General features: G+C 40.9%; 6 protein-coding genes and 1 long non-coding RNA gene across 20 annotated transcripts; 3 read left to right on the top strand and 4 right to left on the bottom strand.

Annotated features, from left to right (window-relative positions):
• Positions 1-4,931: 4,931 nt before the first annotated feature.
• Positions 4,932-66,153, top strand: trpm2 (transient receptor potential cation channel subfamily M member 2). 11 transcript variants are annotated; one of them, XM_062976476.1, is made up of 33 exons: positions 5,295-5,544; positions 11,397-11,621; positions 12,476-12,561; positions 15,121-15,289; positions 17,259-17,439; positions 19,187-19,350; positions 19,780-19,960; positions 21,853-21,914; positions 23,302-23,502; positions 23,897-23,999; positions 25,567-25,688; positions 27,525-27,875; positions 28,405-28,542; positions 29,119-29,248; positions 36,970-37,115; positions 39,007-39,119; positions 40,423-40,636; positions 41,585-41,703; positions 43,947-44,079; positions 44,233-44,404; positions 46,278-46,452; positions 47,513-47,694; positions 49,389-49,521; positions 50,402-50,489; positions 50,929-51,016; positions 51,612-51,763; positions 52,866-52,942; positions 53,120-53,221; positions 55,757-55,843; positions 57,422-57,527; positions 58,385-58,486; positions 58,932-59,048; positions 60,915-66,153. In XM_062976476.1, the coding sequence occupies exons 2-33, from the start codon at positions 11,427-11,429 to the stop codon at positions 61,038-61,040; spliced, it is 4,515 nt and encodes a 1,504-aa protein (XP_062832546.1). In that variant the 5' UTR covers positions 5,295-5,544; positions 11,397-11,426; the 3' UTR covers positions 61,041-66,153. The 11 variants fall into 11 exon arrangements, 10 of the variants coding, with proteins under 10 accessions (XP_062832554.1, XP_062832552.1, XP_062832550.1 ...); XM_062976475.1 differs by having other exon boundaries at positions 11,394-11,621; XM_016992124.2 differs by lacking the exons at positions 5,295-5,544; positions 11,397-11,621; positions 12,476-12,561 and having other exon boundaries at positions 15,165-15,289; positions 17,359-17,439.
• A 6,943-nt stretch (positions 66,154-73,096) lies between these two features.
• Positions 73,097-85,549, top strand: lrrc3 (leucine rich repeat containing 3). Of its 2 annotated transcripts, none has more exons than XM_008106395.3 (2): positions 73,097-73,537; positions 80,610-85,549. In XM_008106395.3, exon 2 carries the CDS (start codon positions 80,763-80,765, stop codon positions 81,537-81,539), a length of 777 nt encoding a protein of 258 aa, XP_008104602.1. In that variant the 5' UTR covers positions 73,097-73,537; positions 80,610-80,762; the 3' UTR covers positions 81,540-85,549. The 2 variants fall into 2 exon arrangements, with proteins under 2 accessions (XP_008104602.1, XP_016847616.1); XM_016992127.2 differs by having other exon boundaries at positions 80,581-85,549.
• tspear (thrombospondin type laminin G domain and EAR repeats) lies at positions 84,015-128,727 on the bottom strand. Its single transcript, XM_062976474.1, has 12 exons — positions 128,424-128,727; positions 115,203-115,423; positions 113,631-113,869; positions 110,611-110,701; positions 105,476-105,632; positions 102,347-102,478; positions 100,953-101,185; positions 96,443-96,629; positions 95,271-95,500; positions 92,336-92,523; positions 91,330-91,431; positions 84,015-87,491 (listed from the first exon to the last, which is right to left on the bottom strand). Exons 1-12 carry the CDS (start codon positions 128,515-128,517, stop codon positions 87,338-87,340), a joined length of 2,028 nt encoding a protein of 675 aa, XP_062832544.1. The 5' UTR covers positions 128,518-128,727; the 3' UTR covers positions 84,015-87,337.
• Positions 128,728-139,253: 10,526 nt separating this feature from the next.
• LOC134297816 (uncharacterized) lies at positions 139,254-162,204 on the top strand. Its single transcript, XR_010004693.1, has 3 exons — positions 139,254-140,107; positions 149,991-150,240; positions 161,703-162,204. It is a non-coding gene; the product is annotated as an uncharacterized LOC134297816 (long non-coding RNA).
• Positions 157,972-176,353, bottom strand: ube2g2 (ubiquitin conjugating enzyme E2 G2). 3 transcript variants are annotated; one of them, XM_003218370.4, is made up of 6 exons: positions 176,196-176,353; positions 172,886-172,921; positions 172,751-172,796; positions 164,520-164,638; positions 162,576-162,716; positions 157,972-160,019 (listed from the first exon to the last, which is right to left on the bottom strand). In XM_003218370.4, exons 1-6 carry the CDS (start codon positions 176,236-176,238, stop codon positions 159,907-159,909), a joined length of 498 nt encoding a protein of 165 aa, XP_003218418.2. In that variant the 5' UTR covers positions 176,239-176,353; the 3' UTR covers positions 157,972-159,906. The 3 variants fall into 3 exon arrangements, with proteins under 3 accessions (XP_003218418.2, XP_062832543.1, XP_062832542.1); XM_062976473.1 differs by lacking the exons at positions 172,751-172,796; positions 176,196-176,353 and having other exon boundaries at positions 172,886-172,904; XM_062976472.1 differs by lacking the exons at positions 172,751-172,796; positions 172,886-172,921; positions 176,196-176,353 and adding an exon at positions 165,932-166,073.
• Positions 176,354-179,472: 3,119 nt separating this feature from the next.
• Positions 179,473-193,938, bottom strand: LOC100564314 (small ubiquitin like modifier 3). The gene is made up of 4 exons (XM_003218371.4): positions 193,758-193,938; positions 188,200-188,328; positions 186,263-186,334; positions 179,473-181,099 (listed from the first exon to the last, which is right to left on the bottom strand). The coding sequence occupies exons 1-4, from the start codon at positions 193,776-193,778 to the stop codon at positions 181,037-181,039; spliced, it is 285 nt and encodes a 94-aa protein (XP_003218419.3). The 5' UTR covers positions 193,779-193,938; the 3' UTR covers positions 179,473-181,036.
• A 17,007-nt stretch (positions 193,939-210,945) lies between these two features.
• pttg1ip (PTTG1 interacting protein) lies at positions 210,946-232,531 on the bottom strand. The gene is made up of 7 exons (XM_008106398.3): positions 232,196-232,531; positions 226,728-226,780; positions 218,426-218,534; positions 217,152-217,257; positions 215,631-215,696; positions 215,112-215,158; positions 210,946-212,799 (listed from the first exon to the last, which is right to left on the bottom strand). Exons 1-7 carry the CDS (start codon positions 232,296-232,298, stop codon positions 212,753-212,755), a joined length of 531 nt encoding a protein of 176 aa, XP_008104605.2. The 5' UTR covers positions 232,299-232,531; the 3' UTR covers positions 210,946-212,752.
• Between the last annotated feature and the right edge of the window lie 14,260 nt (positions 232,532-246,791).

Genomic DNA, 246,791 nt, shown 5'->3' with positions numbered 1-246,791 from the left:
CAAACTACAGGAAAGGAGATTCCACCTGAACATCAGGAAGAACTTCCTCACTGTGAGGGCTGTTCGGCAGTGGAACTCTCTCCCCCGGGCCGTGGTGGAGGCTCCTTCTTTGGAGGCTTTTAAGCAGAGGCTGGATGGCCATCTGTCGGGGGTGCTTTGAATGCGATTTCCTGCTTCTTAGCGGGGGTTGGACTAGATGGCCCTTGAGGTCTCTTCCAACTCTACTATTCTATGATTCTATGATTCTATGATTCTATGAAATCTTTAAAGAGGTTGGATCTGAGCTGACTCAACAACTCCACCGGCTCATTGAAAAAGTGTGGGTGACTGAGAAAATCCCATAAGACTTCAAAGATGTCACCATCAATACCCTTTTCAAAAAGGGGGGAAAGAACAGAATATGGAAACTATTGGGATTTCTCTCTTCTAACCTCTGCTGGGAAAATCCTCGTAAGAATCCTTGCAAACCGCCTTCTCCCTGTCTCAGAAGACACCCTCCCAGAATCCCAGAATGGCATCTGCTCCTCCAGAGGAACCGTGGACATGATCTTCACTGCACGACAGCTCCAAGAAAAAGCCAGGGAACAAAACCAACCTCTGTACATGGCATTCATTGACCCTGCAAAGGCATTTGACATTGAATCACAGTGTTCTCTCTGACCATCCTCAAAAATATCAGGTGCCCTGACAAATTTGTGAACATCCGGCGGCTCTTCCATGATAACATGATGACCACAGTCTTAGACAGCAAAGGCTCCCAAAGTGACCCATTTAAGGTGGATTCAGGTGTCAAACAGGGATGTGTTATTGCCCCGACCTTATTATCCATCTTCATCGCTATGATACTTCACCTTGTTGATGGGAGGCTTCCCACCGGAGTGGAAATCATCTATCGTACAGATGGCAAGCTATTTAACCTCAGCAGATTAAAAGCCAAAGCCATTGGAGTGTTATAGCACTCCAAAAAGATGATGATAATGTGGTCTGTGCGCATTCAGAAGAAGACCTACAAGCCACTCTAAACACCTTTGCAGAAGCATACGAAAAACTTGGCCTCTCACTGAACATCGAGAAAACCAAAGTGCTCTTTCAGCAGTCGTCAGCCAATCCCTCTGCAACACCAGAAATACAGCTTAATGGTGTAACTTTAGAAAATGTTGACCATTTCCGCTACCTTTGCAGCCATCTCTTCACAAAAGTCAGCATTGACACTGAAACACAACACTGCCTGAGCTCTGCAAGTGCAGCATTCTTCCGAATGAAGTAGAGAGTGTTTGAGGCTCAGGACATCCGTAGAGATACCAAGGTGATTGTTTATAAAGCTAGTGTCCTCCCAACCCTGTTACATGCCTGCGAAATGTGGACCGTCTACAAATGTTACACTCAACTCCTGGAACAATTCCATCAGCGTTGCCTCTGAAGAATACTGCAAATCTCTTGGGAAGAGGCGGACAAACATCAGCATGCTGGAAGAAGCAAAGCCCACCAGCATTGAAGCAATGCTCCTCCACCATCCACTCCACCGGACTAGCATGTTGTCCGAATGCCGGATCACCGTCTCCCAAATCAGTTACTCTACTCCGTACTCAAAAATAGGAAACAGAAGGTTGGTGGACAGGAAAAAAATTTAAAGCTAGGCTTAAAGCCAACCTTAAAAACTGTGGCATAGATATTGAGAACTGGGAAGCTCTGGCCCTTGAGTGCTCTAACTGGAGGTCAGCTGTGACCAACAGTGCTGTGAAATTCGAAGAAACACAAATGGAGGGCAAAAGGGAGAAACATGTCAACAGGAAGGTATGTCAAGCCAATCCTGACCAGGACCACCTTCCCTCTGGAAACTGATGTCCTCACTGTGGAAGAATAGGTCTCCACCATCTCATCTCATATATTGACCCATCGCCAAGACCCTACGCTTGGAAGGCCATCCTATTCAGACACGAGTGATTGCTGATAAATGAAAGTGGTGTCAAACTGCATTCTTTCTACAATGTAGATGCACCCTGAGTTGTATAAGTTATATGTGAGGGCAAAAGTGCATTATGTTATCTCTGTTGACAACCGCTTTGTGGTTTGTAGTCATATGGTGTAAAACGAAACAATACATTAAACATTCAGATCCTTGAAGAAATATATCTAGATCCTGGCTTTCACAGGGCTCACAAGCAACATGTAAATAACAGCAACGTCTGTGTCCTCCATCACCAAAGTGTTTTTTGTATTACTTTACCTTGTATCCTATAAATGCTTTGGTAACCTGAGGTCAGAGAATAATGTGTTTTGCATCTCTTCTAAAGTACCTTCTTCATAATCGTATGCTGGTTTTCCCTTTCACAAAGCTGTAAAGACTTGAAAAACACTTTTATTCATGGCACTCAAAGCCTCCTCAACAGCTCTAGTGGAGAACTCATCTTGGATTAAATGGATTTTATCAGGCTCTGAGTGTTGATATGGCAGACAGCGAGATGCCAGCTAGGAGATACTAGAGGGCATCTGAGCTGCCTGGAAAAGGGAGAAAGCAGATATCATGCTTTGCTTGGACTACATTTCTGGTTCATCCTCGTTCATCCAGCTAAAAGATCAGGAAGCAAATCTGGAAATGGCCTGAGTTCCTGGAAAATGGCTGATTCCCCATTTTGACCTGGATTATATCAGTTTGCACAGGCAGATAATCTAGCATAAGTAGATAATCTGGATTCTGATCCTCAGATATAGGCAGTGTAGATCTAGCCTGGCTGAGAAAGTATCAGGGTATGACCACATATAAAAAGGTAAAGGTTTTCCCCTGACGCTAAGTCTAGTTGTGCCTGACTCTGGGGGTTGGCACTCATTTCCATTTCTAAGACGAAGAGCCAGTATTGTCCATAGACACCTCCAAGGTCATGTGGCCGGCACCTTCCCGCCGGAGCGGTGCCTATTGACCTACTTACATTTGCATGTTTTCGAACTGCTAGGTTGGCAGAAGCTGGGGCTAACAGCGGGAGCTCACTCCACTCCCCGGATTCGAACTGCCGACCTTTTGGTCAGTAAGTTCAGCAGCTCAGTGGTTTATCTCAGTACGCCACCGGCGGATCCCATGACCACATATACAACACACTAAAGAATGCCATGGCATAATACTGATGTGGTAGAATTGACTGTATTCCTTTTTTTTTTTGGGGGGGGGGTATGTGTACTAATGTATTGTCCAAGGACCATCAAGGGAGTGGAGGTACCATCACCAGCGGCTTTGAGGAAAGAGGCAGCCTTTGTTTTCTTTGTTGTCTCTGGCTCAGCTCCTGGAATTCACTCCTTGCAGAACTGAGGCCCTGGCCCTGTGACTCAGGGAGTCTGTGAAGCAAGGCCCAGCAAGAACACTTGCCTGCCCCCAGAGGCTGCGGCATAAAAGGACCACACCTGTGGGAGCCTCAGCCATAGAGGGCCTCTGCCATCATGCTCCCTGGGGAGTTGGGAGGGTATAAAAAGAAGAGTTGAAACTCTCTGGAGAGAGAGGTGGAGGTGGGAAGAGAAGAGAAGAGATCTATGTTCATTGCTGCAATAACATGTTTCATGTCTATGTCTATGTTTGATGTTTTTATAGTTTTAATGGTTTAATCTATAGTTACATGTTTTTGATTTAGATATGTGATATATTTTTATACACATGTAATGCATTGAATTTTGACATTTATTATGTTGTAAACTGCTTTGAGTTCCCCAGAAGTCAGAAAAGCAGTATAGAAATGCAATTATTATTATTATTATTATTATTATTATTATTATTACTATTATTAATAATGGAAAAGAAAAAGGTTTGGATCATTGATGTTGCCATCCCAGGTGACAGTCGCATTGACGAAAAGCAACAGGAAAAACTCAGCCGCTATCAGGACCTCAAGATTGAACTTCAAAGACTCTGGCAGAAACCAGTGCAGGTGGTCCCGGTGGTGATGAGCACACTGGGTGCCGTGCCAAAAGATCTCAGCTGGCATTTGGAAACAATAGACTTTGACAAAATTACGATCTGTCAACTGCAAAAGGCCACCCTACTGGGATCTGCGCGCATCATACGAAAATACATCACACAGTCCTAGACACTTGGGAAGTGTTCGACTTGTGATTTTGTGAAACGAAATCCAGCATATCTATCTTGTTTGCTGTGTCATACAATAAAATAGTAATAATAATAGTGCAGTTTTCTGGCATTGTATATTTCTGCCGCTTCTGTGACTGTTCATTTGTATTTTGATTCCATAGCCCACTTGTTGATGGATGTCCAGAATCAGCAGCATCCTGGGCGACGACCGAGCCAGTATAGACTTCGTTTTGGTTTGATTCGTTTGGGTTAGGTGCTCTTAGTTCTACTCCTCAGCTGAGACCTCTCTGGCTTGGTTAGACCTGCCGGTAGTTACACTACTGCCAGCACAGCTCTCAGTCATCATTGGAGCAGTTAAGGGTGCTATGCCAAAAGATCTTAGCCGGCATTTGGAAACAATAGACATTGACAAAATTACGATCGGCCAACTGCAAAAGGCCACCCTACTGGGATCTGCGCGCATCATCCGAAAATACATCACACAGTCCTAGACACTTGGGAAGTGTTCGACTTGTGATTTTGTGATACGAAATCCAGCATATCTATCTTGTTTGCTGTTTCATAATAAAATAACAACAACAACAACAATAATAACAGTTTCCAAAGTTTACAAGATTGCTGTTTCATTGGATAAGTTGCTTCATGGCATTCCTTGGATTCAGTATTTTGTCATTTTTTAAAAGATATTACACCAAAATATCATCTGTGTCAATGTACCTATATACCTAAGGTCATGTAAACATTTCTCAAGCAGAAAAGGATCATGAGTGGAAAAAGTTTAAGAAGCCCTGATTTAGAGAATTCTTTCTCTTGCCTGCTATCACATGCAACTCCTTGGCTTCTTCCTCAACCAGGTTTGTGCATTTCATCCTGATCTTAAGGACAAAACTAGACACAGCCTCTTATTCCATGGACGCATTAACCTGTTTTTACTGGAATCCCAATTACAGAGTGCCACTTTTAACAGCTTGTGGATGAACAGCCCTCTTTCAAAATATAACCTTATTGCAAACTCAGGTATATTGCAGCAGTAGTACATAATAGATACTGCTCAGGTCTCGGGCATTTTCTCCAAAAGTGTTGCAACATGATACAATAACTCTCCAGGTCTGAACGGATTAGAAATATTTGAATTTCCACCTCATTGTTTCTAACAGTGTAAGAAGCTCCTCCTCAGCAGGACACTTGAGAGATTGGGTTTGCTTTCTCTGCAGACAGATGTGTGAGTCACTTTCTCCCTCTCCTGCCCCCAGCAGCACCACACAGTTGAGGGAACTCCGGCTTTGTCCTTCTCTGTCTGTCCCAGGCTAATGGTGAGGAGTGAGGACGGCTTCTGCAGTGTGATTTACTGGCAAGCTGCCATCCCTTGGACCATCTCCTCCTCTTAGCTGCAGTCACTTTGGAGAGGCTTCTGTGGATCCCAGGCATCTCCTTCCAGTCAGTGACCAGCCTGCAGCTCAAGGCAAGAAGAGGTATGTTGCTCATGCCTGACTCACAGGGAGCACATCAATGTTAGGAGTGGGAATGGGAAGCAGCAGGCAAAGGTACATGTAGGTAAGGTATGCATGGGGAGGGAGATGCTTTCAAATGCAAATTATAATAACAAATTTAAAGGGAGAATGAAGCAGCAAAAACAGGGAATTTGCACAAAAACTGAATTTATGGAGAGTAGCTGGATAGAGACAGGTAGACTGTGAAGAACTGCTTAGTAATTGTACTGATTGGAATGAAACACTCTGCACTGCAAGGTCAGGAGAACTCAATCTTTTAAAACACTGTGTGCCAGGCACACAGCATGAATGCAAAGAGAGGTTAACTGTATGCTTTCCATGGAATACTTGGAGCAAGGGGATATCATATTTAATACTGAGTACTACAAAAAAAAAACTCATTTATTTTATAGTTTTTGCTCTTTCAGACACACATGTAAGATCACAGCCTATGCCTGTTTTGCAAGAGGAAAAAGAGTTCTGAACTAGTGCTGTTCTTTGACTTAGTAAGAATAGGGCAAGGTCTGTAGCCGAGAAGTAGAACACACATTTGGCATATAAACAGTCCTAAAATTTCCAGTAGGTCTGGGAAAAAATTGTGCCTGATGCCATGCAAAGCTGCAAATCAGTCCTGAAGTAAGAAAATAAATGATCAGGTTTGATACAAGGGAGCTTTCATTAAATAAGCTTTCCTTATACCAAGGAGCCAATGTAATATAGTTCAGGCATTCTGTTAATTGTACACACGTGTTTTTATTTAATTAATTTAATTTTAGGTACAGTGTATCTCAGAAAACATATTCCTATTTTAATTTCTAGCAGTAATTATAGCCTTTAATGTTTTGGAATTCTGAAGAGCAAGTAGTTAAAATGTTGCTTTTGTTACTTGGGTTCCTTCATGTATTAAAACTACATCTTCTGGATTATGCTCTGAACAATACTTTCTGAGGCCTGTTGGAAGTGTGTTAATTAAATGGAAAGTAGAATAATAATGTGATACACAAAGATCTAGGATGGAAAAGAAATTTTACCTTAAGACCTATTGCTACAAAATTTCTTAGTGGTTATAGAATCAGAGTTGGAAATGATCAGAAGATCCATCCAGTCCAACATCCTGTCATTCAGAAAAACATGGTCAGTGCAGTTTAGAGAAAATAGAGCATGCCTATGTTTCATTGAAATTGGTGGACTATGGGGATGATACATTTCTATAGGATTTAGAATGCTCTACTTTTCTTAGATTGCATTCTGAGTATTTCTTGCGTCAGAGTGAAGTCAATGAGATTTGTGACTTGGTTTCTTCTGAGGAATCAAGTCCAAACATGGCCATTTAGCTATCTGTAGAAAAGAATAAGGTGACCTTTCCCATCCCATGTATAAATGCCAACTGGATTGGCAACTGAATCTTTCTTCTTCAACACCTGCATAGAAACTGAATGCTCTGCCATGGCACAGGACAGCTTGGTAACGTATGGGATGCAGGCTAAACCATACAGCAGATAGCTTTTTCCTCCATTATCTTGCTGCCATTTCTTATGCCTGAGGCAACTGCCTTAGGGACCATCTACACTACCATTATTAAGCAGATTGAACAGCATTTTATGGTCTGTATATAGACTCATATATCCAGTTTAGTGCAATTAACCTGAATTATATGAGTCTACACTAACCATATAATGCAGTTCAATCTGCATTATAATGGCAGTGTAGAGGGGAACCAAGCTGTCTAATGATAGGGACTGTGGATTCCATCTCATATTTAAGCTATTTGATGCAAGCTGTTAACTTTCAATGTTATTTGGCCATCTGCAGAGCAGCAATACAACAGCTGCTGTTTATCATGAAGACTTTATGACCATGAAGCACTGTTTGCACACTGAGTACGGGTGTTTCTTGATACAATTATGATGTGTGGGGGCAATAGTTGCAAAATGTGGGCTGCTTCATTTGTACCTTTAGGTCACAGATTCACCCTACATCATACTATTTTGGGAGATTCAGGGAGTTGTAATCCAAAAATGTTTCCATTTTCAAAACACTTTACTTGACATCTTGGAGATCTGTCATTCAACAGATGGACTAATTAGATGGACTAATGATCTGAGTCAATACAAGGTATCTTCTTGCAGCTGTAGCTCAACATTTCAGAGTTATCTAACATTTCTGTTGTCACCTGAGATACTTGAGCCATTCTTGGGATGTTGATGAGTATTGGCTGCTGAGAATGACAGATAACACAATAAAATCAGTGGTTCTGGAGGTGTGGTAACATTTTACTATCTACTCCCACCCATTCCACTTTTGGGGAACACTGTAAGAAATAGAGTGCCAAATTTGTTCATTTAAACGGTCAATTTAAAATTGTTATTTCATAATTTCAGCATTCCTAAAAAAGATACTTTTTAAATGGTCAAATAATCAGTTGATGAGAGCCATGATACTATAGTTGCTTTTGTGTTTTTAACCATCTTCCAGGGCAATTCCGGTATCATAATGCCACCTTGCTGTAACTCTGTCTGAAGTTATGGGTGGACTCTGGCGAGATATAAGCATTGTTTTAGACATTTGCTTAAGTGCTAATGGTTTAATTAGCAAGATGATGGAATTGCTCATCCCCAGAAAGCAATTTAAAATGCAAAGTACAAAGTGTACCCAGGAAGTGCGTATATTTGTTTCAGAAATGATTTTGGTATATGAATAAATAATACGTTGACTATTCTGATTGTTCTGTCTGAAGTTCCTAAAATGCTGCACAACTAAATGGCTTAGGATATATCTACATTGTCAGGTTAGCCTGATATAAATCTGCCTTTGAAGCAGCCCTGCTGTCCAGACAGGATGCATCTGTCTCACTGGGCTGTTAGATTCTCCCATATCTCTGTCATTCCTAGCTGGCCACAGAGCTCCCCTCCTCCTTGCTGGTTGTGTGTGTACCCCATTACGGCGTCAGCATAGGCACCCAAAAGAGCAAGAACTTGGACTGAACTCCATGGTACAGCTCCCTTTCCCTGCATTGATCAGCTCAAAGAAAAGCATGATGGTGGTGACATCCACCTGGAAAGTGATCAGGTCAAATTAGACCCAATCCCACTATCCAGACTGACCCTAATCCCGGAAATTCCGGAAATTCTAGCAAACTTCAAAGGGCAAAGTTGAAGTAGAACGAAAGAACCTCCAACACTCACTGGAAGCTGCTGTGCATCATGAAGACTGCCATCAGCCCATTTGTGGTATGTAGAGGGCTTTGAGGCTATGTAGAGATGCCCTAGAATGGTTTCACAAAGAGTAAGAATGGTCCAAGCAAAACACATATACTCAGAAACTTCATTATATTTAGTGGTACTGTACTTTTCAGAAAGTGAGTACAAGATTTCAGCTTGCAAGTATGAGTCCACTAAAACTTAGTGGGATTACTGAGTTTTATTACTTTTATTACTGGGTTGTATTACTTCTTTTACTGCACAAGCAGCATTGCATAATGAGAAGTCATGAAGAGTTCAAAAGAACTTTCTCCTTTGAAAGTATACTCAAAATTATTGAGTACTGGATCCTGAACAAAAATAATAATACATGTGAACCATAAAGTCAGATGAATTTGGCAGTGATTTAATTGTACATCTGTGAGGTTTACAATTATTCTCTATTTTGTGTTGTTGAAGGCTTTCATGGCTGGGATCACAGAGTTGTTGTATGTTTTCTGGACTGTATGGCCATGTTCTAGAAGTATTCTCTCCTGACGTTTTGCCCTCATCTATGGCAGACATCCTCAGAGGTTGTGAGGTATGGAGAAACTCAGCAAGGAAGGTTTATAGTTATCTGTGGGAAGTCCAGAGTGAGGGAAGAACTCTTGTCAGTTGGAGGCCAGCGTGAATGTTGCAGTTAATCACCCTAATTGGCATTGAATGGCTTCATCTACTGGCTACTTTCTGCCTGGGAGCATCCTTTATTAGCTGCCCCTAGTTCCCATGTCTCAGAGTGTTGCTTCTTATTTACTGTTCTAATTTTTGAGTTTTTTAATACTGGTAGCCAGATTTTGTTCATTTTCATGGTTTCCTCCTTTCTGTTGAAGTTATCCACATGCTTGTGGATTTCAATGGCTTCTCTGTGTAGTCTGACATGATAGTTGTTGGAGTGGTCAAGCATTTCTGTGTTCTCAAATAATATACTGTGTCCAGGTGATAGTCCGGCGTCACAGGTTGGTTCATCAGGTGCTCTGCTATGGCTGATTTCTCTGGTTGAGTGAGTCTGCAGTGCCTTTCCTGTTCTTTGACTCATGATTGGGTGCTGCATTTGGTGGTCCCTCTGTAGACTTGTCCACAGCTGCATGGTATACAGTAGACTCCTGCAGAGGTGAGAGGATCCCTCTTGTCCTTCGCTGACTGTAGCATTTGTTGGATTTTCTTTGTGGGTCTCTAGATAGTTTGTAGGTTGTGTTTCTTCATCAGTTTGCCTATGCAGTCAGTGGTTCCCTTGATGTATGGTAAGAACACCTTTCCTCTGGGTGGATCTTTGTCTTGACTCTCCTGGCTTGCTCTTGGCCTTACAGCTCTTCTGATGTCCATGGTGGAATATCCTATTCTCTATTTTACTTTCAATTTTTCTGATCTAAAGGTTAGCTTTAGATTTCAGTTGATCAGCATCAGCCAAGAAAGTTATGTCTTATAAACTGGGACTGGACTATTTCATGCAAATCATTAGCTTGTTTTAAGCCAACCTATTCCTTCATCAGGTCATTAGGATAGTCAGTGCCAGGGATGATGGGAAATATAATGTAACAGGGCCAGGACTTTTTTCTGCTATACCCAGTTACTCTTTCTGACATAGTGGATTATGATAAGTTAATGCACTTACTTTTCTTAGCACCTGTTTTCAATCCATCTTTCTTTTCTTTGACACCCTTATAGTAGGCACTGCCAGATAAAGACAATACAGGAGAAATATGTTTTGATGGGTTTTCTATTATGTTTTTGATGTGGAAAATTAAATTTGATAACAGTGATGGTAACTAGTTTGGCATTGTCCTGATCTCATACAATATTAGCATCTCTTGAACTGGATGGCCCACGAGGTCTCTTCCAACTCTATTATTCTTATCTATTTCCTTCTGTTTTCCTATGAAAATGATTTTTTACTGTTTTCTGTTTTGTTTTTCTGTTAAATTGACCCATATTTGTACAACCAAGAATGGTAGAGATATTTGTTTTATTTTAAAAATTTTGATTTCATGTAATATTATTTATCAAAAATATTTTAATACCATCTATCAGCTTGATGGAACATGAAAAAAGTACCAAAACCTGGACTCCTACCAACTGGACTTAGGTATGTGATAATTCAGTCAGATGGCCATAAATTAAAAATAAAGTCTTTAAGGGCTAAGTAAATACTGTTAAAAATGGTATAATATGCTGCCAAGCTTCCTTTTTTACTGGCATATGTGTAAACGTAGTAGACCCCAATCTGGATTAGGACAACTGCTTTTAGGTAAGAAAAATTTAAAACTTCTCTACAGCTGCTTCCTCTCTTAAATTCAGTCCCCTTTCACTTTCAGAATACAGTACTTATGTCCCAAGCATATGTATGTATAGTTGGCACATGGATATCATCATCCATACTTTGAAAATATCTGTGCTGTGGGATTTTTAAGACACAAGAAAGTCTTTAAAATTCTTTAGTTGAAAGATAAGGTCTCTCTGGAAGTATTTCATTAAAGCAATCCTTTTTGGTGTTTCTGTAATACAGGGATTACTTGTCAAATACTATGTTCCAGTTGCATCCATTGTATATTTAGGCTGATGATTTCCAAGAGTCTTCTTCCAACTGTGTTTTAGCAGGTCTGGTGTCTGGTCCTGTAAAATGTAGCCATGGCTGGGCCAGGCAAACGAATCCGAACCCTTCCAACAGAGCTCAATAAAGTCTGCCCAGAAGAAGGAGACAGTTACTCCGTTTATCCCAAGAGCTACTATGATCTGGATGTGGTCTCCAACCTCAGAAGAAGTAACAGCGCTTTCAGCAAGAGCAAGAAGAGGGCTCATTTCACTCCTGGCGTCAATGAAAAGGCAAGTTCATGAAAAAATGAGATAGTTCAAGGCAGCGGAAGGTATACTATGACAGGATTGAAGGTTAGGGTGTGAGCTCAAAGAGAATAGACCTCCTCACAAAATAATACAATTCTGAAATTAAGGAAAGTAAAACATAATTTGTGATTCATGCAAATGAAGCAAATTTTTAATCTACAGAAAGGATAGTTACCTCTCCACATTTTCAGTTTTTAACTTGATTTGAAAATTTGATTAAAAATATTCTCTCTAGGAATCTCATTGTCCTCCATGATCAACTTCTCTGGTCATGCTGGAGGAGATTTCTAGAGTGAACACCTTTCTATATATCTCTAAGTCTTTCAATGTAGTTCTATCACCAGCTTCCAGTGGAAGTTGTCCATAGAATAATGCTGGAAGACCTAGAAATTCCAAACGAGGTATTGTCTTATTTATTTACTTATGACATTTATATCCCGCCCTTCTCATCCTGAAGGGGACTCAGAGCGGCTTACAAGTTAATATGTACATACAATATATTATATTATTAGCATTACACAATATTAGTTTCATATATTACTATATTGTACTATACCATTATACTGCAATATTATTAGTAATATTACACTTAGTATATAATATATAATAATTATATTATTATATTGTATTATTAGTATATTGTATTACAATATTATGATCAATATTATATGTACATACAATATATTATATTATTAGCATATCACAATTTTATTCACTTTTTTTACTTTCACAAGGGTTTTGTTTCTCTAACCCTCATAAATGTGGAGGGCTGACTACATTTCATTTTGCTTCTCAGCGATTGCTATCATTTCATTCTTTGTTCCCTCTCCCCACAGGAAAATCTTAGCACATGGATCCCAGAAAACATTCGAAAAAAGGAATGTGTTTATTTTGTTGAAAGTTCTCAGATGTCCGATTCTGGGTAAGTGGACTGTTCTACTTAAAATTGGCTTATTTGGTATTCCTTTTCACTTGGCACTGTTGGGTTAAAACTATTGACTGCTAACTTACTCAGCAGCACAGCCGAAATATAGTCAGTCTCTAAGATGGCAATACATATTAAACTTCTACATGTAGGAGATGATACTGTTCATTGTTTTTCACCAACTTTTCTTAATCTAGTAATCTCTAGATGGATTGGACTGAAGCACTTGTGGGAGGGCTATGGGTATTATAATCCAACCCATCTCGAAGGCATTAGGTGTGCTGACTTATATCAAATATTACAAGAGTGCAGAAGTATAAGAGCCTCTCTAATTCCATTTCCTATATATAATGATTTGGGAATATCTGAAATATGATGTTCTTCCATATCAACCATGTCTCCTAGCCACTGCAGAAAGCTGTATATCCTGATCAGTGCTAAATCCAATATATCTTTAAAACTTATTGGATAAAGAAGGAAAAAGTAATTTCAGATAGATTCTTTTTGGATAATTTGAGGATGACTGATATAAAAAATTATAAAACCCTGTAAAGATGACTAATGGCTAAGGAAAATGTGGAAATTTTCAGATATTTTGGTCATTATCTATAAAATATTCATGTAAAATAGCACTCAAAATGCCAGTAAACCAGACAAGTAAAGAGTAACTTATTATATCAGTTACATGAACATCTATTTATGTAATGGTTGGGAACTAAGGAAACCTTATGTGTTGAATTTGTTTTATTCTGTTACTAAATACTTGGAGCTGGAGGAAATAATTATTTTGTGTTTGCTGCTGTTGATCTCAAAGACATGGAGATGGATCAATATTGCATGCCCTAAAAACAACTATCACAATGATTCCCACCAGTCACCACAGCTTCTCTTTTTTCATGTTTGTCAGGTGTGCAGAAACTTTTATATAAAAATATATCTCTAATTTATTCTGTTGTCCTTTTGTTTGCAATACAGATGTCTGGAAAGGCAGTGTTAAAGTAAAGTCCCACAAGGTTGCATTCATAATCAGTCCATATTGGGCAAATAGTGCCTGATTATAAAAGCTTGTATGGAGTATATTCAATGGTATCCCTTCTTTTGTCTCAACCTATATATGCTTTTATTCTTGAAGAAAATTCAAAAGAAAATCATGTACTTCCCAGACCATCCCGCAACTTGACACCCCCCTCCTCAACTGTTAGAATCACTTTATTGAAACAAAACCAGTTTAAAATTCATGCACAAAAATGTTTTATATCTATAGTAAGGAATGGGATTTTTCACTCTTCTTCATATCACTTTGAGTGTGATAGTGGCAACTAAACCACCACATGTATGGTTCCTCCCATCTCAAAATCCTCTTAGGTGCATCAATCAGCATGAACAGATTTCAGTGGTTAACATGTGCTTGTAAACACTCAAAATAACTACGTTTGTGTGGTAATAACTTGCCAGGACAAGTTTCTGTGGACAAGATTTTTCAAGCAACCATCATGTACTTAGGAGTTGATTTGTACTTAAGGGCTTTGTTGAGTCCTTTTTGCATTGCCGTCTTAATTTGGGGTTAGGGCAAGACCGGACCAGATGAATGAACTTCCCACAGTTGCTACCCTGCATGCACAGTTATTGTAGTTATTCAGAGGGGACGTGAGAGAAGCCTCCCAGTAATATATCCAGGCGTCCCCTGGGCAATATCTCTGTAGACAGTCAATTCTCTCACACCAGAAACAACTTGCAGTATGTTCTCAAGTCGCTTCTGACACAATAAAAAAGAGAAGGGATAGACCATTTTTGCATGCTTTGATTTTGTTTATTCGCTACTGCATTATGCCATCTTCCAGGGGCCTTGCCCAAGGATGGAGCACATGCATCAGTTTAGGGACTTTATTTTGCCAGTCACAGAGAACTTGATTCCTGCTGGCCATGGGACAGTCTGGGATGAATTAATTGTTCAAAACTTTATTCGACCATGTGAGGGGATGATGGACCCCATCTGTGTACCATGTGCTGTATCACTTACCATTAATAAAGCTTGTCTTACATCAGTATGTCAGTACATTTGTCAGTGTTCAGTATGAAACACCATCTTGGAACAACACCCAGTTTCATAGAATAGCCTCTCTCATCAAAATACTGTGATGATAAGAAAACATGACTGTACTAAAATTCCCTTTTGCGTGTCAATGTTAAAGGCATACATGCCCTGACATCCAAGAAACTGGACAAGCCTAGGCTAAGGTAGTGAATAGGTTTTTCATACCAGAATATAACATGACTCATATTGGTGCTTAGCATGTCTGCCTAATGTGTGTGTCTGGCTCTTCAAATTACATGTCAACTTATAGTGACATGTGGTTTCTATATGATTTTCTTAGACAAGGAATACCCAGTTGTTTTGCCAGCTCCTTCCTCTGAAATGTAGCCTACAGCACCTCCTGTTCATTGTTGTCTTCCATTCAAGTTGAGCCTGCCTAACTTCCAAGATCAGATGTGGTCTGGTGCCTTTAGGATATGGGCTCTCAAAAATGCTGAGATTGTGGTGGCCTTTTCTTACAGCAAGGTGGCATGTGAATGCGGCTATCTCAGGGAGGAGCATTTAGAGGAGGCCATAAAACCTACCATGTTCCAGGGCAAAGAATGGGACCCCAGAAGACATGTCCAGGAAACACCAACCAATGCTTTTGGGGACATCAGCTTCACAGGCCTGGGGCAGAAGATAGGGAAGGTGAGTTGAAACATGTCTCTCTGTCATAGTACAAGAATCCATTAAAATGACTATCTGGAATGTCACAGCAGTTGAAAGATTAGTAAGCCACAAGGCTTTCTAGTAACATTGGGGGGGGGGGGGGAGTAATAAGAATCCAATGTTTTAAAAATGTATAAGGTTAGGAGTAATGGAGCAATTACATTTTTAAATTAGACATTCAGGATGTAGAGAAAACATAAAAAGTATCTTATTTTTTGTATCATTGCTCTAAAAATTGAAACACAGTCAGATATTTTTGGAACTTACCTGTTTAAATCAGGTGTGGGAAACATTTGGTCCTCAAAATATGCTGGCTCCCATCAGCCCCCAGCATTATCTGTGATAAAAGATTGTGGGAGTTGTCATCTAAAATGTTTAGAAGGCCATGTTTACTTTAAATATTACCTTAATGTAGGTGCAAATAACTCTAGATTTCTACATGTTTTTAGCTTACAAGCCCAGCCAGCACCTCTCACTGTAACCAGTACTGTTTATTGGAATTACTATAGAGCCACGGTAGCGCAATGGGTTAAACCCTTGTGTCGGCTGGACTCCTCACCTGAAGGTTGGCTTGCTGACCTGATGGTTGCTGGTTCGAATTCTCAAGACAGGGTGAGCTCCCTTCTGTCAGCTCTATCTTGCGGGGACATGAGAGAAGCCTCCCAGCAGGATGGTAACACATCCGGGCATCCCCTGGGCAATGTCTCTGTAGATGGCCAATTCTCTCACACCAGAAGCAACTTGTAGTTTGTTCTCAAGTCGCTTCTGACACAATTAAAAAAAATGGAATTACTATTCAAAAACTCCTGGTAACATGGGGACCTTTTTCAGTGCATTTATCCCAAGATAGTGAAGAAACATATTAAGCATGTACATACTCATCCTCACTAAAGACAGGCAAACATGTTTTGACATCGGAACAGCAAACTGCTGTGCATAATACAGTAGAGTCTCACTTATCCAACACTCGCTTATCCAACGTTCTGGATTATCCAACGCATTTTTGTAGTCAATGTTTTCAATATATCGTGATATTTCGGTGCTAAATTCATAAATACCGTAATTACTACATAGCATTACTGTGTGATGAACTACTTTTTCTGCCAAATTTGTTGTCTAACATGATGTTTTGGTGCTTCATTTGTAAAATCATAACCTAATTTGATGTTTAATAGGCTTTTCCTTAATGCCTCCTTATTATCCAACATATTCGCTTATCCAACATTCTGCCAGCCCGTTTATGTTGGATAAGTGAGACTCTACTGTATCAATACTCGGCACTAGTAGTTTGTATAGTCCCATTCATTACATAGGTCATTACTGGTAAAGATCAAAGTGATTGTCTCTGCCCACATCCTTGTGTGGTTCAACTGCTATATCAATACTGTAGAATAAAACCATGTATAACCAAGTTATTGTCCCGACCGACAATTAACTTCTAATACTATCAATCAAAAGATTGTTCTGGCTATATGCTTGTTAAGTTGACTTCAATGTATTGTGATCCTGTCTGACAGTTTTCTTGGTAAGATTTATTCAGAGAAAGTTTTCATTGCCTTCCACTAAGGTTGAGCCGATGTGACTTGTCAAAGTTACCCAAAGGGTTTCCATGTCTGAGGAAGAATTTGAAGCCTGGCCTCCTGTAATTCTAGTTTGACACTCTGACCAATACACCACATTTTCTGCAGGGCAGCAAATCCATCCTTTCCTCCTTCACAGATTACTTGTGGTGGTAGATTCACTTCCTGCTGTTTCCATGACTTCTTCTTGCAGATAAATTTCATATGAGCTTTTGGAATAGGATATTGATTCCCAAAGGCTCCCTAAGCACTTCATTATAATAGGAACTGGTGGTGTACTGGGTCTCATATGAGGCAGAGCATTTTTGCTGAGCGGCAAAAGTATGCTCTCACAAGTGCTCCTTTTATGTTTTATTCGTTCACTGCAGTATGTCCGCGTGTCCAATAGCACCCCACCAAGAATAATTTATCAGCTGATGACGCAGCACTGGGGTCTTGAAATACCCAACCTCTTAATATCTGTGACAGGCGGAGCTAAAAACTTCACCATGAAGCTAAGATTGAAGAACATCTTCCGAAGGGGGCTTGTCAAAGTGGCCCAGACAACAGGTGAGGCAGCATCCTGGCCCAAAGCCAATGCGAAAGGCCATGTTAGTGTGTCTATGATTTCATTTATTTTCCTCTGCTTTTGGGTTTCCAATACTATAAAGTGAGAATTAAAGCCAAAGTCAAATATACAATGAAACTGGTGTGATTTATTCCTTTACCCAGGATAGTCCTAAAAATTCCAACCCCTAGGAATTCTGCCATTCACAGTCCTTTGTTCCCACAATCAATCCCTTTCTGGACTGGGGCCCCTTCCACACAGCTGTACAAAATCCACATTGAACTGGATTGTATGGCAGTGTGGACTCAGAAAATCCAGTTCAAAGCAGATACTTTGAATTGTCTGCCTTGATATTTTGGGTTATATGGCTGTGTGGAGGGGCCCTGGGTTTCTGGGCCTTTAATTGTGGTATTATATTTGGATACCCAAGGAGCCCTTGGGCAGACCTTGTAGTTGATGGATCAAACCAGTAGGTAAACGATTCCTCCAGAAATTGAAAAGAAAAGCACAGGATTGTATATTTTGGTAATTGGTAGATTTGCGTGAAGCCCATAGGAATGAATCGATAATAAGATAGATAGGATTATAGTTGTGTTGAAGTGATGTTTTATTTGTTTTGATATCTGTGGCCTCATTCAATTTCATGCTTGACAGCAAGTCAGAAACAGATTTAAGACAAAAACAAGTTTATTAATGCAGTGGCAAAGCATAAGCACAGATAATATCTCTGCTATGAACTCTTCTAATATTATCTCAGAGGAGGTGATGTGATATTGCACCCCACTCACAAGTCTGAGGTCACCCGATCTGACCATGATCAATAATGTCAGTGTAGAGTTTCTAGTTAATCCTACATCTTTATTGGGTTTTAGGTTGGTTTCCCACTTGCGTAGGGGGCACTAGGTAGATCTGGATTTGAGGCAGCCAATCAGAGACGTTGTGAAAGGGAGCTGCAGGGGAACAGCTAATGTAAAGGTTTCCTCCTTGGTCGTCTTGAAGGGTTGGAATTTCTGATTTAAGAAAAGAGAAAGAACATTTATGGTGGCAACTATGGACTTCCATGTCAGTGGGAAAGTGAGGAACCACCTAGAGTGCTGAACCTATTGTAGCAATATAGTTTGGCACCTTCGATAAAACTTATATTCACTACCCAACTGATAAAGAAGCCACCAGCTATCAAGGATTGGAGAATGTGTCTGCAAGTGACACTTCCACCCAAACCCCAAGATTAATGAAATGTAGGTGGACCTCAAAGTGTGTTTAACTCTGTGTCTTCCATTATTCAGTCTGAAAAGCTCTTGCCAAGAATATTGGTGGGGTAGCACTGTGGTGAAAACTCCCAATGCAAATAGATTTTAATGACCCTTCCAGCAAGAGCTTCTTAAGGCTTTGATTAGAGTTCTCTCCTGTGGATTCATCACCTAAAAAGGATTACTTAATGAATGCATTTAACAGTAGACACAAAGGGGTGGGGGTGGGGAGCGGGATGAAGTCTTCCACCTGACAATAGGCTTGATTTAGAAATGAAATGCTTTCTTCCTCTTCCCTGCCAAGAAAAGAAATTGGAACGTAGCTGGATTTGACTGGGACATCTAGCCAAGTACTTTCGATTTTGACTGGTTGCAATTGCTCTCAAGGATTTTAGTTAGATTTGACATGTTTAAATTCTGTAGTCTCATGAGGCTGGCTGTGTTCAAGGTGGTATGTTGTAAGGACCTGGCTTAATTCAGTCTTCTTCTGTGCCCACAGGTGCCTGGATCATCACTGGTGGTTCTCATGCCGGTGTGATGAAGCAAGTCGGAGAAGCAGTAAGGGACTTCAGCATGAGCAGCAGCTTTAAAGGCGAGATTGTCACCATTGGGATTGCCACATGGGGAACAGTATACAACCGTAGCAGCCTCATGAGCCCTATGGTGAGCCCAAATAGTTTTCAGACTATTAGTACTAAAGCTTCAAACCTATATATGAGGGCTAAGTAAAGTTTTTGACTCAATTTGGAAAGAACTTTCAGGAAAACATTTCAGCAATGCATATGGATAAAGGCACAAGGCCAAGGTCAGTCTAGATGTGATGAATATAAATTGGATTGGAAATAAACTAAAGAGCAATAGTTTTGAGGTATACAAAGCATGGTTTTTAAGCATACAGGGCATAGCTTGCCTTTTTGAAATTAATATAAATTCTAAATGGAATTTAAATACTCTCTTAACTTCTGATCACTGATCTGAAAGCAAAAGTGATTTGCAGGTTAGGCAAAGCCTTGTTCAAGCAAGGATTAAGAACTCCAATAATTAAGCCCTGTCAGTTTGTGACTATTTTCCCCTTCACTTGGATGGTTGCAGGGTAGCTTCCCAGCTGAATATGTGATGGATGAGGAGACCCAAGGAAACCTTTCTTGCCTGAATAATAATCACACACATTTCATCCTAGTGGATGATGGCACTCATGGAAAGTATGGTGTGGAGATCCCCTTGAGGACCAGACTTGAGAAGTTCATTTCAGAGCAAACCAAAGTGAAAGGAGGTAATGGCAATGTAAAACAGGGGTATCTTGATTACAAAAGTCTAATCTATGACAATAAATTACACTAGGACAGTGGTCCTCAACCTGTGGGTCCCCAGGTGTTTTGGCCTACAACTCTCAGAAATCCCTACTAGTTTATCAGTTGTTAGGATTTCCGAGAGTTGAAGGCCAAAACATCTGGGGATCCACAGGTTGAGAATCACTGCACTAGAATATTACCTCCAGTTTTGCATCCTGGTAATCTTGTTTAATAATCGTATCTCAAATTTGTCAAAACTGTGTTTATTTGTGCCAGCAAAACTCTAGGCTTATGCTCTCATCCATTAAGTCTTGCTGGTTTCAGATGAAAGTCCAGTAATAATAAAAATAATAATAGCTTTATTTATATCCCACCCTCTCTCCCCAAAAGGACTCAGGGTGGCTTACAACGAGAGATTGTGATGATCATAAGAATACTGCTTGTCAAGGACAGAACGCCACAAGATCAAAGATAACAGAGTTTATTGGATTTACAGAACTCAAAATGCCCGTAAAAGACAAGGGCAAGGCAACTTTAGCCTTTAAAAACAAAAAGGGGCAAGAAAAACGTTCAAAAGATAAACCGGATTAAATCGGAGTTTAATCCGGGTAAAATCAAAACAGCTTGCTTCAGCCTGGGGATAAACAAACAGAAGCTGGGAAACAAAGAGTTCAAAAGAATGCAACTAATTGGCAGCAGATGCCTCTCTGCTGCCAGCACTATGTTTTGAGTAACTAGGAGTCACTCCTTCACACAGCAAGGCAAATTTCCAATACAAACTCAGCAGCCAAGGATTGAAGCAGTAGCGTAGTCCCAGTTCGTTCCGAAGGTCGAGAGGCAGAATCAGACGTTTGCAGTTTTCCAAGTCCAATAGGAGAAAGCGAGCCCGTAGTCAGTTTTCAGTCCGTAAATCCAGAGTAGCAGATGGCGTCCGTCAAGAAGACGACGGAAGGTCAAAGCTATTGAGATTAAACAGAGGTTTTGCACAAACAAAAGCCCACACAATTCCTCCCGCCGTCTGAACCCAAATTCCAAAACAACTTACGTATCAGCACACGAAAACACACCAGTCTTCAGGAAAGCGTCCCACACAGATCCCAAGCATTCGTCCAGATTACCTTGCCCAACGCAATTTGCAATTGCTCCCAAGCCTCATTTTATGCCAGTTACAAATCCTCATCACTATCAGCTGCCCTCCTTAACCCGGGCGTTTCCTCATCACTTTCCTCATCAGAGCTGGAACACCTCTGACTACGCCCCACAGCATCCCCAGCTGTGGATCCCGTCCCATCCCTCCAGCTTGTCCATGGGTCTAATCCTGAAGGTCCCCAATCATCCTCCATATCATCATTGCCAGTGGCACCCAACTCCTCCCTTACCCGAGTCCAATCCATCTCATCCTCTTCCGAGCTAACCAGCTCTTCCTCCATTCTCTCCGTGAACCCCTTAAAAGACTCTTCGTCAGATGGTTCTGCAAAGATATCTCGCAGCCTCTTTCTTTCTCGCTCCTCGAGAGTATCTGACTCTCGAGGAGTCTTACGTCCACGTCTGCCAGAAGCAGAGCCATGAGGCTCAATCATAACACTGCTTGTTAATGGAACAGTGAGGAGTTATCCAGATAGTGAGGAGTTATCCAGAGTGCTGAACGCATTTTTGGGATAGAGTTTGTCAGATAAATGGTTGCCATATAACACACAGTGGTTTGAAGTTGGGTCCTTTGTTGTGTTGTTGCTACTATTTGTTCATTGTTATAAATGCTAATTAATCAGTTCCGTTAACTGTGTCCACACAGTGATTGTTACCAGCAGGAAGGGTAGGACAAGAGCTGTATACCTGGATGTATATGATTGACTAAGCCTTCCTTTCCTTACAGGGGTTGCCATTAAAATACCAATTGTTTGTGTAGTACTGGAGGGTGGCCCTGGAACGCTTGACGTAAGTACCCCAGAACAATTATGGGACAAAAACAAGACATGACTCAGACTTCCTGTTAGGTAGGTAGTAACTGCATGTAGACACTGCAGAAATGCATAAAAATGCAAGTCATGCATAATTTTCTTTTTGACATACATGAGTGGGCACATTGAGTTATGACTAATCTGTGGCATCTCTTTTTATCTCACTTTCAGCAAACAGGTTTAGTGTTACAAGAGATGTGAGAGAATATGCTTTAGTTACAGGATACAAGTGTAATGTTTTTGCAGGGGGATCTGATATGAACCTCAACTTCAACCAACAGGGCACAAATATTAGCTCATGTTATCTTATTATTATTATTATTATTATTATTATTATTATTATTATTATTATTATGACACAGCAAACAAGATAGACATGCTGGATTTTGTATCACAAAACCACAAGTCGAACACTTCCCAAGTGTCTAGGACTGTGTGATGTATTTTTGGATGATGCGTGCAGATCCCAGTAGGGTGGCCTTTTGCAGTTGGCAGATCGCGATCCTGTCAATGTCTATTGTTTCCAAATGCCGGCTGAGATCTTTTGGCATAGCACCCAATGTGCCAATCACCACCGGGACCACCTGCACTGGTTTCTGCCAGAGTCTTTGAAGTTCAATCTTGAGGTCCTGATAGCGGCTGAGTTTTTCCTGTTGTTTTTCGTCAATGCGACTGTCACCTGGGATTATTATTATTATTATTACTATTATTATTATTTATTAACAACAATAATAATAACTAGAGCAATAACAACAATAATAATTTATTACCTCCCTCTCTTTATGGTTCGAGGCAGAATATAACAAGGTTTTAAGCTTTAATTTTCTGGAAAAATATGAATTAAGGGAAAATTCATAAATTCATTTCTCTTGCACATTCACATGCAGAAAGGTTATTTAAATGTGTCTGCTCCATTGTAGAATGTCTGCAGATTTTGATGCATGTCATAGCATTGAGCCATGGAAGTGAAAGGGTATCAAACTGCATTCTACAAGTGTAGAAGCACCCTAGGAGACAGACATGTTTTCCTTATTGTATCAAGAACTATAAGATCCAGTATCCATTGTCTATTGACACAAAGGAGGGATCCCTGGTGGTGGAAGCACTATAAAACATTAGATAGCACCATGGCAGTTATAGTGGTGTCTAACTGCATTAATTCTGCTGTAGATGCACATTGAATCCAAAAAGGATTATGCCAGACATTTTTTTCAGTTGCAATGGTGTTATTGATTCCTTTATATTGTTTTATTTTTTGTGCATGTGTAACTTGAAAATTGTCTCTGACATTTTGTATAACAAGTAAATGGCATCAGTCTGTTTGTTGGGATGGGCTCACAGGCAGCCATTCTCTCGTTCTGTAGACCATCTACAATGCAATCACAAACGGCACTCCCTGTGTGATTGTGGAAGGCTCAGGACGTGTGGCTGACGTCATTGCTCATGTGGCTAATCTTCCCATCTCCAAAATAAGCATTTCACGTATTCAGAGGAAACTGAGCACATTCTTCAAGGATAGCTATGAGCAGTTCACAGAGAGAAAAATTGTGGAATGGACCAAAAAAGTAAGACAAATCAATCCCATTTTAGACTTCAGCTGCTGTCTGATGGTTATGTTATATCATGAGCTGACAGGCAGTTCATAGCTTTATACATACGTTCATACTTTAAATATACAGTGGGACCTCCATATTCGCTAGGATTAGGGGCCCAAGCCCCTGCAAAAGTGGGGAATATTAATTTTTGTATATCTGAGCGAACATTTCTCTAGGAACCCTAGGGCCACACCTACACTGACTATTTAATAAAGTTCCAAATTGGTATTAAAGAAGTTGATTCATTGTGCAGATGATTACATAGGAAATCCTAGAACCAGTTTGAAGCTTTGATTGTGACTACAAAAACCACATTCCATTCTACTGCATTGTGATCTTGTATTTGCTTTGGCATTTCTTCCAGATCCAAGATATTGTGCGAAACAGGCAACTCTTGACAATCTTCAGGGAAGGCAAAGATGGGCAACAGGATATTGATGTGGCCATTCTGCAGGCAATGCTCAAGGGTGAGAAATGCAGTGAGCCTTTGAGAGAAGACCTCACTATCGTGTAGAATTTTGAGTGTGTGATGACTTAACTTATCTGCCAAAGTTTCTTTTTGTGGAAGTGCCATAGTTAGATTATTGGTTGGACTGGATGTCCTTGTGGTCTCTTCCAACTCTGTAATGTCATTCTGTTCTAGTGTAAGTACAACAGGCATGGACTGACCAGGACTATGAGATGACTTGAGTTGTAATCTAGACACATCTCAAGGACGATAGGTTCCCTGGTTTTACTATAAATAATAGTCTGAGTGATTTCTAGTATCATACCCTGAAACTTGTTATTCCATACAGAAGATAGATGCTGAACAAATACTCAAGAGGAATGCAAAATGATTTGGCACAATAATCCTTCATTTGATTCATTAAGTTTCATTATTAATCTTGTGGTTCACAACAGAAAACTACACCCCCACTCTTCCAAGAAACAAACAAACATTGGAATACTCAGTCCAATATAAAAAAATGCAATAAAACACACTGAAATGCCTACATTCCTGTTCAATCCCATCTATTCAGTGTCAACAGACAAGAAAATCTTTTTTGTCTTGTCTACCTTTAATGAATAAATATATAGAAATGCCTAGAATTTGAATAGCAATATTGGCTGTGGAAAAAAGGAGTTTATATTCACAAAGCACCAGTTCTTTATAGAAGCATATTTGAATTAGCAGTCTGAACCAGGGCCATCTTTGTGTTGTCCTCAAATACGTTGATCTTCCTTGCATTTCTGCCTTCAAATTTTAAATGTATGTAAGTGAGCATAACGAGAACCAGGCCTATTTAGTCCAACATTCTGTTCACATAGTATCCAAGGAAAATACATTAGCTGGATTTTAGTGCAGCTGCAACTTCCATTTTGTGAGGGTTTGTAAAACAGGCACCATGATGGGGTGAGTTAACTGGAAAGGGCATTTGGCGACAGCTGACTGGCTGAGTCAGTCAGGAACCAGAATTCCGATTGGCGGCTGTCTCTAGCTTTGTGCTGAGGCAAACAGTTTTAACTGTCACTTTCATCTAGGAGAGGGAAAAGAGCAGCTGACTGGAAATTGGCCAGGAAGGAAATGGTTGCCATACTCTCCGAAGTCTGATTATTTATAAGGCAAATGAGGCACATTTAAAGGAAGTGTTTATTCCTATGTTCTCTGTGTGAATTCAGAAAGACTGTTATATATATATTGTTGCCCTGTTTGAACTTTTGAACTGAAGTAAAAATACCGTTACTTGTTACACACAAGCCTGAATGACATTTTATTGTATTGCAGGGTTAATCTTAATTCAACAACTGTGGTAAAGCTTCTATTTATCTATTTATTTATTTCTACAAACCTCAACACATTTTCCGCTCCAAAGCAACTAATCCAATTCTCTCTGATACTGATTGTGATATGTAGCCCTCCAGACTAGTAATTGATGAGGCCCATCTTCTATAAATGTATACTGTCCCCTTTAAAAGCCATCCACACACAAATATGTATTATGCGTTTATGATTCACTTTTAGTCCTGTTCTTATTTGCTCTGCTATTACAGCTTCTCGATACCGTGATCACTTTGGCCATGAGAACTGGGACCACCAGCTGAAGCTAGCAGTGGCATGGAACAGAGTGGATATTGCCCGAAGTGAGATTTTCACTGATGATCATGAATGGAAGGTAGGGAGACTGTAGATTATGTGTTGCCAATGAACATGCACTTTTCTGTCTTGATAATAAGACCAAGGAGTTGAAGTACTAGCCTTTCCCTGACTGCTGTCTTGATTTGAATTGGGAAGGCATCAGCATGATTTTGAATGCTTATTATTATTATTATTATTATTATTATTATTATTATTATTACTACTCCATTTTCTCCATGAATTGAGACCAAAAGTATCTCACAACCTTAAAGCTATACAATTTTAAAACTTACAAAATACAGAATATAGAATTAAAACAGAATTAAATATTAATTATTTAAACAAGTAAGAAACAATTAAAAACAATTCCTAAAACCATGCAGCATATAGTATTAGCAATTTTTTTAAAAGAAAAAAACAAAGGGGGAAGCTACACAGCAGGGGGTCAGAGTTATGCCACCTACATCCAAGGCATTGTAAGAAACAAATACTTTATCGGGTTACTGTGAGTTTCCCAGGCTGTATGACCATGTTCCAGAAGCATTATCTCCTGACGTTTCACCCATATGTATGTCAGGCATCCTCAGAGGTTGTGAGGTCTGTTGGAAACTAGGCAAGTGGGGTTTATATATCTGTGGAATAATGTCCAGGGTGGGAGAAATAACTTTTGTTTGCCTGAGGCAAGTATGAATGTTGCAATTGGCCAGCTTGATTAGCATTGAATAGCCTTGCAGCTTCAAATCCTGGCTGCTTCCTGCCTAGAGGCATCCTTTGTTGGGAGGTGTTAACTGGCCCTGATTGTTTCTTGTCTGGAATTCCCTGAACATTCCCCAGACATATAAACTCCACTTGCCTAGTTTCTAACAGACATCACAACCTCTGAGGATGCCTGCCATAGATGTGAGTAAAACATCAGGAGAGAATGCTTCTGGAACATGGCTATACAGCCTGGAAAACTCACAGTAACCTAGTGATTCTGGCCATGAAAACCTTCAACAAATACTTTATCTTTTTTAGAATTTGTGTGATTAGTAATACAAGCTGTCCAACCCAATGGTTGCAACACTGACAGCATAGCTATGTAGAATTCTGCTTGAGGTGAATTTGTGTCTTAACTGAACATTGATCTCACAGCTTACTATCCATGTAATAACATTTATGCTTGTGATAGCAGTCAACCTCCAGTTACATTTTGAAGAGGGAAACTGTGTTACCATGGAAGGTTGCTATCGCTCAAGCATAATTTACCCATGTTTGTTATCTTATCTCACAGGCTGGCATGCTGACAGAAGTTTGGCTTCTCACGTAGCCATCACATTGTGCTAGAGAGAAAAAAGCCATGCTTTGACAGCATCAGCATGCTCTGTTTACTTGGAGCTGCATTTTAGTCTTCATGTTTTGTTGAAGCATAAATGTGCACTTTTGTGCTTCAACAAAATAGAGATAGAAATACTGGAATGTGTGCTGCCATTTCCTTGCTCTTAGCATTCTTCCTCCTGCTTCCTGGAGTGAGTTGCAGATCTCTCCAGTGGTCACCTTCCATGTCGGCTGAGTTTTATTTCAGACTTTAAAATGATTATGCAGGGCATTGAACTTATCTTTGAGATGAAGTCTGACACCTTGGAGAGCTCCCCTAAAATTTAGACTAATACCTGGAGTAGATACAGCATCCCTGATACAGAAGCAGCCAATTGTAAGTGGTGCCATATGCTGTGGCCATTTCAAGCAGCTGCTTCTATTACTGCGTGTGCCATGTTTCCTGTCTTTGTGCTTCTTTTTCTTACTCCCTCTTTCCATTACCTGAATAAAACAGACTGGATCAATTGCCCTATATTGATGCTCTTGCCTTCTGGTTATTTTCCTGATCCAACAGCCCTCCGATCTGCATCCCATAATGGCAGCTGCTCTCATAGGCAACAAGCCAGATTTTGTGAAACTCTTTCTGGAACAAGGAGTGCGCCTGAAGGAGTTTGTGACCTGGGATGCTTTGATTTATCTCTATGAAAACTTGGCATCATCCTGTGTCTTCTATGGGAAGCTGCAGAAGGTGTTGCAGGAAGAGAAAGAGCGCTCAGCCTTCTCCAAAGCGCCCAAGATCCAGATGCACCATGTGTCCCATGTGCTGAGAGAGCTGCTGGGAGACTTCACGCAGCAACTGTACCCCAAGCCAAAGAACACCGAGCAACACCGTCTCTCCATCGCTGTGCCTCATATCAAGCTCAATGTATCGTATCTCCACATGCTAGCGGCCTCGTAGTGTCTGGGGATCCCAGCCCTGTGCCTTTATGGTGTAGAGGGTACAGGGCTGTTCACTCTCCCCTTTTCTGGACAACCAGCTTACAAAATAGGGGTGGAAATATTTGGCTATACAAATACTTTGATGATTCCCTCAGCTTCACTGAGCATGGCCAGTTGTATGGGATTGTAGGAATTGTACATTCAACCCTTTATATTTGTGGGCTTAACTTGTATGGATTTGATTATTCACAGATTTGATTAATTTGCTCTAGGAATCTCTAGATCAGTGGTTCTCAACCTAGGGTCCCCAGATGTTTTTGGCCTACAACTCCCAGAAATCCCAGCCAGAAATCCTTACCAGCTGTGAGGATTTCTGGGAGTTGGAGGCCAAAAACATCTGGGGACCACAGGTTGAGAACCACTGCTTTAGATGATCCAGTGTGACTCTACGGCTAATTGTCAGAGCCATTGTTTTACAATCCAGATTTAATCGTAGGTTCTTTCTTCTTCCGTAGGTACAAGGAGTAAGTCTTCGATCCCTCTACAAACGTTCCCCTGGCCGGGTCACGTTTACCATGGATCCTGTGAGGGATTTGCTTATTTGGGCAATTGTCCAAAGCCGCAAAGAACTGGCTGAGATTATATGGGCCCAGGTAAACTATTCTGTTCTCAGACCTTATCCAGATAGAAGTTTTGGTCTTGTGTGCAATTTATTTGCAAAGCCTAGAAGAATTTCACTGCTCCTTCTATCTAAATAGTCCCCTAAATAGCAGTAATGGAGGACATCTTTTGCATGAGCTAAAGAAGAAGACTTGGAATTCGTTCTTGCTGAGGTCTTCCTATATCCAGACTGCTGTTTGCGACCTTATGTAATTGTATATTCTTCCATTCAAACTCTTACAGAAAACTAGAAACTATTTTAAAAATATAATTTATTTTATTATTTGCAAAAAAAAGCACATTCAATTCTATAAACCTGCATCTGCAAACTGAACTGCTTTAGCTGAGAATAAGACACAAATTTACCACTTCTGTGGGGACTAGGTTTTAGCTAGGGCACAGAGAAATCAGTAGGAAGCTGAGAGTAGCAAAGATGTTTGCTGATTAGCAATGGGAAAAGTGATCTGTTTTGAATCAACCGTCCAAGACAGAGGACTCCTGAAGGTCACACGGTCAACCTGGGACAAGAAATACTATGTTCTTGCTAACCTGAGTCTTTTTGGCAACAGAGCCAGGACTGCATTTCAGCAGCTTTGGCCTGCAGCAAGATACTGAAGGAGTTATCTAAGGAGGAAACGGACACTGACAGCACTGAGGAAATGCTGGCCCTGGCAGAGGAATATGAGCACCGAGCCATTGGTGAGTCTGGGCTGAGTTTGTAGACAGGTGAGCATACCCTGAACCATGTTTCTGAACCAGGTTTCTACATTCTGGACTGATTCGTTTCTGATTTCATCCTCTACCCTCTGCTGAATTTTTGAAACTCCCGGACCAGGAACTTCTCCAACCTATTGCACACTGTTATACTCCTATTTCCACATTGCCTTCCCCATCTACACTTTAGCACATGAAAGGCTAGATTCTCACTACTGCCACAAATCCCTGGGATTCAGGACTAAAATGTGGGGATGTTATATGTTTTTCCTCTGGCAGAAATAATATGAACAGTAGGAAAATGCTTAGATCAAGTTTGACATTTCCTACTTGATTCTGCTTTACAATTCTTCCATATTACTGTCACCACCACTGAATGCATATACAGTTAGAGTCTCACTTTATCCAACATAAACAGGCCGGTAGAACGTTGGATAAGCGAATATGTTGGATAATAAGGAGAGATTAAGAAAAAGCCTATTAAACATCAAAATAGGTTATGGTTTTACAAGGTTTTTATAAGCACCAAAACATCATATTATACAACAAATTTGACAGAAAAAGTAATTCATTACACATTAATGCTATTGTGATGATTCATGGGTGATGTAGTCCCGTTCCTAGTGCTGTTGTGACAGATGAAGAGGAAAACTTGGGTTTTCCACCATTTCAGCCAGTAAAGGAACTATCCCAGCCAGAAATGGAGCCTTTGCACCTGCAGGAGGTTTGTCTTCCAGAAATCTGCCAAACAAGCCCTGAGTCGAAATCTCCCCCTTTTTCTCGCCGTAATTATTATCTCCAGCAAAAAGGAGTGCAACAGGCTAATCGCAGGAGCTTGAGAATTGCAGCAAGCATTCAGATGATTAAGCCTGCTTCCATGAGAAATTTTAGGGAGTCATACATCTGGACACAGAGATTGACTTTCGTTTCTGATTTCCCAGAGAAGTGTTCTCTGGTGGGAAAACGAGGCCTATTTAGGTTCCTTGCTCCCGAAGGAATCTTGCGGAGTCAATTCGTCAACTACCGGAGCAGCGTGTGTGGACAGCTACTCCTGCTCTCAAGCCTTTGTTCCTGTTCCAAGCCTTCGTTCCCAGCCTTGTTTTCTCCCCGGATCTTGCCTTGTTTCCCGGACCTCGCCAAGTAATTACCACGGATCTTGTTCTTGCTCCTCGTTTCCTTGTTGCCTTGAATCAAGCTTTGTGTTCCAAGAATCAAGTTATTTCCTAGCCTTGCTCAAGTTCATGGACTAAAGGACCTTGTTATCTCCCCTCACTTGCTTGGCAAGTGAGTGTTTCGGTTATTGGATTACAACTTTGGACCTTAATATTTCATATTGGACATTGCTTCTTTGGACTAATTTTGACCTTTCCTGGAAGGTCTACTTCTGGACTATTCCCTATACTTGTTTTTATTAACTTTATATATTTCCTTAATAAAGATATTAGATAGATTCTGGCCTCTGTGTATGGTTATTGGTGCTCTGCAGCTTGGGTCGTGACAGTTTGACTCCGCCACCCTAAGCACCAATTAACCTAGGCCAGAATGTCTACCGGAGCCGGACCGGGGGCCCAACCACTCAGTTACACCATCGACAAGGATGAAGTGGACTGCATCCGTGATAAGCTCAATGCGCAGGAGGGAGAAATAAGGGGATTGAAGGAACGCGGAATCCGTCTCCCGGCCCTGGCGCTGCCAACCAAGTTTACTGGAGAAGCTTCTAAGGTTCATGTTTTCCGTCGCCAATGCCAGGCTTATCTAGAGGCCCGTAATGCCGAGTTTCCCCAAGAAGACATCAAGGTGGCGTGGATCTACAGTCTCCTAGACGGGCCAGCGGCCAACTGGGCGACGGCACTGTTCGACCAAGACTCCCCACATCTAAGATCAGCGCAACAATTCTTGGATCACATTAAGGCGACCTGGGGAATTGAGGACAATTTGGAGGCAGCCGGCCACAAACTCCGGCGCCTCTCCCAAGGGGACAGACCCATGTCCCAGTACATAGCCGAGTTCCGAGTGCTGGCCCATAACACCGGATGGAACGATATAGCCCTCAGAGGACAATTTCGGGAGGGTCTCAACATCGAGATGCTGGAGGAAATCTCCAAGGTGGATCCTCCACACTCTCTTGAAGCACTCATTGATCAATGTTTACGAGCTGAAGTCATGATTGCCAACAGAAGACAATGGATCCGAGGCCAGAGCGGTAGGACCGGAGCGAGACCTCCCGCTCCCACCGGTGTCCAGCCGCGTCCAGTGTGGAGACCCCCGCCACCAGCCCCATACCCCAGAGGAAGCGAGGAGGTGCCGATGCAGTTGGGCAATGTGCGTCCCAGATTAGATGCCGCCGAGAAGGCCCGCCGCCAACGCCTAAATCTCTGTTGGTACTGCGGAAAGGGGGGCCACTTTGCCAGAGAGTGTCCAGCCAAAGGGAAGCCCGCCGCTCGTCTGGCGGCGGCGTCCTCCATGGAGACGAAGACGTCTGAGGCGGCTGGCGCACAGCCGGCGGGGGAAGCCAGCGACCGGGCGTAGAAAGGCTCGCCAACCCGGTCAAGAAACCCACTCAAGAGCCGCCAACCGGGGTCCTATTTCTTCTAGTGGTCACCTTGTGGTCAGTAAAAAAAGGACCCGTCATGGTCCATGCCATGATAGACTCAGGAGCCACAAACAACTTCATTGATAGAGACTATGCCGACTCTCTGGGATTACAATATCACGACTTCAAGAACGCCCGTGTGGTGCAAGCCATCGATGGCCGCCCCCTCAAGACAGGTCCAGTAAGCCAGTGGTCGGAACCCACCAGAATGTGGATAAGGGAACACATGGAAGAGATTTCCTTCTTTGTTACCGAGGTTCCCCACTTCCCTGTGATTTTGGGAATTCCATGGCTGACACTCCACGACCCAAGCATCTCCTGGTCCAACAGAGAACTGCAGTTTGCTTCAAAATATTGCCAAAACCATTGCCTTGTAGCCAAGGTCTGCCATGCCACAGACGCTGAACCCATCATCACCTTGCCCAAGAAGTACTCAGAATATTGGGATGTATTCAATGAAAAAGAAGCCGAGAGACTACCCCCACATAGACCTTATGACTGTGCCATTGACTTGGTGGAGGGGGCCCCGATTCCGCGAGGACACCTCTACTCCCTGACTGAACCAGAGCAAGAAGCTCTCAGGGAGTTCTTAGAGACAAACCTCCGCAAGGGGTTTATCAGACCCTCTCAATCTCCAGCCGCTTCCCCAGTGATGTTTGTGAAAAAGAAGTCAGGGGACCTACGCTTGGTGGTGGACTATAGAGCATTGAACAATATCACTAAACGAAACCGGTATCCCCTGCCTTTGATCTCAGACCTCTTAGACCGGCTTCGAGGGGCTAAAGTTTACACCAAACTGGATCTTCGAGGAGCTTATAATCTAGTTCGCATCAGGGAAGGGGACGAGTGGAAGACTGCCTTCCAGACAAAATTCGGTTTATTCGAAACCCTGGTTATGAATTTCGGTTTATGTGGAGCTCCCGCAACGTTCCAGCATTTTGTCAACGATATCTTTCAGGATTATCTAGATCGGTTCCTGATTATCTACCTGGACGATTTTTTGGTGTTTTCTAGATCACAATCAGAACATGAGAATCACGTCAGAATGGTGTTACAACGATTGCGGGACCACGGACTTTATGCCAAGTTGGAAAAATGCGCTTTTGATCTACAAGAGGTAGATTTCCTGGGATATCGTGTCTCGCCACTAGGGCTCACCATGGACCCGGCAAAGGTTGCAGCAGTATTGGAATGGCGGGCGCCAACCAACAAGAAAGAGGTGCAACGATTCTTGGGGTTCGCGAACTACTACCGCAAGTTCATTCCAGACTTTGCCCGCTGGTCTGACCCAATCACCAGCTGCATCCGTGGGAAACAGCCTTTCCGCTGGACAGATCAAGCAGAGAAAGGGTTCCAGCAACTAAAGAAATTATTCACGTCCCAGCCAATCCTTCAGCATCCAGATCCTGAAACCCCTTTTGTCGTGCAGGCGGACGCCTCCGATGTGGCGATTGGGGCTGTACTCCTACAACCAGTGGGAGATCATCTCCATCCTTGTGCCTTTTATTCCCGTCAATTGACCGCACCAGAGAGAAATTACACTATTTGGGAAAAGGAACTTTTGGCCATAAAGGCAGCCTTTGAAACTTGGAGACATTGGTTAGAAGGGGCCAAATTTCCCATTGAAGTCCATACTGATCATCGGAATCTAGAGCATCTAAGAACTGCCCGCAAGCTAAATCAGAGGCAACAACGCTGGGCTTTATTCTTTGAACGTTTTAACTTCCAAATTCATTATGTAACCCCAGCCCAGACCAAGCAAGCAGATGCTCTGTCACGGAAACCGGAATACGCTGCAGGGCGCAAGGAGACCTTTGAGTCCCAGCTGCTACAACCCGAGAACTTTGCCACGCTCACAGTGGGAAACACCAAATCCACTCCCATTGAATCAACTCCCTCTACTCCAGGGCCCCTTTGTGCTCAGGAAATCAGGGCTAGTCAGCAAGCAGATGCCTGGGCACAGGACCAACTTCGCCAAGGACTACATTTTCCCTTTTCGCTTAAGGATGGGCTACTTTGCTATAGAAATCATGTTTACATCCCCCCAGGACCGGGCAGGGAAAAAGCACTTCGTCTGTGTCATGACTGCAAGCCAGCAGGGCATTTCGGACTATTCAAAACCATGCATTTGATCCTAAGAGAATTCTGGTGGCCCAAGATCCGCAAGGATGTGGAAAAGTATGTCAACACCTGCCCAGTATGCCAGCGCTCCAAGACAAGAAGGGAAAAGCCCTCAGGGCTTCTGCATCCCCTCCCTACCCCATCCCACCCATGGGAAATAATCTCTGCGGATTTTATCACTGATCTACCACCTTCCTGTGGATTCACCACGATCCTAGTGGTGGTGGACCTTTTTACCAAGTTAGCCCATTTCATTCCGTGATGGCCTTCCCACGGCCAAAGAGACTGCAGATCTATTCCTTCAACATGTTTTCAGATTGCATGGATTGCCCAAGAGTTTGGTCACAGACCGTGGGTCCCAATTCACCTCTCGTTTCTGGAAAGCACTACAAAAACTATTGGGCATAGACTCTCGTTTATCTTCGGCTCATCATCCCCAAACGGATGGGCAAACTGAGCGCACCAATGCCACTTTGGAACAATACCTTCGCTGTTATGTGAACTATCAGCAGGACAATTGGGCTTCCCTGTTACCGCTGTCAGAGTTTGCCTACAACAATGGGGTCCAGGCTTCAACTAAAGAAACCCCGTTCTTTGCAAACTACGGCTTCCATCCACGTTTCTTTCCTCCTGTCATTGAAACCTCAGAAGTTCCCGCAGCAGAGGACTGGCTGCAGGAACTCACAGCGGTGCAACAACTTTTGCTCCAGCAACTGGACCAAGCCAAAGAGGACTATAAACGCCACGCTGACAAACATCGCCAGCCGGGCCCCGAAATCAAGGTAGGAGACCGGGTTCTTCTGTCCACTCGCTTTTTGCCCTCCCATCGCCCTTGCCGGAAATTAGATGCCCGTTTCATTGGCCCCTATCCAGTGGTGGCGCAACTTAACCCCGTGACTTTCAAACTCCAACTTCCGCGCTCGATGCGCATTCATCCAGTGTTTCATCGCTCCCTGCTCCTTCCGGCGGATGGTGTGCGCCCTGATGCAGACCGGCCGGCCCCCACTCCTGTTTTGGTGGATGGGGAGGAGGAATTCGAGGTTCAGGACATTTTGGATTCTCGCTTTCACCGCCGCCGCCTACAATATCTCATTGACTGGGTGGGTTTTGGCCCCGAGGAACGTTCTTGGGAAGACGCTTCCACAGTCCATGCCCCCGATTTAACCCGCCGCTTCCATCAGACCTATCCCGCCAAGCCGCGGCCTCGCGCCTCGGGGAGAGAGTCCCAGTTTGAGAGGGGGCTTGAGGAGGGGGATAGTGTGATGATTCATGGGCCATGTAGTCCCGTTCCTAGTGCTGTTGTGACAGATGAAGAGGAAAACTTGGGTTTTCCACCATTTCAGCCAGAAAAGGAACTATCCCAGCCAGAAATGGAGCCTTTGCACCTGCAGGAGGTTTGTCTTCCAGAAATCTGCCAAACAAGCCCTGAGTCGAAATCTCCCCCTTTTTCTCGCCGTAATTATTATCTCCAGCAAAAAGGAGTGCAACAGGCTAATCGCAGGAGCTTGAGAATTGCAGCAAAGCATTCAGATGATTAAGCCTGCTTCCATGAGAAATTTTAGGGAGTCATACATCTGGACACAGAGATTGACTTTCGTTTCTGATTTCCCAGAGAAGTGTTCTCTGGTGGGAAAACGAGGCCTATTTAGGTTCCTTGCTCCCGAAGGAATCTTGCGGAGTCAATTCGTCAACTACCGGAGCAGCGTGTGTGGACAGCTACTCCTGCTCTCAAGCCTTTGTTCCTGTTCCAAGCCTTCGTTCCCAGCCTTGTTTTCTCCCCGGATCTTGCCTTGTTTCCCGGACCTCGCCAAGTAATTACCACGGATCTTGTTCTTGCTCCTCGTTTCCTTGTTGCCTTGAATCAAGCTTTGTGTTCCAAGAATCAAGTTATTTCCTAGCCTTGCTCAAGTTCATGGACTAAAGGACCTTGTCATCTCCCCTCACTTGCTTGGCAAGTGAGTGTTTCGGTTATTGGATTACAACTTTGGACCTTAATATTTCATATTGGACATTGCTTCTTTGGACTAATTTTGACCTTTCCTGGAAGGTCTACTTCTGGACTATTCCCTATACTTGTTTTTATTAACTTTATATATTTCCTTAATAAAGATATTAGATAGATTCTGGCCTCTGTGTATGGTTATTGGTGCTCTGCAGCTTGGGTCGTGACAGCTATGTAGTAATTACTGTATTTACCAATTTAGCACCAAAATATCACAATGCATTTAAAATATTGACTACAAAAATGCGTTGGATAATCCAGAACGTTGGATAAGTGAGACTCTACTGTACTTAATTCCCCATTTTTCTTAAACTATCAATGCCAGACAGCCTCACAGAGAATTACAGTCTGTAGAATAGCAGTGACTAAAGCAAGTGTATGAAAGACTAGAAGAAATATAGTTCAGGGGCCCCACTTACCAAGCTTCCATTGCTATTTATTTATTTATTTATTTGCTACATTTATATGCTATGCCAAGCCAGTGCTGAGCCAAATCCAAGCTAATGGTGTGCCAGAGTCAAAAGTGTGTACAGCCATAACCCAAGCGTAGGTAGTGTGTCCAGCACTGATACTTAATGATTGGTGTCACCCAGGACAAAAACAGACCAGTCATCATGGTACACCTCCCATTGGTTCTCCTATCAGGAAAATGGCCACCATAAAACAGAATTCAGCATACCTTTACTGTGCAGAATAAAAGCTTAGGTTCTGAAGGGCAAACAGCATTTTGTATTTCCATTGCTGAGAAAGACGTTTTTATCTGTCTGTGATGTTTTTATACCATGTAATGTTTATTGCAAACTTCACTTAGCTCTTTAGCAAATTTCATTTGGGGAAACATTGTGAAATTTCTTATATAATCCAGTACAGGCTCAGCCTTAACTACTGGATTTGTACTAAGGCTAAATGCATCTCAGCTTCTCAGAGAAATGCTGGCATAGAAATGAAACAAGAATAATATATATTTTTAATCCCAGTTTGCTCTTCTAGGTGTTTTCACTGAATGTTACCGGAAAGATGAAGAACGATCCCAGAAGCTCTTGGTCCGTGTCTCTGATGCTTGGGGCAAGACCACCTGCCTACAACTAGCCTTGGAGGCTAAAAATATGAATTTTGTGTCTCATGGGGGCATCCAGGTGTGAATTTGTTCATTTGCAGTGTTTTCACAACTGCAAATGCAATACATTCAGTTGGTTATGTATTATTAGTGCTGGACAAATGCTCGCCTGACTTCTAATAATCACACAATATGTAATTCTTACACTATAGATTGTCTTCCTTAGTTGCTGTTGTGTGCCTTCAAATAATTTCTGATTTATGGTGACCCTAAAATGACCCTATCACAGGGTTTTCTTTACAAGATTTGTTCAGAGATTCAAGCTGAGAGATTGTGACTTGCCCAAGCTTACCCAGTGAGTTTCCATAGCCAAATGGGGATTTGAACCCTAGTCTCCAAAGTTGTAGTCCAACTACTATACAACACTGATTCAAATAGAAGAAACAGTATTGTTGAGGAAACTTCACCCATGATTTACCCTTTAAATAGAGCTATTGCAACTATAGGAATCCTGAGTTATCCTCCCTTTTCTAGTCAAATTACTGTCAATACCTAGAGAATGAAACATGTTCAAAAATACTTTGAACAATAGGTTTTTTTCCAGCTGCTGCTACTGATGAAGAAATTACCTCTGTCTCTCCAATAACTATAGTTTCCATTGCTCCAGGGAGAAAGAAGTTCCATTACAGTACTTGAATTGTAGACCCCTCGCAGTAGAAATACAACATGGCCAATATTATTATTATTATTATTATTATTATTATTATTATTATTATTATTATTATTATTATTATTGTATGACACAGCAAACAAGATAGATATGCTGCATTTCATTTCACAAAATCACAAGTCAAACACTTCCCAAGTGTCTAGGACTGTGTGATGCATTTTCAGATGATGCGCGCAGATCCCAGCAGGGTGGCCTTTTGCAGTTGGCAGATCGTAATTTTGTCAATGTCTATTGTTTCCAAATGCCGGCTGAGATCTTTTGGCACGGCACCCAATGTGCTGATCACCACATTATTATTATTATTATTATTATTATTATTATTATTATTATTATTATTATTATTATACTTTTCTCCCACAGGTGGGACTCAAAGCGGTGAACAAATAGTAAAAAGCAAACTACATGATACAAAAAAACACAGCAACATCCCCTCAAGCATATAAAAAAAATGTAGCATATTGCATAACTACATTACATAATTATATAAATAGGTTTAAAAATAACAACATATTTACCAAGTGCAGGAGAATGGAATCTGCATGTTTCCAAAAATTGGAAATATTCCTTTTTTGAACTATAACTCCTTCAATTCAGCTCATCGTGTTGATTGGGATAGAGACTTGTAGGAAGTAACGTTTCTAAGCTCCATGTGTTACATGTTTGCCAACATTTCACCTTCCAAAATAGGTGAAACAAAAGTGCCGTCAACCCTCCAGCTTCCCTGAGGTTAAAAGCACAGGATTTCTGCACTAGTGGAAAACTGTATTTTTTCCCAAATGTTGTGTTTTTTTTACCTGAAAAAGCATCTCTCTGGGAATCTCTTGGTCCCCCAGTGAAGCTGTATGGAAAACTTCTACTTATGTTGCAATGGAGAACCTAGAGATTTCTAAGAGGCCATATTAATCAAATCCGCAAAGTTAAACTTGCAGATATGGAGGGCCAACTGTAATACATATCTGATTCCAAATGGGATGGCTTCTGTACTAATGGTTCTGTAAAGGAGAACCTTTCAGGAGGTGTTTTTATTACTCTAACAAGTAACAAGCAACACCTGCTGAAATTCCCTCTTCTGCACAACCATGAAAAGTACAGGAATCATCTCCAGTTCTCATTCTAGCAACCCCAGAGACATGAGTTCACACCTAAGAAACCCATACTGCTATTTTCACAAAATCTCAGTCTTCTTCAATAACTTGCATTGTTCCTTGTTTTCATGGTGCTATTCCCTTCTCTCTTGCAGGCCTTCTTAACCAAAGTTTGGTGGGGGAAGCTGAGTGTCGATAATGAGTTATGGCGAGTCATTGTGTGCATGCTGTTTTTTCCCCTCCTCTACACGGGCCTCATCACTTTCAGGTATTTGTGAGTTTGGATTGTGCTAACTATGGCATGCGTATTTCCATCTCATCTATAGTGTTTTAAAGACTCATCTTGCTTCACTATGTGTTGTGCAAGGCACAACATCACTGGATAACAGCCAACCATGGCCTAGCTTCATTCATCTTCTAGAGCCCTGTGGTTGCTACTCCTAAGATCAATTGAACTGGAAATTCTCCTATACTTATTGTATTCCATTATTTTGTAATTTATAGCCTTCCTCACAAGAGTTCAAGAAAGCCAATGATCTACGACAGTTAATATCACAAATTTCAAGTGTTTAAAGAATCAGTTATACAGTAGTTATCTTATATTAAGCCAGACATTAAAATGCAAGAAACAATAGAAACAGGAGTCAGACACTTATTTATTTCTTAATTGCCTGTAACAACATTATATATTTTAAAAATGGTGTCTAAAAGGAGTATTGATAGAATCAGGAGAGCTCTAACAGAGAACTCTTTGTATTATGGTTATTTATCATTTAATACAGGGTGTAGAAAAATGTCTGTGTGTGTCAGTTTGCAGAAAGTTCATGATTAAGAATGAATTTCTAGTATGCATTAATGCAGCGAAATACAGATGTATGCTATCTTAATGACTGAATATAGAAGTAGAATCAGTCCTACATATGTAAATATCCATACATGAAGCAACCACAGAACCATGCTTTCCAGCAATGTGCTGTTTCCATGTTAGAACCAGCTGTTTCCCTCTTCAGGTTGATGAAGCTTACACAATATGTAAATGTATAAATGAGATGAAGAGCAAAGGTAAAACTCAATCTGGCATCTCCCACTTTCTCAAAGTAAAAGGCCATGCAAGCAATTGGGAAACTTTATATGCAAGATGGAATAAGTTTGGCAGAGGAGTTCAAGCACACATCTATTTCTTTGCCTCAGGTGTGTAATTCCTCCGGTCTTGCAAGACAGAGCTAAGTTTTCTGAGGCAGAAATTTGGGTGGATGAAACTGGTGAACCAAGAATTTTCTAGCAGAATTCCCTACATCAGTGGTTCTCAACCTGTGGGTCCCCAGATGTTTTGGTCTTCAACTCCCAGAAATCCTAACAGCTGGTAAACTGGCTGAGATATCTGGGAGTTGTAGACCAAAACACCTGGGGACCCACAGGTTGAGAACCACTGCCCTACATCGTATTTCAGCCCTAACCACACCAGGCATATTGCTATGGAGAAGGCATGCAAAATTGAGAAGTGCTGGCTACAGTAACATGTCACTTCTCTCTTTCTTTTCCCTTCCTCCTTTCCATCTTTTGCTGAACAGAGAGAAGAGGCTCCAACCGATGACTTGTCTGAGCCGCTTCCGAGCCTTCTTTACAACTCCTGTTGTCATCTTCCACCTCAACATCCTTTCTTATTTCACCTTCCTCTGCCTCTTTGCCTATGTGCTAATGATAGATTTCCAGGCTATTCCATCCTGGAGGGAATATGTCATCTATTTCTGGCTCTTCTCCTTAGTGTGTGAGGAGGCACGTCAGGTACTAAATGGATAAAGCCTAAAGGGCTTGGTGTTTGACAGTGATGCTAAAAAGCATTGGGGTGTAGCTTCTGACTGCTGCCTTAAGACAGTCCTCCTTCCCCTGCAACCTGAGGATACTCCACACAGCCATATAATCCAGGATATCAAGGCAGATAATCCATAGTATATGCCATATAACCCAGTTCAAAGAGGATAATGTGGGATTGTATTCAGCTGTGTGGAAGGGGTCTTAGGTGCATCTAAATAACAACAACAACAACACTTTATTTATATTCCACCCTATCTCCCCAAGGGGACTCAGAGCAGATCACAGTCCACATACACGGCAAACATTCAATGCTGTTTGAACAGAACAGACAGACAGAAGGAGGTATGTTATCTTGAAGTCCAATTTTTGGTGCCTTGGAGGTTGAGCTCAGATTCAGTCACAGGGGGGTGGTGTTGCTCAATTCTCTGACGAAGAGCCATCGAGACTTCCTTCTTCCACCTTCCTCTTGTTCACCACATCTCTGGTCTTGTTCTTTATGGTGTCATAAAATACCTCCCCCGCAGTTTGTGGTACCTAATTTCTCTTCTTACAGCTCTAAGCTGTTTTCGAACTGCTTCGGTAAACAGTAAGCTGGGCTTAATGGTCGGGTGCTCACCCCGACCGGGCTTTGAACTGGCCACCTTGCGGTTGGTAGATCTTATTACTGCTGGTGATTTACCAACTGTGCTACAGCCCAGCTGTAGATAGTAGAATTGCCACCATTTGACACCATATTAACTGCCATGGCTCAGTGCTATGGGATCATGAGAGTTGTAATTTTATGTCCTTTAGCCTTCTCTACCAAAGAATGCTGCAATGATTCAATGCACAAGAGAGGGGGAAAGGGAACATCTTATGTCCAGGTTTTGTACAAAGATTCTTAGAACCTATCTGTAAAGCGATTTTTTATTTCCTCAGCTCTTTTATGATCCTGATGGGTTTGGCTTTTGGAAAATGGTTTCCTTGTATCTCAATGACTTCTGGAACAAATTGGATGTGTGTGCCATCCTAATCTTTATAGCTGGACTAACCTGCAGGTGAGTTACTATTACTGTCACACCACTTACGTTTCCTGGAAAAGGGACATAACGGAGAATATTTGGAAATTGTATTAGGATATTTGTTTTCTTTTGAAAATCAAAACTACAGCTTCCAAAAATACCCTGTCTAGATATGGATAGCTGTTTCATAACCCTTACTTTCTTCAGGTATTATGAGAGTAGAGTTATACTTATATCATATTTTCGTAATTATTACATAAAAACCAACTTTGTAATCACTATGAAAATGTCCAAATTATGTTCAGCAGACTGCTGCAGTTCCTCCTACACATTTTCCCCAGTTATTTAACCAGACTAGTATTATTAGCTTCTCTTGCTGTTTGTTTCTGATCAAATTCTCTTTTAAGCATAGGAACATAAATTTCACTTGTTTGTTCATACATCCTGGAACAAAAAATATAGAAATGTGGCAACATTTCTTGTGAAATAGAGGTTGTTTTTTTTCCACACATATTTTGAGTCAGATAGATTTTATGCAAAATGCAAATTTTATATAAAATGTTTTTGTTTGAAAGTCTCCTGATTGTTATTTGGGAGGGAAATCTCAGTGGAGTAGACATTCACAGTATAGTATGGCTCGGGCTGTGGCGCAGGCTGGAGAGAAGCTGCAATGAATCACTGCAATGAATCACTCTGACCAGGAGGTCATGAGTTCGAGGCCCGCTCGGAGCCATGTTTGTCTTGTCTTTGTTCTATGCTAAAAGGCATTGAACGTTTGCTTATATGTGTAATGTGATCCGCCCTGAGTCCCCTTCGGGATGAGAAGGGCGGAATATAAATGCTGTAAATAAATAAATAAATAGTATATTTTCTTGTCAAGAATGAGATAATTTGTTATTCCCTTACATCCCCATTTTATTTTTTTTAAAGCAGAGCTTGGAAACTTTTTTGGACTGCTATTCCCAGAGTTTCCCACCCAACAGGGGAAAGGCATTGCCGTACTAGCATGTCTTCCAACATTTCACAGACAAAAGCTGGGATATGTGGCAAGATGGGAAAAGTTATTAACAAAGAAAAAAAAAGCTTGAAGAGGCTGTAGCAGTTTGTTTTTGCCTGGATGTCCTGGGAAGAGCAACATTTCATGCCCTTCTCCTTGCCTCTCCCTCCTGCTAAGTAAATGCAAACTACTTTTGCACTTTGAACTCAGGTTGAAGCAACAGAATTCAGGGGAAAACAGAAGGAGAAGAGGGAAATAGAGATATTTTAGAAGTACAGTATCTCACTTATCCAAGACTCGCTTATCCAACGTTCTGTATTATCCAACGCATTTTTGTAGTCGATGTTTTCAATAAATCGTGATATTTTGGTGCTAAATTCGTAAATACAGTAATTACTACATAGCATTATTTCGAATTGAACTACTTTTTCTGTCAAATTTGTTGTATAACATGATGTTTGGGTGCTTAATTTGTAAAATCATAATTTAATTTGATGCTTAATAGGCTTTTCCTTAATCTCTCCTTATTATCCAACATATTTGCTTATCCAATGTTCTGCTGGCCCGTTTATGTTGGATAAGTGAGACTCTACTATACCGGTAGTTTAAAAACTGGACAACAGAGGATTAATTGGGACTGTCACTGACAAATAAGGACAGTTGGGGTGTATTTGCTAGGGATACTTAGGATACAGCTACACCAGAAACCTATTCTTAAGTTTCTTCCTTCATTTGAACACAGGCCAAGCGATTTTGTTGCTTCAATCCAAGGATCAAAACGTCCTACACATGTCAATCAAGTGCATAATAACCAATCCAGCTTGGTGTTTTGCCATATGCAGTACACTTTCCAATGCTGGGGTTGGCCCTTTTTGAACAACTACTGTTTGCTACAAGGACACATATTCAGTCAGGCTTCTTTGATCTGAATCCTTGAGTAGACCCACAGAAAGAATGGATTATTGATTGGTTTACCTAGGGCCCTTCCATACAGCCATATAACTCAATCTCAGGGCCCTTCCATACAGCCATATAACCCAGAATATCAAGGCAGAAAATCCCACAATATCTGCTTTGAACTGGGTTATCTGAGTCCACACTGCCATATATTCCAGTTCAAAGCAGATAATGTGGGATTTTATTCAAATGTGTGGAAGGGGGCCAAGTCCCATTCAGTCAGTGGGTTTTCTCTAGCTGGGAGAATCAGCGGTAGTGTCTGAGGAAGATTGTCTTTGTGAACATGGTCCTGACTTTGACTTTTGTTTCTTTTCCTCTTCCTAAGATGGATACCTGCCACTTTGTATCCTGGAAGGATCATATTATCTCTGGCTTTTACTATTTTCTGCTTGCGCTTGATGCACATTTTCACAGTCAGTAAAACTCTAGGCCCGAAGATCATCATAGTGAAAAGGATGGTGAGTTGTTTCCACTGGGAAGCACTTTGGTGGCTATACGCAGTCCCTGGTATATATTTTCTAATGGGGATGCCAGAGATGCTTGGGTGGATGACAATCACTGTTTCCATCATAAATACCTACATTTTCTGCTTTGTTTTTGTGGATTTACAGATGAAAGATGTCTTTTTCTTCCTTTTCCTATTGGCTGTTTGGGTGGTATCCTTTGGTGTGGCCAAGCAAGCCATCCTGATCCACAATGAAAATCGGGTGGACTGGATCTTCCGAGGTGTTGTCTACCATTCTTACTTGACAATTTTTGGGCAGATTCCTACCTACATTGACGGTATGGAAGACAGAATTGCCTTGTACTTTGGCCTGGCAAAAGCTGTGAAAACACATTTAGAGTAGCACACTGATGAAATTAAACATAAGAATATAGAGTAGTAGACATATTAAAACATATTGATTGCAAATAATATCCCGAGATATAGTCATGTTGGTCTCCTCCAGCATAAAAAGACATAAGGAATCCCGTAGTCCCTTGGAGGGCCCTTCCACACAGCCATAAAACCCAGTATATCAAGGCAGAAAATCCCACAATTTCTGCTTTGAACTGGGTTATCTGAGCCCTCACTGTCATATATTCAAAGCAGAAAATGTGGGTTTTTCTTCAGCTGTGTGGAAGGGGGCAGTGACTAACTGGTTGATTCTAGCAGTCCACATCACATGCATTTGATGAAGCCTGTGAAAACTTATACTGCAATAAACCATAAAGTCTTAATGTCCCTATATTTCTTTATGTCTTTTTGAAACTAAAATTTGTTTAAACTTTTGTAGAAACAGTCCTCTTCATCAGATACTGTATATTAGAGCTGGAGGCTTTGAATCTAAAGGAACAGTTAAAACAGGGAGATTTCAGAGCATGAAAAAACACTTCTCTTCTATTAAAGAGACAGTTACATTTCATAAAGTACTTGAATACCCTAAACACTCAAGTCTGGTTAGTACTTGGATGGGAGACCACTTACGAATACTGGCAAAGCCATTGCTGAGTCTTTCTTGTCTAAAGAAACATTTTGAAATGCACGGAATTGCTATATGTTTACCTGAGATTTGAAGGTGTACACACAGTTCTATTTGAATGATTGACACAATCACCTTTTTTTGCCCAAAGAGTGAGGGTTTTTTTAAGGGGGGGGGCATCTCTACTGTTGAAGTTATATTCAAACAGCTCTAAATAGTCTCAGAAGAATGGTTTTACATGACAAGATGGGTACCAATTCCATAATGTCTAAAAGAAGTACCAAGGAAGTAATACTGTAAATGAGTGGTTAGCAGGATACATATGGCCACAGTTTTCCCTCCACACACATTCCAATATTAATCATAGTTGTCTTTGAGGGTATGAAGTGTCCTGTCTAAACAGTGTTGGGTTGCTGTGAGTTTTCCATTCAAGTGGGGTCCCTGGACATTCCACAGAAATATAAACCCCACTTGTCTAGTTTCCAACACACTCACAACCTCTGAGGATGCCTGCCATAGATGTGGGCAAAACGTCAGGAGAAAATGCTTTTGGAATATGGCCATACAGCCCGGAAAACTCATAGCAACCCAGTGATTCCAGCCATGAAAGCCCTCTACAACACAGTGATTGTGTTGTTGCTCCATGTTGCTTGTCTTTACATGATGGGAAAATTGGCTTGGTGTTTAACCAATTCTGGTATTGTAAGAGCCAGAGGCCCTACAGTATGATGGGATGACATGCAAAGTTTTATACACCAACATTTGCCTCTCAGTCCCAAGGCAACTGCATTGCTGTGCTCCTCACTCCTCCTTCGGCTTCATTTGCTGCTATAAATAGCATTCCAAACAAGCAATCGCAGGAGACAAGCTCTTATCTCTCTCACCGGCAGCTCAGTTCAGCAGCAGCATATCTTAATTCTGTTTCTTAGTAGAAGACAGGTATGGTGATGTGACTCAGATGCTTGTTTTATTGCCAGTTTAAAAAAAACACTTAATATGTAGTTGAGTCATTCATTCTACCCTTTCAAAGGTGTTCATTTTCCCCCCAGTTCTCAACAGAGTTGGAAAGTATCTTATTATCTGATATAGATACGATAATTCAGATTCCTCTCAATAAGCAAAGAAGCAGGAAGGGATTCCACCTACTGCTTGGTCAACTTGGTATTTGTTGGCTTCATTGTGTTTTCTGGCAGGCGTTAACTTCAACCCTGATCAATGCAGCCCAAACGGAACAGATCCCTACAAGCCAAAGTGCCCTGAATACAATGGGCAGCCCCTCTTTCCCGAGTGGCTGACAATCATTTTGCTGTGCCTCTACTTGCTCTTCACCAACATTCTCCTCCTCAATCTCCTCATCGCCATGTTCAAGTGAGTTTTGTGCTTTAAGCCAGCTTCTACAATAATCCTCTGTTTAACAGTAGTTTCCAACCTTTGATCCTCCAGGTGTTTTGGATTTCAGCTCCTACAATTCCTAACAGTTGGTAAGCTGTCTGGGAGTTGAAGCCCAAAACAGCTGGAGGGCAATTATTTATTAGGAACATAAATCTTCAGTTATTTCATTATCATGTCAGAACAAATAATTTTCATTTCCCCTCTTCCCCAGAGTAAGTGTGTGAGCTTTAATGCATTTTTCAATAATTTTTCTAGTTTCCCTAAAACTTTTTCTCAACTGAAACAAATGTTTGGCAAATTTTGACTAATATGCATTTGTTTTTGCGGGAACATATCAATAATAATTTGGCAAAAACATTTGTTTGTTTGTTTGTCTATTTGATATTCCACCTTTCTGTCAAAATGGAATTCAAATGTTCCCAAATGACAAAAAATCTTGCATCATGTAAGCATGATCTTGATATTGTGTCTTTCTTACCAAAGATGAGAACATTTACAAGCATTCTTTACATTCCTGCTCCTTCCTGTTTCTCTGATGAGTGCTGGCACATTTTCCTTGAATATGCTTTTTTTCCCCGTGTCAGGAGCAACTTGAGAAACTCCAAGTCACTTCTGGTGTGAGAGAATTGGCCGTCTGCAATGACGTTGCCCAGGGGATGCCCAGATGTTTGATGTTTTACCATCCTTGTGGGAGGATTCTCTCATGTCCCCACATGGGGAGCTGGAGGTGAAAGAGGGAGCTCATCTGTGCTCTCCCCAGATTGGATTTGAACTGGCAACCTTCAGGTCAGCAATCCAACTTCAAGTCAGCAGTCCTGCTGGAACAAGGGTTTAACCCATTGTGCCACTGGGGCGCCTTGAATGTGCTAAACTAGTAGTAATAATTTCAGTGAGATGCATCAGACCACAAGGAATGCAAAGAGAGAAATTCTTTTCCTATATCATAGATATATAGGCGGTTGTGACCACTACAAGACAGAAGTAACTGTGACCACTGCAAGACAGATGTAACTCTTCCGCTCTGCCTCTTTCCCAGTTATACATTCCAGCAGGTGCAGGCACACACTGATCAGATCTGGAAGTTTCAGCGCCATGATTTGATTGAGGAATACCATGGGAGACCCCCAGCTCCACCACCCTTCATCCTCCTGAATCACCTGCAGCTCTTTGTCAAATGGGTCATTCTCCGGAAGCCAGCCACCCGGCACAAGCAGCTTAGTAAGAAGCTATATCACACTTTTTGGTTCCTCGGGGGTGTTTAGGGGAGGGCCTTTTCTATGCAGAATGCAAAATTGGAAGTTTCTGAAAAACCATCAGAAACAGTTTTGTGAGGGACCCACATATGTAGTTCATGCTTTCCTCAACCCAATAATAAGAAAGGACATTATAGTATGAAGGCAAAAAAGGAACACAGAACATTAGCCAGCAGAAAATGTGAGCTGATCCTTTCCATGGCACTGTGGATTGCTCTGAGTATTACCTTTCACATTATGACACTTGTTTTGAAATTACCGTTTTCTTTCTTTATTTCCAATATCAGTAAGAGACACAAATCATAATTTAAAACGTCAAAAGTGTGTTCCTCCATTGTGGGAGCCACAGTGGTGTAATGGGTTAAACCTTTGTTCTGCTAAACTGCTGACCTGAAGATTGACAGTTCGAATCCGTGAGTCGGGGTGAGCTCTCATCTGTTAGCCCTAGCACCTGCCAACCTAGCAGTTTGGAAACATTTCAATGTGAGTAGATAAAGATATACCATTTCAGCGGGAAAAGCAAAGAGACGCTCTAAGCAATCTTGCCGGCCACACAACCAGGAGGTGACACTGCAGGCTCCTTGGCTGGAAAATGGAGAAAGCACTTTCCCAGAGCCAGAGATGGGCATCCCCTCCAAAAGCCGGAAATGAAAGGAGAAGCCTTTGCCTTTGTGTTTGTGTGTCTCATTGTATATGACTGTAATGGCACTGAATGTTTGCCTATGTCTACTGTAAATTCTGTAATCCACTCTGAGTCCCCTGGGGGAGAAGGGCACAACATCCAGAGTTTGTAGGGATATTGTGTTAGAAGCCTTTATTCATCCAGAGTAATCCCTTACTGATTTGTTAATTCTACCACTGGGGCCCCTTCTACACTGCCATATAATCCAGATGATCAAAGCAGATAATTTTATGGCAGTGTAGAAGGGGCCTGAGACACCAGAAAAGGCTCGATTTAGGTAATTTGTGGGATGTTATTTCCACATATGGTTCAAATAGTTAAATCATTTTTTTCATGTCAGGAGCGACTTGAGAAACTGCAAGTTGCTTCTTATGTGAGAGAACTGTCAGTCTGAAAGGACATTGCCCAGGGGACGCCCAGATATTTTTTGATGTTTTATTATCCTTGTGGGAGGCTTCTCTCATGTACCCGCATGGAGCCGGAGCTGACAGAGGGAGCTCATCCACGCTCTCCCTGGGTTGGATTCAAACCGGCAACCTTCAGGTCAGCAACCTAACCTTTAAGTCATCAGTCCTGCTGGCATAAGGGTTTAACCCACTGCTCTTTTTATTCTTAGATAAATTTCTTAACGTAGCCCATGGTGAAATGACGCCTGTGTGTGTAACAGTTTTTGTAAAAATAGTTTTCAGAGCACAGATAAAGAGAGAAAGAAGAAAAAGCAAAAAGGATGAGAATTTAGGATATGGAGATGGGTTAGAATACAGAGTTTAAACTAATATAAGCTAACCATATTTTCAAAAATAAATTTTCTTAAAGTTGCTTTCTATTCATGTATAGGGAAGGCAATAAAATCTTCTGAATGTACAGGATAGATGGTCTTAAAATCTTTTAGTACACTAGATCCCAACCTGTGGCTGGTAAATTGAATTCCAAATGGCAGGGATATAATTTTCTCGTCTGTGTAATTTGACCTGCAGAAGAGAAGCTTGAGAAGAATGAAGAAGCCGCTCTTTTGTCCTGGGAAATGTACATGAAGGAAAACTATTTGCAAATTCAACAGTGTCTACGGAAGCAAAACAATGAGCAGAAGATCCAGGATATTGCAGAAAGGTGAAGCCCTTGCTTTGCTAAATCATGGGTGTCCTGCTTCTGGGAATTGTTGGAACACAAACTCATCATGGGAATTACTAACTCCAAGTCTCTTAAGAAAGACAGAAGATGTATCTACACCAGGCTTGAGCAAACTTGGGCCCTCCGGGTGTTTTGGACTTCAACTCCCACCATTCCTAACAGCCTTGGGCCCAAGAAGGGGCCTGAGGTTGTTAGGAATGGTGGGAGTTGAAGTCCAAAACACCTGGAGGGCCCAATTTGGCCCATGCTTGATCTACACTGTATAATTAATGCATTTTTACACTACTTTAATTCCAACGGCGCAATGCTATGGAATCCTGGGAGCTGCAGTTTGGTGAGGCACCAGCTTTCTTTGATAGAGAAGGCTAAAGATCATTTGTATTTTTACCTCTTCCCCTCCTCTTCTTTTCAACTCTATCTCTGCACCTGGGATTTTACCATAAACTTTCTGATTATTTGTGCATCTGGGGTTTCTATTTAATTTCCCTGCCATCTTCTCTGCAAATTTACTATTTTCTCAGTTCCCGTTCTGTATGCCTTAGTGGCTTGTCTTGTTTTGCTGACCTCTTTCTGTCTAAAATTAATGCATTTGTTCATTTGGAGCTGCTGATTGGAGGACAGTCTTTCCAGTCTTGTTTCTATTTTGAATGGTGGACGTCTTTCAGAACAAAGCAATCCAGCATCTTTTTTTAGTTCATTAGCCTGTAAATTATTCATTATTTTATCTGTGTTTTATTGTATTTTGAATATTAGAGGAGGTGGAAGAGATAGTTCTGTAGGTTATACCACCAAAGTAATGAATTCAGAATGGTCTTCTCTTCTGTCTTGACCTCCAGTGAGTAGTTTTCTTTTTTTCCAGAATGGATAAACTGACAGAAATGCTGGATTGTGATCAGGTGAAAAGGACAGGGCTGGTGGAGCAGAAGTTGACATATCTGGAAGAGCAGGTAAGTTTGTCAAATTTGTGGAAGTAGTGTCAGAACATAGGTGGTAATAACTTATAATAATAACTTGTACCTCGTCTCCATGTCCCCGAAGGGACTCGGGGCAGCTTACATATGGCACAAGGTGCCTAAAACTATGTGTTTTGATAGATACACTTCCCATAAATTCTCACCAGTATTCTAGCTTAGTCAGATTAGCATTGTATGGCAGACACAGCTTGAGGGCTAGTCATTATGGAGTATTATGGTTAATTTTGGTTGGGTCATGGAGATCGCTAGCTGGAAAAGAAGTTAGACCTATACATAAGTCAGCAGTAAGAAAACTAACATTTTCTTTTGGGACTCAACACAATAGTCTTATCACCTTCCTTCCTGTCAACCATTTTCAGAGCAGAATTGCTAGTTGGTTACTGCAGTCAATAACAAGTTTGCTTCTCTCTAGTCCTTCCAGTTTGCAAAGGCACTTCGGTGGGTTGTTCAATCACTGTCCAGCAGTGGATTTGGATCAGAGGAAGATACTCCTGTCATAGGTATGTCTGACTGCAAATAAGTGAATCTGAAGATTTCTTACAGAATATTTTATACTTTGGTTATGATACTTAATCACAAAATACATATACCCATGTCATATCAACTTTTCCGGAAATATTCACAAATGACACACTCCTCCTTCTGCAGTGTATGATGTATTTCACATACCCTTCCTGTATAGAGCTGTATTTCACATACCCTTCCTGCATAAGTGAAGTGTTTCCATCACTGAAGCCTGAATAAAGAAAATATAACAGAAAATGTGCTTGAGATGCCCTGCAACAAACTGCTTATTCAACTCAGTTTCTGGGAGATGTGTGGATCTAAGTTGAGAAACAGTATAAGGCAGTGATTCTCAAATCTTTTACCCAGTCACCCTCTTCACTACATGCAGATATTGTGTGCCTGCTCTTTGACATTGTTATGTCACAGTGTACACAATTACTCTGGGTACATCTGCAGTGTAGAATTAATACAGTTTGACAGTATCTTTAATTGTCATGTCCAAACCAGTCAGACAAACAGACACATGGCACTGTGAAATCCACAGACTGATTATGAGTTGTATGAAAAGGCCTTTTTGTTTTCATTTAGTCCCCAGTAAAGCCCCTGAGATGAAGGAATCTCCTGAAGATGAAGTCCCAGAATCTTTCCATGCCCTGTACCATGTGAGTGCACGGCACCTCTTGTATCCAACCTCCAATGCTATCCGCTTTCCTGTGCCAGATGAGAAAGTGCCATGGGAGGTAGGAGTCTTGCATTCTTCAGGAACATGCTCTAGTTCCACCAGAAAGGAAAGAGCAGTGCCAAGAACAGGAGTCTGTGCCTATTATTACGCACGTCTTAGGACCTAGTTATACTTCATATCAATTCCCTGTCTCCAGAGAATGCTCAGAATAATAGTTCAGCAAGATGGAGGTAGAGAGTCAATATGATTAAGTAGTTTTAGTTTTGAGACTGATTCAGGGAGACTATGGGTTGATTGTGTGTGCCTTCAAGTTGTTCACCTTGATGCAGTTTTACACTACTTTAATTACATTGGTTCAATGCTACACCTTGAGTCCCAGTTTTTGGAGAAAAGTGGGATATAAATCAAATAAATAAATAAAATGCATTCTTATTTCACATTGCAACAATCAAATACAATCAGGCACCATTTTAAAATGTATATGTTTATGTGTGTGTATATATGGGCAGACAGACAGGTAGGGTGGGTGTGCATCTTTTGATACAGATATGCTCTTATGTCCAGGCGCAACCACACTGGAAGGCTATGGGTGCATCTACAGTGTAAAAGTAATGCAGTTTGACAGCACCTTATAACTGCCATGTATGTAATCCTGTGATTTGTAGTTTGATGAGGCACCAGCACTTTTTGACAGAAAAGGGTAAAGACCTTGTAACACTACGAATCCTGTGATTCCACAACATTGAACCAAGGCAGGTAAAGTGATGTCAAACTGTATTAATCCTATAGTATGGATGCACCCTAAGACAACAGTCTTCTCAGCTTCCACTGGCATCACAAAAAACGTTTGATAAATTCCCCATTCAGGATCTTTGACCCAATGACTTTAGAAGGGAGCTGTAGCTCATCACGTATATGCAATCATGTTTGTGCATTTTATGCACTGCTCCTCAGTAATTAGTTCTCAGAGGGCTCACAAGCAGGATCATACAGTATTAAAGGGAAAGCACCAATGTGCTGCCAATGAGAAGAGCTCTCTGAAAGTTGAATGCAAGAAAAGTTACTCATGAGTTTGAGTTCCCATCATGTACTTGAAATATGATTGAATATCACTATAGAAGATACTGGGGTATATCTGAAACAGCCTTTTTCACTGACAGATAGAGTTTGAGATCTACAATCCACTCTTCTACAGTCCAGAAAGTCAAGAGAATGCTGTACCTGAATTTCTGAGAGAGTAAGTATGCCATCAAAGAGCTCTCCATCCTTGGCATTGCCTTTGCTCTTTACATACCTCTTTTCTGTTTCTGCCACTCATTCTTGCACAATTCCCTTTCTTCCATTGTGCTGGCTTGTAACATATCAGTTACTTCAGATGTTGAGGAACTAAAGGCTTTCCTCCTGTCTTTTTCAGCTCACTGGATAACCTTTCAAAAATAAACTTCAACACTATGGATGGAGACATCAACAGACAGAGTTTTCATGGTACCTATCTGGTCGAAGATGGCCTGCCATTGTGAGTAAATATAGTAACCTTGAATGGGAGTCTCTATGGCCCCTTCCACACAGCTGAATAAAATCCCAGATTTTCTGCTTTGAACTGGAATATATGGCATTGTGGATTCAGATAACCCAGTTCAAAGCATATCTGTGTAATATGTGAAGGAGGGTTGTTCAGACTGGGGTCTATTTTTACTATACTTCATTAGTTTCCCTATGCTGATTCTGTTGAATATGCTTGTTTACAGATGTTATCTATATATATAAAAGGGTAATGAAATTTCGGCCTAGGACAAAACAACAAAACTACACATCCCAGAAACACTAAACTTGGCAGCACAACCCCTCATCCATGCCTCTACGTTCATACAACAAAAAGCTCCAGCTACTCCAGAAAATGGCCAGGCTTTGAGACTGCAAGGCTATTCACTGCTATTCTACCTGGCCAACAAAGGATTCCCATAAGCCACAGCAACACGTGGCCGGGCAAAGCTAGTTTGTTATATTTCACATTCCTTCAAACTATGAACTGTTACTTTTTCATATGACAGCTCCCATAATTCCCCATCCAGCCTCCCCAGTTGAATATCTTTGTTTATCAATCTTATAAATTTTACAGTCTATATCCACTAGGGGTTGGTTCGAATTTGGATACCAAATTCTGTAGATGTTCAAGTATCCAATAGTGGAGTTAGTTATATAAAATGACATAATCAAGGTTTGTTTGTTTGTTTGTTTGTTTTTTTCGTGTCAGGAGAAACTGCAAGTTGCTTCTGGTTTATGGATATATTTTTTTCGAATATTTTTGAGCCATGGTTGGATGAACATTTGTGGATGCAGAATTCAAGAATAAGCAGGGCTGATTGTATATTACATTTCATCAAATTGGGAAAATAACTTCTTTGTAAGACAGCTCCCAGAATCCCTAGCTAACAGTATCAGAAAGAATGATTAGAAAAATGAAATCATAATTAAATAATATGGTCTAATTTTTCCAAATTCTGAATGTATATCCTGCTCTTTATTCAAGGAGCATAAGGCAGCATCTACTGCGAATTTTAATATTCATCATTACTGTGACCTGGTGTAACAAGGAAGACTTGCATAGCACTTGAGCAGTTTACTTCACTGGCCAAAGCTCATTGAAATAATCCATGCTTATCATGCACCAAGTTCCATCTTTTCAATGCAGGGTTGAAAAGATTTGTTGAGGCCTGCATAATTTTGGACAAAATACAGCAGTGGCCACATTCTAGCAGCATGTGTGATGACTGCTTAAACTAAACAGAATTAGGTGCATGATTTTTATATTTCTGCAGTGCACAAGGAAAGAAGGGAGACATCTTCACCAGGGCATTTGCCTTTCTTGCCTTGCAGATTCTCTTTCATCATCAAGGTTGCCTATTAGAGGACAAAGCTGGAGTGGGTGAATAATATCCGTAACCCAAAGTAGGTAGCCTGTGGATAGGAGTATAGCCTGAGAAGAACCCAGTGATCCAGACTGTGGGGTACACATTTGCCTGGTAGAGGTTCACCTAGGCTACATCTACACAAGAGCAGGTTACTCTGGGTGATTTCTGCCCAGGAGCATCCTTGATCCAGCACATACCTGCTGAATTTGGGTTCAGTGTCCAAACAGTCCAGCTTTTCCCTCGTGTCCCCACCACTACTCCTTGCCAACCACAGAGCTCCCTGCAAGCACCTAGCCTTAACCTTTCATATCTGCTGATATCAGAATGGGATGCCCATGTGATCAACCAATACAGATCCAGTCCAAGTGTCCAGATGGTCACCAAGCCCCAAAATACTCTGGAATTTGCAAGAGACTCTAAATATAATAATAACTTTATTCTTATACCCTGCCACCATTTCCCAAATGGGATTCGGGGTGGCTTACATATGGGACAAAATGTCCGTAGACACAAATACAAAACAATCCATCAACACAAAAACATAATTAAAATAAAACATAGTTGGATGATCCCCAACTTTGCCTGAAGTGGATCAAAGTCAGGCTAAGGGCAGACAACGCAAGATACTCTCTGGAAACTGCTGTGCATCATGAAGACAACCAGCACTGGATGTGAGTTTGGGGCTTTTTCTTTCACGTAGACAAACCCTTAGGCTGGCAAAAGATCTATGCCTGAAACTACAGAAATCTGCTCCTATTTACAGGGCTGAACTAGTATTAAAAAAGTGTTCCTTCTCCCTCAGGGTAAAGGGTTATTCTGAGACAGGTTACATTTCCTATTCATTCCATATTCAGGGCTGTGTCAGTCAAAGTATATTTCTTAGCTTCTGTTGGAGAAGAGTTTATTCAGTATCAGTCTTGTCTCTCCCATAGCAACAGGAATTTTCTCCAGGATGAATTTGGGTTCAGATTAAGCCCTGTTAATGACAATGGCTTGTGCTTAACAACCTTTCATTTTTCTCCCCTGCATCTGGTAATGTCTTTAAAAAAGAGAGAGACACACCAGTCATGAAACTATTGGCATGGTTGTAGTCCATGGCATCACCAATTTGAGTCTTTTTGCTTTATTTTTCTTGACAGGAATCCCATGGGAAGGACAGGAATGAGGGGCCAAGGGATTCTTCGGTTCTTTGGGCCAAATCATGCACTTCATCCTGTTGTGACGCGGTGAGTACAGCCACCGGGCATTATTGCTCACCTGCAAAAGCTTCATGTAGTTCTGTGCTAAGAAACTTGCTTGAAACCAGGAAGAGGCAGATATCTGTTCTTGGTACATATTTTGCTGCTACAGAGCAATTTATTTGCTCCCTTTCTTTGAGAAGCTGCCTGCATTTTCCCCTCATGTCAGGTTTATACTAATTGGATGTTAGGAAGCATCTTGTTTTTCATATATTGTAAGATGCCCTGCTTGTTATCACTGCACTTTTTAAGGATTCAGTGGTTGGCTATAGCTGTAGTGCTGTATCCATGACAACTCCAGAATAGAAAAAAAAGAACATGGATGTTCCTGGCCCCAAGATGGACTTGTACAGGTCAGGTGGGGCCGCACGTAGCTTTCTTGCTTCAAGAACTGCCAGAAGAAGAGCTTTTGTTATTATCTCCAGAACCTAATAACTAATAACCAGGGAAGCTCACCACAGTGGCTCAGTGCCTGCTCTTCAGGGGCCTCGCTTTCTCATTTATTTTGTTACTGAAGTTGTTATGATGTTTTAATCCCATCATGGAAATCAAGGAAGTAATTGCAGGGTTCCTTAGTTTTCTCAAGGTTGTTGCTCTTCATGAAAAATAAGGCTATTATTTGCTATTAGCCATAATGGGGACATACCAGCTCCATTATTGGGTGCAGAATATTTTTGAATGCCATTTAAGCGAGAGGATATTGATTAGATCTTGGAAAAGTTACTTTGTCTGAATTAACTCTCAGAATTTTTGAGATGATATGGCCAAGAGATATGGGGGAGATGAAGTTTTGATTCATCCAACAGGAATTCTACTATCTTCTAGTGAAATTTCCCTTCAGTTTCCAAATTGATAATCATCTAGAACTCTTATATTTGCCGAGTTTGCATTCCCTTGCCACCTTTTCCTATCTGGTTTTTTAAAAATACTTAAACAAGGTTTAAAAGACTCAACTTTTTTCATATCAGGAGCTACTTGCGAAACTGCAAGTTCCTTCTGTTGTGAGAGAATTAGCCGTCTTCAAGGACATTGCCCAGGGGACGCCCAGATGTTTTGATGTTTTTACCATCCTTGTGGGTGGCTTCTCTCATGTCCCCCCGCATGGAGCTGGAGGTGACCGACGGAGCACATCTGCGCTCTCCCCAGGTTGGATTCAAACTGGCGACCTTCAGATCAGCAATCCAACCTTCAAGTCATTGGTCCTACCGGCGTAAAGGTTTAACCCACTGTGCCACCGGGAGCTCCGAGCAAAGACTCAACTGAAGTGTTAAGTTACTGCAACATGAGCAATTTAGAGACTGAAGACTCTAAATTAACTTTTATTTGGGGAACAATGCCCCTATGCTCCCCAGTATTCACACCAACTGGACATGCCAGCAAAGGGATTCTGAAACTCATAGTCCCTCCCAAAAAAGTACAATTGACTCTAGCATGGTTTTCATAAGTATTTTTTGTTTAACCACTATGCAAGCAGAATGCAGGACTAAAAGTACTTTGATGTGATCAAGCATAGTTTTTACATCCTTAGATCAACACCTTAATTGCTCTCTCTTTTATTGTTTGTAGCTGGAGGAGGAATGTGGATGGATCAATTTACAGAAAAAACTTAAAGAAAATGTTGGAAGTCTTGGTAGTGAAATTCCCCTTTTCAGAGCACTGGGCTTTGCCAGGAGTAAGTAATTACAGTATGAAGCAATTTATTGAACATCTGTTTGAAGAAGGCATGGTCTGACAATTTAATAAAATTGCCATGATCAGTACTTTGTATTACTTAAAAAAAACAGGATTGTGTTCTGTGGGATTTTGCTGCCCACAAAAGCCATTCATTGTGTTAGGTGTATTGTTTTTACTCACTGAATCTGTGTTATTTGTTCTCTGCCCTAGGTTGTGTTTAGTTCCAATGGTGTCCTATAGGCCACAAAAGTCTTACTGGTTTGTTATAGTCAGGCTAGATGTTTTGTTTGAGGTCCAAAATTGCACTTACCAAGATAAGAATCTGTAGTGTTTTGAGTGTTAGGCTGTGACTCAAGGTTTAAGTCCCCACTTAGCTATGGAAACCCACTGGGTGAAGTTGGGCAAGTTGCACTCTCTCAACTTCTGAGGGAAGGCAACAGCAAACTTTTCTGAACAAATCTGCCCCCACCCCCCCAAAAAATCCCAATAACTTGGTCACAAAACAGCAATTTAGCAAGATACTTTAGCATGATACCAATGGTACTTTCAGTCAGAGGGCTCCTAGGACTTACAGTCAAAAGGTAACCCCTTGCAGCTGTTCCATCTTTTCCATATTATCAGTTTAAATTTAATTTTTTATTTTGTTAAAGAAAGAAGCAAGCTTAACAGGTTGAAAATAATCTGGATCCCACCCAACCTTGTTGCCATCTCTAATATTCCATGACTAAGAAATGCCTGTGTTATCTCCCCTTTTACATCAGAGAAATGTTTCCCAATGGAGATCCTTGCTTTCTTAGAATCCATGTCAAGGCTTACCTGCTTCTTACTACATAGTACTGTTTTGAATAATTCTAGGGATCTCTGGTGCCAGGTGAAGCACTCCCACAGAAGTTGAAGCGGGTCCTAAGACGTGAATTCTGGCCACAATTTCAGAAATTGCTGAATCAGGGCACTGAGGTATGTGAACATCAAGAAACAATTTCAGAACCAAAGATGGGAGCTCCTGGTTGCCCTTTTTTATCCTCACCATACAGTTTAAAATATATCTGCAGTGCCAGAGTTAACTTTACTGTGCAGCAGCAGCAGCAAGGAATATTCCGCCTTGTAGGTACTGAGAAACTGCTTCTCCCAATATATCTTATCACTGGACAGGCTGTTTAGGGCTGGTAAGAAATGGAGTTCATAATATCTGTAGGGCCAAAGGTTCCCTGTCCTGCTCTTTATATTATTTTGTTTTCCAGTGGAAAGAGAACAAAGCCAGACATGAAAGTTTTTCAGCACAGATGAAGTGCCTTTACTGTGAGACAGGCAGTCTTTGGAATCACAGCAAATTCTCAGTATACATAAATACCATCCTTTTTATCTCTGTCTTTCCATCTTGCCTTTATGCCACATTCTATAGATATACAAAGGATATATGGATGACCCCAGGAATACTGACAATGCCTGGATAGAGACAGTGGCCATCAATGTGCACTTTGAAGACCACAACGATGTGGAGATGAAGCGTATGAACTCGGTATGTGTCATAGTAGTGATTTTTGTGGCTATGCCTCTGGATACAAGTCCTGAGACTCTGTGTGGGAGGCCCAGTCGGGCGGCATCCTTTTGTAGATTGAACATGAAATCTTCTGTTCAAAAGCTAGCAAGTATGTGAGGAATAATTACATTTTAAGGAAGAAAAAAACACTTTGTAACACATTTTTTGTTCCTGGGTTATAAATGTCATTTCCTAATTGGTTCTATCATAAAAACATGGAAAAGGTTTATTAAACTGCAAAAACCTTGACATCCTGCAGCGGATTAAAATGGCTGAACTGCTGAATTTGTTGACTGAAAGGTCGGTGGTTCAAATCTGGGGAGTGGGGTTAGCTCCTACTGTTAGCCCCAGCTTCTGCCAACCTAGCAGTTTGAAAACATGCAAATGTGAGTAGATCAGTAGGTCCTACTCAGGCGGTAAGGTAACGGCACTCCATGCAGTCAGGCCGGTCACATGACCTTGGAGGTTTCTATGGACAACACTGGCTCTTCGTCTTAGAAATGGAGATGAGCATGAACCCCCAGAGTCAGATATGACTAGACTTAATGTCAGGGAAAATTTTTAACTTTACTTTACCTGCAGCACATTTTGCTATAGTTTTTCAATGAGTATCTTATGGAGTCTCAACCAATTCAATATAGTTTATAGCAGCCACAAAACAAAGTTTCTGGAGTGTAACAACCACTTTCAAAGTATGTACCGCACAATTAAACAGGAAATAATACTTTCAGAGCAGGAACAGATTTTTTTTCAAATTTAGTTACATAGTGTGATTATCCACTATCAAAGAAAAAAGAAAAAAGACTGTGAGTGTAGAAAAGAGAGTGTAGTCAGACTTTTGATTATTAACAATTGATTATTCTCAATATGATATAAAAGGTTCTCTCTGGGAATCTCTAGGTCCTCTAGTAAAACTGTATGTTTATCTTCTGCCAGAAGTTGACTATAGTAATGCTGAAGGACATTGAGATTTGTAGAGGGAACCACTCTAGGAATCCCTAGGTCTTCCAGTCCAATTCTGTGTTCATCTTCCATCAAAATATATGCATTGAGTGAACGTGGTATATTAGTCAGGTTTTTTTAACTGTGTCAGAAGCGACTTGAGAACATACTGCAAGTCGCTTCTAGCATGAGAGAATTGGCCATCTACAGAGACATTGCCCAGGGGATGCCCGGATGTGTTACCATCCTGCTGAAAGACTTCTCTCATGTCCCCGCGAGCTAGAGCTGATGGATAGGAGCTCACCCCATCTCATGGATTCAAACCGCCAACCTTCAGGTCAGCAGTTCAACCAGCACAAGGATTTAACCCCTTGCCCCACCACGGCTCGTATATTAGTCAGTAATTACAATACATTAGATTAAGGTTCCTGAGAATATACTATATAGAAACACTGCCAGCATTTTACATGTAGTCAGATATAGAACATAATGCTTTATATTATTCTAAATCAGTGGTTCTCAATCTGGGGTCCCCAGATGTTTTTGGCTTTGAACTCCCAGAAATCCTAACAGCTAGTAAACTGGCTGGGATTTCTGGGAGTTGGTGGCCAAAAACATCTGGGACCCCAGGTTGAGAATCACTGTTCTAAATAGAAAGAAATGGAGCAAATCTCAGTTGTATGTATTATGGTTATTCTTCACAGGTGTCTTTACATACTCAGTAGTCCCTGTTTATTTAGCCATGTTATGACCAAATCCTGGGGAGATTCTGGATGTTCCAATAGTCCCAATATACAGCCCTTCCCTGCTCCCTGTAATGTGTGAGCTATGACTGCTTCCTCCTGGCTTGCAAGATGCTGGAGGGAAACTGACAGTAACCAATTGTCATGTTTGTTTTTCCAGTTTCTCCAGGGCTGTGATCTTGAGGTGACTGCCCGGTGGCAGGTTGTGGACAAGAGAGTCCCTTTGTATATGAACCACAAAGAGCTGTTGCAGAAGGCATCTGTCCTCCTGGGGGCATCCTATTGAGGGTACAGCAGCATCCTCCCCTCCATCACTACCCATCCTTCTATCTTATTTTCCTCTGCTCTTTCTAAATGCAGTAAACCTGATTAATACCTTTCCTTCGGGGGCTTTTGTTGCTGCAATTATTTTCCCCTCGGTTGAGCCTCACGCTGGATTTTTTGTGAACGAGACCTTAGAAAGTAATTTGCTTTAGGCTCGCCTGAAAGTTTGTGTTTATTTGCCTGTTGAGAGGCAGAAACATGTTTTCTTTGTACAAACCTTAGCAATTTTATATTGCTTTATTTCTTAATTTGTATCCCTCAATATTGCTGGAGCACTGGATTCCCTGTCCTGCTGTATCATCGGCTGTATTGTCAAAAAGGTAGAAGTAATAAGAATCCAGAGCTCTGGTTGGTGCTGTAAATCAGTGAAATATCCAGTGCAGTGCATTCCTGGTTAGGATTGGTTAGGCTAATGGCATGGGGTCCAAATACATTCTCTTCAGACTGCATGCCCTGCTTCTGAAAAGTCAATACTGTGCTCAACATATAACAAGCAATTCCCGAAAGACTCCTAGGTCAGATAGTCATTGCAGCCTAAAGGCTGCTGGTTTTATGTGAATCTACTCCTGATTCTGAAGTTGCTACATTGATTGCTATTGGTATGTTAAGCTGGAAAAAATCAGAAAGCCCCTTTCGAGCTGACATTAGAAATTGCCAAAGTGGAGATAAGAGCCTGAGAGAATGTGTTTTGCTGCTGAGCTTTTCTCATTAAGTAGTCAAGGACAAAACTGGATTTTCTTCCTATATACAAGTGTCTTTAAGGCTTAGATGGGGAACCTGTGGTCTTCCAGATGTTGTTGAACTCAGACCGCCACCATCCTTGCCCAGTTATTGCCCAACAGTATCTGTACCAGAGTCTTGTCAAGCAAAAGAAACCTCTTCGCCAGGCTTCCTACTGTTGTATTAGCCATTAGAAAATACAAATGGTCTGCAAAAGTCTTTAGTTTTTGACTGACACCAAATGGGCATTTACTCTTCTGTTACCACAACATCATCTCATGGACTACTGCACAAGCTGACAGCTACATTGCACCATATGCTGTAAAAATTAAATACAGTTCCATGTTCTTAATTATTTTGTCCCTTTGCAATGCAGTACTCACCACTGTGCCATTTAACTGATGGCATGCTGAGTCTTGCATTGAATCTGAAGTTTCTGGAAGCAAATCTACTTATGTTCCCTTTTGCACCATACAATGGTGAGCATTAGGAATCTTTTAAAAATATCTTTTTGCAACAAGCCAATAATCCAGCATGTATTTCCCACCATGGCTAGCCAAGCACCCTTAGGAGTACATATATAAGTAACACATAATAGCTATAGTCTTCCCCCAGCATTTGGATCCAACATTTGCCAAGCAGGTACCAGATGTGTTCAGACATAACTCTAAATCATGGTTTACCATTACGAACATTGGGTTTAGAAAATTCCTTTTCCCAAACTGAAGACTAGTTGTCAGGAGGAAGCTAAATGTCTTAATTCCCACTTTTGATTAATTTATTGAAGTTACCTTCATAAACTTTGTTTTGAAGTTGGTTAGATTCAAATGCCACTGCAATTTGTAAATGAACTCGAATGCAAACATATACTTTTGAATTTCCTATGGCCACAGTGGAGAAGATAACAGGGGAGCGCTCTCGTAATGCCAAATTACAGTTTACTGTTATGTCCAAACTGGAGCACCATCTCTGAATATAATAGATGACATCATGTTAGTGATCTATGCAGGTGTAAGACTAATTTATGTATGCCTATATGTTGATTGATTTGTTTTATGTAGTGCATAGTAGGGTGAGAGGGATTATCACTATGGAAGTTGGAATTCTCTGCTTTCTTGTCCAAAGCCCAAGAGCTCCTGAAGACCTACCTTTTTCAAGCTTCCTTACAGGGTCTTCTGGAGCAGGGCCTCTTCAACTTTTCATTCACAACCCCTTTCCACCTGAGACATTTTTACATGACCCCCAGTTATGTATGTATATATGACAGGTATAAAAACCAAACATTGTTGATAACAAATCAGCATTTGCAAGGCTTGCTAAACAGGCTGATTTTCCTTCTCATTAAGTGGAAATATTTTCTGCAGAGTCCACATTGTTGCTTGCTACCAGATTCGTGTAAATGTCTATGCTGGCCACTGGGTGGTGTTCAGAAACCTTTTACTGTTACTAATTTTTGTGACCCCCATTTTCTCTTATGGGACCCCATTTGAGTTTGTTACCCATAGTTCAAGAAGCAGTACCCTAGGGGTCCTGGGTGATTTTTTTTTTCATGTCAGGAGTGACTTGAGAAACTGCAAGTCACTTCTGGTGTGAGAGAATTGGCCGTCTGCAAGGACATTGCCGAGGGCATACCCGGATGTTTTGATGTTTTACCATCCTTGTGGGAGGCTTCTCTCATGTCCCTGCATAGAGTTGGAGCTGACAGAGGGAGCTCATCCACACTCTCCCCAGATTTGAACTGGCAACCTTCAGGTCAGCAACCCAACCTTCAAGTCAGCAGTCCTGCAGGCACAAGGGTTTAACCCATTGTGCCACTGGGGGCTCCTGGGAGATAATGTAATTATTGTGTATTTAGCTATGTGATTATATATCCAAGTACTACTCAGTCTTCCCCCACTTCACCAGCCACTGCTTATGTAGAAAGGTATATGTCTAGGGTTTAGAAAACTGGAGTTGGTTTTGTAAGGAATCACACAACTTAGTACTATTTCATATTATTTCTTATACTAGAATCTGACAATCTATCAGATTTACCAAATTACTCAAAATAAAATCAGCTCATCCAAGCCTGAAATACTAAAATAGTTAAGTTGCCTTGACAATCTGTAGAAAAAGTAAGAGTGTAATTCTAGGGAAGGGCAGTATATGCAGCACTCCAGATATTGGTGGGCATCAACTCTCAGCATTATTCACCACTTTCTATAAGTGGTTAAGGCTTATAGAAACAAGTTGCAGTTCAACAACATCTGAAAGACTATATGCCAATGCCATATCAGACTTGAAGATAAGATTAAGAACAAATTCTTACTCTTAAATTGATAGTCAGTGTTGTGCATTGGATTATGCCTACAGAAACCAGGGTTCAATTCCCTGTTTAGCCATGGAAACCCACTGGTTGACCTTGGGCAAGTCACACAGTCACACAGTCACACCCAGAAAACCTTGTAAGAGGCATCAAAAATCGGAAATGACACGATAACAACATATCAAGCTGAGGAATGTCCCCACACTATTTGATATGTGACATGTGATAAGTAGGTGCAAATTATACTGAATACTTCGCATTTAAAACACATACATTATTTAAAATTAATTGAGACAGTTCCACATGGCCTGATCTGTCTAGCGTCGAGATGGGAAGAATGTGATCCTCCAGAGCAGGCCTGCACAACCTGAGTCCCTCCAGCTGCTTTGGCCTCCAACTCCCAGAATCCCTGGCCATTGGGCAAGCTGACTAGGGCTTCTGGGAGTTGGAGGCCAAAACAGCTGGGGAGGGGCAGATTGTGGAGGCCTGCTCCAGAGCCAGTGGCAAAGGATGACGGAGCTGCAATCCAAAAGTGTGGGTGACCATGTTACAAATCCATGATTAATTGGTAGTTTCCCTTGGGTCTCCAGATGATGTTGGGCCATAACTTCTGGGATTCCTGAGTATTAATCATAAACTAGAGCTGAAATCTAACAACATCTAGGGAGCATTTCCAGCATGAAGGGGCAATTCCCAATGTGCAACTTTACTCTGTCAAAATGAGGCCTTCTGAACTTTTGCCCTCACAGTCTAGTACACGAAGCTTCACATCTTTGCCTCGAGATACAACCTTACAGACTAATCTTCAATGAGAACATGGATTTTGTTTCCTGTAGCTTCCCATCTGACACACAGGAGAAGGGCTTGTTTCCAGCTCTATGAATTCCAGAATTTTTGCAGGCTCCCGGCTATCACTTCTTGTATCATAGAATTATAGAGCTGGAAGAGACCTCATCCAGCCCAGGTTAAGTGTCACGAGTCCAGGTCTTTCCGCAGTTAGCACAGGTGTTTCAGCCGCAGCCTGACCAGGGTCCATGATATTATACAGTAAACTACTGATCAGCGGAGCCCCTGGTGGTGCAGTGGATTAAACCTCTGAGCTGTTGAACTTGCTGATCGAAATATCTGCAGTTTGAATCCGGGGAGCAGGGTGAGCTCTCGCTGTTAGCTCCAGCTTCTGCCAACCTAGCAGTTCTAAAACATGCAAATGTGAGTAGATCAATAGGTCCGGCGGGAAGGTAACGGTGCTCCATGCAGTCATGCCGGCCACATGACCTTGGAGGTGTCTACAGACAACGCTGGCTCTTCGGCTTAGAAATGGAGATGAGCACCAACCCCCAGAGTTGGACACGACTAGACTTAACGTCAGGGGAACCTTTATCTTTACCTTACTGATCAGCAGGTAGCCAAAATGCCCCGTAATCAGCTCAGTGAGCACACAAAGCTTTCCCAGCCATGGAAGAGGCCCCATGTCAATGAAAAGAGATAATCTGCACATAAAGTTCATTTTGCTTGCAGGTTAGCTTCCCTTCTTATAATTTTCAGGGATGCCAATATACTACTTCTATGTATATATATCTTGAGACCTTTCTGATGCAGTGGAAAAATGGGAGTAGGGACTTCAGGGTACAAACTGATTTTTGAATTTCCACAACCTTCTTCAATCTTCATATTTTAGGCTACAACTTCAGCATCCCCCCCTAACAACTATGGCCAAATATGATTACACAGAAAAACCCACCTTCTTAAAAGACAAAAATTTAGAGCATTTTCATGCTTGTAAATGGTGCGGGTGCAGTCTTTTCATAAGGTACCACTGGTTCAGTATGTAAAAACCAGATTGAAAGAGACTTTTCCCCCCATGTCTGCTGAGAATGCAATTCTTGAAATGTTTTTCCTTCTCCATTTTTCTATGCTCCCATGCCTCTTCCTGATACTCACTTGGGATTTGCTGATATATTTTAGTCCAATGGTGCTAATGTTAAGCGAATCTAAGCTTATGCTTCATGTTGGTCTGCTGCTTCACAATAAAAAAAAAAAATCCGCTTCACCGAGTGTTGACGTTTCATTGCCAGAGTTTCCATTAACACGGCTGCTGCTATTTATAGATGGCAGAATTGTGTAAGAAGCTGTGCGTTACTAGTAAGACTGCAGCCAGCTTTTCCTCAAAGGTTCAAACTGGCCTGCTGAATATTGGCAAAGCAAGCTTAATTTCCATTACCTCTGTTTATTCCTAGCTATATCCAGAAGCCCTGCAGACGCCAGCAATGAATAATTTTGGGTTATGGAAGAAACAGAGCTTGCAGACATATTTTGTAAATAAGAGTCACATTGATTAATTGGATGCAGAGAACATGAAATGTAGAGATGGTAAACACTGGAGTGTGCTGTTTTAGCCGTGAGCTCATTGTAGAATTGTACAGTTACACAATTTCAATGTTTGATATGTAGCTGGAGGTTGGGGTAGGATTCACATAAGCTTCCTCATGCAATGGTAACCAGTGGCTTCTTTGTCAGTTGGGTAGTGAATCTGCTCTGGGTTTTAGTCTGAACTTTAAGGAGTTGCCAAACCTGCTGAATCTATTTTGGTAATAGAATTCTGTTCCTTTAAAGTTCAAATCAAAACACAGAGCAAACTGGACGCACTCTTGTCTTGTAAACCCTCAGTCACCACAGCTTGGATTATAATTCCCAAAATCCTATACTACTCACCCTACTGATGGTGGAAATTTATAGGAGTTGTAGTCTAAAAGCTAACCTGTTTATATTGATGTTTTAAAAACAACTACCTTAAAGTCTACCTCAGATTCAACTTGAGGAAACACTGCTTGCATATTATTAGAAGCCATATTTGCAAATGCTGTTTCAACAGAAGCTCGGGTACATCATAAAGCCACTCTTCCCATCACATTAAACCATGTTTATATTTTAAATATACAAACTTTAATTAAAAAAGGAGTCAGCAAATAAGTATTTTACATGATAACCACCTGGAAAGATTAAATCAATATTCAATTTAGAGTCAGCTCAGGCCACTGGCAGGAAAAGAAATTCACCCCTGATCATAAATAAGTCTGCAGACCGCCTAAATTGAAACCTTTTATCACACCAGCTGTTGTTGCTTAAAATATCCAGGCTTCCAAGGTCCAGTTCAGACACTTAGTATTTTTCCCATGAAATGTATCCCAGCTGTTTTGCTGAATCACATTCTCAGATAGAATCTCAGGCATGATCGAACCTGCTATAGGCAACGACAAGGACTCCCAGAATTGATGTCCATTTTCTAGCCGCTGCACATTGCCAATAGCTTCTGGGAGGCATGGCCTGGCTTACGCATGATGTTCTCTGTGACATTCAAAACAATTCATCGGGCAAAGGCTATTTTAAATAAGAATGAACAGTCCCTAACAAGTCACATAGCTTTTCCATGAGGAAAAGCAGACCTAACAACCTCTGAGGATGCCTGCCATAGATGTGGTTGAAACGTCACGAGAGAATGCTTCTAGAACATGATCATACAGCCCAGAAAACTCACAGCAACCCAGTTAAAAGTCTCTCTGTATTTCAATTTCTAAACGACTTAATCTATTAGCTACAGTTCAAGACCAGTATGACACAGGACTGGACACAGTGATCTTAGTATCCACTTACAGACTCTTATATCACTCCAACAATGCAACCAAACCTAGAGGTGGAAGGGAGAAGATGAGGGAGGGGAGGCCTAGGGAGGGGGCCTGGGTGGAGGAAAGGGTTTAGAGAGGTGTGGAGTGGTCCCTCCATGGCTGAATCCCACAGAGAAAGAGAAATAACAATGAAAATGCATCCTGCATATCAGATATTTACATTACGATCCATAACAGTAGGAAAATTGCAGTTATGAAGTAGCAACAAAAATAATTTTATGATTGAGGGGCACCATGAGGAACTGTATTAAAGAGTCAAGGCATTATGAACATTGAGAATCTCTGCCCTAAGGCAAGCCATATCATGGGCTTTCTTGGCAAGATTTATTCAGAGGAGGCTTGTCTATATATGTGTTTTAACTGGAAAATCAAATGCATGGAGCCGATTGGCTGATTTTGCAAGGACCTGGGAATTAGTTTCTAACTGTTGCTATCCTGCTGCTGGAGAACCAGTCTGAACAGGTTTCTCTCTCTCTCTCTCTCTGTGTGTGTGTGTGTGTGTGTGTGTGTGTGTGTGTGTGTGTGTGTGAGTGAGTCTTCTGAGTACTGGCTGGAAAGAAAATGGCTCTGTACTCAGAGAAGCCTGACATTTTTCTGGGACCTTGTTTGCTGCTGATCTTTACTGAAGTAGACTCATGGACTAAGAAAGTCCATTACCTATAACTGCTGTTTTCTGTAAGCAAACAGAAGGACTGTTGTAAATACCATTGTTCTGTTGATCTCATGGATTTAGTAAAGGTTCCTGTGTTATTTGTTCTGCAAAGCTGAGCGGTGCATCATTCTGCAGGGTGTCTCTGGGCTCATGGGCACACGTAAGAGCTTCCCATCTATCATCCACAATCCCCAACAAAGCCTGCCGTTGCCTTCCTCTTAGGCTGAGAGAAGTGAGACTTGCCCAAGATCAACCAGTCGCTTTTCTTGGCTTAAAAGTTGGCTTCAGACTTGTATTATAGGAAATGAATGATAATTGTGAGGTAGTGATTGGAGTATAGGATTGTGACATGGGAGATTTTGGTTCTATTGTCTACTGCGTGCCCTTCCACGCAGCCATATAACCCAGAATATCATGGCAGAAAATCCCACTCTCTCAGCCTAAGAGGAAGGTAATGGCAAGCCCCCTTTGAATAAATCATGAGAAAAAACATCCTAGGACAGAGTCCACATGAGCTGGAGTCAAATTGAAGAAAAACAACAGCAACAAAAAAAGACACACAAAGGGAATTTATTTATTTATTTATTTATTATCTTTATTTATACCCTGCCTTTCTCCCCATGGGGACTCAAGGCGGCTCACACTCCACACTAGGTACATCTACACTGTAGGGTTAATCCAGTTTGGCACCACTTTAACTGCCATGGCTCAATGCTGTGGAATTTTGGGAGCTGTAACATTGCACGGTCTTTAGCCTTCTCTACCAAAGAGGGCTGGTTTCCCAATAAATTACAAGTTCAGTTAAAGTGGCATCAGATGCACCCAAAATATCTTTAAAAAATGCAATTCAAAATGGGTTAATGGATTCTGCTGTGAACTTCCTAACACTGAAAGACATGTCTGCAAACACGTGGCTGGCACCTCTGCATCATGTATGCAAACACATCATTCTTTTTCTACACTGGGGCTTTCCCCAGGAGGCAAACCTCTCTGACTTGATCTTGAGGCTAATGCAGAGTGATGCTGCCCTTTGAGATCAAAATGAAGGCTGTGTGTGATGACAGAGAAGAACGAATTAACCCTGAAAGCCCTGGTGCCGAAAAGGAGGGAAGCATTTTTGCCTGACACAGAAGCAGACTAACCTGGATAATGGATTCAAACTGCAGGAAAAGAAATTCCACCCAAACAATTAGGAAGATGTTTCTGAAGATAATGACTGTTGACAGTGCTGCCTTGGATGGTAGTGGAGGCCCTTCCACGCAGCCATATAACCCAGAATTTCTGCTTTGAACTGGGTTATCTAAGGCCCCTTTCACACAGCTAAAAAAATCCCACATTTTTTGCTTTGAAATGGACTATGTGGCAGTGTGGACTCGGATAACCCAGTTCAAAGCAAATATTGTCAGATTTTCTGCCTTGATATTCTGGATTATATGGTTGTGTGGAAGGGCCCCCGAGTCCACACTGCCAGATATCCCAGTTCAAAACAGAAAATGTGGGATTTTACTCAACTGTGTGGAAGAGGCTGGAGTCTCCTTCTCTGGAGGTTATTTAGTTGGTTAGCTCTCTGCTGGGAATGCTTTGATTAGAACAGTGGTTCACGACCTTTGGGTCTCCAGGTGTTCATAACAGCCCGCAGTGGAGCCCCTGGTGGCACAGTGATTTAACCCTTGTGCCAGCAGGACTGCTGACTTGAAGGTTGGGTTGCTGACCTGAAGGTTTGCGCTTTGAAGCCAACTTGGGCAGTGCGCGGATGAGCTCCCTCTATCAGCTCCAGCTCCATGTGGGGACATGAGAGAAGCCTCCCACAAGGATGGTAAAAACATCAAAACATCCGGGCATCCTCTGGGCAACGTCCTCGCAGACAGCTAATTCTCTCATACCAGAAGTGGTTTGCAGTTTCTTAAGTCACTCCTGACATGAAAAAAATAAAAGTTCATAACAGCTGGTAAGCTGGATGGGATTTCTGGGAGTTGAAGCCCAAAACACCTGGAGGCCCAAAGGTTGGGAACCACTGGATTAGAAGAACTTCTTGACTGTAAGAGCTGTTCAGCAGTGGAACTCTCTGCCTCTGAGTGTAGTGGAAGCTCCTTCTTTGGAGGCATTTAAACAGAGGCTGGATGGCCATCTTTCAGAGGTACTTTGAATGTGCTTTTCCTACATAGCAGAGGGTTGGATTACATGGCCTTTGTGGTATCTTCCAACTCCATGATTATATGTTTCCCTGGATGACCCTTGTGGTCTGTTCTAATTCTATGACAAACACCTAAGCACTGAGGCAGCAAACAGAAGTCACAACTGCTTGATTGCTGTGAATTTTCCAGGCTGTAATGCCATGTTCCAGAAGCATTCTCTCCTGACATTTTGCCTACATCTATAGCAGGCATCCTCAGAGGTTGTGAGGTATATCAGAAACTAGGCAAGTGGGGTTTATATCTCTGTGGAAGGTCAAGGCTGGGAGAAAGAACTCTTGTCTGCCTGAGGTAAGTGTGAATGTTGTAATTGGCTGCCTTGAATAGTTTTGCGGCCTTATTGAATAGTTTTGCAGCCTCAAAACTTGGCTGCTTCTTGCCTGAGAGAATCCTTTGTTGGGAGGTGTTAACTGGCCCTGATTGTTTCCTGTCTGGAATTCCCAGTGTCTTTATTTACTGTCTTGATTTTAGAATTTTTTAATTCCATAGCAGAGCACCTGAGGAACCAACCTGGACACAGCATATTATTTGAGAACACAGAAATGCTGGACCACTCTAACAACAACCACCCTGTCAGACTACACAGAGAAGCCATTGAAATTCACAAGCATGTGGACAATTTCAACAGAAAGGAGGAAACCATGAAAATGAACAAAATCTGGCCACTGGTATTTTTAAAAAACTTGAAATGTGTTCTACTATTGAACTACAGCCTTTCTCCTGAGATGTGAGAGAATATATACATATAATATTGATATTATTATAATGTAATACAATATAATACTAATAATAATACAATATAATATTCTTAATTATGTATTATATATTACATGTAATATTACTAATAATATTACAGTATAGTGGTATACCCCGGGAGCTGTGGGAGCGCCCGCTGTTAGCTCCAGCTTCTGCCAACCTAGCAGTTTGAAAACATGCCAATGTGAGTAGATCAATAGGTACCACTCTGGCGGGAAGGTAACGGCGCTCCATGCAGTCATGCTGGCCATATGACCTTGGAGATGTCTACGGACAATGCCGGCTCTTCGGCTTAGAAATGGAGATGAGCACTAACCCCCAGAGTCAGACATGACTTGACTTACCGTCTGGGGAAACCTTTACCTTTTTTTTATAGTGGTATAGTTCAATATAGTAATATATAATGCTAATATTGTGCTATGCTAACAATATATTGTATGTACATATAATTTGTAAGCCGCTTCAGGGTGAGAAGGATGGGATATAAATGTAGTAAATAATAACAACACTAGGAAAACAGGGAATTCCAGACATTAAACTATCAGGGCCTGCTACCACCTCCCAACAAAGGAGTCAGGAATCAGCCAGACCTTGAAGCTGCAAGACTTTTCAATACTAATCAAGATGATTAATTCCAACAGAAAAGAATTCTTTCTCCCACCCTTGACCTTCCACAGATATATAAATCTCACTTGCTTAGTTTCCAACAAATCTCTGAGGATGCCTGCCATAAGGTAAAGGTAAAGGTTTCTCCTAACGTTAAGTCCAGTCATGTCTGACTCTGGGGGTTGGTGCTCATCTCCATTTCTAAGCCGAAGAGCCGGCACTGTCCATAGACACCCTCCAGGGTCATGTGGCCGGCATGACTGCATGGAGTGCCGTTACCTTCCCGCCGGAGCGGTACCTATTGATCTACTCACATTGGCATGTGTTCGAACTGCTAGGTTGGCAGAAGCTGGAGCTAATAGCGGGCGCTCACTCTGCTCCTGGGATTTGAACCTGCGACCTTTCAGTCTGCAAGTTCATCAGCTCAGTGCTTTAACACACTTCACCACCGGGGCTCCTATGCCTGCCATACCGTGTTGCCCTGAAAATAAGACAGTGTCTTGTATTAATTTTTGCTCCCAAAGATGCTCTAGGTCTTATTTTCAGGGGATGTCTTATTTTTCCATGAAGAAGAATTCACATTTATTGTTGAACAAAAAAATGAACATTTATTATATACTGTACAGTAGTTGTCATCATAAACCAGCATAACCAGACAAACTGAATCCTATCAAGAATGTATTGTTACTACCAATATTTCCATTATGGTACATACATTTACCGATCCTGCATGCTCTGGGGTTGTGTTCAGTGGGCATGCTTCCAAACAATAACGTTGCTAGGTCTTACTTTCAGGGGAGGCCTTATATTTAGCAATTCAGCAAAACCTCTACTAGGTCTTATTTTCTGGGGCATAGATGTGGGCAAAACGTCAGGAGAGAATGCTTCTGGAAAATGGCCATAGCGCGGGGAAAACTCTCAGCAAGTCTATGATTCTGTGTTTTCCTGCATGGCAGAATAGGGTTGGATTGGATGATCCTTGTGGACTCAATTCTATGATAGACACTTAGAGGTAGCATTGAGGTAGCAAGCAGAAGGCACCACCAAGGGCTGCTTCCTCGCCTGCTAATTCTAGGCAATGGTGGGTTTCCTGAGTCTTGCCTTCCAGATACTTGGCTGGGGAAGACGCCCACCTCCCCTTAAAAAGATGCACAAGATGGCTATGAGCTGCTTCCTGGGAGAGGGGTGAGCAAGGCATGGCTTCACTCTGGATTCTGGAGCTGCCCCTTTAAAAAATATCCAAAGATGCTTCTGCCAGGATGCCAGCGACAAACAAGCTCTACCCAATGGCAGCCCACCCTCTCCATGAATGGCTCGGTGGGCGCTGGAGGAAGAGGCTGGCAGGCAGGCAGGCAGGCAGGGAGGGAGAGAGGGCAGCAACAAGTGCGCGGGTGCGCAAGCCAGCGGAGAGTCCCCCACGCAAGACCAGCCCAGGGCGTGGCAAGCCGGGCGGGGAGGGAGAGCCTGCTTTGGCAGAGAGAGCCTGCCTTTGCGCCCCGGTCCACAAGAAACTTGGGCCAGTCCAGGAAGAAGGGCACACCCCAGGTAATGTATCTCCCTCCTCTTCCTCGGGTTTGCTGGAAGGGAGATTGTTTGGGACGCGCAGGGAAGGGCGATGGGGAAGGAGATCCTGGATGCGGGGCTGGTTCGGAGCCCATCTTTTCCTGGAGCGCAATCCCCAGGGCTCCCTTGGCTTTGCAGCCAGAAAACTCTGGCTAGAAAGCGTAGGCGGTGCTGCAGCCAGGCTGAGTGGCAGATTGACATCATCCTCATCTTGTTCATCACCACCATTATTAGTGTTGTTGTGCTATTTAGTTGTATCCCGCTTTTCTCTCATGGGGTTGAGCCACAAAGCGTCTCACAACAATTTTAAAAAATGTAATATTTTTATATTATACATGGAATAAACACACAGCCCTATATCCCAGAATATCAAAGCAGAAAATCCCACACGATCTGCTCTGATTATCTGAGTCCACACTGCCATACATTCCAATTCAAGGCAGATCATGAGGGATTTTCCGCCTTGATATTCTGGGATATAGGGCTGTGAGGAATGGTCCTAAGTTGTTTATAATCAATGTGTTGTCGAAGGCTTTCACGACCGGAATCACTGGGTTGCTGTGAGTTTTATGGGCTGTATGGCCATGTTCCAGAATAATAATAATTATTATTAACTGTCACTCTGGTGCCAGAGTGAAGAAGGGGGACCAGCCCACCCTCTCCATGAATATATCATAATATATGATACCAGTATTATGCTATACTAATTATATAATATATTGTATATACATATAATATTGATAATAATATTATAATGTAATACAGTATAATAATAATAACAATACACTGTTATAATTATATATTATATATTACATGTAATATTACTAATAATATTACAATATAGTGGTATAGTACAATATAATAATATATAATGCTTATATTGTACTATGCTAATAATATAATATGATAATTATACAGTAGAGTCTCACTTAACCAACACTCGCTTATCCAACGTTCTGGATTATCCAACGCACACTGCTTTTTAGTAGTCAATGTTTTTGTAGGCAATATTTTCAATACATTGTGATATTTTGGTGCTAAATTCGTAAATACAGTAATTACTACATAGCACTACTGCTTAATAATCTAGCAGTTTGAAAACATGCAAATGTGAGTAGATCAATAGGTACCGCTCCTGCAGAAAGGTAACGGCACTCCATGCAGTCATGCCAGCCACATGACCTTGGAGGTGTCTACGGACAATGCTTAGAAATGGAGATGAGCACCAACCCCCAAAGTCAGACACGACTAAACTTAATGTCAGAGGAAAACCTTGACCTAATAACATAATATATTGTATTTACATATAACTTGTAAGCCACCCTGAATCCCCTTCAGGGTGAGAAGGGCAGAATAGAAATGTTGCAAATAATAATAATAATAACTTTATTTTTGTACCCTGCCTCCATCTCCCCGAAGGGACTCGGGGCGGCTTACATGGGACCAAGCCCAAATGACACAGTTTAAAATGTAGTTACATAAAATGCAATTCAACAATGTAGACAGAATATAACAACAACATTATAGCAATATATAAATACCCAATTGAAACATTCACACCTGCCTCCAACAGGCAAGAGTTCTTTCTCCCTCCCTGAACATTCCACAGATATATAAACTCCACTTGCCTAGTTTCCAACAGACCTCACAACCTCTGAGGATGCCTGCAATCGATGTGGGCGAAACGTCAGGAAAGAATGCTTCTGGAACTTGGCCATACAGCCCAGAAAACTCACAGCAACCCAATTGTTATTAGTATTGTAGTTTTATCTCGCTTTTCTCTCACGTGGTTGAGGCACAAAGCGTCTCACAACAATTAAAAAAAAAAAAAACAATATAATGTAAAATCCCCCAGTGTATAAATATTATAGATAGAATTAAACATACAAGTCGTTTATGATCACGTCAAATATTTTCAGTACTATACATCACCCTCCAGGATTTTGGTGATGGAGGCAAAATCCTGGAGGCAAAATCCAAGGGACGGCTGACTGGCTCTTTTGCTCTGGCACCGCTTTCCAGCAGAGATGGCTCTTCAGCCTCATGACTCACAGACCTTGAATAGTAATGGCAAGAGAGGCAGCAGATGCTGCTTGGCACGGCATGGGAGGGTGGAAACGGGGCTCGGGAGCTTGCCCCCGGCACAATTTCCTCGCCCGTCCCTCAATTGGAGGTTCAAGGAGGTTGCCAGGCTGGTGAGAGCATCTTGGGAGAAGCCAAGGGGCAAAGGAGCTGGAGGGATTCCCCTGGCACCATGCAGAGGCACCTTCCTCCCTGCCAGCAAGGAGCTCCTCTCTGTGCCAACCAGCAGGCAAAAGGCTGGAGCATATGGCAGGGCTTCCATCTAAGCCAGCATTTCTCAACCTGGGGATCAGGATCCCTTAGGGAGTCATGGGGGGGGAGTTCAGAGGGGTCCCCAAAGACCATCAGAGAACACATAGGTATTTGTGCCAAATTTGGTACAGATGCATCGTTGTTTGGGTTCACAGTGCTCTCCGGAGGTAGGTGAACTACATCTCCCCTCAATCACTGTCAATTCCTCCCAAATCCCTCCCGTATTTTCTGTTGTTCCTGTGGGTTCTGTGTGGGAAGTCTGGCCCAATTCTATCATTGGTGGGGTTCAAGGGGCTTTTTGATTGAAGGTGATCTATAAACCCCAGCAACTGCAACTCCCAAATGTCAAGGTCTATTTTCCCCAAACTCCACCAGTGTTCACATTTGGGCATATTGAGTATTTGTGCCAAGTTTGGTCCAGATCCATCGTTTGAGTCTACAGTGCTCTCAGGATGTAGGTGAACTCAAGATCAATGCCAACCAAACCCTTCCAGTATTTTCTGTTGGTCATGGGAGTTCAGTGTGCCACGTTTGGTTCAATTCCATCATTAGTGGAGTTCAGGATGCCCTTTGGTTGTAGGTGAACTATAAATTCCAGCAACCACTACTCCCAAATGACAAAATCAATCCCCTCCCAACCCTATCAGTATTCAAATTTGAGTGTATCAGGTGCCAAATTTGTGCCAAATTTGCTCCAGTGAATGAAAATACATCCTGCATTTCAAATATTTACATTATGATTCACAACAGTTGCGAAATTACAGTTATGAAGTAGCAACGAAAATAATATAATGGTTGGGGGTCACCACAACATGAGGAACTGTATTGAGGGGTCGCGGCAATAGGAAGGTTGAGAACCACTGATCTAAGCAATGCCAATATTTTGAATTGACACATCCCAAAACAAGGGGTGACTTCACATGATCATTTTCATTTCTGCCAAGGGCTTATACTAGTCCCTCCCTTTCCGATAAGGAACATAGGGCAGTTGTCATTCTGTGAGTAGGGGCTAACTAAAAGGTTGCTCACAGAATTTCTGGTCTCCTCATCAGACTACAATTCTCAGAGTTCTTTGAAGGAAACGATGGCTGCATCTACACCTGTGATTCTCAACCTTTGGGTCTCCAGATGTTTTGGCCTTCAACTTCCAGAAATCTTAACAGCTGGTAAACTGGATGGGATTTCTGGGAGTTGTAGGGCAAAACACCTGGGTATGTTTAGCCTGCAGAGGAGAAGGCAGAGAGGAGACATGAGGAGGGCCATGTATAAACATGTGAGGGGAAGTCATAGGGAGGAAGGAGCAAGCTTGTTTTCTGCTGCCCTGGAGACCAGGATGCAGAACAACGGCTTCAAACTACAGGAAAGGAGATTCCACCTGAACGTTAGGAAGAACTTCCTCACTGTGAGAGCTGTTCAGCAGTGGAACTCTCTGCTGTAGAGTGTGGTGGAGGCTCCTTCTTTGGAGGCTTTTAAGTAGAAGCTGGATGGCCATCTGTCAGGGGTGCTTTGAATGCGATTTTTCCTTCTTCTTGGCAGGGGGTTGGACTGGGTGGCCCATGAGGTCTCTTCCAACTCTGTATGAGTCTATGATTCTACCTAACACAACAAATACAAGTTCAATATCACACACTGAAGTGCTAGAAATTTGGGAGCTAAAGGAAACATTTGCTAAATTCTTTGCTTATCCCTATTTGCCTCTGTGAATTTTACCCACATCGTTTGGTATCACAGCCTCATAATGAATCAAGAACAGGAACAGCAAACATGCCCATTGGGTGGGTTATTTTTAAATGTGTGAAATACTTTGCCATTTTAGCCTATGCAGCCAGGTAGACTTTTGTGTGTGTGTGCGCTCATTTTCTCAACAACTATGTGATATTTTTCCAGAGTGGTGGGGTCACCTTTGCTGCTGGTTTTTAAGCAGCAGACTGGATGGCCATCTCTCGGGGGTGCTTTGCTTTGATCATGTTTTCCTGCATGGCAGGGGCTTGGACTGGATGGCCCTTGTGGTCTCTTCTAATGTTGTGATTTCGTGATTCAAATTAGCACAACACAAATGCACCAAATACAGTACAAGGATGAGAATTAACCTCTTTTCATATTATAACATTAGCTGCTCTCTCCTCAAAGAGTTATACCTGCATTTTCAGGTTAACAAGAATATATTTGGAACTTCAAAGAGATAAAAAGCCAAATACTGGCAAGTGGAGAAATCTCCTTTCCTCCCACTCTTTCGCTATTTTAAAGTCAGGATGATCTATTAGTCTCTTTGACACTGCACTATTAAATCAGTTTGATATTCCTTTGACTGCCATAGCTCTGTCCTATGGAATTCTGTGAGACACAAGCAGAGCCGGCCCTAGGTATTTTTCAAATGTAGGCGAACAGAATTTTGCCCCCCCCCCCAAACCAATCACTGAAAAATAAAAGCGTTGGATAAGCGAAAATGTTGGATAATAAGGAAAGATAAAGGAAAAGCCTATTAAACATCAAATTACATTATGATTTTACAAATTAAGCACCAAAACATCATGTTTTACAACAAATCAATAGAAAAAGCAGTTCAATACATGGTAATGTTATGTAGGAATTACTATATTTGCGAATTTAGCACTAAACCTTGAACAGGGATATAGGGCAGTGTGGATTTAGATAACCCAGATAGCCCTCAGTATTAAAAAAACTCTAAAATCAGGACAATAAATAAAGAACAACACTCTGAAAACAGAAGAAATCCAGACAGTAAACAATCAGGGACAGCTAACACCTCCCAAAAACAGATTCTCCCAGGCAAGAAGAAGCCAGGCCTTGAAGCCACAGGGCCATTAAATGCTAATCAAGGTGATTAATTACAACATTCACACCTGCTTCAAAGAAAAGTTCTTTCTCCCACCCTGGACCTTCTACAGATATATAAACCCCACATACCTAGCTTCCAAGTTCCCACAGACCTCACAATCTCTGAAGGCCCCAAAGGTGGGCTCCCGTGGTGCAAAGGTGGGCCTGCGCTGGCCGGAAAGCCCAGCACGGGCACCGGGAGGCCCAGCGTGGCCGCCGGAAGGCCCAAAAGAGAAGGAGGTGGAGAGTGGTGCCCTCCTCCCAGGACGATGGCGCCCCTGGGACGATGGCGCCACAGGCAAGTGCCTAGTTCGCCTTATGGTTGGACCGCCTCTGGACACAAGAGCTCTGAAACAGATAATCCTCAATAACTACAAATCCCAAAGTTTCATACAATGCAGCTGTGACACTTATAACTGAATTTAAAGTTCTCTAATTGTTTAGTTAGAGAGAATCTCCTAACACTCAGTGGTTTGCTCTTGCAAATAATGCTCTCTCCGGGTTGCTGCGGGTTTTCCAGGCTGTCTGGTCATGTTCCAGAAGCATTCTCTCCTGATGTTTCATCCACATCTATGGCAAGCATCCTCAGAGGTTGAGAAGTTTGTTGGAAACTGGGCAAGTGAGGTTTATATATCTGTGGAAAGTCCAGACTGGAAGAAAGAACCCTTGTCTGTTGGAAGCAGGTGTGAATGTTGCAATTAATCACCTTGGTTAGGATTGAAAAGCCTTGCAGCTTCAAAGCCTGGTTAATTCCTGCCTGGGGGAATCCTTTATTGGGATTTACAGGGAATGAAACAGGGAAATTCCAGACATGAATAAATCAGGAGCAGCTAACACCTTCCAACAAAGGATTCCCTCAGGCAGAAATCAGCCAGGCTTTGAAGTTGCGGGGACATGAGAGAAGCCTCCCACAAAATGGTAAAATATCCTGGCATCCCCTGGCAATGTCCTTGCAGATGGCCAATTCTCTCACACCAGAAGCAACTTGCAATTTCTCAAGTCGCTCCTGATACACACACAAAAAAACTCCCGTAGAGACTCGAGGAGGCTTACAGAATAGCACACAAAGATGCCATAAATAAAATACATAATACATAAAATAAAATACATCAACATGAAAACAATAATAACATCACATAAACCAAGTATACAGATTGGATAAAACAACCTCTATTAAAATAGAATTGGTTTAAAGATCTGTGTAATCAATATAGCAGCTCAGCTGAACGCACAGAATATAAATATAAAGTACCAAGTGATTGGCAATCAGTTCTGGTTATTGTTGAAATGTTATCAAATGCTGGAAAAACCAAGTTTCTAACTATTTCCTAAGTGTTGTAGTACAGGGGCTTGTCTAAGTTCACTGGGGAGAATGTTCCAGAGCCGGGGGGCCACCACTGAGAAGGCCCTCTCCCTCATTCCCACCAACTGCACTAAAGAAGGAGGAGACCAAGAGGAGGGTGTCCCCCGAGATCTTAGAGCCCGCACAAGTTCATGTTGTCACAAAGATAGACTGGACCCAAACCATGTAGGGCTTTATAGGTGATGCACTTTGAATTGGGACCGGAAACTTATCGGCAGCCAGTGGAGCTGTTTCAATAGGGGCTTCATCATAGGGTCACCTTAGAGTCACCTATCAGTCAGAATGCATAGAACAAAAACAATAGAAACAATATGATTTTGAATACCAGTTGCTAGGGATCACAGGTGGGAGGATGCTACTGCAGTTGTCTTCCTCCTTGTGTGCTTTCCATAGCCATCTGGTTGATCAACATATTGCTGATCTAGATCGGTCTCCAATCTAACTTTTCTTATTTTCTTCTGTTATGTTTATATTGCCTGTCACATCGAAGTTCCTTGACTATCTGTCTTTGCTCTGAAGGATAAGAAGAGAGTCTACCAGGCCTGGGTTTGTTGAGGAACGGTCACCAGATATCTGAAGCAAGCACTGTGGGAATTCCCAGTTCTGAAGGCTGTGGAAAAGCCTCCTTTTCTTTGCCTTAGCAGCCATGCAGGACTGCAGACGGCTGACTGGATGACCAGCATGTTTCTGGCAGCTGAGGCATCTTGGCCCATGCTATGGTTCTGCTCCCAAGCTCTCTTCTTCCTCCTCTTCTGTGTCCCTTCCTATTGTACCTCCTGCCCTGAGCAGTGTCAGTGTACCAACTACTCAGAAGCGACAGCAGTTCTGTGCAGCGCCAGCAACTTGCAAGAGATTCCAAGGGACATTCCCAAAGACACCATGTTTCTAAAGCTGGACGCAAATAAAATTACTGCCGTTCCCAACAGCACGTTCCGGCATCTTGCCCACTTACAAGAGATAGACCTCTCTAAAAATGCCATTGAGAAGATTGATTCCGCAGCATTCAAGGGGGTTGCCGATGGCTTGCGTCTGCTGGATCTCTCTGGGAATCATATCCAGAGGATCCCAAAGGAAGCCCTAGTCAACTTGAATGCCATGATCCGCCTGTCCAACAACCCCTGGCATTGTGAATGTACTTTACAGGAAGTCTTGTGGGAAGTGAAACTAGACCCTGACTCAGTCAATGAGACCACCTGCCAAACATCTGTGCAAGAAGAATATACTGGGAAGCCTCTGCTCCATATCCTTGATTCTCGCTTTTGCAACATGCACCAGAAGACCACAGATGTCGCCATGTTTGTTACCATGTTCAGCTGGTTTACTTTGGTCATTAGCTATGTGGTCTACTATGTCCGGCATAACCAAGAGGACACAAGGAAGCACTTGGAGTACCTGAAATCACTGCCTAGCACAAGGGTTCCTAAAGAAACCATCAGCATGATCCTGTGAGCCAGGAAGGGTGACCTGGATTACAGAATCTGTTTTCTAGAGAAAAGAATCTTGGGTGGGACGTGGAACTTGGATTTCCTACTTGTTCTGTAAGGACTTTTCTACATGTTTAATAGCATGGGGAAAATTGTGTGTTAATATAAATGTAGAACGAATGTCCAAACCAAAGTTTCCTATATAGTGTGCTAGGATATCAGCACTGGCTCTATAAAGCTCTGTAAAGGGAGCTCTATAAAGATATCTGCTATCCAGAAGAATATTTGAACTCTAAGGTGAGGGCACAATCTATGTGCAGTCAAGTTTTAATTTGGAGAGAGAAAGATCCAAAGGGTTCTGAGTGGAGTCACCGAAAGATACTAATGATCTCATGGTTGGCGTTTGCTTGGAGCTACCGCAAAAAACACTTCCAGAGCATTCAGACCCACAAAACGGGCCTGCCTCCAAATTCATAAATTTTGCAGGTGTGCATGCATGCACACGTGTGTGCACACACATGCACAGATTGATGTAATGTTTAATAGGATGTTTGTGAAGCATGTGTGTTTCTGGGTTGGTATTCCTTGCCTCAGAAAACCCTATTTCATTAATAGGATTGCCATAAGTCAACAGGCAACTTGAAGGCACATACACAAAATGCTTCTCTTAAGCTTACCTGCTACAGTGTCTCTGGAGCTAACATCTCTTTCTTTTTTGTTGCTGATCTTTTTTCAACGTATTATTGTTACAGTGGGATGAAAAAGTGCCAGAGAGGCCTATCTGTGCTTATGTTACACACTGTCCAATGCTGAATCGTTTCCATCCTAGGAAGGTAGTGCAGATTACCCAGGCACACTCCAAAGTGGGGATTGGGTGGCCATATCCTGGGAGTGCTTTAGCCATGGATTCCTGCATACCATTGGGTTCAACTAGATTGGCCCTTGGAGTTCCTTACAAGTCAATAATTCTATGATTGTATGCCTTTTTGACATACTGCAAGCTCATCTATTCCTTGAGAACTGGGCCTGAAATACAACTGGAACCAGAGTCTAATAAGGTGAAATGTGACCCATGCATTATACATATAGCTTTGAAAAGCAGATGAATATAGCAATGGCAACTTCTTTCCCACAGATTTTTTTTTCAAAATTACCTAAATGACAGCTCTCTTCAGTTTGAAAAGTTTTAAAATAATAAAGATCATTTGCTGAACATGTAATTACTTCAGGAAATGAAATATAATTCCAGAAATTAATATGATTTATTGAAAGCATCAAAAGTTCAGTGCCCACCAGTTTCATATTTGTGATATCAAAGCTCATAATTTTCCATCATTCGGGAAATGATGGCCAGGGATTGGAAACAGTTTAGTTTTTAAGACTATAGTTTACAGAGCCAATGACCTACTTCTGATAGTAGTTGTTTTAAAATATACCTTTCCTGGGCTATGAAAATGGGCACAGTTCTATGTGTTTCTCCATTTTCACCACCTTTGTTGTGATCTGGGGTCCTTTCACACAACCAATTATAGCATAATGATTCCACTATAACTGCAGTGATGATATCCTATATCATCCTGGGATTTGCAGTTTAGGAAGGCGTGTGTAGGTTCTCCGCCTACTAATGGCTCACTAAGCTAAATAGCCCAGGTTTCTGTAGGATGTAGCCATGGAATCAAATTGTAATCATACTGCTACAACTGCCTATTGTAAAGGCTATCCCTGCCTGGCATCTAATTAACTACAGCTTTGATAAGTTTTTTGACAAGTCATCAATAAAACAAAAAATTAGAGACAATCTCAGAGGAACAGGAATTCCTCTTAGATACTGAAAGAGAAAGTAGATGGAAACTAATGATCCTTTTTATATTATATTATATTTTATAATGGGGTGCACCACCCTATTATTTGTAGTGAGATTCACAGGCCTCCCCTCAAAGTTACGAGGGTTGTTATGTTATAATTCAATCCAACATTCAAACTGCTCTGTTTTATTATTAGATTCCCCCCTGAGTCAGCACAGACATTTTTGCTATTGTGCGATCTATACAAAATGGGGAGGGAGGATGTGTGGCTTTCCAGCAGTTGTTGGAGTGCCACATCCATTAGCCCTTGCTATCATCATAAATGGATAATGGGCATCACAGTCCAACCATTTCCAGAGGGCCATGTGCTCCCCATCCCACAAACAGTGGTTTGTGTGTGACGGGCAGCTTCTATTGATTTGCAATGAAATGTTAATATACTGGTATCAATTAAATAAAAGTGAACTCTCTGTATGTACATACACATGGACACATACACAGTGTAGTGAGTGCTGGGCTAGAAAACCAGAGCCTGAATCCCTGCTCAGCCGTGTAAACCCATTGGGTGTCTTTGGACAAATCATATAGTCCTAGCCTTAGAGAAATGCAATGCTCCCCCATCTCTAGTGGCCATGCATTCATTGAATACATTGCCACAGCAGTGGTGTGGTTATCTGTGCTACTTTTTTTCTTAAAAAAAAAAAAAGCATAAACAGAAGAAAAAAAACCACCCACTTGGTTCTTCCATTTCAGGAATGTTGACTTCATTATTCCGAAAGATGGAGGGGAAACATTCCCTGGCTGCGGTGGTATTCAAAAGAAGACTAAAAACAAATAAAGCCCTTAGCTGCAGGAATGCAGTCCAGTAGACATGATGCAAAAGGAAAAGGAGACAATGAGGGAACAGAAGAGCCAGAAAATCCAGACACTCATTTTTCACACATGGCATATTTATGGCATGGAGATGGTATTATACTGCCTCGCTGTTCCTGCCTGTGAGTGAGGAAATGCTACTAGCTGCTGCAAATTTAACTCCTCTTCCCACTTTGGTACACACTCCTGCATTGCCCTCTGCTGGGCTTCCTAACAGAACAGATCCCTTTTTTGCCTTGGTTGAGCCAGTGGGAGTGTGTTGGTTAAATCCAGCTGCAATAAGCTGCAATGTTTTGGTTTGGGGGTGATCCCATGTTCTAGCTCCAAAAACAAGACAGAACATTATTCTGTAATATAAAAAAACCAGGAATTTCTTAGAGCATAAATATGGCAGAGAGAGACATCTACAGAGAAAAAGTGCAAGGAAACAATGCACCAAAATATACATGGCCAGGAACATTGCTTGGCATCCTGAGAATGAAGGAACCACTAGGTACTTTGGAATTATTTTTCCTCATTCTTATGGCCTGAAGCCATCATGGTAGTGTCACCTGAATCACTGTAGAATATAGAGTTTCCCCCCATCTCTAGCTATCAACAAAAGCATTTCCTTCTCTAGTAGCTATCAACAAAATGAAACCACCAATGTGGCATTCAAGAGATTGTAGGATTGTGTTTAAAAATGGACTACAGTTACTGAGAGATAGCATGCTACAGTTTGCTCAAGCATGAAAATCTACCCAATGACCTTGGACAAACCACAATTTCTCAGCCTCAGTGAAAGACAAAGGCAAAAACCCTTTGAAGAAATCTTACCAAGAAAACCCTGTGACAGGGTTGCCTTAGGGTTGCCATAAGTCAGAAATGACTTGACGGCACACAACAACCATTACTGGGCCAATGAAGGCCAACCCAAGTGTCCCTTCTATGCTCCTTGATACTGTTCCTACCTTGGTTACTATTGCTTGTGCCTAGCCTGGACTAGGGTCATCCCTTTGTCTGTTCTAGCAGGCTTCTTGTGTTTTTCAGTTTATGTTCTCATGCTTTTAAAACATAAATGTGAATCGGACTTCGGTATCCCCTAGAACCATGTAAGTGTTTGGGGTGTATGTGTCTGTTTTTGCCAAATGGTGCTGCATTTCCCCTTTTTTATTTCCAGTGAGATGCTGTTGAATAAGACCTGAAGCAGAACAAAACCACTGGGATGGGGCAAGTCATTTTGCTAGTTTTATTGGGGATTATATTCATTGTTGCAAATATTCTCTGAATAATAAATAATTTCATCTCCATACAGTATAACAAAGGTGATTGTCAACACTATTGATTTATACAATAAAAACATACAATTTATAGACAATGTTGAAATAATTTGCAACAACCAGCAGAAGCTACACTTTGGGGGCAATTCACAGGCTAAGAAATAAGGATGAAAAAAGCACCAATAATGATAGAGTGGAGGATACTACAGAGATACCAAAAGCCCATTTGGCAAGAGAGTAATGGCTTTCCAAATGCCCATCCAGAACTATTATTTTCTTAAAACACAAATGCTACATATGTTGTTGGGCTGCAACTCCTAGCCAGCATAGCCAACAGTAGGAAATGCTAGGAATTAGACTCCAGCAACAGTTAGAAGATCCCATTTTGCATGGCCCTGTCTTGAAACTTTCAGTTTCATGTGGCTTTCAGTTCTTCATAGTTATGCTTCCTACACAGAAATTTCAAGCACTGGTTGTAGGCCATGGCTCTAACCCAGTGCTTCTCAACCTGGGGTCCCCAGATGTTTTTGTCCTTCAACTTCCAGAAAGCCTAACAGCTGGTAAACTGGTTGGGATTTCTGGGAGTTGTAGGCCAAAAACATCTGGGAACCCCTGATTGAGAACCACTGCTCTAACCCATAAGATGGTGACCTTAGCCCTAATATAAGCCTGGACTAGAATCCTGATTGAATTGGAGTTAACCTTTTTGTTGGCTCACTGTCCATCAATTCATTTAATGGTTCTATTTTAGTTGGGAATTATCCAATAAGATCCCAGCCATGAACTCCTATGATCCCTCACCACTAGGTATATGGGTTAGGACTGATAGAAGCTGCTGTCCAGCAACATCTGGAGGATCAAACATTTCCACCCATGCCCTAGGCACTTTATCTACTCCACTGACCTGTGCCACAGCTGGTGTGGTATCTCTTAGGTATATATGAATGTACTAAGGGAACAACTAAGTTTATAATTTTCTCCATGTAACACAAGTATTTTCTCTTGAAATTGAGAGATCTAGAGCTATCAATAATTTTTAGTGATAGCCACAGAAGTTTAAGACTGTCAAACAAGCAGTTGGGTCTTGGGAATTTTAAATGCTACCATCAACTTAGCAATCTTCTGAAACCATTATCAGGACTCCAGCTATTGTAGCACAGTAAAGTATATGGCATTATGTGCTTCCACGTTCTTCCCCAGGAGTGATGGAAGCTGAGGGATTCCAAACAAATGCCTTTATTTTTCCATATTTCCAAACTGTAGATCAACAAGCCATAAAATGCCAGAGAAGTTATTCTGTTTCCAGTGTCCTGCTCTAGTGGGAAAAAGAGTTTGAAGGAGAAGATTACATCAGCACCTTTTCAGTTATGCATGTTGCGGTGTACTGACTTGAGTATTCAACTACGACTTTGGAGACCAGGTTCAAATGCCCACCATAAAACCCACTGAGATGGCAAACCACTTCTGAACAAATCATGCTAAGAAAACCCTGTGATAACCTATTGTACATACTAGAAGATCTTGGAAAAGTATCTTTTAGAATGCAACTTCCAGAATCTCCTACCCATGGGATTCTGGAACTTGTAATCCAGAGTGCAACTATGCCAAGTTCTATTCATTCATATAACTAGCCAGCCAGGAATTTGCATTTTTAGTCCTGGGATATTACACTAATTAGGACATCATATCTAATCCTCTGCAACTTCATGAACACATCGTGCTTAGCTGAGAAAGGCCAAGAAGAGTTTGGTCCTGGAATACTGGTGACTTCCACTGCAGTGTGTCCAAGGTACAATGTTCCTCATTCTAGCCCTAAAGAGCAAAAGGTCTTCCTTTCAGATTCAAGTGTCTTTTGTTTGCTTTAAATCACAGTCTCTCTTTCCAGGTCAAAAAGTTTTCAGCTTTAGCACCTTGCAGAGTGGTTCCCGTGCACTGGAATACATGAGGTATGATCCAGTTGTAGTGTTAAAAGCTTCCCAGTCCCTACAGCCGAACGTCGGAAGACGGTGAACTGCTACAAAGCCTTCATATCCTTGCCATCTGAATGAAAAGCGAAAAAGAGTTATACCTCATACATGATTCCCAACACACAGGCTCTGTTTCTCCTCATTTCCTTGACACATTTTCCCTTTGAACCAGAAATGCTGGTTCATGTGGAAATGCATCAGAGGGAACCAGAGCTTTGAAATAATAAATACAAATAATGTGTATAAAATTTGCCTCTGGGGTTAGCATAATAAATGCATAGCAAAGGTGTAATAATAATAATAATAATAATAATTATTATTATTATTATTTCATTTTTATCCCACTTTTCTCCCATGGGTGGGATTCAAAATGGTGTGCAATGGTGTAAAAACATACACAAATACATAAAATACATATTCAACTAAAACATCATAAAACACTTTAAAGCAAAAACCCAATTTGCCTACACCATATACAACAAATTAATAACTTACAACAAATACCATTAAAAAATTTCCTAACTTCAGACCACTGAGGTTATTCATAAAAGAGGTCATACAAGAGCCTAAGAAACTCCATTTTCATAAGGCTGTGTTGTAATTTCCAAGTCTAACATAGCATGCAGAGGTGAATATTGCCAGCAGCTATCTGGCAGTGCCTATTATAATTCATTTGGGAAGGCCTGGCTCCACAAAAAGGTCTTGATTTGTGCTCAAAAGGCCTGGCCTATACTAGCTGTGTCCACTTTGTTTTGGTGTTTTGTTTTTGGCTTAAACAATCTTTGCTTTGCTTTGGATTCCAGAGTTTGCTAGAAATGCAGAAGTATCCTGTGGCTCCAGGAGAGTCTGAACAGCTGGCTAGGGTCTGATTCAGCCCGATCCACCATCCAAAATGGAAGCTGGAACCATCACCCTTTCTCTGTACTCCTCGGTGCAGAGAAAGTGGACCGATTCTGTCTGTTTCACTCCATGGCACCTCTTGGCTGGCTATGAAGCTTCAAGCCATCAATGGCATCTCTGCTAATATCAGAATGGGGCACAACTGGCATGAAGGCAGGGGGCAATTTCCCTTCCTTCCTTGTTATACAGATGCCCTGTTCTGACATTGGCAGAGGTGCTTGCAAAACTAGCCAATCACCCCTCCTTCTTCCTAGTTGCATGGACACCCCCAACTGATGTCAGATCACAGCCCATGCACAAGGATGAAGGTAGGGGTACTGACCTCTCGCTTAATGCCAGTTGTATGGTTTCCCTGTTCTGATGTCAGCAGAGACACACGTGACCGCAAGGAGCTAGCATGGGACTCCAAGGCCAGGTATAAGTGCTGGTGGTAACACAGAGGAGTAAAATGCACTTCCCTTCCCAGTTAAATAGATGTGCTCTGTAGCCAGTGAACAACAGCCCTGGGTGCCAGATCCAGTGCTGCTCTAAGACATATTTACACCGAGCTAAGCCCCCCGTGGCACAGCAGATTAAACCAATGAGCTCCTGAACTTGCTGGCTGAATGGTCAGCAGTTCGAATCCAGAGAGCGGGGTGAGCTCCCACTGTTAGCCCGAGCTTCTGCCAACCTAGCAGTTCAAAAACAAGCAAATGTGAGTAGATCAATAGGTACTGCTCTGGTGGGAAGGTAATAATGCTCCATACAGCCATGCCGGCCACATGACCTTGGAGATATCCACAAACAACACTGGCTCTTTGGCTTAGAAACTCCCAGAGTTGGACATGACTAGACAATGTCAGGGGAAAACTTTACTTTTTACATAAGCTTCCCAAAATTAGATTTGACAATTAATGTAAGAAATAGGAATTATATTAGCTTTGATGTAGCAATTTATGTTTCCCAGTTATCTTAAAAAGTTACCTTTAAAGGACATTATAGTAATATTTAGATAAGAATGTTTTATTTTTTTATGTCATTCTCTTAGCAGCACTAAGAGACTTGTTTACTACCAGGTATAACATTTACTTGTTCTGTTATTTTAAAAGAAGAACATGTTTCCCTATCTATTTCCTGGCTACAAGAATACAATGAAACATAATATCCAGTGATTTGCTATTGTTCAGCAATGCATAGAAGTCATTTTAGCTCTATCTTCTTTCTGTGTTTCAGTTAAGGATTTCAATTTTGTGTACTGAATGTTGACATGATTCAAAGCAAGTGTGAGAATATATGCATCAAAACATGTCATTTTAAATTATGTAACCAAAACAGGAAACTAGCTTAGTCCAGTCTGTTCCAGATGACTGGAGGAGAGCAGATTTTTATCTTATTAAGGGAAGGAAAATGTAAACCTATGGAATTATAAGATAGTTAATTTGGTTCAAATAAGAAGCAATTACAGGGACTTCTTAGAAAAGTATCTAGGCAATATGCTGGAAAAAGGGTTATTTTATTACTTATCAATTTTTACTTGAAAGTCAAGTATTATTTAATTACAAGATCTAATAGCAGTCTGCAATGATGACTTCTGGACTGGGAAACTCTCAGTATCTTTGGGATGATCACACACAAAGTACAGTCAGGCCTCCATATTTGCAGGTTGAATTTTTGGATTGGATTATTTGCGGATTAGAATAAAATGTTCTTTCTAAAGATATCTAGGTCCACCAGTGTGATTGTAATATGGTCAGCTTACAGTTATTCACTAGGTAAAATAAATTGCATTTTTTTAAAATTGGGTTTTTTTTCCATTTTCATGAGTGTCTTGTGCCCCTCAACTCAGTGAATGTAAAAGGCTGTTGATAATCATGACCAACTATGACTATGTGAAAAGATTCTTCTTGATAGGAGATCTGAGGAGATGAGATAGTTCTGTCTCTTGCAATTGATCTGTGATAGTGCACTCACACCATTTGCTACTGTGTTCACCAAATTATGAGCATAAACATATGAAACAGCCTTTACTTAATGATCTGAAAGAGTAAGCATTTCGAGAGTGAAGTAGATAATCCATGGAAGGCATTGGCCAGGAAAGTCTGAAAAAAGGAAATCCTTGGACCGTAGCTAGATAATGCATTTGGTACTCTCCAACAATGTAATATTTTGCTTTGTTTGTATGATAATTTATGAATCAAGGGCACACATAAAGGTCAATGGAAAATGAACTTCCATCATATGTTTTCATTCTTGCATTGGCTACTATTTTCAGATAGCTTGACAGAAAATACTACAGGGATGGTATAAATTAGTCATGGGCCCATTTGATTCGTGTTTGCATTTTGTTCCGTCCGTTTGGATGGCACAGAATGGGAAAGCCTCCCTGGAACAAAAATAAACTCAATACGGAAGGCAGGCGGGAGCAAATATCGACTCCAAGCCTGCTTTTTGGATCGATTGCCGCAAGCTTAGGCCCTTGCTCAGCGCTCAGCTGCATGCCCTGGCAGGTCCGGGTGCATAGGCCTTGCACCCGAGCACTGAGTAAGCAGTGATGCACTCGGGTGCAGGGCCTTGTAGGTCCGGGCCCTTTGGGCCTGCACTTTGAGTTGCGGACCAAGGCCACCGGCAGCAACATGATTGGTCTTCAGCCCCAGCCAGGGAGTCCTTCGACTCCCCAGATGAAGGTGAGGCAAACCTTGTCAAAAAGTGCATGCTGGGAAGAGAAGCCTGGGTGGGAACTCCCCCCTCCCCCCCAATAATGGGCCAAAAAAATTGGATCTTTCAGTACCGAAAACCGGGAACAAATATCTGCCCTCCTGATTTCAGGAGGCTCAGTAGAAACAGATCAGGGGGCCCACCAAAAGCCGGGACACTAAACAGATCAAGGTTTACCCCAAATGCACACGATTAATATAAATGAATCAATCCTGCCCAACAAAGCAACTGCTGATCTCTTTAATTTTTATTCTCTATCAAATTTGATGTATGAACCAGTCTGTGACATTTGAGGAGTCATGCTCCCAACATCTTACCTGTAAATAAAGCTGTTTACAGAGTAAGTCACACCATCAAAGGAATTCGCTACCACCAAAAAGTTATCTTCTCCCACTGAGAAGAACTCCCAGTCCAGAGCACTGTGGAGGGAAACAGAAAGATATTGCAAAAATTGGTCCTAGAATAACCAGTGAATATTTCTTGTTTCTATTTAGAATATGAGATTGTTCTTGTTTTGTTTTTTATAGTTCTTTCAAAAGGACTTTCTACATTTATTTAGAAAAGGGTGTAATTTTTGTATTTTATTACACATTTCTGCCTACAAGAGCAATTTAAGAAAACATAGGGTGTGCCAAAAGTCACAAAGGGGTTCCAATATTTAATAACTTCTTTATTTTTTGTTTTTAGTTTACAATACCATAGCATTATATATAGCAAATAAATTTATGTTATTTTTTTTTCTTCATGTCAGGAGCGACTTGAGAAACTGCATGTCACGTCTGGAGTAAGAGAATTGGCTGTCTGCAAGGACATTGCCCAGGGAAAGCCCAGATGTTTTACCATACTGTGGGAGGCTTCTCTCATGCCCCCGAATGAAAAGCTGGAGCTGACAGATGGGAGCTCACCCCACTCCCCGGATTTCAACCACTGACTTTTCAATTAGCAGTCCTGCTGGCACAAGAGTTTAACCCATTATGCCACCGAGGGCTCCCATTTATTATGTGTGAAAAACCAAATCTCGTAAGTGGCATCCAATACTACAGCATCATATATAATATATATAGGGCCCCTTTTTGACTTTTGGCCCACTCTGTAGTTCAGAACATTCACATACAATCTGAAGAAAGAAATCACTATATTCCTAGGGGGAAAGGATCAGCATCAATCCATGACCTTTCTTCCATCACAGGGTAGGAAAAGTACCATCACAATAACTTGAGGCATTGAGGGTCACAGACTTTGGCCTCATGGGCCATGTGAATCCCACCCCAGTCTATCAGATACTACAAGGTCAATGTTTTGAGGAATACAAGAAATACGTACCTGTAGGTCAAAATGTCTTGGAATTTGACAAACATCTGTGCAGTGATGTTGAGCTCATAGATGGAAGAATTGATGGCATGGTAGCTGTTGGGGAAAGCAGATCTACTGTCATAACTGTGGCTGTTGGCCACAGCAAGGAAGACTCTGTCTTGGATGTGAAAGACCTCCCAGTCAGTAGCACCAAAAGTCTAGGCCAAAAGAAAAAGGAAAAGGAAACCACTTGCCAAAAATGAGTAGCAACTATAGCAGAATACCTCTGATCTAGTCACATACGTAAAGGAGGCATTCTTAAAAGAAAAGCAATTCAGTATATTATGCACCAATCTGCATATAGAGACTGAGCATTAGGTCTAAGGTCACACAAGAGCTTATACAAATACAATTGGCCCCCCACATTTGCAGGTTTAACGTTTGCGGATTTGGTTGTTCGCAGATTTGATTAATATGTTCGCTCTAGGAATCTCTGTGTCTTCCAGGATGAGACTATGGTCAACTTTTGCTGGATGTTAACCACAGAGTCGCCTTTGAAGATCTAGAAATTTCTGGAGACAACACTTCTCTAGGAATCTCTTGGTCCTTCCGTGTAATTCCCTACAGATTCCTAGACAAATGTTATCTTAGGGTTAAAAAAGGCATTCAAAAAAAATCACATTTTCTCCATTTTCATGGTGGTCCTCCATCTCTAACCCCTGCAAAAGTAGAGGTCCTACTATAATAAGGTGTCTGTTCACACTAACTTTTTGAATGTAAAGGATGATGACAGTTTTTTCTTCTACTTTGTACTTCCATTACTAAAAGACCTGATTTTACTGATTTATGAAATCATTAATTATAATAGTATGCATATCTGGTCCAATCCTCATGATATCAGTTTAACTTTTGCTGTGGCATGAATGGAGATGATTATGAGACTGGCACAGAGACTCACATATGGGCAATGCCAGGGGCTTGTTCTCATGGCAAGGTAGAAAAGTACTACCTCATACTTGCAAGCCTTCTTGTTTGTTTGTTTAGTAGTAAATACTTTCCTTTCCTGCCCCCCCCCCTCCACTTAAGTTGTGTTTTCAAAAGAGGATACATCAGGCATGGGCAAACCTCGGCCCTCCAGGTGTTTTGGACTTTAACTGTCACAATTCCTAACAGCCGATAGGCTGTTAGGAATTGTGAGAGTTGAAGTCCAAAACACCTGGAGGGGCAAGGTCTGCCCATGTCTGGGATACATCATCAAAACTTGGAAATGCTTTCTACTCCCCCTACATTCCAGAGTCTTTCCTTTTTAATTACAATAGATTCCTCCTCCTCTTTAGTACTGAAATAAAATCTCCTTGTAATTTTAAGGAACAAGGAAAGTTTTCATGCATAGTAAGGTTTGGATGAGAATTCTTGCAGAAACAGGTCCCTATAATAGAAGAGATTTTGCTTATGGCTCTCATTGAAAACCTTTACTTGGAAACATACATAAAAGTAACACCCATTGAGTTGCAATGATTAGGAAAGCAAAGATAAAACTCAATCTTGTTTCCATGGCAGACACTGATTAGCTAAAAATAAATCTAATTCAATTACACTTATATTGCAGGTGGAAGTTTTTAACTCTTAGAGTCATAGAATCATAGAATCATAGAGTTGGAAGAGACCTCGTGGGCCACCCAGTCCAACCCCCTGTCAAGAAGCAGGAAAATCGCATTCAAAGCACCCCTGACAGATGGCCATCCAGCCTCTGCTTAAAAGCCTCCAAAGGAGGAGCCTCCACGACACTCCCAGGAAAAGAGTTCCACTGCTGAAAAGCTCTCACAGTGAGGAAGTTCTTCCTAATGTACAGGTGAAATCTCCTTTCCTGCCGTTATTCCACCTTCTAGACTCCAGGGCAGCAGAAAACAGGCTTGCTCCCTCCTTCCTATGACTTCCCCTCACATATTTATATATGGCCCTCATCATGTCTCCTCTCAGCTTTCTCTTCTGCAGGCTAAACATGCCCAGCTCTTTCAGCCGCTCCTCATAGGGCTTGTTCTCCAGGCCCTTGATCATTTTAGTCACCCTCCTCTGGACACATTCCAGCTTGTCAACATCTTCCTTCAAATTCTTAATTATATCTTACATTGCTATTTAAATTTAAGTTACACATTTACACCAAAAGTCTTATCAGATCTTGAAAAATATCATCCATGATTTTATCATACATGGTTTTATGTTGTTGTATGGTTTCCTTGCTATGTTTGAAACCGCCCTGAGTCCCCTGAGTAGATAGGGCAGTATATAAATAAATGGTTGTTGTTGTTCTTGTTGTTGTTGTTGTTGTTGTTGTTGCTGTTGTTGTTGTTGTTACTTTCACATTCCAGAGTACTTGTTTTTGAGCTTTGTAGAGAAGGAAACCAATGCATGAATGTTTGGAAACCCCCATCAAAACCCTTTCACTGGTTTCCTTTTTTCCTTCCTTTACAATTTCACCTTCTTATCCTCATTTTTATCTTACTTGTCCCCCCCCCATGGATTCCAGCTAAATTCTCATGATTAAGAATTACAGAGTCCAGTTTATGGGACAGAAATGTGGTATCTGTTGTGGAACACAGGAGAGTCATCTGGATGCAAAGATCACTTCCGTTCACAGTACCTTTACCACTTATGGTTTGAAAATGGCTTAGTTAGCAACCAAACTGCAGCACTCTAAGCATGAGCTATAATAAATGGCTTGGATCTTGTAACCTAAATATTGTAATTTCCTAATTCTAAGGAACTACCGAAAAGCAAGAAATACTTTTGTTCCAGAGATATATTTCTCATCCAAGGACCAGACCAGCTAAATACAAAGGGACTTGTCACCAGAAGACTGGTGATACATTCAGGCAACTATGATAAAAGGACCAGCATGACATGGCTGAAATATATATTGCTGGAAGGACTACCCACAACAATGAATATGGAACATGTATCTTACCAAGATTGACTGGAAGAGCTGGAAGGTTCCACTAAGCCAAATGTAAATGTGAGAGTAGATCTTGGTGGTTGTTCCATTAAATGTGTTGGCTACCACCAGGAAGGAATAAGGCCCAATATGAAAAAACTCCCAGTCATAGGCTCCTGAGGTAGGAATGGTTTGGTTGGTTTCAAAAAGCCCCATCCTGGAGTTCCACCTGTATATGACACTATTTATATTGTGGTTATCCCCTGCAGAAAAATAAGGAAAGAGCAACTTGAATAGGAATAGCACAGAAAAGGATGAAACACAATGAGTTGAGAGATGATCACACGATAAAAATGAAGTTACATTTAATATATGAATTTCACACATGTAGGGTGCATCTACACTGTAGTTTAACAAAAGTTGACACTAAGCATATAGGCAATCATTGAAACGGTAGAAGAATTAGGAAAATTAGTGCATTTGACACTGCTTTTCCTATTTACAAAAGCAGAGAGGGGAACCACTGCATGAATACAACTGATGCAAAACTGCTTACATTCATAATAAATCTATTTATGTTTAGGTCAGAGATTAGCATATTTTCTTTCCACATAACACTTTTTTAAAAGCTGAAAACAACTACTGTACTGCACATTGTTTTTTCCAGAAAAGATAATTTTGTTACCAGACTCCGCTGGGTGGCAGCATACAGCTTTTCCACATGGATGTCCTTCAAAGTCTAGTATCTAAAGATGACTGTGAATTCTGAAAAACTGTCAGTAGATTCCATTTTTGTTTAAAATGTCTTTAAGGAGGAATCAGATAAGTTTGTGGAAGAAAATATGTTAATGTCTTCTAGTTATGATGGCTACTTATACTCTGAGGCAGAGTTCCCTGAAGAAAAACAATGAAACATAGGTATTTCCTTCATAGTCTGTCTGTGGCCATTCCATAAGTACCTGGCTATCCATGGTAGGAAATGCTAGATTAAAGAGACCTTGCATGCTTATATACTATTGATTTGAATCTACATGATTGTAATTTTACATAATAAAATACTGTTTTTAGTAAATATTTAGCACCTTATTTGCTTCTGGGGATTTGAGGAAGAAAAGGGCACAAGCCTAGTGCTTGTGAATTCAAGCAGAAAATAAAAGGATTTTGCATATATTAATTATAATAATTGTGCATGAATGCGTAGTTACCTTTTCTGTGATTAGCCACTGCAAGGAAGGCCTCCCCATCAATGACAAATGACTCCCAGTCCCTGGCTCCATGCGTGACAATCCTCTGGTACACAATAAATTTCTCTTTTCTATAGTTCCACTTGTAAATTACAGAAAACTCCTGACCCATGTCATCCCCTTCAAAATTAGCTACAGCTAGGAAAATCTGAAAAACAAAAAGACATAACTCAGGTTCTTGTCTTGCACAGGACAGGTAAGCATGAAGGTATTATTTACAGAATAAAAAGTACTGCAGGTTTGCAAGATATAGCAAAGTTCCTCCCCTTGCTAATGGAGAACATCTACAGTTAAAGCATCGCTGGCAGATGCCATCCATTTTCTGTTTCCAGGCCTCAAAGAAGAAGAGCTATGACATTATTTCTAATAATTGGTCTAAAACTCAATTCTTGTAATTTGAATCCACCAGGGTCACCTCCTTTGGAGCAGGAGTAAACAAGCTTGCTCCATGTTCCACATGACAGACCTTTCAGATACTGAAGATGGCAATCTCTCGGCCTTCTCTTCCTCAGGGTAAATATACCCAGATGCCTCAGTTATAACTCATAGGTATTCGTTTCCAGAACCTTTTAAAATCTGTGTTATCCTCCTCTGGACACATTCGAATTGTCTATGTCCTCTATGGGATATGAATTTATTTTGCAACAAATGAAGAACGACCTTGTCGGCCCAAGAGAGTTGAAAGATAGATCGTAGATAATCCATCCATAAAGGCAAACAATAACAGTGAAGCGCTAATTGTCCCATAATTCTGTGACAAGGAAAATGAATTCAATGAATGATAACGTTTTAAAATAAGACAAACCGCAAGAGAGGGTTCTGGGAATTGTAGTCACTAGTTTTGTCTATTCTCAGCCAATCAGAGCATGAACACAACCAGGCCTTTTATTGGCTGAGAAAGAGAGAGGGAGAGGGAGAGGGAGAAACTTCAATTCCCATCATGCTCCATGAGGAACACAAGAGACTTTTCAATGCCTGCTCCATGCAAGTGCTGCTGGAAAAGTGAGTTCTCAGCAGGGTCCTCTCTGGAGGAGAGATCTTTTCCATTTCTGGGGAGGGAGAAAAGTTGCTGCAGGATCTCAGGTGTAATGCAGACTTAACTCCATCCTCTCCAGTAGCCAATAAATCCGATTCACTTGATCCATTTTGTGCAGTTTTTCAGTTCCTCCTCCTCATTCTGTTTTCAGGGATTACATGAAACGGACCACTGAATATTACAAATCACTTTTGGTCAAACTGATCTGGGCCCAAGCCTACTACAAGCTCTATATGGAGGATTTCATTATTTAGCCTGCTACAAAATCTAATTAAAGAGAGCTGTGCTCATGTCTTCTGTGAAGCCAGGTATTAGCTATCTAAAGCAAAAGACGTTCAATTTGTCTTGAAAATCTGACCTCCTCTAGAGACACTACAAGGCCTCTCTGGAGATTGTCCATTTCTGCCTGTTCTGTTCATGTGGATTTCATTTGTGAGCTAAACCATTCCAGATGGGATCACTCCTGCTGGTGGCAAATTCTGAAAACCAACATCTGAACCAAAAGCTCATTGGGATTTCAAAAGAACTATTTCTTCTGTCAAGATGCCTTTCATCTGGAGCTCTTTAAACTTTGAGAGACAATAAAAAGAAAGATTCTGCAGTAAAGGTCACTGAAGTTACAAATTATTCCTGACTCATTCCCCATAAACTATTAGTATACGATCTTTCATATTGAAAGACAGTGCTGTGTTCTTCTGCAATATCATGATGCAAAGGGTCTTGTAGCACCTTAGGGACTGACCGAGAAATCAAGAAAGTTTTAGTAAGTCATATCTCAGCAAACCTAGTTTTATGGAAAGTATGGTTTCTTGCACTATGCATGCTATACAACCTAAAGAGTAGAAAGTCAGATACTCAGACAAAGAAGAAAAATATTTGAGGAGAGATCAAGGGTGTAATTTTGCCACAATGTACATGATAACTTTTTTGATTATCAATAGCACCAACTCTCTGTGCCTCTAAAAAATGGAATTATAGCTGTCTGCCTATTTGTTGAATATGCTGGTGAAACCTTAAAAACAAGGAAATTTACTTTGTTCATACTGTGTGCAGGATACAATTCTTGAATTTACTGAATAATTACAAGCATTTTCCCTCAAACTAGCATGTTCTAGATGTGTGAAAGCACAACTCACATCATTCTTAGCTGCTATTTACAGTCATTGTGACTATTAGGAATGGCTGAGGTTTAGAGCACAGCTTGGAAAAGTAACTTGTCTGGGCCAGAGTTCCTTGTATCGTGCAGTCAGCAAAGTTAGTGACCAAACCAGCTCATGTTTTCTAGACATCGCAGTCCAAAAAGCTAGCATTTCCAATATCTGAAGTATACCAGGTTAAAAACAACTGCCATATTTTAACCGCCTGATATTAAATAGGTACCTACCAGTGAGCATCCAACCCTAATATATATTTAATCCCTCATGTTCCATAAGACCCCCTGATAACTTTGGCTGTTAAGGGTTAACATATTATTTTGCTAGACTTTCCAGAAAGGAGGCAAAGAATTCATGCCCCACTGTTGTTGTTTTTTTAAGGCTTCCCTATCAAATCCCCAAATTACAATTCTCAATGATTCTTAAAATTAGGGAGAACTCAGTTTTGCACTGTGGAAAAACTGCTAGCCTATGTAGGCTATCCTCCCTCCAACATTTACTTATTTGGAGTACTTCTGAGTTTCATTTCAGTAAATGCTCTCAGAATTACTTAACAAAAGAATTGCAACCACTACAACAATATGCAGAAGACAACAAAGCACAACTGAGTAATACAATGTCATGAAAGCTGTCTTTGAAAAACACTTTGAAGAACACCAAAGTGAAACTGTCCTTCTATGTTGACAAAGCCCCATTGAAACTACAGAATCTTCTGAAGTAGGCATGCCTACATAGCCTTGCTTTCTGCAATGAGGTTCTAGTCTGTTAAGGTTTCTTAGGAAGTCCTTGTTATGAAACCCTGTTTTTAGATCAGCTTAATTGGCAGTCCTTCTGATGTATTTGACTACAACTTCCACTATCTGAAGCCAGCACACAAATAAGGCAATTTGCATAATGGTCCCGAATTACTAGAATGACCTTCAATTACAACTAGGCTCTTCCTAATTGTGTTATCCTTAGAAAAAAAATGACAACTCTGTACAGTTCTGCAGGATATACTATTTTGAAAATACTGTTGCTGTTAGTCACTGTTACTTCCAGTAAGACTTTAAAAAGTAACTTTTCTGACATGTGGAATTGTCTCAAAGTGTAATTACTGGGACGGTCCTGTTGAAACTACTTTAACCTCAGGTTATAGAAAACTGGAAACCTACAGCCACTTAACACAGGGCCCTTCTACACTGCCATATAATTCACCTTATCAAGGCAGATAATCCAGATTATCTGCTTTGAACTGAATTATATTGCCATATAATCCAGTTCAAAACAGATAATCTAGATTTTATATAGCAGTGTAGAGACTGGCTACAGGGAAGCACCTGGGGCCCAGTCACCTGTTTATTTGTACTTTTGCCCAGTGGGTAATGGATTCTTCTTTTCTCTCAGTATGTCAGGAAAGCCATACAGCTCCCATGTGCATAAAAACAGCCAATGAATGTTTAGGAAGTTGAGCTACACCTGTCATATAATCCAGTTCAAAGCAGATAATCTGGATTTTATATGGCAGTGTAGAAGAGGTCTGAGAGCTTCCACCTGCTCTTGTGTGTTCAGAGAAGAAAAGTGGCCACCTGCTATTTTGCCATTTGATTTATTTGGGCAGCACTATGTTATTGGTTTTGTAAGCACATTAAATGATCAGAGAGGTATGCCCCCAAATATTGCAAATAAATACAGTCAATGGATTCTTTATTCACAGATTCAAACATCCACAGCTGAAAACATTATTTTTAAAAATCCAAAAAGCAAACCACTATTTTTCCATTTTATATAAGGGAGACCATTTTACTATGCCCACTTTATATAAAGGGACTTGACCATTCACAATTTTGATATCCACAGAGCAGTAGTGGTAATGGCTGAAACCAAACCCCCAGGAGATACCAAATAGCCACTATAATGCATAATAATTGGGGAGTTCTCAGAGGCACATTTGACCAAAGTGGACATTGGGAAAGTGTATTTCAATTATTATGGTCTTGGAGGGAGAAGGTCAAAGCTGATAAACAAAAAAAAGGGGGGAGACAAGCATCCCATTTAAACAAAATTCAAAATAAATCAAGCATGTCATATTGTTATGTGTGTTTAGGTCATCTTGAACGTATGTTAACCCTGTCATAGATCTCTCTTGGTAAGTTTTATGCAGAGGAGGGTTGTCATTGCCTTCCTATTAGACTGAGAGAGTATGACTTCCCCAAAGTCATTCTGTGGGGTTCAGTAGGGATTGAAACCTTGTTTTCTGGAGTACTAGATTAACATTCAAGCCAATACAAGCTTGGATTACCTTTTTTCCAATTGTAAAGAATTTCCAAGATTCAGCTTGGTAGGTGGGAATATTTTGGTAAGCCACAAATTTCTCATCAGTCCATTTATAGATGGCTGAGCCAGGAGGAGTGTAGCGATTCGCAGTGGCTGCAAAGAGCCCCACACTGGGAATGACGAAAACTTCAATGCCTTTAGTTTCAGAACTTGTCACTAAACTCTGATATTCTTCCAGGTAGTCCAATTTTTCTTCAACTAGAAAACAACAAGAAAGCAGAGGAAACTATTTGACTCAACCAAAAGGCTTCTGTACGCATGATCATCTGGTGCAGCTGTTCTCAACCTGTGGGTCCCCAGATGTTTCGTCCTACAACTCCCAGAAATCCCTGCCAGTTTACCAGCTGTTAGGATTTCTGGGAGTTGAAAGGCAAAACATCTGGGGACCCACAGGTTGAGAACTACTGATCTAGTAGAATGGGTTTTCTGAAAGGTCACCCAATGGTTTTCTAAGTCTAAGTTGGGAATTAGACCCTGCTTGGTACAATGCTCAAACCACTATACCACAGTAGCTCTCTAAGCATAATTGTGCTCATTTTTTCCTCACTGAGAAGTGAACAAATCCATTCCAAGGTTGGTGGAGAGGGACATGTAAACTCTCTTCAGAGCTATATTCCTAAAATCACCAGTCAGTTTACCTCCATAACAGTAAAGAATCTTCCAGATTATACATGCCCAACCAGTCTGATGTAATTTAGTACTCTTGTCAATTACAGACTCATAAGACGGGAATTATTAAAATATAATTTGGGTGAATCCCAAACTTCACTCTGTATGTGTGTGTTCTGTACAGAAACAGCATTTGTAAAACTATTGCTGCTGTTTACATTCCAATTTATGATACCCAAAGGGCTTAAGATATAAAACAAGCACAGGAAAACTGAAGAAGAGGATGCAAGTGGAGGTAAGCAACCATATAAGATGTGAACACTTCCATTATGCATAGTTTAGCTGAGTGACAATGAAGGTTGAGGCAGCCAGTCTGTGGTACATGACCAGTGAATGGTCCGCCTCTGACCTGGCAGCTTCTCAACTACCTTTATCTCTGCCTAGTGATCAGACATAAGCTATTTCCTTTCATTTCTTTTCAAAGGGTTCAGGGGACAGGTTTTCATGAGGAAGACTTAGGGCCCTTACACACAGCCATATAACCCAGAATATCAAGGCAGAAAATCCCACAATATCTGCTTTGAACTTGGTCATCTGAGTCCATACTGCTATATATCCCAGTTTAACGCAGATAATGTGGGATTTCATTCAGCTGTGTGGAAGGGGCCTAATTCTCCACTCACAATCTAGCAACATTTGCTTCCTTTGGCAAACTAGTATTGGTAAAAACACCAAACAGAAATAATTTACCTTCTAGCATAGAAATCCATGTGGTTCCATTACAGATATAAAGTCCTTTCTGAGCAGCATTAAACCAGAACTGTCCACTTTCACTCTTGGTGCAGGGAGGATGGGACCCCAGAGTCACCTTCATGTCTGCTTCTAGAGAACAAGAACAATAAAAAACCGGAGCAGCAGTGAAATAAGGGTTCCAACTAGGAATGGGAAAAAAAGACATATAACACTGGCCAACAAGCATTTTGGTGCCTCTAATATAAGCCATGTTTCTGGGTATATTTGACCTGCTATTTCCAAAAATGGCACCAGTTTTCCCCTATCTCTGTTTCTGAGATATAGTAAGTGCTATATATCAATCGCCATCTGCTCACCCATAGAAAACCATGATAACCATATCTAGGAAACTAGAGCTGATGAATCCAAGTCTGGAGTTAAAATTGCTGGAAGAAACATTAACAACCTTAAATATGCAGATGATACCACTTTGATAGCTGAAAGCGAGGAGGAGCTGAGGAGCCTTTTCACCAAGGTGAAAGAAGAAAGTGCAAAAGCTGGGTTGAAGTTAAATATCAAAAAACCAAGATTATGGCAACCAGACTGACTGATAACCAGCAAATAGAGGAAGAAAACATGGAGGCAGTGACAGACTTTGTATTTCTAGGCGTAAAGATTACTGCAGATGCAGACTGCAGCCAGGAAATCAGAAGATGTTTACTTCTTGGGAGGAGAGCAATAACCAATCTCGATAAAATAGTGAAAAGCAGAGACATCACACTGGCAACAAAGGTCCGCATAGTTAAAGCAATGGTATTTCCCATAGTAACCTATGGATGTGAGAGCTGGACCATAAGGAAGGCTGAGTGAAGGAAGATAGACGCTTTTGAACTTTGGTGTTGGAGGAAAATTCTGAGAGTGCCTTAGACCTCAAGAAGATCAAATCAATCCATACTCCAAGAAATAATGCCCGACTGCTCACTGGAGGGAAGGATATTAGAGGCAAAGATGAAGTACTTTGGCCACATCATGAGAAGACAGGAAAGCTTGGAGATGATAATGAAGCTGGGGAAAATGGGAGGAAAAAGGAAGAGGGGCTGACCAAAGGAAAGACGGCTAGATGGTATCCTTGAAGTAACTGGCTTGACCTTGAAGGATCTGGAGGTGGCCACAGCCGACAGGGAGCTCTGGTGTGGGCTGGTCCATAAGGTCATGAAGAGTCGGAAGCGACTGAATGAACAAACAACAGAGCTGATGCAATTTTCTGAATCAGCACGCCAAATAACCCCAGGAACAGGCCTAAAAACCAAGACATCAATTTATTTTTGGTTGGGCTGTGTATTTATTCCCAAGATGAAAATTGTGTTCCCTGACAGTTTGGAGGCCCCACTGAAAAGAGCAATAGACCAGCAAGAACGTGTGTAACTTTCTCCTGATAGTCAAATGTTCTCCACAGCTATAGTCCAATGCTGAAACCAGAATACCACACTGGCTTGCTCTTTATAGGCAAGTTAGTCTGCATAGTGTTTTGTTGTTCAGTTGCTACCACTGCATGGTTTTGTAAGAATTCTATATAAAGCTATTCAGTATGAAATGCTGAACTTTCAACCCATAGTACAGTCAGCACTCTATCACTAAGATTTAACTTAAGATAAATTAAACTCCTTAAAACCCACTGCAGTGTGCTTTGGTTGCATGTATTATCTAGTCCAGGGCTTCTTAAACTTTTCCACTCATGACCCCGTTTGACCCAAGAAGTATTTACATGACCCTGGGTACATAGATATATAAAATTGGTATAAAAACCAAACATTTACTAATAACAAATCAGCATTTGCAAGGCTTGCTAAACAAGCTGAGATTGCTTTTTATGATGTGCAGGTCAAGCATCTTCTGCAGAGTCCACTGTAAACATAACAGATTCATGTAAATGTCTTAAACAGCCACTAGGTGGTTGGAAACCTTTTATTGTTACTAATTTTTTCAGGATCCCAACAAGGGGATCCCATTTGGGATCAGGACCCACAGTTTAAGAAGCAGTGATCTAGCCACTGCAGTTTGAAGCTAGTGTCATTATATGTTCAGTGTAGATGAGCCCTACACCTTCTTAAATCCTGGAATGAATAAATTGAAAACCAGTTGAGGTTCAACTCAGATAAGATGCTCTGGAGAAGAACCTAGAGCAGAGATGTGGAATGAGCATCACTCCACAATTTCACTGGATAGCAATACCATTGTGAAAACCCAGCAAGCAACTGTTCCTCCTGGTTGTATTTCAGACTCCATGTCCTCACAGCCATATAGCTTTCTGGCCAACTTATCATTTCTATTAAGAGTCTATGGTCCTTCAGACATGTTTCATCATCCTTGGCCCACCATTCCAACAAAGAGAAATATCAACTAAGATGTGGTAGTCAATGGCTCCTGTTTCCGTGATGCAATGAATCTGATTTAGACTTTAGTCTAAACTAAAGGTGATATCCAAGGTACTGAACCTTATCTTTCAGATTAGTTTCACACCTTGGATCCCTCCTTTAAAATTCTGACTAAACCCTGGAGTGTATTCACAGTATGACTGACAACTAGAAGACCTCATATTGTCCATCCCTGATAGCTGGAAAGTAATATGTAGACTTCTTTAGGTGGCGTATTTGTTAAACACGTTGTCTGGAGAGACCTCTGGACCCAGCTCCACTGCTCACATAATACAGGGTGTATCTACCCTGTAGAATTAATCCAGTTGGGTACCACAACTCTCATGATTTCATAACATTGAGCTATGGCAGTTAAAAAGATGTTGAACTGCATTAATTCTATATTTAGTTAACCTCGTTCATTTTCAGCAAAGTCTTCCTAACACTTTAAAGCGTTGTGTTGTTGTTTTGTGAGCTGCAACAAAATACTTCATCCCAGACATGGGCTGACAGCCATGAAAGGCTGACAGTCATAAAGCAAGGACTGGGAATTGTGTTCACACACACTCCCCTGATATTGGTGGAAAAACAGCTCCTAGCATTCCTCATCATTGACTAAGGCAGATGGCAATATGATGATCAATGGAGGGATGCTTAACTCCCAAGCCTACTTTACACTATTGGCTGGTTTGGCTGTTAGAGCCTTCCCCCCTCAAGGTTTCCCTTTACTGACCGTAAGGGTATGTCAGCAGCTCATTGCCCGCTGGTTTCACAGGGAGGTCCTGCAGAATTTGGGGGATGGAGAGCACTGCTAGATTAAAGTTCTTGCCAGTGCACATCCGTGAGGTAGCATCAGATCCTGGCAACAGGACCAGCTGCCTTAACAAGCCCTGAAAAGAGAGAAGAAAGACCAGGGCATCAGGTCCATTATAGTTATTGAGGAACAAGGATTGGGGGTGCGTGTGTGCCATTTCTTTAAAATAAGTCCCAGGGCTTAAATTTGTCTGAAAATTACAGCCTCTGATCTTGAAGCTCATGCCAGGTGTTTGGGAAATAATTGTGCCTTTTCAGTTATTGGGCGGGGGGGGGGGGGTACTCTTCTATGATTAGAAGTATCCACATCTCTTTGATTCATGTGTTTGAGGTCTGGGGTCTGCCACTGAAAGCAGATTTTGGTTGTGTCACTCAATGTTGGAACATTATTGAAATTGAATCCTATAATACCACACTGTTACAGTGCCATTACTCCAATTTAACAGCCATATCAACATCCTATGGAATGCTGGGATTTAGGAAGGGACATGATAGGCAAAAGTAAATTTAGAATTGTCAGCCAGCGACAATCCAGACTCTGCTTCATTTGCAGCTTGCTTGTTATTTCTATTGATGTCACTATGATTGGTATCACTCCCAGAGACCTATAACTGTACTATATTGTAGCTAAAATACCAGAAAAATTTGATAAAATCACTTTTGATTTCAAAAAATCCACAGCAACAAAATCAATGGGCAAATGAAATAGAAAAGTGTTGCCAAAGGCTTTCATGGCCAGAATCACATGTATAGCCATGTTCCAGAAGCATTATCTCCTGACGTTCTACCCACATCTATGGCAGGCATCCTCACAACCTCTGATAATGCCTGCTATAAATGTGGGCAAAACGTCAGGACAGAATGCTTCTGGAACATGGCCACACTGCCCAGAAAATACACAACAATCCAAATAGAAAAGTGTTTTTGTAAGTGGGTAATAATAATAATAGTTGTGGCTACAACCCATGGACATTAGAAAGTTCGAAAAATAAATTAACGTATTGATGCAGTACATGTAAACTGGACTTACAAAAAGAGTTTGTGGCTATACTAATTATGAAATGACTGTTAACAATTGATAGCATGGAGTCTAAAATTTAGCTGGGAGGAAGAGTTGCCACTTGAGATTCCAAAACAGTGCTTCTGTGTATGTTTTCCCCTCCACAAGCTATAATTTTTTATAATGGTTTCTTCCCTCGTAGTTCTTTCCCCCCTAGAAAAACATAACAGCATCTGGGTATATAATCTAATTCTCTTCTATACTGAACTAATTGCCTTTCAGCATCTTGGATGCGATCTCTTAGTTCCAGCGTTTCCCCAGTACACACACCTCTTCCAGCCACCCATTCTGAGCACACACACACACCCAACATAGTGAAAATAGTTTGGCTGCTCATTATATTTAAGTTTGAAATGCATGCTGCAGGCTCTTCTGGCATAATCTGAATTTAATAAATCATTTCAAAGTACAGAACGAAAACCAGGGTAAACCACTTCAGCTAATGTCTTTTCCCCTTCCTTTGAAAAAATCTTTTCTCATCGAAGTTCTTTCTGAGGAACAAAACAGTATTACTATATTTTAAAGGAGGTCTGCCAGGCCAGGACCACCCCATGCTTTTAATTTTCAGAGCCCAAACCACAAAGCTAGGGAGAGCTCCCCTGCAAATATGGCAACGTTGTGAAGTATCAACCACAGTTGCTGAGAACATGTCATTTTAAATTTAAAAAACATGAAATCTAATAAGGGAAAATATTCATCTGGTTGGAAATGAAGTTTTTTAAGCTCTTTGCTGAACACATATTTTTCCAGTTCTCATTTTGATACTTTTGCAAGCCCCGCCTTTGCATGCAACTGAGTGTTATAGTCCAACCAGGGCCGGCCGGAGATAATTTTTAATGGGAAGCGGGGGTGCTGAAAAGCGCCCCCGCCACCGGCCCCGCCTCCCGCGCCCTGGCCCCGCCTCCCACGCTGCGTGGGAGGCGGGGCCATGGCGATTAGTGAGGGGGCGGGGCCACAGTTGGCCCCGCCCCCGCCCAGCGTGCCCTGGCCCCGCCTCCCACGCTGCGTGGGAGGCGGGGCCAGGGCACGCTGGGCGGGGGGGCGGGGCCAGAGTTGGCCCCGCCTCCCACGCTACTCCCACTCGCCCGTCTGGCCTTCCTAGCAGGCCAGAAAGCAGCGGAGGTCCCTCCAGGCCGCGATTGCGGCCTGGAGGGACCTCCGCTGCTTTCTGGCCTGGTAGGAAAGGCCAGACGGGCGAGCGGGAGTAGCGGAGGCGGAGCCAGCTCTGACGCCGCTCCCCCCCCGCCCAGCGTGCCTTGGCCCCGCCTCCCACGCTGCGTGGGAGGCAGGGCCAAGGCACGCTGGGCGGGGGGGGGAGCGGCGTCAGAGCTGGCCCCGCCTCCCACGCTACTCCCGCTCGCCCGTCTGGCCTTTTCAAGCAGGCCAGACGGGCCAGGGCGCACTGGGCGGGAGGCGGGGCACCGTCAGGGCGGTGCCCCGCCTCCCGCCCAGCCTGACGGCGCCCCCCCGGGCCTGCGCCCGAGGCGGCGGCGTCAGCTGCCGCATGAGTGGGGCCGGCCCTGAGTCCAACCAAAGACAAAATACAACCCCTGTATCTGATAAATTTACAGACTTCATGTGGACACACAAAACTGTGAATAGGAGTGAACTTTGTTGAAGTGAAGGACATCTGGCTCAATGATACTATGGAGTCATGCTAAAGGACCTACAAAATGCTTAAAGGTAAAGATAAAGGTTTCCCCTGACGTTAAGTCCAGTCGTGTCCGACTCTGGGGGTTGGTGTTCATCTCCATTTCTAAGCCGAAGAGCTGGCATTGTCCATAGACATCTCCAGGTCATGTGGCCGGCATGACTGCATGGAACGCCGTTACCTTCCCGCCGGAGCGGTACCTATTGATCTACTCACATTTGCATGTTTTCGAACTGCTAGGTTGGCAGAAGCTAGAGCTGACACTCACTCCACGCCCCGGATTTGAACCTGGGACCTTTCGATCTGCAAGTTCAGCAGCTCAGTGCTTTAACACACTGCGCCACCGGAGGCTCCCCACAAAATGCTCAAGGTAAAGGTAAAGGTTTTCCTATTGATCTACTCACAAAATGCTTAGGAAGGCCATATTTTGTCAGAAATTGGTATTTTTTTATCGTGTCAGAAGCGACCTGAGAACATACTGCAAGTCACGTCTGACATGGGAGAATTGGCCATCTACAGAGACGTTGCCTAGGGGACTCCTGGCTGTGTTAGCTGGGAAACTTCTCTCATGTCTCACAAGCTAGAGCTGACAGACAGGAGCTCACCCCGTCTCATGGATTCAAACCAGCAACCTTCAGGTCAGCAACCCAACCTTCAGGTCAGCAGTTCAGCTGGCACAAGGGTTGAACACATTGCACCATCGTGGCCCCTAATTGGCAAATGAAACTGGAGATAGTGGTCTTGCAGACACAGTTCCCAACATTTCTAGCCAATGCACTGATAGTGAGGAATGCTGTCAAGCCACATAATTCCCATCCCACTGCAGAATGTAAAGCTGGAAAAAAGCTTAGGAGGAATAAGCAAAAGGCATCCAACAGTTTGATAAAAGTCAGGCTATTCTGCTACTGAGTTGCATGGCCCATTGCTATTATTTCTGCCCCTGCATCCAGTCATGCCCGAATGCAGTAGTTCCCAACCTTTAGTACTCCGGTTGTTTGGACCTCAACTCCTAGAAATATCAGCTGTTAGGAATTATGGGAGCTGAAGTCCAAAACACCTGGAGAACTAGAGGTTGGGAACCACTGCCTTCCTGTATCAGTTTGTGTTCTCCTGCCGGGTGTGTAGTTATTAACCACAGTGGATGTAGGCAGGGTTTCCTTCCCTTCGCATCCTCCTCCATACGATGCCATCAGAGACTGTGCAGACGTTGCAAGAACTGAGGCAAAGGAAACACTGTCTGTTTATATTTGAATCTACCAATATCTTAAAAAGAAGCATCTCTTGTCCTGAATGTCAAAAGTAATGTCTGACTTTGCCAGAAATAGATCAAAATGAGAAATATGTTTTTTAGAGGTTCAACCGTCCCCTCCCTCATTTCCCACACAATCAGTTCCTACGAAATCCAGAAACATTTAGCCAATCTGAATTATCCCTAAACTGTGTGTATGTGTCAACATATGATGACCTTATTAATTTTTCATAGGATTCTGTTAGGCAAGGAATATTCAGAAGTGACTTTGACAGTTCTTCCCTCTGAAATATAGCCTATAGCACCTGGTGTTAATTGACAATCTCTCATCTAAATACTAATCAAACCTGACCCTGCTTAGCTTCCATGAACAGATGGGATCTGGTACCTCTCGGGTATTTAAGTGGGCCAGAGGAAGCTAGGCATTCACAACAAATGGGCCATATCATTCCAAGAAGTTGTTATCCCCTGTGAACTTAGTGTTAAATGATGAGACTAGAAGACTAGAAGCCCTACCTGGTGATCACTGAGTGGAAAGGTTTAAGAAGACCTATCCTAAAGGACCCCTGGGAGGCTCAGAAAATTGTTTTCTTCAGTCGCCCAGTTTTCTATTCTGTCCTTGTCATTCAACAACCTTTAAATGCTTATTGGAAGGTAGGCAATGACTAAGGGCCCATCCGCACAGCCATATAACCCATAATATCAAAGTAGATGATCCACAATATCTGTTTTGAACTGGGTTATCTGAGTCCACACTGCCATATAATCCAGTTAAATGTGGATTTTATACAGCTGTGTAGAAGGGGCCTAAGCAAAAGGTCACTGTGGATGGAGGTGTTTGATAGTTTGCTCCATACTTATATAAAGGACATCAGCAGGGATAATGTAACATTAAGCCTTCCGGTGATAGAAGTCTGGACATAGTGCTTTTTGTTTTCTTTTTGAGAAAGTTGTGACAGTAAAAGAGCACAAAACCAATGTACATCAAATACACACCCTGTACACAATAAGTGCAGCAATGGGATAGACCACTCAATTTCTGCAGAATGGCTGGAATACTCTCTTAAATAAAATGAAATATGAAGCAATACTCACAGTGAAGAAACCTTTTCTTCTCCTTCTGCTTCCTACATAAAAGCGAGATCTTCTCATCATCAAGGAGGGAGGGAAAGGAGTATCCGAAATCCTAAAAGGGATGAAAATGAAAGCATATGGAAATCTAGACTGCAAAGGTCATCTTCATCATTGCTAATAGCAGAGGCAAGATTAAACATAAAACTGAGATCAAACGTTTTGAGGACAGGAGAGCTGGCCTTCAGGGGCATAGACACCGAGAACTGGGAAGTCCTGGCCATTAAGTATTCTCAGTGGAGATCAGCTGTCAACAACAATGCTGTGGAATTCAAAGAGGCATGAATGGAGAAACACGTCAAGAGGAAGAAGGAGCATCAAGCCAACCCTTGTTGGGACTGCCTCCCATCTAGAAACCAACGCCCTCACTATGAAAGAACATGCCGATCCAGAATAGGGTTCTACAGGCACCTACGGAATCACCTCCAAGATCCTGTACTTGGAAGGCAATCATATTCGACTACGAGTGATAGCCTATGATGATGACAACAGTGCTACTACTATTCTGGTCCTTGTTTTTTCCGTGGTAGTTTTTTTCCCTCTCTTTTAAAAAAAATGCCTGAAAGCTCTCCTTGTCCCCATGGTTGCACAGTAATTTAACTTCCAAAACAGGATGCTGTTGACAATTACACTTGGGCTCTTTTACACTACACAACGGCATCGTATGGAATCCTAGGTTTCAATAGTTTCTTGCACTAGAATTCCTTGATATTTCTAAGGCCAGTTCTCTAAACTACAAGGACTAGGATTCCATAAGAAAAAGTCATGAGTCAAAGTGGAATCACAGTCGTGAGAAAGGGCCCTTCTTTTCAGATAAGCCTCATCAACCCAACACTTATTTGTGGAAACTGTGACCTACCTAACAAATATTGTGATTCTGCCATTTCCACAAACTAGATGAAAATCCTTCTCTTTGCCTACTTTGATAGATATATAGGGCTCCCAAGGTGTTGCATTTTGACACTGATGTATATTTTCTGTCTTGGGAAGATAGATGGACAAATGTCAGCATGTTTGAAGAAGCAAAGACCACTAGCATTGAAGCGATGTTCCTATGCCATCAACTCCACTGGACTGGCCACATTGTCCAAATGCCTGCTCACTGTTTCCCAAAGCAGTTGCTATACTCCCAACTCAAGAACGGAAAACAGAATGTTGGTGGACAGAAAAAGAGATTTAAAGATGGGCTTAAAGCTAACCTTAAAAACTGTAGCATAGACACCGAGAACTGGGAAGTCCTGGCAATTGAGCGCTCTAACTGGAGGTCAGCTGTGACCAGCAGTGCTGTTGAATTTGAAGAGGCACGAATGGAGGGCAAAAGGGAGAAATGTGCCAAGAGGAAGGCGCGTCAAGCCAACCCTGATTGGGACCGCCTTCCACCTGGAACCCAATGTCCTCACTGTGGAAGAATATGCGGGTCAAGTATAGGGCTCTACAGTCACCTACGTATCCACCGCCAAGACACTACACTTGGAAGGCCATCATACTCGGACAATGAGGGATCGCCTCAGTCAGTCAGTCAGTCTAGGAGGCTGGATTATAAAGCAAGTACCATCATATTTGGCTATGTAGTAGGCTGGTTGCTTCATTCAAGTTATACCCCACCCTAAGGATTTCAAGGCAGTGTACAATTAAAATCAATTTGAATACGTTAACTCATTTTAAAATGTCAAGAATAATTAAAATGCGAGCTCTTTTTCTTGTAACCGACAGATGACCAGTTGGAGAAGGAACATGGAAGAGTCATTCAGTATATGACTACAGCTGCCAGATTGTTCTTCACATAAATTATATGATATTGCAGAGATTGATAAATTAACAATTTTAATTAGAGAGAAGTCATTAGGAAGTTTTAATAAAGAAAATAAATTAGTATTTTGAGAGAGATTATTGGAGGAAAACTATCAGGATCAGGAGCTAAAGAATAGTAAGACGGAATGATATGTAGAAGTTCATTTAAGGTTCATAATTAGAGGAAGTAAGATAATTGGGTAATTAGAACCATTAGCTTGATTGTTGGAAGTAATAGCCTTTTTCCTCTCTTTCTTTTTTGTACTTTGTAAATGGTTAATTGAGTTGGGTAGTATAGTTTTATAAATTGTATTTGAAACATTATTGCAGGTTAATTGGGGTTTTTATCTTTTGTCGTTTCTTCTTTTCAGATTATATAAAATGAATAATTTAAACAGAGAAAAATATATTAAATCATTTTACATGTTCAGATAACATACTTTAAGACAGTTAAAATACTGTATTATATGGGCTGAAAAAGCCCCCCCCCCCCTCGGCTTATACTCATGTGAGGGTACTGGCTGGCTTATATTCGAGTCGGCTTATACTCGAGCATATAGGTAGTCACTAGAGTTGGACAGTCTTATCTTCTTAAAGTCTTATTATTATCTTAAACTACAGTAAATATTCAAAAACATTTAATGAATGTAACTTTATTGAGCTCTATTTTTATTTTAAATTTACCCGTAGCTTCTGCATTTCCCACCCTCATCTTATACTTGAGTCAATAAGTTTTCCCAGTTTTTTGTGGTAAAATTAAGTGAATCGTCTTATATTTGGGTCGGCTTATACTCAAGTATATACAGCAGTTTGAAGCCATAGACATGTGTAGACATGGGTGAAATCAATTGGCAACATTTTTCTTTGATGCAGAAATGAAATCAATGTTGGCAAAACTAGATCTCTAGGACATTCTACCTGGGATGCCACAGCAGAAAACACAGTCTTCCACATCTTTCCAACATATGCTTCTCCATTCCTCTATGATGGGACAGAGGCAGATCCTCCAACAGACCTGAACCATTCCTATATTTTCTGAAGGGGACCTGGACTATTTAGGTGTCCAGGTATTTTTCAGGTATTGACCTGCAAATTCAGCATTCTACATTTTTGGGGAGTGCCAGTTCCCATGCATTCCCATCCCAGGGATGGTGGTGGTTAAATTACCCCTGTATTGTATGTGCTTCACATACACATCTGTGGGGATGCTGCAGTCCACCGTGAGAGAGAAGGAGCCTTTGGATACTGCCAGAACCACTGTGTGCCACTGGTTATCTGCCAAAAACACATCTCGAAAGGTGACCCGGGTCTGCCAGCCATTGGAGAGCTCTCTGCTCCAGAAGAAGAAGTGGAGTTTGTTACGTGAATATCGGAGTCCGAGCAGTAAGGTGTCACTGTTTTCCTCCAGCACCGTAAAGATGTATTCATTTCTCTGTAAATAAAGTTAAGTCTGTTAGTTTTTTTTTCTTTAATGATATTTTTCCTCTATCAACTCAAAAGGTATTTATTATTTTTAATGATTTTTGGCATCATGTTTAAAATCATGATGTGAAAAACATGGCATGAAAGCTGCATAGTGAAATAAGCTGATAGGAAGAAAATTAACTCATTTGGAAAACGGTGCTGGAGGAGAGTTCTGTAAATATCCTTGAAGTGCCAAAAGGCCAAATAAATGGACCCTAGAGCAAATCAAGCCTAAACTCTCCTTAGATGACTAAGTTTAAACTGTCATACTTGAGACATATCCTGAGAAGACATGATAATAATGCTTGGCAGTAGGGAAAGAGGAAAACTGCAGTATAGGTGCAGTCAAGGGATCCACAACCTCCACAACCATGACCTGAGCAGTGCAGTTGAAAACATCTTGACTTGGAGGTCTCTCATTCATATGGGTCACCATAAGCTGAAGTCAACAAATGGCAGTTAACAATAACAAATGTTTTTCCTTCTACCTCTGTACAATGTGACTAATGACCATTCTTCTCATCTGCCTGTCTTACCTACCTATCCTTTCTTGGTTTAACAACATGAGAAGATCCAGGAAGACAAGAGCAGTGGCTTTTTGCCTGAATGAGCTACAGAGAACTGGACAGTTTGTAAGCTCACAATGCAAGGATGGTTTCAAGGGCCTAAAACTAGATCTATCTTGAAAGACAACTTGGTGCCGGAACAAGGTGTTACTTAAGGCCCCAAATATGCTTAGCCATTCTTCTGCTAATAGTTGGCTCATTTTGGTTTCACGCCCATTTCCATTTGAATCTTTGTGTTCCTGTAGAAAATGTATACATGTCAAAAGACACAAGCAATCACAAAAAATATGTCATGGGCCATAATTTTGTCAATAGACCAAGATCATGCTATATCAACAATATCAAACTACAAATGCATGTAAGAAGGGAGGAGAGGCAACATTAGGAGTGAAGTCATTGTAGCAACTATGGCTACAATTTGAATAAGCATGCTTACAACTGATCAAATCACAGTTTGTAGCACTGAACAACTGAAGCATTTACATGATTTGAACAAGTTTGATTAATTAACAAAATACTAAATCCAGTTCAGAGGTTGAAAAAGTTGTTCTGGACAACATTTCTCAAAATTGCCAGACATTGTGGCTACTAGTCAATCTGGCTGGCACATTCTGGAAGATGTTGTCTAAAAGAGAATGTTTCCAAACACTATCCTGGTTTATAATTCATACTCAGCAATGATGATATCACTAATGGGCAAGTGATACCCTTTTGTAAAATCTACAACATCCTTACCTTGGATTGCATGTGGAGAGTTCTGAGGGTGAACACAATGGAGAATTCCTCTGGAAAGAGGTCACAGTAAATGAAAATCCGTGATGCTGGGAAACTGAGGAAACGAGGACGCATTGCAGAGAACTTGAAACCACGTGCCCCTTGGATTTGGATCATCCGTATCCCACTCATCACTCCATTCACAGGAACCACTTCAGAGAGAATATCCAAAGGGCGCAAATCTGTAACAGACAAAACAGAAAAATTGTATTACTCAAATGGGAGAACACAGGCAGAGTGTAGTGTGGAAGCTTCTTATTACAAAGCAGTTTCCAAACAAATTAAAACAAGGAGGAAAACGGATTTGCTGGCAGAACACAACTGGTTTAAATATCTCTTAGTTGTCATATTAAAGCATTGAACAGCATTTCACAGATTCATCACTTTACACCTCAAGATCAAGATGGCAAAGGTTACTAATGGGGAAGAATAAGCAAGCTAAGAGGGACTGCAGCAGTTTGGCTTTGCCTGAATCTACCAAAAAGAGCAAAATGCCATCTCCTCTCTTCTCTGAGTTTATTTAGTACACACATCTTCTGCATTTTGAACTTAGTTTCCAGGGATTATTTGGAGAGGCAATTTAACAGACACATGGCTCCCCTGATCATGGATAGCTTCTCTCTAGTTTCCATCAAAATCTAGCAGTTATTGCTAAAATTGCGCTACAGTGGGCTCTTTGTATCCATGGGCCTTCAGTGCTGGGACCCACCATGAATGATCCCATGGATGATCACACCCCCTATTATTAAACACTAACCATGTGAAAATGCATGTTCCAGATTTATGTCGTGACTTATTACAATCACTGGAAATCATGGAACCAGATCGTGCAGATCCAAAGAGCCCACCATATATGTATACATTAATACACAGCAATTTCGTGCCAGTCACAGTTCTTTGTCCCCTTCTTGGCAGATGCTGAAGGAACAATGCTGTGAAAGCTTATTACAGGTGGGTGTATGAAAAACATGTATACACTCATATACGTGTACGTACTCATTTTTGACAAAGTGAAAGTTGATCTACAACAGATGTTTAACATTTAAAGATAATCCATTGGACTTTTGTAAAGGCAGGTTTTGAAACACAGAGAACTGTTTGAAGACATCTTGCTGCCTGAGGTGATAGATAAGATGGCACTCCTTCGCCAATCCCATTCCACACCGAGAAGCCAACTAAATTTCCGCCTGAATGCTATTTTTATATTGTCAAAATTTCCCAGGGGATATATGGAAGAAGCAGCCTTTTTAAGGGTCAAAACAAATCAGTTGACAAACATATCACTGTCCTCCAAGGGAATGGAAGGGAGACTCATCCAAGGAACGGATGCTGTCCTCTCAAACATCTACTGGGTGAAGTTGTTGCTTTATACTGCTTAATGGTAGGACAAGTCCTGGTCCTTATTTGCCAGAGGAACCACAAATGATCTGATTTCATTTAAGAATAGACTCAAGGCTGTGAACCCTCTGGACACACTTGAATATCACACTCAGAAAATTATCTAACCATGTTAGCATTACTACATGCATTTAGAGTGACTCTAGGGAATTGGCTGCTAGCCTAGTTGTCTTTGTTACACACAAACTCAGCCATGTCTACATACACTCCCGCAAAGACACACAGCTTCCAAAGCATTCACATTCTTCACAAAAGAAAACAAGAGACAGGAGTAGCCCCAGGAAATCACTGGGATTTTTTAAAAAACATAAAGGATAAGTCGCGTTGGCAGAAAACATCTGCTAAGTACAGATCTCAGCTTTGTCATGCCAGCCAAGCCAAGTCTGAATGTTCCATGAAAACACCAGCAACACAAAATCTGTTTGGCAATAAAGTGAAAAACTCATGTTTTGATCCCAGGAATATATGTATACTATTTTGTAGGTTACCTAGCAATGGATAAACTTTACCTGAGGTCTTTGTATATATATATGGTGCCTCCATATTTTGTTTCCTTTTTTCCCAAGTCACCATTTCCATTACCTATTTTTAAGGATAAAAAGTGATCTTGTGCTAATATAGCTATATCTCCTGATAAAGACACTAACTTTTTTCGTGTCAAGAGCAACTTGAGAAACTGCAAGTCACTGCTGGTGTGAGAGAATAGGCTGTCTGCAAGGATGTTGCCCTGGGGATGCCCAGCTGTTTTTTGATGTTTTGCCATCCTTGTGGGAGGCTTCTCTCATAGAGCTGGAGCTGACAGAGGGGGCTCATCCGCGCTCTCCCCAGGATGGATCTGAACTGGCAACCTTCAGGTCAGTAACCCAACCTTTAAGTCAGCAATCCTGCTGGCACAAGGGTTTAACCCATTGTGCCATCGAGGGCTCCAAGACACTAACTGGTGTCACTTTTATCACATCACTTTTAACACACCAACGGATGTGATAAAGGTGACAAAAATTTCCTTATTAAATCACTCTTAACTATAAGACAGGACAGGAGTCCCTGATGGTGCAATGGGTTAAACCCTTGTGCTGGTAGGACTGCTGACTGAAAGGTTTGTGTTTTGAATCCGGGGAGCAGGGTGAGCTCCCATCTGTCACCTCTAGTTCCCTATGCAGGGAAATGAGAGAAGCCTCCCACAGGACAGTAAAACATCAAACATCCGGGCGTCCCTGGGCAACGTCCTTGCAGACAGCCAAATTTCTCACAGCAGAAATGACTTGCCGTTTCTCAAGTTGCTCCTGACACAAAAAAAGGCTACAAATAAATATCCCCACTGTAATCTTTTGGGATTTGGGATTCCTAACTCATGCAACATTGCTTTCCATTGGGTTTTATCCAAAAATTCTAGTTTGGTGTATCTTGTTATTTATTTTAATGCTCATAAACCAGATCTCCAAATGAGTGGGTGACATCTAAACTGACCAAATAATAATATTGTCTTTGAAAACTAAACTGGATGCCTGCATAGGTTGCTCCTTCTCATCTAGTGTCCTTTTACACTTCACAAGTAGGGCATTTTCTATCCACTTTAACTGTTATGGTTCTGTCCTGAGATTTACATTTAAGGAAGATGCTTTTATAATTCTTGGCTACCAAGCTCTGATGCTTCCCCAAAACAAAACCCTGGAATTCCATTGGGTGTAATTGTGGCAGTTAAAGTGGTATCAAACTGCTATAACTGTGCAATGTGAAAGGACCCCTAATTAAATCAAAGTGGAAGGACGGATGTAGTAGATGAATAGAAGCAATATTTGCAATAAAACCACCTATGATTTGGAGCCCCCAGTGGCACATTGAGTTAAACTGCTGAGCTGCTGAACTTGCTGACCAAAAGGTTGGCGGTTCAAATCTGGGGAGTGGAGTGAGCTCCCACTGTTAGCCCCAGCTTCTGCCAACCTAGTAGTCCGAAAACATGCAAATCTGAGTAGATCAATAGGTACTGCTCCACTGGGAATGTAATGGCGCTCCATGCAGTCATGTTGGCCACATAACCTTGGAGGTGTCTACTGACAACATTGGCTCTTTGGCTTAGAAATGGAGAAAAGCACCAAGCCCCAGAGTCAGACACTGGACATTTTTTAAAGTTTGTTTTTATTAATTTATCAATCCAAATGTACAAGCTCACATTTTCCTCATTCTACAACAACTGGACACAACTGGACTTAATGTCAGTGGAAAACCTTTACCTTTACTTTACTATGGTTTGTAGACAGTTTCTGCAGATAGAGGAGCAGCTTTCTTAAACTGATGTGAAATGAAAAGCCAAACCAGTCCTTTTCAGTTCATCTCCCCTTTTTTAATGATTAAAGCCAGACAAAGATTAGACAGGATCATATTAATGAACAGCAGCTGTCAATACTTGAGAGAATGTAGGCAGTTTATGCTACGAAAATTCGGATTAGAGCGTTTTTTACTATTTACAAAAAATATGAAGATGGGCACTTTTCTGAATTACACACCCTAGATCTCCCCAGCCATGATGACCAACGGCGGTGTTCATTTTCTTCAGTCTCTCGGGTTTTAATTAATCACCTCACAGCACAATCTTTCCTGTTTATAAAGTCATTTTACCAATTACTCATCATGAGCAACCTCGAGATATTAATCACTGTGGTTTGTACTCTTTGTCATAAAGAGCTTACATGCATCTCCAGAGGTTATTTTGTTTTAACCACCTCAAATGAGTTGGAACATAATGATTTGGATTTTATCCATCTTCAAGATAGATATTAAAACCATGCACATGCTGCATTTCACACACCACAATTTTCCCCCCTCCCTAATTTGTAATGGTGCTTTCTAAGAAAATGATGACAAGCAAACAAGTAAACTAGGAGTCTCCCCTGACTCATGCAAATGAAATACATGGGAATCATTGAAAATGGTTGCTCTTTTAATGTTTGTTTTCTTTGCACTATTATTGCACGTTTTTCATAATCTCATAGTAGTTTAAATAAAGCCACATCAGTGGTGGTAGGTCTGCGTGAGCCATGCTCTTTGTGTATTCAAAACGAAATGAGTTTGCCTTGTGTAATACAAAACCTGTGCACCTCCTGTCAATGTCAGGTGGCTGTGTTGTGCAACAAATCAGGGCAGCGGGTTGATTTGGCAACCCTGAAAGATAATGGCTGAGGCACCTGCCAGGTTGACTGGGAGGGGTATTCCATGGCTCTGAGCACACTGGCGAAGAGCTTAGCCTGGCACTGTCAGTACATGCAAAACACCCAGGCCGTGCCAGATATCCATCAGCCGTCTTGTTCCCTGGCTGCCAAGTGTGCCAGGCCTCAAGAGGCAGAGGCAGTTCTCCAAAGACATTACTCTTTTGATCAGTTCAACTCAGATTTAAGCCCAGTTGGATGGATTCTCTTGTTTAACATGTTTCAGTTTATTATTATTTTTAAATGAATCCCTGGAACTGTCAGTGAATTATTGAAAAATATATTGATTGTCCACCAGGCCACAACTTAACTATTACTGCCTCAGGACAAATACTTGGTTTTTAAATTGGAATATAACTTTGGGAATCATCATCATCAGTAAATAAATATAAAGCTGCTATCCATTCAATGCAAGCCCAGTGGCACACACCACTGAACTGCTGAAATTGCTGACCGAAAGGTCAGCAGTTCGAATCCGGGGAGTGGGGTGAGCTCCACTGTTAATCCCAGCTTCTGCCAAACTAGCAGTTTGAAAACATGCAAATATGAGTAGATCAATAGGTACCGCTCTGGTGGGAAGGTAATGGCGCTCCATGCAGTCATGCCGGTCACATGACCTTGGAGGTGTCTACGGACAACACTGGTTCTTTGGCTTAGAAATGGAGATGAGCACCAACCCCCAGAGTCAGACACGACTAGACTTAATGTCAGGGGGAAACCTTTGCCTTTACCTACAATCCATTCAATGAAGGAGATGCAAATATCTCTTCCCCCCACCCCATCGAAGGCATTCTATTGGAAAATACTGATTTTTATTCTCCACAAATGAATCCACAGTATTTTGTTGCTGCAGTTCTTCCCCCATTGTCTTTCAGAGGCAAGAGGACAATAGGGAGGTGGCAACAGCAGCCTGTGCTTCAGAAGCATTTCTTCATCCTCTCATACCCATGAAGCCAGGGCCGTAGCCAGAAAAAAATTTCGGGAGGGGTTTTGAAAATTTCGGGGGGGGGGGGGTTGAACCCCTAGCACATACCCCTCCTCGCTACAAACCTGTCAATATGCTTGAGATAGTGCCTGGAGGGACTCTTAATGTTTTGCATCTCATAGACTTAGCATGGGGATTTGGTTAACCAGTTAAAATTCATGAGTAAACGAGATTTTTTTTATAACTTGAAAAATTTCGGCGGGGGGGTTTGAACCCCTAAAAAAAAACCCTTGCTACAGGCCTGCATGAAGGACACTATTTGGGGGGGGGGATGCCTATTGCCATGGCCACCAGCTAAAAAGCAGCTTGGCCACTTCATTGTTGCTTTGCCATCAAATAGCCATTGAAGGAACACCCATCATGATAACAGGTAAAATAAGGACTCGGGGTCAGAAAAATCCTGTTGTGGAAAGACATTTGCCTGTTGTTTATCAGAACCCCAGAGCAATCCTGAGTTTATCACAAGTCAAATGATTTGAAATATGAGATCAAGGGTGCAAGCCTATTTTTGCAAAAGGATAATATATAGCTGAGATCCTAAGCTTTATTGAGACAGCAGAATGCTTCACTATTTATGGGAGGCATTGGTGGCTATTCCCTTATTTTGGCTGCTTCTTCCAGGACACATTAGCAGTGAGGTGGGAGAGTAGTTTGCTGTTTCCCAGGCACAGTTTAGCTACAAAGGTGTACCAGGTATAGCCAATATAGCAACCAGGGACAGAAAGCAACAGCAAGCTGTTTTGCAAGCCCAGTGGGACCATGTGTAAGAAGATACTGAAGACCTCTCTGTGGAAGGTCCAGACCACATAGATAGGTATAAATCCCAATTACTTCAACATACATCACCAAGTATTCTTGCTATGATTGCAGCATAGTTTGGTATTGCTGTAATGCGGTACTATGTCTTAGGAAAAGGATTTCCTAGTTTTAATATCCCAGACTCTAAATATTAATGCTACAAAACTCTAACAAACCTGGCAAGGAAAATCTCATGCTTAGTTTGAAAGGTAAAATTTGCTATGATAAGAAGATCCACTCCAATTACAATGTAATATTTGCAAGTTTTAATAGCTGAATTGAACTGATTAAAAATGGAAAAACAGGCAATATCACTTTGGAAGCCCATAAGTGAGCACTTATTTCCATGACAGAAGACGTTTAAAGAAAAAAAAATCCATTATTTTAGCCTCTGATGTGAACAATTTTGGATTTTGGAGTACCTATGTTAATATCACAAGAGAATGTGCATTTGTAGATTTTTGATTTGTGTGCCTAGCTGTAATTGTATTTATATATAATTACTAACAGATGTAATTATACTGAAAGATAAATGTGAACTCATATATTATCATTCTTGTAATTTCCATTTGAAATATCATCTGTATTTATGTCTCAATTTACAGCTAAATGTCTCTTCCCATCAGCCTTGCTGTTATTTAGTTGATAAGCAAAGTTAAGATTAAAAATACCAACTTGAAAAACTAACAGTGAGATAGAATGAGAGTTAATGGTTTGGATTAACAACAAACAAACAAAAAACGTAATAAGAAACTGTTGCAGTCTCCAATCCTTCTTCCTAGACTGCAAAATGATTTATTCTCAGGGCCGGCCCCACTCATGCGGCAGCTGACGCCGCCGCCTCGGGCGCAGGCCCGGGGGGGCGCCGTCAGGCTGGGCGGGAGGCGGGGCACCGCCCTGACGGTGCCCCGCCTCCCGCCCAGTGCGCCCTGGCCCGTCTGGCCTGCTAGAAAAGGCCAGACGGGCGAGCGGGGGTAACGTGGGAGGCGGGGCCAGCTCTGACACCGCCCCCCCGCCCAGCGTGCCCTGGCCCCGCCTCCCACGTTGCGTGGGAGGCAGGGCCAAGGCACGCTGGGCGGGGGGGGGGGGGAGCGGCGTCAGAGCTGGCCCCGCCTCCCACGTTACCCCCGCTCGCCCGTCTGGCCTGCTACACAAGGCCAGACGGGCGAGCGGGGGTAACGTGGGAGGCGGGGCCAGCTCTGACGCCGCCCCCCCGCCCAGCGTGCCCTGGCCCCGCCTCCCACGTTGCGTGGGAGGCAGGGCCAAGGCACGCTGGGCGGGGGGGGGGGGAGCGGCGTCAGAGCTGGCCCCGCCTCCCACGTTACCCCCGCTCGCCCGTCTGGCCTGCTACACAAGGCCAGACGGGCGAGCGGGGGTAACGTGGGAGGCGGGGCCAGCTCTGACGCCGCCCCCCCCGCCCAGCGTGCCCTGGCCCCGCCTCCCACGTTGCGTGGGAGGCAGGGCCAAGGCACGCTGGGCGGGGGGGGGGGGGGAGCGGCGTCAGAGCTGGCCCCGCCTCCCACGTTACCCCCGCTCGCCCGTCTGGCCTTTTGTAGCAGGCCAGACTCAGCGGAGGTTCCTCCAGGCCGCAATCGCGGCCTGGAGAAACCTCCGCTGAGTCTGGCCTGCTACACAAGGCCAGACGGGCGAGCGGGGGTAACGTGGGAGGCGGGGCCAGCTCTGACGCCGCCCCCCCCGCCCAGCGTGCCCTGGCCCCGCCTCCCACGCTGCGTGGGAGGCGGGGCCAGGGCACGGGGGGCGGGGCCAACTCTGGCCCCGCCCCTCACTATTCGCCCTGGCCCCGCCTCCCACGCAGCGTGGGAGGCGGGGCCAGGGCACGCTGGGCGGGGCCAGGGCGCCGGTGGCGGGGGCGCTTTTCAGCGCCCCCGCTTTACATCAAAAAATATCTCCGGCCGGCCCTGTTTATTCTCTTCAGTCTTATGAACACCTGCAAACAGAGTCAAATGTTTTGGTATTTTACAAAGGGTTTAAGAGCCCCATGTTTGTACAAACATTTAAACAGAGCTTTGAAGCTAGGGCTATATTGCATGTCAAAATATTCTGGTAAAGAAAGTATATCATTTTCAGCAGTGGTTCCCAACTTGTGGGCCGTGGCCCACTGGTGGGCTGTGAGACCTGAAATAAGGTCTGCAAGACATCTGGAGAAATTTGGCACCAGGGTTTGGAGGAGAGTGAGATAGAGAAGGAAGGAAGGAAGGAAGGAAGGAAGGAAGGAGACACTAGCACATTGCCCTCACCCTCGCCACCACTTTCTCAGCTTTGGGAAGCTACCCAGGCTAGGGTGGAGAAGACTCACCTGGCGGCACGTAAGAGAGAGAGAGAGAGAGAGAGAGAGAGAGAGAGCGGGAGAGAGAGAGGGGGAGAGAGAGGGAGAGAGACCACATCAGCTCTAGATTATTAAATACGGTATTCTGTGAGCGAGCAGATGGTGACTACTGGAAGGCATATGTTCTGTATCAGAAACTAGAGCTGATGTGGTCTATCCAATGCAATTTTCTGAATCGGCACCCCAAAAATCCAAACCTAATCTAAAGTTGACTAAATAATAATAATAATAATAATAATAATAATAAATAAATAAATAAACTTTATACTCCACCGCCATCTCCCTGAAGGAACTCGGGCAGCTCACAGAAGCACTACCAGGGCTAAACATAAAATAAACCCTGATTTGTAACCTTGTTGGAGTTTGGAGTCCCTTGCCAAAGTGGTCCCTGGTCAAAAAAAGGTTGGGAATCACTGGTTTTAAGAAAAAATTGAAATCTCAACTGGGTCTTCATAATCAGAAACCATCACACTATGTAACAAAATTTGGAAAGAAAATCTGTTCCAGGTTTGAAAGTATTATTTCCTGTTTAATTGTGCCATGCTTACTTTGAAAATAGTTGTTATACTCCAGAAACTTCATTTTTGTGGTTGCCATTTTTAACCTTTCAATGTTCCATTTCTAACCTTTCTTTTGCCATTTTTAACCTTTTGTGAAGATCACAAAAACAAAGTTTTGCAGATTAATAAACTTTCCCCATGTTTTTATGATAGACCCAATTAGGAAATGACATGTATAACCCAGGAACAAAATCATGTTACATAGTGTTATCGTTACAGCTTCACAGCAACTGGTGGAGGAAGAATATACCATTTTTATTTAAGATTGACTATTGATACATAACACATTTAACACCTAGAGTCTTCAGTGCAGGAGTTTTGTAACTTGTGATGCAGCATCTGTATCTATTCACGTATATTGACCTCAAGTATAAGTCAAGAGCATGGTATATTATAGAGGTTGATTACAGATTACATAAATTATAAATAAACTACAGTTTATATAAATTATAGATGTTGATATGACCCGTGGATAAATTGATGGTCATTTCATGGAGAAGGGAAATCATCAGGGCCATCTCAAGGGACCAGCCACCCTTGGCCACAACTATCATCATTTTCCAACTGGGACATACAGAAAATCCAGAAAGATTGGGGCTTCTTTTAAGTTCTTTCAGGATGATCTAAACTTTCATCTTTCACAACTCTATTCACAGAATGGAACGGTTCCTTTTTTGATAAGAGTTGAGGTACAGTACTTATTCATTGACCCATGAATAAGTGGATCCAGATTTTTTGGGTCAAATTTTTACTAAAACTATTTTTTTTAGACTTATATATAGTATCTCCCCAAAACTGTATTATAATTCTTGGAGATTGCAAGAAAAAAAGATGGAGTGAAAAAGAATGGTGGGCAGCCCCAAACGGAACAAAAGATCTGTAGGTGGCAAATTCTAAACAGACTCTTAAAAGGAAATTATTAATCCAATTACAATAAACCCATTTTGATAGCTGTCTGTGTTAGCAATAACATGTGTGAGGTCCTCTGTATTAAAAAAGTGATGAATGTAGTCCACATCCACTTATCTTGAGCTTTTCAGGGGTTATTTGTATCTATTTCTTAGGGGGCTCTTCTAATTTTTAAAAAAACTTGGACAAGGTTTACTAAGGTGTTCCAATCTACAAATTGTTGCAGCACAATGGGTTAGACCCTTGTGCCGGCTGAACTGCTGACCTGAAGGTTGGGTTGCTGATCTGAAGGGAGTTGGAAAAAGGGCTTCTTTACACGGGGGAAAATAACCCCGTTTTGCAGCTTTTATTTGAGGCTTGGATGGGGCCTGCCAAACGCCATCACACAACGCATGGCAGGCCTTGCTCACATTTTGCCCAAAGTGAAAGGGAAGCGCTGGAAGGCAATTCCCTCACCACTACGGGGAGGAAAGTGTGTTTTGAGCTACCTGCACTTTTCCTCCACAAGTGTGTCTTGCAATTGAGCTACCCGCACTTTCCTCCACTTTTCCCCATATGACGGGGGAAAGGTGGTGGGGCAACACATGTTGTTGTGCATTGCTGTCCTTTTTCCAATCTGATGGGGACAGGGTGTCAATGCACCATATGATGGGGGAAGAAGAAAGGGTGCGCAGAATGCCACAAGCCTCTCTGTGCACCTTGCCTTTCAACAGCGACTGCTGACAAAATGTCATGGCTCAAAAGGGCCGTATGAAGAGGTTCTAAAAGGTTGCAATTGTTTCTGGGAATTGCTAGAGAGTAATCTGGGAGAGCAAAAATTTCATTTAATAATAAAAAAAAATGGGAACTCAACTACCTAACATATTTGCCCTATCTGGAAGAGCCCACAGTTCATGTCTTCATTATCTGATATTATAACAATCAGAAAAAAAACTGAATATTCAAATGAAAATTAACTTAAGACTTTTTTTCCACACATGAATTTAAAACTAAACTTTTGGTGAAATAATCCCTACATCAAGTATAGGGTGGAATAGTTTTGTATGCTTTAAAGTTGTTTTTCACTTGCTGTGATCCTTAAATGAACCTATTATAAGGTTTTCCTGACAAGATTTTGTCAGAGGGGCCATGCAGTTGGTTTCCTCTGGGGCAGAAAGTGTGTGACTTCCTCAAAGCCACCCAATGGGTTTCCATGGTTGAGTAGGGATTCAAATCCTGGTCTTCTAGAGTCCAAGTCCAACACTCCACACTAGTCTAAGGACCTCATCACATCAGTCCAGCAGTGGGGAAAATCCATCTGGCAGTGGGTAAAGCTGCCATCCTGCGCCTCACACACCCCCTTCCCCATCACACGGGGGAAACTGTCACTGCCTGGCTTTCCCCTACGCTGTTCCCAGCTTAGGTAATGAGAACATAGGTAGCCACTCGTGTTCTCAGGGCTCTGTCCTATGATGCTTCCAGGATGGAGCCAGGATGGAGCCCCACTGGAAATAGCCCTGTATCATGGGATGGGCCCTGGAGGGCTCCATCCTGACTCTATCGTGGAAGTGTCATAGGACGGGGCAAAGGCCCCATGTGATGAGGTCATTTCTATGACCTCAATGTCTGCTCTGACACTTGAGCAAAGATAAAAATGGATATTTAGTAAGCAGTAAAAGGTCTGCAATGGCAGAATGATAGCATTACCTACATACCCATTAACATCCATCACAAGAAATACAGTGAGCTTTGTCAGTACACTTTCTTCTGTACAAGGTTTCTCTACATCTTACATGGTACCGGAAATAGGAAAGCCCTAAGCAGTGGTGATTTTTCAGTTATGCTGTGCAATTTCTTTGCTGTCCTTCCAGCAAAAGAACTGAGTCATTGAGCAAGTGAAATTACTCCAATTTCCAGCTTCTTTGCTCTCAGGGCAATCAAGTTACACAACACCGAACAAGGATATGTAACAGTGGCATTTTGTTTTCCTTCAACAGACATGTGCTGATGAAGAGGCAAAGTGCTGTTCAAAACTTGCAGCTGACTCCCCTTTTATGTTCCATGCTATAATGCTGTTAGGAGGAGTGGAATGATTGTTTGGAGTCAATTTATTTGTTCAGCTGACTGTGGCTGGGATCTTACAATCTATGCATTCAAATTTAGACAGCACATGCATCAAAGCAATGGTGGGCAAAATGTGACTACGCAGATGTTCTCAGCTTAAAACTCCCATCATCCCTCATCATTAACTTTGCTGGTTAGGACCTATAAGAAAGGCATTCCAGTGTGCAGTCCAGTATATAGAGGATTACATTCTGCCTACCTCTGCTTTACAGTATAACACAGTGTGGTCAAACAAAATTACTCCACGCCCTTTCATAAATGCTGCTAAAGATTTCCACCAATATGTCCCAGCAAGAGATGGAAAAGGAGTTCACTGCATTTAGAATTCCCCATGAAAAACATGAGTTTTGCAGGGAGATGAAATATGAAACACCTCAGAGCAGGAACCAACTGGGTCATGATGTCCATATAATTCTGCCCACACTTTTTATAAGATTGTGTGAGGAATTACCCAATGCACCTTATGTAAGGATACATTCAACAATTGTAAAAGTGGTTTCCTACATGTATCTGGTGCCTCAGGGTTCAGCTTACATTCCATCCTAGTGACCAGCCAAAGCTCTATGCAAAGATGGTCAGTGTTCTCAGTCAGATATTAGAAATACCAATTTCACTGCTATGCTGGTTCACCCCATCTCCCAACATGTCTATGAGCCCACAGTTTTGCATAAGTACATGAACAAAATACAATGAGCAGCACAGTTAGGAAAAATGCATACACAAAGGTATTGAAGAAAAATATGCACAACATACAAAATTCCTTACAGGGAAATAGGAGAAAGGTTAAAACAGCTTTCGGTCAGGACAAGAATGTTGACAGCATTGTGAGAGATGAGAATGAGATGCACAGATTAGCATATCCCTACCTGCAGCTCTTACCTGTGCAGTGGTCCCATGACTTCCCTCCTCTGCCCAGGGACTGTTCAATTCCCAAGTGCAGAAGCACAGCCCAAACCAGGAGCAGAGCAGACATCAGGGAACTTGGTCACCAGGTCCATGCAGAAGAACCCTCCTGGTCATCATCTAACCTCTTCATCCTAAACATCTCAAGGATTCATTCAGATTCCAAAGGCTTTGGCTGGGAGGAAAGACATGTGTTCAGTGAGCCAGCACCCTAGAACTTCTGCTTCTCATAGAAGTAATGAAGTTCAGGGTTGGTCACCATAAATCAATGTCTCCTCCCTTAGCCTCCCCCCCCCCCAATATATTCCGCCTCATGTCACCCCCAAAATACCACAAATTTCTTGTTCAATCTGTTAGGAAGCTACTAGGTAAGAGTCATTTTCCCACAGATGGGAAATGTTCAACAGAGAAAACAGCCAAGCAGGGAGCTCTTCTTAGCAGGCAGCTGCCAAGTTGCTGAAATGCTCCATCAGAAAGAGACTTCATACTAACTACAAAGTCTGCAACAGCAGTGAGTGGCAATTTTCAGACATTTAAATGGAAACTAGCCTGGAAAAAAAGAGAAGAGGGAAAAGAGGAGGAGTTCTACTGCCTTGAGGAGCTTTTCATCTTTTGCCCAGCCCACTTGAGGTTAGGTTTTAAATAATGATTAAGCAAAGGAATTTCCCTCTCCAGCAGAGACAGTGCTCAGTGGGGATGGCATATTGAAAGGAGCAGGAATACTGTACTTCACCAGCTTGTGTGCAGAGAGAAAATAAGTCATCAGAGAAGCAATATGCATGGCCATAAGATGCAGGAGGAAGAAGGATTCTGCATCCCTTCCACAGGTCTTTGTTTTTGCTAAGACATATTCATTCCACTTTACATATGGAAATAACATTCTAAGCTCAGAATGTTCTCAGGGCAGCATGACCACAATCCTAAGGGTAGCCCAAACTAGAATCAACCTTGTGAATCAATGGGGATAAATGTAAGAGCTAACTCATCATTCAGGCCCTTTTTGGCTCTGGTTGATGGTCTTGCGATCTCATCAGAAGGGATTGTTTTTGGTGGCAACACCAGTTCCTCAGCAGTTTTGCAACAGAATATGCTGGCTCCCATCCCATGATGTAGAACTACTTCCAGCGGGGCTCCATCACAAAATTGATGGGGAACCGGCATATGCTGCTGCAGCGGCAACATGGGAGGCTTGCTGTGTTGCATTGGATCACCGGAGGGAAGCTGGGTGGCACACGCTTCTGATGAGGTCGTATGTGCTCCAGTAAGATCTAAAATGAAAATAAAACACCTATTGTCTGCTTAAATTCTATGTGGATAGCAACCATCAAATCGGTATGACTTTTCTCACTACTTGAAATTGAAGGGCCAACCTTGGGAGAGGGAGAGAATCTATTACAGATTCTTTAGAACAGTGATTCCCGAAGTGGGCACTACCGCCCTCTGGTGGGAGCTGGAGCGATCCAGGGGGGTGGTGATGGCACCTATTAGGACACGGGGCGGGGCCAGAGGAGGGGCAGGGCCTCTTCCCAAGTGCCGGGGACAGGGCTGAGCCCCTGAGGTGCCTGTTAGGACATACAGGGGCGGAGCAAGAGGAGTGGGTGTGGCTTCTTCCCAAGAGCCCGAGACAGGGCTGAAAATCTATACCTCTCCTGAGGCTCTTGTTGGTACACAGAGAGCGGAGCTAGGGAACGAGGCAGGGCCTCCTTCCAAGAGCCCAAGACAAGGCTGAGCCTCTATACGTCTCCTGAGAGGTCTTTTAGGACTAAAGGACGGGGATGGGATGGGGGCGGGGCCTCTTCCCAAGAGCGCAAGACAGGACTGAGCCTCTGTATACCTCCTCTGAGGCGCTTGTTAGAACACGGGGGTGGGGTATAGAGGTTCAGCCCCATCAGGCACTTGGGAAGAGGCCCTGCCCCCTCCTCTAGCCCCACCTCCTGTGTCCTGGCAGGCGCTGAAGGATAGGGGTAGAAGCTCAGCCCCGCCTCAGAGCTCGTAACTCCGCCCATCCCAGTCCTGGCCGCCTATTTGTGGCCCTGCCCACCTCCCATCGCAGCCCTACATCTTGGACTAGGAGAGAGGCACAGCCCCACCTTCTTCTTTTTTTAACATTTTATTTATAGTTTTAGTGATACAATAAAAAGAGAGAGCCACATGTGACCATATGAACAGAAAAACAAGCAAAAAGAAAAAGAAAAAAAAGAACACACACATACACAACCCCCCCCAACCCCCCCCCCCCCCCAAATACACAACCACATAATTCCCCTTGGCCCTCCCTCCTCTCTGCGTTACCTTCCAGTTCCCCTGCTCTGCAATTTGATTCTTGTTTTTCTCATTTCTCTCCCGAAACAATGTTTTTAGAACCCAAGAGTGTCTACTCTTATCTAATATCACCCTCTATATTTTCAAATTTCTTTTTTCCTTTAGATATTTTCTTAGTTTGTTCCAGTCTGTTTTTGTCCTTGTATTTTTTGAGATTATCTGCGTTAATGTGTCCATATTTTGTATATCCATCAATTTCAGTGTCCATTGTTCTATTGACGGTGTCTCCTCTGTTTTCCACAGTTTTGCAATCGTGATTCTAGCTGAGCGGCAGGCCAAATAAGTTTGGGAACCACTGCTTTAGAACAAGGTATTAAAAAATAAGGACCTCATCACATTGAAGTTCTCAAGCTAGGGAACAGCAGGGGCATCCATGGGGCAGCAGGACAAATATGGCGGGTAGGAGGGGAAACCATCGTCCTGTGCCTCACGTCACCTGCATCACCCTTCCCCATCCCATGGGGGAAACTGTCGCTGCCTGGCTTCCCTCCTCACTTTCCCTGGCTTACCTAATGAGAACACGGGAAACTTTCCATGTTCTCAGGGCTCTGTCCTACAATGCTTCCAGGAGTGAACCAGGATGGAGCCCCACCAGATGTAACCCTACTCATATGGTGGGCTACGGCAGGCTCTGTCCTGGGCACTATCCTGGAAGTGTTCTAGGATGGAGCCCGAAGGAAATGTGATGAGGTTCAAAGAGTGCTAGAATTCCTGGAATTTGTAGTGCAGAGAAGGGCATATAGAATTATCACCCTGAGTATTCCAGTGCTCCCCAAACTGCAAATCTTAGAATTCCATAGGATATAACCATAGGAATTAAAGGGGAATGATAGCCCTCTGCTATAAATCTTCATATTTGTGTAGTGTGAATGGGCCTCTGATCAGCTCCATGGAAAGCAATTTTGGCTGCTTCATGTCTCTGGGGTTGCTCTTTTAGGGGGGAACAATCATGACAGAGTAGTGATGCCATTTCTCCCATTTAAGATATAAAGAGGAATGGGGATGTGAGGTAGTGGAAACAAGTCAGTGACATGAAACTCTGAAAGAACATCAAGTTGGACATTCTCTGAGCCCTAAATCATAATTAAATTCTGCTTTCATACTAACCTGAAACAACACCATGTGTGGCAAATCTTCAAGGATCTCTGAATTCATGCTTTCTTACAAACTGTATTATGCTGCCTACATAAATCTTACACAGTAATTCTCATAGATTATGGAACACAGACATACATTCTTAAGATGTTTGGAACTAGGCATCTCTGTGGAAGAACTCAAATTCCTGGATGTGGTTTCAATACGTATTTTAAATTTCAGTTATGGTTTTGGATTCTACAGTGCTGTCTTAACAATGGGACAGCAGTTTGCTTGAGAAAGGAAAAATGAAAAATTGGGAACAAAGCCCATAGCAGAGATTTACAGTGGGTTTGATCTGGAATGTGGAAGAGTAGAGGCTGATACCTGTGAACATTGTCGTCGTCGTCTCACTCGTTCAGTCGTTTCCGACTCTTCGTGACCTCATGGACCAGTCCACGCCAGAGCTCCCTGTGAACATTGTACATACACAAAAATTAGAATGGTAATGAAAAATCCAGTATAAAGCTGAAAAAGAATGTGCATGGGCAAAAGAAAAAAAAACAGACTCGGGGCTGTAATTAATCCAATTTAGTTGGCAGGTATCCTGTGGACATTAATATAACATTTTTAAAAGCCTTCAGATTTTAAATTAGATACAGACTGTTGTACACAAAACCCTGAAGGCTTCAGACATTGCTGTGGCATCTCCACAAGACAGGAGCCCAGCCTACTGTTACATGTTCCTTTGTGGAGATGGGAGAGGAAATGGTTAGCAAGAATGTGCTCCTTCTGAGAAAGGCCATGAGAACCCTAAATCCTTCAGAAATCTTTAATCTGGTTGTTCCAGGTGTACCCTGGGCCCACAAGACTTCCCAAGACATCACAGACCTTCAATCTGCAAATAGTCAAACTCAACTACTTTTTAAAATAATTTGTTCTTAGCAGTGTCACTGCAGATGCTGGAGAATTCACCCCTTCATGAAAGTTTGCTATTGTTGATGTGTTTCAGGTTATTTTTGACTTAAGTAACCCTCAGACAAGCCAACCACTGGGTTTTTCTGACAAGAAAAATTTCTCTAACACTGAAGGAGTGGGACTTGCCAAAGATTACTCAATGGGTTTCCATGACCAATCAGTCAGTTGAACCCTGGTCTTTGAAGCAGCAGTCCAATGCTCAAACCATTACATCACACTGGCTTTGACATTGTTGTACAGTCTCCAAATTTCTAGCATTGCAGGGTGTAAGACAATGAATATCATCTACTCCTAGAAATATAATATTTACTGTTTTTGCATTTCTTTGGAAAGCTAGCCTTCTCTTTTCATTGAATGCCTAAACTAAATTTCGAAAGGCTCAAATAATTTTGTAAGTTGATACAGTGCTACAGAGTTGGGAACCGAAGTAAAATGTCATTGGGAAGCAAAATCCTTGTTGAGAAAAAGATAATAATTCTGCTTCTTTCTCCAGGTAGCAATACTTCTGTTAGTTCCCGTTATGTGGGGATGGGATCCGGGGATTGCAATCTTTTGTTGTTAGTCATCGTGATTACAAATAATAAGACAATGGAACAAACCTTGGAAAATTCATGTCAAATAGCCTTTAGAAAGACACATTTACAGTGTAACTTAAAAATAAGTAGACTATGTGAAGGAGGCCTCGCCACCTCTCCAGACCAGTTTCCATTGCTGAATCACTTTCATTGTAGAATCATAAAATCATAGAATCATAGAATAGTAGAGTTGGAAGAGACCTCATGGGCCATCCAGTCCAACCCCCTGCTAAGAAGCAGGAAATCACATTCAAAGCACCCCCGACAGATGGCCATCCAGCCTCTATTTAAAAGCCTCCAAAGAAGGAGCCTCCACCACAGTCTCGGGGAGAGAGTTCCACTGCCGAACAGCCCTCACTGTGAGGAAGTTCTTCCTGATGTTCAGGTGGAATCTCCTTTCCTGTAGTTTGAAGCCATTGTTCCGTGTCCTAGTCTGCAGGGCAGCAGAAAACAAGCTTGCTCCCTCCTCCCTATGACTTCCCATTGTGAAGGAGTTCCTTCTAAGGTTCAATTGATATTACTCTCCTGTAACTTAAAATCATTTGACCTGGTCTTGGGTCTGCTCCTCACCTCTGTGGCAACCTTGGGGTATTTAAAGAAAACAATCTTGTCACTCCTCAGTCTTTACTTTATCACGCTGAATGTGCTTCTTCAACCTTTCCTCATATGTTTTGTTCTCCATAGCTCTTATCATCATTGGTGCCCTTCTCTGAACCTGCTCCAACTTATCCAACTTTTTACCTTTAACTCATTATTAGAAAGGTGTGGTCAATTGGAATATTCCTCCTGAAACTGGTGAATAGCACAAACTGGTTGGTTGACCAAGTGGGTCCCATTCCTAGTGTCAAAGAAGCCACTTTCTCTGAGGTCAGGGGTTTTAAGCTTCCATTAGTTCATGACAACCATATCAAACACACCATTCTGAACTTCTCCAGCATGTAGATGTTCTATAATATGTGTGAAAGAACAAACGGAGAACATTAGAGACACTGAAAATGAAGGGATGTGTGTGTGTGCAGTTCTCAAAGTGGAAATGTGCAGCTCTCAAATGCTAAACATTCAAAAGCTGTGTTGAGTTAGCTGATGACTGAAAAAGTGGAAAAAGTAATTTGAGATGAGTCATCCAAGCTTCTGCAAAACCACAGACCTTATGAAGAGATGGGATTTAAGCCGTGAAAGCTCATAGGAAAATAAATAAGGCATTTAATTTTAAAAGTGCTCAATGATTCCTCCCCTTTCTCCTTAATTTTTTGTTTTAACTGAAGCAGACAAATGAAGCTTTCACTCTGAAAACTGAGACCATGATCAAGTGTACCCAGGTCTCCACCCTGTCCCAAGGAGACACTCCCTGCTGACTTCACTGCAACTCTACACAGGGATATATGGACTTACCTGATTCCCCTGGAATCCAAGGTTAACAGCATCATGAAAAGACCGAATAAACTCCCAAACAATTAACAATAAAAGATAAGGGTTTCCCTTGATATTAAGTCTAGCTGTGTCCAACTTTGGGGTATGGTGCTCATCTCCATTTCTAAGCCGAAGAGCTGGCGTTATCCATAGACGCCTCTCCAAGATCATGTGGCCAGCATGACTGCATGGAGCGCTGTTACCTTCCCACCAGAGAGGTACCTATTGATCTACTCACATTTGCATGTTTTCAAACTGCTAGGTTGGCAGAAGTTGGTGCTAAAGGCGGGAGCTCACCCCACTTCCCAGATTCAAACCCCTGACTTTTCAGTCAGCAAGTTCAGCACCTCTGTGGTTTAACCTGTAATATAGTTCAAACAGGCAAAGTTAACATCAACCCTCTATTAAAGGACAGGATGCTCATGATATTTTCACATGAGAGACAGAGCAGGTAATTTAATAACCTTAAGACTATTTTATTAATAGAAATATAATAGCAAATATACATACACAAATATACATGTGTTTGATTGAAGAAGCATATCAATTTATGGCAACCCCATGAATTTCATAGGGTTTTCCTAAGCTGGATATACACTACTATGTAATTCAGTTTCAAACTGCATTATATGGCCAGTGTAGACCCATATAATGCAGTATTTGACACTGAGTATATCATGAGTTTCAAATTGCATTGTATGGCAGTGTAAATCAAGCCTAAGGTAAGAATACTCTGACATGGTTTTGCCAGTTCCTACCTCTGAAATACAGCCTACAGCGCATGGTATTAGTTGGCAGCCTTCTTTCACATACCAATCACTGCCTAAAATAAGAGAGAGGCTTTCTGTACGGTCAAGCAAAGAGCCTTGTTCCTGCTGCTTGACATTTTTTAAACTCCTGCCGTTTTAGCAGCTTTTTGAGAACAATTTGCAATGTATTTTATTTGTCTTTGGTCTGAATTGGAATCTGTATTTAAGTTGTGCCCCTGAGGCTGAATTTGAAAACATAAAGGCTTGCTTTCCTATTTTGACCCTTGTTTTGCATAACTGTGCCAACTAATACACTCTCCTCTCACCCGATTTACTACAACTGACTTCAAATGATTTATACAACAAGACAAGGTGACAGGTTTTTCTAAGGATATAGTGTAATCCATTCTGAGAGAATGGAAACGGAGTCTTGAGCCTGTCAGGCACTGAAAAGCAGTTAATTTGCAGTCACAGTAAGGTGGAAAGTTCTGGTTAACTTTGTGAATGGAAAATATGATATGAAACATAAAAGGATTAGGTATTACATTACAGGTCCTATTTTTAATTGCCAGCAGGCATGTCAGGAAATTGATGGCACGGAGGAGTCTGAACATGGATGTCCTTAAAATCCCAAGCCTCGAGGAAATTATTCTTCAAACTCAGTAAAAACGTATATTTTCTCTTTAATTCCCACTAAGATAGAGTAACTTCTTGTGGTTATATAGGTGGTAGTGGGATATGACCAGATATTGATTAAAACTGGAATCCAATATTACATTTTCCAATTTTCCCTCAAAATGCAAACTAGAGTCCGATGATACAATAACCAAGAAAGAGAGAAGAAAAGGACTCACATAACCAAAAGATGTATAAAGATGTGATGTGATGTAATAAATAAATAAATAATTGATACATTCTGTTTCTTGTTTTACTATGGTTAGCTTCAATTCAATTCAAAGTGCTGGTCTTGACCTATAAAGCCCTAAACGGTTCTGGCCCAATTTACTTATCCGAACGTATCTCCTCATATGAGCCAGCTAGATCCCTAAGATCATCTGGAGAGGCCCTGCTCTCGGTCCCACCTGCCTCGCAGGCGCGGCTGGTGGGAATGAGGGACAGGGCCTTCTCGGTGGTGGCTCCCCGGCTGTGGAACACCCTCCCCACAAATATCCGACAAGCCCCAACTCTTCTGGGTTTCAGAAAGGCTGTGAAAACATGGCTGTGTGCACAAGCTTTTAATGAGTAATATGATAATGTCGACATGGTCCAATTGAAGGCTGAAGCATGAGGTTTTTAGACAAATGGATCTAATTTACTTATGTTTTAATTTTTATAATGTATTTTAATGATGTATTTTTATAGTTTTAATTGATTATATGTACTGTTTTTTGTTTTATTATTATGTTCTTGGCATTAAATGTTGCCAGCTGTGTAAGCCGCCCTGAGTCCCCCCGGGTGAGAAGGGCGGGGTATAAATTCTGGAAATAAATAAATAAATAGCTTCTGCTGATTCATACTTCTCACATTCCCTGTTCCTATAATACGTGCTGTGTAGCTTTAGACTTTTGTTCCACCTCTGAGCACATAAACACCTGAATATCCTTTTGGTTTGAGTCCTGTTGTGTTATTAGCCCCAGCAGTACTTGTAGTTCTCATCTGCGGTGCCCCAATAGGCTGTTGAGTGTCATCCACCCTGAGAGTCTCCTCTTCTGGCACTTCTGCTCTCATTGTTGTATCCCAGCTTGCACCTGAGCTATCAGGAGAGCCTGAGATTGGACCTGTTAAACCTGTGATTGTACCTGCACCTGACCTGTCAGATGAATCTGGATTGGGGCCTAGGATTCCCATACAACCAGAGTTGGATGAAGCTGGTGTTCCTGGACAGCCAGAGTTTGTTCCTGAGGATTCTGGAAGCAAGCATACAATGGTTTCAAGCAGGCAGCTTGAACTGCATTCCTTGAGAGAATCAAGGTTGAACTATCCCTTGGCAGATGGGCATTTCAGTTGTGATAAGACTAATGAGGTTGACAGAAAGAAAGCTATATGTCAACAGAGACAAGAAAGGGAGGTTTTGAGACAGAGCAGACAGTTGCTAATGAGAAAAGGTTTTGAGAAAACTTCCCATGGAAGGAGGCCTTGATTTCAGCTTTAAGAGGAATTGCTTCTGAGAGATGTTCAGAGGTGGTAACTTTACTCATCAAGAGTGTGGTTCCTGTTTATGGACTCATGTTTCATGCTTCATAGAATCCTGTTTCATGTTCCAATGGACTTTCATGCAAGTTCATGTAGCCTTGAGTTTTGTTCCAGTCATTGTTCTTGGGGAGTTTTGGATTATCCAGTCATTGTTCCTGAAAGTTTGGCAGTTTGGATCCCTTGTTCCAGTCAAAGATCCTGTTATTTGTTCCAGCTTTGTTCCTGTTCCTTGGACTAATTTTGATACCTTGTTGGAGTTTATTCTTGTGTTTGATTTTCATGGATCCTTTCCTCAAGACTCTCAAGTATCTTGTACCTGGTGAACTAAAACCTTGTTTCATTGATTTTGAACTTTGATTTGCTATTGCTTACATATATTCTTCAATAAACAACTTGCTTTGCTTATAGTCTGGGGTTCCAGCATGGTTTTGAGGTGTCTCTGCAGTCTAGGGGCGCAACACTCATTTTGGATTGGACTTTTGCACAGTACATACAAGTGTTATCTATCAATATCTATGTTGTCACTGCTGTTATCTTGGAAAAATCTTCCACCAGTTTCACACACATATACCTGCTGATATCTAGTAGTCTGGATATTTAGTCTGGCTCTCCAGCAAATGCCTATCTGAAAATGGAAGCCATGCCACCATCATAGTCTCTTTCCTCACAAGAGCATGCAATCCCAACACCACAAAAAGGTTGTGCCATTGGTGGTAGGTCCAGACAGGTAAAAAAAAAATAGACTTCTACAGCATATAATTAAACTAGAGAATTCAGGAGACCAACTTGGACAGCTTTAAAAGCCAATTAAATTAATTAATAGAGCATATCAATAGATGTGTGTGTGTGTGTGTGTGTGTGTGTGTGTGTGTGTGTGTGTGTGTATGTGTGTGTATGCCACATTCAGGACCAAAAGCAATATGCTTCTAATAACCAGTTACTGAAAAACTACTTGTGGGCTTCTCATAGTGCCATTTGTAAGCAACCTTCACCTAAATATCTGGTTTGCCAAATACTGGTTCTTGGTGTGATAAAATCTATAGTGGGAGACCGTGAATTAATTAATTAATTAATTAATTGTATTTATACATATCGCCTTTCTCGCAGTTTCCAAGATACGCATGGCAAAATTCAATGCCGAACATACATGTGAAAAACCAAAACAGAAAATCGACAATAACATATAACTATAAATCAAAGCTATTAAAACCACATTAAAGCATAAAACATAAGCAACATTTAGACATTAAAACAAAGAATTAAAACATATTAGTATAAACATTATAAACACATAATCCAGAGTCATTATCCAAAGCCTTTCCAATTGTCAATTGTACATATTCTGTATTCATTTCTTGCACTGTTCACTAACCAAGGGCTTGGTCCCACAGCCATGTCTTTGCTTTCTTTCTGAAGGCCAAGAAGGAGGGTGCTGATCTAATTTCACTGGGGATGGAGTTCCAAAGCTGAGGGACCACCACTGAGAAGGCCCTGTCTCCCGTCCACACCAGTCGTGCCTGTGAGGGAGGTGAGACCAAGAGCAGGGCCTCCCCAGACAATCTTAATCTCCTAGATGATTCATAGAGGGAGATGCGTTCAGACAGGTAAGCTGGACCGGAACTGTTTAGGGCTTTATAGGCTAAAGCCAGCACTTTGAATTGTGCTTGGTAGCACACTGGCAGCCAATGGAGCTGATGTAACAGGGGGGCTGTATGTTCCCTGTTTGCCGGTGTAGACTCCATCTACATTCAGGTCCTTTCACACTACACAGTTACAGTACTACAGTATATGGTTTTACCTATCATGGAATCTTGGTTTGTAGTTTGGTATAAATTGTAAGTCCAAGACTTCCATAAAATGGAACCATGGCAGTTAAAGTAAAAACTTAATATTTGTGTCGTACAAAACAGCTCTCAGCTCTTAGTGTTAACCGACTGTATGTCAGTGCAAACCACAAGAGGCGTATGCTTACGTGTTCATGCGAGGGGAGTGCCAGGTGGGGTTTGTTGTGTAGGAGGCAGATGGGAGCAGGGGTCAAAAAAACAATGATTCCATGAAACTTTGCATAAAATCTTACCACAAAATGGGCAGGGGTGTGTGTATGCTCCATGTTAAACATAGATAAAGTATCAAAGGGCAAAGAAAGAAGAAAACAACAAGCTATCAGAGAAGAACCTGGCACAGATTTCCTTTTTATAGATTGCATTTGATTCACATCAAACAGAAGACACCTTTGTTCCTAATAGGGCTGTGCGTCAGTAAATAGAGGGCTCTGCTTCCAAAAAGCAGAAGATAAATAGACGGGAAGCTCTGTATGATGACGACGACAAGCAAGCCCTTGATCCCACCCTGAGCTCAGGTGAGTTCTTTCCCCCCACCCTTTTCCCTTCTCTTCTTTTTTCTTTTCTTTTAGCTGTAATTATATCCCTTCGTCAGTGAGCTTCAATATCTCAGCACTTCTCCACTTTCCAAGCCTTTGAAGTCAGCACTTTTCAGAAATTACGTGGAGGACATTCAGGTATTTTTGCACCCTTAATTGCAGTGTATTTGGCAGAAGGGAAAAGGGGGCTTGATCCAAGATTTCTGCCCTAAAATTACAATTCATCTTACAATTCACCACCTCTCCAGGGCTGTAGCCTGCTGTTTTCTTGTGATTCAATGGCTGCACACACCATTCATTAGGCAATGAAAAACACTAAGAGGTTTATGGTCTGTTGTACTAGCCATAGTTTGAAGCTTCTTGGTCAGAAGGGTTCGAACCGTCAATTATTTGAAGGGATCAACAGAAAGATATTACCGTATGTGTGTGTGTGTATGCCAGGGATAACAGGCGTATTACAGAATTCTCTTTTGATGAAACCAGATACTGTGATTCATAAAGGCAGGAAAATTATTTGCAACAAAAGTGGTATCACATGTACGAGTCAAACTAGATAGGTAATTAGTTTAAAATGAGATGGTCTTTCAAGCAGCAGTAATGCCTAGTGCATGTGTACTTACTTAAGTTACCTTTAGTATCCTTTTGCTCTGCCTTTCTTTGCTTTGTCATGACAGCACAGGCTTCATTTGCAAATCTGATTCCTGAAGAAATTTCACTCTGAAAGGGGAAACTAGTCTAGTACAAGGAATAGGCATTTACCTTAATATCGAGTGTGTTTTAAGGATGATTTCAGAACAGGATCTTTTACAGCTACTGAAACATAATTATTTTCCTATAAGACACATGCGGAATTGTAAATAACTTACCTTGTTTGCCATTTAAAAAAAAATAGGAATTACCTTATATGCTTTAATGGAAATTACTGTTTTAAAAAGTAGAATTAATCTACTTTTTAAACAGATAAAAGTAATCTCCAGAAAATGATGTATGTAGCAATAAAGATTAAAAACTGGAACATATACAGTAAATATCACTATTTACTGTATATACTCTAGTATAAGCTGACCCCAATATAAGCATTGGCACCTAATTTTGCCAAAAAAAAAAAAAACCTAGGAAAACTTATTGACTTGAGCATAAGCCAAAAGTGGGAAATGCAGCAGCTACTGGTAAATTTCAAAAATTAAAATAGATACCAATAAAATTACATTAACTGAGGCATCAGTAGGTTAAATGTTTTTGAATATTTATATAAAACTGTAATTTAAGATAATAATAAGACTTTAATAAGATATGACCGTCCAACTCTGATTACTTATATACTCAAGTATAAGTCAACCCAAATATAGCCAGGACCCTCACTCAAGTATAAGTCGAAGGGCTCTTTTTCAGCCCTAAAAAGGGCTGAAAAAAAGCAGCTTATACTTGAGTATACATGGTAATACTCTGGCCAGAACTTTCTTGCAGCTTTTCAATAGCAAAATTGAGGGTCGACTATGACTACTTTTCCTGATGTTGCGTAAGAAGATCTCCAGGACCTCTTTATGCAACAGTTTTCAAGGTTCCCTACAAAGCTCCTTGAATAAGCATAGAATAAGGGAATACAGTTTTTACAAAGTGTGAATGCTCAATGAAAACTTCATTTGGAAGCACTCAGATTTTCTGCAGCCTGAAAAATGTTCAAAAAAGCATAAGAAAACATGAGAGGAAAACATAATGAGGATGCCCCATTAAAATAAACAAAAAGGAACTGACTAATCACATCTAATTAGAAAGCACTCTGAGAATGCCATTCTGCAGCATGAGAACTAGCAAGCATGATAGCAGCCAAAGAGGGTGAACCCCTCTGCTCCCTTAGGAATAGAGTGGAAGGGTCTATTCACAAACGGTGCCTCTGCCCGGTTTCTGGGATTTCCCATTCAGCAACATGCCCTAAAGTCTGTGAGAGTGTTTTCAGAGGGTTGAAAGAACTGCTGTGGTGAGGAATGGGTAAAGAAGTCCACTTCTATGAGTAGAGTAGTCCACTTGTACACATTGAAACTGGATCAAACTCATTGAACCGGGTCTTTCCAAACAGAAGAGATGAAAACAGACAAACATACACACACCCTGTATCTTAATTTCTTTTCATGAAAAATTACAAACAAGGGGCTTCCCCTTTTTTTGGCAGCTTACTGTACATGTTATTTATTTACTTTCAGGGCAAGGTAACTCTTTGATCCATCTGTTTACTATGACTTGGGAATTAAGGGAGTGGTCGACAGAGTCTTTTCTTTTTGGCTGAATGCTCTTGGGTAGGGCAGAAGGGAATATCATTAACATCATTTCCAAAGCAAACATATGGAGTTTAGACAATCTGAGCTGGACAACACTAAAGATCCATCTGGTCCAGGATTCTATACAAGTTGGTGATCTTCATGTCATGTTGTGGCAAGGAATCCATCAGTTTAGTAATCCTACACATGTTTAACCAGGGGTTAACCTAATGGATCACAGAGGGACTCCTGTCCTATAGAATCAAGTGGCCTTACTCTATTCACCCACCCAGACAATTGCATAAAAATCACAGAATCAAAGAGTGAAAGAGACCTTATGGGCCATCCAGTCCAACCCCTGCCAAGAAGCAGGAAAATCGCATCCAAAGCATCCCCGACAGATGGCCATCCAGTCTGTTTAAAAGCCTCCAAAGAAGGAACCTCGATCACACTCCAAGGCAGAGTTCCACTGCTGAACAGCACTCACAGTTAGGAAGCTCTTCCTAATGTTCAGGTGGAATCTCCTTTTCTGTCGTTTGAAGTCATTGTTCCCTCTCCTAGTCTCCAGGGCAGCAGAAAACAAGCTTGTTCCCTCCTCCCTGTGACTTCGCCTCACATATTTGTACATGGCTATCATGTCTCCTCTCAGCCTTTTCTTCTGCAGGCTAAACATGCCCAGCTCTTTAAGCCGCTCCTCATAGGGCTTGTTCTCCAGACCCTTGATCATTTTAGTCACCCTTATATGGAGACATTCCAGCTTGTCAACATCTCCCTTCAATTGCAGTGCCCAGAATTGGACACAGTATTCCAGGTGCGGTGTGACCAAGGTGGAATAGAGGGGTAACATGACTTCCCTGGATCTAGACCAGGCATGAGCAAACTTCAGCCTTCTGGGTGTTTTGGACTTCAGCTCCCACAATTCCTAATGGCCTCAGGCCCCTTCCTTTCCCCCCTCAGCCGCTTAAGATGGCCGTTAGGAATTGTGCGAGTTGAAGTCCAAAACACCTGAAGGGCTGAAGTTTGCCCATGCCTGATCTAGACACTATACTCTTATTTATACAGGCCAAAATCCCATTGGCTTTTTTAGCTGCCACATGACATTGTTGGCTCATGTTTAACTTGTTGTCCACGAGGACTCCAATATTTTTTTCACATGTACTCCTATCGAGCTAGGCATCCCCCATTCTGTATCTTTGCATTTCATTTTTTCTGCCTAAGTGGAGTATCATGCATTTGTCCCTGTTGATTGTGTTTTAACCCTATGTATGCTTGATAAGAAGTAAACACATTTGATTTGAATAGAATAATTGCAAGAGTTAAATCCAACTGCTAGCCCAAGCTACGATAGACTCAATAAATGAATGGAATCCTGGTAAGATAATACTTATATAAGTTCTATTAATATAACAGATCTACTCTAGTTGGAACTAAGAATAGGGTTTTGCAGAACAGATCATGAAAGAGTCCATTTAAAAAATTAGATGTATACACTAACAAATACAGGCTTGTCATTCCTGCCTGTTGCATAGATGGAAAATGCCAAACCAACAACAAAACAAGACCAAAACAGCAACGTATGCACAATTATTGGGGTAATTCAGAAAATAAGGCCATTTTACTCATTCATCCAGATTCTCTTAGAAGTTCCTTCCAAAGCCAAATGATCAGTTTTACTTTTATGTAGTGTTTGGAAAGCTTGTCTGTGCATTGCTGGTTTCTGGTAATTATCTCTTTCCCCCCTCTAAATGTTCTCCGACCCCAAAGCTTTGATACATACACATATTTCATACAGCTTAAAAATGTAATTAGGAAGATGACACTGCAAATTTATTGAAAACAGCAGCAGAAACTTGGTGACGAGAGTTAAATGTCATTATTACCACTGTCCAGATTAATTCCATCAGACTATGTGATTCTCTGGTTTGTTCCAGGGTCTCAATTTCATTAAAAACATGAATGGGAATACTTGCATTAAAGGATATAGGATTGTGGTGGAGGGGGACTTTCTGTAAACATATCAGGGTTTGCTCAGTAGTAAAGGTGTTCATGTCAATTCCCATAAATGTAATAAATGGTCTCTAGATGCAATGACTCTTCTGGAAGGCTACTGTTACAGTTCTTAATTGTTATGAAATGTTCCTCAAACTTTCATCCTACATTTTGGGACTCAGCCCCCAGAAAGGCCAGCCAGCTTGGCCAATGCTCAGGAATTCCAGGGGTTGATCTCCAAACATCTGGAGAACCACTGAACTAGCAGACGTGCATCATTCATTGCTCATGCATGATGTGGAAGGAGACTCTTGCAGTCTTCTAAGTGAAGAGATGTAAAGCTCCTCTGGTATGTGCTATGAATTCTGTCTGGAAGTTTCCACAAGATTCTGTAGGCTTAGCATATTGTTGGAAGTGACAAAGAAAAGGCACATCAAAAGCAAACAGAGCTCCTAATGTTATGGTTAATTATAATTCTCACTTGAGAAAAAAACAGAGAGATTAGCAGATCTGGGGCATGCACTTTTCTCTTAGCTAGTCACATGTCATCCTTCCTGCAAACACTTGGGGTTTCAACAGCCTTTCTAGTGTCCAGAACAAGATCCAGGCAATTATACTGGATGTCTAAGAACCTACTAAAGAAAAAGGAACACCGTTGTTTGAGAGGTCTCCATTTCACTGAGGTTTCGTTGACTTCACCTGTTCACATATCACTGATTTCGGCTATCAGCAATTTCAATTTTCTATGACGTACCAAAACTAATGTTCTGCAGAAGTTTCTACAATTAAAGGCCACAGCTTGAAAATGTGACCTTTTTGGACTCAGAATCTCCAACCGCATGGAAAATCTTGTCCTGTGAGTCAAAGCACACATCTGTGGGACACATAGACACCAAAGTAACTTTTTGTAAAGTACCAAATGTTACACATGTAAGATCAGCTATATGGGAAATGTTCAGAAGTCTCTATTTGTGAAGGTGGTATGTGTGCCTTTAGATGTAGGATGAGCTGGGGAAGATCTGATGACAAGTATGTAAAAAAGGAAATGGATTCCATTTGTAACCAGACTGCTGGGGCTTGACATCGGAGCAGGCTTTAAACTGAATGCTAGCAGAAGGCTGATAGTAGCTGCAAAGCATCTGGTTTGGAGTAAATTATCACCAAAAGATGAAGGTTTCCCAGACAGAGATGAGGTGGGCATAGGCCATGAGTATGCAGTACAAGATGGTTTCCAGAGACTGAAGGAGGAAAATGAAATCACCAGAGATTTTGGGAGAGGAGCACAGTTCGCAGCCTTTGGTGCCAAAAAGGCTTTGAAACAGAGTTGGAAAATATGTAGTTGGAACAATCAAACATTTCTTGTGATTTTAGGGATCTGGTACTCCATTGACTCAGATAATACTAATATTGTTGTTATTGTGCTGTGCATTTCTGACTTATGGAGGCTTCTTGGCAAGATTTGTTCAAAGGGATTTTCGCTTTTACTTTCCTCTAAGTTGAGAGTGTGACTCACCCAAGATAATGCATTACGCTTCGACAACTGTGTGGTCTCCAAAGTCTCCAAAGTCTAAGTCAAACATTCAACACACATTAATGGTACTATTATTGAATACTAAAAATGTGTGTCTCCCCCCGCAGCATGTAGAAGGCAATGCCTGTAGCTTGTACCCATGTGTCCATTCTTTTCCTTGGATGACAACCCATCTTAAAGAAAGTTCTCCCAACTATCTCAACGCAGAACTTTGTTTTCGCTACTATCCTTCTGGGAACCATGATCAGGCTTCTTTCCCTTCTTGAGGTATGGCGGCTGGTGTTGTACCAGCCTTTTGTTCCACAAAACCATTTGAACAAGCTGCTGTCACCAGTAATAAACTGTGCCTTGACAAGTAAATAGCCTGTAAAAGAGGCTGTTGACACTTCATATTATGCGTGCCTAAACATCAGGTCTCTTTGCTTCCAGATTGTTACAATGTCATATCCATCAACACAACAATTATGGGCATTTACCTTCTAGCTCTCTACTGGTTTTTACAGAGAACTACTGCCATATTTCTCCCATATATAGGCGGCTTACAGGGTGTTCCCAGGTATTAATTGCTAGTTTAACAAATATAGGGGAAATAGCACACAGTCAGGTTTAGTGGCAAATTTTCTCCTGGCTTCATTCCAGTTGATAGTTTGTATTCTTTCTCTTTAATATTGACACACCTCTGGGGAGGGGGAAGAAATGCCTTATAATCTTTCATGTATTTCCCCACACCATTAAACTTTTCTGGAACAGGGAACTCTTATTCAATTTTCACCAATTACTTTTCAGCAGTATTGAAACGTTTATTCTTCCTTTTTCTCTGACTTATTTTTCTGTAATTTCTGCATTGTTTGGTTGGCTATGAACTATATTTCAGAATACCAGGAATAATGTCTGTAGACATCTGGCTAAACATATTCATTTGTGTATACATAAACACATAGATGCCGTGCCATTCAACATTTGGTCCCCTCACTGTCAAGAAATCTTAAACAATTTACACAGATAGCATAACATAGTGAACCCAGGACTTCAAGACAGTAAGGTACAAATTTCCACCCAGCCATAGAAACCTACTGTGTGATCTCAGGTTAAGTCACATTATCTCAAGTCTAAGGGCAATAGCAAATTTTATCTCAATAAATATTGACAAGAAAACCCTAGTATGGGGTTGCCATATGTTGGACTCACCACGGCAAAATCATTTAATAACTGCACAATTGGGCATATTAGAAAAACACCATTCTAACACAAATCATATTCCATTTTTAACATTTCATAAAGTGGATTATGTTCTAGGATAGTAAGACAAAATCTGGGCATTAGATGGTGCATGGACGCATGTGTGAGTGAGTGGGTGAAGGGTAGCAAGACCTGAGAATGTGTTGACTCAAAAGCAAGCAGATTATGTGTTCAAGAACACTTCCAGAATAGGAGAAGACACACAGCATCCCACTCCATCTATTGCTCCACAATGGCAGCATGAAATGAGCCCTCATGTGGAACTGCTCAGTTGCAACTGAGTACTCAGGTTCCTGCTTTACAAGCCAGTTACCCATGCAATGCCAACTGAAGTGCATCCTCTCTAATGACATAGCAAAACATATAATTAACATTAATTATATACTGTACACACCATAATCTTTCATGGAGTGGGACCCCTCTTTTAAGAGGTGCATGCAAACTTGTGGGGCCTCTGAAGTCACCTTCTTTAAAGAGACAAACAGGAACAAGCTCTCACTCCCAACAAAAATACAATCCTCTTTAAAGTGCTTCAAACCTGGGAACTTGTGGTAATGCATCCAAATGCCCTGAAGAGCTGCACTAGGCTGTTAAAGAGGGAGAAACTCTTTCTTGTAGCCAGAAAATTCTCTGTTGAAAATATCAGCCTGTAAAACCTGGCCAGTTTTGAAGAGTCACTGCTGGAAAAAAGAAATGTGTTTTGGACTGGCCAATATGACCAAGATCTTTCAAGAACATCAGAAAAATAATCAATTCAGATTCCATCCACTAAAACAGCCATCCCTGTTCAGTGCTTTTCTCCATATATGTTGGCTTACAGCTCCTATATTCCCTGGTCAGCTTGGCCACTGATTTATGTAATTCTTGCATAATAATCTAAAGTGATAATTTGCAGACAGCTTTGAAAAGGAGGCTAAAAACCTCATGCATCCCAAGGACAACAGGTTGCTCATCCCAGGCATACTTAATGGTCTTTAATATGTTCCATTTTCTTGTTTCTTCTTCTGTTGGAACAGGACATGCAGAACCACCCTTCTTGTTAAAATGATTTAGCACTGAAGAGCTGCTTGCTTCAGAATCAGGCAGGTGTTTTTACAACTTTTTATTGTGTCATAAATGCAGGCACATACACTTTTTTAAAAGATTGAAAGTATTATAGCCATAGGAAGACACTGCACAACTGAGAGCAACATCTAGAGGGAGGCAGAAAAGAACTGCTCCTGGTCAAGACACAAAGGGACTGAGGTATGCAATAAAAAGATACCATGCTTTATATAAACAACACATTTTTTTAAAATCTTGGTATCTTTGTTGTTAGAGAGATACTAGTAGGACTTGAAACACACACTCACCCCCTAAAATATGGCATCACACACTCACCCCTAAAGGGTGAGTCTGTCGCAGAATCAGAGTTGGACAAGACCACAAGGGCCACCTTATCCAACTCCCACCTTATCCAATATCCAGCTAAAACACTCCTGAGAGATGGCAATCCACACTCTGTTTAAAGACCTCCAACGAAGGAATGTGTTTTACATAAAAGTTCTTCCTAATTTTTAGGTTGAATCTCTTTTTTTGTAATTTGAACCCACTGATTTATGTTCTTTCCCTGCAGCAGCAGAGAATGGGTTTGTAAATGAGAATTATCTTGTAAATGACATCACTTCAGATATTTAAAGATGGCTATCATGTCACCTTTGTCTTCTCTTCTCCAAGCTAAACATATGCAGATCCCTCATACGCTCAGTTTCCAGATCTTTTACCATCTTAGTCACCCTTTTCTGGACACATTCCAACTCTTGAACTGTGGTGTCCAGAACTAGACATAGTATTCTAGCCTAGATCTGACTAAAATAGCAGTATTACTACCCCTGACACTATATTTCTATTGATGCAGCCTAAAATTGTATTGAATCACACCGTTGACTCAAGATTAGCTTGTGGTCTATTAAGATCTCTAAGATCCACTTCACAGGGACTGTTATCAAGTCACATGTCATCCAGACTATATTTGGCCACTTCATTTTCTCTGGCTAAATTTAGCACCTTTACCCCAAACAATTTTGTTACGTTTTGGTTCAGCTCTCCATTCTCTGAAGGCTATTTTTGCACAAAGAAAGCCAGTGTCAAGGGCCTCTATAGCAGTAAATAAATATATTCATACAGCTAGAGCAGTTTGGTGCTACTTTTAACACGGATGGATTCTTCTGATGAAAACTTGTTATTTGGAGTTTGGTGAAATATTTAGAATCCTCTGATAAAGAGCAGGAGTACTGAACTATAGCACAGGAACTCTCTGGCAGAGAACGCTTAAAGACACCAGATTACAAACCCCAGGATTATACAAGATGGGCTATACTAGATGAAGTGGTATCAACCAGCTGTAACTATGTAGTATGGATAGGACTTCAGTTTAGGAAGCCTGCACTGTTATAGATGGAAGTGACAGTATAGGTTTCTTCCCTTTTTACCTATAAAAATCCAGTTTGTTTTATAGCCACAAGCTCATAACCCTAATCCACATTCTGTTAATCTAAACAGCAAATATTTTTACAGGCAGCTAGGAATTTTTAATAGCAACTACAGTAGAGTTCTGGTTATCCGACTTCCACTTATCTGACACACTGTATTATCTGACGCGCCGGCATCTTGCCCCCTGCAGCTGTTTTTCTAGGCAGCAGCTGTTTTTCTAGGCAGGAGTTATTTAGATCCTTAGCACCCGGCTTGCCGGGAGGGATAAAAGGGCCTCCCTATTATCCAGCAGTTTCGGTTATCCGACATTTGACCCACCCATTTATGTCAGATAACTGGAACTCTACTATAATTACAAATGTGTCTTTCTCCTTAGGTATTCCCAATTTGGATCTAGTTTTGTTGGCCCTCAAGACCAAAACAACAAATTTTGCTTTCAATATCAATCCCAAGTGGTTTTAGCTGTGGATAAGATCGGCTAAAGCCATTTTAAGGGACCACATGTGCATACAGCATATTGCATCGAGACATCAGAAATGGAGAAGAGGTGTACTTCAATGGCAGTGCATATGCTTTGCAGGCAAAAAATCCCAGGTGGAGCCCTCAACATATTCTTGACCAGTAAGGTAAGAATCCTTCCTAAAACTACAGAGCTTTTGCAAGTCAAAATTAACAGCAGTGGGACAGACTGAAAAGCAGTCTGATTCAAAGTACAGTAGTTTCTTCCCCCTTCCCTTCCGCTTATAACAGGGCAGGAGTCAAATTCTTAAGTCATTATAAAGAAGCAGGCTGGACCTATTAATCCTTTTGGAGGGGGGAGGTCCAACTTCATCAAGAGGATGTGGACATATATTCTAAAACACTCTGCAACAACCAGAGAGCCTTTTTTTAATTGCTCAGAAAGAGCAGGCAGCTCCCGCACAAATAGGGATCATATTAATCCTACTGCAAAACACCAGTAATTGCTTGCCTGGTTCTGTTCACGAAGAAAAGGTCAAGACACAAAGAGTTTGGGGAGGTGGGGATGCAGCTGTGAAAAATGTTTCTTAGATTAAAACTCCCAGAGTCCAGTAGCCACTAGCCAGTATAGCCAGTAGCTGGAGTATTCCAGGAATAGTACATGGGATGGGATTTTTTTTTGGTCTGGAACAATTTGAGAAACTGCAAGCTGCTTGTGGTGTGAGAGAATTGGCTGTCTGCAAAGATATTGCCCAGGGGATTCCCAGAGGTTTTACCATCCTTTGGGAAGCTTCTCTCATGTCCCTGCATGGGAAACTGGAGCTATCAGACGGGAGCTCACCCTACTCCCTGGACTCGAACCATCCACCTTTTGGTCAGCAGTCCTCCTGGCACAAGGGTTTAATCCACTGCACCACTGGAGGCTCCATGCGATAGGACGGGATGAATATAGACAACTGCAGGGCACTGAGCTTGGCTTTCGCGCCTCTCATATATACTGACATTTTCTGCCATTAACACCACAAAGGTGCCTTGTCTTGCCTTGCCTTCCTTTCCTCCCCCCTCCTCCGCTTTTTGCTGCAACAAACTAACATGATTGTCCTACTCCTATTGTAGACAAAGTGTTAGGAAGTAGGGAGGGATGCTAACTCCTTCTCGTGCCAAGTGGCTTCTGTTTCTTTGCAAGTCACCTTTAGGGCATTATATGTATTTATGGGGTAAATCTGAAACCTGCTTAGAGGAGGGAAAGGTAGCACACCATTTGTCTCCTGCAAAATGTCCCCACCTTCAAGCTGCTACATCTGGAACAAACCACCAGCCAATGTGGTTTTTAAATAGAGATGTATTTAGTGTCCAGAAAGGTACTCAGATTATTTGCAAGGGACTGTGCCATTACATTCCTTTGTCAAACTGGCAACTTTCTTCTTTTTTTGATAAATGCTGATTTTCATGGTACATCACAATTTGTGCAATAGACTCAGCTTTTGAAGATATTTGTCATGGAGAACAGGGGCTGCTTTAAATGTAAGTCGGGGGGGGGGGGACCCCACATAGCTAGAGGCCCTCTGGGGTTATGGGGTTTATTTTATAGTTATTTAGATCCTTGCCATTTATCAACTTCTACATGTTATATAGCAAATATAATCAGTTTAAAACAAGCACTGACATGTATTTACAGCACTTCAAATTTACAGCCATATTATTATATGTAAACAAAGCACACCTTTGCTGCTTTTCCCATCTGCCCCTTTTTGTTCAAATGCCTTGCAATAAATCCACCTTGAGCTACTTTACTCATTATATTTTAATGTGGACCACTAAAAAGTGTAGATCTGTATCTATATCTGCAATGTATCAGCACATCAAACATCACAATACTTCCTTCTACTGTGAATAGAAGACATGAGAGGGAGAATGTTAAGTTCTCACTGAGATTGCACCAGGGGAAAAGGATGAAAGATACCTCTTTGCAAACATATGTACATACACACTACTGAACAGTCCCAATAACTACCCCCAGCTTTTCATGAAAGAAAATACTAATATATGACCAGTGTCCCAATTGATTTAGCATTGGCACACAATTACAGACCATCTAAATATTAATATGTTTGATATTTCCACACTCCAAAACCAGAAACATGAAAAAGTATTGTTTTACACAAAGGTATCCGATTTTTCAGAATGCAATTCTCTTTTTAAAATCATCTTCTATTCCAGGAAGGGCAAATGTACCTTGAAGGCTGTGTGTCCCTGAACCCTACTTTTTCAGTGCCCAAAGCCACCTAATAATCCCACAAACCCTGTTTGAATTGTCAGGTAATTATTCATCCAAAAACAGCCCCAAATACACCCACCATGAAGAAATATGGTTTTTCCACATTCACAGAACTAAGGGCAAAGATCAGGTTTTATTAAAACTGGATGAAAGCAGAAGTGACTTTGTGTCACTAAGTGCCAGTGCAGCCTATGAAAGCAAACGTGTTTCCCATCCCCACTGTACTTAAATGGCTATATGATCCATGTCGGATAGAGAAAATTAATGCCTAAAGGTAAAGGACTACAACCAGCTCTCCACATCTGTGGATTTATTTGCAAATGTGGTCTCCCTAGGAATCTCTGGGTCAGTGGTTCTCAACCGGGAGTTCCCAGAAAAACATCTGGGGGCTTCAGGTTGACAACCACTGCTCTAGGTCCTCCAGGGCATCTTTATAGTCAACTTCAGACAGAACTATAGAGTAGCAATGGAGGGCCTACAGATTCTTATCAATAATACAGCAGCATATCAATAGGATCTCTGGAACACTTCTATTGGATGTTGACCATAAGAGTCACACTGGAGGACTAGTTTCATAGAAAGGTGTTCTCTCAGGTAAACAAAAATAATGTTTTTAATTCACATATTTTCCACCTCCATGGCGGTCCTGAGCTTTTAACCCCGTTGAATGTGGAAGGATGACAGTATATGGAAATAAATCAGAGGCCTCATAGTCATTCATCAACAGGGACTATCTGGACTGCAGTCTAAACCAGGGCAAACTGTTACTGTATTACTGTATTTTCAATGTGACCCTGGTGGCACAGTGTGTTAAAGCACTGAGCTGCTGAACTTGCGGACCAAAAGGTCCCAGGTTCAAATCCCGGGAGCGGAATGAGCGCCCGCTGTTAGCCCCAGCTCCTGTCAACCTAGCAGTTTGAAAACATGCAAATGTGAGTAAATCAATAGGTACCGCTCCGGCGGGAAGGTAATGGCGCTCCATGCAGTTATGCCGGCCACATGACCGCAGAGGTGTCTATGGACAACGCCAGCTCTTCGGCTTAGAAATGGAGATGAGCACCAACCCCCAGAGTCGGTAACGACTGGACTTAACATCAGAGGAAACCTTTACATTTACCTACTGTGTCTAAATCTGCCTATCCATTAGCATGTGGAAATTTTATGCAGACATGAATGTTTATGATGACGCACTAGGAAACTCTAGCTAATGGTGCCTGAAGACATTTTCATGTGAGGCAGCACAGCTTTTTAGTCTGAAACACGCTAATTGTGTTCACAGAATCATAGAATTATAGAGTTGGAAAAGACCGCATGGGCCATCCAGTCCAACCTCGCCATGCAGGAAAAGCTCAATCAAAGCACCCTCAACAGATGGCAACCCAGCCTCTGTTGAAAAGCCTCCACAAAAGGGACCTCCATCACACTCCAAGGCAAAGAGTTCCACCGTTGAACAGCTCTTACGGTCAATAATCTCTTCCTAACGTCCAATTGAATCTCTTTTCCTATAATTTGAGCCCACAATTCAGAGTCCTACTCTCCAGGCAGCAGAAAACAAGCCTGCTCCTTCTTCCTTATGACAGCCTTTCAAATATTTAAACATGGTGATAATGTCTCCTCTCAACCTTCTCTTCTGCAGGCTAAACATACCCAGCTCTTTAAGACACTCCTCATAGGGCATGGTCTCCAAAGCTTTAATCATTTTAGTTGCCCTCCTCTGGACACATTCCAGTTTGTCAATATCTCTTTTAAACTGTGTTGCCCAGAATTGGACACAGTATTCCAGGTGAGGCCTGACCACAGCAGAATAGAGGAGAACAATTACTTCCCTTGACCTAGACACTATACTCCTTTTGATGCAGCCAAAAATCTTTGTGGCTTTTTTTAGATACTGAATCAAATTGTTGGTTCATGTTTAACATGACACATGGGACTATACTGATCCAGAAATTTCCAGCTTTTACATTCATGTGCAGGGTGACCGGGAAACTACTCCAGCTCTTGGTGCCAGTTTTGCACTATTGCACATTTACTACTACTAAGCTTGCTCCCTCCTCCCTTATAAATATACAGACTATTTGTTCTTTTCTTGCACACAATTAGTCTACATTTAGACATGCGGTAAGCACCACCAAGTGGCTAGAGTAGTTAAGGCATTATTATTTTGGGAGATAAGGTAGGAGTCCACTGCACACTTGCTAGGCAGGGCAACAGACTAAAATCACATTCCAAACTGAAATCAACTGTTATGTCTAATTTAGAATAATCCAAATTTCAGCAGATCGGAAATGCCTGACAATAAAATTGTATACTGGATGATCATTTTCACCCACCCACCCACCCAGCCACCTACCTACCTACCTACCTACCTACCTACCTACCTAGAGTGATTGCAACAAAACTTTCCACCTTTACAGGTACTAGAATATTATTGGACATAGTTGTTAAACTAGAAATTATAAATGCTTTGTCAAGCAGAACATACTGACATTTAAATATTATCTATATGTGCATTATTACTCCTGTGTCTATCTCACCTTCTATTTAGACAGCTTTCCCAGAAGCATGTCAGCTATAGCTGATGGAACTTGTAGACAACGTTTGCTGGAATGTATGAAATTAATACAATTTTGTTAACTGATTAAATAACATTCCCATCAGGAAGTGCCAAAGGACAAATTAGTGGAAGATAAAAGAGTACAAATTTCTGTTCCTAGAATCTTAAGATCAACATCAAAAAAAAGATTTTGAATCTGAGCGAATCTGAGCGAATCTGAAGTTTGTTGAGTACAGCTAGTTACTCCGTAAGTATGAGGTACCTTCTAGTGTGTGTCTGTAGAATTCTAACAACAGCTGCTATTCTTGTCATATTTTATTCTAGCTACTCCCAGTTAAGGTAGAGAAAATTGCTACAACATAGCCATTTACTGGCCCTTTTAACAGCACGATCGTTTGGACTTTAGCAGCTATATGATACATCTGTAAGCTAATTCCAAAGGACTTAAATGCAGTTTCAGTGTTGCCTCATGAAATCAGGAACTTCAAATGGTAGGATCAAGACGGCTATTCTAAAACATGGTTTTTCTGCAGGCGTCCATTATAGCTACTATAATTTGCAACTTTTAAATCATATGGTTGGTAGATTTTATAACTTAATATAAAAATTATTAGATAATTTCATAATTTAATAATAAAAAGACTGAAATGGGTTATTCCAATGTATTATTAGGGTTTTTGTTTCTAATATATGATTTCTACATATTTTACAAACTATTAAAGATACTATACTCCTTGTCACAGCCATCAATTTGTAGATTTCTAAAACGTGCCAGGCTCTTCCTATGTCACAGATCACTAGAGGAAGCATTTTCCCTTCCTAGATAAAATTTCAAAAGCACAATGTGCAGGCCAAATACTAATATAATAATACAAAAATACAAGATTTCATTTTAAAAGCCCACTGTAGATACCTGAATGATAAAAGCACCTAAGAGGAAAAATAGGGTTGTCCATCCCTGATAAATATTAGGAAGACAAATAGAAAGATCTGAAAGCAAGTCATGTCTATATTCTCACTAAAAACAGAATAACTAATTTGAGGCTGTTGGATTGTGGATATATCATAGATGACATGATTCACTGGAAAAGATAACACCCAGTTAAGCTGAACATAGTAAGAAAAGCAGCAGATGGAATGATTCAATTGAGGAAACTAGAGCCCTGAGCTTGAAAGACATAATCAATGCAACTGATGACCATTGTACTTGGGGGTCTCTCATTTTTACTATACACTAAAAGCTCCAGATCTTGAAAAATACATAGGCTCAGGCCTGGTTAATACTTAGAAGGGAGGCTACCAAGAAATAGCAGGTGGTGCAGCCCACATTTCAGCAACTGGCAAAACAACCTCTTGAGTATTACTTGCCTAGGAATTCAAGAATTCATGGGGTTGCCTTAAGATGACAGGCACATAAGTGGAAGCCCCCTTGAAAACAAATAAGAAAAACTCACATCTTTACTTAATCCTGTGACAATATGTAAAACACCATCAACCTTCTAATTCAGTGTTCAGGCACACCACCAGCACAGAAGTTACAATCTCATTGTGACTTAGGTAGATGAAGCGTGCAAAGTTTCTTATTGTTTACAATGCCTCACACCTTGCTCTAAGAAACTTTTGCCCACAAATGGGAAGTAAAATTTCACAGGCAGGTGTCAATAGTGATGCATATAGTAATTTCAAAGCAAGTGTGCCAACCTGAATGTAGAACACACACATTTCTTTCATCGGGCTAATAATCACAAAGTGAAAATTGGGCCAAATACAAGAAGACAGAAAGAATCCAGGAATCAGCCCTGCCCTTAAGCATCAACTGTTTTATGTGGTTCCAACACCTTTGGTACACAGTTAGGTCTCCCAAAAAACCCATGGAGGAAGGGGGAGAGAAAGAGATTATTAATTTTTGTTTCTTACTCGCATATGTAGGTGTGTCATGACAAAGGCCTTTTTGCCAGGGGTGAGGTATGCATTGCATCCTTTTCAACTGTTAGAACTACAAAGCCTAAAGCAAACAATTTAAATAAAAAGATGATAAAAATATAGATTAAGAGATCACTCACATGCATAATATGGTAACATCTATTAACATTGCCATTTGCAAAAGTAACATAATTTGTAGCAAGACGATGATTTGGTCAGATTTGGGGGCATCCACATCTAAGTAGGACTGCTTTAGCTATTTGGATTTTAAAAGACAGCGTATTCCTACAATTAACACATTTCTCTTCAGGTAAGAAAAACATTGAAGGAATGGAGAAGGAGAGGGAGAAGAGGATGGGCCAGATTTAGCTGGCAGTTCTTACCTTCCAAATACATTGAATGGCTTTACTGGATCTCTCCAATCTCACTGCTTTGGAGGAGAACTATTGAAGTAACACAGTGCTAGACTGATTGTGGATTTATTTAACAATTTAATCACTGATCCTGGAGGTTTCTAGGACAAATAATTCACCCTCTTTATCAGAAAAAGGGCAATTTGGGAAAATCTGTGTGTGTTTGTTTGGATGTTTGTGCAGTGGTCACAAAAACAGCCATGAGAGTCAAATTCTTCTGATGCAGCTTTGCACTCTTCTGATGCAGACAATGTTGTATGTCACGTGGCACTGTGGTGAAGGCATGCAAGCATTCAAATTCTCCTAGAATATATAAGAAGGCCTATTCCTAGAAAGTATGTGAATATACTATACTATATGCACCCACATTGACTGCAACACATGATACAGCTGCAAGCATGTTACTGCCATCCTTATGGAGACCTGGCAAACTGAGAGTACAAGATAGAATATATAAGCTGATGACAAAGATGCAGACAATATTGTATATGTCACAACCATAGTACAGACAGTTAAAACAGCCCCATTGGTATTTACGGTATCTCCTGGCAAATGCCAGATGAGTCAGAGCGAATAACATTTTCTCTGCAGCAACCCATTCCCATTCGTTCATTCATTTTTCTACCCTTTGAAAAAGACTACATTCTTTTCACTGGCATTTAAACTCTACTAACTGTAAGCACTTCTTGTTACATTAGGATGCTCCAAAAAAAGGCTAATATGAATCCTCTTATACTTTTAAGGAAAATATGCATTTATTTTCATTAACAGACTGTGTCCATTATAAAACAACATATTTTTAAATACAGGAACACTGTATAAGGGTAGGATAGCTGTCATATCATTTTTAATAATCATTAAGCAATACACTCTTACATTAGAATGTTGCTGACATGTTTTGTTCTCCAAGTTATACTCCATCTTTTAAAATAAGTTCTGTGTGAAGAGATCAGCAACAGCTGTGGATGGCATACTGGACAAATACTAATACTTCTTCAATCCAAACATTCCAGGCCATATCCAAAGCTACATTTCTTCTCCATAACTTTCTAAACAGGAAATAATCTTAAGTGTGATGCTGACACTGTTCCAGTGGCACTCCTCTCACGGAAAACCACTCTCACGGAGTAAGAACTGCATACAGCCTGCTTCTATGCCTGGATTCAGTTTTCCCCCTGGATCAGTTAGGGCATGCAAGCTATGTTCACTGGAAGGCATGCCACTGTAGTAATATCCAATTGTCTCTCACTTAATCTTACAGATCTATGCATGGTATAAATTGGAAAAAAAGGCTGCCAAATGATGTTCAGTGTGTAAATATATCATGTGAACTGTCATAATAAAACATATTTTATTGACCGATTCCTTGATTGTTATCTATTTAAATCAGAAAGTCTGATTCAAGTGAAAATAATATAAGAACAACTGACACTTTTTGCAAGAGCCATCCATTATATTTCTTGTACTGTAAGCTTGAGACTTGGCATCCCAAGGGTAGCCATATTGCGTTATAAAAGATGGTTGTGAACTGCTCTGTAACCTGGAAATGAAATACAAGGAAGGTTCTTTAATGCTCAGTTCCTTCACTAACAAGAACAGAGCAGTATTTTTCATTCCTATGGTACTAATACATTGGTATTTTAAACAGTTATCATCAAGACCAATTTCAGAGCTCCAGAAAGAAATACAATAGAAACTAAGAACCACCACTTCCTACTAATTCAGAAGTATTCGTGCTGGATTTTGTTCACTTTATTTTCTTTCACAGAAAAGACAAGACACCCTTTAATTTTAGAACAAGTACTGCCAATTTGGAACTGAAAAATAACCTGGTAGTGATTGCTCTTTTGCAAAGTCAGTAGACATGTTGTTTCCAGCATCTGTTCCAGGCAGAGAGACATGTTTGAGGAAGTCAGTACTTATAGGAATATTATTCAGATAACATCAAACCTGATGCGGGCGTAATAAATTCAATTCGTATTTCATGAGGTGCTTGATGCTATTCATAAGCAGCTGCCTAAGGAGTTACTCATTTAAGGATGATCTTGAGGAAAAATACTGATTACATTGACCACATCGCCACTGGTATACTCCTGTTTCAAAGAGTAAATCTCTTGCTCATAAAGCAATCTTATCCAAAAGTTTAATTAGGTTTTTATTAAATTTCAAGGTGAAGCTGTTTTGCAATATTCAGGAGATGACCAAGTTCCTTTTAAGTTAGAGAAGAAAGGTCTTCTTACAGGGCAGTTTTGAATTTCCAAATTTCCAAACAGATTCCTGTTGTGCTTAAAAACAGTTTTACGCCTTTGAGCACTTAAAAATAGATAGCTTTTCTCAATCTCACTACCAGCAACTGAGCAAAAAAAAAACCCCTTTATACTATAAGTGAAAAGATGCACATAATGTAAATTTCCCTGGTTTCCTCCAGGAAATTCTTCTGCTAAACTAAATTCAGTTGTATTCCAGATAGATACATCTTAGCTGGAGAAACATTTATTTTCCATAGAGAAAAAGATGGGAATGCATATAGGGGAACAGGGTAAAGAAACCTAGTCATTATTTTGCAAGGCTTGCCTTTTGATACCACCATGTATTACATTTGTGTAGCTGTATGAAAAAAATTCAATACTTCGATTGTCAAACATTTTAGAGTTCACGTTCCTTTTTAAAGCCCAAGTGACTTCTGGACAATCTGCTTGGCTATTTTGTTGAATTGTTCTCTGTCTTCCCGCCACATCTTAGAGGCATCCACATTGGCTCCACTCTCATCATTTGGTTCTGAAATAGGAAATACAGAAAAGTTAAAACAATTATTTAAAAATGGGAAGTTAATGGACTTGCCTATGTAGAGTGGAGCACAAGAATTACAAGCACCCACAGTAGAAGATACAGAAGGCAAGAAGTTATGTGCCCACTTCATACTATGTACTGCTCTAGATATAAAGACCTCAATCCACAGAAAGATTTTAGAATTCAGAATCTTTTTGGGGAAGATAAAAGGCAGATTTTATAATGCATGACTTAGATTGCACTGTTTATCATTACAATCATATGCACCTTTTGAAATTTGGTCTTACATGTCCTCCAAGCATTTCCATATCTTACATAAATGAATAGCGAAAATTTGAAACTTCACATCACAATGTGCAATAAATAATACCATAATTTATACTTTCTTTCAAAAGGGAAAAATAAACTATTCTTTAAAATGTAATCTTTCCCAGTGAGCCAATATAATGTAGTGGTTTAAATGTTGGACTATGACTAGAGACCAGGGTTTGAATCCCAGTTAAGTTATGGAAACTCACTGAGTGACTTTGGCCAATTCACACTCTCTCAGTCTCGGAGGAAGATAAAGGCAAACCTAATCTGAACAAATCTTCCCAAAAACACTCCATGATAGGGTCGCTGTAGGATCACCATAAAGTCAGAAATGACTTGAAGGCACACAACAACAAATCTCTCCCTTTTGTATCAAATGAAGATGGGAAAAGAAGGCATCAAAACATGCAACACTGTCATTACATCTTAATATAATGAAAGATTATTGATAGAGTTGTGACATAGAATCCATAAAGAACTATCCATATTGAGATCATAAACAATTCCCACAGCAAACCTACCAGTCAAGTTAATTCACTGTAATGAACAATTGTATCCTCATGTCAGTTGCACCTTTAGGTTTTAATTTTACATTGGTGTTTGGATTTTGCTAACTGATTTTTACTAATAAGTCATATTAGTGGAAAGAAGGTTAAAAATAAAATGAAATAGGAAAATTCTGCACTTCTTCCACATTTATCCGAAGTACAGTGTTATGGTTGAGCCTTCTGGCTCCGGTACTAGGAGACGTGGTCGTAAGACTCCTCGAGAGTCAGACTCTTTTGAGGAGCGTGAAAGGAAACGGCTCCGGGACTTATTTGCAGAACCAACAGATGAAGACTCATTTGAGGGTTTTACCGAGGGAATGGAGGAAGAGATGGTTAGCTCAGAGGAGGATGACATGGAGTGGACTCGTGTGAGGGAGGATTTGGGTGTCACCGGCAATGATAGCATGGGAGGCAATTGGCGGGTTGCAGGATCAGACCCATGGACGGGCTGGAGGGATGGAGCGGGATCCACAGCTGGGGATGCTGTGGGGCGTAGTCAAAGGTGTTTTAGCTCTGATGAGGATGATGATGATGAGGCACCTGGAATTAGGATAACAGCTGACAGCGATGAGGAGTTATGAACTGGGATAAAATGGGGTTTAGGATCAATGGCTAATTGCGTTGGGCAAGGTAATCTGGACGAACGCTTGGGCTCTTGTTGGGGAACTTCCTGAAGACGGGTGTGATTCGTTGCTGGATACGTAAGTTACCAAGGACACTGGGCATAGACGGTGGGAGGAACTGTGTGGGGTTTTTCTGTGCAACTTGTGTTTAATCTTGATAGCTAGGACCTCCGTCGTCTTTTTGACAGACATTAATTATCTACTCTGGATTGACGCTGGACTGACTGACTGACTACGACCCTGGACTATCCCTTCTGTGGCTATCGGTGGAACTTGTGGACGTCTGCACTTGGCTTTCGACCTTGGACCGGATTGGGACCCATGCTGACCGTCGTTACCCTGATTGATGTGCCTGGACCCGGATTTCGCTCGTTGCACGGAGGAGTAAACAGCCTGAGTTACTCATCTGTAGCTTTTGAGTAGCAGAGAGGAATCTGCTGCCAGTTTTTTGTGTTCATTTTGACCTCTGTTTTCCAACTTTTGTTTGTTTAAATTGTCAGGCTGAAGTAAGCACTTTTGCTTTAATCCGGATTAAACTCCTGTTTAATCCGGTTTATCCTTTGGAACCGTTTTAATTCAAACGGAGCTGTTTCTGTTACTTTTCACACTGAAGACAAGTGTTTGCCTAGTCCTTTGCTTCCTACGGGCATTTCTCAGTTCTGTAACTTTAATAAACTGTGTTGTACTCTATTTGGTGGTGTTCTGTCTATGACATACAGTGGCTTTTAATGATAATAATTTAAATGATTGTTTCAATGCCAGAATGACTGATATCACCATCATGCAGCTCATCAGGCCTGCTTTGCACATGGAAGAGATTATTCAGCCTTTCAGAGAATAAAATACCAGTGTATTTGGGGTGATTTCCATTTTAATTATTTTGGCATTGCACAGTCACAATGCATCTGAGAGAAACATGGTCTTTGCTTCCAGCAACTACAAAGAGCAGCACCAGCATCAAAATACACTTATTGGACTCAGAAAAAGCTGCAGTAGTCTTGAAATTTACCCTTGTTCTGATTGCCTCATTTAGTGTCTGAAGATTAAATACTGCTCTATACCTGCCAGCATGCTGACAACAGATAAGAGGATCTTCTCTACACTTTGTACAGGGCTCCATCGTTCTGCGCTGCTCTCATAGCCCATAGGATCATCCCCAGGAGCATGAAGAATAGAAATACATACTCTCCCATCTGGATAAACTGAAAAGAAGAAGATAAATGTTTTCCACATGACAAATCTTTTAAAAAAAACCTGCAGAAAAGGAACATGTTAATTATGCCTAGCATTAATAGCCCAGTCACAGAAAATATATTGCACTTGGAAATCAAGAATTTTCACAATACGTTTGATGCAAAGACTAAAAAAAAACCCCTCTAAAACAAGAGGAGAAAATATGTAGTCTTTGTAGCCCTGATGCATCTTAGACAATTGGATCTCTTGGAAATAGTCTATGAGGCACCTCAACACTGTTTAACATTGACACGTTTTTTTCAAAATCAGAAGTAGACTGCTGAACATTGCTGGGATTGTTTGTTAGCAGCCCATGTGGCCTTCGGAGGATCCTGGGACATATAACTTTCCTCTCAAATCTACTACAGGTGGCCAGTGCTGCTATAAAGATATTCATATATACCGTATATACTTGAGTATAAGCCGACCTGAATATATGCTGAGACACCTAATTTTACCACAAAAAACTGGGAAAACTTATTGACTCGAGTATAAAATGAGAGTGGAAAATGCAGCAGCTACTGGTAAAAATAAAAATAGATACCAATAGCATTACATTAATTGATGCATCAGTAGGTTAAATGTTTTTGAAAACTTACATAAAACTGTAATTTAAGATAAGACAGGACTGTCCAAATCTGATTACCTATATAATCAAGTATAAACCAACCCAAATATAATCCAACCAGGGCCCTCACTAGAGTATAAACTGGGGGGGGGGGGCTTTTTCAGTCCTAAAAGGGCTGAGAAACTCAACTTTCACTCGAGTATATATGGTACATTCATATATTTCATATGAGTTAGAGAAAATTAACACATCAGCTTTTGAGAAATATATATACTTGCTTTTCTACATTTCTCACATATATACTGTCTAAAAATTATTAGTCATTTGGCCATGTTAAAGTCTTTTTTTGTTGCCTAGAATGTTTTAGAGATCTTCATTTCAATTTTCATAAACCAGCATAAGCAGTTAATACGATAGTCCATAAATGTTTAAAATTAGCAAATTAAACATAGTCCTAAGCACATGCTCACACATGGAAAGCCGGTCAAAGCAGTTGTAACAAGCAGCCACATATACTGTAACTTTAGGAATGTGTCTGCACCATTCACAGAGGTTGGTTCTTTGACACATGAAAAGAAATGCGCAACACAGGCAACCCACCCCACTCCCATCTTACTGCACTTCAGAATAATTGAGGAATACTTGAAATGCTGCTTTTGGGATAAGACATGTAAAAACATGTGCCTTAAAAGAAAATGCCATGTTTGCTGCAGCAGAATCTACAATCTGTGGCACTCTGAAGATTAACCATTATTTTGGCATAAGCTTTTATAGGCTTCCCATCAAATCTACATTTCTTGAATCATAGATTTGGAAGAGCCACAAGGGCCATCTAGTGCAAGCTTCTATGGCTGATTGTAATCACTGACAAAGTTCAGAATATTATTATTTTTTTTGGGGGGGAGGGGTTTCTGGTGTGTGTGGAACAATCACTTTTACCTCCCAGGTCACACTGGCCAATGTGTAAAACATGGTTAAAAGTGTGAAGAGATATCTAAAAAAAAAAACAACCAAGTGACATCTACAGTGAGTAGAATACTAAATTTAAAAAACTAAATTTAAATGTAAGTCTAAACAATATGAATGTAAGTGTTTAACCTTTTGTTGCCTGGTCTAAAAAATGAATGGCAATATGAATAACAATTTTATGGGGCTTTTTACTAATGTAGAAAAGACAATGCCATGATCTACTGTTGAAACTCACTATTGGGATGAAACATCTCACATGTGAACCTCATCTTTGGAGGACTTAAAGGATAATCAAGAGGAAAGCTCAGAATAGCAGGAAAAACACCATATTCAAAGCAAGTGTCTTCTGGGCCCCTAAAAAAGAAAAGCAAAAGAAAGTGTTAAATGTATATAACAAGAGACAATCAGCATTGCTTTATAAGCAGCTCAAAAATACTAATTCTAAGAATGAAAACATGAAATATATGTTTGATTACAAGCTACTGGCAAAAGATTCAGCATTACAAAGGAGTCGCTCTCTGTTTATGTGCTTTCATGTTGCTTGTTGCTTTATGGGAACTCCAAGAATCACAGAGTCATCTTAGGCAAGGAATATACAGAGGTGGTTTTACCAGTCCTTTCCTCTCAAATATAGCCTACACCATCTGCTATTTGTTGGCTGTCTCCAATTCAAGTACTAGGCCAGAGCTGTCCATGTTTAGCTTTGAATGTCAAATGAGACCTAGTGCCTTTTGGATATTTAGACCCCCTCATCCCAAAGGCTCCAATCTATGTTGTAATCACTGACATAACCTGGTTCAGTGATAATAACTTTCTCATGTTACATGAGCAGTAGCTATTCAAGTACTTGGGGGGGTTTGATATCATAAACAGAACACACACAATTTTAAAAGCTTGATAACTGCTAAGCATCCTTCTTGCAACAGTCTATTATGCATCAGTATAGCTCAATGCATATTTGCTTCCATATCTACAAATATGCTTCCATATTTATATTGCTTATTTCCACAACTACAAAAGCTTCCATGTTGACAAATGTGCTTCCACGTTTGTACTGCTTGCATTCCACATCAACAAAAGTACCCAGAGTATCAGCAATATGAATTTGGATGAGAAAATCTTCCAGGCCTTGACAGCCAGACATTTAAATCCATGCACAAAATGAGGTTCACATAATCAATTTCATGATTATGTTTAAATATAAAGAGTTAACTTGTTCTTATCCATTTTCACTAACCTAAAACAAAAGCTGTAGGGGAGAAAAATCAAAGCATGCACATTAAATTACTAGGAAGGTCACAACACACTGCTTAATTACCAGGGTGTGTTTATTCAATTATACTCAAATCTGTCTCCAAGGCATGTTCCAGATTTTACTGCTTGCACGTCAAGATATTGCCGGCAGGTGCTGATCCTGCCGCTTTGAAGATGCTGCTATGCTGCATGGACAAAGGCTGCAGAGGCTGCTATTTAAAAGACATTGTATAACTAAGGCTCATGAGAAACTCCCCTAATGGCCCTTAAAAAGGTGTACATGTTACAATTTAATACAACTCAAGCAATCAAAGCAACCTCAGGGTATATAATTAGGAGCATGGGTTGTCTAAGCTTAAGGCTCTTGAAATGAAGAACACCCAAAAGGCACACCTTGTCAAAGCTGTACCAGAACACACCCAAATACTACTGGCCATCTATTTGGAAAGCAAAATGACTGAATATGAAATCTTCCATATGTGCATCCATGTGTTGTTTTCTTTAAAGACAGCTAGAACTTTTTCTCTGTGTACAGCTGATAAGAAGAAAGAATGATAGGGTTTAATTTCACAACTGTAGTAACCAGAAGAGGGAAATAGCAGAATGAAGAATTTAGGATTTCTCTGTCACTGCATTCCTTCTGTCATATATTTAATCTTTCTGTCTTTTCCCAGGCTCATTTCCTTAGGTCTTGCACACTTGTTCCTTTTCTGAAAATTAGGAAATACCATCTCAATCACTTTTCATGCAACCCACTTCTGAAACCCACTTTCCCTACATTAACGATGATACATCTATGTCTGGTGTGTTAATATAAAGTTCATTCGTATATCTCAGGAAGTGGAATGAAATCTATGAAAGTTCATACTGAAATAGAACATTTAGTCTTAAAGATGTTGCTAGATTCCTTTACCCCTCACTCTTTATTTTTATGCTGCAGTAGATGAATATAAGCGGCACTTTGAAAATGTCTCCATATCGTCTTAGATCAGACCTGCACAACATGTCAGAAGAAAGGGACCGAAATTAGATAGGCTAAGCCTCTTGGGGCCACAAATAGGCTTTAGCACCCCACTTCCCTAGTAAGGTATAATTAATGATTAATTAGGTTTGTTGTTTTTGTTTTGTTGTGCCTTTGAGTCATTTCAGACTCAGGGCGAACCTATGACAGAGTTTTCTTGTCAAGATTTATTCAAAAGGGGATTTCCCTTTGTCTTCCTCTGAGGCTGGGAGGGTGTGACTTGTCTAAAGTCATCCAGGGAATTCACAGCCATAGTCAGAGGTAAAACCCATACACCTTGCTTTCTGAATTCTTTCTCTCTCCTAACCTTTCTTTTTCCTTTTCTCCCTCTTTCCTTCTTTTTCCTTCCTTCCTCCACCTTTTTTCTCCTTTTCCATTTCTCTCTTTCCTTCCCACCCCCCTTCCTTTCCTTCCCTTCCCTTTTTCTCCTTTCTCCTACAAGTCCTCCAGATCCCCAACATGAATAAGAAGCGGCTGAAGCAGTAGCAGAAGGCAATATTCTGAAATTTATGATCTGCTTGAGGTTTCAAAAATACTTTCATAATAGAATACTAATAATAGGTACCTTGGGTTCCATTTCTGGGAGAAAGTGGAATGCCGTTAAAAACACAAAACTGATTCACTTAGTCTTGAGTGAGCTTCTCCTATTCTATAAACTCCTACAGTTAATTGCATATAGATGGTAATGGGGATTACAAGAGTTCGATTGATGAACATGAACCAAACAGCAGCCATCCCTGTTACGATTGGCCCTTCCCCATCCTGGTACCCTGCTGGCATCAGGTTGCTGAAACGCAATCTAGCTAAACAAAAGGTTAAGGACAATATAACTCTAGGGAGAATTAAAAACTATACTAATAAGAAAGAAAAGTAAAGTATGGGAAACCTAAAAACATTCAATTTTTGTACCAACATTGTTCATCAATTGTTTTAAAAAATATAAACCTTATTGTATTACTTATATTTAGTTCTGGTTCCATATTTATTATTCTGTTATGGTTTTATTTCAATTACAAACATTTAGGACATTTATTGGAAGGACAGAGAAAAAGCTAAAGTAAGAGAAGCGGAAAGCACTTTCAAATTCCAAGGCAACAGCAGTAATGATTTAGCTGCTCACTTACACGCATATTTCAGTACTGGTTTATACAAAGTAGCAGAGAGCAAAATAATTTACCCAGCCAGCCAACGTTTACAAAGAAATATTGTCTCTGTCACAGAGCTGGGAAGAATGAGATAGTTTCCATCATGTTATTGATAACAATCATAAAAGCAGGAAACACTCAAATGTTCACTATTATGACTATTTGACATATTGCTATTTATACAGTAGAGTCTCACTTATTCAACATAAACGGGCCGGCAGAACATTGGATAAGTTAAAATGTTGGATAATAAGGAGGGAATAAGGAAAAGCCTATTAAACATCAAATTACGTTATGATTTTACAAATGAAGCACCAAAACATCATGTTTTACAACAAATTGACAGAAAAAGCAGTTCAATACACAGTAACATTATGTAGTAATTACTATATTTACGAATTTAGCACCAAAACATCACAATGTATTGAAAACATTGACTACAAAAATACTGATTACTAAAAGGCCAACTGCATTGGATAACACAGAACGTTGGATAAGTGGGGGTTGGATAAGCGAGATTCTACTGTAGTTTTAAAATACACCCATATATGAAGATGCAACTAACTAGGCATTTTCCATGCTGCAATGGCACATTGTGATCTTTCTAGATCAAAAGTGTTTGTTTGTTATTTGCAAGGCATCCATCCTGATTTTTAATAGCTAAGCACTGGAGGGAAGGATATTAGAGGCAAAGATGAAGTATTTTGGCCATATCATGAGAAGATAGGAAAGCTTGGAAAAAATCATGATGCTGGGGAAAATGGAAGGAAAAAGGAAGAGAGGCCGACCAAGGGCGAGACGGATGGTATCCTTGAAGTGACTGGCTTGACCTTGAAGGAACTGGGGGCAGCGATGGCTGACAGGGAGCTCTGGCACGGACTGGTCCATGAGGTCATGAAGAGTCGGAGACGACTGTGTAAATGAAGAAGAAGAAAAGAAAGCACAAAAAACAAAACAAACCATTCATAGCTGGGGGAAATCCAAAATAAATTGTATTAAGCTTCCTCTGCTTACCCAGATTACAGTAAGAAGTAAGAAAGATATTCAAATTCCACATCTGAATTATACAATAAATAACAGATAACATAAGCATGAGCCTAGGCAAAATATGCAGAATTCTAATGATTCTCAGGATATCCAGAAATATGAACCTTCATTAAATTTAAAAGCGAGAACATAAATATTTGTAAAGAATCATGACTTAACCAATGGCGCCACATATATTCTCTCAACTCTCCCCCAGGCTTTAACATCTTTAATGAGAAGCATTTTTAAAAGCTATTTCCGTAATACTTTGTATTATATATTAAATATTAAGAATAACAGTTACACCACAATACTTTTTAAAATTCTAATTAAATTTTAAATACTGAAGCTAAGCAAATAGTAATTTCCTTATTTACTATAGTCTTACACATTCAAAGCAGCTTATTGCTCCGTCAAATAAAAATCATAAAGATATCCAACAGTTAGGTGTAACTTTGTTTATAAACTTTATCTAGAAACACTATGTGAACAACTCAAAATATAAAAATAGCTTGGAAAGTTTAAGAAATTAATGCTGGCTTCACTTCAGTGGCACAGGAAAAAAGTGCAAAAATACAGGATAACAACTTGGCATTATATCAGTAACATACAATTACTGAAAATAAGAGGGTAGAGAATCTTCATAAAAACATCTGCTAATGGAACGAAAACATGGGAGGTCAGTTAATGCTGTAATAATTGTTTTAAGCACATTTATGAACAGTTTCTTCTGTTTTTCTAAAAGCAGCTGCAATCCCCCTCTCTCCTCATTTCACAATTTACAAAGGGGAATTCCAAATTCAAGTAAACATACTCAAGACCTATATCTAACTAAAATATAATTACTTTTCTAGACAGCTTTTTAAAATATTGGCTTAAATTTGTACTTGTTATTTTTAAGAGGAGCCTTTAGGCTAACCAAGTTCTAACAATGAACATTTTAAATGTTATTTTAGTATCATAAACTGTTGTGGTAACAAGTACTAACAGTTTTCAAATGCCATCGGTTTTGAAGTTAATATGTTAAATCAGCATGCTCTGGTAAGAGATAGAAAATACATCAGCACTTGTCCACATGTTTTCAGTTAATTGAAAATGACAAGACAATACTCAAATGACATGGAGATGGAAAAAATGTTTATATTCCCAAACCAGAACATCTGCTATCTTGTATTGGGACATCTTCTCCTTCCACAAATGTATAGGTTTCAATCTAATCATTTCATTTCTAAATTGATGTGACAACATCTAAAGTGTGCATATTTGTACCTCAGAAACTATGCATAAAATGGCAACAGATGCTTTCACGCACTAGAAAACAACCATACAGTAATTGTGTTGAATTGTGAAGACTAGTAAGCAGATCAATATTTCAAATTCCGGTATGTGTCTTTAGAAAAAGATGTCACACACTACATCTTTATGTTGTTAGCACAATTAAAATGTGCACATGCTAGAATCACTTTTGTTTTTGTCAAGAAATACAAGAATTGTTATGCTCTCAACACTCATTGATTTTGGCATGCATAACCTACTTATCCATATATGACTGTATTTTAAAGAAATAGTAATATAATTTTGTGATAATATCGGGTTCCAAAGTGAAATGATTAAAATTGCCTTGTTTTGATAGCTTTTGATCGTTTTTTTTTATTTGCAGAACTTAGACATTAAAACTCTGCATTTTAATGGGAATATGCTAACATAGAAATGATAAATGTCCCATAAAACTTTCTTGAAATGTGTTCTATATGAGGTGCCACTGAAGATAGTGTAAAAACTGTAGCTATTGCACAATGCAGAAGCCAGAATATTAATGGAAATGCCAATTACCAAATGACACCAATTCACTGAGCTACAGAGGCTGCCTATTAGTTAAAGTCTAATTCAAGGTGAATATACAGAAATATAAATCCCTCTAAACAGTTTGGAACCCAAACAGTTGAAGGAACACTTTCTCCAACCTGCATGAACTCTAAAGCTAGCTTTAAAAGCCCTTCTGAAGCTGTGATTCCTGCCAGCGATTAAAACAGTGACAATTTCCAAGAGGCCCACCTAAGTTCTCTTCCTTAGCCACAACTGGCTTCTTTTCAATTTTTTTAGACAGATACGATACTAAAAGCTTTTGTTTTTCAGTATTTTATGCTTTGATCTGTTTTGAATCTGCCTCATTTTTTCCCTGAACTGTTGTAAGCCATCCCAAGATCATGTGATGATTTTGTCAATAAAAAATCAAAGTTCTTCTCCCACATGGGCATCAGGGTTACAGAGCAACATTACAAAGTGTCAGATAAGACTGGATGAAGACAGAGGGAGAGGAAGTAACAGAAGAATGTCTAATACTTTACTAGTAATAAATTGAATAGGAAGGAATGAAGCTACAATGGCAATTATAAAAAGTATTTTATGTGTTGAACAATAACAAGTTAAAGAATATTACATAACGTCCAATGTTCTAAAAAACAAAACTATATTTCTTCTTTAGAATAACCATCCTTATTACACCATGACTACCATGTTATAGAGAAACGGAGCCAAAAAGACAAAAAGAACCATTTTATCCATAAAGCACCGTAAAAGTATACCCCCCAAATCCACTTTTACATTTCTTTTTGCTGGTTGTGACAACCTAGCACTGAAATGAATTCAATTTACATTGATATCACTTGATGCATACAAGAATTTCAAGGCTATAAAGTTACGAAACATTTTTGACACAAAAATTAAGGAAATACTTGATTGTTGAGCATCTTGTAAATATCAAGGGGCTGACAATAACCATTAAATCCACTTCAATTCCAGGTTGTAATCTGAAAATCTGAAAATGTTGAGGAAAGGTTGCCCTGCAAAGGTTGCATGTCTTCAGAGAGCAGGCATATGATAAATTATGAAATTGCATCACTGCTATCAGTTATAAGGGATAGTGCACAGGATAACAGCATAGTGCTAAAGCGACAAGCCTGTGGGCCAGAATGTTTCCATCCTCGTATTAACGTGAGGCTGAAGAATAAGAACTAAGTGAACAAATGATTTTTTGTTTGCATTATTTTATGAACAGACATCCTGTAAGTGCAAATGTTTTCAGGAACTTCCAAAAACTGACAAATTCAACAATCTACAAGCCTCACTAGGAGAAAGTCTTAGGTGATGGAGGCTATGGCAAAGAAAGCCAAAGCCCAACTTTGCATTTAAATGAAATGGTAAAGCAAAACTACATACTCCATTTAAACAAAAGCAGCATTCAAACAGATTTAATTTTAACTATTTCATTCCCTATTTAATATAAATAAAAAGCAGAATATATTTTGTTAGTCATGTTTGGCTATCAATTCAGAGTAGGCCATTGTTATCTGCTGCGGTTTAGTTCCAGGACTGCCATGGATGCCAAAATCAGTGAGCACTTAAGACCTATTATATATAATGACATACTAAAATAGTTTACTTTATACACAATGGCAAAATCAAAGTTTGATTTCTGAATTAAAAATATATACTTAAAGCCATTGATGATCACATCAATGCATATAGAATCTGTACATACAGAGGGCTGTATGAGATTAAAGCTAAAGCACTAGTGATATCTTCCCTCTTCACTTTTTGAGTCTCCTAGAAAGGTGTGTTGGTATGTTCATATACACAATATATTTTAGGTGCCTTTGTATTTACTACAAATTGTTCCTACAGCAACAAAGGTCTTCATGGCATGACATTGAAAACATTAACAATTTAAGAGCAAAATAAAGAAGGGTCTGCTTAGCCTGCAAGCTCTTTTTCGATTTTATGTAATACAAAAAAATTTATCAATGAATTCTACAATCGATTTGAAAGTGGAAAGATTTTATCTTTACAATGCTTACGTGAATTGATTAATACGTACATAGTAGAACATGACGAATTTCCAAGTGAACCCTTAATATACATTGTTTATTAGAAGATTTTGGGGTTTTTTTGTAATGTCCAACAGCACAAATCATTACATATTTAGACATAATTTAAATGCACAGTGTCTGAATATCTTACATTATTAATGCTTCCCACTCAAAGAAATTTTCTTCATTCATAGGCCCTGTTTTAAAGACAAACAAAAGTGTTATTTTACTCAGAAGACACCTAACTCAAAATTAAAGAAATAAAATCATACATAAGAGCCCTTACCAGCTACTATGCCTTCTGGTGGATTCAGAGTCAGCTCTAAAATTAAGAAAAGATGTCTTCAGTGCTTATGACAATACTCATACTTTAAAAAAGTAAACACAAGACATTCACCAATCTGCAATGATAGTGTAACTGTAAACCATTATGATAATGACTAATCAGCAAGGCTAGAAAAGGGGGGAAATTTTAAGTACAGCACTTTGCATTTTTATGTACAACTATTTCTGTTTTAACACAAGTAAATTACTATCTCTTTTCTCTACATTGTAACTATTAACATGTGTCAATCTAATTTTTAAAACTAGAATGGAAGAATGACTGGAGAAAAGAAACACCATAAAAAGGGGAGTTATTGCTCTCTCTAGTGGAAAAGATGCAAACACCAGCATCAAAGTTTTATTTATTCATCTATGCTTATTTGAGCTACCATAGCTCACTGCATGACAGCTAAATTAATTATATGTTTGGCATACAGAGTCCTGTATTGGAAAAAGCCACCACCTTGCTCTTACCCTAGATAAGGTAGCTTCTTATGTTTAGTCACATAACTATCTATTTTGCAAGATGACCATGCGGATCCAGAATAGGTTTTTACAGTCACTCACAACCTATCCCCAAGACTCTACTTCTGGAAGACAATCGCACTTGTCCACAAGTGAAAGCCGATTATGTTAATTGGATTGTTAATATAGTGTTTTTTCTATTAAATTCAACACATTCACATGATAGAAACAAAGGAGGGTCTTTATATTGAGCCAGACCATTGCTTCATATAGGCTTATATTGACTGGCAGCAGCTCTCTGGGTGTATTGATTGAAAGATTCTATTGAATCTTCAGTCCTATTGAAGATTCCTACAGAAAAATCTTTACATTCACAACATTTATCACGCCACTAAGCACAACTTTTTTTGACCAGTCACCACAGTTGACAATTCAGCTGAATACGTCTCATGATTAATTAACATAACATTAAACTCACCTAATGTACTACTTACATGACTAACAGGTTTGTTTCTACTTTATATAATCTAACTGGAATTTGAGCTAGCCTATCATTTAGCTCTCCCAAATAGCCAATGGAATGACCTCAGAAATCAAAATAATCAGTACTTTTAGAGAGTATTGGAAATCATGAGCCAATCTAGTGCAATGGTATAAGTATTGGATTAGGAGCTCAGAATAGTCAAGTGTGAATTCCATTTTGCCATGAAAACCTACTGGGATATCTTGGAAATATAGAAATAAATGTTTCATATATATCTTAAACACTTAGTGACTAAGTGACATTCTACAATATTTTAAATACTTAATTACACTGAACTATCAGGAAACAAAGATGTGCCTATCTTTCTCTTCTTGGGTTTTTTCTTTATTCTGTACACTAGCCATTTTCCTGATTTATTGGCTTGTTCAAAGTAGTTTTCCTTGTGTATTTTAACTTTCTTTCTACATCTAATGTTATAATTCCATCTAGTTCTTTCTCTAGAATTCTTAGTTTCTTGTCTAGTTCTAAATTAGTTGAGTGTCTTCTTAGTTTCCTTTCCTTCTCCATCATTTCCTATAATACCCTATGTATTTCTTTTTTCTTCGTTTTCTTTTTTCCATTCACTATTTTTTGAAGAAAAAAACCCTAATGACACCTTTAGTAGCATCCTAAATTGTTCTCCAATCGTTTTCTCCAGTTACTTGACCAAATACATAATAAATAATTATAATACAACAACAACCAGGCCTGTGGCGAGGGGGTGGTTTTAGGGGTTCAACCCCCTCCCCCCCGAAATTTTTCAGGTTATAAAAAAAACTGGTTTACTCATGAATTTTAACTGGTTAACCAAATCCCCATGCTAAGTCTATGAGACGCAAAACATTAAGAGTCCCTCCAGGCACTATTTCAAGCAGATATTGACAGGTTTGTAGCGGGGAGAGGTGTGTGCTAGGGGTTCAACCCCCCCCCTGAAATTTTCAAAACCCCTCCCGAAATTTTTTTCTGGCTACGGCCCTGACAACAACAATACTCGACCCATATGGTAAAGGTAAAGTCTAGTCGAGTTCTACTCTGGGGGGTGGTGCTCATCTCCATTTCTAAGCTAAAGAGCTGGCGTTGTCCTTACACACCTCCAAGGTCATGAGGCCAGCTTGACTGCATGGAGCGGTACGTATTGATCTACTCAGATGTTTTTGAACTGCTAGGTTGGCAGAAGCCAGCCTAACAGCAGGAGCTCACCCCGCTCCCTGGATTCGAACCGCCGAGCCATAGTTTCCTCAATTAAACTATGGAGCTGGGATTGACACCATGCATGGGCAAACAGTCCTCCAGGTGTTTTGTACTTCAGCTCCCACAATTCCCAACAGCCTACTGTTAGGAATTGTGGCTGTTAGGAATTGTATGAGTTGAAGTCGAAAACACCTGGAGGGCTGAATTTGCTCATGCCTGGTCTACACGCAATGATTCCCAAACTCTAGGTTATTGATGATATACTCAAGTCACTGATATTAGGTTTAATTTGATGTTAGGTTTTTAACACTGTATTCATATGTGGAGTCTTGTTGGGATTTTATAACAATACAGTATTTATCTGATTTTTGAAGGCATTCAATGTATGCCGTTGTTTATTGGTATCCGCCCTGAGTCCCTTCGGGGAGATAGGGCGGAATAGAACTAAAGTTTTATTATTATTATTATAAATATTATTATTAGTCCTTCAGACTTCATTGCCCAAAAGCCCCTGCTGTTTAGGCCTATGCTCGGGGATTCTGGGAACTGGAGTCCCAAATTCCTGGAAGACCAGAGTTTGGGGGGAAACTGGTCTAGGGCTGCTCAAATACTTTAGATCTACAGTTCCCATCAACCTGCCAATGGCAAAGAATTGTGGGAATTGCAGTACAAAAGACCCGAAGGCCTAAAATCTTTTCGAGGTATTTGCTATCTCATCTCATCCAACCTTCGCAAAGGCCTATAGGCCCATTTAAGGGGGCATCTACACTGTAAGTTCAATGCGGCTTGACTGTCATAACTTAAGGTTATGGAATCCTGGAGGTAGTACTTTAATAGCAGGCCTGGGCAAACTTGGGCTCCCCGGGTGTTTTGGACTTCAACTCCCACCATTCCTAACAGCCTCAGGCCCCTTCCTTTTCCCCTTAAGCGGCTGAGGGGGGAAAGGAAGGGGCCTGAGGCTGTTAGGAATGGTGGGAGTTGAAGTCCAAAACACCGGGGGAGCCCAAGTTTGCCCCGGCCTGTATTATAAGGTCTTTCTGGCTGCGGCCTTCCCCCATCCCACGCCCCTGCCTTGTCTCCCGTCTCCGCTCACGTTTATACTCCGCCATGAGTCGCTTGAGCGCGGTACCAGCCATGGCCAAGCGGCCCAGGGAGCCTCCGAGGAAGGCCGAGCGACACCTCCGACTCCTTTCGCTTCGGGCGCCTCAAGCGCCGCACTTCCGGTTTGCCTTGCAGAGCGGATGTCGACCGCTCAGGAAGTCTTTGTCTTTAAAGGAAACCCGTAGAGATACTAAAAGGAGAGACTGACTGACTCATAAGGAGAGGATTTGTTTAGAATTGTTTTCATTAGATTTAATTGTTTTATAAAATAACTTAAATCCAGCAACTCCAATAAATAAATTAAAAAATCAAAAAAATCACATCTCTGATACTGCACTTTCATCAGAGTTAAATCATCTCTTTTCAATCGGTTGCTGCGAGTTTTCCGAGCTGTACGGCCATGTTTCAGAAGCCTTTCTCCCAACGTTTTGCCCACATCTATGGCAGGCAACCACAGAGGTTGTGAGGTCTGTTGGAAACTAGGCAAGTGGGATTTATATATCTGTGGAAGGTCCAGGATGGGAGAAACAACTCTTGGCTGTTTGAGGCAAGTGTGAATGTTGCAATTGATCACCTTGATTAGCACTGAAGTCATAGCTTCAAGACATGACTCTTTCCTGCCTGGGGGAATTCTTTGTTGGAAGGTGTTAGCTGGCTCTTACTGTCCTGATTTTAGAGTGTTTTAATACTGGTGGCCAGATTTTGTTAATTTTCATGGTTTCCTCCTTTGTGTTGTCCATATGCTTGAAGATTTCAATGGCTTCTCTGTGTAGTCTGACAAAGGATTCCCTCAGGCAGGAAGCAGCCAGGATATGAAGCTGAAAGGCCATTCAGTGCTAATCGAAGTGGCTCATTGCAACATTCGCACTTGTCTCAGACAACAGTTCCTTCTCCCACCCTGGACATTCCAGATATATAAACCCCACTTACCTAGTTTCCAACAGATCTCAAAACCTGAGGATGCCTGCCATAGATGTGGGCGAAATGTCAGGAGAGAATGCTTGGCGCCCTCCCTACCGTCCTTTAAGAAACAATTGAAAACCTGGATGTTTGGGCTGGCCTTTGGAGACAGCTATTGGATGACCAGCCTCATTATAATTCTATTCTGAATGTTATTAGGTTCCTTTCATCGGGGTATTTTAATCTAATGATTTTATCTTATATTGCTGCTATAGTCCCCCACCACCACCACCACCTTTGAAGTTGACTGAATTGCATTGGTAGTTGTTTGATATTATTACTCTTGTATAAATCTTTAACTTGTTTTATCACCTTCTTGTGTTTTAAACTGTGTATATTGTTAATGTATTTGCATTGTTAATTTTGTAAGATTGTGAGCCACCTCATGTCCCCACGGGGACATGGTGGTGGGGTATAAAGTTTTATTATTCTGGAACATGGCCATACAGTCCAGAAAACTCACAGCAACCCAGTGATTTTTGGCAATTAAAGCCTTCGGCAACACTTTTTTTTTTTAACCTGAGACCTCTAGGGTCCCTTCCACACAGCTGAATAAAATCCCATTTTCTACTGAACTAGAATGGACTCAGATTACCCAGTTCAAAGCAAATATTGTGGTATTTTCTGTCTTGATATTCTGAGTTCTATGGCTGTGTGGAAGGGCCCTAGGATTCTCTGGAAGATAACCAGTTGCCCTGGCTGAGCTAGACAGAACATAATTAAACCCACAAATAACTAAATCTGCAAAGGTTGAACACACAAATGTGGAGGACTGAGTGTACATCCAAATTCATTTTGACATAAAACAAAAATGAATTCCTCTACTTCTGGCAGCGGTCGAGGAAATGCATCCAAGGCTGGAAGATAAATGGAAATCTCGATGTCATCAATGATAGGGAGTCATCAATGATGGAGAACACAGCTTCCAAGGCTGCTTTTGCTACAATTCTTATCAAACCACCTTTTGCTAGCAAAAAATTGCCTTCTGAACTGTCTTAGGAGTACGTACAATTCACCTTAAAATTGCCACGGCCTGCCCCAACCTACACAGACCTTAATCACTTGCATTCTCTATAGTTGCAAGAATCATGAAACATATGGGAGGTTTGCTAGTCACGAGAATTCATTCTGTTCCATACTTCTACACCATATCATTGTATCTATTTTAAAGAACTTTTAAGATATTAACATTTTTCATTCCAAGTATGTAACATCCACCAAGGTTTATTCAATTTATGACTGGTGCTGGAAACTATCAATTTTTGGATCAAGATGTTACCTATGCTCAATATAAAGCGAGTAGCCAAGAAACTTTAAAACTGGCTGTAAAAGCTATGTATATTAGCTGGTCAAGAAAACTTCTGCTACAATAAGATTCAGATATGGGCAGCAAAACACTAGTTGAGAACCCATTCAAAATATCTTACAATCAGAAACAGACTTTCTATTAACCAATTGACTTTCAATAGTTTATATTGCATGCTCTATAACCTGTTATGAAACAGTTGATAGCAGAATAGAAAAGCAGAACTGTGCCTGTGTGAACTGCCAATGTCTCATGGTTTGGGCATATTAGATTTTGAGAAATTTCAAGTGCCATTTTCTAGGCGAAGATTGACTCTAGAAATAATTTGGAAAATTTAAGTTTACACTGATATCTGATTAGATGTTTCTGAGAATGTGTATACACACAACACAGTATAGTAAAGGAAAATAAAATCTCTAATCTACAAAATATTATCCTGGAACTGATTCTTGGTTTCATGTAGCTAACAAACATGTAATTACTGCAGGGTATTAATCAGCTTTCAATTTGCCTATACTTCCTGTCCAAAAAGAGATTGGATCACTTTGTTCAAAACCTGTCAGTGTGAACTCTGACTATCTAAGTCGGGTATCGGCACTAGATTCAGCGTCACTACTTCTGCAGCAATAAACAGAAAACATGGTCTTGCTCTTTACTCCAGCATTTCCTCTGCTACTGCTGATTTTATAGCATACCATGCACACGTAACAGATATAGTGTACTTTTCATAGTACACATTTCTTGCTGGAAAAAAAATACACATTTGACCCAGTTTTTACTACATGCAAGGGAAAGTCTCATGAGCTAACTTATAATACAAGTTGACAAGGGCTAGACTTTATGAAAAAAACACTGATGTGTATGGATGTTTATACCTTGAAAAGTAGGTTTACTCTCCACAAAAGAATTTTAATAAAGATGTATATATAAGTTGTCAGCATTTTTGGTGATATAAGCTACAACACAGTAATAAGAAATGCAGAATTAAGCATAAGTCAAGAGACAGAGTACCAAACTATATTTACTGTATACAGTAGTAAAGGACATATATAGTACAAATCGATGAAGAAACAGCAACAGATTTAAAAGAATATTCCTCCTTTGCCCATATACAATTGATGAAAAAAGAGATTTTTTCCAGCAGGATTTCTTCCAAGCCAATGATCTAACAGATAGATTATAAAAGGCAGAAAGTGACCTTTTCAAGCAGCAATGAACAGCCTACTGAAACTGAACAAATAAATCTGCATTTTCATTTGGATATACTGAAGAACATCACAAGCTAGATATTCTTACATCAATTAAAACCCAAATGGGGGAGAGGGGGGAGTAATATAGAAAGTCTCATTAAAAACACGAGATTTTATTAATTGATGTTTTGTGGTCGCCTTCTTCAAAGAGTATGCACATTTAATTTTAACAAAAAAAATACTGAAATTTTTTATTTTGAATAATGTGGATCCAAGGCTGGAATCCAAAGAGCCCTATCCTTGATATCAACCTGTGTCACACTGCATATTACTCCAGACAGCCAAACTCAGAAGAGGAGACGTCAGTGTGCAAAAGGAGATGAACTAGAGATAGGGACCAAGAAACCCTGTTGCATATGCAGAACACAGCTCTTTGAATGCCAGCCTATGTTTTGGAAAATCACAGAAAATAAGCTTATAAAATGGGCTTTCATTGGTGTTCACAGAAAAAAGGTATATAACTATTATCTAAAATCAATCATGAGAAGTAAGGGTTCTCAATAGGAACTATCAGAGTACATCTCCCACATGTCCCATTAAAATGAATGAGAGTTGTACAGCTGAGCCTGTAAGAGGATTCTGGTCCACTCCTTAAAAAGACAATAGTGCTCAACCCCAGAGATGTGATGTTTTTAAATAGTAGCTGCGAAAGTTAAATATGGAAATTCTACAGCAGCTGACAAACTCAAAGACATTCCATTACTTTAAAAAACTTGTTTGATCTAAGCTATTTTATTATGAAAAAGCACATGTACATTTGCATTATCTTAAACTGCCACTATGTTCAGCATTGTATTTGAAGGTACTGCCCTTTCTGCATATCCCACTAACACGTTTAAAGTATTAACTTTATTAAATGGCAAAACTCTTTCTCTTCTTTCCCAAACCATCTATTCTGAGAAAAAACTTTACTTTTGCAAGGAAAAATATTTCAATATTTACATTACTATAATTAAACAGTAAAACAAAAACAACAAAAGCCAGAAGTAATTATTCTTGTTTTACAGTAGGTTGGTATTTAGGCCACCAATTCATAGGGACAAGATTACAGCAGACAACAGCAAGTATTTTACTTATTTGAAAATTTAATTTTAACAGGGCCCATTTTATGATGCAGTTATTTTCCACAGATACAGCTTCCACTTGCACACGCAGTATATCAGGAACAAAAAAATAATTTGGATAGGTGTCCTCAGAATGTGAGAAGATTCCTGTATGCCTGGCATGTTCACTTGTTTACCATTTAATATCAAATCCAAGGACAGATGATAAAGTGAGGTGACATTTTACATTCCTCTTCCCAAAATGACAGGATATTTAGCACATGCCACCCGTCTGCTGTTGAAACACATCAATAGTATCTTCATCTTCCATCTCCAACTGTGAAAGAAAATTTTAAAAATCACCAATATTATGTTAGTCTTCAAGGTATTTTAATGGGTTCTATGCTATTGTTTGTTACATATTTCGCATATAACTTCAATGTCTTACAAAGTATTTATACATCTACTCAACTTTCCTCCTCACCACATTATCCTTCCACCTCTCAGAGGGCCCTTCTACACAGCTGTATAAAATCCAGATTATCTGCTTTGATATTTGGGATTATATGGCAGTGTAGAAGGACCCTGAGATTCATGTTCTTATTCAAAAGTAAAAAAAAAACTCCAATCAAGTCTTATTTATAGACCATATTAACTCAGTCTAATATCTACAGCTCTAATTGCTGCATTCTTCTCCACTCACAAACATGCTCTGTGTAGAGTACAAATAATCTTTTAAATATACATCAATGCTTCTTGCCATACTTCTTTAAAACAAACACAAGCCATATACTTGCCAACTGACTTCAACAATGCAACAAGATCAGGTACTTTCATCTTTCATTTTATTCCTAATCTTTCATGCATACTTAACAAAGAATAGTAATTAATTGCCAGTGTGTATGTCCAATTTATCTGATGTGCATTTTGGAAGGCACACTAAACTGGCAGTTAATGAAAACATCTTCAAATAAATGACAAAGAAAACCTAGAAAGGTAAAGGTGGGATGACTTTTCTCCTTTCCATCTGGTTTTTAAGTAGCAGCTATTTTTTTGCAGAATACCAGCCCATAGGAAGAATTCATTTATACCTCCTGTAACTGAAATTCTCACAAAAGAAACCACCTTTCCATTTTCCTACCCAGCTTCTCCAGAGAAGTAACAATTACTGATGACATGCAACACAGGTCAGAGATTATTGCTCCTTTCCTCCAACAAGCCTCTTCCTTCTCATGGGATTTTGCAGAAATACTGCAAGATACTGCTTCCCCCTCACCACACTATCTTTCTACCTCTCTCAAAGATTCAAATTGATTCAGCATGGGAGCAAAAGTAGTATGAACCATATGACTTTGGAAAGGAGGGGTCAGAGGTAACCACCACACAGTGGTGCTTTTTTTTAAGTAAACAAGCCAAAATCATTAGACTCCTGACCATAAACCCAAAGCCCAAGATACAACATGACACTAGCCGAGAAAAAAAGTACTGCAGTGGATTTGACTGATACAGAAGCAATAATGCCAAAAACAGCATATGCATTAAGCTGCATATATAGGCTGCTTGTACAACCATCAAAAGTCCTTTCCTAATGGAGAAAGAAAACAAAGAACCGAGGACAAGAGTGTCATGTTTCAGGGCAGCCTCATGATCAAAAATATGCAAGTTGAAGCACATGTCATGGACCAATGTATATCTTCTATCTTGGATTTGATTTCAAATATGCATTTAGCTCAATTTTCTTTAGCCAAATATTTAATGCTATGTCATTTTACTTAAAAGTAAGTATTGGTTTTAATAGTGCCTTGACCCATATAATACAGGGCCTCACATATACAGTGTTCCTTCACTTATCGCGGGGGCTAGGTTTCAGGACCACCAGTAATAAGTGAAAATCCGCGAAGTAGGAACACTATATTTTAATATTTATACATTATTTTAGTAGTTATACACTATTTTAAGTCTTTATCAACCAATCGTGTTGATAAATCACCTTCTCCTCCTGTTCTTTGTTATACCTTTTGTTCTTTCTTTCTCTTTCTTGCACCTCCTTTGATTAATCATCCTTTCAAATTTTGTAAGTTCCCTATCTCCCTTATATTTCTTTATTTCCCTTGACTATCTTTCCAATTGAAGAACTTTATACCACCTATTACTTCCTCCTGATAGTTGATCCCTTATCTCCCCAGTATTTTTCATCTTCAATACCCAATCTTTTAATTTCATTATTCCTTTTTCTTTAAATTTGCTTTCTATCTCCTTTTTTGAGATCTATAGGGAAATTTTTTGTAATTAACACTGGAGTTAATGGGGAGATCAGTGGTATTAATTTTTCCTCATACTTAGTCCAAATTTCCAATATATTTTTAAAAAAGGGGTTCTCTATTTTGCTATACCATTTCTTCTCCAAATTTCTGGTTTTCCCTATGAAGAAAATATATTCTAATTTCATATCTATGTCTTCACTCTCTTCTTCTAACCATTCTAAATCCTTTTGACCTACAATCCCTTCAATAATATACCTTAACTGGTTTGCTATATAGTATAATTTTAAGTTTGGTAGTCCCAGGCCTCCTTTCTTTTGTATTTTATACCATTTTTCTTTATTTATTATAGCTCGTTTATTCCCGTTACAGAAGTTGTTTTTCATATTCTACCAAATTGTAATTTCTCCTGCTGAGATTTTAATAGGTAGCATCCTAAACAAAAAGTTAATTTTGGGTAGTATTTTCATTTTTATTAATGCTATTCTACGGAACCATGACAATTTGAGTTTGGCAAATTTAGCTAGAGTATCCTTAACGTTTTTCCTTAAACTAATTACATTATCTCCTTCTAGATTGCCAATTTCCTTAGATATATTGATTCCTAAATATTTTATTGACTTCCTTATTTTTATTCTAAACAATCCCTCTTCTCTTAATCTCCCTTCCTCTTCTTTAGAATAATTAAATAACAACATTTCGGATTTATTCCAATTAACTTGAAGGCCTGTAATTTCCCCAAATTCTGTTAGGTGTGTGTCTATTCTTTTTAATTGTTCTATCGGATTTTGAAAGGTTAGTAGTGTGTCATCTGCAAATAAATACATCTTATATCTTCCCTCCCTCCCTATCCCTTTTATATTGATATCCTCTCATATCATATTTGCTAACATATCTATGACTATTGCAAATAGGGTAGGTGAAAGGGGACAGCCCTGTCTTGTCCCTCGGGTTGATTTTATTTTTTCTGTAAGGCCATCATTTACTTGTATTTCTGCAAAGTTAGTTGAATATAGTTTCTCAATCAGTCCTCTAAATCTCTCCCCTAATCCAAATTTTTCTAGAATTATTTTTAGTATCGGCCATGAAACAGTCAAATGCCTTAAATATATCTAGGGCCAGTATCCCTGCTTTTATATTTTTTTTCAATAATTGTGTGAATTACATTTAGTACTCTTCCCACTAGATTTGACATTTTTCTTCCGGGAATGAATCCACATTGATCCTTTTTAATATAGTTATATATGAAGCTATTTATTCTCTTCGCCATTATTGCCATCAGTATTTTAGCATCTTGGTTTATATGAACTAGGATCTTTATTTGTTTTTAGAATTACTATGATCCTTGATTCTTGCCACGATTGTGGGTCTGTTCTCCTTTCATTATCCTATTATATAGTTCTTTTAATTTTGGCACCAAAATTGCTTTACATTTTTTATAATATTCCGGTCCCAGCCCATCCATTCCTGGGGTCTTTCCTCCTTTTAATTTATCTATGGCCTAATCTTATAAAAGCATTTTCCCCTGAAATATTTGTTAATCTCTGCTATAGATATATAGGCATTTCTCTCTGCAAGCCTTTGCAATCCCTATGTACCTTTATATTTGTATCTATCTATATACATTAATTTTATATATGAATTTCCCCCTCAGGTTTGGAAGTCTTTGCAAATCTTATATACATATACATAGCTAGAGATTTCCATGTACCTGTATATCTGTATCTATGTGTATACATTATTTTATATATGAATTTTCACTTCACATGTTTGCAAGTCTTTGCAAATCCTATACAGATATAATTATCTATATATAGAGATGTCTAGATAGATATATATGAATACAGGACTTGCAAATATTGCAGGGGAAATGCACACACACACACAGTAACTCCTGCATTTTCCACCCTCGGCTTATACTCGAACTTATTGTTTCCCCAGTTTTCTGGGGTAAAATTAGGTGCCTCAGCTTATATTAGAGTCGGCTTATACTCGAGTATATACAGTGTCTGTTTTGAACTGGCTGGTTTATATGGCAGTGTAGACTCATATAATCCAGTTCAAGCAGATAATCTGGATTATATGGCAGTGTAGCAAGGACCCGTGCTGTATATTCATGCCAAAACAAATTGCAAATACTGTCAATATGATACAGGGAGAATTTCCCCAAGAAAAGATAATTATGGTATAATGTATCAAGGAAATATATCAAATACGAATACAAGTGCACTTCATATCTGACACATAACCTAGAATATCAAGGCAGAAAATCTCACAATATCTGTTTGGAACTGAGTTATCTGAGTCCACACTGCCATATATTCCAGTTAAAAGCATATAATGAGGGATTTTATTCAGCTCTATATAAGGGGCCTTAGGCTGGATCTAGACTGTCCTATATCCCAAGATCTGATCCCAGAGTATCTTCTTATCCCAGATTATCTGGCAGTGTAGACTCATATAATTCAGTTCAAGGAAGATAATCTGGGATCAGAACCTGAGATATAGGGCGTGTAGATTCAGCCCTAATTACATTTAAAGAAAAATTATAATCAATTAAGAAAAATCTGGTATAACTGCTACTTCCTAGGGAAATGGTATCTACAGCTATAGAAGTTGAGGCCCCTTTCACACAGCTGTATAAAATCCCACATTATCTGCTTTGAACTGGATTATATAGCACTGTGGACTCAGATAACCCAGTTCAAAACAGATACTGTAGATTATCGACCTTGATATTCTGAGCTACATGATTATGTGGAAGGGCCTTCATTATGGTTATTAGTGATTCAACAGTACAATAAGAAACCTGTGGCACAGGGGGGAGAGCAAGCCAGCTGCAATTAGCTGCAATGAATCACTCTGACCAGGAGGTCATGAGTTCGAAGCCGCTCGGAGCCTATGTTTGTTTGTCTTTGTTCTATGTTAAAAGGCATTGAATGTTTGCCTATATGTGTAATGAGATCCGCCCTGAGACCCCTTCGGGGTGAGAAGGGCGGAATATAAATGCTGTAAATAAATAAATAAATATGAAACAAAATAACTTCTGTTTTATGCATTTGCAAAATTCCTAAGACATAGACAGAAACGACAAACACATCCTCAACTCTATAATATCATAATTCTAATTGTTGCCACTGTTGTAAGCCGCCGTGAGTCTCTTCGGGTGAGAAGGGCGGGATATAAATGTGAAAAATAAATAAATAATAAATAAATATCAAACAACACCCTTCTCTTACTTGTGCAGGTGTGTCCGTTTCATTAATTGGCTGTCCATCAAATCTGAATCTAATCTGTCTCATTGACAAACCCTGGAAGATAACGAATAAAAGATATCAAAAATATATTACTTTTTGTCAAAGTATATATTTTATACAAAATGTATACCCCAGAAGTCCAGTTCAAGTCAGGGACAGTAGTAACCTTATATAGTAAAGTCTCACTTATCCAACATAAATGTGCCGGCACAACGCTGGATAAGTAAAAATGTTGGATGATAAGGAGAGATTAAGGAAAAGCCTATTAAACATCAAATTACATTATGATTTTATAAATTAAGCACCAAAACATCATGTTTTGCAACAAATTGACAGAAAAAGCAGTTCAATACAGGGTAACGCTACGTAGTAATTACTGTATTTACGAATTTGGCACCAAATCATCGCACTGTATTGAAAACATAGACTACAAAAACATTGACTAATAAAAGACAAACTGCGTTGGATAATACAGAATGTTGGATAAGCGAAGGTTGGATAACCTTTGTGTATTTTACCCATCTTTAAGCAGGGCTACTAGAAATGAAAAGTATTGTGTGGTATTTCTTTTCTTTGCTAATACAGAACTGTAGCTTCCAATAAATACAAATATACATATAGTAACCAACATGCCAACAAAAAAAGAATTTCATTCCACTCTCTCTTGATTTTCCTTTGTGGCCTCCAATATAACAGTGTAAACTTAATTAATCACAGGAGTATTCACTTAAACCCATCAGGCTGCACTTTCTTAAAGCTGCAGAACAGAAGTGAAATAAACTATAGCACAGTACTGATGTAGTTATTTGTAGCAATTGGCATTGGAAAGATGGTGAAGGAAAGCTAGAGAAACATACTTTCAGTGTTGGGCTATGATCTGCAGTAAAGAATGGGGGGGAGGGGGAGCTTAACCTGGGAAAGAATGAGATTCTATGACAGGCAGTCCCAGTTTATTCTTAAATTGAATGTGTATGTAAGTCAGAACAGGTACATTTTAAAAGTGTATCTCCAGATATCTATCTTTGGATAGCATGGGGGTTAACACCCATGTGGTGTTTGTTTTGCTGTCCGTGCCCATTACAAAGATTTCACCACACTTTCTGTCTGTGATAATTGGATTTTGAAAAATTTGGCTTGTTGTGGAAACAATGACTGCTGAGAAATCTTCAGTTGAGACACCTTTGCCCCATTATAACTTTTTCAGGAGTGAATTTCCCCTCTGGGGGGTTGGTTTCTCTCACTTCCTATGGTCTCACACCCATTCTTAACTATGACTCATTTGTAAGTCATATGTTTGGAATTCAGGGACTACTTGTATAGCTGTGTGTGTTTATGTACAATAGGCCAAGTAAGCAGTGGTCTCCAAAATCACTCCCTGAGCATGTGTGAAGACCAAAACAGACAGAAAAAGGAAAAACACACAAGTGTTCCTCAACAAGTATCCTGGTATGTTGAAAAAACATATCTCACTAAGTTTTGCCAGCAAAATGGAAGTCATAGGAAAAGTGAAGGCTGTTGAAAGAAAAGAAAATCCAAAAAACATTTTGGAAGATGTATTTAAGTGGTTTCCAGAACATTAAAATGCTTTTATTTCATTAATCAAGACTTTCCTGACCTGGTTATTCATTTCACATGTGCACAAGGTTGGTTTTGAATAAAAAAATTACTGAAATATGTTGAACTACTCTTTTTTGTGGTTAGGAACCTACCCCCATTTTTTTTCAATATTCCTTCCACATCTGGTAGCAAAGTTTCTGTTAAAGTAAGCCCTAAAGACATCCACTCTGTTAACTGAAGATATCTGTATAGGTTATCACTTCTGTTCCCAGAATCTGACAAACAAATCATGGACATGAGACATTTTGATGCATTTATTACTTGAAATACCACAATAAAATTATGTACATTTCACTTTTTACCTGTCTCTCACAATAAGCCTTCATTAGTTTACTTAGCGGTGTGTGCCGTTTAATTTTAAATTGGACCACTGATCCATCTTGGCCAGCTACTTTTAAATTGATATGATCATTCTCTGTTTTTACTCCTTCCTGCCAAACAAAATAGAAAAATATGTATCAATGTTTGTGAAGTAAAAGGAAGAAAACCAATACTAACTCGCTCAACCAAATGATAGACAACATAAAGTAACCTGTTGCCAAAACACTTGATCTGAGATGTTTGTAATAGGTCTGATAAACAGTACATGAACTGATGAAATAATTACAAATTAATCACAACATTAATGCCATACATCTACATGGTTCTAGCCCATGTTTGGGTAGTAGAAAGAAATACAAAACATAACACTCCTCTCACTAAAGCAGTCATCAAAATATAATTCAGAATTAATCCATATTGTGCAAAATGTTGTCAGCTGGGATCTTTTCAGCAGTTCAAGCATCCAGTAACAGACATGAGCACTCACATATTTCTAGATACTCCTTCAAGCAATGTGTACTTAATACTGTCTGAAAGTAAAATCTGAAAGAAATGCCACTTCAAGTTAGAACTAAAATCTTGCTTATGGCAGTGGATTTTTAAAAATATAGATACCATCTATAACAAACATGGAATAAACTTTTTTGCTCTATCATTTTTTAAAAGCATTCAAACATACGTTATATATGAACCTTACTTGTAAGTAACTTTGTTCAATATACTCCTGAATAATAATTCATAGATTTTAGGGGCTATGGAAACAACACAAAGCATACTTCCTTCCATCTTGTTGTTGCTGCTTCTTGCCTTTGAGTCTGACTTACTCTGACCCTAAACTGAATCTGTCATGCAAGTTTCCTTCCCAAGATTTGTTCACAGAAGACTTGCCATTCCTTTCCTCTGAAGCTGAGAGTATGATCTGTCCAAAGTCACCAAGTGGGTTTTCATGTGTGAATGGGGACTCAAATCCTAATCACTAGGAGTCCAAGTCCAACACTCAGGCCATGCTGGCCCACACATCTTTCCATCTTACAATTTTAATATTCAAGCGAGTAAATTTTTCCCCAACAATGGCATTCCAAAGCTTACTGGCACAAATCCAATTGCTATTCCCAATCTAAGTTGATCCACTGCAGCAGCTGCTTTGTGAAACACACATTTCACAAAATCAATGCACCTATTCTAGCTAAATTGAAGTTAGTATCTTGGAAGTATGTTTCAGTAAAAACAACAGAAGATGTGACCATTCACAAAATACCCTTCCAAATCACTGAGTGCATCTACAACTTAGAATTAATGCAGTTTGACAACACGTTAACAGCCATAGCTCAATGCTATGGAATCATAGCAGTTGTAGTTTGGATTGGCAGAAAAGGTTAAAGACCTTGTAAAACTGCAATTCCCAGAACACCACAGCATCAAATTATGGCAGTTAAGACTAGGAGTAAACTGCATTAATCCTATAGTATAGATCAGGGGTCTCTAAACTAAGGTCTACAGGCTGAACACAGTCCTCTTAAGGTCACCAACCCAGCCCCTGCCCTAAACCTTATACTTAAGGTCACTTAAGTCTGGAAAGACTTGAAAACACACAACGATCTTCATTAACTTTACTATCTCATCAGCCAAAAGAAGGCCCACACTTCCGATTGAAATGCTGGTAAGTTTATGTTGGTTAAAATGGTTCACTTTAAATAATGTATTGTTCTTTTGCATGTGCAGTGTGCATAGGAACTTGTTCATCTTTTTTTTTTTCAAACTACAGTCCGTCATCCGCCCCTAACAGTCTGAGGGGCCGTGAAACAGCCCTTGGCTTTAAAAATGTGAGGACCCCTGGTGTAGATGCACTCTCCAAAACCCCACTGAGCTTTGGAGCGCAGAATTTCCCCCAAATGGCGAAATCCCAAACGTTGATCCTTCAAAGGTGCATCTATGCTGAGTAATTAATGAAATTTGACTCCATTTAAACAATTATGGCTCAATTATATGAAATTCTGGGAGTTGGAAGTTTGGTGAGGCACAAGGACCCTTTGGCAGAGATGGCTAAAGAACTTGTAAAACTACAACTCCCAAGACAGCACAGCACTGAGCTATGGGAGTGGTATCAAACTAACTGCATTAATTCTACAGTGCACACACTAGTGTTTTGATCCAGGATTTCATGCTGGCTGGGGCTTCTGGGAAATGAAGTTCAAAGCACCAGGAGGACCAAAGCTTGGAAACCACTGCCCCCCCCCCCCCCCCCCCACACATACACACCTCTTAAAACCATATCAACTCACGGACTCAGCTGAACAGCCCACCAGTTAAACTAGGGCCCTTCTGCACAACTGTATAAAATTCAGATTATCTACTTTTAACTTTATTATATGGCAGTATAGACTCAGACAATCCAGTTCAAAGTAGATAATGTGGATTATTTGCCTTGATATTCTGGATTATATGACAGTGTAGAAGGGCCCTAGGATTTCATGTACAGCTGAAAGTATGTACTTCAATAGGTATCAATCAAATGATTTCCCTCCTGAACTAAGACCCCTTCTGCACTGCCATATAAAATCCAGATTATCTGCTTTAAACTGGATTATATGGCAGTGTAGACTCATATAATTCTGTTCAATCTGGATTATATGGCAGTGCAGGAGCCTAAGGTGTGTGTGTGGGGAGGGGACTGTTCTCACTTATGCCAACGGACTTTCCCTTATAAATATGAATCACCAATTTCCATGCTATAATATCCTTATAATGTAATAATAATAATAAAACTTTATTTATACCCTGCCACCATCTCCCCAACGGGGACTCGGGGCGGCTTACATGGGGCCATGCCCAAAACCATACAATATGACAGAATATAAAACAACATATCCTTCCCCTTTCCACTGCACAAAGATTAAATTGGGGAAGGAGCATCTATGGAAGCTAGGGTTGCCAGAGTGAAAAGTATAAAGGGCTCATATAGCTTTAATATTTGTGCAGAAGAGGAATCTAACGCCCAGGGTAAGGACCTGACTTTGGAAGCACGTGGGCGGCGGCGGGGATCTAAATTCGAAGGAAAACACTGGGAAAGACAACAGGAATCCCAGAGCGGCTCCCCCTACTTCTAACGGAAACGCAAGAGGGAGGGAAAAGGAAAGGGAAGTCGAGGCTGAAACGAAGCCGCGTGGTGGTCGCGCGCCATCGCCTTCCATTGACAATAAGGGCTTCGGGGAGGGAAGCAGTCCCTTCTTCTCATCTTTTTATAGCTTCCTCGGTTTACTCAGAACCCTTCCACACAGCCATATAACCCAGAACATCCAGGCAGAAAACCCCACAATATCATCTTTTAACTGGGTTAACTGAGTCCACACTGCCATGTATCCCAGTTCAAAGCAGAAAATGCGGGATTTTATTTAGCAAAAGAGGCAAGGCGTTACAACTATAAGGCGCAAGCTGAGGGCTTTTCCACACAGCCATATAACCCAGAATATCAAGACAGAAAATCCCACATTTTCTGCTTTGAACTGGAATATATGGCAGTGTGGACTCAGATAACTCAGTTCAACAGATATTGTGAGATTTTCTGCCTTGATACTCTGGGCTATATGACTGTGTGGAAGGGCCCTAAGAATCCCTTATCCAAAATGCTTGAGACCAGAAGCGTTTTGGATTTGGAAATAAGCCATCTTCAAGCTGGGACCCAAAGTCGAGAACAAGAAATTAATGGACGATTAAGGTCCATTTTACACATAAAACTTCAATAATACGCTGTATGAAAACAGTAAGTGGCTACAGTGAACCATCAGGGGCCCTTTCACACAAGCCATATAACCCAGAATATCAAGGCAGGAAATCCCACAATATCTGCTTTAAATTGGGTTATCTGAGTCCACATGGCCATATATTCCATTTCAAAGCAGATATTGTGGGATTTCCTGCCTTGATATTCTGGGTTATATGGCTGTGCGAAAGAACCCCAGGAAGCACAGGTATCATTCTCATTCAAGCATGTGGACAATTTTAGGGCCAGCTAATCACCTCCCCACAAAAAAATTCCCCCAGGCAGGAAGCAGCCATGCCTTGAAGCTGAAAGGCCATTCAATGCTAATCAAGGTGGCCAATTGCAATATTCACACTTGCCTCAAACAGACAAGAGTTCTTTCTCCCACCCTGAACATTATTCCAGATACATAGACCCTACTTGCCTTGTTTCCAACAGATCTCACAACCTCTAAGGATGCCTGCCATAGATGTGGGTGAAAAGCTAGGAGATAATGCTTTGGGACCATGGCCATGCAGCCCGGAAAATTCAGGGCCCTTCCACACAGCCATATAACCCAAAATATCAAGGCAGAAAAATCCCACAATATCTGGTTTGAACTGGGGCCCCAGCTGAATAAAATCCCACATTATTTGCTTTGAACTGGAATATATGACTGTGGACTCAGATATCCCAGTTCAAAGCAAATATTGTGGGATTTTCTGCCTTGATATTCTCGGGCTGTGTGGAACGGCCCTGGGCTATTTTAGGGTCCTTCCAGACAGGGCCTATATCCCAGGTTTCCTATTTACCCCAGATTATCTGGCAGTGCAGGCTCATATAATACAATTTAAAGCAGAAAACCTGGGATCAGATCCTGGGATATGGGGCTTGTCTGGAAGGGCCCTTAACCCACACTGCCATATATTCCAGTTCAAAGCAGATAATGTGGGATTTTCTTCAGCTGTGTAGAAGGTGCCTCCCAGCAACCCGATTTTGGGGTATTTCGGAGTCCTGGACCAGGGGCCTTGTCTACACTTGACCATTTAATGACATTTCAAGCCAGTATAGAAGAAAGTGGTTTGGATTCCATTGGAAACGGTTTGGAGGCCCGGATGGTGATGCCAGAAAGCATGGATGCGTAGGAAGGGCTTTCTTTCGCGCGCTTTTGTGGGAGTCGAGCTGACCGCCTTGTTTGGAGGTTAAAAGCCAGGGCAAAAGGCTTGGGACTAGAATGATATTTGCATACACATTATGAGATAACTTAGGAGATGGGGCCCGAGCCTGAATCCATAAAGTAATTTCATTCATAATATTGTAAAGCAGGCCTGGGGCAACTTGGCCCTCCAGGTGTTTTGGACTTCAACTCGGTAGGCTGCTAGGAATTGTGGGAGTTGAAGCCCAAAACACCTGAAGGGCCCAAGTTGGCCTGGGCCTGTTGTAAACTATCAGAAACACCGGGGTGAGAATGAATGCTGTTTGGCGCCACTTGGAAGGCTCAATGCTGTGGGATCCTGGACATGGCCTTCCATGCTAAAGAGGAACTACAAATCCCACAGCATGGAGCCATGGCGGATGATGCGAAAGATCATGATCCACAGCGCGGGTGATGCGAAAGAGAGGCAGGCCCCGCGCCTCGCCATTCTGCTTCCGGGTCTCCCTCACAACTGATGAGGAAAGGCTTGGCTTCTCCCTCAGAGAGAAAGGCCGCACTTTTCCCTCAGAAGTCAGCCGAGAAGAAGGAAGAGAAGGCGGTGGGGATGATGGAGGCCAATCCCTCCCGCTGGCTGACTGACTTACCTTGGGCTTCTCCTCAGACATGGCGACGCTGAGGGAAAGAAGCACCTCCGAAGCCTGTCCCTCGCTCGCTCTCTCTCTCTCGCTCTTCAATCCCGCCCGCAGCAACTGCCCGCCAGCACGCGCTTGGCGCCCCACAATCCCCGCCTCCTGATTGGCTCCCGGCGGGGCCACGTGGGGGACGCTCGCTCCCGAGGCGCGCCCCCGAGAGAGGATATTTTCCTCGGGGGCGCGCCCGGCTGCGTGCGTCATCGCCGGGCTGAATGCAGCGGAAGGGAAGGATGGCTGGATGGATGGATAACTCCCAGCGCGGGAGGAAGAAGGGGGAGGAGCCAATTTCTTTTCTGTGTGGGAATTGAAATCGTCTTCACTGGAGCAAACAATTGTCCTATCTTTTGCCAATGCAGCCAGTACTAAATATAAGTCATGCATATACTGTAGATCAGGCCTGGGCAAACCATGGCCCTCCAGGTGTTTTGGTACTTCTAACTACAGTACTACAATTCCTAAAAGAACAACACTGAAAAGCAGGGGAATTCCAGAAAAGAAACAATCAGTGCCAGCTAATCGCCTCCTAAGGAAGGATTCCCCCAGGCAGGAAGCAGTCAAGCTTTGAAGCTGCAAAGCTTTTGTTGTTTATTCGTTCAGTCACTTCCGACTCTTCATGACCTCATGGACCAGCCCATGCCAGAGCTCCCTGTCGGCCGTGGCCACCCCCAGCTCCTTCACGGTCGAGCGAGTCACTTCAAGGATACCGTCCATCCATCTCACCCTTGATCGGCCCCTGTTCCTTTTTCCTTCCATTTTCCCCAGCATCATTCTCTTCTCCAAGCTTTCCTGTCTTCTCATTATGTGGCCAAAGTACCTCATCTTTGCTTCTAATATCCTTCCCTCCAGTGAGCAGTCGGGCATTATTTCCTTGAGGATGGACTGGTTGGATCTTCTTGCGGTCCAAGGCACTCTCAGGATTTTCCTCCAGCAACAGAGTTCAAAAGCGTCTATCTTCCTTCACTCAGCCTTCCGTATGGTCCAGCTCTCGCATCCATAGGTTACTACCATAGGAATACCATTGCTTTCACTATGTGGACCTTTGTTGCCAATGTGATGTCTCTGCTCTTCACTATTTTGTCAAGGTTGGCCATTGCTCTCCTCCCAAGAAGTAAACGTCTTCTGATTTCCTGGCTGCAGTCTGCATCTGCAGTGATCTTTGCGCCTAGAAATACAAAGTTTGTCGCTGCCTGTGCGTGTTCTGCCTCTATTAGCAAGTTATCAATCAGTCTGGTTGCCATAATCTTGGTTTTCTTGATGTTTAACTGCAGCCCAGCTTTTGCACTTTCTTCTTTCACCTTGGTGATAAGGCTTCTCAGCTCCTCCTAGCTTTCAGCCATCAAAGTGGTATGGATGGTAAAACATCAACACATCCGGGTGTCCCCTGGGCAACGTCCTTGCAGACGGCCAATTCTCTCACACCAGAAGCGACTTGCAGTTTTTCAAGTCGCTCCTGACATGAGAAAAAAGGTGATCAATTGCAACATTCACACTTCGAATCATGGAGTTGGAAGAGACTTTGTGGGCCATCAAGTCCAAACCCCGACGAAGAAGCAGGAAAACCGCATTCAAAGCACCCCCCAATAGATGGCCATCCAGCCTCTGCTTAAACGCCTCCAAAGAATGAGCCTCCACCACACTTTGCGACAGAGAGTTCCACTGCTGAACAGCTCCCATAGTGTGAAAGTTCTTCCTAACGTTTAGGTGGAATCTCCTTTCCTGTAGCTTGAAGCCGTTGTTCCACACAGACAAGAGTTCTTTCTCCCACCCTGTTACAGTGTTGTTGTTATTTAGTTGTATCCCACTTTTCTCTCATGTGGTTGAGATGCAAGGCTTTTCAATGCTAGTCAAGGTGATCAATTGCAACATTCACATTTGCCTCAAACAGACAAAGAGTTATTTCTCCTACCCTGGATATTCTACAGATATATAAACCCCACTTGCCTAGTTTCCAACATACCTCACAACCTTTGAAGATGCCTACCATAGACTGTCATAGATGTGGGTGAAACGTCAGGCGAGAATGCTTTTGGAACATGGCCATATAGCCCAGAAAATTCACAGCAACTCAGTGATAAAGATAATTATACAGCAAATTCTCTGTTAACTCTCAAACAACTGGCAAAAAAGAAGGAGCAAAAGATAAACAACAAATCAATCAACACAATAAATAAAACAACATCAATATAAACTTATAATAGTTTACCAAAAGTAACCAAAAATATGAGCTTACATAAACATAAACATATCATAAACATATTATGGAGTATTGTCCTAGTTAGGCCTTAAGAAACTGGAAACTACATTTCTCTGGCATCTACCAAATCCCATGGGCCAAGAATCTACTGTACTTTGGGTTGTTGTACATTTTCCGTGCTGTATGGCCATGTTCCAGAAGCATCTCCTGACGTTTCACCTGCATCTATGGCAGGCATACTCAGAGGTTGTGAGGATGCCTGTCATAGATGTGGGTGAAACATCAGGGGATAATGTTTCTGGAACATGGCCATACAGCTCGGAAAATGCACAACAATGAATCCGGCCGTGAAAGCCTTCAACAACCTACTGTACTTTGTTTATTGCTGCTCCTATTCAAAGTTATACCGTGTTTCCCCGAAAATAAGACAGTGTCTTATATTAATTTTTGCTCCCAAAAATGCACTAGGTCTTATTTTCAGGGGATGTCTTATTTTTCCATGAAGAAGAATTCATATTTATTGTTGAACAAAAAAATGAACATTGATTATATACTGTACAGTAGTTGTCATCACAAACCAGCATAACCAGACAAACTGAATCCTATCAATAATTTCTTGTTACTACCGTTATTTCTATGTACAACCATCTATGGTACGTATGTTTACTGATCCTGCATGCTGTAATGTTCTGTTTGGCGGGCATACTTCCAAACAAAAACTTTGCTAGGTCTTACTTTTGGGGGAGGCCTTATATTTAGCAATTCAGCAAAACCTCTACTAGGTTTTATTTTCTGGGGATGTCTTATTTTAGGGGAAACAGGGTAGCTCTTTTGCTGACACTGTAGGCAAGTCTCAACAGAGGCAACAAATCTAAATAAAGTGGGAACGTTTTCCAGTGACATAAATGCACCATGTTTGCAAGGATGTTCAGGACTGCAGTGATAAATCACTAGAAACTAAACAGGTTCCCTGGGAAGGCTTTGGGCAAGGTTTCTGGGGCTCAAGGAAGTATCTGCTTGCAGTTTTATGGCTGAGTCATTGAGTTCCAAACCTTGGAATAATCACTGGTGAGGAATTTAATGTAAGAGTGGATCTAAAACAGGCATGGGAAAACTTCAGCCCGTCGGGTGTTTTGGACTTCAACTCCCAACAGCCACAGGAATTGTGGGAGTTGAAATTCGAAACACCGGGAGGGCCGAAGTTTGCCCAGGCCTGATCTAAAAGATCTATGAGGCTATAGGTCTGGAATCGTGGGGTTTTAGTTGGATGATGCACACTAGTGAAGGTAACACAGGAAATTGGAGAATGATCCAGATCCTTGTTGTATAAACCAACTCTCATCCATATATAAAAAGATCAGACATTATGTCTAGAGTCGATGGAAGTTGTGACACAGTAACATCTGGAAGGCTGCAGAGTGCTCTGTTTAGTCCTGAGAATGGGGCACAAAGCTTGTGGATGTTATTATAGAGATGTTATAGAAATCTCCCAAAATAGCAGAGTATTTAAAAATACAGGATACTTAACTGTTCCGCAAGGATGTTCCAGTGTGCATTTGAATGATAGTTGAGTCCCTGATCATGACTGCCCAGCCCTAATTTACTGATAAGGTTTATTCAGCACTTTACCCCCAGCCCTACAGATTGCGTTTTGCCTTGTCCACCATATTCCTGGTTACTGGTTGTCAAGTTTGGTTAGATGCCTTGTTATGTTGTTTTATACTTTGCTGGTTTTAAATTGTTTTAATCAAATTGTTTATGTTATATGTTATGTTTTTAATTGTGTCTTAGCTTGAAATTTTGTTTATGCTGGGCTTTGTCCCCATGTAAGCCGTCCTGCAAGCTCACAGCAAGCAGAAGGTGACATGATATGACTGTTAAATAATTCTTGAGCTAAGGAGGCAAAGATACAGAGTTCAATCCTTAAAGTTTCAAAAGGTTTATTTAAAAAAGATAAGAACGACATTTCTTGATAGAAAATATTGGGTCTAAGCTTCTAACTCTTCTAAAGTTCAAGCAAAATGAAAAAAAAACCTCTAAAAATACTACATTTTCTCAGTCACAGAGTAGAGAGAGGTCTGAGTTTTTTTTTCTCATGTCAGGAGCAACTTGAGAAACTGCAAGTTGCTTTTGGTGTGTGAGAATTGGCCGTCTGCATGGATGTTGCACAGAGGACGCCCGGATATTTTTGATGTTTTTACTATCCTTGTGGAAGGCATCTCTCATGTCCCTGCATGGAGCTGGAGCTAATAGAGGGAGCTCATCCACGCTCTCCCCAAGTTTAATTAGAACTGGCAACCCAACCTTCAAGTAATCAGTCCTGCCAACAGAAGGGTTTAACCCACTGTGCCACTATGGGAGCCAATACGCAGGTAATGCTGGGTTTATATACGTATTTAATAATTGTTTGCCATGATATTCCCAATTATTGTTTATGAAGTTGGGAGTATGAGTCATTTATTTGAATTGCCTGATTGCTGGGCATAGTCCACTCTATATATCCATTATCATTTTTTTTATTGTAGCATAGTTTGGACTGCACTTGGTATGTTGGTTCTGTGCACAATCTCAGAATATGATTTTGTATGTTGCTGTGTGTTTTTATAACAAGAGAGGGCACCAACCTACCATAATATCAGGAAGCATTGATATCCTTAGCTAGCAAGACCCTCAAACCCAGCCACACCAGGCAGGATAGCCTAAACAGAGTGACCTGAATTAACCTGATGTCTTCAAGAATACATTGAAGCCTATGAGAGTAGTAATGACTCTTATTGCCCAATGTTTTGCATAAGAAAAAAAAGAATACAAATGTAAAATAGTCCCAGTGATGTTTTATTCCCCCTGAGAGCTTTTCTATTGTGTCCCAACAGAGAGCCATTTACAACCAGCCAGACTTTAGACCAACTTTCCAAATGCTATTTTCCTTTTTAAGTGTTGTACTAAACATATTTATCTTCTGTGACTGTGGCATATTGTCCAGACAATTGAGGCAAATGGCCCTTCACAAAAGATCTTGGATGTGTTCATACAATGCAAGCATTAAGGACTTATTTCGAATTCTAAGGAATTTTCAGGAGAATTTAAATTAGATGTTGTTCATTCTTACTGCCACAAGCCACATCTTGTTACACTGATCAAAGGAGTGATTTAGGACTTTGGCTGAAAGTTTCTGTTTGTAGTAAATAACTTCTCACATATTTTCCCAAAACCCCAATTTTTTTTCAATGCTTCCACCCTGTAATCACACGTGAAGCTCAATCCTTAATGTAGTCCTTATTCATTTTTGCTTAAATGTAGCTATCTCCACCTGACGAATGTGTAGTTGTTTAGATTTATCAAAAGGAATCTATTACCCTTTGTTTTCCATAATGGTGTCCTTTGAGAGAGGCTGTAAGCCTCCTAGGAGTGTGAAGTGGTCTTCTGCAAAAGGCTGTTTTTTAGAATGGTCACAACTCCTTGATCCTCTCCCAGAGGATGTTAAAATGGCCAGACTAAGTTGTAATGTGTTCTGGGAAGGCTTTCATGGCCAGAATCACTGAGATGCTGTGAGTGTTCCGGGCTGTATGGCTATGTTCCAGAAGCATTCTCTCCTGTCGTTTCACCCACCTCTATGGCAAGCATCCTCAGAGATTGAGGCCTGTTGGAAATAGGCAAGTGGGGTTTATATATCTGTGGAATCTCCAGGGTGGTAAAAATAACTCTTGTCTATTTAAGGCAAGTGTGAATATTGCAATTGGCCACCTTGATGAGCATTGAATAGCCTGGCAGTTTCAAGGACTGGCTGCTTCCTGCCTGGGGGCATTCTTTTGTTGGGAGGTGTTAGCTGGTCCTGTTTCTTATCTGGAATTTCCCCATCTTCTGAGTGCTGTTCTTTATGTATTGTCCAGATTTTAAGAGTTGTTTTAAATACTTGTAACCAGATTTTGTTCATTTTCATGGTTTCCTCCTTTCTGTTGAAATTGTCCACATGCTTGTGGATTTCAGCGGCTTTTAAGTGGTAATCTATCAAACTAGCCACTACAGAGGGTACATATACACCGCAGAATTAATGCAGTTTGAAACCACTTTAACTGCCATGTAGATTTGCAAAGAGTGCTGGTATCTCACCAAACCATGACCTCCTGGAATCCATAGGACTGAGCCAGGGAAGTTAAAAGTAGTGTCGAACTGCATTATTGCTGTTATAATTGATTTAATGAAGCATTTTGCATACTTGGTGTGTATATTAATAGTGTCAGTAAAGTCCCGCTTGTATTTACTAGTTTTAAGTTGACAACAAAACTAACAAAGAGATAAAACTGCCAAATACAGGACTCAATTCACAAGTCAGCAAAAGAGAACACAACAAGTAGAAAGATATAAGATCTGAGCCCCAGAGTAGGGCAAAGAACCGAAGTTGGACATCTAGCAAGAAGAGAGTGAGACGCACAGCTTCAGCTTGCTATGTAGGAAACTGGAACTAAAAGGCAGATTCTGTTACTAGTAGTGGAAAAATAATTGCACACGTGTTTAGTCCTAAGTGCAACCAGTCATTTTGGACGTGCATACATCACCCCTCTCCCACGACTTTTTGACTTGGTGCGCGGGGAACTCATAAAATGTTCCAGAATAGGTGAGCTCAGCACCCATTGCCCAATCAGTTGTGCAACTATAGAATTCAGCTTAACTGTTGAAGCATGCTTACACTAAGCTAATGGGTAAAGTATCTTGGCCAATGACATCAACGCATGCAATAACATGGATTCATATTATAGCTGAATCACCAGGAAATGAGCAAACCTTAGCTGTATGATGAAGACAAATGGATCATCAACAGACGTCCTCTAAGAAATGAATGAAACACATGTGAGACTCTTCCACTGATTGGATGAACTCACAATGTTGTAGTCTCTTTTTAAAAGGTACTTCTATTCAGAGCTAGAAATAAGCTTAATGATTTTGTTCTGTTCTTTTAGAATGGGAAATTCTGAAAGGATAAAAGAAACTTGCTTTTCCTTGCATTCCTCCATCTCCACTATCAAAATATTTTCCCCATATGCTGTATACTTCTAGAGAGTTCAAGTTCTGTAACATGATAACCCTGGAGAAAATGAACCTACTAACCAGCACTGAAATGTACAATGTTCCTGTTTAGGGTTCTAACCAAGCAATCCTTTTCTGGGATTTTTTTAATATATATTTTTAAATCCCTCATCCAACCAATACTACATCCATTGTATATAGCTCTTCTCTGTGGTTGTGGCTTCCTTTCTCCAAACTTTGGCATTCCCTCATGTAGCATGGTTCTGTTTTGATGACATAAAGATCAACACATAAAGTCCTGAGATTACTATTAATGCAGCTATGCCTTTGGACACTGAAAACACCCATGTGGTGGGAATGATAGAGAGAACAGAAGAGGGGGAAAAACCTTCCACATTTGTGGGTTTAACAATTGCACATCTGATTACTTATAGATTTGATTGTTTTCTCCAGAGATCTAGGTCCGTCAGCATGATTTTATGGTCAATTGAGCATACCGTCATGCTGGAGGATCTAAAGATTTCTAGAGGGGTGTTCTCACAGGGAAAAAAACCACATAATTTTTATGAATGGTTTTTCCACTTTCATGGGTGTCCCATTTCCCTAATCCCAGCTATGTGACAAAGCTACTATACATCTTTCCTTTCTTCCTCCAGAACCATCACTGTACTGTGAAGGGAAAACTTGCTGAAAATATCAATTTCAAAAACAAGTAAGTAACTATCGTAACTTTGGGGCCATTTCAGATTAAGGTCCTTGCAGTTATCTCTTGTACAGTAGTAATTCAAACCTTCCACTTCTCAGGGAAGTTCCATACAAACTTAGATTGAGAGCAGGAAGGCAGATAGGTAGCAATTGCAAACCAGAACTTGGCTGAATATGGCTACATGTCACTATGTCTCAAAGGCGACCTGGCAGGTGGTCCATAGGACAGGTCCACTCTCTCATAAACAGGATCTGGGAACCCTGTTGAATTGTTAGCAGTTCAAAATTGCAGCCCTAGAGGAAAGGGAATTGTTTCCTAATGTTAGCAGAGATTATATATATAATCACACACACACAAATAATACATCCCCTGTGGGTTCGTGTGCTAAGGTATTTCTGGAAGCATCGTCTATATACCCACCAGAACACAAAGCCCTTTTTCTTTGATGATACTTACCTAAACAGCTTTAATCCCTGTGGAAAGGTCATTCCGTGAGAGAAAATTACTTACAGCTCCTGCGTCATATTTTACACTACAGAAAAAAAGACTCCTTAATGAAACAGATCTCTCTAACCCGATTTGCTACTATTCCCAGCTGAGAGAAAATACTGCTCCACAGCACCACAATCAGATGTTTACATAACATTTTCCACTTACATTGTGACTGAAGCACAAACCAATCTACATGTACCCTTTCTCAATTTATCTTGTTTGCTTCTGCGACAAGTCCTACAAATAGAAAGATGGTTTAAGTAGCAAGGATCAGTCTAAATTGCTAAAGAGAAGCATATGGGAGCATGGTAATACTAAACACGCTTATCTTTCACAGATTCCAGATTATCTCATTTATTTAGAGTGTTGTTTTCTTTATTCATTTATCTACTATATAAAGGACTAGCTGTGCCCGGCCACGCGTTGCTGTGGAGTTGTCTGGTGGTGTTGGTGAGAACTTGTTGAGGTAGTGGTGGTATTGAATGTCTGTTGTATGGTTGTCTTTATGTTTAGTATGCATTTGGTTGTTTGTGTACTGTGAAAGTGGTGAGGGTAGAGGGGGTCTATGTCCCTGTGTAGTACTGTATAGTACGTTGTCCATGTGTTGTGAATGCTGCATAGTAGAAAGGGTTGGGCTGGATGGCACTTAGGGGTCTCTCCAAACGCTTGGATTCTATGCTTGTGTCACGACCCAGGCAGCAGAGCACCAATAACCATACACAGAAGCCAGAATCTATCTAATATCTTTATTAAGGAAATATATAAAGTTAATAAAAGCAAGCGTATGAATTAGTCCAGGAGTAGACCTTTCAGGAAAGGTCAAAATTAGTCCAAGGAAACAATGTCCAATATGAAATATTAAGGTCCAAAGTTGTAATCCAATAACCGAAACACTCACTTGCCAAGCAAGTGAGGGGAGATGACAAGGTCCTTTAGTCCATGAACTTGAGCAAGGCTAGGAAATAACTTGATTCTTGGAACACAAGGCTTGATTCAAGGCAACAAGGAAACAAGGAGCAAGAATAGGATCCGTGGAATTACTTGGCGAGGTCCGGAAAACAAGGCAAGATCCGGAGAGTAAAACAAGGCTGGAAACGAAGGCTTGAAATCGGGAACAAGGCTTGAAACAGGAACGAGGCTTGGAAACTGAGTAGCTGTCCACACACGCTACTCCGGTAGCTGACGAATTGACTCCGCAAGATCCCTTTGTGGGTAAAACACCTAAATAGGGTCCCGTTTTTCCCGCCAAAGAGCAGTTCTCTGGAGAACCAGAAACGAAAGCTATTCTCTGAGTCCAGATGTGTGACTCCTTAAAGTTTCCCATGGAAAGCAGACTTAATCAGCTGAATGCTTAGCAGCTATCCTCGCACTCCTGCGAGAGGCCGCTTGAACTCCCCTCTGTTGTTTACAAAACTCATGGCGAGAAAACGTAGGAGATTTAGGTTCAGGGCTTGTTTGACAGACTTCTGGAAGACAAATCTCTTGCAGGTGCAAGGTTTCCAAATCTGGCTGGGAAAGTTCCAATTCTGACTGAAATGGTGAAAAACCCAAGTTTTCCTCTTCATCTAGCACCACAGTGCCAGGAACGGGACTACATGGCCCATGACTCATCACACTATCCCCCTCCTCAAGCCCCCTCTCAAACTGGGACTCTCTCCCCGAGGCGCGAGGCCGCGGCTTGGCGGGATAGGTCTGATGGAAGCGGCGGGTTAAATCGGGAGCGTGGACTGTGGAAGCGTCTTCCCAAGAGCGTTCCTCGGGGCCAAAACCCACCCAGTCAATGAGATATTGTAGGCGGCGGCGGTGAAAGCGAGAATCCAAAATGTCCTGAACCTCGAACTCCTCCTCCCCATCTATCAAAACAGGAGTGGGAGCCGGCCGGTCTGCATCAGGGCGCACACCATCCGCCGGAAGGAGCAGGGAGCGATGAAACACTGGATGAATGCGCATAGAGCGCGGAAGTTGGAGTTTGAAAGTCACAGGGTTAAGTTGCGCCACCACTGGATAGGGGCCAATGAAACGGGCATCTAACTTCCGGCAAGGGCGATGGGAGGGCAAAAAACGAGTGGACAGAAGAACCCGGTCTCCTACCTTGATTTCGGGGCCCGGCTGGCGATGTTTGTCAGCGTGGCGTTTATAGTTCTCCTTGGCTTGGTCCAGTTGCTGGAGCAAAAGTTGTTGCACCGCTGTGAGTTCCTGCAGCCAGTCCTCTGCTGCGGGAACTTCTGAGGTTTCAATGACTGGGGGGAAGAAACGTGGATGGAAGCCGTAGTTTGCAAAGAACGGGGTTTCTTTAGTTGAAGCCTGGACCCCATTGTTGTAGGCAAACTCTGACAGCGGTAACAGGGAAGCCCAATTGTCCTGTTGGTAGTTCACATAACAGCGAAGGTATTGTTCCAAAGTGGCATTGGTGCGCTCAGTTTGCCCATCTGTTTGGGGATGATGAGCCGAAGATAAACGAGAGTCTATACCCAATAGTTTTTGTAGTGCTTTCCAGAAACGAGAGGTGAATTGGGACCCACGGTCTGTGACCAAACTCTTGGGCAATCCATGCAATCTGAAAACATGTTGGAGGAATAGACCTGCAGTCTCTTTGGCCGTGGGAAGGCCATCACAGGGAATGAAATGGGCTAACTTGGTAAAAAGGTCCACCACCACTAGGATCGTGGTGAATCCACAGGAAGGTGGTAGATCGGTGATAAAATCCGCAGAAATTATTTCCCATGGGCGAGATGGGGTAGGGAGGGGGTGTAGAAGCCCTGAGGGCTTTTCCCTTCTTGTCTTGGAGCGCTGGCATACTGGGCAGGTGTTGACATATTTTTCCACATCCTTGCGGATCTTGGGCCACCAGAAATCTCTTAGGATCAAATGCATGGTTTTGAATAGTCCGAAATGCCCTGCTGGCTTGCAGTCATGACACAGACGAAGTGCTTTTTCCCTGCCCGGCCCTGGGGGGATGTAAACATGATTTCTATAGCAAAGTAGCCCATCCTTAAGCGAAAAGGGAAAATGTAGCCCTTGGCGAAGTTGATCCTGTGCCCAGGCATCTGCTTGCTGACTAGCCCTGATTTCCTGAGCACAAAGGGGCCCTGGGGTAGAGGGAGTTGATTCAATGGGAGTGGATTTGGTGTTTCCCACCGTGAGCGTGGCAAAGTTCTCGGGTTGTAGCAGCTGGGACTCAAAGGTCTCCTTGCGCCCTGCAGCGTATTCCGGTTTCCGCGACAGAGCATCTGCTTGCTTGGTCTGGGCTGGGGTTACATAATGAATTTGGAAGTTAAAACGTTCAAAGAATAAAGCCCAGCGTTGTTGCCTCTGATTAAGCTTGCGGGCAGTTCTTAGATGCTCCAGATTCCGATGATCAGTATGGACTTCAATGGGAAATTTGGCCCCTTCTAACCAATGCCTCCAGGTTTCAAAGGTTGCCTTTATGGCCAATAGTTCCTTTTCCCAAATGGTGTAATTTCTCTCTGGTGTGGTCAATTGACGGGAATAAAAGGCACAAGGATGAAGATGATCTCCCCCTGGTTGTAGGAGTACAGCCCCAATTGCCACATCGGAGGCGTCCGCCTGCACGACAAATGGGGTTTCAGGATCTGGGTGCTGAAGGATTGGCTGAGACGTGAATAATTTCTTTAGTTGCTGGAACCCTATCTCTGCTTGATCTGTCCAGCGGAAGGGTTGTTTCCCACGGATGCAGCTGGTGATTGGGTCAGACCAGCGGGCAAAATCTGGAATGAACTTGCGGTAATAGTTCGCGAACCCCAAGAATCGTTGCACCTCTTTTTTGTTGGTTGGCGCCCGCCATTCCAATACTGCTGAAACCTTTGCCGGGTCCATGGAGAGCCCTAGTGGCGAGACGCGGTACCCCAGGAAATCTACCTCTTGTAGATCAAAAGCGCATTTTTCCAGCTTGGCATAAAGTCCATGATCTCGCAATCGTTGTAATACCATTCTGACGTGGTTCTCATGTTCTGATTGTGATCTAGAAAACACCAAAAAATCGTCCAGGTAGATGATCAAGAACCGATCTAGATAATCCTGAAAGATGTCATTGAGAAAATGCTGGAACGTTGCGGGAGCTCCACATAATCCATAATTCATAACTCGGGACTCGAATAATCCGAATTTAGTCTGGAAGGCGGTCTTCCACTCGTCCCCTTCTCTGATGCGATCTAGATTATAAGCCCCCCGCAGATCCAGCTTGGTGTAGACCTTGGCTCCTCGAAGTCGGTCTAGTAGGTCCGAGATTAAGGGCAGGGGATAGCTGTTCCGCTTAGTGATATTGTTCAATGCTCTATAGTCCACCACCAAGCGTAAGTCCCCTGACTTCTTTTTCACAAACATCACTGGGGAGGCGGCTGGGGATTGAGAGGGTCTGATGAATCCCTTGCGAAGGTTTGTCTCTATAAACTCCCTGAGAGCTTCTTGCTCCGGTTCAGTCAGGGAGTAGAGATGTCCTCGCGGGATCGGGGCCCCCTCCACCAAGTCAATGGCACAGTCATAAGGTCTATGTGGGGGTAATCTCTCGGCTTCCTTTTCATTGAATACATCCCAATACTCTGAGTACTTCTTGGGCAAGGTGATAATGGGTTCAGTGTCTGTGGCATGGCAGACCTTGGCTACAAGGCAATGGTTTTGGCAATATTTTGAAGCAAACTGCAGTTCTCTGTTGGACCAGGAGATGCTTGGGTCGTGAAGTGTCAGCCATGGAATTCCCAAAATCACAGGGAAATGGGGAACCTCGGTAACAAAGAAGGAAATCTCTTCCATATGTTCCCTTATCCACATTCTGGTGGGTTCCGACCACTGGCTTACGGGACCCGTCTTGAGGGGGCGGCCATCGATGGCTTGCACCACACGGGCATTCTTGAAGTCATGATATTGTAATCCCAGAGAGTCGGCATACTCTCTATCAATGAAATTGTTGGTGGCTCCGGAGTCGATCATGGCATGGACCATGACGGGTCCTTTTTTTGCTGACCACAAGGTGACCACTAGAAGAAACAGGACCCCGGTTGGCGGCTCTTGAGTGGGTTTTTTGACCGGGTTGGCGAGCCTCTCTACGCCCGGTCGCTGGCTTCCCCTGCCGGCTGTGCGCCAGCCGCCTCAGACGTCTTCGTCTCCGTGGAGGACGCCGCCGCCAGACGGGCGGCGGGCTTCCCTTTGGCTGGGCACTCTCTGGCGAAGTGGCCCCCGTTTCCGCAGTACCAACAGAGATTTAGGCGTTGGCGGCGGGCCTTCTCGGCGGCATCTAATCTGGGACGCACATTGCCCAACTGCATCGGCACCTCCTCGCTCCCTCTGGGGTATGGGGCTGGTGGCGGGGGTCTCCATACTGGACGCGGCTGAACGCCGGTGGGAGCGGGAGGTTTCACCCCAGCTCTACCGCTCTGGCCTCGGACCCATTGTTTTCTGTTGGCAAGCATGACTTCAGCTCGTAAACATTGATCAATGAGTGCTTCAAGAGAGTGGGGAGGATCCACCTTGGAGATTTCTTCCAGCATCTCAATGTTGAGACCCTCCCGAAATTGTCCTCTGAGGGCTACATCGTTCCAGCCGGTGTTGTGGGCCAGCACTCGGAACTCGGCTATGTACTGGGACAGGGGTCTGTCCCCTTGGGAGAGGCGCCGGAGTTTGTGGCCGGCTGCCTCCAAATTGTCCTCGATTCCCCAGGTCGCCTTAAGGTGGTCCAAGAAATGTTGCGCTGACCTTAGATGTGGGGAGACTTGGTCGAACAGTGCCGTCGCCCAGTTGGCCGCTGGCCCGTCCAAGAGACTGTATATCCACGCCACCTTGATGTCTTCTTGGGGAAACTCGGCAGCACGGGCCTCTAGATAAGCCTGGCATTGGCGACGGAAAACATGAACCTTAGAAGCTTCTCCAGAAAACTTGGTTGGCAACGCCATGGCCGGGAGACGGATTCCGCGCTCCTTCAAACCCCTTATTTCCCCATCCTGCGCATTGAGCTTGTCACGGATCCGGTCCACCTCATCCTTGTCGATGGTGTAGCTGATCGGGTGGCCCCCCGGCACGGTTCCGGTGGACATTCTGGCCTAGGTTAATTGGTGCTTAGGGTGGCGGAGTCAAACTGTCACGACCCAGGCAGCAGAGCACCAATAACCATACACAGAAGCCAGAATCTATCTAATATCTTTATTAAGGAAATATATAAAGTTAATAAAAGCAAGCGTATGAATTAGTCCAGGAGTAGACCTTTCAGGAAAGGTCAAAATTAGTCCAAGGAAACAATGTCCAATATGAAATATTAAGGTCCAAAGTTGTAATCCAATAACCGAAACACTCACTTGCCAAGCAAGTGAGGGGAGATGACAAGGTCCTTTAGTCCATGAACTTGAGCAAGGCTAGGAAATAACTTGATTCTTGGAACACAAGGCTTGATTCAAGGCAACAAGGAAACAAGGAGCAAGAATAGGATCCGTGGAATTACTTGGCGAGGTCCGGAAAACAAGGCAAGATCCGGAGAGTAAAACAAGGCTGGAAACGAAGGCTTGAAATCGGGAACAAGGCTTGAAACAGGAACGAGGCTTGGAAACGGAGTAGCTGTCCACACACGCTACTCCGGTAGCTGACGAATTGACTCCGCAAGATCCCTTTGTGGGTAAAACACCTAAATAGGGTCCCGTTTTTCCCACCAAAGAGCAGTTCTCTGGAGAACCAGAAACGAAAGCTATTCTCTGAGTCCAGATGTGTGACTCCTTAAAGTTTCCCATGGAAAGCAGACTTAATCAGCTGAATGCTTAGCAGCTATCCTCGCACTCCTGCGAGAGGCCGCTTGAACTCCCCTCTGTTGTTTACAAAACTCATGGCGAGAAAACGTAGGAGATTTAGGTTCAGGGCTTGTTTGACAGACTTCTGGAAGACAAATCTCTTGCAGGTGCAAGGTTTCCAAATCTGGCTGGGAAAGTTCCAATTCTGACTGAAACGGTGAAAAACCCAAGTTTTCCTCTTCATCTAGCACCACAGTGCCAGGAACGGGACTACATGGCCCATGACTCATCACAGCTTGTATTATTATTATCATCGTCTTCATCATCATTATTATGTAGAGGCTGGATGGCCATCTGTCAGGAATGCTTGGATTGTGTCCTCCTGCATGGTAGAAGGAAGTTGAGCTGGATGATCCTTAGGGGTCACTCCAAACCTTAGGATTGTATGATATTATTATTATTATTATTATTATTATTATTATTATTATTATTATTATTATTATTATATTAGTATTAGTATTGAGAGGCTGGGTGGCCATCTGTTGGGAGTGCTTGGATTGTGTCCTTCTGCATGATATAAGGAAGTTGAACTGGATGATCCTTAGGGGTGTCTCCTAACCTTATGATTGTATGATGTTCTTCTTCTTCTTCTTCTTGTTATTATTATTATTATTATTACAGTAGAGTCTCAGTTATCCAACATAAACAGGCCGGCAGAATGTTGGATAAGTGAATATGTTGGATAATAAGGAGAGATTAAGAAAAAGCCTATTAAACATCAAAATAGGTTATGATTTTACAAATTAAGCACCAAAACATGTTATACAACAAATTTGAAAGAAAAAGTAGTTCATTACACATTAATGCTATGTAGTAATTACTGTATTTACGAATTTAGCACCAAAATATCATGATATATCATGAAAACATTGACTACAAAAATGTGTTGGATAATCCAGAACGTTGGATAAGTGAGTGTTGGATAAGTGAGACTCTACTGTATTATTATTGAGAGGCTGGGTGGCCATCTGTTGGGCGTGCTTGGATTGTGTCCTCCATAGCGGAATTGGGTTGGACTGGATTACCACAGTAATTATTTCATATTACAGTAGAATCTCACTTATCCAACATTTGCTTATGCAGTGTTCTGGATTATCCAACACAGTCTGCCTTTTAGTAGTCAATGTTTTTGTAGTCAATGTTTTAAATTCATTGTGATATTTTGGTGCTAAATTTGTAAATACAGTAATTACAACATAGCGTTACTGAGCATTGAACTACTTTTTCTGTCAAATGTGTTGTATAACATGATGTTTGGTGCTTAATTTGTATAATCATTACCTAATTTGATGTTTAATCAGCTTTTCCTGAATCCCTTCTTATCATCCAACTTATCCAACCTTCTGCCGGCCTGTTTATGTTGGATAAGTGAGACTACTGTATATTTATAATCTTATATTATCTGCTTAGAACTGGATTATATGAGGCCCCTTCTACACAGCTGTATAAAATGCACACTGAAGTGAATTATCTGGCAGTGTGGACTCAGGATAACCCAGTTCAAAGCAGATAATGTAAGATTATAAATGGGTAATATAGCTATGTGGAAGGGCCTTGAGTCTACACTGCCATATAATCCAGTGAAAATCAGATAATCTGTATTTTATAGGCAGTGGGGAAGAGGCCTGAGGCCTAACTGTGCCTGTCCCCTGGGCTGAGTAGGTTGCTAGGAGACCAAGTGGGCAGAGTTCTAACTGGCAGCAATTGGATAAAAAACAATTATTCCTTTCCCTCTAATTAGGACTTTATTTTTCTTTTCTTTTTGTTGTATGAACGTAGAGGCATGGATGAGGGGTCGTGTTGCCAAGTTTAGTGTTTCTGGGATGTGTAGTTTTGTTGTTTCGTCCTAGGCTGAATTTTTTTTATCCTTTTATATATATAGATATATATACATCTAATTTCCTTTTTAAAAGTACACAGCAATGCAAACAGAACAATAGTATAAGATATGGTTTATTTTGTTAGTGAAATAATTTACAGGCTTTACTACATTTAGTTCAGTTTCAGTTATTCCTATGGCAAGAAATTATGTGAAAGCTTTCGTAGTACAATGTACTTTATTTTTGGAATGTTTGATTTGATTTTTTCAGGCAAGCTGAAAAATTCTGGAAAGCTTTGCAGAATTACCTAAAAGGCTGTCAAGCAGATGAGCAAATGTCTTCACAGCATGTATTTTTGCCAATAACAAAACCGATACACAATAGACTATTAATGGAATATTACCTAACAATATTTCAGAGTGGCTAATATGTTTGTTTAAGGGTGTGGGCATGGCAGCATCACATGTAAACCTGCTAACAAATATTTTAACAGATTAAGGAGTACTGCATTCATCTGTGACCTTGACAAAAACAAACCACAATTTAAGATTATAATGGATAATAATTAACAATGCTTCACTTGGTTAAAGACAGGGAATGACAACATCAACTTTAGACTCTCTACTAGTGAATGGTTTCAATGTCAGGCCACATTCTTTACTATGTTCTGTGCAGATGGCCAGGTATTGTTTCATTTACTTTTCAGACAGACACAGCATTGAAAACCTTCCATGGAACATAAATTTGGTATCTTTTAAAACAACTATATCGCTCTCAATTTTTTTTTGTCATGGTAGCTATCAACACCTACTCTTCTAAAGAGCTGACATTAAACAATTATTTTTTATCATGGTTTGATCTCTCCTTTAAACAAATAAGTATTCCAGACTCCAATGTGTTGGACTCAAATGCAGAACAGCCTGAAAAACAGGCTATTGCATCAAATCAAAAGATTATTATCAATAGTCCTTATTCAAGGCAGCAAAAATAAACCACAAGGTTTCACTCTGCTGTTTGTTTTTTTACTTCAAAAAAGAATCTTTCATGCTTTTGATTATTTGGTTACTAGAGACATTCTTTCCAAGATTATGCATTGCTTCAGAAACAATACGGATTTGGCAACTTCATATTACAAGCTGTATAAAACAGTTCAACTTTTCAGAAGTATTTAAATATAGCACAGACTTCAAAAGTATAATATACACAACTAATGAATATGAATATAAAAGGCCACATTGCACTTACACCAACACTCATTGCTGCTACTTTCGTGATAACAAGTGTTTTACAACACAAGAGTGGAAAGGCTACACTCATAGCCCAGAAGAAAAATAGTATCAATATATAAAAGTGCAAACCCTCACAAACGTATGATAAAAACATCTGTGCTGCCAATAAAAAGTTTTTTTAGAAAAAGTCAGGCACTTTTTGCTAGTGGCAGAATTAAGGCTTGCATTCCTTTCATACAGCCTACCCAACTAGTATTTCCAGGTAACACAAAACATGAATATTTACTCCCACCATTATATTAAAATAGCTAGAAGTTGTTGAACATGGAAAAGACAGAAGAAAAGTCTATCCCCGCTTCATGAAGGAGTTTTTTCAAGACTTGACTGGGAAACAAAATAGCATGTAATACCAAAGTATTGTATTAGCACAAATAGACACCTGCAGAACAGGAAGTGAGAACAATTTGATATCTTTCAGCAGCCTGAAAGGCCATCTGGATGTTCAGAGGTATTGTTGGCTTGTTCATTTATCTTACTGTTTATTAACAGCTCATTGCATTTGGCTTTGTCCTGCATTAAGACCACTTTCCCATTGGCAATTAAGGCATCTATATTGCAGGATCTTTTAGCAGCTACACTGTGCATTCAATGAACAGTATTGCCAGATTTTGTTCAGGTATGGCAGAAGAAATCTCAATTGTTTTCAAATTTGGCATATGGATTCTCTTCTTTAAACAAACCTAAGAAAGAAATAACAATAAGTTAGAGCAGAGCTTTCCAAACATTTCATGTTAGCAATACATGTCTATGCATCATTTCACAACACAGTAATTCAATTTTACAGGAAGTGATGCAGAATCAGCATTTTTGACCCACTTACTCATACTGTACAGTACCAGTATGATTCCTCAACTATGGTCTGCATATATGGATACGACAGAAGGGGGAAATACTATACCAAAGGTTCCCAAACTTTTTAAACGGGGGCCAGTTCACTGTCCCTCAGACCGTTGGAGGGCCGGACTATAGTTTTAAAAAAAATATGAACAAATTCCTATGCACACTTCACATATTTTATTTTGAAGTTTAAAAAAATAACGGGAACAAATATAGCCTCAATGTTAATAATAATCATAATCATAATAAAAATAATAAAGAGGGTTGAAAGAGATCCCTTGGGCCATTTAATCCAACCCCCTTCTGCCTTTGTGCACCAAAGGCACTAGCAAAGCACTCCTTAAACATTAATTATTAATTAAATAATTATTAAAATACCATTATAATCACAAGCAAAGCTTTGGAAAGTGCACACTGGGTGAGGGAGGAGGCAGGAAAGGCGCATGTGGTGCAAGTGAGGAGGCGGGAAAGGCACATGCATTTCCCTCATTCCTCAACCCGTGTGCGCCTTCCTCGGCAGTGGCAGGAAAGGTGCGCATGGGGCGAATGAGGAGGAAAAGGCACACGCCTTTCCCTCCTTCTCCTTCTTGCCACATGCGCCTTCCTCGGTGTAGGAGGGTGCCACCACCGCAGGGGTCGGATAAATGGCTTCAATGGCCCGCACGTTTGGGGACCCCTGTACTGTACATTACTAATCGGCACGTTTGCTGTGTAAAAATGCATGCAAATTGGTATTACTTATTACATATAGATTCATGGATTTCTTTGTTACGTTCACATAACATACATACACACTGCAGCCAACACACTAAAGTGTCACAACATACAGTATGGAAAGCTCTGGGTTAGAACAGAGGGTAAAGGTATTGGGGGGGGGGAGGACATAAATATTAAAGACGAAGGCAAGGGAAGTGCAGATATACTAGTCCTGTGGGTACAGGGTTCATATTGTATTTTCCTTTTGACAACTTACTTTTGGAAATTAGGTTCATAGGATTTTGGTTTAACCAATAATAGCCTCTCTCTCTATAACTACAGAAGAGTTTACAGCTCTGTCAATACAGTTACACAGAGATGACAATGGCAGCAAGAAGAGCACAACAGGAATATTATGATGGTAGCAATGGAATGAGGAGGCAATGCGTTGAGTCATCTACTGCATGAAAGCCTTTCCAGACGTTTATGCTCAAAGGCAGGGTAGGCACACGTGTAATAAAATTGCCCTCATATCCCTTGGGGCACTTGTGAATGGTTTCTTTTCCATTAAAAAACTGAATGAGGTTCTTGAGAAACCTAAGAGCCTCAAACAGTTTGCAAGATGCACTTTTCCTTCTCTTGCTGAAGACCAAAGTACTATAAAAGGAGTGGCTTGGGAAATTATCTTTTCTATGGTAGAGGCAATTTTCCAAGCCACTGCCTCTCACTGATAACGCAAAGCATTCAAAGCCACCTCTGCCCATACAGAAAGCCAGGGATTCAGTGAATATATAAGAAGGAGAGTAGCAGCATTAGCTCTTCTCTTCCTAAAGCTATCACTCTCCTGCATACACAAATAGAGAGACTATTGAACAGTCCATTTTATATTAACTATCTGGCACAAAACATTAATGAATTAATAAAACATTAATTAAGCCATGAAAACTAATTTTGGTGAAATAATGTCAAGTTAGAGTTCATATGTTTTAGAGCTGGTAATCTATGGTAACAGATAAAAAGCAGGTTGGACCATGTCCTTCCAACACACATAGAAACATCTGATGGAGAAGACTAAATATTAAATAAATATTAAATAAACATTCAATAAGAACACTACTGTAAAGGTATATCCCCTCTATGGGAGTGTAACTGCCAGAACAACCATTTTGCCAATATTCAGGAAGGAACACCATGGCAAATGAAAATGGGATGAATGGGTGGATGGTGATACAGGATTCTGCTTTGCTTTGTTTTTTTACTGCCTACGAAGAAGGCTAGATGAAAATCATGCACCCTTTCAGTAAGCCAACTGTTCTAGCTGACATGCAACATACTATAACTGAAGAACTGATGACTTGTGGTCTGAACTTGTGGGGAAAGGGGCTCTCTTACTTTGATCAGAAAGCACCTATGTGGTGACACTCTCTTAAACCATCAGCAGTATGTTTCTGAGACTTACCATACTTCTTCCGGATTTCATCATGCCTAGACTTCATCTCTGCTCTCCTGTAAGGAACACGAAGCAAGTCATGTAAATTTTGAAATGTTAAAAAGTATTACATGCATGTGTCTCTATGATTTTAATAGTAAGTACTGTATGAAATCATGTATACTCTATACAGTGATGTTTGACTCACAACAAACCTTTCAGGGAAACTTATAGAATAAGTTATAATAGGTAAAGTCAAGCGCACCACAATCTAAATATCATACTAGAGAGACAACAGCAATAGACTTGTCACAGGTATTTTTGCAAAATCTTTAGCCAGGGGTGGAGGACATATGGCCCTCTAAATGTTTCTAGACTGCAGATGCCACCATCTCTTACTACTAATTGTACTGGGCAGGGCTTATAAAAACTGCAAAGTTCAGAAACGGCTGGTTCATTACATGGCTCTAATCCAGTTCTAGGACCTGAGTGGCTCAGTTTAGACCAGAAGACAGCGTGCTTGGATGGTGTTTACAGGCTGAAACTTACCTCTCTTCCTGCCTTACTCTTCTTTGGTCTCTCTCCCTGGCAGCTCTTTCATCGTCCTTATCAGGCCTATTCAAAGTAAGAGCATTATAAGTATGATTATATATGACATAACTTGATGAAATCATCTAGTACAATGATTCCCAAAGTGGGCGCTACCGCCCCCTGGTGGGCGCTGCAGTGATCCAGGGGGGCGGTGATACCCACAGGTGCATTTGGGAGCAGGGCCAGGGGAGGGGCAGGGCCTCTTCCCAAGTGCCCGAGACAGGGCTGAGCCCCTGAGGCGCCTGTTAGAACACAGGGGGCAGACCTAGAGGAGTGGGTGTGGCTTCTTCCCAAGAGCCCGAGAAAGGGCTGAAAATCTATACCTCTCCTGAGGCACTTGTTGGGACACAGAGGGGCGGGGTATAGAGGTTCAGTGCCGTCAGGCACTTGGGAAGAGTGTCGCACCACAGATTAGCTTCACCTTGCTAAAGACACCAAGCCACACCCAGAATGTAGTCTTTTGTAGTTTATTTAGAAAATAGGCAAAAGATAGTTCATAAAAGGTAAAAGTTCAGTTCCAAAAGATAGGTACAAAACAAGGCTGTAAGCAATAAGTCCATAGAAACATAGAGCATGAAACAAAGTTCTTTTCATAGAAATCACAAGTCCCAGCAAACAGAATATATCCACATGGTAATACAGGAAAGCAAACTTGGCACAGGAAAGCAGACTTGCTTCTTGATCAAGCGATGAAGTTGCATTGACAGAGATCTCCCTTTCAGCAGACTGTTTTAAAAGCATGACATAAAGGCATTCCTTTGCCCTTTGACCGCCCGTTTATTAGCTATTCGAAGACTTCTACGCAGCCCTCTAAATTCCAGTCTCGAAGCCCAATCGAAAGACGTGGCCTCAGAGTCAAGGCCACTAAGCTCGTTAGTGTTACCAGGTGAAGGCAAAGAGCTACCCTCCCTTTCTGCTTCTTGCACCTGAAATCTGTCATCAGAAATAACCTCATTTCTTTCTATGGGAACAACTCCCTGCTCTTCATTTCCCACAGCATCAGAGACATCTTCAAATTAATCTGCTGAAGCCTATCATTAGGCACATATAACCCAGAATCCTCATTATGCACATACAACCCAGAATCCTCATCAGAGTCACACAAAGGCAAAGGCTGAATCACAACAAAGAGGCCCCGCCCCTTCCGCGTGTCCTGGTAGGCGCCGCAGGACCAGGATAAAAGCTCAGCCCTGCCTCAGGGCTCGTAACTCCGCCTATCCCAGTCCTTGCTGCCCATTTGTGGTCCCGCCCACCTTCCCCTCCCAGCCCTGCATCTTGGACGAGGGAAGAGGCTCAGCCCTGCCCTCTTGAGCAGGAGCCATGCCCACACCTCTAAACTATGCCCCCCCCCCTTTCCAGGGGGTGCTGAGTAATACTTTTTCTGAAAAGGGGGCGGTAGGCCAAATAAATTTGGGAATCACTGATCTAGTATAATATAGTATTTAAAGGGCCAAAACTGAAACATATTTGGATACTTGCTTTCTGCTCTTTTTCTTCCTGCAGCAGCAACAGCAGCAAACAACGAGAGCCAGAAGGATTGTTCCTCCCACCACAGACATTGTAATAATCAGGGCTTCAAAATTCACTGAAATATTTTATAAAAAAGTAGTAAACAAAACATTACCAAAAAGGGTAAAAAAAATATAAACTGAATCCCAGATCTTGGTTTCAAAATATAAGCACTTTCATAATAGACACGTCACATTTACCCAAGTTCTAATATAATCTCAAGTGATAACAGCAGTGTCATATAAATAAGTCATCACATTATCAGGCAACCCAAAATGTATCATGGTGATGGCTACTTGCACCTATTACAACAGCTTTTTAAAAAATAATGACTACAATCAACCCTCCACATATGTAGGTTTAACTTTTGCAGATTTGATTATTCATGGATCTGATTAATATAGGAGTCTCCAGGTCCTTCTGTGCAATTCTATGGTCAATTTCATACAGATATTGACCATAGAGTTTCATTAGTTTCACCATCTTAGATGGATGGTCTCTCATGTTTTTAATTCTGTTTTTCCACTTTTGTGAGGATTCTGTACACTTAAAATCACTAAACGTGGATGGCTGATTATAGATGCACAAATTGTTAATGGCCATTGATGCCAAAAACTAGAACTGGAGCCTCTGTGTTCAGAAGCTACATACCTCTTAGTCCAAGGGTAGGCAAAGTATGCCCCTCATTCAATGTTGGCAAACCACAGCTCCCAGCACTCCTTACAATTACTTATGCTGGCAAGAGCCCTACCCCCATTCTACTTATTAAGAAGATAAGAGGTGGCCATAATCACTGTACAGTGCACATTTCCAAATAATACCTGGGGAACTACTGGCAATGCTGTATTGCTGGAGTGATCTACCAAAGTATCAAGCATTCTTTCGAGGCATGGCCCACCCACACCAATGTACTTGAAATCAACTTTTTATAATGATTTACAGAAGGCCAATGTAGTTGAACTAAACGTTCTTATTGCATTTGGTACAGAGCAGTAATTAATCCCAGGCGATTGTATTATAAGTAGGAAGTAACAGTTGTACCTTTCTTCCCCAAAACTTACAAACTGCTTTGGTCTCAGTTGGAATGCCAGTCAAAAAAAAAACCCAGCATCTTGAAAGTTCAAGATGTTACACTTCCTGGTATTTAACCAAAATATTATAGGCAACTCCCAAAAAAGAGTTTATTATATCCAAGCCAACAATAGCAATGACAAAGATATGTAGTATTTCTGGAAGTCACTCACCCCAGCAGACCCCCCAGCGTGCAGAACTCAATTCACAAAGAGAACTGGGAGGGAGGATATTTCGAACAGGATAGTCCATGCATCTTTTGCTGCTGCTGCACCATAGACACTGGAGAGGAAAGAAATCAATGCTACATACCACAAGCAGACTGCGGAAAATCAGCTCAAAGGTTTAATAGTAAAGAGAGCATTACACAATTTTGTGTTAGCAGTTATGCTGTTAAATGTATTTATTAGAAAAGTTACCAAATACTAATAAAAGAGCACTGCTCAGGCTGTAGCCATCAATAATACATTTGGCCCCCCATATGGATGGATTCTGCATCCACAGATTCTACCATTCATGACTTGAAAATAATACCCTCCAACTCCAAAATAATTGCAAAACACAAATCTAGATTTTGTCATTTTATGTAAAGAATACCATTACACTATGCCATTGTATGTAACTGGACTTCAGCACTCCTAGAAACAAACGCCAGTGGAAACCAAGGGCTCATTCTATATACATTGCTAACATCATGAAATCTTTCTTAACCAAACTATATGATCAAATGAACAAGTCCTGCAATATGTTTATACTCATAAAGTATCACCATTCATAAAGGGATCAATAATTTTTACAAGTTTTAAACTGTAATTCTATATATACGACATTGAAACAGTCTTGACCAAATCCAGAACAAAGCCAGAAAACATTATTGTTAGATGTATAGCTGCATTCAAGACACATTTGTCAAGACAGAGAGACCGAGAACAGACACATGAAAATGTGTAGTTTGGACTTTGAAGTACAAGTTGAGTATTCTACATCCGAAGTGCAAAGAACCAGAAGAGCTTCGGATTTATGATATTTTTGGATTTTAGAATACAGTATAATCCCTGTATCCACAGGGGATACATTCTAAGATATACACACACATCCCATGGATATCTGAAACTGGGTAATAGCAAACCCTATATTTTGACTATACTTGGGCCAGACACATAGCCTAGAATCAGAGAGGCCTGCAAATAACTTCCAGTAGATTATATCTTTTGAAGTGTGAACAAGTGAAACCATAGCTGTTTAATCTGTGGATAAGGGGCCACGTTGTACCTATAATTGCAGGTGTGTACATCTTGCAGGTGTGTAAACATGAAATCCACTTAGATTTTGTATATACCATATATACATAGCCTGAAGATAGTTTTATACGATTTTTAAAATTAATTTTGCTCATGAAACAAAGTTTTTGTCATCAGAAGGCAAAAGTGGTGCTATCTTAGTCACTCGTGCAGACAATTTTGAATGTGATTGTTTTAGGTTCCGGCATTCTGGATAAGTGATAAGGATTTGGCCATCTGTTTCTCATAAATATATTTAGGTAATTTTGTTCTCGGTAAAAGTCTTACCTGTGTGGAATTGGGAAATAAGCAAATGAGCAAGAACAGGGCCTTTTTCTATTTTCAACAAAACACTAATGGATATCTGAGCAATTAACGTTCTATCCTAGCAAATGTTTGATTGCCCTAGGTTATAATTATAACTATGTTGTTTGCATGCAGATCTCTTGGAAACTAAACAGGCCAGACTCCTTGTTTGAGTCTGACTGGCTGCCCCTAACAGATTGTTCTTTGGTTCATCTCAACGAGTTTCCCCCTCAATCTGGATGACTGTCTATTTATTATCAACATCTTGTCTCCCTTTTTAACCTCATCCTACCACTTATCTACTACTCATCTCACTATTCCTTATCACAAGTATTAGCTGCTTTTATTGAGTTCTACAATAAAATCCAGATTTCATTTAGCGAAGAACAGTTGGATGCTATTTAATATGATAAACATATAGGCAGAAGGAAACACGTTGAGGACAAAACAATTTCACTTTAGCTATCATGCCAACAATTGAGTCTTGAGGCCAAATTGTCATTTGGTGAATCAGGCAGCTAATGAAATGTAAACGCAGATCAGTCTTTTATTTGTCTAAATTTATATCCCTCCCTTCTGCCAATAAGTGATGTTCAAGATAATAACATAAAATTAAAAACAAACTCCTTCAATTGCAACCCAAATGAAATGCCAAAGGCATGTTTAACTAAGGTATTTGCCTGCCAGCAGAAAAGGGGGTCAGCACAGCCTTTGTTGTCATGAAGTTCCAAAGTCTGGAAGCTGCTGAGGTTTTTACAAAATTTATCAAGTTCATACCAAACATGACTCCCAACAGTGGCAAAAAGTGAAAGAAGGGCTTTCCCAAACATCATGACACTCAAGCAAGTCCTTACGAGTGACTAAAGTATTCCTGATAGCCTGCTTCTGAGATTAATAAAGTCTAAAATCTTACATGTCATAACAAATACTTAGGCTTAGAAAAAGCCGGCTAAACAGAGAACCACATTCTACATAACTACTAGCCATTGCCAACTATTTCAGATAAGTTGGTTCTAAGCAGTTCTCAGTAGACAGGTTCTTGTACAACACATTTCAATAATCCAAATGAGATGTAAATAGGCCGGGGAATGGTACCGAGACAGCCTTGGTAGCTTTAGTAGATGATTTACGCCGGGAACTGGACAGGGGGAGTATGTCCCTGCTGGTTCTGCTGGACCTCTCAGTGGCCTTCGATACCGTCGATCACAGTATCCTTCTGGGGCGCCTTGCAGGGATGGGTCTCGGAGGTACTGTTTTGCAGTGGCTCCAGTCCTTCCTGGAGGGTCGTTCCCAGATGGTGTCACTGTGGAACACCTGCTCAGCTCCACAGACCATTGACTTGTGGGGTCCCGCAGGGTTCAGTACTGTCCCCCATGTTATTTAACATATACATGAAGCCGTTGGGAGAGATCATCCAGAGTTTCGGGGTGCAGTGTCATCTGTACGCTCTGTCACTCCTTTCCACCGGTCACTAAGGAGGCTGTTCAGGTCCTGAACAGGTGTTTAGCCAGTGTGTTGAACTGGATGAGGGCGAACAAATTGAAATTGAATCCAGACAAGACAGAGGTCCTCCTGGTCAGTTGTAAGGCCAAACAGGGTATAGGGTTACAGCCTGTGTTGGACGGGGTTGCATTCCACCTGAAGACACAGGTTTGCAGTCTGGGGGTTCTCCTGGACTCATCACTGAGCCTGGAGCCCCAGGTCTCGGCAGTGGCCAGGGGAGCATTCGCACAATTAAGACTTGTGCACCAGCTGTGCCCATACCTTGGGAAGTCTGACTTGGTCACGGTGGTCCACACTCTGGTTACATCCCGCCTGGATTACTGCAATGCGCTCTATGTGGGGCTGCCTTTGAAGATGGCCTGGAAGCTTCAATTAGTACAATGGGAAGCAGCCAGGCTTATAACCGGCGCGGCGTACAGGGAGCATAACACTCCTCTGTTGCGGCAGCTCCACTGGTGGGGACGAGAGATAGGGCCTTCTCAGTGGTGGCCCCTCGGCTGTGGAATTCCCTCCCTAGTGACATCCAGCAGGCCCCATCCCTTTTGGTTTTCAGAAAAAAATTGAAGACCTGGCTGTGCACACAAGCGTTTAAAGAATAAGTTCTGCTGGCTTCGACTCGGCCTGGATTAAGGTTTATGTACAAGGTTTTGCGGATGAATGGTTCAAGTACTTTATATTGTTTTACATTTTATATATTGTATATTGTTATTTCGTTTAACTGCTTTTAACTGTTTTATTGTTTTATTTTATTGTACTGGGTGTATTGGCATCGAATTCTGCCAGATCTGTAAGCCGCCCTGAGTCCCCTCAGGTGAGAAGGGCGGGATAGAATGATGGAAATAAATAAATAAATAAATAAATGTGTTTTGATACCTCCATGAATAGGAAAAATTGGCACACTAGTCTTAACACTGCAAAAACATTCATTTGTTCTTGGTGTGCCTTCAAATCATTTCTAAATTATGACAATCCTATATCCTATAATGAGAGTTATTCAGAAGGGCTCTGGCTTTGCCTCTCTCGGAGGCTGACAAGGTCACATAGTGTGTTTCAGTGTTTTGAGTGGAGATTCGAATCTTTGTCTTCAGTCTTAGACCGAGACTCAAACCATTACAACATGCTGGCCATCACTAACAAACCTGGGCAAGCCTGTCTTCAAGGGGAGTGTAATTCTGTCCTACACAGGTGGATCTTCTGTTTCATGAAGTCTTTCCTTTCTAGGAGCAACTCAATCTATCCACCCTCATCTAGTCTTTACTAATATCAGACACTGACTCAGAACTAGGATTATAAATGTTATTCACTTCCTGAAATTACTCAACTGATTTTAAATTACTGCAATGCTACAAAATGGAGACAGCTGGAAAACTTCATGGCGACAAAATTCTTATGGGGTAGACAATGCCCCCATTCATCAAACACATATAAGGCTGTAAGTCTCACTGAACACAATGAGACTAACTAGGAGGAAAGAGTGTTGAGGAGTGCAGCCTGAACATTCCTTTGAAATTACCTGGCACATTAAAAGGAACAGGTCTGCAAGATACAATGACTTCTTGATTCTTCAGTATAATAAGACTAAAACCCATTCTTGCCCAAGTTTCACTGAAATTAAAACAAGTTCCTCAGAAATAATGTTTGGTAGAACATTCATTTGATATTTCTAAATGGCTCATGGGCACTGGCTTCAAAACTGTTTCCTTCTTTCTTTGCTCATTCAATAAGAGATGTAAGGCCTAAATCCAATTTCTAATCCAACCGAATTCAAGGCAAGCACTTGTAAATTCCACAGATCCAATGACTCTACTCTAGCTAGAACTAGAAATTGGATTTAGACATCATAGTTGTAGTCGACTGCTTAAATTCATTTTAACTGGACAGAATTCTAAGTAATGCAGATCAGCTGAAACATTTAAGAATCCATGAATCAAAATCATAGTTAGCAAGTAATATTTGCTTTGAACAACAGAGCTTTTTAAAATTGATGAGTTTACTGAACCTAGGGATTCAGTCCATGTTCAAGATTTATCTTGGGTTCTTGGTCACTGAAATAAGGTATCATCTTAGACAGAACGGCACAGAATTAAGACCGTTTTGCTATTTTTTCAGTCAGAATTCTTCTCATATGATGACAACAAATCCCAGAATAATTGTACTTCATATCAGAAGAATTTCTAGCCACATGCTAATATAGTACTAGGTTTTTAGTGTAATGCTTTTCAGAAAAATGTGTATGACTGAGTGTATTTTTAGCTTAGCAGACAATATTAATTTGTTTTCTGGAACTTCACTAGAAAACATCTGTATCCCAAATAATGCTTTTTCTCAGAATTCATTTTTGGCATGTAAACAGTAACAATCACATTCTGTAATAGGTATCAATAGAGAGAAAGATCAAGTATTCCAAGTAGATTGTATTAAACAGCATGGAAAATATTGTGTATATACTCATGTATAAGTTGACCTCATGTGTAAGTTGAGGGCAGATTTGGAGTCAAAATTATGGATGTTGTTATGACCTATGGATAAGTTGAGGGTTATTCTGTGGAGTGGGTAAAGCACCAAAGCCACCTCTGGAGGCTAACTGACCCACTATCATTCAAAATGACCTAAGTGACACCATGACAAGAAGAGTAGAGGAGCCTGGTGCTTCTTTTAGGTTTTCCTGTGACAGCTATGCTCTTGCATTTTGCCACTCTATTCAAAGAAGGGTCCGGTTATTTTTTCTCACAAGAGTTAACCCATAAATAAGATGACCCAGGTTTTTTGGGTCATGATTATACAGTTGTTTTTAAGACCAATTTTATATTTACATTGGATTTTGGATTCTACTCTCCTAAATGTTCAGTTATAAAAAGGCTTTACAAATAAAACGATACCTGTAACAAATATGTTGAGATCTTCATTTCTTAAAAGTGAAATCATTGACCATCTATTATATACCCAATTTTGTGAACAGTTATGTACCTAAAAGCCAAGGGCACTGACATGGGCACCCACATATACGGAAACATCTGACTTCTAACAATAAAAACAACAACAACACTGTATTTTTCTATCCCGCCTCCATCTCCCCACAGGGACTCAGGGTGGCTAACATGGGGCTAAGCCCAAAGAACAAACAGTAAACGAATAAAATGCTTATATAAACAACATCAAACAGGTAAAATGAACAAATTAAAACCACAAAATACAATATACTAGAATAAAAACAATAAAATACAAAAATGATAAAAAAGCAAAAACCACAATTTAATGGCAAAATAGGTAGATAAAATGGGAGGGTGGTCTAGAACAAAAGTGCAGAGATATGAATTGTAAACACCGTTTTGTTGGGTGAATAAACAAAGTGCTGAAGTATTCCCTAGGAAATTTACAGTGGGATAGGAAATAAAGTAATTTCCAACAGAGGAGCAGAATAAAGTGCAAATTATAGTGATTTTCATTTAGATGGGGTCTGTCATGGGGATTAATTATTTGAAGGCACAACACTTCCTCAGCACATGTCCCCTGAAACCTCTCTTCTACCTACAATTTCTTGATGAAATTACAATAGAGCTCCGGTTAACCGAGGCTCTGTATTATCCGAGGTGCCGCCAGAGGCGCCCCTCCCACTCCCTCTCCTTGCGAGCGAAGGGAGGAGAGGGAGAGGCAGGAACAATCGCCCCGGAAGCGCCCCACCTCTTCCTCTCCTCTCATGCAAAGGGAGCTCGCGAGGAGAGGGAGAGGGAGGAGGAAGCGTCCTGGAAGCGGGCCGCAATCGCTGCAGCAGCAACACTCATGGTCTCCTCCCCTGGGACGAGCCCTCACCCCTTGGAAAGCAGCCCAGCGCTCGTGGGCTCCTTCCAAGGGGCGAGGTCTTTCCGAGGGACATCTCTCTAGATCTGGAGTTTCCTGGCTGAGGAAAACCCGCTGCACACTCCTGTCCCTCCGAGAAACGAGGAGCGTGCAGCGGGTTTTCTCGGCCAGGCCATTGCTGAAGTAATCTCTTTCCTCCAGCAAGGGCTTGGCCAAGGGAGATCCAGAGAGACGTCCCTCGGCGAGACCTCACCCCTTGGAAGGAGCCCACAAACACTGTTACCTAGCAGCGCTTGTGGACTGCTTCCCAAGGGGTGAGGGCTTGGCCAGGGAAGCAGGCCACAAGCGCTGCTGCAGCAGCAATCACGGCCCGCTTCTGGGACACTTCCTCCTCCCTCTCCCTCTCCTTTTCTCGGAGGGACAAGCTCTTGCTCCGGCAAGGGTCTCTCTCCAAGAATCGAGGAGCGTGCCGTGGACCTCCCGCGGCAGGCCTGGCCAAGGGAGATCTGGGGAGATGTCCCTCGGCAAGCCGTCGCCCTATGCGAGCCTTTCGGTCATCCGAGATTGGGCCCGCCCGTTTATCTCAGATAACCGGGGCTCTACTGTATTGTAATTTGGCCACATGGAAAGCTACACACCAGGCCAGTTGTCACAAAAGGAGAAAACCTTGGGCAAAAATACAAATTTCACAGGCAAGTTCTGAAACTACAGTATGACGGAATCATGAGTCTTCCAAGGAAAGCACTTTCCCCTCTATTTCAGGCAAATACATGGGGAGGATATTTCCTCCCTCTTCCTCTAACACAGGCAACTGAGCTTTGACGGACAGGCGCTGTGATCCATTCTCTTCCTCCAATGGTTGTTGCGTCAAAGCAAGAAGTGCTTCTCAAACAAGCTATTGTACTACACACTGACTCCAGCTCTGTTCAACCAAGAAACAGCTTGCTTAATCAATGTGCCTGCATGCCTCTGCAAAGCACAGATGTGAGGGTTACTGAATACAAACAAGACAGAAAATCTGAATACACAGAAAGAGGAAATTCATACACCCCACTAGCAACTGATCGAGAAACAGTTCAGGAACTGAAAGTCAACTTGATCTATGCTCATTTACTAAGAATTGAGTCACAATTCAATGGAGTTTACTTTCAATAAGCATGGGGGTAAATTTACTTATTATAGATGTTGTGTCCTAGTATAAACTGACTTGCTTTGCATTTTTAAAAATACTATAAATTTATCAGCTTACTTTAAAAACTATTTTTGTACCACAAACTTGCCTATGAACTCTGCAACCTGTTGTGCAGGGTGCATAAATAGATAATAGTGGGGGTGAGTGGGTTGGGTGTTCTACAGAGATAGCTACATCTTGTTGTGTCAAATAGCAAGGATTTCAAAAACTACCTCCAAATTCCATTCAGATAATTTAAGGAAAGCCTTCTGGCAATAGTCAGAACCATATATGTGTGACTTTTTATGGTTTCTGCTGTAAACAACAACCTTGAAACTTGTACTCTGACACAGACATCTTTTAATACATACAATTTAAAAGGATCTTTTAATAAATCAAATTCAAAATGCTACTTACTGTGACATTTTTGAGGCATTCCTCACAAGTTTTGTTTGTGTATTGTTGACAACCTATTGTGACAATAGAGAAAGAAGGAGCATTATTGCATACACTGAGAGAATATTTTTATTTATATGCCTCCTTTCTACCAGAGTGGGACCCAAACCGGCTTATTAAAGGAATAAATAAAACTCAACAACAAATTTTAAAACAATTAAAATTATAATGTCAAACAATATGAAATTATTTTCAAAATAACACAAAATTTAAAAATACAGCACACATCCCAATAAGAAGCCTCCATGCGAGAAACTACCATATCTGTACTTATCTATATGTTGACGTGATGCATAAGTGGAGGGCAGGTTTTGGAACCATAATTTTTTTTGCACTACAAATAAGGTATGTGCAGTGTACATTCATTCATGTTTTTTTTCCTAACTATAAGTCCATCCCCCCCCAACAGTCTGAGGGATCATGAACCAGCCCTCAGCTTAAATGTTTGAGGAACCCCGAGTTGAGGTATAATACTCATATTGGCCCATGTAGAAGTCAATTCTCCCCATGGATAAACCAAAAATAACACTTCTAGACTCATTCAAGCGGGTTAAACCGCTGAGCTGCTAAAATTGCTGACCAAAAGGTCGGCAGTTCGAATCCAGGGAGTGGGGCGAACTCCCGTTGTTAGCCTCAGCTTCTGCCAACCTAGTAGCACAAAAACATGCAAATGTGAGAAGATCAATAGGTTCTGCTCCGACAGGAAGGTAACAGCACTCCATATGGTCATGCCGGCCACATGACGTTGGAGGCGTCTATGGACAACGCTGACTCTTCGGCTTAAAAATGGAGATGAGCACCACACCCCAAAGTTGGACATGACTAGACTTAATGTCAGGGGAAAATCTTTACAAAACCACTTAAACAAAAAGATCTTTGCCTGCCAATGAAATCAAGGCAGAAATATGGCCAGCTTAACCTCCTACTGCCCAAAGTTTGTGGGCTGTGGAATTATGCATTATTAATTAAGACAAATACTAACGTTAAATCCCTGTTAAAAAAAAGAAACCTCTAAAGTGGAGTTGTCAATGTTCTTTAATGATATAAGTTTGCTGTGCCAAACCTCTTTGTGGTATTAGTCCCACTCAAAGATATAAAGCAGGTGATATGAGGCCATTAAGACTTGCGGTTTTGGTCTACAGCTGATTAAGGATTTCAGGTTTACTAAACAAAGTCCAAAGCAAATCTCTTACACAAGTCTGAATAGATCACACAGATTGATATGAGGAAGTAGTTTCGGACTGGGCAATGCAGATGATTAGAGTAAAAGGTCAGAGAAATTTGCTCACAGGTACACCAACTACATTCAGGTGCCAAAGGCACGTAACCACTGATGTGCATGTCCTTAAACATAACTCTCATAAACAAAAAAGTCATATAAAAACAAAAAATCATGTTTGTACTTTCAGTTATTAATGAGACGTTCATTCCCTTAACAGAGGTATTAGTTGGGCAATAAGGATAATGTACCTTATGCTGCAAATAGTTCCAACTTGATTACTGCCTTGGTTGAAGCAAGATCAATGGTTCTCAACCTAGAGTCCCCAGATGTTTTTGGCGTACAACTCCCAGAAATCCCAGCCAGTTCATCAGTTGTTAGGATTTCTGGGAGTTGAAGGCCAAAAATATCTGGGTACCCCAAGTTGAGAACTACTGAACTAAATGGTTCTTTTTTAAAAAATATATATTTTTTTATTGAGATTTTAAAGTTTTACAGTGAAATCGAGAAATAAGGGGAGGGGTAAACTAAAGGATAAATAACGTGGGGAACTGGAACTAAGTTGTTTCAGAAACAAAAAGAGAAGGGGAAAAAAAAGATAGTTGAGGGGTCGACAGTTCGGAAAGGAACCCTAACGGGGGGGGGGGGGGGGGGGGGAGGGGGGGAAGTTGACTTCCAATCTGCTAACTTCCATCTTCATTACATTTGATTTCTTCATTTTGACATGTCTTGAATGTATTCTTCAAGGAGCGACCAATTTGTCTCTTTCATTGGTCTTCCGGTTGATCTTTTCATCAAAAAGGTCAGTCTATCCATATTTTTAATGTCCATTAGTTTCTCCAGCAATAGTTCTTTTGAAAGATTTTTCTTCTCCTTCCAGTTTCTTGCTAGCACAAATCTGGCCGCAGTTACAGCATAGGTAAATATTCTCTCCTTATTGCCTTTTTCTTTCTCTGGCATTATCTTTCTCTCTTCTTTGAAATTATATAGACCTAATAAGTAATATTCTGGTTTACATTCATATTCTAATTTTAAAATCTTTTTACATTCTATATGGATTGTTCTCCAGTACTTTTTGATTTCTTTACACATGTGGAAATATGACCCCACTTGTTCTCTACAGTGCCAGCATCTATTGTCCTTATCTTTGTACATAAATCCTAATTTTTTGGGTGTTAAGTACCATCTATGTATTTTTTTAGCCAATAGATGAATGGAATGACATATGGAACAAAAAGACAAAATTGTGTTACTCAACAGATCTAAAGGAAAATTGGCTGACCTAAATGGTTCTAAGTGGCAGAGCAGTACAGTGTTCCCTCGCTACTTCACGGATCACTTATCACTCCCTTGCTCTTTCGCGGTTTTTCAATAAATATTAATACAGTAGAGTCTCACTCATCCAAGCCTGGCTTATCCAAGCTTCTGGATTATCCAAGCCATTTTTGTAGTCAATGTTTTCACTATATTGTGATATTTTGGTGCTAAATTCGTAAATACAGTAATTACAACATAACAGTACTGCGTACTGAACTACTTTTTCTGTCAAATTTGTTGTATAACATGATGTTTTGGTGCTTAATTTGTAAAATCATAACCTAATTTGATGTTTAATAGGCTTTTCCTTAATCCTTCCTTATTATCCAAGATATTCGCTTATCCAAGTTTCTGCCGGCCCATTTAGCTTGGATAAGTGAGACTCTACTGTATAACCATTTATCATGGTATTTTTGCTTTTTCATGGTTTTTTGTGGTGTGCAAAGGGTTTTGGAAGGGAGAAATAAAGGGAGAGGGGGGCAGGTAGGGAATGGCTGGAAATAAAAAAGGGTTATTTAGCTTCCATTCTTCTTCTCTGCTGGTGTATTGTATATTGTAACTGCTAAAATAAAATATAAACATTGAAATAATGTATAAATATTAAAATATAGTGTCCCTACTTTGCGGATTTTCACTTATTGCGGGTGGCTCTAGAACGTAACCCTCGTGGTAAGTGAGAGAACACTGTACTCTTAAATTCAAGATTTCTTTTTTTACTGGATTAGATACAGGGAGCCAAAGCAAATTTATTGATTTAATTTTATAATTATTTTTTTATCCCACTTTTCTCCAAATACAGTAGAGTCTCACTTATCCAACACTCGCTTATCCAACGTTCTGGATTATCCAACACATTTTTGTAGTCAATGTTTTCAATATATTGTGATATTTTGGTGCTAAATTCATAAATACAGTAATTACTACATAGCATTACTGAGTATTGAACTACCTTTTCTGTCAAATTTGTTGTATAACATGATGTTTTGGTGCTTAATTTGTAAAATCATAACCTAATTTGATGTTTAATAGGCTTTTCCTTAATCCCTCCTTATTATCCAACATATTCGCTTATCCAACGTTCTGCTGGCCCGTTTATGTTGGATAAGTGAGACTCTACTGTATAGGGATTCATAAAGACACCTCTACTGTTTTGTGAGCAGCAAACTAACAAACAGTGTAATCAAAACACACCAAAAATCATTATTCAAACCAATGATCTTCTTGGGAAGCATGCAATTTTCACTGAATTATTGCCTCTCCTATAGATGAAAACATTTGAACAGAATACTTGTAATAAAATGCTCTACATTTTTTAAAAAAAGATGTGAACCTTATACATTCAATGATGCAACCTTAGGCCCTTCCACACAGCCATATAACTCAGAATATCAAGGCAGAGGCCACAATATCTGCTTTGGGATCTCGGAGTCCACACTGCCATATATTCCAGTTCAAAGCAGATATTGTGGGATTATATTCAACTGTGTGGAAGGGGACTTGGTTACTAAATCATAAAATTCAGTAATGCCATCAGCCTCATCCTAATACATGTTTTCATTACTTCAGACTATGAGTACATTTACACTGTAGAATGAATGCAGTTTGACACCACTTTAGGTGCCATGGTTCAATGCTATGGAATTAAGGGATTTGTACTTTTAAAGTTTCTACTACCACTACAAAGTGGTGTTAAACAGCATTAATTCCACAGTGTAGATGCATCTCAAGGCTATCAAATTCAGATTATAATGTCTCCATGGATTAGTTTTCTGTCCAAGTATGAAAACTCTTTAAAACCAACAGCAGCACAATCAAGAGATTAAAGGGTGCTAAGGAGTAGCTAAACTGTATCACATGGCCTTATATCAGGAGGTTGGCCTCAGCTGTTGCCCTACGCAGTCCCGCAAATAAGAGTCTAGATAGCCAATGTATTCTGACTTAAATTCAGAGATTAAAGAAACCAATCCCTTCAAACCAACAAGCCGAATGTCAGAAGTTTCAACCAAAGGAATGTAGAGCAACGGGAACAAACACACATTACATCAGTGTTGCACCAGTGCTTTCCAAGCCAGCTCAGGGCTCTTTCACACAGCCATATAACCCAGAATATTAAGGCAGAACATCCTACAATATCTGCTTTGAACTGGATTATCTGAGTCCGCACTGCCATATATTCCAGTACAAAGCAGATAATGTGGGATTTTATTCAGCTGTGTGGAAGGGGCCTCAGATTTCAGAGGATGAAACTGGCAACATCACCTTGCCTGAAATAATGCTATGAAATGCATAGTTGCCGTAAATTCACAGGCACTTTGAAAGAGGTTATATAGCTGTGTGGAAGAGCCCTGAGTCCACATTGCCATATATCCCAGTTCAAAACAGATATTGTGGGATTTTCTGCTTTGAGATTCTGGGTTATATGGCTGTGCGGAAGGGCTCTAGGACCTGGCTTGGTTTGTATTAGTGGCTCAGGGCCCTTCCACACAGCCATATAACCCAGAATCTCAAGGCAGAAAATCCCACAATATCTGTTTTGAACTGGGTTATCTGAGGCCCCTTCCACACAGCTGAATAAAACCCCACATTATCGGCTTTGAACTGGGATAGATGGCAGTGTGGGCTCAGATAACCCAGTTCAAAGCAGATTTTGTGGGATTTTCTGCCTTGAGATTCTGGGTTATATGACTGTGTGAAAGGGCCCTGAGTCCACACTGCTATATAAGACAGTTCAAAGCAGATAATGTGGGATTTTATTCAACTGTGTGGAAGGGGCCATGGAAAGAAGGAAGCTAAAAGGGAGAGAAAGGGAAAAGAAGAGAAAAGGGGGAAAGAAGTGAAGAACTGCCGAGGGTCTCCGAAGTGCTCCCTCCTCCCCTCCCTCTTTCTTTCTTACTTCCTTGCTCCGCCAGGGTGGGAGCTGCCCGGACGCAGGAAAGCATCAACCCGACGGCGAGCAGCAGCCCAAAGGCAGAGAGAACCCCGAGGGGACAGCCCATGGCGCCCCGGTTTCCGTGCCTTGGGCGGCTCTTGCGGTCCCAGAACCTCCTCCACCCTCTTGACGCCGAGGCTGCCTCTCGCTCTGGACGGGCGCCTCACAACAGGAAACAGACCGTGGCACGCGCACGCGCGCCCCCGCGGGACGCCACTCCTCCTCTTCCCCGCCCCCGGCCGAGCGGGGCAGCACCAAAGGGCGCGCACAGGACGAGGCGTGCTCCCGAGGCCTTCGGCTTCACACAAAGGCGTTCAATGGCCAGATCGCGCCTGCAGCTCTCCGGCGCCCCCTCAGGGTGCACCGCGCACCTGCAGTTTTGCTGCTGCTCAGCAGTGGTGTGTTTCAAAATGCCTCCAGTATTCTTGGTAACGGGTCCCCGGTGGCGCAGTGCGTTAAAGCGCTGAGCTGCTGAGCTTGCGGACCAAAAAGTCCCAGGTTCAAAACCCGGACGCGAAATGAGCGCCCGTTGTTAGCCCCAGCTCTTGCAAAGATACTATAGTAGAGTCTCACTTATCCAACATAAACGGGCCGGCAGAACGTTGGATAAGCGAATATGTTGGATAATAAGGAGAGATTAAGAAAAAGCCTATTAAACATCAAAATAGGTTATGAGTTTACAAATTAAGCACCAAAACATCATGTTAGACAACAAATTTGACAGAAAAAGTAGTTCAATGCACATTAATGTTATGTTGTAATTACTGTATTTACGAATTTAGCACCAAAATATCATGATGTATTGAAAACATTGACTACAAAAATGCGTTGGATAATCCAGAACGTTCGATAAGCGAGTGTTGGATAAGTGAGACTCTACTGTATAAGTGTGCTAACTGGAAAATCAAATGCATTAACCCGATTGGCTGAGGAGAATTGGTTTGTAACTGTTGCTATCCTGCTGCTGGAGAACCAGTTTGAACAGGTTTCTCTGAGTGTGTGAGAGAGTCTTCTGAGTACTGGCAGGAAAGAAGATGGCTCTGCACTCAGAGAGGCCTAACTATTTCTGAGTCCTCATTTGCTGCTGATCTTCAATGAAGCAGATTCATGGATAAAGAAAGGTTTGTCTATACTGTAACTGCTGATTTCTGTAAACAATCAGAAGGACTACTGTAAATATAATTGTTCTGTGAATCACTTAGATTTAGTAAAAGTTCCAGTGTTACTTCAATCTGCAAACCTGAGTGGTGCATCATTCTGCAGGGTGTCTGTGGGTCACAGGCACACGTAAGAGCTTCCATCTGTCACCCACAATCCCCAACACTGGGCACACAGAAGACTGGGTGACTTGAAAGGCGCTGAACAGACTGTACTCTGGCACCACAGGATGCAGAGCCAATCTTAAGAAATGGGGCCACAAAGTGGAGTCCACGACATGCAAGTGTGGAGAAGAGCAAACCACAGACCACCTACTACAATGCAGTCTGGGCCTTCCTCATTCACAATGGAGGATCTTCTTATAGCAACTCCAGAGGCACTCCAAGTGGCTAGCTACTGGTCAAAGGATATTTGGTATAATGCCAATGTGTTTTCAAAAACATTATAACTTGTACCCTCAGTTTGCTTCTGATACGATAAATAAGTAGAAGCATTCTCTCCTGACGTTTCACCCACATCTAAGGCAGGCATCCTGAGAGGTTGTGAGGTCTGTTGGAAACTAAGCAAGTGGGGTTTATATATCTGTGGAAGGTCCAGGGTGGGAGAAAGAGCTCTTGGCTCCCTGAGGCAAGTGTGAATGTTGCACATTGGCCAGCTTGGTTAGCATTGAATAGCTGGGCAGCTTCAAGGCCTGGCTGTTTCCTGCCTGGGGAAACAAATAAGTCAGCCATAGCAGACTACTTGATGAACCAACCTGAACACAGCATATTATTTGAGAACACAGAAATGCCGGACCACTCTGTGTGATATAGGGCCTGTCTGGAAGTGCCCTCAGTTAACTGGCACCCATAGGGATTTTTAGATGCCAAATAAACGTAGTTCATTTAAAGCAGACCCATGGAATTACCAGGATTCATATAAGAAGTGGCTTAGCATTCAGTGTTCAGATTCTTGGGATTAGTAATTGGTTTTAGACAAAGAAAGACTGACATCATAGGATGAAATGGCTCCATTGGAAGAAACGTTTTGTGATGAACATACAAAGTTGCTGTTTTTGTTGCAACTTATGGCAATCCTAAATTGATTCTATCATAGGAGGGGGGGGAGATGAGATTTGTTCAGAGGAATTTTAACTTTGCCTTCCTCTGTGGCTGAGAGAGTGGAGGGATTTGTATCCTGATCTCTAGAACCCTAGTTCAGCACCAAAACTGCCACATGATACTGATTTTTGAACATTAGGTAAAGGTAAAGGTTTTCCCCTGACATTAAGTCCAGTCGTGTCTAACTCTGTGGGTTGGTGCTCATCTCCATTTCTAAGCTGAAGAGCTGGTGTTGTTCGTAGACACCTCCAAGGTCATGTGGCCAGCGTGACTGTATGGAGTGCCATTACCTTCCCGCAGGAGTGGTACCTATTGATCTACTCACATTTGCATGTTTTCAAACTGCTAGGTTGGCAGAAGCTGAGGCTAACAGCGGGTGCTCACTCTGCTCCTTGGATTCGAATCTGCAACCTTTCGGTCTGCAAGTTCAGCAGCTCAGTGCTTTAACACACTGCACCACTGGGGGCTCCTTTTTGAACATATAAGAACTAACTACAGTAGAGTCTCACTTATCCAACATAAACAGACCGGCAGAATGTTGGATAAGCAAATATGTTGGATAATAAGGAGGGATGAAGGAAAAACCTATTAAACATCAAATTAGGTTATGATTTTATAAATTAAGCACCCAAACATCATGTTATACAACAAATTTGACAGAAAAAGTAGTTCAATACTCAGTAATGTTATGTAGTAATGAGTGTATTTACAAATTTGGCACCAAAATATCACGATGTATTGAAAGCATTGACTACAAAAATGCGTTGGATAATCCAGAACGTTGGATAAGCAAATGTTGGATAAGCGAGACTCTACTGTACTCATTTCTCTGTGTAGGGAGAAGTAAGGACCAAGTCCAGCCAAAACTTTCAATCTACAAGAGGAATAGTGAAAGAACCCTTGCAGAACCTGGAATTGTCCACACCTTATTCTCCTCTTCTCCACATGCTTAGGTGCAAAACTAGCTATAGTAATTTGGTAGAACCAGCCCTGAAAGGCCAAGATTCCTGATGTCCAAGTGTCTATGCCAGGCAATGCTCTGTCTTATCTAATTGGCAGTGGTGCACTCCCATCTGCTCATCTGCTGTTGCCTTCCAATCATGTGTTCAATCAACACACCCAGTATTCTTTTGGAGGACAAAATCATTCACAAGAAAGAATGGTTTTTAGTAGGGTTCGCCTATTTCACTTCCTTGGATGAAGACAAATTATACAAATTATTTCAAATGTATTCAAATTACACATAATTCTAATTATGTAAACTCAACACATTCATTTGAACCTGACGTTTCCTTTCTTTTCCTTCCCTTAATTCTCGCCATATGCCTGTATTGTATACTGTGAACCCTACCACTGCACCCCTCACCCTCCCTTTCTTCCAACTCATTCTCTCCTTGGCAGAACGCACTATCTGTTGGCAGATATAATTAACTTTCTGAGTGCCAAACATGTACAGAAGCAGTCAAGAAAGAGAAGAAAAAGCCAATCTAGCCAGAAAAGGCAGGTTCTAGAGTCTAGATACAGCATTGCACTTTTGCCCATACAGCAGAAAGGTCAGCAATGATGAAACTATGTTGAATAGTACACACACGCTAGGAATTGCAAGCCTAATTTTACACAAACAGCAGAGTTTCTGTGGCCACAGCTCTACATACTTTTACCTAGGATCAGTGTCACTGGATATCAAAGCAGTTCATTTTTTAAAGGAATATGGAGACTTGCGAATACAGTGGGATTTGGGAGTAAATGTGCACAGGACTGGGTTGTAAATCTGTGTCCATTATGCCTCTGCTGGATAGAGAGTAATAAGAATAACAACAAAAGCAACAGCAGCAGCAATGACATATTTAATCAACTGTATTTTTAATAGTGGTGGGAAATGACCACACGATGGTGCCATCATCTTAAAGTTTGTTGAAGCTGGAAAAGAGAATAATGAACATGTATGCTAACCTATTTTTATATTGTTGACTTCCAACAGGTTATTTAACTGCCACATTTTATATTTTAGAAAGGCATAAGATTCTATCATTTTAGAAATCACTGTGTTTTTTGAGGTTTGTGTCAATTATTTTGTTTTTTTAAAAAAATCCATAAAACAGATTCTGAATAGTATAAGGGAAAGGAGAAAAAAAAAACTAAGAATGAGCAGAAACAATGCAGTGTGATACTACGTTAACTGCTGAGTCTCCATGCTATAGGAATGTGTGCTTGTACCTTTTAAAGTGTATTGCTTGTACTTGTAACTTATTTCACCAAATCATAATAAACCTCTGTAGATTTCTCTTCAACCCAGAGCACTTGTCCTCAATCTTGGCTGATCTGGTTTAATGAAAGCTTGCCAGGCACGGACCTCCTTATCCATCGTCCCAGCTGAAATCTCTACAACTGCCATCTCTTTCACAAAGACACATGTATGCATAACAACAGATCTGCAGTATACAGTGCCAGATCATATGCATTGTCTCACAAATTGCAAACTTGCATGTAGCAGCATCTTACTCACATAGCAACAAATGCTCATACTACAAATGCATGTGTAGCCAGTCCTGTTCCTACTTGTTTGTGGATGACAGGGTTTTTTTCCATTATCTGTAGGGAATTGCTTATATGGCTATGGGTGTGCAATATATGATATTGAAAAGAGAGGCTGTTTAGGATCCTTGGTGTGAAACATGGTTTCCTCCTTGCTGTTGCATTCTTTGGTGTTCTTTTATGCACTATAATATATGAGATGTCATAGACTCAGCTGCAGGTGCAGAATAGAGATTTCTTTGTGTGCTTGGCAGCAACCACCAAAAGAGACCTCAAGGGCTTTTTTTTTGTTATTGCTGCCATGCTCTATAAATTGCTATCAAGAAAGGCTTCTTTTTTCTGGCATGCCGGGATCGTTTTGTTGCGATACAACTTTAGCAATTAAACTTGGCTGCTGCAAATGAGGGTTGTTTTTTTTTGGTGGAGGCAGATTCTCTCCCCTCTAGCCACACTATTTTCTTTTTAGGTGGTGTTGTAATCTGTTCTATGCACCTCAATGGGTACCTGTTTTGTTCTTTTAGTTAGCTGCCATGAGTCCCATGATATGTGTGTGTGTGTGAGAGAGAGCGCAAAGTATAAACCAGGAGGAGAAGGAGAATGTAAGTGTTAATGATTTTTCCTCCACTTTGTTTCCCTGCTTCTCAACAGTTTGCATTTGTACAAAGTGTGCATTCATGCGCATGTTCTTTGGACATGTTTCTGTAGTTAAAGCAACAAAATTAAACCCCTCCATGCCATGTATTCTGGTACGCACATTGTTTTACCTTGTTTGAGTTACCTTGTTTCAGGTTGCTTAATATCCATATAAGCATTTCATTAAAAGAGTAACATAGAAGATAATGTACCCAGTGGCTAAGGCATCTATATAGAGCAGGCAATAGAGGGGAGTTAACCATATTATTTAAGAAGAAAATCTGCTCTATGTAAATAGAACATTTTGTGGAGTAGTGCATATGGGTTTTGGTTGTTTCTTTTGTTGGTTTGAAATTGCAAGCTGAATGTGTAGTGGCCAAAACTAAGTGGAAAACAGTAGATTACTGTGGAAGCATAATGTTACTTTGCCTTGATACAGCAATCAGCAGTGGGACACTTCCTAATGGCTCCATCAATCCATCAAGATGAACAGGACAACGTCACTCTTCTCAATATATTTTAGGTATTTTTTCAAGATGTACTGACTTGCATTATGATTTTTTTTATTTCTGTACTCATTGCAAGCTCTCCAGTTTCAATAGCATTTGTCCTTGTCATATTTTCTGTGGGGAACAAATCCCAGATCTGTTTTCTTCAACTCAATCATCTTCCAAGGAATTTTCTCCCAACAATATTACTGCTACAGTACTTACTTTCCCTAAGGATTTTAGGAACTGACATAGCATCAGGAGATAGAGCCACACTCTCCAATATTGCACTGAAATTATCAGTTCCCTTTAAAAAAGCCCAAATTTTGTAATATAATGGACATTTGGTATACACTGGATTTTAGTTTGGTTTGATTCCAGGACCCTGCATGGATACTCAAGTCCCATTATATATCATGGCAAAGTAAAATGGTATCTCTTATATAAAACTATGAATAATTCAAATAAGTGCTGGAGAGATCCTGAGGATCAGTGAAATGGCAGAAAGCTACAGCAGGATATACCTACACATGAGTGTAGTGCTTGGTACACAATAAAATAAAGTTTTGCTTTTTGGAATTTTCCCCAAACATTTTTGAGCCATGGTTGATTGAATCCATGGGTGTAGAGCCCATGGATATAGTGAGTCAACTCTAATCAAAATAGTTATATTCCTTAATGAAAAATCTGCATTTCTTTTTAAAAGATCCAGGCTTGGCATATCTATCTGCAACTGTAAAAGAACGGAAAAAAGACATTTCAACATGCTATACCATTTCTGTCTCAATATACAACATGCTCAATTGCTGAAAGGTTTAATTAACTGCAAAACAATACTTTTTCTTCTGCACCCTGTTACTTTTTGCTCAAGTCACCTATGAATCTGCCCCACTTTGCTCTTTGCCCCGTTGCTTTCTTATGATCTCATCTCTTTCAAAGTTTTCCTCTTCTCCTCCAATTTTCATATTATATCTGCGTTACTGCTATCACTATCCTATCCCTGCATTCATCTCCCTTTTCTTTTCCCTTATTGTACAGTACTTTAAGCAGCTTGAATTAATGGCATGGTTCCTCTTCATCTATGCATTGTTTGGTCTTTCTCTCTGTGCGTATTTTGGTTCCAAAATGTATCCTGACTTAGTTCACTTTCTCACGTGCATGAACACCATTCCCTCTCTTCTCTAACTATCCTTTTGTCCTTCATCTTCAGTGTCCAGATTGTGAGTACCATTGATCATGCAGCTAAAATAAATAGCACCTATGCCCAAATCTGGAATTAGTGAGAGATTTAGGGAAACACCAGGGTCTGCAGAAACAAAACTATTCAGGGGAAAAAACCTAAAGACCAGGGATGGGGACATGAGAAACTAATGTTGACTAATTATACTGAGCACTCCTAGATACTGTGCGGTTTGAAGAATAAAATGAGGGCTGGGGGTGAAATGGAATAATGCATGATGCAAGAAGCCATGGTTGTTAGAAAGGATAAGCAGGAGTGCAAATATGTATTGCAGACTGCACTTGTCATGGCTGATAACTGTTGGATCTTTCATGATTTGTCAAATCCCTGTGTGAAGCCATCTAAATTAATTGGTGCCGTTACCTTGTTGTATAGAACAGATTGTGTGAAGCATGTTCTGTCACTTCTCCCATATCTAATTACTTTTTAGTACAGATTGGATATCTCTTACCCAAAATGATTAGGACCAGAAGTGTTTTGGAATTGATTTCTATTTTGGAATACCTGTTTTGCATATATGTCCATCATGAAATATATTGGGAGATGAGACACAAATCTAAAGAAGAAATTGTTAATTTTTCATATACGCCTATACACATAGCCTGAAGTTAATTTTATACAATGCTTTAAATCATTTCATGCAGGTGTACACTGAAACATCAGAAAGCAAAGATGTTACTGTCTCAGCCACTCGTGTGGACAAGTTTGGGTTTGGGAGTCTTTTGGAATTAGGAATTCTGGATAAGGGATACTCAACCTGTACTGAAGAAGAAAAATAATACTATCCATTTGCTTTGCATTATATTTGCCTTATGTCCCTTCCCAGTTTCTTTGTTTCTTAAGAAGCCCCAAATTCTCTAGACTTCCCCAGTAGGAAACATTTGCCAGACCCCTGTACCTTTTCCAGCTCTTCGAACAGGCTTGACCATAACTGTATATAATTTTAACTGCATATCTACTATGAATGCATTTCATAACTTTAGTAATTCTAGAGGACCATTTTGATCACTTAGGAATTTCCCAAAAATATGTTACTTTTTCTGAAACTTGAAGTGTCCAGAAGCTCATTTTTCTAGGTTTCATTGGGGTGTAGTGGGGAGTTGGAACCAGAAGAACAAGGCACTACATCTTATGGGAGAATCACCACATCTTATGGGAGAATCACAATTTCTGGAAATTTCTGGAAACACACATCTCTTTGTTTTTCACTGATTAAGTTTTTCAGTGATTGAAAATGCTGAGTGAAAAACTTCAAAAGACAGCAGCAGTGTGTGATCCATGGGCTGCACATGACCTAATTCTTATATATATTCCAATATATATTATATAATAGGCAGTTCTATTTTTCAGTCCTTTTCCTTCTAGAAATATTTGGTATTCATAACAGCAGTACAATGGGTTAGTTTTATCTGTGTTTATTGTAATTGCTCAGGATTCCCTAGTAAATTAAAAGAAAGACATGTGTTTTGACTCAGGAAATCTATCCAAGGATAGGAAAGGAGATAATAATTAAAAATAATCTAAACTTGGTTTCAAGCGTCCTTAAAGTTGGCTTTCATTTGTTTGGGTAATCTAGCAATCATTTGGGGGTTGGAGTTTAGAGAAAGCTTCAAAGAGATATGCTATCTTTCTTGAAGGGAGACGTGACCTCAACAGGTACAAAGGTACAAAAAGGACTATGTACATAGAACTAAGGGGGGGAAACAGAGGGTGGAAGCACTAGGGATTAAATTCTTGCCCACTGCCCTCTCCCGCTGATCATCCAATGATCAAATAATGTCCTTTTAACCTCCAGCACTCCTAATAATCCTAGCATTGTACTTACCTTTTACATAGCTGTTGTACATTGATCTGCTTTTTTCATTGAGCTGCTGACCACAATGCACCACTGAATAAGAAAATAAGTGTTCTATGGGTCTTGCCAAATAACAAAATACAACTACTCCAAAATACACATTATTGCATTTATTTGCCTAACCCAAAGATCCAAAGAACATCACACTAGCTTTTGAAGTTTCACAAGTTTCTCCATAAAAGACCTAGGAATGATCTGTCAGAGATGTAGAAATCATTTAGTGTAAAAATTGTGACAATGTCAGAGCCACAATGAGAGTAGGCATGGTGCGGTGGGACTAGACCTCTATGACATTACATCTTAAACTGTTGGTTTTGACTCAAATGAGGTCCCTTTAGCTCCATGTTGGAGTCCCGAAAACATTGGGAATACTAAAAATGGTACTGTTCCATTATCTGGGCAGAGATCCCTAGGTGATGCTAGAGAGAGAAAGATAATCTATTTTATGGGGATAGACAGTAGGTTGAAGGAGTAAAACTTTCCCCCAGTTTTCCTGTTATTCCCTCCACCCTATCCCCACCGTGGAAACAACCCTCATTTATGATAAGGGAAGGGGAGAATGACCAGCGAAAATGGGGAAAATGCTTTCCCTCCTTCAACTCCTCCACACTCAACCACTAAGCTGTAGAACTTGCTGACTGGAAGGCTGGTGGTTTGAATCTGTGGGACAGGGTGAGCCCCAGCGTCTGTCAACCTAGCAGTTCAAAAACAAGGAAATGTGAGTAGATCCATAGGTACAGCTTCAGCAGGAAGATAACAGTGCTCCGTGCAGTCATGCCATGGCCACATGACCTAGGAGGCATCTACAGACAACGCCAGCTCTTTGGCTTAGAAATGGAGATGAGCACCACTCTAAGTCTAGTCGGACTTGACTAGACTTAATCTCAAGGGGAAACCTTTACCTTTATCTCTGTCTAGTGCCCCCTTTTGGCCTCCACCTGAATAATAGAACAGTACCCTAAACGTTTACTGAACATCACCTAGTGGCTATATTCAACATTTACACGAATCTGTTGTGCAGTATTTCAAGTGGATTCTGCAGAAGATGCTTCAGCTGTACTTCATAAAAAGGAAAATCAGCCTGTTTAACAAGCCTTGCAAAGGCTGATTTGTTATCAGGAAAATTTAATTTTTATACCTATTTTATATACCTGTATATCTGGGGTCCCATAAACAGGTTTTGGGCTGAAAGCAATCTGGAGTGGAAGTTTAAGAAGCCTTGCTCTAGAAGACCTGGTTTGAATCCTCACTGACCTATAGACTCTCTAGTAGGTGACTTCAGGCAAATCCAGGAGTGAAATAGCCCTCTCAAATAAGAATTCTATCACCCTTTAAATTTTCATTTAGTTCTCTAATTTCTAGAGTAACTTAAAACACCAGCTGAGCATTTGGAAACACAGCTTAGGCATCTGAAGAAAAGGAACAGGCACAGGTACAAAGAGAATGCAAGCACAGCAAATAGGAGTTCTCAGTGTGAACTGTCTCATTATCTGCGATGTTAGAGATTTGAGAATGAGGAAAAATATCATTTAGGTAGGCAGAATTATTATGAGGAGGATGCTTTCATTTTGCTCCTCTACCCCTGAGGCAGCCTCAGGGGAAGACAATGACAAACTTCCTGAATAAATATTGCCAAGAATATCCAAACATAAAATTGCCATAAATCAATCAACTAAAATGTACAAACTAAATGCCCTGAAGGCACTAGATGTCATTTGATCATGGAAGCTGAACAGGGTCAGCACTGGTTAGCAATTGGATAGGAGACCAGTCATGAATACCAGGCTGTGGTAGACTTTACTTGAAAGGAAGGAACTGACCAATCACACCTCTGAGTAATTCCTTGCCTAAGAAAATCCTATGAAATTTACCAGTCACCATAAGTCAATAGGCAACTTAAAGGTGCAAATAGACACATACAAACCAATAACAGAACTGCATCTTGTTAAGATGGTCTCAAGAGGGAGTGAATGTATATATTGGTCCCATCCCTTTAGGTGTTCAGGAGACTTGAAACAAAGGTGGTAAACAGGTGCAATAACATTTCCTTCTCCATTAGCAGCCCAAAATAATTCCAGTGATTGTTAGATGTCTTCACACAGATAGGAATTATCTTGTTGATGTAAAACAGAAAAAGTGGGTAAAGCAAAGGAGCCAGTTGCCATTTCCTTTCAATCAGTTCTTATTTCCAGGCCTGTACTTTGTTTTTTGGCATCTGTGTTGTGATGACAATTTCACCTAGCTATATCTTCTTGCTCCAGCCCCTAAACCAAAATGCTGTGTTCAGTGCAGCTGAGACAGTTCCTAACAGGCCACCAAGCAGACCAGATCCAGGGTCTGGGATGCCATTTTTTTTTTTTACTTTAAGGGTGTTCAAATTGTTAAGTGGGTTGGGAGCAAACCCTCTGTGTTCTGAAGCCATTTGGAGGAGAGTTAGGTCTTTTTTTAAAAAAAAACTTAGGGTGTGGCAGCGTTAAGGAGGTATCAGGGAGTGCGCTTTGTGACTTCGTGAATAACAATTTGCCCAATCCTTAATTTTCTATACATTTCATACCAATCCCTTTTATAGAACATTCCAAAAGCATTCACAGTTGTACAACTTATAATGCATTTATAAGTACAGTAGAGTCTCACTTATCCAACACTCACTTATCCAACGTTCTGGTTTATCCAACACATTTTTGTAGTCAATGTTTTCAATATATTGTGATATTTTGGTGCTAAATTCATAAATACAGTAATTACTACATAGCATTACTGTGTATTGAACTACTTTTTCTGTCAAATTTGTTGTATAACATGATGTTTTGGTGCTTAATTTGTAAAATCATAACCTAATTTGATGTTTAATAGGCTTTTCCTTAATCTCTCCTTATTATTCAACATATTCGCTTATCCAACATTCTGCCGGCCCGTTTACGTTCGATAAGTGAGACTCTACTGTACTTTCATAACCTATTCTCACCAGTAATTAAACTATCAAAAAATCTTCAGAAATGAACAGTGTATGTTTTCTAAGCACCAAATTTTCAATTAAAAGCCATGGTCTGGGTCTCTAAATTTTCCTTTTGATTTAGGGTTTGCTAGGGTGTTTCCAATTACAAAAATCTTGATGCAATACTTTCCGGTACTACTGGAACACATTATTATTGATTATAACATTTTCCCCCAAATGACCCTGGCAAATGCTTCTTGGAATATTTTTATTATTTTATATTGATGTTCATCTTTGTTTATTTGTATCCCCGCTTTCTCCAAGAGGGCCCCCCAAATAGACTTACAATATGCATTAAAACATTCCATAGTTTTTTTTAATGTTTGTTACACAATGGATTTTCTAGTACAAGATATCATATGTGTATCAAAAACACATAAGATGTTGGGAAACTGATCAACAGGGCTTTCCCAACTTTTATGCTATGTTCATCTTGCCATGTCTTACTTGGATTTTAACTTCCACCCTGTTTATGATTTTTACATTTTCCGGATAATCAGCTGCTCCTGAAAAATTTAATTTGTTTCTCCGATCCAGCTTTTTCTGCCCCAGCGGTTGATACTGATATGTTATGTTGTCCTGAGGTTTATACATCATTGTCTTGTGTGTTTTGGACAAGTTTGCTAGCCTCATGTTACATGCAATGCTTGATTAGTAACCTCTCTAAATTACCTCTCCTTAGCTATTTGCAGTCTGGAGGCCTTGGTCTTTCCCTTCTTATCTCATCCTTGCATTCCTTTATACCTATTTACTTTGTTTATGCCATTCCTATCTTCCTAAGTTATGTATTTATCTCCCTTATTAGTAATTGCTTCAATCGCAGAATAAAATGGAAGCTTTTATTGACTTCAGAGTAAGTGGATGTGAATTTATCTATCTGTTGTGTCTGTACAAGGCAACGTGTGTTGAGGACAAAAGTTCCACTCTTGCAAGGAGTCCTAACCCAATGGGGAAAGTTGGGATACGAACAAAATAAAATAAAATCAATGTGATAGCTGTTCTCAAAAACTATTCAAATAGTTCCTTAAAATGATTCATCAGCAAAGCAAAATGGTGTTTATTTGAGGTTAATTAAGGTGTTGAGTATTATTGTACAGAGCTGTGTAGCATCTCAGCCCACACTACAAAATGCTTTTTATGGAACACTTCAGCGACAAGTAACCCTTCCTGTGCTAATATCAAGTATAATGAGATCAGAATATTTATCTCAAACTTGAATGGCTTATCTTCACAACAACAGCTGCTTTTTGCTTACGGAGAGCTTCTGATTTCTTTCTAAAGTAGTAGTGGGAATCTCATAGTCTGTCAGATATTGTTGGACTGCAACTGCCATCATTCCTCCTATTGGCTAGGGATGCTGAGAGTTGTTGTTTGTTGTTTATATCCTGCTTTTCTCCCAGTATGGGACCTTAGGCAGATCATCATTCAAATTAAAACCAAATACAATTACAACAAGTAATAATACAAAATCCAAAAAGTAATTACAACATTAATTTAAATCAGGTAAAATAAACAGTATCGGAAAGGATGTGAAAGTCTCAATCCTGGTCTAATGGGCATAATGCTTATTTTTATTTCAGAAAGTTCCAATGAACACAAGTCACCAAAATAAAGTCCTTTGAACATTTAAACAGAGCTATACATAATAGTTATTAATATGGCTGTAAAGGAAACACTTTACATTCCCATGGATTGTCTGGCACTCCAGGCTGGGAGCTTTCCTTGTCCGTCTCTGTTTATAAATATGATGTGTTTGTTTTTCATTTCCTCTTCATTCATGAATGGCCTGTAATACTATTGAATTTCCTACGTCAGGGAAAGGAAAGACACAGGGCAGAAGAGAAGCATCTTGTGCAAGTCAGTTGACTGCAAAAGATTGGAAGATGGATTGCAGAAATGTTATCCATGCTGACATTCAAGCTGACTGGTCCACAATATAATCACCACAACTCATTTGGACTCCGTAAATGTATGATCTCAGAGGAAGACTACCTTGGCTTCTTGGGATTTTTACATTTACTCTCCACTAAAGCACTTATAACTACATTGCACTCAGGCTATATTTAAAAACAAACAACTAATAATGGGATGAAAACAAGTCACTTCTGATACATCAACTCCACTTGCTGAATGTCTTTATAAATGATCTCATTCATTTGAAGTATTTAAACAAAGACTGGATGAATATATGGCAGCATTCTGTCCTGAGAAGGGAATTATAATATACAATTTCTAAAGCATCTTCTGATGCTACACTTCTACTATTATTCTACACCTAGATAAAGCTTTTTTGGGTTTTCATTCTCTTTTGTGGAAGATCACCAAGCACCCCTTCTTAAATGTATGCTGATCAGATTAAAAGCCAAAACAAAAATTGGAATGTGTTGCTTCGTTTCAGTACATGCTAATGGCAGAACCTCGTGGCTTTTAAACATAGATTGTCTCCAACCCATCTGGCCTTTGAGCCCATGGCACATTTGCATCTATTAAGAGGTCTTCGGTTCTTTTCTTGCATAAATGTCTATATCCAAGCCATGGGGTTTGTAGTGCCACGGT

The sequence above is a fragment of the Anolis carolinensis genome, chromosome 3 (genome assembly GCF_035594765.1).
Source record: "Anolis carolinensis isolate JA03-04 chromosome 3, rAnoCar3.1.pri, whole genome shotgun sequence".
NCBI classification, from domain to species: Eukaryota; Metazoa; Chordata; class Lepidosauria; order Squamata; family Dactyloidae; genus Anolis; species Anolis carolinensis.
Note: the sequence above shows the minus strand (reverse complement) of the source record. Positions and strands in the feature narration are given on the sequence as shown.

Coding starts and splice junctions, on each gene's coding strand:
- LOC100564314 (XM_003218371.4), bottom strand. CDS start 193,778: ATGTCTGAGGAGAAGCCCAAG. Junction 188,329..193,757: donor TGTCTGAGGAGAAGCCCAAG/GTAAGTCAGTCA, acceptor TTTGTTTGGCAG/GAAGGAGTAAAAACAGAGAA. Junction 181,100..186,262: donor AAACGGACACACCTGCACAA/GTAAGAGAAGGG, acceptor TTTCTTTCACAG/TTGGAGATGGAAGATGAAGA.
- lrrc3 (XM_008106395.3), top strand. CDS start 80,763: ATGACCAGCATGTTTCTGGCAGCTGAGGCATCTTGGCCCATGCTATGG.
- pttg1ip (XM_008106398.3), bottom strand. CDS start 232,298: ATGGGCTGTCCCCTCGGGGTTCTCTCTGCCTTTGGGCTGCTGCTCGCC. Junction 218,535..226,727: donor AATGCCTCAAAAATGTCACA/GTAAGTAGCATT, acceptor TTTCCTCTCCAG/TGTCTATGGTGCAGCAGCAG. Junction 212,800..215,111: donor TGAAATCCGGAAGAAGTATG/GTAAGTCTCAGA, acceptor TTTCTTTCTTAG/GTTTGTTTAAAGAAGAGAAT.
- trpm2 (XM_062976476.1), top strand. CDS start 11,427: ATGGCTGGGCCAGGCAAACGAATCCGAACCCTTCCAACAGAGCTCAAT. Junction 29,249..36,969: donor ATATGAGCACCGAGCCATTG/GTGAGTCTGGGC, acceptor TTGCTCTTCTAG/GTGTTTTCACTGAATGTTAC. Junction 58,487..58,931: donor TGCTGAATCAGGGCACTGAG/GTATGTGAACAT, acceptor CACATTCTATAG/ATATACAAAGGATATATGGA.
- tspear (XM_062976474.1), bottom strand. CDS start 128,517: ATGTCTGCTCTGCTCCTGGTTTGGGCTGTGCTTCTGCACTTGGGAATT. Junction 101,186..102,346: donor ATGGATTTCTATGCTAGAAG/GTAAATTATTTC, acceptor GTTGTTTTCTAG/TTGAAGAAAAATTGGACTAC. Junction 92,524..95,270: donor AGCTCTTCCAGTCAATCTTG/GTAAGATACATG, acceptor CTTTTGGCCTAG/ACTTTTGGTGCTACTGACTG.
- ube2g2 (XM_003218370.4), bottom strand. CDS start 176,238: ATGGCTGGTACCGCGCTCAAGCGACTCATGGCGGAGTATAAAC. Junction 172,922..176,195: donor ACTCATGGCGGAGTATAAAC/GTGAGCGGAGAC, acceptor TCTTAATTTTAG/AGCTGACTCTGAATCCACCA. Junction 164,639..172,750: donor GAGTGGGAAGCATTAATAAT/GTAAGATATTCA, acceptor TTTCTTTTTTAG/GGGCCCAGAAGACACTTGCT.